We start from the raw sequence: 243,793 nt of genomic DNA on the forward strand, positions 1-243,793 counted from the left end.
ACACTGGTGACATGTTGCTGTATGCTGGGGCACGTACACTGGCGACATGTCGCTGTATTCTTGGGTGAGTACACTGGTGATGTGTTGCTGTATTCTTGGGTGAGTATGCTGGTGACATGTTGCTATATTCTTGGGTGAGTACACTGGTGACATGATGCTGTATTCTTGGGCGAGTACACTGGTGACACATGGCTGTATGCTTGGGTGAGTATGCTGGTGACATGATGCTGTATTCTTGGATGAGTACGCTGGTGACATGTTGCTCTATGCTTGGGTGAGTACGCTGGTGACATGTTGCTGTATTCTTGGGTGAGTACGCTGGTGACACGTTGCTGTATGCTTGGGCACGTACACTGGTGACATGTTGCTGTATTCTTGGGTGAGTACGCTGGTGACATATTGCTGTATTCTTGGGTGAGTACGCTGGTGACATTTTGCTGTATGCTTGCGTGAATACACTGGTGACATGTTGCTGTATTCTTGCGTGAATACACTGGTGACATGTTGCTGTATTCTTGGGCATGTACACTGGTGACATATTGCTGTGTTCTTAGACAAGTACATTGTTGACATGTTGCTGCATTCTTAGGCAAGTACATGGGTGATACATTCCTGTATTCTTGGACAAGTACACTGGTGACATGTTGCTGTATTCAGAGGTGAGTACACTGGTGATATATTGCTGTATTCTAGGGTGAGTACACTGTTGAAATGTTGCTGTATTCTTAGGTGAGTACACTGGTGACATATTGCTATATTCTTGTTCTTCATGTCTAGCAACTCATACATGTTTACCAGAATATTCCTAAAGGTTCATTTTCACCATTAATTCTACCCAAAACTCGGTTAGCCCTTTTAACAAGCAGATTCAGCTTTTCCTTGTTTCAGGAAATTTTCTTTTTTTGTGCTTAATCACGGCCTCTCCTCCATCTGCCTCTTTTCCTCCCCCTGAAACTCCTGTGTTATTTGCACCTGATGTCCTGGGTCTGTTTTCAAATCTTTTCTCTCATGTTTTCAATTTCTTTGTATTCCTGTCAATTCAAGATTTTTCTTCTTAATCTTCGAGGCCATTACTTTGAATCTTAATGATCACCTTCAATTCATTTGCAACCCTTTTTCAGTAGGCTTTATTTTTTGGAACAATTTCCACTTCACAGCAAAATTAAGCAGAAAGTGCAAAGAGCTCCCATAACCACCTGACCCCACACATGCACAGCCTCCCCTACTTTCAACATGCCACACCTACTATCAACATGCCACACCAGAGCGGTACATTGCTTACAATCAATGAGCCCAGGTGGACACATCATAATCACCCCAAGTCCATTGTCCACATTGGAGTTCACATTCCATGTTGTACATTTTTTGGATTTTGATAAGTATAATGGGAAGAGGACAGGCACTAATCCCCACTCTGTTCTGTGGCTCTTTGTGGCCCAAGTTTTTCTCCAGACCCATCACATTCCAATCTTCTCCCAGACCATGGTCTCCAATGCTGTTACCCAAGTTCTATCCCACCCAGAGTTTCAAGTGAAGCCTAAAACCTTATCCACAACCTCACGACCTCTCTGCCCACTGTGCTGCAGAGCAAAGGCTGAAATGGGTTGGAGTGAAAGTCAGCAGGAGAGGTACTATTTACTCAAGCTACCATCTTCCAAGAACATCCTTCAAATTTTAATTCTGAAAGGACATGCAAAATTTATAAATGTTAGTCAACAGAATTCAACAGGGAATCAAAATACATATACACTATAACCAAGCTGGATTCATTGCAGGCATTCAAGGATGGTTTAATAGAAGGAAAGCTAGTTCAATAGACAGAAGCAGAGAAAACTACGTGGCCATTCTAGGGAGGCCCGGAGATGAATGAGTAACCCAAACACAGATGCTGCTGACTGAGCTGTTAAATTCACCATTTAATCAGGTAAAAGGCTGCCTTTATGAGAAGCAAGGTGCATCTCTGCAGAGATTAGTATATAATTTGCCAATCTGGAGGATACCTCATTGGGACTGGGATCAAAAGTAGGGACTGATGGAGAAACAGAAGAAAAGGAGGGAAATTTTCATGCAAAAGGGAGGAGTTCCAAACAATGGCAGCTGGGCCAGGGGCCTGAGGAAGAAGGCAGCCAATGGGAACCAATGCCCAAGAGCATGGCCAGGAGAATTGGGGAGCAGGGACATCTAGTAAGCAGACTTCAGTTTTCTTTTCAGCAATGTGCTCCTCTTATGCTCTTCTCAAGGTTTAACGTGCATCCCTTAAACAAAGTAGCCTTGTATTAGCAATGATTTGGTGATTACAGAGTGTCTTAGTCCATTATTGCTGTTATAACAGAATATCTGAACTGGGTAATTGATAAAGAGCAGAAAATTACTCTCTCACAGCCCTGGAAGCTGGGAAGTTCAAGATCAAGGTGCTGTTGTCTTGTGTGGGCCTTCTTACTGTGTCCTCACATGTTGGGAGGCAGAAGAGCAAGAGAGCATGAATATGGTGTCCTCACATGGAAGAAAAGCAGAAGAGGGTGAATGCCTGCCCTCAAGTCCTTATAGTATACTCATCCATTACAAGCACTTCCCCTTAGGACCCACCTCACAACACTCTTGCATTGGGGATGATGTTTTCAACACATGAATGTTGGGGGACACATGCAGACCATGGCAGAGGGAAATCTCTCTTTCCCACCTGGAGTAAAACTGAGCAGGGAACCAAAGTGGGCAACTGGAAGAAGCAGCCTAAGAGGAGTGTACACTCTGAATGGGGAAGAGAGAAAATAACAGCAGAGAGATTTGTGGGATTTTCAGAAATGCTTGAGTAGAGGAAGAGATTCCCTGCAAACACCAGAATGAGATTATATTATTGTTATTTGGACAGTAAAGGAAAAAAAATATCGGCTGAACGTGGTGGTTTATGCCTGTAATCCCAACACTTTGGAAGACCAAGGCAGGAAGATCATTGCAGACAAGGAGTTTGAGACCAGCCAGGGCAACTTGGCAAGACCCCATCTCTACAAAAAATTTAAAAATTAGCTGGGTATGGTGACACACATCTATAGTCCCAGCTACTCAGGAGGCTGAGGTAGGAGAATTCTTTAAGCCCAGGAGTTAGAGGCTGCAGTGAGCTATGATCATGCCACTGCACCCCGGGCTGGGTGTCAGAGCAAGACCTTGTCTTAAAAAAAAAAAAAAAGGATCTCATGCCTGTAATCCCAGCACTTTGGCAGGCCGAGGCGGACAGATCATGAGGTCAGGAGTTTGAGACCAGCCTGGCCAGCATGGTGAAACCCCGTCTCTACTAAAAATACAAAAAATTAGCCAGACATGGTGGCATGCACCTGTAATCCCAGCCACTCGGGAGGCTGAGTCAGGAGAATTGCTTGAACGGGGGAAGCAGAGGTTGCAGTGAGCTGAGATTACACCACTGCACTCCAGCCTGGGTGACAGAGCAAGACTCTGTCTCAAAAACAAAAACAACAACAAAAAAATGAATGGCTGTCCTGCTGGATTCAGACATGCATGGCATCTGTAACCTCTTCCTTTTGGCTGATTTCTCCCTTTTGGAAAGGGAATGTTTACCCAATGCCTCTACCATCATTGTATCTTTTTCTTTCTTTTTTTTTTTTTTTTTTGAGATGGAGATTCGCTTTTCTCACCCAGGCTGGAGGGCAGTGGCACAATCTCACTTCACTGCAACCTCTGCTACCGGGGTTCAAGTGATTCTCCTGCCTCAGCCACTCGAGTAGCTGGGATTACAGGCATGCACAACCACACCTGGCTAATTTTGTATTTTTAGTAGAGACGGGGTTTCTCCATGTTGGCCAGGATGGACTCGAATACTGGACTCAGGGAATTCACATGCCTTGGCCTCCCAAAGTTCTGGGATCACAGGCGTGAGCCACTGCGCCCCACCCCTCACTGTATCTTGGAAGTAAATACCATGTTATGATTTTTACAGGTTCGTAAGTGGAAGGAACTTGGACTTGAAACTTTGGGCTTGATGTTGGAATGAGTCAAGAATTTGGGGGACTGTTGGGGAGACAGGATTGTATTTTACCATGTGAGTAGGACATAAGATTTGAGGGGTCGGGGGATAATGATATAGTTGGGATGTCCCCTCCAAATCTCTTGGCGAAATGTAATCCCCAGTGTTGAAGGAGGGGTCTGTGGGGAGGTGTTTGGGTCATGGGGGTGGATCCCTCATGACTGGCTTAGCACCATCCCCTTGGTGATGAGTGTGTTCACTCAGATCTGGTTGTTCACAAGTGTGTGGCCCCTCCTCACCCCTTGCTCCCACTCTCACCATGTGGTGTGCCAGCTCCTGCTTCACCTTCCACCATGAGGAAAAGCTCCCTGAGGGCCTGCCCAGAAGCCAAGCAGAGATGGGTGCCATGCTTGTGCAGCCTGCAGAACCATGAGCCAATCTAACCTCTTTCCTTTATAAATTATCCAGCCTCAAGTATTTCTTTACACAATACAAAGAACAGTCTAACACACCCGGAAAACTGAGACTGGCATGAGTAAAATATTACTTAATATAATATACATGAATATTTATATTAATATTATGCTTGCAGAAATCCACCAAATCCATCTCCAGGATACATGATAATAAAGAATTTGTTTTCTTCTTTACTTATGTTTCCTATAAAGACCATGGATGAATTTTGAAATCTAAAAACGTAAAATTAATATTATCTGGAGGGATAGACAGGAAAGATGAGAGCACGTGGGCAGAGGCTGTTGCCCATCGGTCACATGTGGTCAGCAAAGAGCAGGTGACCAGCACCCTTGAACTTTGTGAGAAGCACCAGACAGCCTGGAGCTGAGGTTTTAATTGTAGGGGCCAAAACAAACAGGGAAGAAGACAAATTTAGCAAACAAAGAAAGTAGATGCTCAACTGGGCCAGGAGGAAGTCACTAGCAAAGAGGAAGAAAATAGAGCTCTGGAAAAATAGTGTAAACAGTCACAAGGAAAGGACCCTCTGTCCTCCCTGACCTCTGGACAGGTATATAAAGAGCCCAGGCTCAGGGAGCTCCACACCTGCACACCTCCCTCTCACCTGCTCCTCTACCTGCTCCACCCTCAATCCACCAGAACCATGGGCTGCTGTGGCTGCTCTGGAGGCTGTGACTCCGGCTGTGGGGGCTGTGGTTCCGGCTGTGGGGGCTGTGACTCCGGCTGTGGGGGCTGTGGTTCCGGCTGTGGGGGCTGTGACTCCGGCTGTGGGGGCTGTGGCTCCGGCTGTGGCGGCCGTGGCTCTGGCTGTGGGGGCTGTGGGGGCTGTGGCTCCGGCTGTGGCGGCCGTGGCTCCGGCTGTGGGGGCTGTGGGGGCTGTGGCTCCGGCTGTGGGGGCTGTGACTCCGGCTGTGGAAGCTGTGACTCCGGCTGTGGGGGCTGTGGCTCCAGCTGCTGTGTGCCTGTCTGCTGCTGCAAGCCCGTGTGCTGCTGTGTGCCAGCCTGTTCCTGCATCAGCTGTGGCTCCTATGGGGGCTCCAAGTGGGGCTGTGGCTCTTGTGGGAGCTCGAAAGGGGGCTGTGGCTCTTGTGGGGGCTCCAAGGGGGGCTGTGACTCTTGTGGGGGCTCCAAGGGGGGCTGTGGCTCTTGTGGGGGCTCCAAGGGGGGCTGTGGCTCCTGTGGGGGCTCCAAGGGGGGCTGTGGTTCTTGTGGCTGCTCCCAGTACAGTTGCTATAAGCCCTGCTGCTCCTTCTCAGGCTGTGGTTCATCCTGCTGCCAGTCCAGCTGCTGCAAGCCCTGCTGTTCCCAGTCCAGCTGCTGCAAGCCCTGCTGTTCCCAGTCCAGCTGCTGCAAGCCCTGCTGTTCCCAGTCCAGCTGCTGCAAACCCTGCTGTTGTTCGTCAGGCTGTGGGTCATCCTGCTCCCAGTCCAGCTGCTGCAAACCTTGCTACTCCCAGTCCAGCTGCTGTGTCCCCAGATGCTGCCAGTCCAGCTGCTGCATCCCCATATGCTGCCAGTCCAGCTGCTGCAAACCCTGTTGCTCCCAGTCCATCTGCTGCCAGTCCAGCTGCTGTGTCCCCAGATGCTGCCAGTCCAGCTGCTGCAAGCCCTCCTGTTGCTCCCAGTCCAGCTGCTGAGTCCCCATGTGCTGCCATTGCAGGATCTGAGGGCTGACTGCAGACCCCATGTGGCTCCAGCAGATCCAGTATGCCTTAAAAGTGATTAGTGCCTAATATCTGAGCCACAGACTGCAGATCTGAGCCGAGGCCCAGCCCCAGGAGCTGCATGTCCCTCCCCTCCCATCACCTGGCCCAGCTCCAGGGCCTTCCCTGGACCTTGCCTGTGCTGGTCCCACTGCCAGCCCTACACTGGGCCTGCTGCCAGCTCTCAATAAACTGGTTTCTGACCCTGGCTCTGTCCCCACGATGCTTTCTGCACACACTCCAATGGGAAATCCCACGTGGGGTGCAAGTGATGGGGGTAGGAGTGGGTGAAATCTCCTATTCTGAAGGTAAATTTGACAATATTCACTAAAATTTCATAGGTGTCGCTGTTATTTTCCTTGCTTTGGTGACATTATTCAATACAGCTATGAAAGAGAATGAAAAAGAATGTAGAACAACCCGAAAGATAAGGCCAAATTATCATTATTTCTGATGGTTCCATTGGACACCTAGAAAGAAAAGCACAAAAAGTCAAATGAAAAATACTCCAAAAGTAAGTGAATTCAGTGAGAGGGCTGGGTACATAATTAATATGTAAAATCAGTAATCTCTTCTCACACACAACAAACACACAAAACCCCTTGAACAGGAACTTCATGAGAAAGAGTTTAAAAAATCTATATGAAGAAGCCGCACTTCTGATACTAAAAAGTAGAAACTGCCCAAAAGCCCATTAATAGTAGGAAAAAAAGTCAGTATGGTAAATTCACTGAGTAAAATACTACATGGCAATGAGACTCTCACAAACATGGTATTGAATGAAAGAAGACAGACAAAGGTGCACCTGTTCAACTCCTACCTGAAGCATTAAGAAGACCACCTGATGGATGCCACACGGTCGGGATGGGCTCCTTGGGAGGAGAGAATGGAAGGGGACTCAGAGAGAGCTCGGGAGTCTGGCGATGTCTGTTGCTAAATCTGGGTGCTGCTGATGTGTGGCTGAGTTTGCAAAACTTCATCAATCTGTCATCTTATGTGCATTTTCTCCATGAAATTCTACTTCAATAAAAGTTTTAACAAAAATGTCTTTGAACATCTATGTGGAGAGAACTTTAAAATGCTGACAGAAAAAAATGTTGGAAATAAATGAATAGAAAATATTTATTTGATAGGAATTTTAATATTACTATAATTAAGTCAATTCTTTCTAAATCAATTTATACATTTAATGGGATCCAAACAAAAGTGTTAAGAAGATTTTACAAACTAGATATACTAATTAAAACAGTCATACAGAGAAAACAGGCAGGATGGGTATGCACAGTGGCTCACCCCTGTAACCCCAGGGCTTTGGGAAGCTGAGGTAGGAGATTTGCTTGAAGCCAGGAGTTCAAGACCAGCGAAGGAAACATGGTGAGACCTCATCTCTACAAAAGAAATTCTTAAACATTTACAGGTCATGGTAGTGTGCACCTGTAGTCCCAGCAACTTGGGAGGTTTACGCAGAAGGATCGCTTCAGCCCAGGAGTTTGAGGTTACAGTGAGCTAGGATCCTGCCACTGCACTGCAGCCTGGACAACAGAGGAAGACCCTGTCTATACAGAAAAAGAACCCAAACAAACAAGCAAAAAAGCATGAGTAAACAGTCAGGAAAATCCTAAAGTGAAAGGGGACCAAATATAAAAACATATTTTACAGTTATGGTAATTCAACCACCTTCACACAATCACATGAAAATCCAACAGATAACTGCAAAAGAATAGAAACACCAGGCAGAAAACCAAATAGGAGAATTTTCACATGCTAATGACAGGATTTAAATTTGTTAAGAAAAAAAATTATCACCTAAATGAGGTTAAAACAATTATATAAGAGCTAATAAGATTAAAATTAGATCCATACCCTACCCTTACTATAGAACTGTGTTACAAGCCGAATAAAGACTTAATCAAAAAATAAAAATATTAAATAATGAAAACAAAAGAGAAATTTTTAGATAATATTGAAGTTGACTAGTTCTTTCTTCGCATGACACAAAACCCAGCAGCCCACAAAAGAAAAGACTAGTGAATATGTTAAAAAGAGAAAATCTCTGGATGCTGCATGGTAGAAAATATATATATACATGAAAAGACAAATCTCATTAATATTTGAAGCGTTGTTTGGAATAAATTTTTAAAACCTAATAGAAAGGTGCCAGCAAAATGGCAGACGAGGGAACTCCAGGCCCTCATTCTCCCGCAGAGTCACCAAGTTATCAACAATATACACAGCAGAATACCATTGTGAGATGCCAGCTGAGAAGCTACAGCATCAAGACCAACCGAAAACCATGTTCTACAGAAAGGGGTGAGAAAGCTTGTGGAATTTTGCATGTCCATCCTTTCTCCTCCCCCATCCAACCTGGTGTTGTGCAACTGAGAGGAATTCGGAGACCCTGCCTCAAGACGGGAACAAAAGAGTCAGCTGAGCATCCAGGATTCTGGCAGCCCGGGGTCTGCCTGAGGAACTGCTATATGTCTCACCTGACTCCAAGCACTGCTAGGCTGGTGGCCTTTCTTGGAAGCTCCTGAAAAAAGATACAACCATCACAGCATATTAAAGCTCAGCTCCTAAGACAGTTGCCAGAGGAGAGAAAGATTATGGGCTTCTGAGAAGAGGCATGGGAAAGCAGCTTAGGGAATTCGAGATAACTAAAAAGCACACATACACAAGCCCAAAGAAGGCACATACTCAGAAAAAGCTTGACAGGTCCTGGAGTCTCTACCTGCGCTGACTGGTGAAGGGCTTCCTCTGCATGAAGCCAGTACAGAAACATAGGGAGACGTGTTTGGTTTTTTTTTTTACTCAAGTCTCAACAATAACAATAGCAACAAAAATCACAAGGCATACAAAAACAAAAACAAACCACAACAAACAGGAAAACCAGACCCTATCAAAGGAACAACAACAAAAAACCTCCAGAAACCGATCTTAAAGACATGCAGATCTATGAGCTGCCTGATAAAAAATTCAAAATAACAGTCAGAAGATGATCAATGAGCAAACACAGATGAACAACTAGACGCAATCAGGAAAACAATGCACGAACATAATGAGAATAACAGCAAAGACACAGATATTATCAGCAAGAACCAAACATAAATTCTGGAACTATAAAATACGATAACCAAACTGAAAAATATACTAGAGAAGTTCAACAGCAGACTTGATGAGGCAGAAGGGTGCAGCAAACTGAAAGACAGACCATTAAAATCATCATGTCAGAGCAGCCAACATTTAAAAAGAATGAAAGAAAGTGAAGAGAGCCCAAGGGACTTATGGGAGGCTAGGAAGTGGAATAACATACACATTATGGGATTCCGAGAGAGAGAAGAGTGAGAAAAGGGAAAGAGAGCTTATTGGATAAAACAATAACCAAAGACTTGCCAAATATTAGGGAAAACATGGACATACACATTCAAGAAGCCCAAAAAACTTCAACCAGAATAAATCTAAGGAGACCCACACTGACTCACTTTATAAGTAGAGTGCCAGAATTCTAAGAAAAATAATCTATAAAGCAGCAAGGGAAAGCAACTCATCACACACAAGGGAGCTTTCAGGCAACTGTCTGCAGATGTCTCAGCAGAAACCTTACAGTCCAGAAGGGAGTAGGGTGATATATTCAAAACGCTGACAGAAAAAAAAGCTATCAACCAAGAATATTGTCCATCAAAATTGAAGCGGAAATTAAGGTTTTCCCCGTAAATAAAAGCTGAGGAAGTTCACTATTACTTGACCTACTCTGCAAGAAGTGCTGAAGGGAGTCCTTCAAGGTGAAAGAAAGAATACTAGACAGGAATATAACAATATAAATTCCTCCAATAAAGGTAAATACATAGAAAAATATAGTAACATGCATTAATGTAATTTTGGTACATAAATTCACTTTTAATGTATGACATTTAAATGAAAAAACACAAAAATTAAGTAGAAAGCCACTTAGTGGATATATAACATGTAAACAAATATGTATTTTGTAACATCAATAACATGAAGTAGAGAGGGTGCAGCTATGTAGTAATATGGTTTTGTGTATGGTTGAAGTTAAATAGCTCTGAGTTTGAAAAAGAATGTCATTACTTTATTACATCTTATGTGATTACAATGGTGACTACAAAGAAAAATGATCTCTGGTTATTTTCCATATAGATATACAGAGCCACAGAGAGAAGACGAATAAGGAAATAAAAGACTTGAACAGCACTATAGTGAAACTAGACCTAAAAGACATATATAGATGACTCCACCCAACAGCAGCAGAGTATACCTTTCTCTCAGGTGCACATGGAACTTTCTCCAGGATAGACCATATGTCCAGCCACAAAATAAATTTCAACATATTTTAAATGTTGAAATTACATGGTGTTTTCTCCAAGCACAATGGAATAAAACTAGAAATCCATAGGAGAAGGAAAAACGGAAAATCCACAAAGATGTGGAAATTAAACAGCACACTCTTAACCAATGAGGCAAAGAAGTCACAAGAGAAATACCTAGAGACAAACGAAAGTGAAAACACAACATACCAAAACTTACGGATGCAGTGCAAGCAGTGCTGAGGCAGAAGTTTATAAGTATAAACACACACATTTAAAAAGAAGACAGATCTCAAGTTAACGACCTGTGGATGAAAAAAGGCAAACTCTGTCAAATATCTGTGGAGGTTTATTCTGAGCCAAATATGAGTGACCGTGACCCAGGACACAGCCTCCAGAAGTCCTGAGATCGCCACAAGGTGGTTGGGTTACAACGTGGTTTCATATGTCTTGGGGAACAGAAGTTATAGGCCAAAACATACATCAGTGATGAGCCCCTTTTTACCTGCTTATTAGCCATTTGTGTCTCTTCTTCGGAAAATGCCTATCTAAATCCTCTGCTAAGTTTTTAATAGGATTATGTGTTTGAGTACTAAGAATTCTTTATGTCTGGATGAAAGTTCATTATCAAATATATGATTCGAAAGTAGTTTTTCCCATTCTGTTGGTGTCTTTTCATTTTCTTGATAGTGCTCTGAGAAGCATAAGAGCTAAGCCGGGTGCGGTGGCTCAAGCCTGTAATCCCAGCATTTTGGGAAGCCAAGATGAGCAGATCACGAGGTCAGGAGATTGAGACCAACCTAGCTAATACTGTGAAACCCTGTCTCTACTAAAAATCCAAAAAAATCAGCCGGGTGTGGTGGTGGGCGCCTGTAGTCCCAGCTTCTCAGGAGGCTGAGGCAGGAGAATGGCATGAACCCAGGAGGCGGAGCTTGCAGCGACCCCAGATTGCTCCACTGCACTCCAGCCTGGGCGACAAACCGAGACTCCATCTCAAAAAAAAAAAAAAAAGAAAAGAAAAAGCATAAAAACTATTAGTTTTGACGTAGTTAGTTAATCTAGTTTTTCCTTTTTCTCCTTGTGCTTTTGGTGTCATTCTCTTAGAGCCATTGCACACTCCAAGGTCATAAAGACTTAATCTGTTTTTCTTTTAACAGTCCTCTAGTTTTAGCTTTTACAATTAGGTCATTGAGCTATTTTTTTCTGTTTCTGTTTTATTCGTTTGTTTGGTATATGGTAAGAGGTAAAGTTCCAAATTCATTCTTTTGCATGTGGGCATCCAGTTGTCGCAGCAACACTGTTTGATGAAAAGGTTCCTTTTTTCCCATGGAATTGTTTTGTACTCTTGTTGAAAATGCATAGACCACAACTCTGAGGCTTTATCTCAAGGGTCTCAAATCTACTCCAGTAATGCATCTTTCTATCTTTAGACAAGCACCGTGCTGCCTTGATTACTGTTTGCTTTGTAACCCATTTAGAAATTGGAAAACATGAGTTCTCAACTTTGTTTTTCTTTTTTGAGATTGTTTTAGCTATTTAGGGTCCCTTGAATGTTTACATAAATTTTAGAATCAGCTTGTCAATTTCTGCAGAAAAGACACCAAGAATGTGATTGCGTTTAATTGGTAGATCAATTTTTTTAGAGTATTTCAATCTTCATAATATTAGGTCTTCCAATACATGAACATGGGATTTTTCTCCCATTTACTTTGGTCTTCTTTAACTTCTTCCAGTGATGTCTTGTAGTGTTAAGTGTCCAAGTCTTGCACTTTTTGGTTGCTTGTATTACTAGGAATTTTTTTCTTTTTGATAGAATTATTCCCTTACATCCTGTTTCCATTGCTCATTGATGGTTGTAGAAACACAGATGACTTTTGTGTATAGGACTTGTGCCCTGAACTCATGTTGAGCTCATTTATTGGGCATAATAGTTGTGTGTGTGAGTGTGTGTGTCCCTTAGGATTTTCTACATACAACATGTGGTTTTCTGAAAGTAGAGATATTTTACTTAGTTTTTTCCTGCATGGATGCCTTTTATTTTGTTTTCCTGTCATGTTACTCTGGCTATAGCTTCAGTGAAGTGTTGTATAGAAGTGGTGAGTGTGGACATTCTTTTCTTGTTCCTGACTCAGGGGGAAATATCCAGGTTTTCACAGTTAAGTATGGTGTTCGCTGTGGGTATATGTCCTTTATCAGGCTGAGAAAAGTCCCTTCTGTTCCTCCCTGTGCCAGACCAAAACTGGGAAGCCTGTGAGTGGTCAGAGAACACTTGGATTCTTCGTCCTCTGAGCCCAGAGGTGGAGGGTGCACCTCAGCCTGTGCTCAGACACATAGTCTCGGGTCCCTGTAGCAGCACAGTTTCCAGTGTTGTCCTACAGAGCATCTCAGGGACACAGCTCATTCTAGACTTGCTTCCCCCTCTCCCAGATTGACCCCCCACTCTGGGGCCTAGATGCACACAGACACTACCCATTATACCCTTCTTAGGCACTGAGGGCAAAGATCTCCTTCTTCCCCAAACATATCCTCCATGGGGAAAGAAGTAGTTGTCCAAATTCCAACCAAGACAGACTGAATCCCACTGAGACGCAGCTGGGGCTCGCTGTGTACTAATCAGTGATCCTCACTCATTCACTCATTCATTCACTCGTCTTCATTCATTCATACACACTGCTAGTGATTCCTTCATTAATCAGTTCAACAACTGTTTCTGGAATGAGAGCTGGGCCTGGCACACAGTTACAGCAGTAGGAGCAATAAGGTATCAGGGAGGGAGGGGAAGGACATCTGGCCAGTTTGCCAATGAGACAGGGGCTGGAAGAAAAGAGTCAGTGAAACCAAGGCTGAGGGGTGGAGAATTTATTTAGTGCTGCACCCAGATGCATTTTGGATTTCCACAGATACATGTGATTGTTTGGGTTGCAGGACATCCATCTGCAAATGCCATGGAGCTCCTGGCAGACACAGGAAACAAAAGTTTGCTGTCTCCATGGAATTGTCAAGAAGGGGAATTGTAGGCACCTCCTTGGCATGAGGGCCACCCCCAGTTGCAGTCTGGCTGCGACATATGGGGGCATGTGGGAAGGAGGGGCAAAAGTACCTGGAGCATGGATATCCTTATAGGGAATGGGCAGGGAGTGGTTCATTTCACTTCCTCAAGAGCTGGAAAAAGAAGCCCTGAGCGAGGGGACTCATTCTTCTGGTCCAGAACAGGATGTGCTTGAGGGGTAGTCACTTGTTGGGAAGCACAGATCTTCAGGAGCTGCCTGAGGTTTCCCACTAGAGCCTCAGATCTTGCACTGGCAGCACACGGGGACACAGCATCTGGACTGGGAGCAGCAGGGCTTGTAGCAGCTGGACTGGCAGCAGGGTGACCCACAGCCTGAGGAACAGCAGCAGGGCTTACAGCAGCTGGACTGGCAGCAGGATGACCCACAGCCTGAAGAGCAGCACCAGGGTTTACAGCATGTGGACTGGCAGCAACAGGGCTTACAGCAGCTGGATTGGCAACTGGATGACCCGCAGCCTGAGGAGCAGCAGGGATTGCAGCAGCTGGACTGGCAGCAGGATGACCCACAGCCTGAAGAGCAAGAGCAGGGCTTGCAGCAACTGCACTGGGAGCAGCCACAAGAACGACAGCCCCCCTTACAGCCACCACAAGAGCCACAGCCACAGCCTCCCTTGGAGCCCCCAGAAGAGCCACAGCCCCCCTTGGAGCCCCCACAGGAGCTGCAGCTGGAGTAGGAACAGGCTGGCACACAGCAGCACCCAGGCTTGCAGCAGCTAGAGATGGGCAAACAGCAGCTGGAGCCACAGCCCCCACAGCTGGAGCCACAGCCCCCACAGCTAGAGCCACAGCCCCCACAGCTGGAGACACAGCCCTCACAGCTGGAGACACAGCCTCCGGAGCAGCCACAGCAGCCCATGGTTTTGGTGGGTTGAGGGTGGAGCAGGCAGAGGAGGAGGTGAGAGAGAGGTGCAGGTGTGGAGCCCCTGAGCCCAGGCTCCCTATATATCTGTCTAGGGGTCATGGGGTGCACATGGTCCCTTCCTGGTTCTTACTGATGTTCTCTCCTTAGGGAATTTGTGGGTCATTTGAAATAAAAATATTGAGAGTTGCCTTGTGACCCACTTCCTCCTCCTGCATTGTTTTCTTCTCTGCACCCTCTGGGCTCAAGTCCTCCCCTCTCAGGACCCTGAGGAATGAGTGGAGCCTCCTCTGTTCCTGCCTCTGCCCTCAGACCCCAGCCTTCTATTGCTGTTCCAGAAGGATTCGCCTTATGAGTGTTTTCAATGGTTTCTTTGTCTCAGTGTTTCTATCCATGCGTACACTCTGGGCTCTTCTGGTTCAGAAGTGAAATTCAGCATGGTCAAGGTCTTGTTCTCCACCGGGTCTGGCTGCAGGAGGCTGCTGGACAGTGTCTCTGTCCTTCCTGCCATTCTAGAGAGCCCAGCTTCCCCAGGCTCCAGTCTGCCTGTCAGCTCCCTGACTGTTCTGGCTTCTTCTTCCCTTTGGGGACTCAGCAGCTGGACTGGGAGCAGCAGGGCTTGAAGCAGCTGGACTGGCAGCAGGATGACCCACAACCTGGGGAGCAGCAACAGGGCTTACAGGAACTGCACTGGGAGCAGCCACAAGGACCACAGCCCCCCTTAGAGCCATTGCAGGAGTCACAGCCTCCTTTGGAGCCCCACACTCTGTGTCTGCGGCAGGTTGGCGACCTGCTGTGTTCATGACACATCTTGATTTTGAGAGGCATGGCTTCCTTCACGATAGTGCATCCCTTTTCTCTTCTGTAATACAATTTCCAATTTGTGTGTGTGTCGGTGAATGTGTGTGTCTATGTGAATGTGTGTGTGTGTCTGTGCCTGTGCGTGTCTATGTGAGTGTGTGTGTGCATGTGTCTATGTGAGTGTGTGTGTGCGTGTGTGTGTGAGACAATGGAGATTCTGCTCTGACTCAAACACAGAAAGTCACCAGAGACCATTGCTCTCATCATATCAATTAAAATGAGCCAGATAAACCGAAAAACATCCACGAGGGCACAGATAGTTTTACAGCCCACCAGAGGCGAGGACACAGAGATACTCCAAGGAACTGAGCTCCGGGTAGTGATGAGCCCTTCCTGGGAGAGACGAGGCCGTGGCTGCTGCCAGGCCTGCGGGATGGGGAGGCACAGACTGCACCATGGCAGGGAGAGGCCTGCTGGACATTGGAGGAAATGCGAAGCCATGCCCGAGGGCTGGTGCATCAGACAAGAATCCCGGATTCCCAGAGTCCAGGTCCACGACCACCCGCCACCTCCTCCCACGACTCTCTTTGGAGGGTTTGGGCGGGAACTCCCTAAGGCCCTGGCAGGGAGGACAGTGGATCTGAGACCCGGGAGGTCGTGAGTCTCCTGCCAGGTACGGAGCCAGGTGCTGCCCTCTGGAAATGAGCAGGGCAGGAGAGCTGAGGACCTCCCCGCAAGGCATCCAGTTGCTCAACCAGGAAAGCTGGACAGGAAGGAGACCTGGGAGGAGCCCCAGGCATTCCAGTCCTTTAGAGAGCATTGAGAGAAAGATCAACACTGCAGGAAGCAGGGGCAGAAAAGTGAAGGAGAGAAAAGGGAACTCACAGGGCCCCATTACCTGGTGGGGACAGAGCCCTGGGGAGCACAGGCGGTGAGAGCAATGGCCCAAGGGGAAGAGAAAAGAGGGGCAGAAGGCTGGGGTCTCAGGGCGGGGCAGAAACAGACCAGGCTCCACTCATTCGTGGGGGTCTGCGGAGGGGAGGACTTGGGCCCTGAGGGTTTAGAGAGGAAAACTATGTAGGAGGAGGAAATGTGTCACAAGGCAACACAGTATTTTTGTTATTTTAAATGACACACAAGTTTCCTGGGGAAAGAACTTTAGGAGGAACCAGGAAGGGCCCCTGTGACCCACCTGACCCTAGACAGGTATATAAAGAGCCCAGACTCAGGGGACTCCACACCTGCACCTCCCTCTCACCTGCTCCTCTACCTGCTCCACCCTCAACCCACCAGAACCATGGGCTGCTGTGGCTGCTCTGGAGGCTGTGGTTCCAGCTGTGGGGGCTGTGGCTCCGGCTGTGGGGGCTGTGGCTCCGGCTGTGGGGGCTGTGGCTCCGGCTGTGGGGGCTGTGGCTCTGGCTGTGGGAGCCGTGGCTCCAGCTGCTGTGTGCCTGTCTGTTGCTGCAAGCCTGTGTGCTGCTGCGTGCCAGCCTGTTCCTGCTCCAGCTGTGGCTCCTGTGGGAGCTCCAAGGGGGGCTGTGGCTCCTGTGGGGGCTACAAGGGGGGCTGTGGTTCCTGTGGGAGCTCCAAGGGGGGCTGTGGCTCCTGTGGGGGTTCCAAGGGGGGCTGTGGCTCCTGTGGGAGCTCCAAGGGGGGCTGTGGCTCCTGTGGGGGTTCTAAGGGGGGCTGCGGTTCTTGTGGCTGCTGCCAGTCCAGCTGCTATAATCCATGCTGCTCTTCCTCAGGCTACGGGTCATCCTGCTGCCAGTCCAGCTACTGCAAGCCCTGCTCCTCCTCCTCAGGCTGTGGGTCATCCTGCTGCCAGTCTAGTTACTGCAAGCCCTGCTGCTCCCAGTCTAGCTGCTGTGTCCCCGTGTGCTGCCAGTGCAAGATCTGAGGCTCTGGTGGGAAACCTCAGGTGCTATTGAAAATCTGTGCTTCCCAACAAGTGACTACCAGTGAAGCACATCCTCTTCCAGATTTGAACAATGACTCCCTTGGCTCAGGGCCTCTTTTTCCAGCCCCCGAGGAAATGGAATGAACCACTCCCTGCCCATTCCCTATAAGGATATCACAACACCCAGGCACTTTTGCCCCTCCTTCCCACATGCCTCCATATGTCTGAGCCAGACTACCCTGGAGGCAGCCCTCATGCCAAGGAGGAGCCTGGAATTCCCCTTCTTAATAATTCCATGCAAGATAGCAAACCTTTCTTTCCTGTGCCTGCCAGGAGCTCCAAGGCATTTACAGATGGATGTCCTACAACCCAAATGATCACATGTATCTATGGAAATCTAAAATGCATCTGGGTGCAGCACTAAATAAATTCTCCACCCCTCAGCCTTGGTCTCACTGACTTTTCTTACAGCCTCTGTCTCATTGGCAAACTGGCCATATGTGTTTTCCCTCCCTCCCTGATAGCTTATTGCTCTCAGTGCTGTAACTGTGTACCAGGCCCAGCTCCCATTCCAGAAACAGTTGTTGAACTGGTTAATGAAGGAATCACTAGCAGTATGTATGAATGAATGAAGTCGAGTGAATGAATGAGTGAATGAGTGAGGATTTCTCATTAGTACACAGGGAGTCCCAGCTGCGTCTCACTGGGATTCAGTCTGTCTTCGTTGGAATTGTAGACTCCTACTTCTTCCCCATGGGAGGATATGCTTGGGGGAGAAGTAGATCTTTGCCCTCAGTACCTAGGAAGGGGTATAATGGATGGTCTCTATGCCCAGCCAGGCCTCAGAGTGGGGGTCAAGCTAGGAGAGGGGTAAGTGAGTCTAGAATGAGCTGTGTCTCTGAGATGCTCTCTAGGATAACACTGGAAACTCTGCTGCTTCAGGGACCCGAGACAATGTAGCTGAGCACAGGCTCATGTGCGCCCTCCATTTCTGGGCTCAGAGTGAGGAGGAATCCAAGTGTTCTCTGACAACTCACAGGCTTCCCAGCTTTGGTCTGGCACAGGGAGGAAACAGAAGGGACTTTTCTCAGCCTGAGAAAGGGCATCTACCCACAGTGAACACCATACTTAACTGTGAAAACCTGGATATTTCCCCCTGAGATCAGGGACAAGAAAAGAATGTCCACACTCACCACTTCTATGCAATATTTCACTGAAGCTATAGCCAGAGTACTATGACAGGAAAACAAAATAAAAAGCATCCATGCAGGAAAAAACTAAGCAAAAGTATCTCTACTTTCAGAAAACCACATGTTGTATGTAGAAAATCCTAAGGGACACACACACACATATACACACAACTATTATGCCCAATAAATGAGCTCAACAGAGTTCAGGGCACAAGTCCTATACACAAAAGTCATCTGTGTTTCTACAACCATCAATGAGCAATAGAAGCAGGATGTAAAGGAATAATTCTATCAAAAAGAAAAAAATTCCTAGTTATACAAGCAACCAAAAAGTGCAAGACTTGGACAATTAACACTACAAGACATCACTGGAAGAAGTTAAAGAGGACCAAAGTAAATGGGGGAAAAATCCCATGTTCATGTATTGGAAAACCTAATATTGTGAAGATTGAAACACTCTAATAAACTTGACCTACCAATTCAATGCAATTACATCCCAGGTTTCCTTTCTGCAGAAATTGACAAGCTGATTCTAAAATTTATGTAAACATTCAAGGAACCCTAAATAGCTAAAACAACCTTGAAAAAAAGAAACAAAGTTGGGGGCTCATGTTTTCCAATTTCTAAATGGGTTACAAAGCAAACAGTAATCAAGGCAGCATGGCGCTTGTCTAAAGATAGAAAGATGCATTGCTGGAGTAGGTTTGAGACCCTTGAGATAAAGCCTCAGAGTTGTGGTCTATGCATTTTCAACAAGAGTACAAAATAATTCCATGGGAAAAAAGGAACCTTTTCAACAAACAATGCCACTGAGACAACTGGATGTCCACATGCAAAAGAGTGAATTTGGACCTTTACCTCTTACCATATACCAAACAAACGAACAAGACAAAAGCATAAAAAAATAGCTCAATGACCTAATTGTAAAAGCCAAAACTAGAGGACTGTTAAAATAAAAACAGATTAAGTCTTTATGACCTTGGATTATGCAATGGCTCTTAGAGAATGACACCAAAAGCACAAGGAGAAAAAAGAAAAACTAGATTAACTAACTACATTAAAACTAATGGTTTTTATGCTTCTTTTTTTTTTTTTTTTTTTTTTTTTGAGATGGAGTCTTGCTTTGTTGCCCAGGCTGGAGTTCAGTGGCTCGATCTCGGCTCACTGCAAGCTCTACCTCCCGGGTTCACGCCATTCTCCTCCCTCAGCCTCCTGAGTAGCTGGGACTACAGGCACCCGCCACCCTGCCCGGCTAATGTTTTTGTATTTTTAGTAGAGACAGGTTTTCACCATGTAGCCAGGATGCTCTCGATCTCCTGACCTCGTGATCTGCTCATCTCCACCTCCCAGAGTGCTGGGATTACAGGTGTGAGCCACTGTGCCCGGCCTAGTTCTTATGCTTCTCAGAGCACTATCAAGAAAATGAAAAGACATCAACAGACTAGGAGAAACTACTTCTGAATTGTATATTTGATAATGAACTTGCATCCAGACATAAAGAATTCTTAGTACTCAAACACATAATCCTATTAAAAACTTAGCAGAGGATTTAGATAGGCATTTTCCGAAGAAGAGACACAAATGGCTAATAAGCAGGTGAAAAGGGGCTCATCACTGATGTATGTTTTGGCCTGTAACTTCTGTTCCCCAAGACATACGAAACCACGTTGTAACCCAACCACCTTGTGGCGATCTCAGGACTTCTGGAGGCTGTGTCCTGGGTCACGGTCACTCATATTTGGCTCAGAATAAACCTCCACAGATATTTGACAGAGTTTGCCTTTTTGCATCCACAGGTCGTTAACTTGAGATCTGTCTTCTTTTTAAATGTGTGTATTTATACTTATAAACTTCTGCCTCAGCACTGCTTGCACTGCATCCGTAAGTTTTGGTATGTTGTGTTTTCACTTTCGTTTGTCTCTAGGTATTTCTCTTGTGACTTCTTTGCCTCATTGGTTAAGAGTGTGCTATTTAATTTCCACATCTTTGTGGATTTTCCGTTTTTCCTTCTCCTATGGATTTCTAGTTTTATTCCATTGTGCTTGGAGAAAACAGCATATAATTTCAACATTTAAAATATGTTGAAATTTATTTTGTGGCTGGACATATGGTCTATCCTGGAGAAAGTTCCATGTGCACCTGAAAGAAAGGTATACTCTGCAGCTGTTGGGTGGAGTCATCTGTATATGTCTTTTAGGTCTAGTTTCACTATAGTGCTGTTCAAGTCTTGTATTTCCTTATTCGTCTTCTGTCTGTTGCTCTGTACATATATATGGAAAATATCCAGAGATCACTTTTCGTTGTAGTCACCATTGTAATCACATAAGATGTAATAAAGTAATGACATTCTTTTTCAAACTCAGAGCTATTTAACTTCAACCATACGCAAAACCATATTACTACATAGCTGCACCCTCTCTACTTCATGTTATTGATGTTACAAAATACATATTTGTTTACATGTTATATATCCACTAAGTGGCTTTCTACTTAATTTTTGTGTTTCTTCATTTAAATGTCATACATTAAAAGTGAATTTATGTACCAAAATTACATTAATGTATGTTACTATATTTTTCTATGTATTTACCTTTATTGGAGGAATTTATATTGTTATATTCCTGTCTAGTATTCTTTCTTTCACCTTGAAGGACTCCCTTCAGCACTTCTTGCAGAGTAGGTCAAGTAATAGTGAACTTCCTCAGCTTTTATTTAAGGGGAAAACCTTAATTTCCGCTTCATTTTTGATGGACAGTTTTCTTGGTTGATAGCTTTTTTTTCTGTCAGCGTTTTGAATATATCACCCTACTCCCTTCTGGACTGCAAGGTTTCTGCTGAGACATCTGCAGACAGTTGCCTGAAAGCTCCCTTGTGTGTGATGAGTTGGTTTTCCCTTGCTGCTTTATAGATTATTTTTCTTAGAATTCTGGCACTCTAATTATAAAGTGAGTCAGTGTGGGTCTCCTTAGATTTATTCTGGTTGAAGTTCTTTGGGCTTCTGGAATGTGTATGTCCATGTTTTTCCTAATATTAGGGAAGTCTTTGGTTACTGTTTTATCCAACAAGCTCTCTTTCCTTTTTCTCACTCTTCTCTCTCTCGGAATCCCATAATGTGTATGTTATTCCACTTCCTAGCCTCCCATAAGTCCCTTGGGCTCTCTTCACTTTCTTTCATTCTTTTTAAATGTTGGCTGCTCTGACATGATGATTTTAATGGTCTGTCTTTCAGTTTGCTGCACCCGTCTGCCTCATCAAGTCTGCTGTTGAACTTCTCTAGTACATTTTTCAGTTTGGTTATTGTATTTTATAGTTCTAGAATTTATGTTTGGTTGTTGTTGATCGTTTCTGTATCTTTGCTGTTATTCTCATTATGTTCGTGCACTGTTTTCCTGATTGCGTCTAGTTGTTCATCTGTGTTTGCTCATTGATCATCTTCTGACTGTTATTTTGAATTTTTTATCAGGCAGCTCATAGATCTGCATGACTTTAAGGTTGGTTTCTGGAGGTTTTTTTGTTGTTCCTTTGATAGGGTCTGGTTTTCCTGTTTGTTTTGGTTTGTTTTTGTTTTTGTATGCCTTGTGATTTTTGTTGCTATTGTTATTGTTGAGACTTGAGTAAAAAAAAAAACCAAACACGTCTCCCTACTGGCTTCATGCAGAGGAAGCCCTTCACCAGTCAGCGCAGCTAGAGACTCCAGGACCTGTCAAGCTTTTTCTGAGTATGTGTCTTCTTTGGGCTTGTGTATGTGTGCTTTTTAGTTATCTCGAATTCCCTAAGCTGCTTTCCCATGCCTCTTCTCAGAAGCCCATAATCTTTCTCCCCTCTGGCAACTGTCTTAGGAGCTGAACTTTAATATGCTGTGATGGTTGTATCTTTTTTCAGGAGCTTCCAAGAAAGGCCACCAGCCTAGCAGTGTTTGGAGTCAGGTGAGACACATACCAGTTCCTCAGGCAGACCCCGGGCTGCCAGAACCCTGGATGCTCAGCTGACTCTTTTGCTCCCGTCTTGAAGCAGTGTTTCCGAATTCCTCTCAGTTGCACAGCACCAGGTTGGATGGGAGGAGAAAGGATGGACATGCAAAATTCCACAAGCTTTCTCACCCCTTTCCGTAGAACATGGTTTTCGGTTGGTCTTGATGCTGTAGCTTCTCAGCTGGCATCTCACAATGGTATTCTGCTGTATATGTTGTTGATAACTTGGTGACTCTGCGGGAGAATGAGGGCCTGGAGTTCCCTCGTCTGCCATTTTGCTGGCACCTTTCTATTAGGTTTTAAAAATTTATTCCAAACAATGCTTCAAATATTAATGAGATTTGTCTTTTCATGTATATACATATTTTTTTTACCATGCAGCATGTAGAGATTTTCTCTTTTTAACATGTTTACTAGTCTTTTCTTTAGTGGGCTGCTGGGTTTTGTGTCATGCGAAGAAAGAACTAGTCAACTGCAAGATTATTTAAAAATTTCTCTTTTGTTTTCAGTTATTTTATATTTTTATTTTTTGATTAAGTCTTTGTTCTACTTGTAACACAGTTTTATAGTAAGGGTAGGGTATGGATCTAATTTTAATCTTATTAGATCTTATATAATTGTTTTAACCTCATTTAGCTGATAACTTTTTTTCTTAACAAATTTAAATCCTGTCATTAGCGTGTGAAAATTCTCCTATTTGGTTTCCTGTCTGCTGTTTCTATTCTTTTGCATTTATCTGTTGGATCTTCATGTGATTGTGTGAAGGTGGCTGAATTAACACAATTGTAAAAAATGTTTTTATATTTGGACCCCTTTCACTTTAGGATTTTCCTGACTGCTTACTTATGCTTTTTTGCTTATTTGTTTGGGTTCTTTTTCTGTATAAACAGGGTCTTCCTCTGTTGTCCAGGCTGCAGTGCAGTGGCAGGATCCTAGCTCACTGTAACCTCAAACTCCTGGGCTCAAGCGATCCTCCTACCTAAACCTCCCAAGTTGCTGGGACTACAGGTGCACAGTACCAGGCCTACAAATGTTTAAGAATTTCTTTTGTAGAGATGAGGTCTCACCATGTTTCCTTCGCTGGTCTTGAACTCCTGGCTTCAAGCAAATCTCCTACCTCAGCTTCCCAAAGCCCTGGGGTTACAGGGGTGAGCCACTGTGCATACCCATCCTGCCTGTTTTCTCTGTATGAATGTTTTAATTAGTATATCTAGTTTGTAAAATCTTCTTAACATTTTTGTTTGGATCCCATTAAATGTATAAATTGATTTAGAAAGAATTCACTTAATTTTAGTAATATTAAAAATCCTATCAAATAAACATTTCCTATTCACTTATTCCCAACATTTTTTTCTGTCAGCATTTTAAAGTTCTCTCTACATAGATGTTCAAAGACATTTTTGTTAAAACTTTTATTGAAGTAGAATTTCATGGAGAAAATGCACATAAGATGACAGATTGATGAAGTTTTGCAAACTCAGCCACTCGTCAGCAGCACCCAGATTTAGCAACAGACATCGCCAGACTCCCGAGCTCTCTCTGAGTCCCCTTCCATTCTCTCCTCCCAAGGAGCCCATCCCGACCGTGTGGCATCCATCAGGTGGTCTTCTTAATGCTTCAGGTAGCAGTTGAACAGGTGCACCTTTGTCTGTCTTCTTTCATTCAATACCATGTTTGTGAGAGTCTCATTGCCATGTAGTATTTTACTCAGTGAATTTACCATACTGACCTTTTTTCCTACTATTAATGGGCTTTTGGGCAGTTTCTACTTTTTAGTATCAGAAGTGCGGCTTCTTCATATAGATTTTTTAAACTCTTTCTCATGAAGTTCCTGTTCAAGGGGTTTTGTGTGTTTGTTGTGTGTGGGAAGAGATTACTGATTTTACATATTAATTATGTACCCAGCCCTCTCACTGAATTCACTTACTTTTGGAGTATTTTTCATTTGACTTTTTGTGTTTTTCTTTCTAGGTGTCCAATGGAACCATCAGAAATAATGATAATTTGGCCTTATCTTTCGGGTTGTTGTACATTCTTTTTCATTCTCTTTCATAACTGTATTGAATAATGTCACCAAAGCAAGGAAAATAACAGTGACACCTGTGAAATTTTAGTGAATATTGTCAAATTTACCTTCATAAAAGGAGATTTCACCCACTCCTACCCCCATCACTTGCACCCCACGTGGGATTTCTCATTGGAGTGTGTGCAGAAAGCATCGTGGAGACAGAGTCTGGTCAGAAACTAGTTTATTGAGAGCTGGCAGCAGGCCCAGTGTAGGGCTGGCAGTGGGACCAGCACAGGCAAGGTCCAGGGAAGGCCCCGGGGCTGGGCCAGGTGATGCGGGGGAGGGTCTATGCAGCTCCCGGGTCTGGGCCAGGTGATGGGAGGGGAGGGATGTGCGGCTCCTGGGGCGGGGCCTCAGCTCAGATCTGCAGTCTGTGGCTCAGATATTAGGCACTAATCACTTTCAAGGCATCCTGGATCTGCTGGAGCCACATGGGGTCTGCAGTCAGGCCTCAGATCCTGCAATGGCAGCACATGGGGACTCAGCAGCTAGTCTGGGAGCAGCAGGAGGGCTTGCAGCAGCTGGACTGGCAGCATCTGGGGACACAGCAGCTGGACTGGCAGCAGATGGACTGGGAGCAACAGGGTTTGCAGCAGCTGGACTGGCAGCATATGGGGATGCAGCAGCTGGACTGGCAGCATCTGGGGACACAGCAGCTGGACTGGGAGTAGCAAGGTTTGCAGCAGCTGGACTGGGAGCAGGATGACCCACAGCCTGACGAACAACAGCAGGGTTTGCAGCAGCTGGACTGGGAGCAGCAGGGCTTGCAGCAGCTGGACTGGCAGCAGGATGACCCACAGCCTGAGAAGGAGCAGCAGGGCTTATAGCAACTGTACTGGGAGCAGCCACAAGAACCACAGCCCCCCTTGGAGCCCCCACAGGAGCCACAGCCCCCCTTGGAGCCCCCACAAGAGCCACAGCCCCCTTTGGAACCTCCATGGGAGCCACAGCCACAGCCCCCCTTGGAGCCCCCACAAGAGCCACAGCCCCCTTTCGAGCTCCCACAAGAGCCACAGCCCCGCTTGGAGCCCCCACAGGAGCCACAGCTGATGCAGGAACAGGCTGGCACACAGCAGCACACGGGCTTGCAGCAGCAGACAGGCACACAGCAGCTGGAGCCACAGCCCCCACAGCCGGAGTCACAGCCTCCAGAGCAGCCACAGCAGCCCATGGTTCTGGTGGATTGAGGGTGGAGCAGGTAGAGGAGCAGGTGAGAGGGAGGTGCAGGTGTGGAGCTCCCTGAGCCTGGGCCCTTTATGTACCTGTCCAGATTTCAGGCAGGACGCAGGGTCCCTTTCTTGTGACTGTTTACATTATTTTTCCAGAGCTCTGTTTTTTCCTTTTTGCTAGCGACTTCCTCCTGGCTCAGTTGAGCATCTACTTTCTTTGTTTGCTAAATTTGTCTTTTTCCCCGTTTGTTTTGGCTACTGCAATTAAAACCTCAGCTCCAGGCTGTCTGGTGCTTCCCACAAAGCTCCAGGGTGCTGGTCACCTGCTCTCTGCTGGCCACATGTGACCAATGGGCAGCAGCCTCTGCCCAAGTGCTCTCATCTTTCCTGTGTTGACTCCCCCAGTAATATTAATTCTACATTTTTAGATTTCAAAAGTTATCCATGGTCTTCATATTTTACTCATGCCAGTCTCAGCTTTCCAGGTGTATTAGACCATTCTTTGCATTGCTCTAAAGAAATACTTGAGGCTGGGTAATTTATAAAGGAAAGAGGTTAGAATGGCTCATGGTTCTGCAGGCTGCACAAGCATGGCACCCGCCTCTGCTCAGCTTCTGGAGAGGCCCTCAGGGAGCTTTTCCTCATGGTGGAAGGTGAAGCAGGAGCAGGCACGCTACATGGTGAGAATGGGAGCAAGGGGTGAGGAGGGGCCACACACTTGTGAACAACCAGATCTGAGTGAACACACTCATCACCAAGGGGATGGCGCTAAACCAGTCATGAGGGATCCACCCCCATGACCCAAACACCTCCCCACAGGCCCCTCCTTCAACACTGGGGATTACATTTCGCCAAGAGATTTGGAGGGGACATCCCAACTATATCATTATCCCCCTGAACCCTCAAATCTCATGTTTTTACATCACAAAATAGGATCATCTCTTCCCAACAGTCCTCTCAATGTCTTGACTCACTCCAACATCAAGTCCGAAGTCCCAAGTCCAAGTTCCTTCCACCAATGAACCTGTGAAAATCAAAACACATTATTTACTTTGAGGATACAATGAGGGTGGAGGCATTGGGTAAACATTCCCATTCCAAAAGGGAGAAATCAGCAAAAAGGAAGGGGCTACAGACCTGCATGTCTGAAACCCAGCAGGGCAGCCATTAAATCTTAAAGCTCCAAAATAATGTCCTTGGACTCCCAGTCCCACATCCAGGGTACACTGGGGTGAGGGGTGGGCTCCTAAGGCCTTGGGGAACTCCACCCTCATGACTTTACATGGTTCACCCCCTGCAGCTGCCCTCATGTGTTGGAGTTGGGTGGCTGCAGCTTCTCCATGCTCAAGATGCAAGCTGCCAGTGGCTCTACCATTCTGGGTACTGGAAGATGGTGTCCTCCTTCCTACTGCTCAATTAAGCAGTGCCCCTGTGGGGATCATTTACACAAGTAAATGATCCTTCCCCACCCCTCACCCCTGTGGTGATATCTGTGACCTTGTTCTTCACAGGGCACCCCACTGGGGTCTGTCCCATGCACCCGCTTCCAGCCACCCTCCTCTTTCCAGCTCACTTTCTCCAGTGCTTTCATTCCACCGGAACTCTCGGTCCATTGATACAACCACGGCTTCACTGATCCCCAACCTCTCTGATACCTCTTCTTGTTTTGTTAACAGCTTTATTGACATATCATTCATATACCACACACTTCACCCATTTAAGTTACACAATTCAATGCTTTTAGTATATTCACAGAGCTTTGTACCCATTGCCATAATCAGTTATAGAACATTTCATAACTTTACACTGTTTAGTACCCCCCACTCACTACCCCACAGGACAGTTCTCCAGGCTGCTTCAGACCAGTGCAATTCTCCCCATGTCTCATTTGTGGTTCTCAGGCATGAATGCAGAGGGAGCTGAACTGACATTTCTGAAAGAATATGTACAAATGACCAACGAGAGCTTGAAGAAATGCTCAGCATCATTCATCATCAGGGACACGCAAGTCAAAACCACAGTGAGGTGTCCTCTCATCCCACAGAATGGCCATTATCAAAAAGGCAAAAATAAATCCTGCAGAGGAAGTGAAGAAAGGGAACTCGTATGCTGTTAGTGGAAAGTTGTACAACCACTAAGGAAAACGGCATGGAGGTTCCTCAAAAAGCTAAAAATAGAGCTAACCCAGCAATCCCACTATGGGGTGTGTATCCAAAGGAAAAGAAATCAGTGTGTTGAAGAGATATCTGCACCCCATGTTTATCGCAGCACTGTTCACAATAGCCACGATATGAAAGCACCTAAGTGCTTGTCAACAGATGAATGGAAAACATGGAGAAGTAATGAAAAAGAAAAGGTGGTGTATACACACAATGGAATTCTATTTAACCCTAGAGCAGAACAAAATTCTGCCCTATGTGACAGTACAGGTGAGCTTGAAGGGCATTATGTTAAATGCAATAAGCCAGGCACAGAAAGATGAACCGCATGATCTCACTCACAGGTGCAAGCTAAAGAAGTTCATCTCAGGAGCAGAGGGTAGAACGGTGGTTACCAGAGGCTGGGAATGGGCGGGGAGGAGGGAAAGGGGAGACGCTGGTTCACAGACACAAAACTACAGCCACACAGCGGGAATAAGCCCTAGTGTTCTGTAGCACTTCATGATAACTGGGGTTAACGATAATTTATTGCACGTTTGCAGATAGCTAGAGGAGAAGATTTTGAGTGTTCCCAACACAAAGAAATGGTAAATGTTTGAGGAGATGATATACTATTCACCCTGAATGATCTCTACACATTGTATACATGTATCAAAATATCTCACTGGACCCCATAAACATGTACAATGATCATGCTTCAATTAAAATATTAATAAAAGAAGAAAAAGAATATAGAATACGCTGGGAATGCAACATCCTGAGATAGGGAGGGACTGGCCAGAAGAGCCTGGGCTTTGTCCTGGTTCCTCGAAACAGGACGTTCTTTGGTGCTTTAGTGCAATGAATCCTGCAGCCCTGGGACATAAGACCCAGGGCAGGTGGCTTTCTGGGATCCCTCAGCTGTGGTGTGAGTGGGGCACACATGGATGAGACTCAGCTCACCTGGGAAGTTTTGCTGAGGCTAGAGGGCTCCCAATGAATCCAAGGCTCCTGTTCTCCCTTGCTGCCTGTCTGTAACTAGTATACCCACTTCCTGAGACATATGTGAGTGTCTCACCTGAGTCTGATAAATGGGTAACATTAGTAGTAGCCAGAGGCTACTACTAATTTACTTTTTGTCTCTCTATTTTTCTATTCTTAAAATTTCATACCTGTGAAATTATATGATATGTGGTCTTCTATAATTTCCTTCTTTCACTAGTGTAATGTTTTGAGGTTCATCCATGTTGCAGCCTGAAACAGTACTTCATTACGTTCTATGATAAATTATTTATACTAATCTTCCTTCGTATGAATACACCATTCATTCCTCAGTTGGCAGACATTGGACTGTTTCCACCTTTTGGCTGTTGTGAGTAATGCTGCTGTGAACATGGGTGTGCCAGTTTTTGCATGGAATGTGTTTTCATTTCCCTTGGGAACATCCCTAGGAGCAGAATTGCTGGGCCCTATGGTAACTCTCTGTTTAACTTTTTGAGGAACTGCAGACTGTTTTCCACAGTGGCTGAGCAATTTACATTCCCACAGCAATGCATGGAGGTTCCAATGTTTCTGCATCCTTGTCAACGTTTGTTATTTTATTTTATTTTTATTTGCTTATTTATTTTTTAGAGACAAGGTTTTACTGTGTTGCCCAAACTGAAGTGCAGTGTCATGATCATAGCTCACTGCAGCCTCAACCTCCTGGACTCAAGCAATCCTTGTCTCAAACTCCCCAGTAGCTGGGACTATAGTTGTGCCTCATCACACCCAGCTAAATTTTTAATTTTTTATAGAGACAAGGTCTCGCCATGATACCCATACTAGACTCAAACTCCTGGCCCCAAGGGATCCTCCCTTCCAGCCTCCTGAGTCACTGGGATTACAGGTACAAGCACACCCTGTCCCAATACTTGTTATTGTCTGACCTTTTACATTATATTCATCCTAGTGTTTGTGAAATGGTATCTCATTGTGATTTCAATTTGCATCTCCCTGTTGAATCATGATGCTCAGAGTCTTTCATATGCTTGTTGTCATTTGGGTATCTTTTTCAGAAAATGTCTAATTAAGATTCTTTGCCCACTTTTTAATTGGGTTGTCTTTTTATTACTGAGTTCCACATCCAGAAGAATAAAACTGGGCCGCTAACCAGATCACCATATACAAACATTAATTCAAGATGGATTAAAGATCGAAATGTAAGACCTCAAACTATAAAAATCCTAGAAGAAAACCTAGGAAATCACCTTCTTGATATCAGCCTTGGTAAAAAAGAATTACGGCTAAGTCCTCACAAGCAATTGCTACAAAAACAAAAATTGACAAGCAGGACCTAATTAAACCGAAGAGTTTCTGCACAGCAAGAGAAACTATCTGGGAGTCAACCCTCAACCTACAAAATGGGTGAAAATATTCACACACTGGGCATCTGACAAAAGTCTAATATCTGCAATCTACAAGGAACTTAAATCAACAAGCCAAAAACAAATAACTTCATTAAGAAGTGAGTAAAGGATATGAACAGACACTTCTCAAAAGAAGACATGCACATGGCCAACAACTATATGAAAAAATGCTCCACATCACTAACTATTAGGGGAATGTAAATCAAAACCACCATGAGATACCATCTCATATCAGTCAGAAAGGCTTTTGATAAAAACTAAAAAATGAAAGAAAACAAAACAAAACAAACCTAAAAACAGATGCTGGCAAAGCTTGAGAGAAAAGGGAACACTTGTACACTGTTGGTAGGAATGTAAATGATTTCAGCCACCATGGAGAGCAGTTTGGAGATTTCTTAAAGAGCTAAGAATTGAACTACTATTTGACCCAGCAATCTCACTATTGGGTATATACCCAAAGGAAAATAAATCATTCTACCAAAAAGACACATACATCCATATGTTCATTGCAGTGCTATTCACAGAAGCACAGACATGGAATCAACCCATGTGCCCATCAATGGTGGATTGGATAAAGAAAATGTGGTACATACACACCATGGAATACTACTGAGCCATAAAAAAGAATGAAGTAATATCTTTTGCAGCAATATGCAGCTGGAGGCCATGATCCTAAGAGAACTAATGCAGAAGCAGAAAACCAAATCCCACATATTCTCACTTATAGGTGAGAACTAAACATTGAGTACACATGGACATAAAGATGAAAACCATAGACACTGGGGAACAAGAGGAGGGAGGAAAGGAGGGAGGGGGCAAGGGCTGAAAAACTATTGGGTACTACAGTCACTATTTTGGTGATGGATTCATTCATACTCCAAACCTTAGCATCCCACAATATACCCATGTGACAAATCTGCACATGTACCGCTTGATTCTAAAATAAAAGTTGAAGAAAAAGTTCTTTATATACTCTAGATACTAGACACTTATCAGATATCTGATTTGTAAATCTTTTCTTCCTTTATGTAGATTGTTCTTTCACTTTGTTGATAGTATCCTTTGATGCAAAAACATTTAACTTTTGATGACATCCAATGTATTTGTATTTTTCTTTTGTTGCTGGCGCTTTTGGTGTCCTATCTATGAATCCATGCCCAATCCAGGTCATGTTTTCTTTAAATAGTTTTATAGATTTGACTCTTACATGTAGGCCTTTGAACCGATTTTGAATTAATTATTGTATGTGGTGTGAGGTAGGGGTTCAGCTCATTCCTGTGCATGTGGATGTCTAGTTTCCCAGCACCATTTGTTGAAGTACTGCTCTTCCTCCATTGAATAATCTGGCACCCTGTCAAAAATCAGTTGGTCATCTACATGAGGGTTTATTTCTGGCTCTCAATTCTATTCCACTGGTTTAATATATCTATTCTAACGCCAGTACTAAACTGCCTTGATGATTGCAGCTTTGTAGTAAGTTTTCAAATTGGCAAGTGTGAGCCCTCCAACATTGTTCTTCTGTGTTTTTTTTTTTTTTCTTTTTTTTGACGAAGTCTCACTCTGTAGCCCAGGCTGGAGTGCAGTGGCACAACCTTGGCTCACTGCAAGCTCCACCTCCTGGGTTCACACCGTTCTCCTGCCTCAGCCTCCTGAGTAGCTGGGACTACAGGTACCTGCCAATACGCCTGGCTAATTGTGTTATTTTTAGTAGCGACAGGGTTTCACTGTATTAGCCAGGATGGTTTCCATCTCCTGACCTCATGATCCGCCTGCCTTGGCCTCCCAAAGTTCTGGGATTACAGGCATGAGCCACCACGCCTGGCCTGTTCTTCTTTTTAACATTGTTTTAGCTATTCAGGGTCCCTTGAGATTCCACACGAACTTTAGAATCAGCCTGTGAATATCTGCAAAGAAGCCAGCTGCTTTCCTGATAGAGATTATAGACTCTGTAGATCAATTTTGGGGATATTACCATCGGAAAAATGTTAAGTCTTCTGATACATGAACATCAGTCTGCTTGGGCTGCCATAACAAAATACCACAGATTTGGTGGCTCAAACAACAGGCATTTATTTTCTCACAGTGAATTCTGGAGATCAGAAGTCCAAGATCAGGTGCCAGCAAATTTAGTTTCTGGTGAGGGCTCTCTCCTTGGGTTGCAGATGGCTGCTTTCCCACTCTTTGCTCGCATGGCCTTTCCTTTGTGTGTGGAGAGAGAAAGAGATGGAGGGAGGAAGAGAGAGAGAGAGAGAAAGAGAGAAAGAGAGAGAGAGACAGAGGCACATGCTCCCTGGTGTCTCTTCTTATGAAGATGCAAATCCTATGGAAGCCCTTATGACCTTATGTAACCTTAATTTCTTCCTTAGAGAACTCGTCTTCATATACAACCACAATGGGAGTGATGGATTCAACATATGAATTTGAAAGAACATAAATATTCAGTCCACAACAAATCTGGGATGTTTTAGATCTTCTTTAGTTTCTTTCAACAGTGTTTTGTCACTTTCAGAGTTGCAAGTGAGTAGAAATACAATTGATTTTTATATATTGGTCCTGTATTCTGAAAACTTGCTGGATTCATTTGTTAGTTCTATAATCTATAAAACATTGGCCGAGCATGATGGCTCATGCCTATAATCCCAGTGCTTTGGGAGTTCAAACCAGGCAGACCACATGAGGCCAGGAGTTTGAGACCAGCTGGGCCAACATGGTGAAACCTCATCTCTACTAAGAATACGAAAACTAGCTGGGCATGGTGGTGGGGCATGCCTGTAATTACAGCTACTTGGGAGGCTGAGACTGGAGAATTGCTTGAACCCAGGAGGCAGATGTTGCAGTGAGCTGACATTGTGCCACTGCACTCCAGCAACAGAGTGAGAACCTGTCTCAAAATAAAAAATCTATAAAACATTAGTAGCTCTGACAAATTGACAAGTAGAAGACAAAAAACCAAGCTGTTAAGAAGGTGATTCTCTGATAAACAAATGGAAATGTGCAATTAAAAATGTAAAAAGTAAATCAGACTCACTGGTAGTCAGATACATGGGATATTTTCTGTGGAGTCCTAATTATGGAAAAGGAGCCAGGGTGGTGGGACCAAGGGAAAGCAAAAAGAGAAGGCAGATAAGCTACAAGTCTGCCTTTCTCCATGGTGCAGGACTTAGCCCTTCTGCGCAAATAACTCACATAACTCACAATCTTCCTGCACTCAACTTATGACCTCAGTTGATAGAAAAATGCAAATTAGCTCACTGAAACCTTGGCATTATCAGCACTGCACGTAACCCTCTCCAGCACAAGCACCATCCTATAAAATCCCCAGCAAGCCTTTGTCTTCTGGCAGCCAGCTCCTCCCTTGCTGACCTGCCCTTTCCATTCTTGCAACATGTTTTCCTACATTCTCAAATAAATCTGCCTTTCCTTACCTACAACTGTCTTGGTAAATTCCTTTACTGCCCACGCCAGTGGCCCCAGTTAGTGGCTACCTGCAACATTTTATATCTACTAGACTGGCAAACATTAACAAGAATAATAACACCTATTGCTAGTGAAATTGCAGGGAAAAGGTACTCTTATACATTGTTCTGGGGATATAATTTATTATAGTATTTTTTGAAAACAATATCTAATAAAATTAGGTAATATCAATACTATTAGTCTTGAAATTACTGAAAACAAGATTAAATGTAAACATATTCATGTATACACATATGTGTATGATACATTGTTTGCAGTGTCAGAAAAAGAATCCTAGCAAATTGAAAATGAATACTAAAAGTAATACCCAGTACAATATTAGATTGCAGATGTACCAGTGGACTTGGAGAAATTTCCTCAAGGCTCTGGCTAATGTGAAATGTAGATGCAGGGAAATGAGCACAGTAGGATCTTATTTTAGTAGCAAACAATAAAAGTATCTTTTACACATATGTTGAGTGTGTGCCTGGGGTACATAGGACAGTGGCTGGGTGGAGTGGGGAAGGTGTGTAGGAATCAACAAAAAGAAAATGACAATGAAAAGTGAGTCCAGTATGTGTGATCCGACTTACAGAAAAATTTCATATATATGAATATGCATGTGCATAAAGAAACATAGACTTATACCCAGATCTACTTCCTAGGAGAGGCAACCATGATGCAGGTTTTAGTGAAAAAAAATAAGTTGCAAAGAAATATGGATAATAAAATTCTAATTGGTAACAATACCCAATCATGTATGTGCATCTATTCTTTTGTACATTGTATGTGCAAGGAGGAGGGTTGGGTGGGGGTGCCTGTGGGGCCTGCCACTGAGGGTTGTTTTTATTATTTTTTATTGTGTGTAATGTAAGACATAAAATTCAATGATCTCACATACGTCTACGTTGTGAAATAATCACCACAGTCAAGATAATTAAGATATCCACCACTTCGCATGGCTCTCTCTCTCTCTCTCTCTTTTCTTGGTGGTGAGAACATTTAGTATCTACCCTCTCAGTACATTTTAAGTACATAATAAACACCATGTTGTTAGCTGTGGTCACGTTGCTATGCATTGGGTCTCCAAGCCTTATTCATCTTGCAGAACTGAAGCTTTGGACCCCTGGGCCAGCACCTCCTCATTTCCCCTTTCCCTGCCTCTGGTTCCCATGCTTGCACTCTGTGCTTCTGTGAGTTTCACTCCTGTAGACTCCATGTGTGAGGAAGAGCGTGTGGTGTCTGTCTTTCTGTGTCTGCCTCTTTTCACCCGTGTAATGTCCTCCAGATTCGTCCATGTTGTTGTGAGTAACCAGATCTCCTTCTTTTGAAAGCTGAAGAATGTTCCATATAGACATATATAGATGTATGTATATATTCCACATTTTGAAAAAGTCAAATACATAGAAACACAGAATAGAACAGTGGTTACTAGGGTCTGGAGGAAGAAGGAAACGGGGAGGAGGAGGTCAAGGGCTTGCAGTTGTGTGGGAGAGGGAGCCGAGCAGTCCAGTGCACAGTGCAAGAACTACAGGTGACAGGTGCTGTATGCTGCAAGTGTGCTGAGAGAAGACTCCAGGTGCTCTTACCACACACACATACACACACACATCATACACACACTCACACTCATATGCACACATAAATACACACACTCAGTCTCACACACATGCAATTAAAACACACCTTACACACACTCATACACACATAACCATACAAACACACACACTCATACATGTGCATACACACTTATACACACACTTATACAAACACACTCATGCACACACACTCATACACACACATACAAAAGGGAACCATGGAAAGTTCTGGAGATATTAATTGTAGCCATCATTTCAGTAGTGTACATGTTTACCACAACACCATGGTGTCCACCATGAATATATACAATAAAAATAAATGTAAAAAATATGTGTCTTGGGAGAATCTTTCATAATAACACCTGAGAGGCGTCACCTTTCTTGACTTTTTCTGACCGTGAAATGCATCTGCCAACGTTGGCAGACGTAGGGACCTGACCTCCTGGGCCCTCACATGCCCAGTTATCTTTGGCCCTCTGGACTGGAGCAGTTTGTAGACCCTGGAAGCTGAGCCCCAGCACTGACTGCTCGACCTCAGGCCTCTGCCCCATCGGTGGTCAGGTGGCGGCCACGAGGGCGTGGGAGCTCGGCCATCCCTGCCTCCTGGAGCGGACGAGGTTGGCGGCTGGTCAGCCTGCTCCTGCCCCACCCTTGCCTCATGGACCCTGGTAGCATCACTAGCTTGGCCTTGCTGGGCACGCACAGGCACAGCATCCACTCTGTCCCAGGTGGCTTGCCCTGCTTTTGGCCAAGTTCTCGGTCTGGCCACTGCCACAGAAGGCTCAGTCCCCTGCGTGATCATCCTGGCTGCTGCTGGGTGCCCCTCCCTTTACAGAGTTTGGGTGACCACCAGGCCAGGACCCTCTGGAACTGGGACTTGTGCCCTGTCTGGGGTCCCTGTCCCACAGGTTGGGCCAGAGGCCACATGGTATGCTGCTGGCTAGCCATGGCTGCGGGAACGTGACACTCATCCTTCCCTCTGGCAGCCTCCAAGTGACCAGTTTCCCCGTGGATATTAATTTCCTGAGGCCAGGAGGGGCATCTGGGGGCTGCAGGGCAGCCTGCCGGCTGCCATCCTGGCCCCTTCCACACCGCGCTGGCCACTGCCTGTCATGGGGGTCCGGATGCAGGCAATCCCGTGCAGGAGATGTCTCTGGACCTGCCTCTGCTCTTGCTCATCACAAGACCAGGCCAAGCCTGGTGTCAGGGCCCTGGTGGGGTTGCAGGGCCAGGCCTGTCCCATGGGCCTGGGGTGTCCAGGGTACACGTAGAGGAAACAGAGGCCCTGCATCCCAGCTCCTCAATGTACTGTGGAAATCATGGGCCGTCAACATCTAGGTGCGTGGGAGGCATCCACAGGGAGTTCCAATGAAGGAACCACTGGACAACTCCTGGTTTCTCCTGAGTTGGGGACAGGCCAGCCACACCCTGAGCCCCTGGGGACCCCCAGAGAGTGGCCCACTGCCTTGGGCTCTGAAAAAGCGCTCCCATTGTAGAGCACAGGGGATGTTGTGGCCCACTCCTCTCAGTTTTGCTGTGAACCTAAAACTGCTCTGAAAAAAAAGTCCATTAAAGGAACTAGCATGGGCTGATGGGGAGGGGCTCATTCACCCCTCAGTTGGACACTGTGTGGCTACGAATCCACCCTCAGACAACAGAGTGGGTTTTGGCAGCAACACCACACCCTAGCCTCATCCTGAGGTCAAATTTAACTCAAATAAACCAGGCCCTTTTTCTATTGTTCTTAGCCACTGTTAAAACAGGTCATTCGTTCTGTGTTTTTGCAATTGGCTTTTAAACAGAAGAGCTGGGTTTGGTGTATATTTCCTTGTCAAGTGTTTTTTCTGCAATTCTGTAAAAAAACAGACAAACAAACAAATTTTCATGAGGACATGGAATATAAGAACTTGATGCTTTAGAGTAAAGGGATTATGGGCAAGTTTCCCTTATTTTCAGAATTATTTTGTTTATGGCTGTCACGATGTTATTGTGCAAGAAATAAAAACTGGTAGAGTGAAAAATTTTTTGAAAAACCATAACTACAATCAGAGCACCCTGGGTTATTGGCATCTTTTATTGTGAGCAGCCCCGGCTGGGGATCACACCCACGCCTGACTGTGGGGGCTGCAAAGCTGGAACGGCAATTAAAATGCACAGCCTTGCAATCAGGTGCTAATTATAAGGTAGGGACACAACTGGCGAGGAGCAGGCATTTGCTGAAACTCTTGGGATGAAATCATCTGGGTGGTCACAGGTGAGCCAAACACTTGGAATCCTCAAATTTCCCTGAACTCTAAGCAGCCTGTCCTGGCCCATCCTAGTCACCCCCTCACACCCACCCACCCCCAGCTAAGGTAGTCCCAACTCCATTAGAAAGACCCCCTTTCAGGGACTTCATCTGAAGCAGTCACCACTCAAGGACCCACCATCATCCCCAGTTCCACAAGAGAGGTGGCTCCCAGAACAGCATAAGCAGAAACAGGCGAGCTTGTCCGGGAGGAGACAGACTACACGCCAGCACAGGCACAGGGTGCCGCCCGTCTCATTGTCCAGAGTGTGGGAAGTTGAAACGGGGAAGGATAAGAAATGACAGAAAGTCAAGCTAAGTGTATCTATCCAAGTGCACGTACCAGGGTTAGGGTTTTAGCCCAACGCAGGCTTTGTGTAAAGTAATATTCCTGGGGCATTAGCCATTTTGGGGCTGGTTCAGTGGGATACATTTATGAATTCAGAGTCCTTTCCAACTATATTCCAATAATTTCTTATCCTTTAGAGGATGAATAACTTCCAGGACTACTCCTATCATCCACTGTGACAATTTGCCCCAGTATGGTGACACAAAGGTGAATGGCCGGAGATTGTAGATTGTGTCGTGATACCACGCATCCTTCAGTGGCTGCCTGTGGGCAGCGGAGGAGAAACAAGTTTTGAAAGGTACAGAGGCAGCCGGGTGTGGTGGCTTACGCCTGTAATCCCAGAACTTTGGGAGGCCAAGGCGGGCGGATCACAAGGTCAGGAGATCGAGACCATACTGGCTAACACGGTGAAACCCCGTATCTACTAAAAATACAAAAAAAATTAGGCGGGCGTGGTGGGGGGCATCTGTAGTCCCAGCTACTAAGGAGGCTGAGGCCGGAGAATCGCTTCAACCCGGGAGGCGGAGTTTGCAGTGAGCTGAGATTTCGCCACTGCACTCCAGCCTGGGAGACAGAGTGAGACTCCATCTCAAAAAATAAAAAAGAAAAGTACGGAGGCAGAGCTAGTTTTCAGAAATGTCTTCCAAATACTATAGCTCATATAGGAAAGCAATTCGATGACATCTCCCCAAATTTGATAATCCTAAAAATTAACATAGTTATTGATAGTGATCTATGAAACTAAAAACAACCTTTCTAAACTATTGATAATACAAATTTTTAAGAGAGCAGTGCTAGAAGAAATAATGAATTCTCCCCACTGTGCCCCCAACCATTAGCATTCATAGGAACCTCTAGCTGATGCCAAGAAGGAAGGAAGAGCTTGGCTGCCCTAAAGCTTCTCTTGGCACCATCCATGGGAATGGCAGGAGGCAGGGAAGGGGCTGCAGACACACCCTGGGGGAGAAGCAGGGGCCGCTCCGCCAAGGCATGGGGAACACTCAAGGCCCTGGGGATTCCCACGTAGACTGAGGTGGGAAATGCAACCCTCTGCCTACAATGGGGGCTCGGGTGATTGTTGTGGGGCCAGTGAAGAGCCTGTGCCTTGGCAGGCAGAACACCATGATGACCTTGGGCAACAGAGAGGTCATGAGATGCCCGAATACACAAATTACATGGGAGCAACCAAAATGTTAGCACTCTAGAGATCGGGGTTATGAGTAATTTGTTGTCTTCTATAATTGTCTATCATTTTTAACATTAAAACACTAAAATTTAAAAATGAGATGGGGATAACATCCAGAATGTGAAAATGTCCACGTATGAATATACCACATTTTGTTTACCCACTCATCAGTTCATGCACATTTACATGGTTCCACTTGTTGGCAAATAAGAATAAGGCTGCTATGAATATCATCATACAAGTTTTTATGTGATATATATTTTCAGTTCCCTTCGGTAGTTACCTAAGAGTGGAATTGCTGAGTCATATGATAACTTTACATGGAACATTTGAGGAACTATTTTTCAAAGTAGTGGCATGATTTTTTATTTTCATCCAATGCACAAGGGCTCCCATTTCTCCACATTCTCATCAGTGCTTCTTATTGTCTTTTTGGTAATAGCCATCTCAGAGGATGTGAACTGCTATCTTATTGTGGTTTTGATTTGCATTTCCCTGATTTTCCCTGACTAACAATGTTGAGCTCCTTTTCATGTGCTTATTATCCATTTGCATATCTTCTTTGGAAAATGCCTATTTAAATCTTCTGCTGAGTCTTTAATTGGATTGCGTATTTGAGTAGTAAGAATTCTTTATACGTATAGATGCAAGTTCTTATCAAATATATGATTTCAAAGTAGTTTCTTCCACTCTGTTGGTGTCTCTTCATTTTCTTCATAGTGTCCTTAGAAGCACAGAAACTATTCGTTTTGATGGAGTTAGTTAATCTAGTTTTTCCCTGTGGTTTTGATGTCATTATCTAAGAACAATTTCATACTCCAAGGTCATGAAAACGTAACCTGTTTTGCTTCTAGTAATCCTCTAGTTTTGGCTTTTACAATTAGGTAATTGATCTATTTTTTCTATTTTTTTTTTTTGGTTTGTTTGGTATATGGTATGAGGTCAAGATTCAAATTCATTCTTTTGCATATGGACATCCACTTGTCTTAGCAGCATTGTTAGTTGAAAAGATTCCTCCTTTCCCATGGAATTGTATAGTACCCGTGAAAATCCATTAACCACAATTGTGAAGCTTTATTTCAAGAGCCTCAAACCTACTCCATTGATCCATCTTTCTATTCTTATGCAAGAACCATGCTGCCTTGATGACTGTAGCTTTGCAGCCCATTTAGAAATTGGAAAACGCGAGTCCTCAAATTTTGCTTTTCTTTTTCAAGATTGTTTTAGCTATTTAGGGTCCCTTGAATGTCCACATAAATTTTAGGATCAACTTGTCAATTTTTGAAAAAAGAAATCTGAGATGTTGATCGGAATTGCATTAAATTGGTAGAACAATTTTTTTTTTCAGAGTGTTTCAATCTTCACAATATTAGGTCTTCCAATACATGAACATGGGATTTTTCCCCCCATTACTTTGGTCCTCCTTAACTTCTTCCAATGGTGTTTTGTAGTGTTAAGTGTCCAAGTCTTGTACTTTTTTGGTTGCATTTGTTCCTAGGAATTTAATTGTTTCCTTACATCCTTTTTGCATTGCTTTTTGCTGTTGTAAAGAAACACAGCTGACTATTGTGTATAGTCCTTGTGTTCTGCACTCTGCTGAGCTCGGTTATTGGCCCTAATAGTTGTGTGTGTGTGTGTTTGTGTGTGTGTGTGTGTGTGTCCCTCAGCATCTTCTGTAAACAAGATGAGGTTTTCTGTGAATAGAGATAGTTTTGCTTCCTTTTTTCTTACCGGGATGGCTTTATTTTCTTTTCCTGTCATGTTACTCTGGCTATAGCATCAGTGAAATGTTGCATAGAAGTGGTGGGTGTGGACATTCTTTTTTTGTTCCTGATCCTAGGGGAAAACATCCAGGTTTTCACAGTTAAGTACCGTGTTCACTGTGGGTAGATGGCCTTTATCAGGCTGAGAAAAGTCCCTTCTGTTCCTCCCTGTGCCAAACCAAAGCTGGGAAGCCTGTGGACACTTGGATTCCTCCTCACTCTGAGCCCAGAGATGGAGGGTGCACTTCAGCCTGTGTTCAACCACACCGTCTTAGATCCCTGAAGCAGCACAGTTTCCAGTGTTGTCCTACAGAGCATCTCAGGGACACAGCTCATTCTAGTCTCGCTTCCCCCTCTCCTGGCTTGACCCACAAACTGGGGACTGGCTGGACCCAGAGAGCACCCATTACATCCCTTCCTAGGCACTGAGGGCAAAGTTCTCCTTCTCTCCCAAACATATCCTCCCATGGGGAAGAAGTAGGAGTCCAAATTCCAACCAAGACAGACTGAATCCCACTGAGATACAGCTGGGACTCCCTGTGTACTAATGAGAGATCCTCATTCATTCACTCATTCATTCCTTGTCTTCATTCATTCATACATACTGCCAGAGGTTCCTTCATTAATCAGTTCAACAACTGTTTCTGGAATCAGAGCTGGGCCTGGCACGCTGTTATAGCAGTGGGAGCAATAAGCTATCAGGGAGGAGGGGAAGGACATGTGGCCAGTTTGCCAATGAGACAGAGGCTGGAAGAAAAGAGTCAGTGAGAGCAAGGCTGAGGGGTGGAGAATTTATTTAGTGCTGCACCCAGATGCATTTTGGATTTCCATAGATACATGTGATCATTTGGGTTGCAGGACATCCATCTGTAAATGCTGTGGCGCTTTTGGCAGGCAAAGGCAAACCCTTCTGAAGGGTTTGCTATCTCCCATGGAATTATCAAGAAGGGGAATTCCAGGCTCTTGCTTGGCATGAGGGCAGCCCCCAGTGCAGTTTGGCTCAGACCTATGGGGGCATGTGGGAAAGAGAGGCAAAATTGCCTGGGTCTTGGGATATCCTTATAGGGAATGGGCAAGGAGTGGTTCATTCCATTTCCTCAGGGGCTGGAAAAAGAGGCCCTGAGCCAAGGGAGTCATTGTTCAGATCCAGAAGGGGATGTGCTTCAGGGGTAGTCACTTGTTGGAAAGCACAGATCTTCAGGAGCTACCTGAGGTTTCCCACTAGAGCCTCAGATCTTGTACTGGTAGCACACAGGGACACAGCATCTGGACTGGGAGCAGCAGGGCTTGCAGCAGCTGGACTGGCAGCAGGATGACCCACAGCCTGAGGATGAGCAGCAGGGCTTACAGCAGCTGGATTGGCAGCAGGATGACCCACAACCTGAGGAGGAGCAGCAGGGCTTGCAGCAGCTGGACTGGGAGAAGCAGGGTTTGCAGCAGCTGGACTGGCAGCAGGATGACCCACAGCCTGAGGATGAGCAGCAGGGCTTACAGCAGCTGGATTGGCAGCAGGATGACCCACAACCTGAGGAGGAGCAGCAGGGCTTGTAGCAACTGCACTGGGAGCAGCCACAAGAAACACAGCCTCCCTTGGAGCCCCCACAGGAGCCACAGCCCCCTTTGGAGCCCCCACAGGAGCCACAGCCCCCCTTGGAGCCCCCACAAGAGCCACAGCTGGAGCAGGAACAGGCTGGCACACAGTAGCACACGGGTTTGCAGCAGCAGATGGGCACACAGCAGCTGGAGCCACAGCCCCCAGAGCCGGAGCCACACCCCCCACAGCCGGAGCCACAGCCCCCACAGCTGGAGCCACAGCCTCCAGAGCAGGCACAGCAGCCCATGGTTCTGGTGGATTGAGGGTGGAGCAGGTAGAGGAGCAGGTGAGAGGGAGGTGCAGGTGTGGAGCCCCCTGAGCCTGGGCTCTTTATATCCCTGCCCAGGCTGAGGTGTGAAGCTGGGCACATGGTCACTTCCTTGTTCCTGTTTGTGCCATTTTCCCAGGGAGATTTTGTTTGCTTTCTTGAAAATAGAAACAATCACGTTCTGTTTGCTCTGTTTTGCAGTTTTAATTCTGGCTGTGCGTCTCTACTCTGACTGGCGCCTGCCACACCCGTGTATCATGGAAGAGACTGACTGGGGCCCCCAGGTGCCCACTGGACCTGCCACACATCCCCTTCCCCAGTGATTGTCCTCACACGACTCCTGGCCATCAGGGAAATGCCTCTGAACAGCCACCAAGAGACCCGGAGAGCTTGGCCAGGAGGGGCGTGCAGGACCTCGTAGCTTTCTCCTTTTTTCTTTTTTCTTTTTTTTTTTTTTGAGACGGAGTCTCGCTCTGTCACCCAGGCTGGAGTGCAGTGGCACGATCTCTGCTCACTGCAAGCTCTACCTCCCAGGTTCACACCATTCTCCTGCCTCAGCCTCCTGAGTAGCTGGGACTACAGGCACCTGCCACCATGCCCGGCTAATTTTTTGTATTTTTAGTAGAGATGGAGTTTCACCATGTTAGCCAGGATGGTCTCGATCTCCTGGCCTTGTGATCTGCCCACCTCGTAGCTTTCGCAGCTCTTAGGGCAGGAGGCTGGGATCAACTCCTCCCTCCTGTGGGGCTCCCCAGCTGGGCAGCTGCCAGGAGCTGCTTGCAAGGCCTCACGCCTGAGGCTGCATCAAACCTGAGGTCACGCATGTGCAGGGTGATGGGGCTGGGAGGGGCCCAACACACTCGTTCAGAAAGGCAGAGCTGGCTGGGTTACTCTTCCGACACTGTCGAGAGAGACCTTTGCAGGATGTCAGAAAAGGAGGGAGCCAGAGGCAGGGGTGAAGCCTGTGTCCCTGTCCTGGCACTCCCGTGACAAATGACCACAAACTGGGGGCTCAGACAAGAGGAATTAGTTCTCTCACAATTACAGAGGACAGACACCTGGGTGTCTGCAGGCTGAGCTCCTGCCAAAGGCTCTCGGGAGGCTTCTTCCTGCCTCTTTCAGCTTCTGGGCTCCGGGTGTTCCCTGGCTGTTCCTTGGCTGTGGCCGCATGGCCCAGCCTCTGCCTCCGCAGCCACAGGGCCGTCTCCTGCACTCCAGGCCTCTCTTCTCCTTCAGTCAGTTTCCTCCGGCCTCCCTCTTACCAGGACGCTGAGGTCACACTCAGGCCCCGTCCTGGAGTCTGGGATATCTTTCCCATCTCAGGATCCTAGACACAATCACGTTTGCCAAGGCCCCTTACATCCACAGGACCCAGGAGCCTGGATATGGGGCCAGGAGGGCATCGGTCAGCCAAGCACAAGATGCCCTGGAGTCACCCTTGGTGCCCATCCCTGTATGACAAGGTGGGTCCCTTGTGAACAGAGCTTTGGGTCCCAGGTGGCCTCCCTGCAGGAGCCACTGCCCCTTGGGGGTGGTGGGCAAGGGGGGGCAGGCCCTGGTCAGGTGGCAGAAACTTTGGGCGTTTTGTGGGTCTGCTGGTGCCCCGCGGTCTGTGAGAGTCAGGCGATGTTCTGTGCAAGCTCTGCGGGGAGAGGGGAGTTACAGTGCAGGCTCCACATTCTGTCAGCACTACAACCTCTCCTCCTGCATGCAACCCTGCTCCGGTCCCATGAGAGCCCCTGTTTTCCAAAGGGAGGCCTCAGGGGATGGGTCCCTCAGCTTCTCTCACATTGATGGTCCTGATGTTAGCATTAGGATCCACACTGGGCTTCTGGGAGCCCAGAAACAAAAGGGAGTTTGTTTTCTAGATCAGGTTCCAGCAGGAGGCCATAAACCCCCAGCTGAGTGGAGACAAAGCAGTGAGTGGCGGTGTTTTCCCGACTGTCCAGGGCAGGGACTGACTTACTCTTTCTCGGTTTTTGTTTGTTTGTTTTTGTTTGAGATGGAGTCTCGTTCTGTCGCCCAGGCTGGAGTGCAGTGGCGAGAACTCACTGCACCCTCTGCCTCCCGGGTTCAAGCGATTCTCCTACCTCAGCCTTCTGAGTAGCTGGGATTACAGGCACGTGCCACCACACCCAGCTAATTTTTGTATTTTTAGTAGAGGTGGGGTTTCACCGTGCTGCCCAGGCTGGTCTCAAACTCCTGACCTCATGGGATCTGCCCACCTTGGCCTCCCACAGTGCTGCCCTTACAGGTGTGAGGCACCGTGCCCAGCCCAACTAACTCTTTCTGTTCAAGGCTGGGGGTTAATATTTTGGGCCACATGGTCACTGTGACGACTGCTTGACTCTGTCCCAGTGGCCAAGGCAGCCACAGATGCAGAAACGCCCACCGCAGCTGCGCTCCAGGGAAGCTTAAGGGACCAAAGCAGGGGGAGCTGGACCCGGCCCACGGGCTGTAGCTGCCCAGGTGGGTGATGCAGGTGTTCATATGTGGGGATGGCACTGGGGCAGGTCCGCCACAGCCACCCAGCACTCTCTAAATTGCAAGACTCTTCCTGACCCGAGAACACACCTGTAGAACTAAAGCAGAGAGGTTTCCTCGGAAGAACATGAGAAGTGGGGGCTTTCCTGGGATGTCCACAGAGGTCCACCCAGTGAGGTCCCGTTGCCTGTGTGACAGGGCCGGCTCTCCCCTCCCACTCGCTTGGGTCCTGGGTGGACGAGCTCCAGGCAGAAATGCCGCCATGGGGCTGATTTTGTGCACCGCAAGGGCAGGAAGACCCCAGCCGAGCTGTAGGTGGCGCCACAATGCACCTGCCTCTTCCCCTCCTGTTCATCCTCCCCAACCCTGGCCTTTGAAGGTCCTGTTCGCACAGACACAAACTTGTACTTAATTGCTCCGAAGCATCAACTAGTGGCCTGACAGGATCCCATTATTGAAAATTCCATTTCGGGGGCATAGCCAATGCCACAGCAGTCTCCACTCCACAATGCTGCCCCCGGATAGACCAGCCCTGGACCCAGAATCCAAGAGGACCAGCCTGTTCGCTCTTCTCCACTGGAGCCTTCTCAGAGGAGAGCTTTCACCCTGACTTGGATAACTCGGGAAGTGCAGGCTTAGCTGGCCTGGAGATGGCCTCCCAGCCACCCCACGGGCAACAGAGAGCATTTGTGGAGATTGCCGGCGGCACTTTCTTGGGTCTCTGCATCTGGTTCAAGCTCAGTCAGGGTAGCTGCCTCCCTGTGAGGACCGCCGTGACATCCAGCAGTGACAGTTGTTGCAGACTGAGGCAGGCAGTGCATGCCAGGGTCCCTCACCCTTCACACTCCCACAGGCCTGAGAGGTGGGAACACCCATTTTTCAAGGGCAGGCAGCGCGGCCTGCAGGCTGTGTCCTACCCACACCCAGGGCAGCCGCTCAGGTGTCTAGGCAGGAGCCGTGCAGGTGTCTACATGAGTCAGCAGAGACCAGGGGGTTTGGGTCACCAGCTGCCCAAGCATAGGGATGTTGTCAGTTTCACATATGAAACAGTCACCCTAGATTCATCCAGAATCTTGAGCCACACTGAAGGTGTTCCTGCCAGCAGCTCCCAGAGTGCTCTGGTCTCTCTCAGACAATGAACATTCTGCAGCCAGTACATTCCCCTCTTTGCCCTGACAGCCACGAAGCTCAAGATGTTGTAGTGAAGAAAACAATGAGCCTCGAACCATTCAACTGTGGTTTTTCAATCCTGGCCTCTCCTGCCTGACAACCCCCTCCTAGCTGGGCAGGGTCAGACTCTGGTGCTGTCAGATGGGGCAGCCTGGAGGCAGAGTCAGGAGACACTCAGGGCTGCCTCTTGCAGGGCTGCGGGCCAGACAGGAGCCCGGAAGTGGGTGCGAAGCCACGATCTTTCCTCCCAGGGCCCCAGGACCCCTCTTGTGGATCCGGGCTGAGATGAAGTCAGCCGGGCAGTGGGAGCCTGGCCCTTGAGAGTCCCCAGGGGGTTGTTGGTTCTGCAGATCTCCAGGTGACGGGTCATTGGTCAGACAGGGCCCGTGGGGTAGGGCTGCAGCAAGCACGGGCCTTTGGGAGAGGTGTTTACTAGCGAGGTCTTGAGAGGACAGAGAATAGAAGTGCCTGAGTGAGGGGCCAGAGCAGCCTGGGGCAAGGAGGGCAGGACCTCTCTGAGCAGGGCCCTTGGGGCTGTCTCAGGGCCTCTGTGCCCTGATCCCAGGTGCATCCTGGCCTGGAAGCACTGGGGAGGAGGAGGTGTGGGAAGGAAGGGTCTGGCGAGAGGAAGCCAGCTCCTGCTCAGGAGGGCTCAGCTCTGTCCAGCAGGCAGCAGTGAGGAAGTGGTTTTGGGCCGGAGCAAGGTGTGGGGTGAGGGTAGTTCTGAAAGGGCGAGGGGGGCTCAGGCTGAGACTGGATAGGGAACCTCAGGAGAGGGAACCCCAGGAGAGGGCAGAAGGAACGGGCTTCTCCCTCCTCCCACCCTCGGAAGATGGAAAGTTCATTCCTGGGTCCCAAAACTCCGCTGCCTCTTTCCAGGATCTAACACGCCGCTCACTCCCTGGATAGGCGGCTGCTGTGCTGGCACACAGGGAAGGGTTGTGAGGGGTCCCAGTGCCAGCCCCCGCTGCTTCTGGTTGTTGCATGTTCCTTCTGGGCTCTGGACCCGCACCTCTTGTTCTTCCGTCTTAGAGAACACTGGTTTGCTAATGATGACGCCCGTGTGCGGGGGAACACGTATGTGTCATTCAATGTGTTCCTTGTAGCATGATCAGTTCACAACGTGGAAATGAAGGGAGGCTGCCTGAACAGGAACACGCGGAGGCTGTTTACCAGAGCTTGCTCTGGCAAGGGCTCAGCCACACCATCTGCATCAGGCACTGTCGGTTGATATATTCAGTCTCTCAACATTTTATTCGCATATAATTTAAACAAATTTCACCAAATGTTGTGTGTATATATTTAAAAAGTCAAATAATGCCAAGCGGCTTATAATTGCTTCACCTTGCTCAGCCCAGCCTCATGCAGGGGATAGGCGTGTCTATAACCTGGCGCCTTCTGCGGTTACTGGCCAGGCTTTCTGTAGGTGCCGGTCCTGCAGGCTCTTGGCGTATCATTTCGAGAGCATAGGTCTTTACTTTCTGTTGTGATGTATGCGGGCTCACCTCTCCTACACACGTCTTTCGTGTCCTCCAAATACGCTCCCTGTGTGTGTTTTGTAAAACCACCGTTCCCACCATTGGAATGTTTGTGTGAACATTGTTCTCTGTGGAGCCAAGCTGCCCATGCGGGTGATAGTTCCTTCTTAGCTGCCTTCTTCGGAAGCTTAGGTTGGCTTTGTTTTTTCACTTTTATCATTTGTTCTCCCTGAGCCTTGATTCTCCCAGGGTTTCACTGTTCTCTGCCAGGAGAGTCGCCAGGCACCAAGGCTCCTGTCTGGCCCCATGCACAGTGATCACAGGGCTCAGGTGGGAGGTGGCTTTGGGGGGGAGCGGTTTTAGCCAATCTGCTTCTTCAGGAGATTCTGGGTGATGAATCTGTCCCTGAACACCCTGTTTACTTGGGACCTCTTTTTCCTAGAGCCCCTGTCTTCCTGATCCAAACTGGGCAGATCTGATTGGACCCACACACAGCTGTCAACCCAGGTCTCGGTCTTCGCCTCTCCTGGGCTGAGCCCTCTCCTTCTTGGAGCTTGGGACTTCTTCCTTCTTGGTTTACGCCTTTAGTTGACTGAGCAACTCCCCGCCCCGGACCCCATCCCAGACCCCACCCCATGTAGCTTCCTAAGTGAGCCTGGGAAGGAACAGCCAAGCTCTTTCATGCATTACTCTATCCTTTCTGCCTTTGTAGTGACTTGAAATTGGAGGCTGAAACCATTTCCAGTTCCAACAACCAGCGCTGCTGTTGTGAAATCCAACAGAAATTCTTCCCAGCCTCCTGTTGTGTGGGGCCTGTTTTCTCTGTCTGGAAGCTTGGGGCCCTCTCTTTGCTCCTGATGTGTAGACATTTCATGACGGAGGCCCATTCCATTCACTTTCATTGATTGCGCTGCAGCCCCTCTCGTGTGGAGGCTCGCAACCTTTGCCATTGGGGCTTTTTTCTTACATAATTTCTTTGATACTCTCCTGTCTTTCATTTTCCACTTTTTATCCTTCTGTAATTCCCATTAATCTGAAGCTGAGCCTCCTTGATCAGGCCCAAGAACTCCCTTTCATAAGTATGAGTATTTTGTAATTATTTTTTTTGAGATAGGGTCTTGCTGTGTTGCCCAAGGCTAGAGTGCAGTGGTGTGATCATAGTTCATGGCAGCCTCAACCCCCTGGGTTCAAACAATCCTGCTGCCTCAGCCTCCCAAGTAGCTTGGACTACAGGAGTGCACCACCACACCTGGCTAATTCTAAAAATTTTTAGTGGACACCAGTCTCTTACTCTGTTTCTCACACTGGTCCTAAACTCTTGAGCTCAAGTGATCCTCCTGCCTCAGCCTCCTGAAGTGCTGGGATTACAGGCGTGAGCCACTACACTCTGCCAGCGTTAAGTATTTTGTAACACCTTTTTAATGCATTGAAATAAAACTTGTAAATAATATAAACAACCTACACATGTAAATTTAACAAAATCTATCCAAAGCCCCAACTGTTACATAAAGAGGAAGTAAAAGGAAACCAATTAGTACTAAAACTTTGTGCATTTCTCAAGATGAAAACTAGGCACAGCTACACTGGAAGACGGAATGCTGGCTATGACACACATCCAAAATGAGTAAGTTTGCATGTAAAGAAATACAGAGGCGGCTGGGCACGGTGGCTCACGCCTGTAATCCCAGCACTTTGGAAGCTGAGGAGGGCGGATCACCTGAGGTTAGGAGTTCGAGACCAGCCTGGCCAACATGGTGAAACCCCTTCTCTACTAAAAACACAAAAAATTAGCCAAATGTGGTGGCACGTGCCTGTAATCCCAGTACTTTTGGAGGCTGAGGCAGCCGGATCACTTGAGGTCAGGAGTTCAAAACCAGCCTGGCCAACATGGTGAAACCCTGTCTCTACTAAAAATACAAAAATTAGCTGGGCATGATGATGCTCGCCTGTAATCCAAGCTACTCAGGAGACTGAGGCAGGAGAATCACTGGAACCTGGGAGGTGGAGGTTGCAGTGAGCCAAGATCATGCCATTGCACTCCAGCCTGGGCGACAGAGCGAAACTCCCTCTCAAAAAATAAAAACAATTAAAAAAAAAACTAAAGAAAGGAAGAAGCAGCAGCAGCAGAAGCAGAAAAGAAAAGGAGGGAGGAAGGGAGAGAGGGGAAGGAAGGAAAGACGGAAGGAAGGAGAGAGGGGAGGGAGGGAGGGAAAGAGAAATGCGTTGGCAGACACAATTCTGCATGAGCACCACGGAGACGTGGAGGAGTAGCAGTGCGGGGACACAGGACCCATGGCCCGGCCTGGACTCACTGTCCATGACGAGCAGTCATCCACATGGACACACAGGGCTGATTGATGACCACTTGCAAGCTGGGCCATGCTTCCCGTACAGCCTGCAGAATGGTGAGCCAGATAAACCTCTTTTCTTATAAGCTACTCAGCCATGGGTATTTCTTTATAGCAACACAAATGGACTAAGACAATCTGTGAGGAACAGGCCCTCCCCAGACACCAAATCTCCTGGTACCTTGATCTTGAGTTTCCGGCCTCCAGAACTGTGAGCAATCAGTTCTGTTGTTTAGAAATTACCTGGCCTGGCCAGATGCAGTGGCTCACGCCTATAATCCCAGCACTTTGGGAGGCTGAGATGGGGAGATCACTTGAGGTGAGGAGTTCCAGACCAGCCTGGCCAACATGGTGAAACCCCGTCTCTACTAAAAACAAAAATTAGCCAGGCATGGTGGCACACGCCTGTAGTCCCAGCTACTCGGGAGGCTGAGGCAGGAGAATCGCTTGAACCCGGGAGGCAGAGGTTGCAGTGAGCAGAAATCATGCCACAGCATTCCAGCCGGGGCGACAGTGAGACTTGTTCTCAAAAAAAAAAAAAAAAAAAAATTACCGGCCACAGGTATTTGTTATAGCAGGAGGAATGGACCCTGCCATCCTCCCTTTTTTTGCCCACCTGTTTTCAGGCAACTCCTCAGCTTCACCTCCCAGTGGTAGTGGTGTCACTTGGTCCGAGAGGTGTGGATCTGAGGCCAGGCATCCTTGCTTCCCATCCCATCCCTGCTGGGTGACCTCAGGGAAACCACTTAACCTCTCTGTGCCGTGGTTTCCTCAGCTGCCAAGGGCTTCGTCCCAGGCCCACATCTTGCTATGTATGCAATTACAGGGAATTAAAGGGAAAATGGGCTGGACTCCAGGGATGCGAGAAGCCGTAAGGGCACAACTGCAGGAGACGAGATGCTGAGACAGAGAAAGCTGCTGAATCCCAGATCCAGAAAGTGGGGCAGGCAGTGGCCATTGCAGCCCCTTGCAGTTCTGGAGGAGGAGTTGGGACCTCCTGGGAGGGCATCTTGGGTGCCCCCTGAATCACATCACCTGTGCCCCCATCTTCCAGTTGGCAAAGTGGTTTTACCTGTGGCAAGGATGTGTGGGGACCCCAAGTCCCTCCAGCCGCCTTCCAAAGGGGCTGCTTCACTGCAGCTCTCTGCATGCGCCATGCCAGCTTGCACTGGTATCAGTCTACTAGTGTCGTGTCTGTGACTAGTACCGTTGGCCGCAACAAGCGACCCCCCAGCTCCCGCATCAGTCCCCTTGGGGATGGGCTAGTTCACTTCCTCCCGCTGACCTCACTGTCTTCCACCTCTTGTGCACTCTGGGACCAGGACAGAATCTGTCTGACAAAGAACCTGCCCACACTGGATTCCTCTTCCTCTGTGTCCCTCCCTCCCCATTCGACCCCCACCCAGCAGGATAAGAAGGCCACACCGGGAGGCAGCTCCCAGCAGTACAGGAGGTTCTTGGCAATGGGGCTCTGCGCCCGGAAGGGGGCGGCCACTGTTGAATGGCTTTGTGTGATTCTGAGAGTCTACACTGGACTCCACAATATCCCTAAATAAACATACTCCCAGCTCACTTTCACCCTCTGCTGTGATTTTTTCCCTCCAACTTCAGTCCCAAGGGATGTCCTGCCTACAATGTGTAGCGCTGGTTACCCAGGCCCTGTCCCTCCATGCACCATGCGTGCTCCCACAGGGCGTTCTTGGCCTCAGGTCTGGTTGAGCTGGGCCTCTAGGCTGCAGCAGAAGCTGTCGGTGCAGCGGGCGCACTTCCTGATGCAGATTCTCCTACCTGGGAGACCAGGCAGGTGTCCGAGCTCACTCCCTGCTGGGAGCTGGGTACTGCAACCGGGGCAGCTTCAGCAACAGGAATCTATTGTCTCCCAGTCCTGGAGGCGGGAAGTCCAAGATTGAGGTGTGGGCGGGGCTGGTTCCTGCTGAGGCCTCTCTCCTTGGCTCCTAGACGTTGCTTTCTCCCTGTGTCCGCGCGGTTGTGCCTCTGTGTGTGTCTGTGTCCCTATCTCCTTTTATTAAAAACATAGTCATGTGGGATCGGAGCCCATGCTAGTGACTTCATTTTACTTCTATTCCCTCTTTAAAGGCTGTGCCTGCAAACACAGTCGCATTCTGAGGTACAGGAGGTTAGGATGTCAGCCTGTAAATGGGGCGAGACACAGCTTAGCCCCAGCAGCACTTCTAAGCTTTGCACCCATGCATCCCTCTTCTTACGAGTCCTGGGCATTTCCTGTCCCCGGAGGTGGGGGGTGGGGAGGGGGCGGGTGCCCAGAAAGCCACAGCAGCTCCTGCAATGAAGGGTTCCAGGTCCCACTTCGTGTGCAGAAACCAATACCCTGCCTTGTTCACTCCCTCCCCAGGAAAGCTTCAGAGAAGAGTCCGGGGCAGGGCTGATGAGGTCAGAGACATATTCAGCGGCAGCCCCTGTGTGGAGCAGGCTACCTGCATCACACATGTCATTTCTCACAACCTCCCATGAACAGCGATTATCCCCAGCTCCCAGCAGGGAGTGAGCTCGGAGTCACAGCCTCCGGAGCAGCCACAGCAGCCCATGGTTCTGGTGGGTTGAGGAGCGGATAGGTAGAGGAGCAGGTGAGAGGGAGGTGCAGGTGTGGAGCCCCCTGAGCCCGGGCCCTTTATATCCCACATAGGAACACACCATTGTTTCTCTTACCGGTTGCTGTTACACAGCTCCTGGAGGTATGTCTTGATTGTTTTTCTTTGGCTATGTTGATATTTTCTGGATCCAAGTATGAGCTCTTCCTCCTGAGATGATTTCCTTGTGGAATTCATACTGAAAGGAAAAACAGCTCCAGTGCTGGTTCACCTCAGGAGGAAGTGCAGCCTCCTCAAGGTTTGTCCCAGTTCCTGACTCTTACTCTTCCTGGGCCTTTGAGCAGATCCAGTCAGCCCCCGAGCCCCAGCTTCCTCTCCTACAGAGGGGTGCTAGCAACACCAGCCTCCGGGGGTTGCATGAGAATTATATGAGATCACTCATGTATTGCTTCTTTCGCCAACACCCCAACTCCCCATCCCCCACGCTCATGCAGGGTTCCATCTTGGCAGGACTGAGTCAATGTTGTGGGTTTCTGACGTTTGATGCTGTGAGATGCCTTCGCTCCCCAGAGCAGTGCCGCTCTCTACCTTATTCCTGCTGATGCCCCCAAGGATGTGGTATCTTCTCTGTGGCAACTGCGGCTGAGGATGGCAGGGTTCTCAGCAGTGGGGAAGGAGGCATCCTCTGTTTACCTCCTCCCTATTCCTGGACCAGTCCCTGTGGCCAGGACGATGGGCTCTGTGATTACAGAAGGGAAGTTCACACAGCATGGTCCTTGGGAACATGTGAGCAGAGCTTCCCGCTGCTTTGAAACTATTGTCTGGACAAGTTCTTCTCTTGGAGGAAAAGAAAGCTTGGGGCAGAACTTGGAGGGTGGTGGGGGGACCATGATGGATACAAAGAGCATCCAAGTGATAGGAAGGATACTCCAGCCAGGAGGTAGGGCACCAGCGATGGTGTGGAGGCTGCAGATGCAGGAACCCACCGGTATGGTCCACACTCAGATGCAGCTCAAATGTGTGATGAGTGAATGTGCAGGCTTACAACTTTCCAGCGTGCCTCAGCCGACTTGAGTTGACATCAGAACCACTGACACTGGCCCCATCCACCTCTCCAGCTGGATTTGACCGTGGCCTTGGCCACCCATCGTTGCAGAACCAATCAGCCCAAAGCTCAGTGGATCAGGAGTTCAGATCTGGCACTGGATGGTGGCACAGGCTGCATGATGTGTGGGGTCTCAGTTAGGAAAGTACCAATGGCTAATGATGGCAACGTGGCTTGGCTGGGCTGTATTTTGGGACCTCAGTTCCGGCTGTCTGCAGGGTTCCTTGGTTTTTCTGTAAATTATGTCAGCTGGGGCTGGCTTGTCCAAGATGCTGTGTTCACACACCTGTGGGATGGCTACAACAGGTGAGCCTGGACAGATCTCCCTCCCCTCCCCCACCTCACGGCTTCTTCCCACGGCTGGCTGGGGCTTCCTCACAGCATGGTGGGCTCAGGGCAGCCGTACTTGGTGGGCTCAGGGCAGCTGTACTTCCTAGGAGGTCACTCAAGCAGAGGCTGGAAGGTTCCTTATGACCCAGCCTAGGAATCCTAGAGTATTTCTCTCTCTTCAAGTCACTAAGGCCAGCCCAGATTGCAGAGAGAAGAGAAAGTCCACCTCTCCACGGGAGGAGAATGACTTGGCGTCATCTTCAAACTGCCTCAATCATTCTTCATCCAGCCCTGGATCGGTGCTGGGGCCAAACCGAACTCCTCCTTACATCCTGTGTGCTGGCAGTTCCTTACATGGAACAGACTCACCCAGGACCGCCCTAGACTGCGTCCCTCCTGTCTACCCAGCTCAGATCCACCTCTGACACCCCGTCCCGAGATAGCTGCCCCTGCCACTTTGCATTCTCCGCTTCATTTATTGATTCCCACGATGCCAAGCTGGCTCTGCTCTCACCCTTGTTTGTTCTTAGAGGTGTGTGTCCCACCTCAGGGGAGTGTGAGTTCCAAAGGGGCAGCAACTTTATCCCACATGCAGCCATGCAGCTGTGTCACCAACACCTGGACACGCTCCGTCATTGTCATGGAGAGAGGGAGGTGTCAACTGAAGAAGGACGAGGTCATCAATTTGGAAAGGAGCACTTTACTTCTCATAAAGTGCTGTGGGCTGAGTGTGGCTGTTCTGACCGTCTGGGAGGCACAGCCTCTGGTAGGAAGCTGGAAACAGACACTTAGAGGGAGGGAAGAATAAAGCAGAGATCTACACTGAGTGGGGGTGGCTGAATATGCATATTCAATAAGCTGTGGGAGGGGCATGAATACTGATAAGAGGAGAAACTGAGACATGAGGCCAGCTGGACTTCTTGGGTCCAGTGGGGACTTGGGGAACTTTTCTGTCTTACAAGAGGATTGTAAAATGCACCAATCAGGAACTTCCTGTCTTACAACAGGATTGTAAAACACACCAATCCACACTCTGTAAAACACACCAATCTGTGCAGGATTCTGAAAGTAGCCAATCATGGGGAGGATTGAAAAAAAGGCACTCTGATAGGACAGAAATGGAACATGGGCGGGGCCAATAAGGGAATAAAAGCTGGCCACACAGCCAGCAGCGACAACCCGCTGGGGTCCCCTTCCACGCTGTGGAAGCTTTGCCCTTTCGCGAATAAATAAACAATAAACCTTGCTGCCGCTGACTCTTTGGATCCATGCCATCTTTAAGAGCTGTAACAGGCACCGCGAAGGTCTGTGAAAGACCATGGCTTGATTCTTGGTCAGCGAGACCACGAACCCACCAGCAGGAACCAACTGTAGACCCCAAACCAGGCATATGCGCAATCCAGCTTCACCCCCTCTCCATGTGCAAAGACCAGAGGTGTTAGCCTGATCTGAGGGTGGAGTTTTTGGCCCTCTGATGTCAAAAGTGAAGCAGCAGACTCAGAAGCCTTCCTTGCGCCTCTTCCCTAGAATGGCCTGGGCCTCTCCGTCCGTGGTGGAGCTCCTATCAAGAAGGAGGGGACAATGTCAGGGGTTCACTGATCTCAGCAATGCGGTCTCCACAGAATTGGTTTCTGTTTTACCTGAGGAGAGGGAGCTGGGTCATGGCTGGCCAGGGAGTGGGAGAAGGGGGCAAGTCCAGCCACCCATCCTCAGAGCCAGGAACTCAGCTTCCAAGGTTTCCCTGTAAACCAGACATAACATTCTAAGGCCCCCTCCCCCGCCATCTGAATGGACTTCCTCCTCAGCCAGGGCTGTTTTAAAATTTAACCTGAGACACTATGAAGAGCAGTGGGGGTCAGACATGCTTCACTCTACCTCTCCGTCCTTAACATTCGCACAGACTTGAAGTCCGATAAGAAACGTCTCACAACCTCTCCTCTCTGAAGCCTGCTACCTAAAGGCTTCCTCTGCAAATAACAACCTGGGTCTCCATGATCCTTTATCCTAACCCAGACATTCCTTTCTGTTGATCCTAGGTCTTTAGACAAACTCAATCGATTGTCAACCGGAAAATTTTTACATCTACCTATAGCCTGGAAGTGCTCCCCACCCTTCAAGTTGTCCCACATTTCTGGACCAAACCAATGTATTGTCAACAAAAAGAGTCAAACTCCGTAAAACATTTGAAGACAGATTTATTCTGGGCCAAATATGAGTGACCATGGCCCATGACACAGCCCTCAGGAGGTCCGTCCTGAGAACATGGGCCCAAGGTGGTTGGGGTGCAGCTTGGTTTTACACATTTTAGGGAGGCAGGAGGCATCCATCAAATACATTTCAAAAATACATTGGTTTGGTCCAGAAAGGTGGGACCAACTCAAAGCGGGTGGTGGGGGGTGGGGGGTGAGGGGGTTCCAGGCTATAGGTAAATTTAAACATTTTCTGGTTGACGGTTGGTTGAGTTTGTCTAAAGACCTGAGATGGATAGAAAGGGAAAGTTCAAGTTAAGATAAAGATTGTGGAGACCAAAGTTCTTTTGAAGTCTGATAGTGGCGGCCCTTAGAGACAACAGATGACAAATGTTTCCTATTCAGACCTTAGTTAATCTCTTTAGGACTGGGAGGGTCTAGAAGAGAAAGATCTAGCTATGTTAATAGAGATTCTTTGTAGATGCAAATTATCCCCCACAAAGGACGCTTTGCAGGGCCGGTTCAAAATACGGCAAAGAAACATGTTTGGGGTGAAGTATTTTGATTTTCTTCCTTGTCTAGCAATGTTATGCCAGAGTCAGGTTGGAAAGTAAGTCGCAATATTTCGGGCTAAATAAAACCTTTCTGATGAGAGTTTATGATTTGTAGGGCACACCCAGACCCTTTAGATAGGAATTTGAGCAAGATAAAAAAAAAAACAGAGTTTAGGCCTTAGTATTTCTTAAATGTATTTGACTGAAGTCTCATGTCTCCCTAAAATATGTAAAACCAAGCTGCACGCTGACCACCTTGGGCCCCTGTTCTCAGGACCTCCTGAGGGCTGTGTCACAGGCCATTGGTCACTCAGGTTCGGCTCAGAATCTTTTCAAATATTTTACAGAGTTTGACACTTTTTGTCGACACCCCCTTGGCCAAGAGGAGTCCCGTTCAATCAGTGGTTGGTGGGGGCGTGGCTAGGATTTCCTTCTGATTTCTTGGGGGAAGACTCTTGCTTCTGCCTGCTGCTCATGTGTTGAGTGAGTTCCTCTGGTTGGCAGCTGGGCTTGAAACTGCCTTTGCAAAATTATGACTGAGACAGTGAGAGATCTAACTTAACCCACTCCACCTTGCTTCTAACCTCCAAGCTGTCCTTGTTCATTCCTGGGCGTTGGCTGAACCAACTTTGGGAGAAATGTAGTTTGTAGTTTATCGTTTAAACAAAGACAGTAACAACCCTTTCCCAAAGCAGACCGCCTTCTTGCCTGGGGACTAGACTAACACTAGCCACAAGACTAGAAATTACGGTTTAGGAGTCACGTAGCCGGAGGTCATTTACAAGATTCTGACCCTCCCTGCACTTGATGGATCAGGTGACACCACCCAGATCAATGAACTGGCTCATCTGATCTTGTGGCCCCCACCCAGGAACTGACTCAGTGCAAGAAGATGGCTTTGACTCCCTGTGATTTCATCCCTGACCAATCAGCACTCCTGGCTCACTGGCTTCTCCCCACCCACCAAGTTGTCCTTAAAAACTCTGCTCCCCAAATGCTCAGGGAGACTGATCTGAGTAATAATAAAACTCCGGTCTCACACACAGCTGTCTCTGAGTGAATGACTCTCTCTATTGCAGTTCCCCTGTCTCGATGAATCCGCTCCATCCAGGCAGGGGGCAAGGTGAACCCCTTGGGCGGTTCCAGGCTCTTGGCTTTGTTAGTTAGATTCAGTGCTATGGGCTCAAGTGCTAGAGGTCAGGAAGGGACCCTTCTCTGGAGCAGATCTGGGATCTTGCTTGCAGGGCGTCTGTCCATTCTCCTGCCTTCCTCAGAAGTCAGCAGCCCCTGTGTCTGTCCTCCAGACGACCCTGGGCTCCCTGGCCCTCCTCCACCTGCAGCTGCTGTGGCCTGGCTCTCAGGGTGGCCTGGCTCTCCTCTCTGACGCACTCCTGCAGTGGCCCTGATGTCTCTCTTACCCTCTGTGTACAGTCTTTCTCAGGAGCTGTGGGGAAATAGAGCTGGCAGGCTGGTAGTGACTCAACGAGGCAGGGACACCTGGGGGTTTAAATGCTTGTACTCATCCACATCGGGCCTGTCAAAGCCTTTTTTTTATTTTTTTGAGATGGAGTCTCACTCTGTTGCCCAGGCTGGAGTGCAATGTGCCATCTCAGCTCACTGCAACCTCCGCCTCCCGGTTCAAGTGATCCTCCTGCCTCAGCCTCCTGAGTAGATGGGATTACAGGCACGTGCCACCATGCCTAATTTTTGTATTTTTAGTAGACACGGGGTTTCACCATGTTGGCCAGGCTGTTCTCGAACTCCTGACCTTGTGACCCACCCACCTCAGCCTCCCAAAGTGCTGGGATTACAGGTGTGAACCACCGCGCCCTGCCTCAAAGCCTTTTTAAAAGCTCAGCTGTTTTCTTCCCTGATTCGTGATAGCTTCCTCCTACAGCAGTTGCCTGGAATCAAATGATGGAAAGTACCCATGGACATGTGCAAAGCACACTGACCTGGAGCTTTCACTGTGTAAGAAGAGATGGTCTTGATCTTCCTCCCTTGCTCCTGGCACAGAGCTCCTCAAACCCTTGCAATTTCTCTGAGGGATATTGTTTTCTTGGTTTTTTGTTTGTTTGTTTTTTGTTATTCCTAATAAGCTCCCTTAGATCACACTTGTGTTTATGTTAATGAGGTGACTTAGGGTGGGGCCCCTAGATGGCATCAGGATGGGACCGGTGGCCAGAAAGACCCAGTGAGAAGAGCCTGGGAACTGAGCTCCAGGACGGGGAGGGCTGCGGGTGAGAGCTATACAAAACCGAACAGTGAGATCCCATGAGCTTCTAGTTGGTGCACACATCACTCTGCCAGGAGAACGATGCCCCTGGCTCCACGGGACAAAGCTCCCACACTCAGGACCGTCCTGGACCTCACCTGTGGTGCCTCTTCACCTCACATCCCCCCACCGGGACAGCGACGCCCCCGGCTCCATGGGACAAAGCTCCCACACTCAGGACCATCCTGGACCTCACCCGTGGTGCCTCTTCACCTCACATCCCCCCACTGGGACAGCGATGCCCCTGGCTCCATGGGACAAAGCTCCCACATTCAGGACTGTCCTACACCTCACCCGTGGTGCCTCTTCACCTCACATCCCCCTGCTGGGACAGCGATGCCCCCGGCTCCATGGGACAAAGCTCCCACATTCAGGACTGTCCTGGACCTCACCCGTGGTGCCTCTTCACCTCACATCCCCCTGCTGGGACAGCGATGCCCCCGGCTCCATGGGACAAAGCTCCCACATTCAGGACTGTCCTGGACCTCACCCGTGGTGCCTCTTCACCTGGGCGTTCATCTGTGTCCTTGATCTCATCCTCTATAAAAAACCAGTAAACATAAGCAAGTGCTTCCCTGAGTTCTGGGTGCTGTTCTAACAGATTATCGAACCCAAGGAGGGTGGTGTTGAGTAAAGGAAAATAAAAATCTCAGGACCCCCAAGCTCCTTAGGCCAAAGGGAAAGTTAAGCCCGGAGGCTGAGTCACACCTCCCTCTCGTAAAAGCAGCGCTGTTCCTCCACAGCCTGTGTCACAGTGTGTTTCCCTCGCCAGGCCCAGGAAACGGCAAAGGCTTCAGGCATCTCAGGACACTACCTCTGCAAATCACTCATTAATACGTGCTGTGCTGGTTGCAAAACCTCTTAAGATGTGTGTCCTGCCATCAACAAGGATGTGCCTGTTATGACTTCAGGCCTGCAATCCAATTCCTGCTCCTAAAATGAGTCTTCCATTCTACGCTGATCATATAGATTATGAGTTTATCTTCCCAGGAGCAGAACAAAAACAAGATGACACCAGTCCCTCCTCCACCTACCCAGAGAGGTCTGCATAACTGACTCTTCCTTTAGTCCCTTTTTCTCCTTAAACATTCACCTTACCTTATGTAAAATGCAGATTTACTGGGGACTAACTAAAGTCTCACAGGAATGCCATCATTTGCCTAACGCTTACTTGCCTCTTCCTACCTGCCTGCCCCCCTTTAAGGAAATGTATAAATACCAAACTTCCCAAAAACCTCTTTGGGAAAACAGCCACAGATGTGCCTGCATCTTGCATTTTTCCCAGATGCGCCTTAAAGCAGGATTAGTAAGCCTTGATGGATGGAGAGCTTTGCCTCACCCACTCATTTCAGGTATCAGTGTGAACCCCGATTTATAGCCCATTGGTTAGAAGCTTGGGAGGCCTGGACTTGTGATTGGCATCTGTATTAGTCCATTTTCATGCTGCTGATAAAGACATACCTGAGACTGGGCAATTTACAAAATGAAGAGGTTTAATGGACTCACAGTTCTACTTGGCTGAGGAGGCCACACAATCATGGTGGAAGGTGAAAGGCACATCTTACATGGCAGCAGACAAGAGAAGAGAACTTGTGCAGGGAAACTCCCATTCATAAAATCGTCAGATCTCATGAGACTTATTCACTATCACAAGAACGGCACAGGAAACACCCACCCCCGTGATTCAATTACCTCCCATTGGGTCCCTCCCACAACACAGGGGAATTGTGGGAGCTACAGTTCAAGATGAGATTTGGGTGGGGACACAGGAAAACCATGTCAGCCTCTCAGGTGGGGACAGTCTTGTGGGACTGAGCCCTTCGCCTGTGGGATCTGAAATGAACTCTGTTTCAGGATGGGAGTGAATTGCAGGACACCCAGTTAGTATCAGAGAATTGGTCAGTGTGGAAAGAGGCAGAAAATTGAGTGGTGTGGAGAAAACCTGCACATCAGGAATGAGAGTGTTCTGTGTGAGAGTGTAGACAAACTACGTTTTTCTCAGATTCATGCTAACAACAGAAGTGATACCACAGGTGGAAGAAAACAGAGAGGGCCTCTTTCTGGTCCAGCCATGGGGTGGAGGCCGTTTTTGACTTTCACCTTCCACTGTGGGTTCAGCTCTCTCTTGCTTGTTGGTTCTGAGAATTATTTATTTTTTGAACAGCTCAGTGACTTAAAAAAATACATGTTTTAAATACAGCACTTTAAAGCTTTATTTATTTATTTATTTAGAGATGGAATCTCATTCTGTTGCCCAGCCTGGAGTGCAGTGGCGCAATCTGGGCTCACTGCAGCCTCCTGCCTCAGCCTCCTGAGTAGCTGGGATACAGGCACCCACCACCATGCCCAGCTCATTTTTGTACTTTTAGTGGAGATGGGGTTTCACCATGTCCTCTTAGGAGTTCCAGGGTTGTGACTAGTGTCTAGTCAACCTTACTTACTAAAACAGAAACTCAGAAGCAATTTCTAAAAATTCCGTGGTGTTGGGTTTTCACTGTCTTGTCACAGTTCCGTCAGGCACTCACTGCCTGCCATCCTATGAGATGGTGACTTCCCGAGCAGCCTCCAGTGCTCTGCTGTTACAGATGCCTGGGTCTGGGGGCTCCAGCCTTGCAGCCCACCTCCTCCTCTGCCAGCTCCTGCCTTCCATCCCCATGAGTGGAACCTGTTGGACTTTGGCCTGGGCCTTCCAGCCTCCAGAACTGGGAGACATGATATCTGTTGTTCAGTCCTCCAGGCTTACTCTGTGGGTTTCGTTCTGGCAGCCCGAGCTGACAGAGGCAGCAGGGAAGGGACAGTTGGGGGCCTGAAGCAGAGGTCTACGTAGGGAGGTGTCACAAGGAGGCAGGAAGGAGGTGTCTGTAGGAAGCCTTCCAGGAGATGCTGTGGGATTTGGCGACTTGTAGGGGAGAGAAGCCCAAGGGGCCTCCCGATTCTGTGTCCTGGAAGATGGGAAAGATGGCGACGCCCCAAGCCAAGTGGATGCCACGGCTGAGTTGTGCCCCCTGGTACATATGTTGGAGTCCTCACCGCAGTATCTCAGAACGGGACCTTATTTGGAGATAGATCTTTACAGGGGCGATTAGTTAAAACATGGACCTAATGGAGTAGGGTGGGCCGTAATCTAATCTGTGTCCTTATGCAAAGAGATGAGGACACAGACACACACAGAGGGACGAGCACGTGAGGATATAGGGTTGGAGGCATCAGTAAGCCACGGAGGGAGGCCTCAGGAGGACCTGGCCCTGAGGCACCTCGATGGCAGATTCTGGCCTCCAGACTGTGAGACAATCCACTCCTGTTGATTAAGCCACATGGTTTGTGGGGCAGCCCTAGCAAACTCACACAGCAGGGAACGGGGGGTTCCCAAATGCCTGGGAGTGCAACTCTGTGAAAAGTGTACATTTCTCTAATCACACAGAAGTTGAAACAAAAGAATCACAATGCAAACTCGTGGGAGGTGCAGATCGTATTTATTTAGAAGATCCAGCCTGGGCACTTACAAGGCAAAACCCTGGGGAAAGAAACCAGGAGGTAGAAGAGGAGACTGGGCACCCCTCCTCCTCAGGAGAGGATCCTGGGGACTCTAATAATTCTGAATCCTCTAGGTCAACTCCAAAAGCAATCAGAACTCTGGCAGCTCAGGCAGGATGAAGATGAAGGGTGGAGGAGCCAGGACCGGGGAGAGGCGGCAGCAGGTCAGAGGATTCCAGATTCAGTGTGTTTCCAGCAGGCTCACAGGAGGGGCCCAGGGATGTGGGATCTTGAAGCCCTGAGAAGGTTGAAGTGGTGAGGTCAGGAAAGGAAGAGGGGATTCCGGGAGGGTTGATGGGCAGGACCCAGCAGGCCAGAAGCCCTCATGACCTCAGAGGCTGAGCAGCTGAGTACTGAGCTCTGGACACTAGGCTGCCTTAGTCCAGAGGAGGACAGACTCAGAGATGTGCTTCAGGAATTCAGGACACAGCTCCAGTCATTCCTGGAGAGCCCAGATCTGTAGGACCAGCTGAGGTTTGTAGGCAGAGCCTCAGATCTTGCACTGGCAGCAAATCGGGACACAGCAGCTAGACTGGGAACAGCAGGGCTTGCAGCAGCTGGACTGGCAGCAGGATGACCCACAGCCTGAAGAGCAGCAGCAGGGCTTACAGCAGCTGGATTGGGAACAGCAGGGCTTGCAGCAGCTGGACTGGCAGCAGGATGACCCACAGCCTGAGGAGCAGCAGCAGGGCTTACAGCAGCTGGACTGGGAACAGCAGGGCTTACAGCAGCTGGACGGGCAGCAGGATGACCCATAGCAGCAGGGCTTACAGCAACTGCACTGGGAGCAGCCACAAGAACCGCAGCCCCCCTTGGAGCCCCCACAGGAACCACAGCCCCCCTTGGAGCCCCCATAGGAACAACAGCCCCCCTTGGAGCCCCCACAGGAGCCACAGCCCCCCTTGGAGCCCCCACAGGAGCCACAGCCCCCCTTGCAGCCCCCACAGGAACCACAGCTGGAGCAGGAACAGGCTGGCACACAGCAGCACACGGGCTTGCAGCAGCAGACGGGCACACAGCAGCTAGAGCCACATCCCCCGCAGCGGGAGCCGCAGCCCCCACAGCTGGAACCACACCCCCCACAGCCGGAGCCACAGCCCCCACAGCCGGAGCCACACCCCCCACAGCCGGAGCCGCAGCCTCCAGAGCAGCCACAGCAGCCCATGGTTCTGGTGGGTTGAGGGTGGAGCAGGTAGAGGAGCAGGTGAGAGGGAGGTGTGCAGGTGTGGAGCTCCCTGAGCCCGGGCTCTTTATATTCCTGCCCAGGTGTTTATACTGAACACATGAATACTTCTGTTGTTGTTTCTGCTATTTCACATGCACAAGTGTTATTTTTAATCTCTTCACAATCCCATGAGCCGCCATCAGCTCAAGCCAAGCTCTCCTTTCCTTGATTTCTAAATTTGGCCTCTTCCTCGTAGGTGTTTCCCTTTGTTAGAAGACATTGGGCTCCCTCTCCAGTGGGTGTCCCAGGAGCCTGGGAGGCGGTGGTGGCTTGGCCGGCGGGTGGACCATTGTCCTTGGCGCTCAGGGCTCTCCTCAGCGATGCAGACCCTCCACCCCCTGGCATTGGTGTTTGTATCAGCGGTGGTCATTTTGTAAAAGAATTAAATTAAAACTAAGAAAAATAAGCTGAAAGAAAAGCCTGTCTATAGGTTCCGCCGCTTAAAAACTTCCAATATAAATATTTTGTCAAATTTGTAAAACAAAGTTTTGAAAAAGGTGGATTTGAGTGTGGCCCTGTTCTTTGTCTTTCTTAACTCTTCTTCCTGTGGTTCGGCTCACTCCTCCAGACACGGATTAGACCCGCGTTCCCTTCAGGCAAGCTGGGCTCACAGAGGGAACAGGAACAGGACCCTTTCTAATGCTTTCAAGTTTTCCTCAATTAAGTCTTTGTAAAAATTCCACAAATCAACAGATATGCTTCAAATTTATTCTCCTTGAAGACTACAAAAATTTTGATTAGCCACCCTCTCTAATGCACTTTTTGTTTTCCAAAAGATTAATTTTAATTTTGTATTGAGGTAAAATTTACATGCAGTGAAATGCTTTTTGTTTTTTTTTTTTTTTTTTTTGGAGACTGAATCTCACTGTGTTGCCCAGGCTGGAGTGCAGTGGCACGATCTCGGCTCACTACAACCTCTGCCTCCAGAGTTCAAGTGATTCTCCTGCCTCAGCCCCCTGAGTAGCTGGGATTACAGGCGTGTGCCACCACGCCTAGCTAATTTTTGTATTTTTAGTAGAGAGGGGGTTTCACCATGTTGACCAGTCTGGTCTCGAACTCCAGACCTCAAGTGATCCACCTGCCTCAGCCTCCCAAAGTGTTGGGATTACAGGCGTGAGCCACCACACCTGGACTGCACTTTTTTTTTTTTTTTTTTTTTTTGAGGCAGTGTCTCATTCTGTCGCCCAGGCTGGAGGGCAGTGGTGCGATCCTAGCTCACTGCAGCCTTGGCCTCCCAGGCTCTGCACATACTTTGAGGGTACAATTCCATGAGTTCCGCTAAACATGTACTCGTGTGCCCATCACCCCAACCATGACCAACTGCTTCACCCCCAGAAGGTTCCCTTTCACAGCCTTGCCTTCCTGCTCATGACTACAGGCACAGCTTTTGCTGACCAGGTTTGCCTGCTATTGAATGTCGCAGAAATGAAATCATTAAAAATGTACTCTGGTTTCTTTCCCTCATGAAGTTATTCTGTGTGTCAATGATTTGTCCTTCTTCTTCTTCTTTTTTTTTTTTTTTTGAGACAGGGTCTTGCTCTGTCACCCAGGCTGGAGTGCAGAGTGGTGCACTCATGGCTCACTGCAGCCTCCACCTCCTGGGCTCAGGCAATCCACCCGCCTCAGCCTCCCAACATGCCGGGATTACGGCCATAAGCCACCACACCTGGCCTTCTTCTTCTTTTTTAATCACCGCGTAGTGTTTCGTGTAAAAATACTCTCCACTGTGTTCCTCCATTCTCACGTTCATAGATATTTGAATTGTTTGCAGTTTGGGGCTATGATGAATAACACATAAACATGCCTTCCAGTCCTTCCATACTCATGTTTTTAGTTTTAATTTTTTGGTTAAATATTGAGGACTGGCCTGGCTAGACCATAGAGTAGTGTATGCTTAACTTGCTAAGAAACAGACAGCTTTCCAAACGCTTATGCTGCTTTCTCGTCTCCTCAGCAATGCCTGAGACTGTCAGCTGCCCCAGGCCTGTCAGTACCGCCCGTCGGCTTTTCAAATGTGAGGCATCGGATGGGTGTAAAATCGCTTCTCGTGTGGATTTTGATCTGCGTTTCTGTGACGACTAATGTTCGCGAGGATCCTTTCTTGCACTTACTGGTCATTTTCACATCTTTCTTGTTGAAAGGTTTTGTTAAAATTGTTTGCCCACTTTATCATAGGGTTTTTTTTTTGTCTTTTCGTTATTGAGTTGTTGGAACTCTTCATAAATTCGATATCAGGAATATATGAATGAAATGCTTTGCCATATGTATATATATTTACACATGTATTTTATATACATGTGTATATGTGTGAAGGGGGCCAGCCCCTCCACACCTGTGGGTATTTCTCATCAGGTGGGATGAGAGACTGAGAAAAGAAATAAGACACAGAGACAAAGTATAGAGAAAGAACAGTGGGCCCAGGGGACTGGTGCTCAGCATATGGAGGACCTGCACTGGCATCGGCCTCTGAGTTCCTTCAGTATTTATTGATCACTATTTTCACTATCTCAGCGAGAGGAATGTGGCAGGAGAGCAGGGTGATAGTGGGGAGAAGTTCAGCAAGAAAACATGTGAGCAAAGGAATCTGTGTCACAACTAAGTTCAAGGGGAGGTACTATGCCTGGATGTGCACGTAGGCCAGATTTATGCTTCTCTCCACCCAAACATCTCAGTGGAGTAAAGAATAACAGAGCAGCATTGCTGCCGACATGTCTCGCCTCCCGCCACAGAGGGGTTTTTCTCCTATCTCAGAATAGAACAAATGTACAATCGGGTTTTATACTGAGACATTCAGTTCCCAGGGACAGGCAGGAGACAGAGGCCTCCCTCTTTTACTAATCCTCCTCAGCACAGACCCTTCATGGGTGTCGGGCTGGGGGACGGTCTTTCCCATACCACGAGGCCATATCTCAGGCTATCACATAGCGGGAAACCTTGGACAATACCCGGCTTTCCAGGGCAGAGGTCCCTGCGGCTTTCCACAGTGCATTGTGCCCCTGGTTACTCGAGAATGGAGAATGGTGATGACTTTTACCCAGCATACTGCCTGTAAACATTTTGTTAACAAGGAACATCCTGCACAGCCCTAGATCTCTTAAACCTTGATTCCATACAACACATGTTTTTGTGAGCTCAAGGTTGGAGCAAAGTTACAGATTAACAGGATCTCAGGGCAAAGCAATTGTTCAGGGTACAGGTCAAAATGGAGTTTCTTATGTCTTCCTTTGCTACATAGATACAGTAACCGTCTGATCTCTCTTTCTTTTCCCTACATATGTGTATATATAATATACAACTATGTATAATATATAATATATAATTTTCCAGTATTTGATTTGCCTTATTATTATCTGAACTTCTTTTTATAGGGAAACGTTTTTGATTTTGAAGTGCAATTTAACATTTTTTTCTTTGACAGCTAGTGCTTTCTTGTGACCTTTTTGAAAACTCTCTTTCCTAGCTTTTCCTCTAGAAGCATTAGAGTTTTAGTTTCTATGTTTAGTTCTATGATGGATCTCAAGCTAATTTTTGTATGTAATGTGAGGTAGGAGTTGAGATCCATTTTTTCACATTTTCATCCAATTGTTTCAGCAGCATTTGATAAAAAGACCATCCTGGCCAGGCGCAGTGGCTCACGCCTGGAATCCAGGCACTTTGGGAGGCCCAGGAGGGAAGATAACCTGAGGTAAGGAGTTCAAGACCAGCCTGGCCAACATGGCGAAACCCCATCTCTACTAAAAATACAAAAATTAGCTGGGCATGGTGGTGGGTGCCTGTAATCGTGCTACTCAGGAGGCTGAGGCAGGAGAATCGCTTGAACCCAGGAGGCGGAGGTTGCAGTGAGCCAAGATTGTGGCACTGCACTCCAGCCTGGGTGACAAAGCGAGACTCCATCTCAAAACAAACAAACAAACAAACAAACAAAGGTGGTTTGCCTGTAATCCCAGCACTTTGGGAGGCCTATATGGGCAGACCACCTGAGGTCGTGAGTTCGAGACCAGCCTGACCAACATAGAGAAACCCTGTCTCTACTAAAAATGGAAAATTAGGTGGGCGTGGTGGCACATGCCTGTAATCCCAGCTACTCGGGAAGCTGAGGCAGGAGAATCGCTTGGACCCAGGAAGTGGAGGTTGCGGTGAGCCAAGATCATCCCATTGCACTGCAGCCTGGGCAACAAGAGCAAAACTCTATTTGAAAAATAAATAAATAAATAAATAAATAAATAAATAAATAAATATATAAATAAACCAACCATCCTTATCCCACTGAAATCGCTGGTGTTTTTAATGAGAATCAGCCGACACTATGGCAAGTTTGTTCCTGTGTCCTGCTCCGCAGGTCTGTATGCCAATTCCTAATGCAAACACAACGTCACTGTGACATTATGGGAGATTTTGAAGTCAAGTATTGTGAGGCTTCAACTTCATTCTTCTTTTTAAAGATTGTTTTCATTTTTTCAATTCCTTTGCTTTTCCAATGAAAGTTTAGAACCAACTTGATCATCTCAACAACAAAAACATAAATGGATATGGAGGTACATAGATGATAGATGGATGGATAGATAGATAGACACGTACATAGATGATTCTGAAGAATTGAACTATGTAATTATGGAGGCTGAGCAGCTCCACAATCTGCTGTCTGTAAGCTGAAGGTGTCCCCTGCTTGTTTCCAGACTGAGCCTGGTTCCCCAATCACTCTGACCAAGATTCATGCTAAGATGGTCCCTCAGTGACCACTCCACACACAGCCAGCTTCTCCAGGCTCCATACAGGGTCTCCCTTCACTCATTATGCAAGATTCCTTGGGTGGGAGGGACCATCTGGTCTTGAAAATATTCACTAGCAGCAGTGGTGCATGCCTGTAGTACCAGCTACTCGAGAGACTGAGGCAGGAGGATCCTTTGAGCCTAGGAGTTGAAGACCAGCCTGGGCAACACAGTGAGATTCTACCTCTATTGAAAAAAAAAAAAAAAAAAAAAGGAAGAAGAAGGAAAAAAAGAAAATAATCACAAACAAGTAAACAAGCTGACCATGTCTTTTATTTATTTATTTATTTAAGACAGGGTCTCACTCTGTTACCCAGGCTGGAGTGTAGTGGCGCAATCATAACTCACTGTAGCCTCAACTTCCCAGGCTCAAGAGATTCTTCCACCTCAGCCTCCCCATTAGCTGGGACTGCAGGTGTGCACCACCATGCCCGGCTAATTTTTTTATTTTTCTGTAGAGATGGGGTCTTGCTATGTCACCCAGGCTGGTCTTGAACTCCTGAGCTAAAGTGTTCCTTCTTCCTTAACCTCCCAAAGTACTGGGATTACAGGAGTAAGCCACCATGCCCAGCCCAAGCTGACCACTCCTAAAAGTGTCCTCCACTCAAGCAGCTCATTTACTTAACAATATCGCTTATTCCCACACCCCTGCCTCCCAAATCTCTTCCCTGTCTTTGCAGAACCAGCTCTCTTAAGTACATTTTCCACAGTCATATTTACAGTGCAAATTTTAAGAAAATTGCAATGCTTGCAAAAAAAAGAAATGTAGGATTCTGTGATGTCGGTGAAAGTGACATTGGAGAACCTCTGCTGGGGGCCAGGCAAGGCCACCGCAGTGACATTGGAGAACCTCTGCTGGGGGCCAGGCAAGGCCACCGCAGTGACATTGGAGAACCTCTGCTGGGGGCCAGGCAAGGCCACCGCAGTGACATTGGAGAACCTCTGCTGGGAGCCAGGCAAGGCCACCGCAGTGACATTGGAGAACCTCTGCTGGGGGCCAGGCAAGGCCACCGCAGTGACATTGGAGAACCTCTGCTGGGGGCCAGGCAAGGCCACCGCAGTGACATTGGAGAACCTCTGCTGGGGGCCAGGCAAGGCCACCGCAGTGACATTGGAGAACCTCTGCTGGGGGCCAGGCAAGGCCACCGCAGTGACATTGGAGAACCTCTGCTGGGAGCCAGGCAAGGCCACCGCAGTGACATTGGAGAACCTCTGCTGGGGGCCAGGCAAGGCCACCGCAGTGACATTGGAGAACCTCTGCTGGGAGCCAGGCAAGGCCACCGCAGTGACATTGGAGAACCTCTGCTGGGGGCCAGGCAAGGCCACCGCAGTGACATTGGAGAACCTCTGCTGGGGGCCAGGCAAGGCCACCGCAGTGACATTGGAGAACCTCTGCTGGGGGCCAGGCAAGGCCACCGCAGTGACATTGGAGAACCTCTGCTGGGAGCCAGGCAAGGCCACCGCAGTGACATTGGAGAACCTCTGCTGGGGGCCAGGCAAGGCCACCGCAGTGACATTGGAGAACCTCTGCTGGGGGCCAGGCAAGGCCACCGCAGTGACATTGGAGAACCTCTGCTGAGGGCCAGGCAAGGCCACCGCAGTGACATTGGAGAACCTCTGCTGGGAGCCAGGCAAGGCCACCGCAGTGACATTGGAGAACCTCTGCTGGGGGCCAGGCAAGGCCACCGCAGTGACATTGGAGAACCTCTGCTGGGAGCCAGGCAAGGCCACCGCAGTGACATTGGAGAACCTCTGCTGGGGGCCAGGCAAGGCCACCGCAGTGACATTGGAGAACCTCTGCTGGGAGCCAGGCAAGGCCACCGCAGTGACATTGGAGAACCTCTGCTGGGGGCCAGGCAAGGCCACCGCAGTGACATTGGAGAACCTCTGCTGGGGGCCAGGCAAGGCCACCGCAGTGACATTGGAGAACCTCTGCTGGGGGCCAGGCAAGGCCACCGCAGTGACATTGGAGAACCTCTGCTGGGGGCCAGGCAAGGCCACCGCAGTGACATTGGAGAACCTCTGCTGGGGGCCAGGCAAGGCCACCGCAGTGACATTGGAGAACCTCTGCTGGGGGCCAGGCAAGGCCACCGCAGTGACATTGGAGAACCTCTGCTGGGGGCCAGGCAAGGCCACTGCAGTGACATTGGAGAACCTCTGCTGGGGGCCAGGCAAGGCCACTGCAGTGACATTGGAGAACCTCTGCTGGGGGCCAGGCAAGGCCACTGCAGTGACATTGGAGAACCTCTGCTGGGGGCCAGGCAAGGCCACCGCAGTGACATTGGAGAACCTCTGCTGGGAGCCAGGCAAGGCCACCGCAGTGACATTGGAGAACCTCTGCTGGGAGCCAGGCAAGGCCACCGCAGTGACATTGGAGAACCTCTGCTGGGGGCCAGGCAAGGCCACCGCAGTGACATTGGAGAACCTCTGCTGGGAGCCAGGCAAGGCCACCGCAGTGACATTGGAGAACCTCTGCTGAGGGCCAGGCAAGGCCACTGCAGTGACATTGGAGAACCTCTGCTGGGAGCCAGGCAAGGCCACTGCAGTGACATTGGAGAACCTCTGCTGGGGGCCAGGCAAGGCCACCGCAGTGACATTGGAGAACCTCTGCTGAGGGCCAGGCAAGGCCACCGCAGTGACATTGGAGAACCTCTGCTGGGGGCCAGGCAAGGCCACCGCAGTGACATTGGAGAACCTCTGCTGGGAGCCAGGCAAGGCCACCGCAGTGACATTGGAGAACCTCTGCTGAGGGCCAGGCAAGGCCACCGCAGTGACATTGGAGAACCTCTGCTGGGGGCCAGGCAAGGCCACCGCAGTGACATTGGAGAACCTCTGCTGGGGGCCAGGCAAGGCCACCGCAGTGACATTGGAGAACCTCTGCTGGGGGCCAGGCAAGGCCACTGCAGTGACATTGGAGAACCTCTGCTGAGGGCCAGGCAAGGCCACCGCAGTGACATTGGAGAACCTCTGCTGGGGGCCAGGCAAGGCCACCGCAGTGACATTGGAGAACCTCTGCTGGGGGCCAGGCAAGGCCACCGCAGTGAAGATCAGGCAGTTCACCCTGAAAGAGAAGCTGGCCAAGGAGACAAGATAGGGGCTTCCCAAGGGGTGAGTTGACCTCGAAGAGAGGCGTTAGTGAAGGATGAGAAGGAGCTCAGTTGTTTTTGCAACGTAACTCCCTTCAGCGTCATTCTGTAATGGACAACTGTGAAATGAAGGATGTTGCAGCAGGCAATCCTATGATTTTATCAAAAAATTATGCATAAAATATCCAACATGTGATTTTCTCTTTGTTGATTTCATGGAGAGTTACAACTATGTCCTATATCTTGCTAACAATCATGTGACATCTGTTCATTTTTAAGGAAGGTTTTGTTTTTTTGTTGCTGTTTGTTTGTTTGTTTGTTTGACAGAGTCTCGCTGTGTCGCCAGGCTGGAGTTCAGTGGCAGGATCTTGGCTCACTGCAACCACTGCCTTCCGGGTTCAAGCAATTCTCCTGCCTCAGCCTCCCAAGTAGCTGGGACTACAGGCGCGTGCTACCCCGCCTGGCTAGTTTTTGTATTTTCAGTATAGATGAGGTTTCACCATGTTGGCCGGGATGGTCTTAATCTTTTGACCTCATGATCCACCCACCCCAGCCTCCCGAAGTGCTGGGATTACAGGCATGAGCCACCGTGCCCGGCTGGTTTTGGGTTTCTTTTGATTTCTCTTCTAGCCCCGACACGACAAGCACAGACAGCATTGGTTCTGTTGGGCCTATTTCCAATGAATGGCCAGCAGCAGGCCTTTCTTTGGTGCCTGTTACTGTGATAGTGAGACTATCTTTAATCTGAAGGTCACTGGGTCCAGCCTGGACCAAAGACTTCCCCCTCTTCCCTGGAGAAACCTCTTTATTATACAGCAAGACACTAATTTACCCACAGGAGCCACAGGCCAAGCAAAGAGAACTCCCAGTGAGCCACGGGTGGTGGTGGTGGGGGAGTTTCTGGCGTCTTCTTCTGGCTCCACTGATCCCACAGCAGCCCCTCCCGCCCCACTGGCCAGGCTGGATGCAGCCACCAACTCCCTACCTGTGGTGTGGTCTGCCCTCATGGAATCTCATCAGAGTGTACCCTTAAAGAGGGTTCCTTTTGTTTCTGCTTTAATTGTCCTTTGCTGCTCAAAGGCCTTCTAAGTCTTATCATTTACCAGGTAGAACTGAGACCTCTGTAGCTCCCCAGGTTTCTCCAGGCTTTCTAGAACTTTCCTCCTGGCTGGCAAACCAACCGTTTCCTTTGAGCTCACCCTGTTCTTGTAATGCTTTGATAAATGCAGCCACAACGACCCACGCGGGAGTGGCATTGTGTTTTCTGAACTCTTCCCTCAGGGATACACGATCTGGGACAGTCTTACCAAATACATAATAACTACCTTTCTCGCCTCCGATAACTTTCCTTTGCACCCACCCCCTGACCAATAAACCAGGGCCACAATGCTATGTTTTTGTTCTGGTAGGTTTCTGGGTCAACCAGGATAGACCAATTACGCTGCCCACACAAGCCACCCCCACGTTTCAGTGACTTCACACGACACAGGCTTACTTCCTGTTCACATCGCAGGCCACTGCACGTCAGCTGGTGACTCTGCTCTGTGCTTCGTCACTCTGGGACTCAGTCGGAAGCAGCAGCCACTGCTTGGAACGTTAGTGCTCATGGTGGCAGAAGAAACAGAGAATGCAGAAAACTGCAGCAGGTGCTTCAAGCTTCTTCCCACTAACTCAAGCAAATCACATGGCCACACCTGACTCAGAGAGGGCTCGTGGAAGGGCCACCCTACCACCTGCCATCCGACCTGTTCCCAGGAGGAGAGGAGAACCAGGATGCCTACAAATAGCCCTAATTACCACCCCATTCTGGGCTCTGCGTGGCAACGCTGCCAGTTCTATAGATAGGTTTTTGGCTAAATGAGCTTAAGCTTTTCATTTTTACTCTAACATATGCATTTAAGGCTATAAATTTTCCACTGATTTGGCTGCATGCAGTAAATTTGATAGCCCCATTATTTCATTAGGGGTTACAAAATGGTGAGTTTCTAATTCTATGATTTCTTCTTTATTTAGAAACTGGAATACTTCCTCTAATTTTGTTACCATAAGATAGAATTTGTCTATCAGAGATAGAATAAGTGCCTGATTATTTTCCTTTACTTAGTCATCTTCAAAATAATGAATTGATTCCTAGAATCCTCTAAAGGCAACTAAGTTTTACATTTTGCATAGTATCTGTATTATTATTTTTTGTGTATGATTACTCACTCCTAGTTTAAACATATTTGATGTGTATCAGTCCATTTAAGAAATTGGTGTTCAGATTGTCCCAAGTCTGTCTACAGAGAGTTTCTCCAGGTTTGCCTCTTACTTTTTTTTTTTTTTTTTCTGAGACAGAGTTTTGCCTTGCTGCTCAGGCTGGAGTGCAATGGTGCCATCTCAGCTCACTGCAATCTTTGCCTCCCAGGGTCAAAGGGTTCTCCTGCCTCAGCCTCCCAAGTAGCTGGGATTACAGGCATGTACCACCATACCCGGCTAATTTTTTGTATTTGGTAGAGACAGGGTTTCACCATATTGGTCAGGCTGGTCTCGAACTTCTGACCTCAAGTGATCCACTCACCTCAGCAGGCATGAACCACCACACCCGGCTAATTTTTTTGTATTTAGTAGAAACAGGGTTTCACCATGTTGGTCAGGCTGGTCTCGAACTCCTGACCTCAAGTGATCCACTTGTCTCAGCCTCCCAAAGTGCTGGGATTACAGGCATGAGCTACCTTGCCCAGCCGACTCTTTGGTTCTTTTGATGTGACTGCATTAGTCTTAGTTATCATCTCTGCTTTCTGGGATAACAAGATGTTCTAGATTTGTCTTGTTCATTTCCAGCCCATTCACCAGAGAAGCCAGGTTCCAGGTAGATACAATAAATAGCATTTGAAGACAACAGTCTTGGTGCTAGGAGTGTTCACTGCTCCAGGATGGTTCATTATTTCTAAGTCTTCCAATGGAGGAGGAAACTATTTTTATTTGGATAAAATACATCATGATTTCATATCGATATTTCTAATTCAAATTCAGGATGACAAGGTTTTTACTTAACCTCATCTGTTCCACACCAAAAATTCTAGTTCTGATACCACCCTAATTATGCATTTGCTTTTTCCATACAGCATTCACAGCGGAAAAACAACCACACTATCACCGCCACCACCACGACTACTAAAAACAGCTTAGGAATTTTATTTTTGTGTTCTTTCTATGGACATATCCCACCAATAAATTGCTGTGTTTCCAAATAACTTGAAATAATTCAACTCTATTAATATTGCCTTTTTAATTTTTTTTGACGGAGTCTTGCTCTGTCTCCCAGGATGGAGGGCAGTGGCGCAATCTCAACTCATCGCAACCTCCACCTCCCAGGTTGAAGCCATTCTCCTCCCTCAGCCTCCCAAGTAGCTGGGATTACAGACACATGCCACCACACTCAGCTGATTTTTATATTTTTAGTAGAGACAGGGTTTCACCATGTTGGCCAGGCAGGTCTCGAACTCCTAACCTCAAATGATCCGCCTGCCTCGGCCTCCCAAAGTGCTGGGATTATAGGCGTGAGCCACCACGCCCGGCCCTTTCAAAATTCTTAAAAGGCAATATTGGCTTGGTACTAGGAGTGTTTATTTACAGAGGTAACAGGCTGTGTAACAACAAAGACAATCAGAGTAAGTTGGTTACAAAAACTTCCCAAAGGAAGATGGCGGAGGCCTGGACCAGGGAAAGGAGGCAAGTCTGAACTCCCCAGAGTTTTCAGCAGCCTCTTCTGCGTCTGTCGCCCTGCCCTGAGGAACAGTCCTGTCTGCATCAGATCAATAGCTGGAAAGACCTAGGAAGAGAGGGGTTCTGAGAAAAGAGGGGTCAGCCAGGAAGGAGACGAGAGGCACAGGAGACAGCCAGCCCCATCCTAGCACCTTCCACCAACATCACCATCCGAAATACAACAAGAACAAGAAAACAATAGCCATAGCCATACTAATGACCCCGAAACAACAGAGAAATCAGCAAGATACGTGTTTCAGTTTGTCGGCATGGTATTTTTATTAGTTTGCAACTTTTCATTTAAGATAAAGCAGAGTGTTGGACATGCAAAGCCACTCCAAGGAAGCCTCTTAAACGTCCACCTTGTTGCAGGTGGGACACTCATGCCCAGCTGCTCCAGCTGCAAAAGACAGGAATTCAAGTGGGTTCAGGAGCTCAGGCCTCTGAATAGACAAGCAAAGGCGAGGCTAGCGGGTGAGGGGTGATTCAGCCGCAGTTGCAGTTGACTTGGGAAGAGAATTTGTTAGGAGAGACAATGGACATTAATTAGGGTGGACTCTCCTTAGGAAAAGGCAGCCAGATATGGCTTCATCTTATAGTGAGGAATGGACCCTGAGCAGTGGTTTGGGACTCAACGATGAAGGACAGGTCACAGCTTTGGAAGATGGGGTTAGCAGGACTCACATGAGGCCTGAGTCCAGAGCCTCAGATCTTGCACTGGCAGCACACGGGGACACAGCAGCTAGACTGGGAGCAGCAGGGCTTGCAGTAGCTGGACTGGCAGCAGGATGACCCACAGCCTGAGGAACAGCAGCAGGGCTTACAGCAGCTGGACTGGCAGCAGGATGACCCACAGCCTGAGGAGCAGCAGCAGGACTTACAGCAGCTGCACTGGGAGCAGCCACAAGAACCACAGCACCCCTTAGAACCCCCACAAGAGCCACAGCCCCCCTTGGAGCCCCCACAGGAGCCACCGCCTCCCTTGGAACCCCCACAGGAGCCACAGCTGGAGCAGGAACAGGCTGGCACACAGCAGCACATGGGCTTGCAGCAGCAGACGGGCACACAGCAGCTGGAGCCACAGCCCCCACAGCCGGAGTCACAGCCTCCGGAGCAGCCACAGCAGCCCATGGTTCTGGTGGATTGAGGGTGGAGCAGGTAGAGGAGCAGGTGACAGGGAGGTGCAGGTGTGGAGCTCCCTGAGCCTGGGCTCTTTATATACCTTCCCAGAGGTCAGGCACAATACAGGGTCGCTTCCTTGTGACTGTTTACACTATTTTTCCAGAGCTCTATTTTTTTCCTCTTTGCTAGTGACTTCCTCCTGGCTCAGTTGAGCATCTACTTTCTTTGTTTGCTAAATTTGTCTTTTTCCCCGTTTGTTTTGGCCCCTGCAATTAAAACCTCAGCTCCAGGCTGTCTGGTGCTTCCCACAAAGCTCCAGGGTGCTGGTCACCTGCTCTCTGCTGACCACATGTGACCAATGGGCAGCAGCCTCTGCCCACGTGCTCTCATCTTTCCTGTGTTGACTCCACCAGTAATATTAATTTTACATTTTTAGATTTCAAAAGTTATCCATGGTCTTTATATTTTACTCATGCCAGTCTCAGCTTTCCAGGTGTATTAGACCATTCTTTGCATTGCTCTAAAGAAATACTTGAGGCTGGGTAATTTATAAAGGAAAGAGGTTAGAATGGCTCATGGTTCTGCAGGCTGCACAGGCATGGCACCCGCCTCTGCTCAGCTTCTGGAGAGGCCCTCAGGGAGCTTTTCCTCATGGTGGAAGGTGAAGCAGGAGCAGGCACGCTACATGGTGAGAATGGGAGCAAGGGGTGAGGAGGGGCCACACACTTGTGAACAACCAGATCTGAGTGAACGCACTCATCACCAAGGGGATGGCGCTAAGCCAGTCGTGAGGGATCCACCCCCATGACCCAAACACCTCCCCGCAGGCCCCTCCTTCAACACTGGGGATTACATTTCAACAAGAGATTTGGAGGGGACATCCCAACTATATCATTATCCCCCTGAACCCTCAAATCTCATGTCCTCACATCACAAAATAGGATCATCTGTTCCCAACAGTCCTCTCAATGTCTTGACTCATTCCAACATCAAGTCCGAAGTCCCAAGTCCAAGTTCCTTCCACCAATGAACCTGTGAAAATCAAAACACATTATTTACTTAGAAGATACAATGAGGGTGGAGGCATTGGGTAAACATTCCCATTCCAAAATGGAGAAGTCAGCCCAAAGGAAGGGGCTACAGACCCCATGCATGTCTGAAATCCAGCAGGGCAGCCATTAAATCTTAAAGCTCCCAAATAATGTCGTTGGACTCCCAATCCCACATCCAGGGTACACTGGGGTGAGGGGTGGGCTCCTAAGGCCTTGGGGAACTCCACCTTTGTGGCTTTGCAAGGTTCACCCCCCGCAGCTGCTCTCATGGGTTGGAGTTGGGTGCCTGCAGCTTCTCCATGCTCAAGGTGTAAGCTGCCAGTGGCTCTACCATTTGGGGCCTGGAGGATGGTGTCCTCCTTCCCACAGCTCAATTAAGCAGTGCCCCAGTGGGGACTCTGTGTGAGCCTCCTACCTCACATTTCCCCTCTACACTGCTCTGGTATATATCCTCTGTGCAGGCTCTGTCCCTGCAGCAGGCTTATGCCTGAGTGCCCAGGCTTTCTCGTAAATCCTCTGTAATCTAGGTAGAGGGTCCCAAGACTCCTTCACTCTTGTACTCTACACACCTACAGGCTTAACACCACATGGGAGCTACCAAGGCTTATGGCTTGCACCCTCTGAAGCCAGAGTTACATTTGGGGTCTTTTGAGCTGAGGCTGGAGCTGGAGCCGGCTATGTGTGGGGAGCAGTGCTCCAATGCTATGCAGGGCAGCGACGGCCTGGGGTGAGCCCCTGAAACCATGCAGTCCTCCTAGGCCTCTAGGTCAGTGATGAGAGGGGCTGTCTCAAACACCTTTGAAATGCATTAGAAGTATTTTCCCATTGTGTTGGCTATTAGCACTTGAGATTTTTTGTTTGTTAGTTTTTTGAGTCATGCTAATATCTCTAGCAGGTGGTTGCTCTATAGCCTGCTTGGATTCCTCTCCTGATAATGCTTTTTCATTCTCTGCCACATGGCCATGCTGTAAACTTTCCAAACTTTTACACTTTGATTCCCTTTTAAATATAAATTCCAATTTTAATTCATTTATGTGCTCTTGCATGTGAGAATACGATGTTAGATTCAGTCAGGCCACAGCTTGAATGTTTTGCTGCTTAGAAATTTCTTCCACCAGATATCCTAAATCATCACTCCTAAGAGCCCCCTAGGGCATGAAACACAATATGGTCAAGCTCTCTGCCAAGGCGTAACACATGTGATCTTTGTTTTAGTTTTCAGTAAGTTCCTCATTTCCATCTGAGACCTCATCAGGCTGGACTTCATTGTTCTTATCACTGTAATTATTTTGGACACAACTATTTAACCAGTCTCAAAGGAGTTCCAACCTTTTCCTCCTCTTTCTGTCTTCTTCTGAGCCCTCCAAAATCTTCTAATCTCTGGCCATTACCCAGTTCCAAAGTCACCTCCACATTTTCAGGTGTCTTTATAGCAACATCTCACTCCTGGTACAATTTTCTGTATTTTTTGTGTTGCCATAAAGAGATACCTGAGGCTGGGTAATTTATAAATAAAAAAGGTTTAATTGGCTCATGGTTCTGCAAGTTGTACAAGCATGGCATCAACATCTGCTCAGCTTCTGGTGAGGCCCTCAGGGAGCTTTTACTCATGGTGGAAGGCAAAGCGGGAGCAGGCATGCCACATGGTGACAACTGAGAAAGAGAGAGCTGGTGGAGGGACAGATGCCACACTTTTTTTTTTTTTTTTTTGAGACAGAGTTTTGCTCTTGTTGTCCAGGCTGGAGTACAATGGCATGATCTCAGCTCACCGCAAACTCCGCTTCCCAGGTTCAAGTGATTCTCCTGCCTCAGTCTCCAGAATAGCTGGGATTACAGGCATGCGCCACCACACCTGGCTAATTTTGTATTTTTAGTAGAGACGGGGTTTCTCCCTGTTGGTCAGGCTGGTCTCAAACTCCTGACCTCAGGTGATCTGCCCACCTCAGCCTCCTAAAGTGTTGAGATTACAGGCATGAGCCACCATGCCCGGTCAGTGCCACACATTTTTAAACAACCAGATCTTGCTTGAACTTACTCACCACCAAGGAGATGGTGCTAAACCATTCATGAAAAATCTACACCCATGATCCAAACACCTTCCAGCAGGCCTCACCAACATAAGATTTGGAGGTGGCATCCAAACTATATTACTGGGGATCACTTTTTTTTTTTAGATGAAGTCTTCCTCTGTCACCTGGGCTGGATTGCAGTGATGTGATCATAGCTTACTGCAGCTTCAAACTTCTGGGCTTAAGGAATCTTCCCACCTCAGCCTCCTAGGTAGCTGGGAATATAGGCATGTGTCACCATACCCAGCTAACTTTTAAACTTTTTGTAGAGATGGGGTCTTGCCATGTTGCTCTGGCTGGTCTTGAACTCCTGGCCTCCAGTGTTCCTCCTGCCTTGGCCTCCCAAAGTGCTGGGATTGCAGGTGTGAGCCACTGCACCCAGACAATATCCCTTCCTTTCCTATCCAAATAAGAATAATCTATCCTCATCTTGATGTTTGTGGGGAATCTTTTCCCCTACTCAATTATTTCTGAAAATCTCACAAGTCTCTCTGCTGTTGTTTTCTCTCTTCCCCAGGCAGAGTGTTCACTTCTCTTAGGCTGCTTCTTCCAGCTGCTCAGTTGGGTTCCTTGCTCAGTTGTACTCCATGCAGGGAAAGAGGTTCCTTTATGCCATGGTCTGCATGTGTCCCCCAAAATTCATGTATTGGAAACTTCACCCCCAATGCAAGTGTTGGGAGGTGGGGCCTAACAAAAGGTACTTGGAATGAATTAGTGCTGCTCGAAGAGGGACTTGAGGGAGGGCATTCACCCTTTTCTGCTCTTCTGCTATGTGAGGACAGCATATTCATGCTCTCATACCCTTCTGCCTTCCAATATGTGAAGACACAGTAAGAAGACCCACACCAGACACCAGCACCTTGATCTTGGACTTCCCAGCCTTCAGGACTATGAGAAAGTACATTTCTGTTCTTTATCAATTACCCAGGTCAAGTATTCTCTTATAGCAGCAATAATGGACTGAAGCACTCTAGTCACCAAACCATTGCTTATATGACGCTACTTTCTTTGTTTAAGGGATGCATGCTAAACCCTGAGAAGAGCATAAGAGGGGCACGTTACTGAAAAGAAACTGAAGTCTGCTTACCAGATGTCCCTGCTCCTCAAATCTCCTGGCCATGCTCTTGGGCATTGTTTCACCAGTGTACTCACCTAAGAACACAGCAGCATGTCCCCAGCGTACTCACCCAAGAATACAGCAGTATGTCCCCAGCGTACTCGCCCAAGAACACACCAACATGTCACCAGCATACTCACCCAAGAATACAACATGTCAACAGAGTACTCACCCAAGAATACAACATGTCACCAATGTACTCACCCAAGAATACAGCAACATGTCACCAATGTACTCACCCAAGAATACAGCAACATGTCACCAGAGTACTCACCCAAGAATACAGCAACATGTCACTAGTGTACTCGCCCAAGAATACAGCATCATGTCACCAGCATACTTGCCTAAGAATACAGCAACATGTCACCAGTGTACTCACCCAAGCATACAGCAACATGTCACCAGTGTACTCACCCAAGAATACAGCAACATGTCAACAGAGTACTCACCCAAGAATACAGCAACATGTCACCAATGTACTCACCCAAGAATATAGCAACATGTCACCAGAGTACTCACCCAAGAATACAGCAACATGTCACTAGTGTACTCGCCCAAGAATACAGCATCATGTCACCAGCGTACTCGCCTAAGAATACAGCAACATGTCACCAGTGTACTCACCCAAGAATACAGCAACATGTCACCAATGTACTCATCCAAGAATACAGCAACATGTCACCAGTGTACTCACCCAAGCATACAGCAATATGTCACCAGTGTACTCGCCCAAGAATACAGCATCATGTCACCCGCGTACTCGCTCAAGAATACAGCATCATGTCACCAGCGTACTCAAGAATATAGCAACATGTCACCAGTGTACTCACCCAAGCATATAGCAACATGTCACCAGTGTACTCACCCAAGAATACAGGAACATGTCACCAATGTACTCATCCAAGAATACAGCAACATGTCACCAGTGTACTCGCCCAAGCATACAGCAATATGTCACCAGTGTACTCGCTCAAGAATACAGCATCATGTCACACCGTACTCGTCTAAGAATACAGCAACATGTCACCAGTCTACTCACCCAAGAATACAGCAACATGTCACCAATGTACTCACCCAAGAATACAGCATCATGTCATCAGTGTACTCACCTGCAGAAATCCTTGAGGAGATGCCCTACCAAGATAAGAATCAGAAGAGCCCTGAAGAGGTGACTGAACTCTGTTGAAAACAGAGGCTGTGGTGTGCAGTTTCCAAGCAATTCACCTAAGAGAAAGTGATAGAGACATGTTGAACATAAAAAGGGAAATGGAGAACAGCAAAAAATAAATAAAATGAAATGAAATAAAAAAAAAGGAAAAGAAGAGAACAGACAGCAGCAAGTTGGCAGTTGGGATTTAGGGTCAAAGCACCAAACACAAAACAGGCCGAGGGCAGTGGCTCATGCCTGCAATCTCAGAGTGTCTGTAATCCAGGGAGGCCAAGGCAGGAGGATCACTCGAGCCCAGGCGTTCAAGACCAGCTTTGGCAATATAGGAAGACATCGTCTCTAGAAAAAAAAATTGTTTTAAATTAGCCAAGCATACTGGTGCACACCGGTAGTTCCAGCTACTCAGGAGGCTTAGGTGGGAAAATCATTGAGCCTGGGAAATCGAGTCTGCAGTGAGCCATGAAACAAAAATTAAAACATATCATAAAAATAAAAGAATATGGAGGGAGAGTTAAAAATAAAAGAATATGGAGGGAGAGTTAAAAATAAAAGAATATGGAGGGAGAGTTAAAGATCTCACTTTCAGAACTGGGGACATCTTTAGCCACAAAAAATGTAAGGATAGAAAGGAATCGAGTAAGAAAACTGACAAGCCTAAGCATTTAGTTTGGGAACTGGTCCCAGAGGATGGGTAATGTCTTCCCCTCACTGCCAGCCCATCCCACTCCGTCTTCTCCAGAGCCTTCATCTCTTTTTCCGTTATGTGTGGGCTGGTATGCCTTGCCAACTTCTTCCCAATTTCTTCATGATTTTAGCTTCTGGCTCTTGACTACTTTTTCCAACACAATTGCTAGGTTAATTCTTAGTGATTTCCATACACAAGTAAACGATTCTTTCCCACCCCTCATCCCTGTGGTGATATCTGTGACCTTGTTCTCAGCAGGGCACCCCACTGGGGTCTATCCCATGCACCCCGCTTACAGCCACCCTCCTTTTTCTAGCTCTGTTTGTCCAGTGCTTCCATCTCACTGGAACTCTCTGTCCATCAGTACAACCACGGCTTCACTGCTCTCCAACCTCTCTGACACCTCTTCTTTTTTTGGTAACAGCTTTATTGAAATACAATTCATATGCCGCACAATTTGCCCACTTAAGGTATACAATTCAGTGCTTTTAGTATATTCACAGCGCTGTGCACCCATCACCATAATCAGTTATAGAACGTTTCATCGCCCCAGAAGGAAAGCTCACACCCTTTAGTACCCCCAATTCACTCCACCACAGGACGGTTCTCCAGGTGGCGTCAGACCTCCGCAGTTCTCCCAGTGTCTCACTTAGGGTTCTCAGGCCAAGGTCAAGACCCCTGACTTAGTTCCTTCTCCTTGGCTAATCTGATCCCTGCACTGCGAGCTGTGCCATTCCGGGCAAGTTATTCATACTTAACTCCTCGGTGCCTGTGACATGAAAAACACGCAGCTCCCTTGAGGATTAAATGAGTTACAATCAATATCAATAAGTGCCAGAAACGTCTCCAGCAGGGACCCCGCGAAACAGACACAACCCCCTGCTCTGCCACAGCCAGTTCCAGAGCCACCCTGGCTGCAGTACTTAGGGGCCCAGGGAATCCTGTGTGACAGGCTGAAGTGTGTGCCCCACACTGCGTGGAAGGCCTGGTCCCCAATCCCTCAGGACAGGGCCTGATTTGAAGGTGGGGCCATTGAGCAGGTCATTCAGTTTAAATGAAGTCCCCGGGGTGGGCCTGTCCCGACTCACTGGGGTCTGCATGGGGACAGGAGACACAGACCCGCAGAGGGCGGCCCGAGGGGGCGCAGGAGACACCCGCCCCCAGCCCAGCAGGGGCCTGGGAAGGAACCAAACCCTGAGACTCCCTGACCTCGGGCCTCCGCGCCCCCAACCGAGGAAACCAACGTCTGTGGCTGAAGCCTTGGAGCCGCCCCGTCTGTGCAGCCCTGAGACTGCGGCCCCGAAAACTCCTCTCCCCGGCGACAGAGCTGAGGGTCCCGCAGCGGCCCCAGGAGCCCCCCAGAGCCGCGACCCCACCGTGAGGGGAGGGGAGGGAGTCGGGTCCCGCCGTCCGCCCGGTCCCTGCCCCGCAGCTTCCCCGGGAGGAAGGAGACGAGGCCCCGAGGAGGCTGCAGGCCGGGGCTCCAGGGCGGTGCCTGGTGGGTTTCTCACGCCCGGGGGGTTCCCAGAACGGACGTGGGGGGCGGGCGGACAGGAGGAACCTTCGTGGGTTACCCCCTAAAAACCAGCCCACGCTCCGCTTCTCGGGGACCCTCCCCACAGGGAGCAGCCCTGAGATGGGGGGCCCTGCCCTGGGCCACCCCCACGGGAAGCCCCCAGGAGTGGCGCGGACGAGCAGGACCCATCAGGGGACGCCCTCCACCCCGTCCCCAGACAGACACTGAGACCCAGATGGCCACCCGGTTCCTCATTCATTCATTCACTCACTCATTCATTCATTCCCCGCCAGCGGACCCCAGGTGCGGCGCAGTCAGTCCCTGGAGATGCAGAAGAATAGGAGAAACCCAGGCTGCCCGGGGGCTCCAGGCTGGCGCGGGGAGGGGAGGACGCGGGCCCTGCACAGGGGGATGCTCCGAGGAACCGGCCGCAGGAGGGGCCGCGAAGCAGGTGAAGCAGGGCAGGGGCAGGGGCGCTTCTGAGAGCCTGGGGGTCTTTCTCTGGCTGCCCCCAGGAGGGTCTTCTGTCTCATTCTCTTAAACCTTCTACAGACTCCGCTTCCCGTTCAGTCATCTTCCTTCATAAAGGTCACTGTGAAAATCAGAGTCCTCCTCCTGGCGAGTAAAGGCCTGTATTGTTCTCACTGCTTGCTGGGCCGCTGCTTTTGGGAACATGCGTGCACCTGCCTATGTTTGAGGAACTCTATGCGAAATATTTTCTAATTTCCTTTTTTGCATCGTGTCTGAAATGTGCCAGAGGCGTGGTGATGGTGTTTGGTTCAGAAATTCCAGAAGTCCTGTAGACAGATATTGTGTGTTCTGCTTTATGATTTCGTATCCTACAGAGGTTTCAAATGGGAGTCTACAGAAATTTATACTCAGTAATTTTCTCCGAACGCTAAGCATCTGCTCAAATATAAGATAATCTAGTTATTTTACTTCAAAATTTAATTTTTTTTTAGTGTGAACTGAGGTTGGTCATTTAAATGCTATATTCCCCAGTGCCCAACTGTAATACAGTTATATTATCATTTTATAATTTTCTCTTTTTTAGTATGAAGCTTACCTGGAATGTGTCATTTATATGTATGTATGTATGTATGTGTGTGTGCGTATGTATATATGTGTGTGTATATCATATGTCATATGAATATATATGTGTGTGTATCATATATCAACATATCCTGTTGAAATCACAGGATTTCACTTTTTTTTTTTTTAAAGACAGAGTCTCGCTCTGTTGCCCAGGCTGGAGTGCAGTGGCACGATCTCAGCTCACTGCAACCTCCGCCTCCTGGGTTCAAACAATTCTCCCGCCTCAGCCTCCCGAGTAGCTGGGATTACAGGCACACGCTACTACGCCTGGCTAATTTTTGTATTTTTGGTGGAGATGGGGTTTCACCATATTGGCCAGGCTGGTCTCGAACTCCTGACCTCAGGTGATCTGCTTGTCTCAGCCTCCTAAAGTGCTGGGATTACAGGCATGAGCCACCACACCTGGCCGATTTCATTCTTTTTTATGGCTGAGTAATATTTTATTGTCTATTTATATTATATTTTCTTTATCCATTCAGCATCCACAAACATTTAGCTTGTCTTTATACCCTGGCAATTGCGAATATTGTTTCAGTGACCATGGCGTGGGGTGGGGGGGCAGATAATTCTTCAAGACGCTGCTTTTATTCCCTTCAGTTGTACACACAGAAGTGGGATTGCTGCATTGTAGGGTAGGTTTTTTGTTTTAAATTTTTAAATAACCTCCCTCCCAGTTTTCATAACGACTCTACCAATCTTGAACTCTCTGACTGTTCAAAATTGTTTTTTCTTAACATCTTTGTCAACATTGTTATATTACTTTATTTTATTATTATTATACTTTTTAGGGTACATGTGCACAATGTGCAGGTTAGTTACATATGTACACATGTGCCATGCTGGTGTGCTGCACCCATTAACTCGTCATTTAGCATTAGGTATATCTCCTAAAGCTATCACTCCCCCCTCCCCCCACCCCACAACAGTCCCCGGAGTGTGATGTTCCCCTTCCTGTGTCCATGTGTTCTCATTGTTCAATTCCCACCTATGAGTGAGAACATGCGGTGTTTGGTTTTTTGTTCTTGCGATAGTTTGCTGAGAATGATGGTTTCCAGTTTCATCCATGTCCCTACAAAGGACATGAACTCTTCGTTTTTTATGGCTGCATAGTATTCCATGGTGTATATGTGCCACATTTTCCTAATTCAGTCTATCGTTGTTGGACATTTGGGTTGGTTCCAAGTCTTTGCTATTGTGAATAGTGCTGCAATAAACATACGTGTGCATGTGTCTTTATAGCAGCATGATTTATAATCCTTTGGGTATATACCCAGTAATGGGATGGCTGGGTCAAATGGTATTTCTAGTTCTAGATCCCTGAGGAATCGCCACAGTGACTTCCACAATGGTTGAACTAGTTTACAGTCCCACCAACAGTGTAAAAGTGTTCCTATTTCTCCACATCCTCTCCAGCACCTGTTGTTTCCTGATTTTTTAATGATTGCCATTCTAACTGGTGTGAGATGGTATCTCATTGTGGTTTTTATTTGCATTTCTCTGATGGCCAGTGATGATGAGCATTTTTTCATGTGTTTTTTGGCTGCATAAATGTCTTCTTTTGAGAAGAGTCTGTTCATATCCTTCGCCCACTTTTTGATGGGGTTGTTTGTTTTTTTCTTGTAAATTTGTTTGAGTTCATTGTAGATTCTGGATATTAGCCCTTTGTCAGATGAGTAGGTTGTGAAAATTTTCTCCCATTTTGTAGGTTGCCTGTTCACTCTGATGGTAGTTTCTTTTGCTGTGCAGAAGCTCTTTAGTTTAATTAGATCCCATTTGTCAATTTCGGCTTTTGTTGTCATTGCTTTTGGTGTTTTAGACATGAAGTACTTGCCCATGCCTATGTCCTGAATGGTAATGCCTAGGTTTTCTTCTAGGGTTATTATGGTTTTAGGTCTAACACTTAAGTCTTTAATCCATCTTGAATTAATTTTTGTATAAGGTGTAAGGAAGGGATCCAGTTTCAGCTTTCTACATATGGCTAGCCAGTTTTCCCAGCACCATTTATTAAATAGGGAATCCTTTCCCCATTCCTTGTTTTTCTCAGGTTTGTCAAAGATCAGATGGTTGTAGATATGTGGCATTATTTCTGAGGGCTCTGTTCTGTTCCATTGATCTATATCTCTGTTTTGGTACCAGTACCATGCTGTTTTGGTTACTGTAGCCTTGTAGTATAGTTTGAAGTCAGGCACCGTGATGCCTCCGGCTTTGTTCTTTTGGCTTAGGATTGACTTGGTGATGCAGGCTCTGTTTTGGTTCCATATGAACTTTAAAGTAGTTTTTTCCAATTCTGTGAAGAAAGTCATTGGTAGCTTGATGGGGATGGCATTGAATCTATAAATTACCTTGGGCAGTGTGGCCATTTTCATGATATTGATTCTTCCTACCCATGAGCATGGAATGTTCTTCCATTTGTTTGTATCCTCTTTTATTTCATTGAGCAGTGGTTTGTTGTTCTCCTTGAAGAGGTCCTTCACATCCCTTGTAAGTTGGATTCCTAGGTATTTTATTCTCTTTGAAGCAATTGTGAATGGGAGTTCACTCATGATTTGGCTCTCTGTTTGTCTGTTATTGGTGTATAACAATGCTTGTGATTTTTGTACATTGATTTTGTATCCTGAGACTTTGCTGAAGTGCTTATCAGCTTAAGGAGATTTTGGGCTGAGACAATGGGGTTTTCTAGATATACAATCATGTCATCTGCAAACAGGAACAATTTGACTTCCTCTTTTCCTAATTGAATACCCTTTATTTCCTTCTCCTGCCTAATTGCCCTGGCCAGAACTTCCAAAACTATGTTGAATAGGAGTGGTGAGAGAGGGCATCCCTATCTTGTGCCAGTTTTCAAAGGGAATGCTTCCAGTTTTTGCCCATTCAGTATGATATTGGCTGTGGGTTTGTCATAAATAGCTCCTATTATTTTGAGATACGTCCCATCAATACCTAATTTATTGAGAGTTTTTAGCATGAAGGGTTGTTGAATTTTGTCAAAGGCCTTTTCTGCATCTATTGAGATAATCATGTGGTTTTTGTCTTTGGTTCTGTTTATATGCTGGATTATATCTATTGATTTGCGTATGTTGAACCAGCCTTGCATCTCAGGGATGAAGCCCACTTGATCATTGTGGATAAGCTTTTTGATGTGCTGCTGGATTCTGTTTGCCAGTATTTTATTGAGGATTTTTGCATCAATGTTCATCAAGGATATTGGTCTAAAATTCTCTTTTTTGGTTGTGTCTCTGCCAGGCTTTGGTATCAGGATGATGCTGGCCTCATAAAATGAGTTAGGGAGGATTCCCTCTTTTTCTATTGATTGGAATAGTTTCAGAAGGAATGGTACCAGCTCCTCCTTGTACCTCTGGTAGAATTTGGCTGTGAATCCATCTGGTCCTGGACTCTTTTTGGTTGGTAAGCTATTGATTATTGCCACAATTTCAGAGCCTGTTATTGGTCTATTCAGAGATTCAACTTCTCACTGGTTTAGTCTTGGGAGGGTGTATGTGTTGAGGAATTTATCCATTTCTTCTAGATTTTCTAGTTTATTTGCGTAGAGGTGTTTGTAGTATTCTCTGATGGTAGCTTGTATTTCTGTGGGATCAGTGGTGATATCCCCTTTATCATTTTTTATTGCGTCTATTTGATTCTTCTCACTTTTCTTCTTTATTAATCTTGCTAGCGGTCTATCGATTTTGTTGATCTTTTCAAAAAACCAGCTCCTGGATTCATTAATTTTTTGAAGGGTTTTTTGTGTCTCTATTTCCTTCAGTTCTGCTCTGATTTTAGTTATTTCTCGCCTTCTGCTAGCTTTTGAATGTGTTTGCTCTTGCTTTTCTAGTTCTTTTAATTGTGACGTTAGGGTGTCAATTTTGGATACTTCCTGCTTTCTCTTGTGGGCATTTAGTGTTATAAATTTCCCTCTACACACTGCTTTGAATGTGTCCTAGAGATTCTAGTATGTTGTGTCTTTGTTCTCGTAGGTTTCAAAGAACATCTTTATTTCTGCCTTCATTTCGTTATCTACCCAGTAGTCATTCAGGAGCAGGTTGTTCAGTTTCCATATAGTTGAGCGGTTTTGAGTGAGTTTCTTAGTCCCGAGTTCTAGTTTGATTGCACTGTGGTCTGAGAGACAGTTTGCTATAATTTCTGTTCCTTTACATTTACTGAGGAGTGCTTTACTTCCAACTATGTGGTCAATTTTGGAATAGGTGTGGTGTGGTGCTGAAAAAAATGTATATTCTGTTGATTTGGGGTGGAGAGTTCTGTAGATATCTATTAGGTCTGCTTGGTGCAGAGCTGAGTTCAATTCCTGGGTATCCTTGTTAACTTTCTGTCTCGTTGATCTGTCTAATGTTGACAGTGGGGTGTTAAAGTCTCCCATTATTATTGTGTGGGAGTCTAAGTCTCTTTGTAGGTCACTAAGGACTTGCTTTATGAATCTGGGTGCTCCTGTATTGGGTGCATTTATATTTAGGATAGTTAGCTCTTCTTGTTGAATTGATCCCTTTACCATTATGTAATGGGCTTCTTTGTCTCTTTTGATCTTTGTTGGTTTAAAGTCTGTTTTATCAGAGACTAGGATTGCAACCCCTGCCTTTTTTTGTTTTCCATTTGCTTGGTAGATCTTCCTCCATCCCTTTATTTTGAGCCTATGTGTGTCTCTGCACGTGAGATGGGTTTCCTGAATACAGCAACTGATGGGTCTTGACTCTTTATCCAATTTGCCAGTCTGTGTCTTTTATTTGGAGCATTTAGCCCATTTACATTTAAAGTTAATATTGTTATGTGTGTATTTGGTCCTGTCATTATGATGTTAGCTGGTTATTTTGCTCGTTAGTTGATGCAGTTTCTTCCTAGCCTTGATGGTCTTTATATTTTGGCATGTTTTTGCAGTGGCTGGTACTGGTTGTTCCTTTTCCATGTTTAGTGCTTCCTTCAGTAGCTCTTTTAGGGCAGGCCTGGTGGTGACAAAATCTCTCAGCATTTGCTTGTCTGTAAAGTATTTTATTTCTCCTTCACTTATGAAGCTTAGTTTGGCTGGATATGAAATTCTGGGGTGAAAATTCTTTTCTTTAAGAATGTTGAATATTGGCCCCCCCTCTCTTCTGGCTTGTAGAGTTTCTGCTGAGAGATCTGCTGTTAGTCTGATGGGCTTCCCTTTGTGGGTAACCTAACCTTTCTCTTTGGCTGCCCTTAACATTTTTTCCTTCATTTAAACTTTGGTGAATCTGACAATTATGTGTCTTGGAGTTGCTCTTCTTGAGGAGTATCTTTGTGGTGTTCTCTGTATTTCCTGAATCTGAATGTTGGCCTGCCTTGCTAGATTGTGGAAGTTCTCCTGGATAATATCCTGCAGAGTGTTTTCCAACTTGGTTCCATTTTCCCCGTCACTTTCAGGTACACCAATCAGATGTAGATTTGGTCTTTTCACATAGTCCCATATTTCTTGGAGGCTTTGTTCATTTCTTTTTATTCCTTTTTCTCTAAACTTCCCTTCTCACTTCATTTCATTCATTTCGTCTTCCATCACTGATACCCTTTCTTCCAGTTGATCGCATCGGCTCCTGAGGCTTCTGCATTCTTCACGTAGTTCTCGAGCCTTGGCTTTCAGCTCCATCAGCTCCTTTAAGGACTTCTCTGCATTGGTTATTCTAGTTATCCATTCGTCTAATTTTTTTTTCAAAGTTTTTAACTTCTTTGCTATTGGTTTGAATTTCCTCCTGTAGCTCAGAGTAGTTTGATCATCTGAAGCCTTCTTCTCTCAGCTCATCAAAGTCATTCTCCATCCAGCTTTGTTCCGTTGCTGGTGAGGAGCTGCGTTCCTTTGGAGGAGGAGAGGTGCTCTGCTTTGTAGAGTTTCCAGTTTTTCTGCTCTGTTTTTTCCCCATCTTTGTGGTTTTGTCTTTTGTCTACTTTTGGTCTTTGATGATGGTGACGTACAGAAGGGTTTTTGGTGTGGATGTCCTTTTTGTTTGTTAGTTTTCCTTCTAACAGACAGGACCCTCAGCAGCAGGTCTGTTGGAGTTTGCTAGAGGTCCACTCCAGACCCTGTTTGCCTGGGTATCAGCAGCGGTGGCTGCAGAACAGCAGTGGCTGTAGAACAGTGGCTCTTGGTGAACCGCAAATGCTGCTGCCTGATCGTTCCTCTGGAAGTTTTGTCTCAGACGAGTACCCGGCCGTGTGAGGTGTCAGTCCGCCCCTACTGGGGGGTGCCTCCCAGTTAGGCTGCTCGGGGGTCAAGGACCCACTTGAGGAGGCAGTCTGCCTGTTCTCAGATCTCCAGCTGCGTGCTGGGAGAACCACTACTCTCTTCAAAGCTGTCAGACAGGGACATTTAAGTCTGCAGAGGTTACTGCTGTCTTTTTGTTTGTCTGTGCCCTGCCCCCAGAGGTGGAGCCTACAGAGGCAGGCAGGCCTCCTTGAGCTGTGGCGGGCTCCACCCAGTTCGAGCTTCCCGGCTGCTTTATTTACCTAAGCAAGCCTGGGCAATGGCAGGCGCCCCTTCCCCAGCCTCGCTGCCACCTTGCAGTTTGATCTCAGACTGCTGTAATAGCAATCAGTGAGACTCCATGGGCGTAGGACCCTCTGAGCCAGGTGCGAGATATAATCTCCTGGTGTGCCGTTTTTTAAGCCCGTTGAAAAAGCACAGTATTAGGGTGGGAGTGACCCGATTTTCCAGGTGCCGTCCATCACCCCTTTCTTTGACTAGGAAAGGGAACTCCCTGACCCCTTGTGCTTCTCGAGTGAGGCAATGCCTCGCCCTGCTTCGGCTCGCCCACGGTGCACTGCACCCACTGTCCTGCACACACTGTCTGGCACTCCCTAGTGAGATGAACCCGGTACCTCAGATGGAAATGCAGAAATCACCTGTCTTCTGCGTCGCTCGCGCTGGGAGCTGTAGACCGGAGCTGTTCCTATTCGGCCATCTTGGTTCCACTCAAGTATTTTCTGGGTCTGGAGGGTCCTGGTTCTCTTATGGACTCAGCAATGTGAAGTCATAGAATGCTGAGGTGTGGTTAAACTTTGGTTTGATCTCATCCTCAGCCTTAACACCTTCCCCTCTCCCAAGGCAGCAGTGAAGGGATGGTTCATGGATACGACCTAGGGGAAGGAACAGGGACCCTGACAGTGTGTGCTTCCGGATTTCTGTCTCCAGAACTTGACTGCTCCTCACAACACAGAAGGCAAAAGCTGTCATAAATGTAAGGAAAGAATTTGCCACTGGAGGCTAGGGACTTCAGGCTGCCATGTTTTGAAGCCTCCTGAAAACTCTAAGGTGGACATCCACTTCTGGAAAAACAGTAAACCAGGTATGTTTAAAACACTTCTGGCTATAATGATTGAAAATTCTTGGTAAAAACAGACATCTGTTTAAGGGCATGGCTGTGTTTCCTGTAGCATTAGAGAAATTCCATGAGATTAGGAAGCATGAAGCCAGGGTGAATGCTCTGAGGGATCTGGTAGTTCTAGGAACTTTGGGGCCTTGGATTTAAGGACTTCATGGTGAAGACTAAATCAATTAAATCTCAGCATAAAGCTGAGACATCGAATGGCTTCCTACTCAGTGAAAGAGTTGCCTCAAGAGGTTCCGTATGTTGGTAACAGCAGAGGGCATTAAAATGAGTCTCTCTCAGTCTGGGAGCTGGATGGGAAAAAAAATCATGCCTGAAATTTCGCACCCACGTGCCACTGTCACCTGGGTGAGGAGTTTAGATTTTAATTCTCACAATCCCCAGGACACCCCTGTGCCTAGAGCCCTCGGGGTAATCCTTTCACTCTGCCTTTCTCCCCTCTATCTCTTTCTTGGGAAAATGTTTGCCTCGTATTGAGTCAACACTGGAAGATCCACATTGGTTCGTCTCTGATTTCCAACTTTTGAATTTGTCCTTACAATAAATTGAAGTTTCAGTGACTTGGTGCTTCAGGGACCCATCCCCACTCTTCCCAAGGACAACAAACCATGGTTACCATGCAGTGCAATAGGTCACTAAAACGTATTCCTCCAGTCTAACTGAAACTTCATGCCCTTCTGTCAACATCTCCCACTTGCCCCATCCCTGCTTCTCCCCACCTACCCATAGCCCCTGGTAACCACCTTCATACTTTTTCTATGAGACCAGCTTTTTAAGATTCCACATATAAGTTAGGTCATACAATATTTGTCTTTCTGTGCCTGTCTTCTTTCACTTAGCATAATGCCCCACTAGTTATATCCACATTGTCATGAATGACAAAAATTTCTTCCTTTTAAAGGCTGTATAGTATTCCATTGTGTATATACACATTTTCTCTATCCATTCATCCATTGATAGACAGTTAGTTTGCTTCCATATCTTTGCTACTGTGAATAATGCTGAAATAAATGTGAGAGTGAATATATCTCTTCAGCAAATCAATATCAGTTCCTTTGGATATATACCCAGAAGTGGAATTGCCAGATAATATGATAATTCTATTTTTAGTTTTTGAGGAACCCCCATACTATTTTTTTAATGGCTGTACTAATTTACATTCCCATTAACAGTGTACAAGGGTTCCCTTTTTATCTACATGTTCATCAACACTTGTTATCTTTTGTCTTTTTGATAACAGTGATTTCAACAGGTGTGAGGTTATATCTCATTGTGGCTTTGATTTGCATTTTCCTGATTCTTAGAGATGTTGAGCATTGTTCATATATCTGTTGGCTATTCATATCTCTTCATTTGAGAACTGTTCAGATCCTTTGCTCATTTTTAATTGAATTGTTTTCTTGCTGTTAAGTTGGTTGAATTCCTTATATTTTTTGATAGTCACACCTAATCATATGTAAGGTTGAGAAATGATTGATGTTTATGTGTCGATCTAAATCCTCAGAACTTGCTGAACTCACTGTTATTAGTTCTTGGGTTTTTGTTGTAGATTCCTTGAGATTTTATACCTAGACTACTATGGTGTGTGCAAATATTTCTTCATTTCTCATCTGTATATCTTCTAGTTCTCTTGCCTTATTGCCCTGGCTAGAACTTCATTATGTTGAAGAGTGGTGAGAGTGGACACTTATAATTGCTCCTAATGTTAGGGGAAAACATTCAGTTATCACCATTAAGCCTAAAATTGGCTATAGGTTTTTTGTAGATGATGAAGTGACACTCTAATCCTAGTTTGCTGAGTTTTTTTAAAATTATGAATAGGTGGTAAAAATTTCCAAATGCTTTTTTTGTGTCCCAATTGATGCAATTGTGTGAGTTTTCTTCTACAGCCTGTTAGCACAGTGGATTACACTGACTGACTTCCAAATGTGGAGCTAGTCTTACATACTTGGAATAAACTCCACTTGGTCATGGTTTGTAATTCTTTAATATATTGCTGGATTCCATTTGCTTTCTTTTGTGAGGATTTTGTGTCTATGTTCATGAGGGGCATTGGTTATTTCTTTTTTTGTATTGTCTTTGTCTGGGTTTGCTATCAGGGTAATACTGGCCCGTTAAAATGAATTTGGAAGGGTTCTCTTCTCCACTGTTTTCCAGAGATTATGTAGAATTGGTGTTCATTCTTTAAAAATTTGGTAATTCTCTGCATCTGGAAATTTTAAACTCCAAATTTATTTTGACATTTTAAAACTACACATTCAATTCCCTTAATAATTATAGAGCTATCCAAATTATCTATTTTGTCCTGGCTGAATGTTGGTAGTTTGTGCTTTTTGAGGAGTTGGTCTGTTTCACATAAGCTGTTGAATTTCTATGTGTAGAGTTGTTTGCACCATTTGCTCATTATCTGTTTCATGTCTGTGAGGTCTGTAGTGATATCCCCAAACTTGGTATCCATTCCTGAAGCTCGTAGTTTGTATCCTTGTATCCTCTCTTTTTTTTTTCTTTGTCAGTCTAGCAGGAGGTTTGTTAATTTTACTGATTTTTTTAAAGAACTAGATTTTTGTCTCATTTATTTTCTCTATTTTTTTGTCTCTAATATCATTGATTTCTGTTCTTATCTGGATTTTTTTCTTCTTCTGCTTATGTTGGGTTTGATATTTTGAAGATATTTTTATAGATTTGTATGTATTATGATTTATATTGCATTTTAAGTATATTTTTATAGAGTTTCTAGTGATCTTTTATTGAATACCAGATAAAGAGTATAAAAAACTGAGAAAGGTTTTGAGTGATGTTATTTTCCTGCAGAGACCCTTTATTTTCCTTCTGTGGAACAGTTAGACGAGCAGCAGATCACATTGATCCAGTGAGGCATTAAGATAAGAGGCCAGGCTTTATTCTTTGTGAAGGAGTCTCTATTTCTGGCCTGTACTTCTCCCAGGATATAGCCTTGAGGGGTTTCAATAGAAAGCCTTAAGTTTTTACCAAGCCCTTTCTTATTAATCCTAAAATTAAATATTTATTTTCCAGTGCTACAAAACCACCATAAACTCTGTTTTGCTTTAAAGGCTCTTAGTTGATGCTTTTTGCTTAGCTTCTTGTCCTCTTTCCCCAGGCAGTTTCATAATCTTCAAGGGAAGAGGAGCTGCTGCACACTGGACTCACTTCTCTGAGCTCTTCTTTTCCCTGGAAGCTTTGCCCTGTAAGCTCTGGCTGCATTTCTCACCCTAAAGTCTGATTTTAGGAAGGAACTGCAGATGCCTCAGCTGCTTTCTGCTTGTGCTGTTGTTCTCTCTGCCACTAACGAATGGGCAGAGGCCCCAAGGAAGAGAGTAGAGCGCCAGTACCTGATGCATTTCCCTTCTCACCAGGATCCAGGCACCTCCTGTCCTGGATACCTGGGTTTCTCTCTAGTGCTTTCAACTGCTGTTTTGTGTAATTTTTTCTAGCTTTCCTACTTGTTCTCAGTGATTCTGTAGCTCAGATATGAGATGTTCCATCAGAACCAGAAGAGGAGTCACAGTACGTCTTTGAAAAATACATGAATAAATTATCCACAAATTAAAAAAAATCAGCTCTCCAGGAGTAGCTTCTATGGTGGGTGATGGCGACTATCTGAGGCTGGTGTCACAGGGGTAAAAGAGTTTACCAAGACACTTGTAGGTTAAAAAATAGGCAGATTTATTAAAGCAAGGAAGAAAGTACATTGCAAGAAGGCAATGGGCAGGCCAGGAGAAGAGGAGCTGACGGCAAGGAGACAAGGGCCTGCAGGGGATTTTACAGGATGGTTCCTGGGCCAAGTGCTGAATAGGGCTGCATACAATACCTGTAATGCGAAGGTTGCAGTGAGCTAACTTGCGTTTTTCTATCAGCTGAGGGTCTGGTGATACCTGGGCATGGGATGATTGTGAGTTATATGCACAGGAGGGCTGTGTGTGCTGGACTGTGAAGAAATGCAGACTTGTAGCTTACCTGCTTTCTCTTTTTGCTTCCCTTGGTCCTGCCACCCTGGCTCCTTTTCCCTGATTAGGACTCCACAGCTTCCACGTGTTTTGATTTGTTAGCTCTGACATGGGCCAGTGAATCTTTTTTTCTTTAACTATATATAATCTTATTTTTCCCCTCATATAAGCCAATCCTAATTGAATAGAATCATCCTTTTCAAAAGCTTTTTACCAGAGCTCTCCATACCACTCCCACGTACAGCCTCCCGTGCCTCACTCAGCTACAACCTGGCAAAAATCTGGAGCCCTGCAGAGACTGAGTGGGGCACTGAGTCCCTGATTGCTGTTTTCCAGAAGGATCCTGGAAAGGATGGTTACAACTGCTCTCTCCAAGATGGAGTTCCTAAGCTTCATGAACACAGAAGAGGCTGCCGTCACAAAGAAGCAGAAGGACCTCAGTGTCTTTGACTGCATGACGAAGAGACTGGCGCCCGGCCAGTATCTGATGGTTTTATAAGGAGCTCTTCCACCTCTGCTGGGCACTTCTCCTTCCTGGTACCTTGTGAAGAAGGTGCCTTGCTTCCGTTCACCTTCCACCATGACTGGAAGTTTCCTGAGGCCTCCCCAGGCATACTGAACCGTAAGCCAATTCAACCTCTTTCCTTTACAGACTACCCAGTCTCAGGCAGCTCTTTATAGCAGCGTGAAAATGGACTAAATGGTTTCAGTTTTTTGTTGAAAACTGGGTATTTCAGATAATATATTGCAGGAGCTCTGGATACCGGTCCCCTGTCCTGTGCAGTTCTGAGCATCTGCTTACTTTGCCCAAACATCCCTTATTTATTTCAAGTAAACACTGAAGGTGTCTCTTCCCACGTCATTAACTACTCTGCTTAATTCAACTCCTTACTTCATACGTAGAGCTGACGTAGCTGAATGCCTGCTGGATAAGTCAATAAAAGAAACCCTGACACTGCCACTTTGCAATGATAAAATAACTCATCAAATTGAAGATTTAACTGCAAACATAAAAACTGAGTAAGCACAGTCTCTTCACATACATTTGGACAAATCTACAGACATCGCTGAACTTCTGGTATTGCTCTAGCACCAGCCCCAGCTAATTATTGGAGAAGGTCTTCCTTATAAGTGAATGGTTGGCAACAAACCAAAGTGCTGTCATCTCATACGCCGGACACTGAAAAGATTTGCAAAACAAGTACAATGCCACTCTTCTCACTTAGATGTTTTGTTTTTAGAAAATTTATTTTTTTCATGTTAACATGCAATGGGCTTATTATTTTTAAGTGACTTCATAAAATAAATCTATTTTTAGATTTCTGTTTTAATTTCTCAGGTAGCAAATATCAACAGATAAAAGACACATAAGCAAATGCTCTTTGGGGTTTTGAGACCAAAGTGTTTGAGAATCACTGTCCTAGAGTTTTAAAACATTGGAAAGGGGAGGTGAATGTGTACCCCTCTCATTAACAGTATCCAGCTGAGAGGGAGGCTCGGGCTGGCTGAACTGAGGTTCTAATGGAACACAGCCAGGCCTGTTCATCGGGTACTGTCTGAGGCTGCTTCCTGCTATGATGGGAGAACCTTTGGGGCGGATGCTGCTGGGAGCCAGTCAGACTGGGCTGAGCAAAGGTAGACTGGATGAGAACAGGAGGATGAGAATGAGCAAAGGCACCCATGACGAGAACAGGAGGAAAACCCATGTGTTTGGTGGCGACTAGAAATGGGCAGTGAGCCTTGGGGTCCCCTGTGCTGCCCTCAGGCTGTGTTTGCCTTGAGTGAAATGTTTTCGCCAAAAGGCAGAGGAGAGGACAAAGCCTCCTGTGCATCTCCATTCTCCCCAGCATCCCCAGGATGGCAGGAGGAGGTCCCCGAGACCTGAACAAGCTGTGTTTGACCCAAGGGGATGTTTTCCTCTTGAGAAGGTTTGCTGGGTCATGTCAGTGATGAGGTTTAAGGACAGAGCCCAGGACCCTCAGCAATCTGGATATGGCCAGACGGAGCTGGAAGCTTCTCACTGGCCGAGCTCTGGTCCCTTCCCCAAAACTGAAGGGTCACTACCCTATCCTAATCTCAGCTGGACTCATGCCAGATGAGTCCCACTAAGGAGGACTCAGTAGTAGACTATCCTACCACTGGGGGACACATTATTGTGTAACTGAGGGACACTAGGCTGTACCTGGGTAGACACTGCCCTGTAACTGGTGGACACTCTCCTGTAACTGGGGGACACTGGTAACTGGGGTACACTGCCCTGTACTGGGGACACTATCCTATTATCCTGTTACTGGGGGACACCAACTTATAACTTGGGGACACTATAATGGGGGACATTGCTCTGCAATTGGGGGACATTATCCTGTTACTGGGGGATGCTATCTAGTAACTGGGGATACTACCTTATAATGGGGGGACAATACTGTATAACTGGGAGACACTATGAGGGCACATTGCCCGGTAATTGGGGGACACTGCCCAGTAACTGGGGGGACATTGCCCTATAACTGGGGGATGTCACCCTGTAACTGTGGGGACATTACCCTATAACTGGGGAGACATTCACCTATAACTGGGGGACATCACCCTATAACTGGGGGGACATCACTCTATAACTGGGGAGACATCACCATGTAACTAGGGGGACATCACCCTATAACTGGGGGGACATCACCCTATAACTGGGGAGACATTCACCTATAACTGGGGATATTACCCTATAACTGGGGAGACATCGTCCTATAACTGGGGGACGTCACCATATAACTGTGGGGACATCACCCTATAACTGGGAACATCACCCTATAACTGGGGGACATCACCCTATAACTTGGGGACGTCACCATATAACTGTGGGGACATCATCCTATAACTGTGGGAACATCACCCTATAACTGGGGGAACATCACCCTATAACTGTGGGAACATCACCCTATAACTGGGGAGACATTACCCTATAACTGGGAGGACATCACCCTATAACTGGGGGACATCACCCTATAACTGGGGACACTATAATGGGGGAACACTGCCTTATAACTAGGGGAAACTACCCTGTGACTTGGGGATATACTATGCTATGACTGGGGGGACATTGCCCTGTAACTGACGGGACACTATCCTGTAACCATAAGATACTAATCTATGACTGAAGGACAATATCCTATAACTGGGGACACTGCCCTATAACTGGGGGACACCACCCTATAACTTGAAGGTTGGGGACCAGGGTCTGGTGCCCCTGAGCTCAGCTCCTGCAGGTGGGAAGTTTTGGAGCCTCCGAGGGTAATTCCACCGGATGGGGCTGCCTTCAGGGTCCCAGCCTCACCTGATCATCTTTTGAGGGACACACTCCCCACCCCGTTGCCACACATCTGGGGTGCAGGAGGCAGCCAGAAGCCTCCAGCTTCCAACCAAGGCATAAGGAGAATCTCAGGTATCCTGCTGGGTGCTCCCTGAGAAGGTGTGGGGTGCTGGCCACCCCAGTGCACTCAGACCTATCCGGGCAGGGGGCATCCACAATGTGACATGGGTAACAGACATGGGTAACAGACTCTGGACAGAGAAGACAACGACGGTGGTGACCACTCAGCCCGACAGCACCTGCCGAGTGCCCCCCACTCTCTACTATCCAGACAACACCTGCTGAGTGCTCCCCACTCTCTGCTATCCAGACAGCACCTGCCGAGTGCCCCCCACTTTCTGCTATCACGCCACTTAGTACTGCTATGACCTATAGACGGTGAGACCAGGACAGAACAAGGAGGCCTCAGGCAGCCACCCCCTGGGGGTCGTCCCCAGTGGCAGCACACTGGGAGGGACAGGGGCTGCTGGGGGCCACCTCAGCTCCGGGCACATCACAGTTGGAAGGCTTCCTGGTGGCCCGGGACAGAGGGAAATCTACAGCCTTGGCTTAGGGAAAGCTGGACAGTGAGGAGACAGAGCGGGGACAGGGGAAGAAAGGCCGCGCAGACCCGCAGGGACGGCAAAGTGGTAGGATCACTCCCTGTACCCCAGCCCAGGGCCCCCATTTGCTTCCTGGGAAATTCACCCTCGGCTGCGGTCTGTGTCCCAGCCCGGGCCCTGGGTTTGGTGTGGGGCTCTAGGTAAGGCTGGGAAGCAGGAGTGTCCCAGGCAGAGGGGCCGGGCATGGGGGAGAGAAAGGGCAGACACCCGGTAGGCAGCACAGACCCCAAACCCACTCCACCCTCCTGGAGGCTCTGGCCTGTGCACGCATCCTCGTCTCATCTTCACCCTGCAAGGATGGGAGGCTGAGACTCCCTGGGGCAACCTGGGAGAGAGGGTTCCAGGACCAAGGGGAGCTCTGGAGAGGATAGAAGAGCCGCTCCTCACCCCATTCCATAAACAGACAAAGGTGCCCAGAATGGCATGAAGATCAGCAGGAAGGGGGACCCACAGGGCCCCGCCCCTGCCCCACACCTGGCCCCACGCCTAGATGGGGTGGTTCTCCCACAGGACAGGAGTAAGGCCGACTGGTCCCCAGACTCCCAGGAAGAAAGCTCTGCAGGGACCATCTCCCCAGAGCCTTCTGGAACCCAGGACAGGAAGGTGTATGTGGGTGGGAGAGGAGGTCTTCTCTCCTTCATTTTCTGCTCATGACACCCCTCCCTTCCTGGGAGCTACTGTTTTAGTTCCTGCAGCAAAGATGCCACACGGGACGGCAGCTGGACCCCTCCTACCCAGGCAGCCTCCGTCAGAGAGTGCCAGACTTCGCGGGGAAGCACATGCTGGCGGGAGGTCAAAATCATGTGCATTGGATTCCAGCCTCTTTTTTTGCCCAGGCTTTATTCCAGCCTCTTTTTGAGGAATTTGACTGAAAAGTTCCCTCCTCCTCGGCTGATGCGCCGTGCCATCCTGGGGTCCTAGTGCAGGGCCCTTGGCTCCAGCAATGCTGATGACGAGGCGCTGGGGTCCCTGAGGAGAGGAGGCCTCCAGGAAGGAACCAGCCTCAGTCCACGCCGTCCAGGGACTGTGGCTCGGCCCTCTCGAGCTGTAGCACCTGGAAAGAGAGGCCTGTGACACCACAGCCCCGCGAAGACGGACTGTGGGGCTGTCGAAACACTGGCACGCACCAAAAGCGGGTCACAAGTCCCAGAGGTGAAAAAGTAAATTACCAGAGTCCCCACCGGATGCTGGGCGTGTGCGCTGGAAAAGCCTGGAGGGCAGGTCCAGCACACGCATAGCTGTCACTGAAGACGACAGCAGTGTCTCCACCTTTACCTGCAGCTGTCTCTGATGTTCCCACATGTGTCACTCTTTTGGCACTCCCTGGCTCAGGCCGGGGGCTCTGGCCAAGCTATGAAACCAGGGTCCCCCTGCCTGTGAACGAGGCATCTGCACGCCCGCGTTCACCACAGCACCATTCCCAACAGCCCAGCTGTGGAATCAGCCTGAGCGCGCACCGATGGATGAGTGGATAGAGAAAGTGCGGTGCACACACAGAGTGGAGACTCCCTGGGCTAGGGAGACCAAGGCCAAGCTGCAAAGTGTCTGAACCCCCTTCCTGATCTGGGGGAGCCCACCCCTGAGTACATCTTGGTGGGAGCCAAGCCCCCACCTCCCACTACAGAGGCCAGAGCTGGGGCAGCTCCCTCTCCTGCCCTGGGTGGCCGAATGACAGGGCCCGTCACCCGAGGCTTGGCCACTCCACTGCCCGGTGACCCAGGGACATTGGGACTCAAGGATGGCAGAGCAGGCTGGCATCCAGCCCAGGCTGGGTGTGGCGCGTGGGCTCCATCCAGCCACAGCAGGGGATATAGGGCAGCAGTCACCTGGCTTTCCAGACCCTGTGACCCCTGCCCTCCCTTCCACCCTCTAAGTCACTCTTTCAGCAAGTTCCATTCCACGGAAATCAGCCAGACACAGTATCTCTTCCTTACAACCATGCAGCCCCAAACGCCTTCTAGTCCCAAATGTCAGCATTCCTCAACCTTGGTACCACCGACACGTGGAATGAAGAATTCTCTGCTGGGCGTGGGGTTGGGATGGGCCCGTCCTGCACATGGTAGGATATTCAGCAGCATCCCTGGGCTCCACCCACGGGATGCTGGGAGCACAGACCCCAGCCCAGTTGTGATAACCAAAATAATCTCCGGTCATCGCCTAATGTCCCCTCGAGGGGGTCAACGGTCCCAGATGTAGAACTCCTGTCACCGATCCACCCTCGTTTTACGCGCCACCTGCTCAGAGATGCTGTCACCGATCACGAGGTATAAAGCGGCACCTCGTGTCCTCTAGCTCAGCAGAGGCGGGTTTTCCTCATGTCCTGAAGGAAGAGTTCAAGACATCTTCCTGACTAGAAGGTGACCACTCTGTGGTCATACAGCACCTGTGTGTGCCTCTGCTGTGCACTGATCACACTGTGCTATGGTCTCGCAGGTGCTGGAAGGACACTAGGTGTCCTCTAGCTCAGCGTAGACTCCTCAGGATTTATCATTGTTTTTAATTTTTAATTTAAATTTTGTTTTGTGACAGGTTCTGGCTCTGTCACCTAGGCTGGAGTGCAGTGGCACGATCACAGCTCACTGCAGCCTCTATCTCCTTGGCTCAGGTGATTCTCCCTCCTCAGCCTCCCAAGTAGTGGGAACCACAGGTGTGCACCACCACGTTTGGCTAATTGTTGTATTTTTTGTAGAGATGGGGTTTTGCCATGCTGCCCAGGCTGGTCTCCAACTCCTCGGGTCAGGTGATCCTCTCAAAGTGCTGGAATGGCAGGCGTGAGCTATTGCAGCCGGCCTCTGATTTATCATTGTCGACAGTGACTCACTGGCCGGCTCTCTCCTCTCATCAGATGATCCCCTGGGCTAGGGAGGCCAAGGCCAAGCTGCTCTGTCATGGCTCCCACCCCGGCTTTGGAAAAGGGAAGGGCCTAACCTTTTTCATTGATTGTATTGTCCTTCCTTGATTCTATTAATAATTAATTAGAAAAAGAAAAGGAAAGCAGGGTGGGTTGGAAGCCATGACGCCATCTGGATACCCCGGCTGCTTAGAAACGACAGTGATTGTCACCATATTCATAGAGGGGTGTCCAGCTGCTAATTTTAGTTTATGTAATGCCGGCAAGTAGAGCCCAGCCAAAAAGAGTGCACGCCAGACTCTAAACACACTCGGCAGTTAGTGTAGCCATTGTGGAAGGCAGTGCAGAGATTCCTCCAAAGATTACAAATAGAACTACCCTACGATCCAGCCACCCCACTACTGGGTATAACTGACAGGAAATGAACTCATCTGCCAACGAGGCATCTGCACACCCACGTTCACCACGGCACCATTCCAACAGCCCAGCTGTGGAATCAGCCTGAGCGCACACCGATGGATGAGTGGATAGAGAAAGTGCGGTGCACACACAGAGTGGAGAACTATGCAGTCTTAGGAAAGAAGGAAATTCTGCCATTTGCAACAATATGGATGACCCTACACGAACATAAAAAAAAAAAAAAAAGATTTTAGGGGAGGAAAAATGATGGAACAACTAGGATTTTAATATAAATTGAATTAACGATCTTCATTTGGAACACTCCCAACTTCAAAGCTCTTTAACACTTCTACTTCTTGCAAGTGCTTAGGTCTCCTGTGGTCACCTCTCTATCATTCGCAAGATGGGACCACTAAAAATCATCACATTAACAATTGTAATTTGCTGTTGCATCATCTTTCCCCTGAAAATTATGCAAACAAAAAATCCAGGATGGGTCAAGTCTCAATGTAGTGTCCCTGCTCCTTCCCAATGAAGGACATGAACAACCATGAAGATGGTGCCTTTACAAACAATCAGTCTCCATGAGTCACACCAGTCCTAGTCCATCCTTTGATAAACATTCATGTCTGCCTCTTCTTCCTCTCAGATAAGCCAGGCAGAGAAAGACAAATACCACATGGTCTGATTCGTCTGTGGAATCTCGAAAAGGTGATCTCGTGGAAGAGTGCGATGGTGGCTACGGGGGCTGGTGGGTGGGGAGATGTTGGTCAAAGGCCACAAAAGAAGTAAGTTCAACAGATCCAGTGCATGACATGGTGACTGTAGTTAATATAGGAAAATTGCTAACAGAGTAGATTTTAAGTGCTCTCACCACACACAAATAATAGGCGTGTGGGGTAAGGCATGCACATGTGAAATAGCTTTTGACTTAGCCATTCCACCGTGACACGCATATCGAAACGTCATGTTGGACACCATCAATATATAGAACTTTTATTTGTCAACATCAAAAAAGTAAATTTAAAAAACGCTTTAAACATACTTGTTCCTTTGCAGGAAGGAGGACAGTAAAAAAGTCACTGTGTATATAAGAAAGTTTTTCTCAGTCCTTCATGGAAATAACCTCACGTTTCTTCTACAGACATGAAACACAGAGAGAGAAACATTTCTGCTGGATTTACCTGATTTTCTATGCACCGAAACTGCCAAGGCCAGCTCGTGTTGTACAGAAATGGTCGCAGATCAAACCTGTTGTCCTCAGGGCTGTAGTTCTCGGCGTGGTACGCAGGTGTGAGCGTGGTCATCTTGTGTCTGTTCATGGAGTACTTGGAGAAAAACCGCTTCACTTTGTCAGCGACCTGGTGGGCGTGCAACACACGAGCTTCATGTTACTAAAACTGGAGAGACCCCAGGCCGGAATTCCCATGCTGGATCACACAAGCAAACGGCTAATGGGTTACTTCCTGCACAGGACCTTCCCCGATGGCAGGTGTGGGGGATGCCCATGCTCAGGCCGGGGGCGCTGGCCAAGCTATGAAACCAGGGTCCTCCTGCCTCTGATGCTATGAAACTGGGGTCCCCCTGCCTCTGATGCTATGAAACCGGGGTTCCCCTGCCTTTGATGCTGTGAAAACGGGGTCTCCCTGCCTCTGATGCTACGGCATGCTGCCTTGGGAGATCTGAGATAAATCCTGCGAAGATTTATTTCACAAGGCTTCCAGGAGCTTCCATGGGACTACCATGCTTGTGGGCTTCAGCCCCAGCGAGACTCACAACGAGCAGAAAAGCAATACTATTCTGACCCTGAAGTTTACATTCTGTCCTCAAAAAAAGGGAGGGCTTGTTTCATGTCATGTTTACCTGGCTGTGGGTGAGTCTCACTCAGATTAACTTTGGGCCAGCAGAAGATCAGAGTGGGTAAAAATAACTGGAAAGTGTTACTGTATGAGACACGGTTTTATTATGTTAGGGTCACACTGTTATCTACTCATTCCTGCAGGTCAACCCAGCCTCTGCAAAGGGGACATTACCTAACTGGCCTCCCTCTGGGATGTGTCCCGTGGGCTTTACCTGTCTCGGGGTGCAGATGTGTCTCCACATGCCGAGGAGTTTGCAGAACATGCTGTAGGGCCCCATCTTGGCCACCTTCCTGAGTTTCCCATAGACCGAGAGCTCCGCATACGTCATCCCCATATCTTCCTGTGTGCAACAAAAATCCATTCCACAGTGACAGCAAGTCACAGTGTGGGGAAAGCCTAAAGCTTCTTTTGGAGATGGGAACCAGAGACCAAGGAGGCGATACTTTCCCAGAGAGACAGGAGCAGAGGTGGGCTTTACTCCCCAACACTGGTCAGCCAGTAAGGAGGCAGCATTTGGAAAACAGCGACGAAGAACCAGGCATTTGGTTTGGAGGACCATAATGGGTGAACTGTGGCTCATCAAGAGCGCTCATGTGAGAAGGCCCAGTTCCTGGGGATGTGACTTTATTTGGAAAAAGAGTGTAGGCTGGGCATAGTGGCTCACACTTGTAATCCCAGCACTTCGGGAGGCCAAGGTGGGAGGACTGCTTGAGCCCAGGGGTTTAAGGCCAGCCTGGGCAACATGGCAAGACCTTGTATCTAAAACAAATTTAAAAAAAAACTAGCCGGGTGTGGTGGTGTGTGCACCTGCAGTCCCAGCTACTTGGGGGGCTCAGGTGGGAGGATCACCTGAGCCCGGGTCATCAATGCTGCAGTGAGCAGAGATCGCAGCTCTGCACTCCAGCCTGGGTGACAGAGCCAGACCCTGTCTCTAAAAAAAAAAAAAAAAAGAAAGAAAGAAAAAGAAGAAAAAGAGAAAAAGATAAAACGTCTTTGCAGATGTAATTAAGTAAAGAATCTGAAGGTGAGATGACTCTGAATGTGGGGTGGGCCCTGCATTCAATGACTTCCCTTATGAGGGCCAGGAGGACACGTGGAGAAAGGGAGTAAGCCGCGGGAAGAAAGAAGCAAAGGATGGAGCGACGCAGCCACAAGCCAAGGAACACCTGGAGTCCCCAGAAGACGCAAGAGGCAAGAAAGGATTCCCTAGGGCAGGGGTCACCAACCCTCAGGCCATGGACAGGTACCGGTCCCTGGCCTGTCAGGATCTGGATTGCAGAGCAGGAGGTGAGCGAGCATTACTGCCTGGACTCCGCCTCCCGTCAGATCCTCGGTGGCATAGATTCTCACAGGAGCGCGAGCCCTGTTGTGGACTGCACAAGCGAGGGATCTGGGTTGCACGCTCCTTATGAGAATCTACCACCTGATGATCTGAGGTGGAACAGCTTCATCCCAAAGCCATCTCCCGCCCTCTGTTTGTGGAAAACATTGTCTTCCACGAAACCAGTCCCTGGTGTCAAGAAGACCAGGGACCACTGCCCCAGAGCCTTCGGAAGGACCAGGACTCTGCCAACACCTTGATTTCAGACCCTGGCCTCTGGAACTGTGAGGGAAGCAATTCCTGTTGTTTTACGCCACTGGGTCATTAGTGACAGTAGCTCCACAAATCATCTGTGGAAGGCGTGGCTCATGGAGCAGATGCAGCCTGTCTGCTGTCCTCCTGAGCCCATGCCCTGAAGTGTGGAGGACTCAGAGAAGAAGGAGGCCGGGGGCTCACTGAAATCTGGGCCATGTTGGAGGCCACGGGGTGCCGCTGGTATCACTGTCACAGCGCCAGGCAACAAATGCTTCAAGCCAGGCTCAGAGGAGCCGATTTTACCCCGAGCCTCATACAACCCAGGCCCTTTCCATTGTTCAAGACCTGCTCCGATTCCCTCTCGATTGCTCCCACACCCCAGCGCCATCACCAGACAGTGTGGCCAGAGCCATCGCTGGGCCTTCTTGTCTGTCCCTGCAGGGGACTCTCAGTGTTTTCACTGCAGTGGCCACATCTGTGTTGCTCACCACGGAGTCCCCAGCACCTGACGGGTTGTGCACAAGCGGCTGCTTCACTGGTTTCTTTCCCATGAAGTGAGCATTTTCCAGTGTAACATTTAATTCCTTCAATTCAACACTAATAGCTGGAGACTTCAATACCCCACTTTCAATAATGGACAGAACAACTAAGATGAAAAATCAACAAGGAAACAGAAGATACGAACAACTCTGTCAACCAGGGAGGCCTGGCACACGCCTGCAGGGCACTGCACCCGGCGGCGGCGGAACCCACCTTCCTCCCAAGGGCACACGGGATGCTTCCCAGGTCAGACCATCTGCTGGGCCACGAGAGAAGCCTCAGACAGCTTTAAATGTTGAAGTCATACAAAGTTGCTTTCTCACCACAATGGAATAAAAGTACAAATTCAGTAACAGAAATTTTGGAAATTCATGGATACGTGGAAATTAAAGAGCATACTCCTAAATAATCAATAGATCAAGAAGGAAGTCACCAAGGGAATCAGACAATACTTTGATAAATGAAATGAAGACACAACAGACCAAAACATGTGGGTGGCACTGAATGCAGTGCTAGGAGGGAAATTTGTAGCTATAAACACCTACCTTAAAAAAGAAAAAAGATCTCAAATCAATAACCTAACTTTCCACCTTGAGATACTAGAAAAAGAAGAGCGAATGAAGCCCAAAGCCAGCACAAGGAAGGAAATGACAGAGATCAGAGGGAAATTAATGAAAGACAATAGAGAAAATCAACAAAACAAAAAGTTATGCTTGGAAAGATTAAAAAAAAAATTGACAAACCTTTAGCTAAAATGACCAAGAAAAAAGAGTGAAGACTCAACTAAAATCAGTAATGAAAGACAGACACCTTACTGACCTTATAGAAATCAATGGATCGGCCAGACGTGGTGGCTCACGCCTGTAGTCCCAGCACTTTGGGAGGCCGAGGTGGGTGGATCACCTGAGGTCGGGAGTTCGACACCAGCCTGACCAACATGGAAAAACCCCGTCTCTACTAAAAATACAAAATTAGCTGGGCGTGGAGGCGCATGCCTGTAAATCCCAGCTACTCGGGAGGCTGAGGCAGGAGAATTGCTTGCTTGAACCCGGGAGGCGGAGGTTGCAGTGAGCCGAGATTGCGCCGCTGCACTCCAGCCAGCCTGGGCAACAAGAGCAAAACTCCATCTCAAAAACAAAACAAAACAAAACAAAAGAAATCAATGATCAAAAGAAATCAAAAGAAACAAAAGATCATCAAGAAAGACAGGCACACATCACTTATGACAGGTATATGTTCTGAGAAACACACGGCCAGGCCATTGCGTCGTGTGAACATCCTCAAGGCACTTACACACATCCAGATGGCCTAGCCTCCTATGCACCTATGCTCCATGGTACAGCCTGAGCTCCTAGGCTACACACGCGCACAGCATGTTGCTGTACTGAATACTCTGGGCCAGTCTAACACAATGCTAAGTATTCATGTATCTAAATGTAGAAAAGGGATGGTAACAATACAGTAGAAAGGATAAAAGATGGGACACCTGCATAGGGCACTTCCCAGGACTGGAGCTTGCAGGACTGGAAGCCGCTCTGGGTGAGTCAGGGAGTGACTGGTGGGTGAATGGGAAGGCCTGGGATGCTACTGTGCTACTGTGGGCTTTCCAAGCACTGTAAACTCAGGCTACAGTCAATTAATACAAATATATTTTTCTTCCTTCAATAATAAATTAACCTTAGCTTATTGCAACTTTTATACCTTATAAATTTCTTTTGTTTTTGTTTGTTTGGTTTGTATTTTTTTGGTAGAGATGGGGTTTCACCATGTTGGCCAGGCTGGTCTTGGAACTCCTGACCTCAGTGATTCGCCCACCTCAGCCTCCCAAAGTGCTGGAATTACAGGCATGCGCCACCGTGCTTGGCCTTACCTTATAAACTTTTTAATTAAAAAAATTTTTTGACTCTTATCATAAGAGCTTAAAACACAAATACATTGTCAGCTGCCACATACAAAAATTAACTCAACTGGCTCACAGACCTAAATGTAAGAACTGAAACTATAAAACTCTTGGAAGAAATTGTAGGAGCAAATCCTTGTGACCTAAGGAAGTTGGAGGGTCACGGATCTAATTATAAAAATATTTTTTCTTATTCTATAAGCTTTTTTCTATTAAAAAAATGATTTTTTAATTTTGCTTTTTAACATTTTTTTTGAAAAACTAGAACACAATCACATCCATCAGCCTGGGTCTGCCCTGGGTTAGGATCATCAGGCCTGGCAGAAATTCTCTCTAGCTGCGATGGCATGACCCTGTAAATCGGAATCTTAAGGAGGTTACTAAAAAGCTCTGAGCACTAATACATGAGCTCAACAAGGTGCGGGGTGTACGGTCAATATGCAAAAATCAATGGTGTTTCTCTATAAACTAGCAATGAACAATCTACACATGAAATTAATAAAACAATTCCATTCACCAGAGTATCAAAAACAATAAAATATTTTGAAATACATTTGGCAAAAGAAGTGCGACCTTAAATTCTGAAAACTAGAGAAAACACTGTTGAAAGACATTAGAGGCTGGGTGCAGTGGCTCGCTCCTGTAATCCCAGCACTTTGGGAGGCCGAGGCGGGCGGGTTACTTGAGGCCAGGAGTTCGAGGCCTCATGTTCTGGCCAACATGGTGGAACCCCATCTCTACCACAAATACAAAAAACTTAGCGAGGCGTGGTGATGCACGCCCATAATCCCAGCTACTCCAGAGGCTGAGGCAGGAGAATTGCTTGAGCCAGGGAGGCGGAGGTTGCAGTGAGCTGAGATTGTGCCACTGCAACTACAGCCTGGCAACAGAGTGAGACACTGTCTTAAAAAAAAAAAAAAAAAAGAAAGAAAAATTAGAGACAACTTAATAAGTAAGACATTCCGTGTCCCATGTTCATGGATCAGAAGAGTTCTTATGATTAAGATGGCAAAACTCCCCAAACTCCAAACTGATCTACAGTGTCATGCAGTCCCCATCAAAATGCACAAGCTTTTTTTTTCTCCAGAGATTGACAAGCTGATCTCAAAATTCATATGGATATTCAAGAGGCTCAGAGTAGCCAAAATCCTTCCTACAAAGTTATAATAATCAGGACAGCATGAGACCAGCATAAGGAAAAACAGCATAAGATCTATGGAACAGAATTAAGTGTCCAGAAATAAATCCTACATTTACAACAAGGGTGCCAAGATACGTCAATGGGGGAAAGAATAATCCTTTCAGCAAATGGTGCTGGGACCACTGGATATTCACATGCAAAGGAATGAAACTGAACCCCTTCCTCATACCACACACAAAAGTAACTCAACTAGGTCACAGACCTAAATGCAAGGACGAAAACTAGAAAACGCTTGGAAGAAATTATAGCAGCAAGTCCTTGTGACCTAAGAGGCTGGAGTGTCATGGATTTTATCATAAAAAGCCCACAGCCACTTCCCCCAGCATCCACTAAGCTACAAACCACAGCCTGGGCCTCCTCATGAAGGGCCAGCATGCAGTGGAGGAGTTGAGGGCGATTCTCCTCCTACGTCGCTCTAAAGCACAAGCACAGACACCCCTCCTGCCTGCGAGGGACTTGCGTTCCTCCGCCCGCCATCTGCTCTCCCTCCTCTCCCACCATGTCATCCCCCTTCTGGGGCGCCAACCATGAGGAAGTGAATTGAAGTGGAGAATCGCTTGAGCCAGGGAGGCGGAGGTTGCAGTGAGCTGAGATTGTGCCACTGCAACTCCAGCCTGGGCAACAGAGTGAGACATTGTCTAAAAAAAAAAAAAAAAAATTAGAGACAACTTAAATAAGTAAGACATTCCGTGTCCCATGTTCATGGATCAGAGGAGTTCTTATGATTAAGATGGCAAAACTCCCCAAACTCCAAACTGATCTACAGTGTCATGCAGTCCCCATCAAAATGCAAAAGCTTTTTTTTTTTTCTCCAGAGATTGACAAGCTGATCTCAAAATTCATATGGATATTCAAGAGGCTCAGAGTAGCCAAAATCCTTCCTACAAAGTTATAATAATCAGGACAGCGTGGGACCAGCATAAGGAAAAAAGAAAAGATCTGTGGAACAGAATTGAGTGTCCAGAAATAAATCCTGCATTTACAACAGGGGTGCAAATGTTACAAACATTACAGAGAACTCTTCTGATCCATGAACATGGGACACGGAATGTCTTACTTATTTAAGTTGTCAAAGGCCAGCGATGTCACTGACACTGAGCCCTGAGCACCCAGGCCAGGGACCCAGTGACAGCGATGGAGCACAGCTCCTGGGGTCAGCAGTGAGGTAGGAAGAGCCAGCACTACCACGCAGGAGGTGGGGAGGGGGCAGGAAGTGGCGTGGCAAAGCCACCGCCATTACCTCGTCGGTCTGGGACACCTGTCCATCAGCCAAGGGCTCCAGCTCTGCCGTGGCGGGCGCCGACAGGATGCTGCGGCGAGAACACACAGAGGTCGGTCAGTGCAGCTGCGAGGGTGGTGTAAGCTCTGGGAGAGAATCCCCAGACTAAGTTTCCCGAGTACGCTGGCGCCGGCCACGCCGTTCACCATGGGCAGAACGTCACCAAGGCTTGCGGTGCTGGGCTTTCCAGCCGGGGTGAGCACCCTAGGCTGAGGAGTGTGGGCACTGGTGTGGCCTCATGACCCCAGGAGGAGAGGCAGAGATGGAGGCACAGTGCAGGGCCAGTCCACCGGGCACCGTCCACACCGGGTCGAGGGGACTGTGCTGTAGGGAATGTCAATGGCCTGTGCGCTGCACGACACTGAGGAGCACCTGGCCTCTACCTGCTAATGCCCAGCACACCCCGTGTGGCGAAGCTGACTAAGCATGTCTGCAGACGTTGCCTGATGTCCCCTGGGGGGCACAGTCACTCCAGTGAGGATAAGCAAAAAAGAAAACACATTCCCGTGGCAGGGAACCTCGGCAAAGGCCGAGGAAAGGTCCGGGCACTGATCCAAAGCACAGGTGCTCTGCTCAGATGTGGCGAGCCTCGGGCCGCCAAGCCTTGGCATGGGGACGGCGGGGAAGGGAGGCGGGGACGGCGGGGAAGGGAGGCGGGGACGGCGGGGAAGGGAGGCGGGGACGGCGGGGAAGGGAGGCCGGGACGGCGGGGAAGGGAGGAGGCCACAGCTTCGTGATCTGGCCGGAGCTGGGGGGCTGTGGAGGCACCACAGGAAGAAAGGGAGGCTTGGTCGCAGGCCTCAAGTGCCAGCTCAGGGGCAGGACTTTTCAGCAGGCAACAGGAGCTATGAAGGAGCCTGAGCGTGGGCCAGCGTGGCCGGGGCCGTGCTGGGAGAGGAGCCCCGTGGCTGCGGAGCCACAGCCCGTGAGCACACTCACCTCTGCAGGGCAGGAAGCTGGAAGCGCTTGATGCAGAACTGGACGAAGGCCCTCAGGTCCGTCTTGCTGATCCCGCCTATGGGGTTGATGTCCGCACTGGAGCAGTCGTACTTGGTCAGGTAGCCCAGGAGACTGCGGGGAGAGGGAGAGAGAGCGCGGGTTCCCGAGGGGCCGCAGACTCCATCAACCCTGGCCAGCCAGGGAGTCGCTTCTTCCAGGGGCCATGAAGCCAGAAGTGTGGCAAATTCAAGGGTCCCGGAGAAGTCCCAGAGCAACCCGCAAAGGTGGCAGAGGCTGCAGAGGACCCAGGAGGGCCTTTGAGTGCACCAGAGGAGACGTCGGGGATGGCAGGCAGGTTTCGGGGGTCACCAGCATGGAGCTGGGAGCAGCTGTCTGAACAGAGCTGAGGGACAGAGGTCTTGGGACGTCGGGAGTAAGCAGAGACCCAACACACGTGGACACTCTGCTGCCCAGGCAGCCGGGCCCCTCCCCTGCCTGTCAACTCTGAGGCCTGTGGTCGGCAGAAGAATCCATCGCTCACTAAGGTGCCCACGTCCTAATCCCCAGAACCTGTGACTCTGTCACCTCGCAGGGCAAAAGGGACTTTGCAGATGGACTCAGCTGGGGACTTGAGATGTGGGGGTGATGCTGGATTGCAGGGCGGGCCCGAAATGCAATCACAGGAGTCCTTAAAAGAAGGGGGTGAAAGTGAGAGTCGAGGGAGCCCTGACTGCAGGGAAAGGCAGAGACTCGAGGCCGCTGGTGGTGAAGACGGAGGAGGGGTCGTGAGCCAAAGAAGGCGGGACTCCAGAGCCTGGGGACCCATACTGGACGTGCATCCTACAGAACTGAGGGACCATAAATGTGTGTTGTTGAAGGCACTAACTTTGTGGTCCTGGGTTACAGCCGTCCTTCTCCACCCCACCCGGCTGCCAACACTGGCGCAGGCCTCCAGGTTCTCCACGGGACTCCCGGCTGACCACCCATCTCCTCCACACCAGGCCAGGCCAGGCCCTTCCACTGTCTGAATCCCCTCAGCGGTGCCCTTGACCTTGCAAGGCCTTCCAGGCTGGCCTCTGCCTATCCCACCAGACGCATTTCTTGACACTCCCAAACTCACACCTCCATGCCCTCTCACCCCTCCTGATCCTCACTGTGGTGCAATGTTGGGGGTGTGAGATCCCCAGGGTCCCAACAGAGGGACAGGTGAGACCCTGTGCTGCCTTCAGTGAGGGCTGCCCCAGTCACCCCATCGCTCCCTGTCCTGTCCCATCCAAGTGTCCTTTAGCAGGAGCTGGGATATGGACCAGACAGGCCAGGGGAGTTGACAGTCTCCATCTTACCACTTTTTCTCTTCCATCCCCAGTAACTGCCAAGGACTGGGGAAATCTGCCTGGGCTGACTCAGAGAGCACAGCCAGGGGAAATCCCGCAGTGCAGAGCTCAGCTCAACCTGCAGACCCGTGGGGCCAGGATGCTGCCTCGTCTTGGTGGAAGGAAACTCCGGCCGGGAGGTGGGGACCATGGGGATGGGGAGGCACGGTTATAGGGGGAAAATTGAGGCAGACTTTTTCTGGTGAAATCAAGACTGATTTGGTGGATTGGTGAGACTCTGAAGCCAGCAACAGGTGTGGCCATAAATTTCAATACAGGACCACGGAGCTCCAGCAGCTGTCCGCTCCTCTCGCACTCTTTATTTGGTGTGTTTATTTTCTAAATGCATTCCCCCAGGCTGGTCACTTCCATCAGCCGAAATCATGTTGTTAGAAGCCTACCTTCAACACAGCCTCTCAGCTCTGCATTTCCGTGCTGACCCCAACTTAACCCCGCAGGGCTGGCTTCACTCTCCTCTCCCCTCCTGCTGTCTCTGGAATCTTCTCCTGGGCCTGCCTCTAAACCCACGCCTCCTGCTGCTGTGGGTGCACTGGCCGGGTCCCCAGCAAACCACCCTCCTGCCTGGTCACCTGCTCTCATCTCCTCGCCAGCAACATCCCCACTGTCCCGCACCAGCAAGTCCACTCCCTCTCTACTGGTCTTTTCTTGACAGCATCTTAAGGCAAGAAAACAAATGGAGGCCAGTCTGGGCAACAGAGCAGAAACAAAAAAAAAAGGCGTAGTGGTGCGTGCCTACAGTCCCAGCTACTTGGGAGGCTAAGGTGGGAGGACTGTTTGAGCCCAGGAGGTCGAAGCTGCAGTGAGCTGTGACGGTGCCACTGCACTCCAGCCTGGGTGACAGAGCAAGACCTGTCTCTAATAATAAAGCAAACTCCTTTTCCTGTCCCCAGTGATCTCTGCAGCGCCTATCCTGGGCCTCCCCTCCCCTTCAAAGTGAAATTTCTGGAAACAGCTGTCTCTGACTTCTCACACCTCCCCCTGCCTCACACACCGCACACTTTCCAAAACAGCTCTGCGGGTCTTCCAGTCCCCACTCAAGACCAGGCCTTTCAGGGAGACAATGACGGGCTCTCAGTCCTGGGGGAGTCACGACTCAGGCCTTCACAGGCTCTTCTCCACCCACTCTTGCCTCCCACAGGCCTTTATGAAACCCACTTCTCAGTAGGGCCCTCCCTGGGCAAGCTGCTTACAAACTCCCAGCTCTCCCTTCCCCTCCTTGAGCTCTCTGGGCAGATGTTTCCTACAATACACATGTTATCTGCTGGGCTATCACTGTCTCCTCCCACTTGCAGAGAACAGGAATTGTTTCTGACTCATTCACACCACTGGGAAGAAAGCCTGATGGAGGACAGGTGTCCAACAGGCCCCTGATGAGCAGACAGGGATGTAACTGAACTAGAATCAGATGCAATTCAACAACAGAATTACAGGGAAATTTAAAAAAATCAACACTACACACTTGAGATTCTCACCAGAACGCAGAGGAAGAGAAGGACTGGCTGTGACCAGTGAGAAGAAGGCGGCAGAGGGAGATGCAGCATGGGAAACAGAGAGAAGGGCTTCACTACAACATCACAAGGGGAGTGTCCGCAGCCACAGAGCCCTGTGTCCCACAGCTGAGGGATCATGTTTGTTTCTTTTCTTTTCTTTTTTTTCTGAGATGGAGTCTCGCTCTGTCACCCAGGCTGGAGTGCAGTGACGCGATCTCGGCTCACTGCAAGCTCCGCCTCCCGGGTTCACGCCATTCTCCTGCCTCAGCCTCCTGAGTAGCTGGGACTACAGCCGCCCGCCACCACGCCCGGCTAAGTTTTTGTATTTTTAGTAGAGACAGGGTTTCACTGTGTTAGCCAGGATGGTCTCCATCTCCTGACCTTGTGATCCACCTGCCTCGGCCTCCAAAAGTGCTGGGATTACAGGCGTGAGCCGCCGCGCCAGGCACATTTGTTTATTTTCTAAATGGCATCTAGAGACCTTCCAGCTCCCAGAACCCAATCCCACCCTGGAAAAAATACTTGTTTCTTTGTTAACATTTTAAATACTAGAAAATGATGGATAAGACTTGTGAGGGGGAACTCTTACAACACAATTTTATAACAGATCAAATTCTTCCTCATCTACAAAAGCAATGCAGAGCCAAAGCAAACATCAATCTCCTCAACTACACCAGAGCTCAGAATACACACCAGCCAACACACCCCTCCTGCAAAATCAGTCCCTTACAAAGGCACCAGAGGCACCAGAAAAGCAATGGTCAAAATATGCACGAGGATGAAAATTTTTACACAGTATCAGGTGTTAATTTCAAATTTCTGTAATTAGAAAAATAAAATAGGATTTAAGAGTAAAAAATAAGTTTTAAGAGAGAACACATCTGCAGACAGGTAAGGACGCAGAGTGATTAAGACACTCATACTCTTTGGGAGGCCGAGGTGGGCAGATCACGAGGTCAGGAGATCGAGACCATCCTGGCTAACACGGTGAAACCCCGTCTCTACTAAAAATACAAAAAAAATTAGCCGGGCTTGGTGGTGGGCGCCTGTAGTCTCAGCTACTCGGGAGGCTGAGGCAGGAGAATGGTGTGAACCCTGGAGGCGGAGCTTGCAGTGAGCCGAGATCACGCCACTGCACCCCAGCCTGGGGGACAAAGTGAGACTCCGTCTCAAAAAAAAAAAGAAGACACTCACACCATAGAAAAAAGAGAGGGATAGATGGATGGAAGGAAGGAAATGTGGACAGATGGGTGGATGGATGGACAAAGGGAGAGATGGGTGGATGGATGGGCTGGTGGACAGATGAAATGGTGAATGAATACATGGATAGATGAGTGGATAGACGGACAGATGGGTGGATGGACAGACACATGGGTGGGTAAATGGATAGGTGGGTGGGTGGATGAATGCATGGAGGGACAGATGGGTGGAAGGATGTGTGGGTAGATGGATGGATGGATGAATGCATAGACAGACAGATGGATGGATGAATGCATAGACAGACAGATGGGTGAATGAAAGGATAGATGAGTGGGTGAGTGGGTGGGTGGATGGATGAATAGATGGGTCATAGGTGGGTGGATGGACAGACAGATGGGTGGGTGGGTGGATGGATGGATGGATGAATGGATGGACAGACAGATGGGTGGATGAATGGACAGGTGAGTGGGTATATGGATGGGTGGATGCATAGATGGATAGATGAATGGACAGATGGATGGATGGGTGGATAGATGGATGGCCCAACTGATGGATGGTTAGATGGATGCATAGACAAACAAATGAATAAATGACAAATAGTTTTTGAAATCCCTCTGCTCCTAAGGAGTATCTAAGAACAGCACAGATGAGCTGAGAGGGGCAGAGGCTCACCTAAGGGAAGTGGGGAAACCAAGGCTGGAAAAGAATTTCTAGCAGCCTCCACTGCTGGGCTTGAGGGGCAGCTTGAATTTTATCTGGAAAACAACAGGGAGGCTCTGAGTTTTGTTGAATATGAGAAGGGGAGTATTTTCAGTCCACATAAAAAATGAACTCTGGTTTGGAGGTAAAAACTAGCTGCAAAGGAATGACTTAAGACGCAGTGGAACAGCCTAGAAGGAAGAGGGGAGCCTGACCATGGCAGAGGGTGGTGGGAAGATGAATTTGAGGTGCAGTAGAGATGAAGAACCACAAGGCTGATGAAAGTGGTGAGCACCCAGAGCCACCTGCAGAAACGCGATGCTCATCTGCTCTGCCACTCGGGTTGGGTGAAATTCTAGAGGAATGATGTCGTTCCAGGAACCAAACCCACCATGAGAGGCACAGGATGATAGAATCTCACAGCGTGTCACCTTCAGAGACCTGAGAGGTTCAGGGGCCCACCACCATGTGCCACTGGGCCACACACACCTCTCATCCACGTTGGCAGATCCCAGCACGAGGAGCCCACCGCGGACGCCCCGAGACCAGAGGCTCAGCTGAGCGAACAGATAGGCGAGGACCATCCGTATTCGAGCCTGGACAACACAACAGAGGAAATAACCAGTTCCCTTGCAAAGGAACATGGGGGAGACACACACCCACAAACTCTTGAAAACAAGAAAATTAAAATAGCTTAGGAGCTCTGTAGTGTTCTGGGAACATCAGAGTCTCAGAGTCCCACAGTGTCCCGAGGCCTTCCTCTCGGGGTGATCCCACCTCCACAAGGCTCACACAAGCCCAGTGGTGCCTTGCCTTCAAAGATGGGAGCACCCAGAGCCCGGGAGGGCAGAGGGAGCATCGGTGGCAGGACTGAGTCGTGGGGTCCCTGGGAGAAAGCTTGGCAACTGCATTTCCATCCTTTTACCACTGGCAGGAGGGGAGAAGCCACCCAGGCACAGCAGAAAGGGGACAGAGAGAGACACGACAGATCCCAGCAGCTGGAGCCCCCAGCCTCTCTTCTCCTCCGCCCATCATGGAGCAGCCAGTCAAGTGCAGTAGCCCAGGAGGCAGACAACGTCTGGGCTGTTCCCTGAGGATTAAAGAGACACACACTCACACACACACAGTCATGTGCACTCTCACACTCATGCACACCCACCCACCCACACGCTCACAGGCTGCTCGTGCACTCACTCATGCAGATGCACCCATGCACACAATTGTGCACTCACGTTTGTGCACACTCACTCGCACACCCACACACTCACACATGCTTGTGCACAAACACTCACAAGCACACCCACTCTTGTGCATACTCACATTCACACTCTTGTACTCTCATACACTCATGTAACCTCTCACGCTCAGGCTCACACTCAGGCTCACGCTCAGGCTCACACTCAAGCTCAGACACACCCTCTTGCTCTTGCACTCACGCTCATGCACACACTCAAGCATGCACATCCATACACCCCTGCTCTTGCTCTTACACATCACATGCTCATGCACCAACACACACGCAGACCCCCCTCCTTGTTAACAAGGCTGCATGACTGATGTCTTCAGTGAGGCATACAAGCTGTGACCCCAGCACTGGCTATCCCTAGGTAACCTGTGCCATGACCTTCATGGTGACGACGGCCCGGGTGGGGGCACCTGCACATCCTGTAGTGATTGTCCCAGGGCTCCCTGCACCCCCACCCCCAGGGGATGACAGCCCAGGCGGGGTCACCTGCACATCCTGCACCAGCCATCCCAGGGCTCCCTGCACTCCCACCCCCAGGGGACGCCGGCCCAGGCGGGGGCACCTGCACATTTTGCAGCGCCAGGTTTTCCCTGCTGCTTCCTCCATGAGCTGCGAATAGAGGGCTCTTCCCCGTCACCAGGCTGAAGATGCCCATGACGGCCTTCACGGCTGGATCGATGTTGAGACTGATGTGGTGGCTGGAAGGAGAAGGGTAGGCATTGAAGGCAGCGTGTGCACGTGTGTGCATGTGTGCGCGCATGTGCGGTGAAGCCCTGATGACCTAAAACTGACCATTGTAACCCGTTTAAAGTGTATGATTTGTGGTGTTTAGCAATCCACAGTGCTGCGCAGCCATCACCACCATCCAGCTCAGAACTTCCCATCACCAGAGAAGGAAACCCCATCCCACTGGCAGTCTGTCCCCACTCCCTCCTCCTCCAGCTCTGACAGCTGTGACAGTGACAGATGCAGAGAGTGACAGACACCCTCTCTCTCTATGCTGTGGCCTGTTCTGGACATTGTGTAGAAATGGAATGGAAATGGAATCAAACACCATGTGGCCTGGTGTGGCTGGCTCCACTCCCTTCATCCGCACTACGTCTTCAAGGTTTCTCCTGTGTCATGTGATTGTGCTGCACTCCTTTTCGTGGGTGAATAATATTCCACCATGTGAATGGACCACAGTTTCTTCCTCCGTTCATCTGAGATGGACCTTGGGTTGTCCCTACCTCTTGGCTTCTGCAAATAGTGCTCCTATGGACTTTCCTGAACAAGTATCTGTTCGGGTCCTTGCTTCTGATTCCTCTGAGTACATATCTAGGAGGACAATCACTGGAGGGCAGGGGGACAGCTTTTAGCTGAGCTCAACAAACAGGATGGGGAGCTGCTCATTTTCTCCTAGGAGCCATTACGGATGGAACATTCTAGATGGAACCCAGTCTCTCTTCTCCGGAAAGGTGCCCTCCCCCTCCACTGTCCTCACGTAGAGAACTGCCCATGGAAGAGGCAGTGAGGGTGGGGGAAGGGAAAGGAGGAGGGGTAAGAGCCAGCCCACAGGCAACTTCCAGGATCTGCTGCACACCCCAGTGAGCACACATGACCTGCAGCCTGCACTGGGAACGCAAGGAGTGAGGGGACGGAAGGGTGGAAATCGCAGGCACCATCTGAGACTGGGGTGGGTCAGATAGGGAGGACTCATACACAGCTTCCCTGAAATCTGGCTCAAACCAAGAGAAAGTGGAGCCCTGATAAGCTCCTAGATGCACATTTAAACAATTGCTGATGACTGGAGAAACAAACTGGTCTATCTGTACAGTGGAATATTATTCACCCACAAAAAGGGACGGAGCACTGACACGTTAATCCACATTGTGGATGACACGATGCGGAATGAATGAAGCCAGTCACCAATGCACTCACAGGCGGAGCTTCCAGCGACTCTGAGCTCTGTCAGCCACCTGCCATGCCCAACACCAGGGACCAACCCTACCTTCCAATCTGCTGGGCCAACTCTCTGGCTCGGGTGCACGTCTCTTGGGAGGAGTTCTTGCTGGCCATGTAGCAGGTGGTCAGTATGCGTCCACAGAGGTCTCGGGGATCCTGGGGGGTGTAGCTGATCTGGTTCACGATGGTGCGGACATCAGCCAGCACTTCCTCATCTGAAAACCGCCAGGACAGACTGGGTGGAAGTCACCTGAGTGTGTGGGGTGCCTACATAGTTCCACCCCAGTCTATGCCCCCAGATGCCCACGCAGCTCCACCCCAGTCTACGCCCCCAGATGCCCATGCAGCTGCACCCCAGTCTACGCCCCCAGATGCCTGTGTGGCTCCACCCCAGTCTACACCCCCAGGTGCCCGTGCGCCTCCACCCCGGTCTACACCCCCAGGTGCCCGTGCGGCTCCACCCCGGTCTACACCCCCAGGTGCCCGTGCGGCTCCACCCCGGTCTACAATCCCAGGTGCCCGTGCGGCTCCACCCCAGTCTACACCCCCAGGTGCCCGTGCAGCTCCACCCCAGTCTACGCCCCCAGGTGCCTGTGCAGCGCCAGCCCACGCTATAGCCCACAGCCCCATCTGACGGGCATCATCACCCCTGTTCTGCTGCATATGCTAAGGTGATGTCCGATACCATATCACATGGGGGAGGATGTGAACCTCCGACACCTGTGTTCTTTCCACCAGGCCACACCATGCACAGAGCAGGCAGGTACAGCTCTGGAGACTCAGCCACATGGGCCCAAAGCCCCAGGAAGCTGCTGATGGCCTTGCTGCCTTGGCTGCAGGACTGGGATGTGACGCTGTGACATTTGTGCATGGCCACAAAGCCCCCTTCACCCGGATGTCCATGGCACGGGTGTTTCCTCTGCCCCCTCCTGGGTCCCTGACTCAGGCAGCCCAAGGGCTGGACCCTGGAGCCTCCCTCAAGCCAACAGATGTCACCTACTTCCGCTCCTCACGGCCTCGCAGACCTGGCAGCACATGGAGTAGATGAGGCAGGCGGTGGCTGCGCTGTCCACCCCACCACTCAAGGGCAGCAAAAACCCTGCCTGGAATGGACCAACCAAACACAGTGTGAGCAGAGCCTCAGAGAAGCGGCATGCCCATGGATCAGCCAAGCTCCACCCACAGACCTCAAGGAGGTGTCCACAGCTATGCACATGGGTGTCGGCACTTTCCATGGAGTCAGGACAAATACCCACACGTGGCAGGATGAATGGATTTTTCAGAGGGAAAAAAGACGCTTCACTGTGGGGGCGTGTCAGAGGCTGACTCCACCGATGAACTGCAGATATGCGTGATTACAATGCTGGCGAGATGGTGAGGGTGACCCTGAACGCTGACGGGCTGGGTTCCGCTGCGCCTCCAAAGGTGGAGCTGACCCCAGCCATTGTGCCCACCTTGCCTCTGGCTAGCGCAGACTAAGCTCCCCATGGAGGCAGAGTGATGAAATGCTTTTTGTTGTTTGCATTAAAAGAAAAAAAAAATCCCTACCCTGCCCCAGAATAAAACCAGACCAACCAGCAGAACAAGCAAAGTGGGCTCACTAGAAACTGGAAGTCTTACCTGTTCGCTTCGTCTTAAAAAATCCCAGAGCCAGCAGGCAGGTCCAAGGCTGCAGGGCAATCAGAACATGGAGCCCGGAGGCGGCGGCCCCTGCCCACAGCACCCGACAACCCACCCAAGCAGGCCCCAGGAGGCTGCAGTGCCAGAGTCAACGCTGGGCTCTCAGGACGCCCGTCTCTGCTTTAGGCACCTCGTGAGAAGGGATGCATGTGATTCCGAAGACAGCCCTGGGACGTGGGTATTATCATCGTCCTCATTTTAAAATGGGGACACTGAGCCACAGAACGGACAGCACCTTGGGGCCCAAGGTCACAGCACAGGGAAGCAGCAGGGCTGGGGGTCACACCCAGGAGGTCTGGCTCTAGCATCCATGCCCTCAACCCAGGAGAGGCACAGTTGCCTCCTGCCAAGTCCCCACCCAGGCAGGTTCTGAAAACCCACTGCGTGACCTCCAGGAGTCCCCACCCCAGAGGCGTGGCCACACGGACGCCAGGTCCCTCCCAGGGGTCAGGGGCCACACACCTTATCTCCTCCTCAGGGCTGTGGTATTTCCACTCGATGGGCTCAGAGACGGGTGCCAGCAAGTCCTCGTGGCACGAGAGGGCAAAGTCCACCTTCACTCTGGGGTAGGGGCTCGCCCTGCTGGCCTGGCAATGGAGATTCAAGACACAATGACTCCCAGCTTCACGGAAACCCTCTGGGTCCCTGGGACCAACAGACAAGCAGGACTCCATCAGCCACAGAAACGCATGTCAAAACCACAGTGAGGCCACCCTCACTCCCACGAGGATGGCGAGAAGCAAAACGACCATTGGCAACAGGTGCTGGTGAGGGGTGAGAAACCGGGATCCTCAAACCCGGCTGCCTGGAAACTACCATGGTGCAGCCGTGTGGCAAACGCTCTGGCAGCTCCTCAAAGGCTAAACAGAGCCAGGCACGGTGGCTCACACCTGTAATCCCAGCACTTTGGGAGGCTGAGGCAGGTGGATCACCTGAGGTCAGGAGTTCGAGACCAGCCAGACCAATATGATGAAACCCTGTCTCTACTAAAAATACAAAAATTAGCTGGGCATGGTGGTGGGTGCCTGTAATCCCAGTTACTCGGGAGGCTGAGACAGGAGACTCGCTTGAACCTACGAGACAGAGGTTGTGGTGAGCTGGGATTGCGCCATTGCACTCCAGCCTATGGTAGTTCACAGCAAGGGCGAAACTCTGTCTCAAAAAACAAACGAACAAACAAAAAGCAAAAAACGGCTAACAGAGTTACCATAAGACCCAGCCAATTCCACTCCTGGATAGACACACCCAAGAGAAATGAAAATGTGTCCCCTCCAACACAAGTACATGTATGTTTGTAGCAGAATTGTTCATGATAGACAGAAAGTGGAAACATTCCTGATGCCCATCAGTGGATGAGTGAATAAACACAACGCGTCCATCCCCGCTACGGAACACTCTCTGACCATACAAAGGGATGAGCTACAGCCACTCCCTGTATCTGTGGATTCTACACCCACAGATTCAACTGCACACAGATAGAAGATACAGTAATCGCGGGATCTGAAGCCCATGGATACAGAGGGCCGACTCTTCGTATCAGTGAGTTTTGCAGAGGGGACTGTGGGACACAGGCATTCCTGCAGGGGATTGGTGCAGGCTCCTGGGTCCAATCCCTGTGGATACCAAGGGATGGCTGCACCCGACACATAGATAAACCTTGAAAACAGCACAGTAAAGTGTGGGAAGCCATACACTGTGTGATTTCATCCCAATGAAACATCGAGAATAGGCAAATCCATGAAGACAGAGAGTAGACTCGTGGTTGCCAGGGCCAGAGGAAGGGAACGGGGTGCATAATGGGTACAGTTTCTTTTTGGGGTAATGAAAATGCGCTAAGATTGTGGCTGCATAACTCCATGAATACATGAAAAACCACTGAATCAGGTGCTTAAATGAATACATTGGGTGGTATGGCAAATACAACTTAATAAAACTGCTATGAAAAAAAGGCTGAACACGGTAGTTCACGCCTGTAATTCCAACACTTTGGGAGGCCGAGGCAAGAGGATTGCTTTAGCCCAGGAGTCCAAGACCATCCTAGGCAGCGTAGTGAGACTCTGTCTCTACAAAAAAAAAAAAAAATTAAAAAAATTAAAAATTAGTTGGGCATGGTGGCATGTGTCTGTTGTCTCAGCTACTCAGGAGGCTGAGGTGGGAGGATCACTTGAGCCCCAGAGGTCCAGGCTGCGGTGAGCTGTGATGGTACCACTGCACTCAAGCCTGGGCGACGGAACGAGACCCTGTCTCAATCAATCAACAGCAGAAGAGTCCGCTCTGTTATGAGCATCACACTTCTTCAATGTTTGCAAAAATCACTGTCTCATGACAGCTGCTTAGTTGGACATCCTATTTGTGATGATGTCCTGTAGAAACGCAGAGCTGCAGGTTACCAGCAGCAGGACCTCGGGCTGCAGGAGGGGCGTTACTTGCATCCCAGGGTCTCAGACTCAGGCTTAGACAAGGCTCGCTTGCGCCTTGGACCTTGCCTCCGACTGCCGAGGTGGGGACCAGCCTCGGCTGCACGCTGTGTGCCTGTTCCTACTGCGCTTGCCGCCCTCCACCTTGAGGCCTTCCTGGGCTCCAAGGCTGCTCGGGTCTTCCTTGTGTGGCAGCCCCTAGCACACTGACTGTCTTGTCGGCCTCTCTGCCTGCCTGTCCCCAGCTCACCCCAGCTCAGGGCCTGGCCCAAGCAGAGGATGACGGGGAACAGACGGAAGCAGGTTCCGTCTGCAGCACCAGCCCTTTCCACGCTCGGGAAGTCCGGAACTTCCCCGTCGGACTTTTCAGGCACTGCACCCTCACGGCCTCCACCAGGCCCGCATGAATGGGGCCACTTTCCACGTCTTTGATGAGCATCCCACACATGTGTCTACTGGAGCACTCACCGCCAGGTTTCGAGATGAAATCTCCGCCCTGTAGCTCCGGACATCCTCCAGATCCAGCGTGGCCGTCAGGACTTCCTGGGGAAGGAAATTTCAAAGAGAACCCATGATTTCCCGTTTGTTCCACTCCCACGTGTAATTTGGCCGCTGTCAAAGGTGTTGTCACACCTTCTAAAGCAGGGGCTGAGACCCCTGGATTCCTGGGGGCCCAGGGATGGGCAGATGACATTGAGGCCAACCCATAGCCCTTCCCCCTCACAGTTGCCACCAGAACCTCCACTTCATTCAGAACTTTGCCAGTGACCCACTAATCACAGCACAAGATACCACCCCATCAGTAAGACACACCCCGTCAGTAAGACACACCCTTGTCAGTAAGACACACCCCTGTCAGTAAGACACCCCCATGTCAGTAAGACTCCCCCATGTCAGTAAGACACCCCAATGTCAGTAAGCCTCTGCCGGCGACTTCTGGGAACACCCCTCTCATCAAAAAGACACACAGGGAGCCAGGGCCCCTTTGCTGCCTCTGCATGTGGCTATGTGAAGATGGGATGGCTGGAGCTGCTGCAAACATCCCATGCCCATGAGGAGAGGCAATCTGAGACAGGCCAACACAGAGGAGGGCGGAGCTGGAGAGGCAACCTGAGACTGAGGCCAACACAAAGGAGGGTGGAGCTGGGGGAGGGCAGAGGCGGAGCCGCAGCCTCGGCATCCACACCAGGGTCCTGGCCTGGACGTGTTGCCTGTGTCACAGGAGGTGACACTGCCCTGCCTTTGAACCTGGCTATGGTAGGGGTTCTGCCAATTGCGGTATATGCAGAAATGAGGTTTTAACTCATAGGGGTTATTGCTTCATGAAAAAATATCTTTATCAAATTGTGTTCCTGAGTGTTGCCTTGCTAAACGCGAGTGTGGGACAGCGGGAACCGCACCTGCACCACTGCGGCGGTTCACAGGACGGCCGTGGGCACCTTGCGCGCCCCACGCTCCTACTGCCGTAACGGGGGGGGCCATACCTGGCTGGAGATGCCCATGAAGACAAGGAGACCAATTCACACATCCTGTGGTTCTCTGGCTGCTTCCCAAAGTGATGTCACCATGGCCACCAAGCTTCCGTGCAGAAAGCCACGGCACGTGTGACGCCATGAAACAATGGAGACGGGGGAAGGCGAGGATCGTTCCATGAGAAGGTGGCTCCATCCCACTCTCCCCAAGGCTAGGTTAACAGCCTTCCACACAGCAGCCTGACTCCAGGCACACGACAAGCCGGAAAGCCCAGGGGATTAGGAAGACCCTGAGAAACTCGGGCCCAATGGGCAGGGGGCAGGGGGATCGGCAGGTCTGTTGCTCCAGCAGGAGGCAGAAGGGGCGACTCTGAAATGATTCCACGTGTCACAAGACTTCTGTTGACCATTTCAGGTGCACCACGGAGGACCTGGTGGAGGGCAGCGGCCTGAGCCTGAGGACAGTGCGGCCACTCTGAATGCAGCAGGCCTGTGGCCGCAGCCTACGACGGAGCTCTCAGGCAACATCAGGAGTTCTAGAGACACGTAAGGCAACGGCTCCCGGATTCTAGTGCACGAAACAACTGCCTGGTGCTCACTAAATATACAGACCCCCGAGGACTCCGATGTGGTGGTTTGATGCAGGGCCGGGAACCTGCGGGGGTCCTGGGGCAGGTGATTGATTGCCAGCACACCTGCCAATCAACACGACCGCCAGTGTGCCTGTGGCTGTGACGTGGGGAACGGGGAGAGGACCACACTTCCCATCAGCAGGAACTTAATCCTTCTCTTCAAACCCTTCTAGCTCTGTCGCGGTTAACGATGAAGCGCAAGGAGGCCTCTGGGGATGCTGCCATGTGGAAAGCAGGGCCTGGAGTAGAGACGGCCACACCCTTGCCTGCCCCCTGCGCGAGAAACCCCTGAAAAGACTGTGGAATTCTCGTTCAGGGTGAAGTTCACTCGGTCCACTATGAAACTGGTTTGGTTTCATAACTGGCTCCGTGCTGACCGTGCCTATGCTGTGCAGAAAGCACCAGACAGAATCGTGAGGATGGGAACGCAGGGGAAGCAAAGCAACAAACTGCTCAGACAGCCTGGCAGAGTCGGCGACGCCAGGACACAAGCTCACCCTGCTCCTGCAAAGCCAGCTGCGGAACTCGCCTCCCGTGCTACCGCCTGCCTCAGTGAATCCGCTGCTTTAATGCCTGTCCCCAAGAAGAGCAGAGCGGAAGGCCGTCGGGTCCAAAGACCGGTCAGGCGATGCTGTGTGTGGAAGGGAGCGCTGTGGACCCACGCGCGGTCTGAGCCCGAGAGTGGAGACGCTCCCACCCACGCCGGCTTGGTGCAGAACTAAAAGTTACTTTTTGTTGCATTTGTGCACTTGGGATTGATTTCCATTTGTGGCAATAACAGCCCATTTTTTCTCGTTTGCTTCAAAAACAGAAAGGGAGGCCGGGTGCGGTGGCTCACACCTGTAATCCCAGCACTTTGGGAGGCCGAGGCGGGTGGATTGCCTGAGCTCAGGAGTTTGTGACCAGCCTGGGCAACACAGTGAAACCCCGTCTCTACTAAATAAATACAAAAAATTAGCCAGGCATGGCAGCATGCATCTGTAGTCCCAGCTACTCGGGAGGCTGAGGCAGAATTGCTTTAACACAGGGGGCGGAGGTTGCAGTGAGCCAAGATTGCGCCACTGCACTCCAGCCTGGGCGACAGAGCAAGGCTCCGTCTCAAAAACAAACAAACAAACAACCGAAAGGGAGAGTGGCCCAAATCTCCCCAAGGACTTTCCATCTGTGGTCCCTTCTCTGCGGAGGAAGTTTGCGTCCATGGCGATAACGATTACCTGGGAAGCCTTGCCCCGTGCTAATGCGCATCTTTAGCCGCAGAACGTGCAGAGCTTTCATCAGCTTCCCAAAGGAATATGGGGCCCCAACAAGGTCCTGAACCCCATTCCAAGTGGCAGCTCAGTTGCTGGTGAGGAATGTGGCAGGCAGGGTTCTTAGCTTTGTTCTCTGTCATCTCCTTCCTCGGAGCACCCACACATCTGTGTCGCTTCGGGACAGCAATGGCGGTTCCGACCTGTAACTCACAGGTCCCCCGGGGCCGTCCCTCATGCAGCTGGCCACTGTGTGCTCAGAGAGCCCCACAGAACAAAGCCTCCCTGACCAGAGTGTCCTGGGGTCTCCACTCCTGCTTCCCAGGACTGAGGGGCAGCGTGGTGTGAGGCCTCAGATGAGTATATGCGGCCTCAACACCCAGGGAAGACAGACAGGGCCTCGAACGGCCTCACCATACATGGGATCCCTAGACCTGTCTCGGGGGCCATGGAGCCTGCTCATTTCAAAGAAGCGGCTTTGGTTCCCTGCCAGCCCTCAGAATTCAAACAAACCAACGACACCCTCCTGCAGGGGCCAGGTGGCACCCATTCTCTCCTCACCATAGAGCCCGCCTCCCACAGCGGGGGCTGTCCCCTCGGTTCCTGAGCGCACTCCCACCTGGCCCTGCGTGGCACGGAGCCCTCCTCCTGCACTGCGGGAACGCAGGACTCGTAAGCTGCCCTCAACCTTATCTGTCCACTAGTATGCACCGTGTGTCAAGGTTCAGCTGTCCCCAGATCCGAGGGTGGGAGGTCCCCCCCCACCAACCAGGTAAATTAGAGGCCATCGGAGCAGGCGGGACCCCCGGGGGCTTCTCCACAGGGGCCCTCACTAAGCACCCGGCTTACAGGGGAGAGCCAGGAGCAGGCGGGACCCCCGGGGGCTTCTCCACAAGGGCCCTCACTAAGCACCCGGCTTACAGGGGAGAACCAGGAGCAGGCGGGACCCCCGGGAGCTTCTCCACAGGGGCCCTCACTAAGCACCCGGCTTACAGGGGAGAACCAGGAGCTCGGCCCCTGCACAGGGAACCCTCCCCCAGGTACGTCCAGGCCCGCTCATTACCACGTCATCCAGAGAAAACTGGGATCCTTGAGCAAAGACGCTTCCGTTCATGGCGATCATGGCACAGCCGTCGTAGTACAGGCGGTCCCCGTCACAGCCCTTCTGGTTGGCCAGCAAGTAAATCCCACCATTCTGAAAAAGGAGGAGCCCACAGCGGAGTGGTCAGCAGTGGTCCACCACCCTCACCCGCCACCTGCCCAAGTACAGGAACCTCCCCCCAGTCCCGCTAGGTCGTCATGAGTGGCCCCACCACTGCAGAGATAGCGCATATGTGTAGGGAAGCACAGACCTGTGAAGCTGTGGCGAGCCCGGCCTTGCTAGGTGCCAGGCTCTATGTAAAACATTTGTTTTTGCTTCACAACAACCCTACAAGGCACACCCCGTCACCTCCCTCAGGCATGATGAGGTTCAGACAAGCCAAAGAAAGCTCTGTGTGATGAAGCCGAGACTCAAACACGGCTCAGCTAGACCCACATCCGCACCGTGAAGGACGAACCAGCACCGCCCCTTGCACGTCTCGCCGCCCAAGAGCAGGAGCAGCAAACGTACGGGTGTTCCCTATGCCCCACCATGATGCCAACGAACAAGCAGCACGTTCCGGTTCCTGGTCACAGCACAGAGGGTGACAGGGTTGCTTCATAGGGTGGCTGCGCGGGTGAGATGGGCTGTGCTGGCGAAGCCCTGGAGGGCAGCAGGGCACACTAGTTGAGTCCAGGCCATAATTACTAGCCCGGAACGTCCATCGTGTGTGGGCCCAGCCCTGCGATGGGCACTGAGGATGCAGGAGTGCTCGAGATGCAGTGCCTGCCCTGTGGCGCACACTCCCTGGTCCAGCCCCTACCTTGCCGGTGGCCATAGTCACGAGATCCACCCTGGTGTTGGCTTTGCGCAGCATGTGGTGGCTGCCCGAGGCGTTGGTGACGATCTCCACGCCATCCAGGCCCATGTCGATGTGCGGGCTGCAGGCAGGGACAGGTGAAGAGAAGAGGCCACCAGACTCCTCCAACCCAGCCTCCCGGGCGGCCCCTCGCACTCCCCCATGGCAGCTCCCAGCCCACGGCCACGGCCACGGCCCCAGGACGTCTGCAGTCCCAGGTCCTCCTAGCTGGCCCATGTGAGGTGGGCGATCGGACAGCACAGAGGCGTGGGGCTGACCTGTGGGGTGTCCAGAGCTCCTCACAGATCTCACTTCCAATGCAGGTGTCCCACGTCACCAGCACTGCGTCTCCGAAGGGCACGGTTTCCTGCAGTCGGAAAAGAAGAGTGCATGAGATTCGCTGGCCACCCCCTGTCTGGGCCACGCACTACCTAGGGCCACGGACATCCTGCAGCCACAAGAGCTGGAGTTGGCTCTGGGCTCTCGCACATTCCGAAGAGGTGGGTGCCCTGTGACTGTGCATGAGACACCGGGTGGTCCCAGGCAGAGGCGCCTTTAGGAGCCTATGTGCGGAAGAAGGGGACGCCTGTACTCTGAGCAGCCAAGGGGCAGAATGTCACAGACACCGATGTGGCTGCCAATCGGGGCCAGCGGTTTCTGAAGCGACCCTGTCCTGTGATCACACTGAAGCAGCTGCTGCCCTGTGCTGATGAAGCCCGGCCCCAACTCCCAGCCACAAGGCAGTGGCTGAGAGGGGACACCAGGGCACCTTCCCTTAGAATTCAAAATTGAGAATAGGGCATTTTGCTGTCGGTCTAGATAACACTTAAATATCGGAACATAGCCCCTGGGGGTGGAGAAGGCTGTCTTCTGCCACAAGTAGGAAATGAAGAGGAGGAAGCCAGTGTGAGCGGGGGAAGGGAGGAAAAGCAGCCCCAAGGCAAGGAGGAGCCGCCCTGGCTGCTGCCTGGCCTCGCCACCCCCCTCGCTATAGGAACCTGCCTCCTTTGTCTGTTTTGGACCTGTGAGCACTGTGGTGCCTTCCGTTACCTGGACCCCAAAGGGTTCCTGCCCCGCCCGGTCCACTGTTGGCCGAGAACAGCAACAACCGACTGAAAAACGGGCTCCACACCCAGGGACTCACCTGCTTTGTCAGGTCCCGTATCATCCGAGGCAGAAAGTACTCCTCTGTGTGCCTGGAGAGGAAAACACCGAGGATCTGAGGATGAGCATCTCAGGACAAATGAGGAATGGCAGCTACATTTAAACAAAACTCAAACTGAACCCTCCGAACTGATGAACTGGCAAAGGAACTGCCAAGTGTTCCTCCCAATGCAATAAACAATCATGTTAAGGTAAAAAGAAAAGAGTATGAAGGTGGTTTGAGGAGACTACGTGACATTGTGGTGGGCTGGGCTCTCCGAGCATCGGGCTGCCTCAGTTTCCCCACACACTCATGTTCATCTTTTCTGAGAGATGTGTCACAGGGGATTCGCTGAGAACTGGCCACACTGCCCCATAGAGAAATCTGGGTGGAATTCCTGATCGTTGTTACTGAATCAGAAAAATTGTGTGGCATTAATCCGAAGCACAATGACAAACCCATATCATCCCTGGAATAAAATGATGCTCTCAATTTGAGAAATCGGGAGGAGGGTTTAATACCAACTTTAGTGCAAGGTGTCCCAAGAAGCTCCACCAAGAGGCGGAATCTTCAAATACACGGTTCACGCATTTGACTTCCAACAGGCTGTTATGAGATGCACCACTCCCACCTGCAAGGAACTCCGTTTCCTTTTTGCTTTCTTAGAATTCCCAGGAGCCTTCTGGGCATGGTTTTAGTAGTTCCCTTTACTTAAGAAATGTTAAAAGTTGAGAAACTGAGTCAATGATGTCTTTCCCCCTCATTCACGTAGGGAACGGGGACATGAAGATATCCTACAGAACTCCAGGCTGCCTCGCCATCCCATATTGAGCACTCCATTCACCCTTTGTAGCCTGTTGACGGCGATGCTGCTGCACCGAAATGCATTTTAAACGCAGGAACCGTCCAAACATCTCTCCCTTCATCTGCACCTTTCCCTCGACTCATGCAAAGATGCCCTGGGCACCAGACCAAAGACCCAGTGGGACAGGCATACACCCAGCCTTGCTCCTCACTGCAGCTGTGCTCCACGGCCAGCGCACACCTTGAGGATGGCTCTCTGCAGGCAAGGACCAGGCCTTAGTTATGTTTTCCTAAGAGGACCTGGAACCCGGAATGGCTCCTTGAGCCTGTCAAGTACTCTTTACTAAAGCAAGCAGGGGCATGGTGAACGTGACCATTTCTTGTCATCATTCGGCACAACTCCAAGAGGATTAGAAACCTCAGCTTTCTCTAAGTGACCCAAAATGTACAGTTGTTTCTGGTGGGCTCCAGCCTCACCTTCCTGCCACCCCTTCCACGAGGATGAAAGGAATACTATCCCAGAGGGCCCAGTGTGACACCTGACACTGAGGCGTTCACGAGACAAACGGGGAAGAAGGAACAGGAGCCCCACACTTATGCTCTGAAATCCTAGAGACAACATCAACTGATAAAAGTTCTCAACAAAAGCACATATAAATGACAGGAGATAAGTTTACAACTACGAAAAGAATTTGAAAAGTCTTAAAATACTTGCAGATAAGAAAAACAAAGCATAGGATAGATTCCCATGAAGAGCACTGCAGAGAAGACAAATTCAGGGGAATCAAACTGCCAGAAAAAAATGCAAATAAACAAAGACAGTGATGGCTGGAAAGAAGATGAAAGATAAGGCAGGCGGACAGACAGGTCATGTGCCAGCAATAGAGGTTCCTGACGAACAGAACAGAAGCAAAAGAACAAAAGCCTTTGGAAGCAGAAAATAGGTAAACTTTCCTGAAATAAGAAGACCTGAATGTGAAGTCAAAAAACCTTATAGGGTATCATAAAAAATGAGGAGACTCCCCAAGCCATTTGCTGGAGCTACTGAACCTCAACAGTAATAAGAGACATCCCACAGGCACCTAAGCAGGAAAAGCTGGCTCCTGCAGAAGTGCTAAAATCTGGTTGGCCACAGATTTCCTTTATGGATTCATTTTATTGCAAAATATGTTATGCAAAAGAGTACAAAGGCACACATGTGTAATTAAAGGATATTAAAATAAGCCCAGTGCACACAGTACCCAGGTGAAGGAACAGAGCATCGCCTGGACCTCTGAGCCCCCAGGGTGCGCTGCTGTCTCCTTGGAAGTGCTCCCTGCATCAAATCTTGCCTATCTTTGTACTTCAACCCAGGCGCTGATATGGTCTGGCTGTGTCCCCACCCAAATCTTGAATAGTAGCTCCCGTAATTCCCACATGTTGTGGGAGGGACCCGGTGGGAGATAATTTAATCATGGGGCAGGTTCCCCCAAACTGTTCTCGTGGTAGTGAACAAGTCTCAGGAGATCTGATGATTTTATAACGGGTTTCCCTTTTTACTTGGTTCTCATTCTTTCTTGTCTGCCGCTATGTAAGACACGCCTTTCACCTTCTGCCGTGATTGTGCGGCCTCCCCAGCCACATGGAACTGTGAGTTTATTAAAGCTCTTTTTCTTTACAAATTACCCAGTCTTGGGTATGTCTTTATCAGCAGCATGAAAACGGACTAACACACGTCTTTTTTTTTTTTTTTTTTCTGAGACAGGGTCTTGTTCTGTCTTCTGGGCTAGAGTGTAGTGGCACGATCACAGTTTGCTGCAGGTTCAACCTCATGGGATCAAGTGATCCTCCCACTTCAGCGTCCCAGGTAGCTGGTGTTGGGAACAGGCCCCCAAATCTGGCCATAAACAAAATCTCTGCAGCACTGTGGCATGCTCATGATGGCCAGGATGCCCACGCTGAAGGTTGTTGGTTTCCCGGAATGAGGGCAAGGAACACCCAGGGTGGAAAACCGCTTAAGGCGTTCCTGAACCACAAACGATAGCATGAGTGATCTGTGCCTTAAGGACGTGTTCCTGCTGCAGATAACTAGCCAGAGCCCATCCATGTGTTTCCTGTTTTAATCTATAATCTAAAGAAACAATGCTTATCACTGGCTTGCTGTCAATAAATACGTGGGTAGAACTCTGTTCATGGCTCTCAGCTCTGAAGGCTGTCAGCCCCCCGATTCCCACTCCACACTCTACATTTCTCTGTGTGTGTCTTTAATTCCTCTAGCGCCGCGGGGTTAGGGTTTCCACAACCGAGCTGGTCTCGGCAGCTGGGACCACAGGTGCACACCACAACGCCCAGCTGATTTTTGTATTTTCTTTGGTAGAGAGGGGGTTTCACCATGTTGCCCAGGCTGGTCTCGAACTTCTGAGCTGGTCTCGAATCCTGAACTTCTGACCAACTTGGCCTCCCAAAGTGCTGGGATTTCAGGCATGAGCCACCACACCTGGCCTTTCTTTTGGTCTTCATGAGTATCTTAGCTATTCGTGGCCTTTTGCTCTTCCATGGAAATATTAGAGCCAGTTTATTGAATTTCCTGTTCAGATTCTTATGGAAACTACACTGAATCCATAGATCAACTTAGGGGAGATGAATGCTTTTCACACTGTGCCTTCCTTTTCACACACACAGGCAATCTCCATTTAGCTCAGTCACTACTGAGCCCTCCCATAAAATTTGATCACTTTTTCCCGTCTCACTTTTTTACACATCTCTGGTTATAGTTATCCATAAGCACTTTTGTTGCTATCATAAATGGTATCTTTCTTAAAGTTACACGTTCTGACTGAATGTTGCTGGTAAATGAAATGAACCTGGCTTTTGGTTGGTTTTATCATCCAGCAAACTTGCCAAAATGTATTGTTAATTACAATATGGTTTTAGCCTATTCCTGGATTTTCATTTAATCTAGAATAATGACCTCTGTCCTTTAATCAAATTATTGTATCCATTTTTATTTGTAGTGATTACTGACAGATTTATTCTGTCTTATGTGCTATCTCTGAGTCCTACTTTTTCTACTGGACTTTTAAAGAACTCACTTCCTTTTACGCTTTTTTCTTCTGCCTGCTATTTTGACAATCATATGTTCTATATCTTTTCTTTTAGTGGCTACCCTAGAAATTTTCTGTGTCTTTCACCTAAAGTCAAAAATTGATCAGTATCTTTATCTTTACCCTCCTATGGAGCATTGCCCTAATTTACGTGCACAGCTATGCAGCGATTTAGGGCTGGCCTAAATCTACTACACACCAGACATTATGTTTTGTACAGTCCCATTTGTTGACACGTATCCACAAATTTATCAATATCCTTTTTCACCAATCCTTTTGAAATTTCGAGGCTTCTGCTAGGATGATTTTCCTTCTGCCTAACGTACACCTTCAGAATTTCCATTGAGTCTTTTAATGATAAAATGTTTTTGCTTGTGTAAAAATGTCTTGATTTTGTCCCTGTTGTTAAAGGATGCATTTGCTGATTCTAACATTCCCGGCTGCCAGTGACTCCCTCCTTGGATTTTTTTCCAGCCACTGTCTCCTGGCTCCAGGCTTCGCCGCTACGAAGCAGGAGTTGCTCCAGCTGCTGAATCTTTGCGGGTGATTTGTCTTTTTCCCTTTTGGCTACTTTTGAGAATTTCTCTGTGTCTTTAGCGTTCTGCGGTTTCACAAGAATGTTTCTAGCTGTGAATTTCTATTTGTTTATCCTGTTGAGATCTGTTGCAGTCAGTGTATCTGAGAACAGCATCTTTTAAATATTCTGTGGATGCTTCCATTTTCTTTCAAATACCACCTCTTCTCTATAACCTCCATTATCTCCTTCTGAGACAGGCATTCCACCCTTGGTATCCACTTTCACCCTTTTCTCATGTTTCTTAATGTCTCTTAGGTTTTCGTCAGATTTTCTTTAAGGCTTAAATTCTGGATAATTGCAGGGAGAGGTCTATCTTTCAGTTCCCTACCTTTCTATTCAACTATGTTTAACTTACGTGTTATTCATTCACATTATTATTTGGTTCTTTTTCTAATTCTGATTGGCTGCTTCTTACCTTTTGAGCTTCTCATTGATTTACTTCAGTGTATTAGGAACACTTATTTTCCATTCTGTGTTGAGCTTTCACATCTGCGTCTACTGTATTTTTTTTGCTGTTCTGACTCATTGTGCCTTATTTCCTTGTACGTTTTATGATTGGACTCTGAGCTTCTCATTTTCCTTAAATGTCACGTCTAGAAATTCGAAGCAGCCTGGATTGAAGGTGAATTTCTCCAGAGAGACGTCTGTTTGCCTGTGCCCAGCGCCTACAGGTGCTACAGTAACTTCTGGAAGGTCTGTTGCCTGGAGACTGGACACTTCCTGAACTCATCTTGGGTCCACATGGAATTAACTTCTTCTCCTGAGTCTTATTATACTACACAGGTAGGGAGGTTTCCAGCACAAAGGCTGTCAATTTCTAGGCAACATTTCTCCCCCTCCACCAAGCACCAGATTGAGGGAGGCATGTGTTCAGCCTTTCCTCTCTGCGCAGTGGGCTTATGTCTCAGTCACGGTTTTAGTGTGAGCCATCTATAGCTACAGCATTTGGAGGTGTCTCCTGTTGGATCTCCTGCCCACCCCCCCACCTCCAGTTCCATGAAGTTATCAACAATAAAGCTCAAGGTCTCCAGGCGTAGGAAACCCTTGGAGCAAAAGCCAGCTTTGCGCACAGGGTCTTACCCTCATTTCCCAGGGTCTCCGGTTTCACTGTTTTTAGGCTCAATGTATTCTGTACTTTCCTGCCAGCTCAGTGGTGCACATTTGAAAATGAGACATAAATGCAGACATATTGTATCCGGCATATTAATAGCTTCAGTTGTGAGGGTCATTCCGGTTCCGGAACTGCCCTGGAGTCAGAAACGGCAAAGCAGCAAAGGAGTGAGTGGCAGACAAGAGCGGGCAAGGATTTTACCTGCAAGACAGAAAGTGAACCGCGAGGGAGCAGCAACAGACATCTCTCCGCCTCTGCTGGCAGAGAGGATGAAATTATAGCCTTGGAGCCTGTAGAAGAGAGTGGCCACGAGAAGCAAAGCCGTCCACCCATGGAGACCTTGCAGCCTGTGTCTGGCAGCACCAGGCTCTAGAGGGCGGGGCGAGGCACAGCCAGAAGCAGACCACACCTGGACCACCTCCCGGGCCCAGCACATCATCCCACTAGGGACCAGAGTGCACCAGACAGAGCCTGGGCACCAGAACACTAGGCTTGGGAGACAGGGGACAGGGAAAGGGGTGGTCTTGAGGTCTAGAGGCTGAGGATGGGGGCACGTGTTAAGTGAAACTCCAAGTGGCTGAGTGTAGGTGCTCAGCCTAGGGGATCAAAAGATGGCCCTTTTTTTCTGGAGAAATTAGAAAACAAAGATTTACTTTATCTTCACCTCAACATATGCTAAAAAGACATGGGATAAACTCAACATCCATTCTCAATTTTTAAAAACCTGAAGTAAGACTAGCTAGAGACAGATATAAGCCCCAGATCAAATGCAGAAACATGAAGAGCTTTCCAAGGAAAGTCGGGAAAAAGACAAAACTGCCCATTAGCAAAGAATTTTGCTCCAGAAATGATCTAGAACATTGTTCTAGAAATGCTGGCCAACAAAAGAAAACAAACCAAGAGTTGTAAATACTGGAAAGGAAAAGGAAAATTCAGTGTATATTATATAAGTTCAACTTAAAAGAAAAACTACAAAAATCAACAGACTAACCAACAGACACAATAGGAGAATTTAATGAGGTAGTCAATTACAAAAGCAACATAAAAATCAAGTTTTCCTATATAAAAATATTAACCACTTAAAAATATAATATTAAAGAGTCCATTTACAACAACAACAATAAAAAACAGAAATAACTGTAATAAAAATAGAAAGTAGAATTTCTCAACTGGGGCAATTTTGCCCCCCAGGGGACATCTGGTAATGTCTGGGGACATTTTTGGTTGTCACAACTGGGAGCATCTGTGGGGAGGCCAGCTATGCCAGTAAATGCCCGAGGACACACATGGCCGATGCCTCATGATGAAAAAAGACCCAAACATCAACTGGGTGAAGATGTGAAACCTGACATTCAGTATCATTCGAGATGGAAGTGGCACTTCACCTAACATGACTGATATCCCTGATTGATGACTGAGAGTTCCACGTGATCTGTGCTGAACCTGGCTACAATTTAATCAGCAGCATCAAATCAGGCATATAAGGGACTGGCACCAGGGGATGGAGACCCTAGTCCATGTTTCTGTGCATCTTCTACTTGCAGAGGCCTGATCAAATAAGGAAGCAATGAGTATGGGGCCCCAGATGTGGAGAACAATGAACAGTTGTTCTGAGGGCACAATGACCTCCACAGGCACAACGAGCTCCTTCCGCAGTTGCCCCCACAGTTCTACCTCATCCCCAGTGTAGCCCCCTCCAGCACAATGCTATAGAACTTCCCTCCAGCCCCTGTCTCTCTGCAGACAGCACCTTCTCTGCTGTGCTGCCTGTTGCAATCTTGCAACATACTTTCATACTTTCTCTAATAAATCTGCCTCTCTTTACCTACAACTGTCTTGGTAAATTCCTTTACTGCCTGCACCATCGGCCCCAGCTAGTCGTTATCTGGGACACTGCTGAGGTAGAATAGGGTCTGGGGGCAGGGAACCTAAGCACTTCCTAGAACTAAATCAAACAGAAAAACCCCAGCTTTTTTTTTTTTTTTTTTTTGAGAGACGGAGTCTCACTCTGTCGCTCAGGCTGGAGTGCTGTGGCACAATCTTGACTCTGCCTCAGCCTCCCAAGTAGCTGGGACTACAAGCGCCCGCCACCACGCTTGGCTAATTTTTTTTGTATTTTTAGTACAGACAGGGTTTTACCGTGTTAGCCAGGATGGTCTGGATCTCCTGACCTCATGATCCGCCCGTCTCGTCTCGGCCTCCCAAAGTGCTGGGATTACAGGCGTGAGCCACCACGCCTGGCCCAAAACCCCAGCTTTCTAAGACCAAGTAAATAACTTTGTAACTACTTCAGACAGGAAACACCCTCTTTATTTGCATAGTGCGTACACCAAGTAAATAACTTTGTAACTTCACTTCAGCCTCTTCATTTACATGGGGCGCATACCAAGTAACCGATGGGAAGCCTCTAGAGGATATGTAAACCCCAGAACACTGTGTAACCGCGCCCTGAGCCCCTGCTGGGACCACGCCCACCCTGTGGAGAGGGCTTTCATTTTCAATCACTCTCTCCTTTGGTTGCTTCATTCTTTTTTTGCATTGTTTGTGCTTCTTGTCCCATTCTTTGTTCAAAATGTCAAGAACCTGGACACCCTCCACCAGTAACACTCCCATGATCAGGACCCAAGGCTACACACAGCGGAGGTGCTTAACGCACATCCCAGGAGCGGTCAGACACCCAACTCACCGACTCCTCGACCACGGGGTGAACCAGCGCAGCTCACGGTAGTTGCCTTCGTTGGCCAAGGCCATCTTGGGTCTGATGAGCAGGATCTTCCTGCAGACAGGGGAACAGGGCCGTGCACACTGGGCTCCTGAGATGAACGTGCCACTTGCGGTGCTCAGTGCCACCAAGGGACAAGGTGATGTCGTGCAGAGTCGGCTTGAGAACGGGGCCCCGAGCAAATCTCTTTCCTTCTCTGGGCTTCCGCTTTCTATGACTCGGGTCCCCATGTCTGCATCCATTTCTGACTGTCAACGATGAAGCAGCTAAGCCCCAGCAGGTGTGCACCTCCCCAGCAGCTGGTGACCAGGTGCTCCAAGGGAACTTGCTCACCTGGACTGGCTTCCAGGCCACAAAGACCTGTGTCCCCACACCCCCAGCCTCTGCATCTCTCTCTTTCTGATATCTGATGATGCCTGCCTTGGTGGTGGCTGAGACCCAGAGAAGCAAAGGCACCTGGATCACCTGCCTGGTGCATCGGCCTTCACTGAGCCCAGGCACTTCCAGAACAGCCTCCCAGTAATAGGTCCCCAGGGCACCAGCACAGGTCCTAGCAGCCCTCGGCTGAGAGCCAGGGAGAGGCCCCAGTCACCCTCCCGGGGTGGGGGCAGGGAGCCTACCTGTTGAGGAATATCACTCTGCAGTTGTAGCGGACGTTCCGGTGCATTACAGGCCTGCAGGAGAGAGGGGAGGTACACGCGTGTCTGCCCGGTTATGAAAACACAGAGCATGCGGAGGCAGCAGCTGCAGCTCTGGAACCATGCATTTCACTTTAATATGAAGCTTCCTCCGAACCCTTTGGAGAACTGCGAGGCTCTTCCGTGGCACCCTCAAATCAAAGCTAAAATGAGCCGAGATGGTTCTGCCACCCAGGCAGCACCGACTCTAAGCCTAGAGGAGCTTCTTCTCAATGAAGGGCAAATTCATTCCACCACAGGGTTCTTCCCTCTCCTCCTGGAATGTTCCAGCCTCTGTTGCCTCCTCCCCTTCTCCCTCCGAATTGCCTTGTGCTAACCTGAGGCATCCACTTTTCAGCACCTGTCCGCCCTGAGCTCATTTCCACCCACCACCTGGGACAGGTGGAACCCCTCCATTTGCTGCTCCGGGCTGGCCCTTTCTCAGGACTGGGTCTTGGCTTCATGCTCCCATCACCTCACCAACACCCTATCATCTCCCCCTGCAGATGAGGGGACCACAGCAGGAGAGGGCGGCCTGGCTGGGGGCACTCGAGTGGGGACCAGAGTGACCTGACAGGAGGCTCGGGCCAGAGCAGGGCAGCACAAGGGGAAGATGACCCTCACAGGGGCGCTGAGAGGAGGCAGTGTCGAAGAGAAGCACAGGCGCCTGCCAGGGGTGTGATCCGACAGCAAAAGTGTTTTGGGGGAAGAAAAACCTAACGTGGATGGTGTGGAGTTCCGATTCCAGCCTTTTGCCACTGGCTAAGTAACCGGTGTGAACCCAAAAGTATCCGAGACAGGTCTCAGTCCATTTAGAACATTTATTTTGCCCAGGTGAAGGACACACTCCTGACACAGCCCGAGGGGGTCCTAACCACACGTGCCCGCGGTGGTCAGGGCACAGCCTGCTTGTCCACATTTCAGGGAGACAGAAGACGTCACTCAATACATATGAGATGGGCACTGCTCGAACTGGAAAGGTGGGACCAACTCGAGGGGGCCAGGGACGGGCTTCCAGGCCATAGGTGGATTTAAACAGTTCTGATTGGCAATTGGTTGAAAGAGTTATTATCAACAGAAGGAATGTCTGGGTTATGATAGTGGGTTGTGAAGACCGAAGTTTTATGATGTAGATGAAACCTCCAAGTAGCAGGCTTCAGAGAGAACAGACTGTAAATGTTTCTTATGAGACTTAAGGTCTGTGTTGATGCTCATGCTGGTCGGCTTTTCCAAAAGGGAGGAGGGTAAATGAGGCCTGTCCGACCCCCGATCACCCCCGACTCCCCGTCATGGCCTGAACCAGTCTTTCAGGTTAACCTTGGAGGGCCCCTCTGAGAGAAGCGGTTTATTCAAAAGGTTGGGAGCGTCTTAGAATTTTATTTCTGGTTGACACCAGCCTTGATTCTTCTTCCCAAAAATTGGGAAGAAAGGGCAAGATGCATGCAGGGGCACCACTGCCTGACCCGGTCCTGGCTGCGGCCACCACAAGCGACTCACTCCATCATGGCTTCTGTTCCTCTCCAATGTGTTCTGGATCCAGGACCCCACCAAATCTCATGTCCAGCTGTAATCCCCAGCATTGGAGGTGGGGCTTGGTGGGGGTGGAGTTCTTATGAACGGGTTGGCACCGTCCCCTCCGTGCTGTTCTCCTGACAGTGAGTGAGTGGGTTCTCATGAGATCTGGTCGTTTTAAGAGTGTGTAGCGACTGGGTGCAGTGGCTCATGCCTGTAATCCCAGCACTTTGGGAGGCTGAGGCAGGCAGATCACAAGGTCAGGAGTTCAAGACCAGCTTGACCAATATGATGAAACCCCGTCTCTACTAAAAATACAAAAATTAGCCGGGTGTGGTGGTGCATGCCTGTAGTCCCAGCTACTTGGGAGTCTGAGGCAGGAGAATCGCTCGAACCCGGGAGGCAGAGGTTGCAGTGAGCTGAGGTCGCACCACTGCACTCCAGCCTGCGTGACAGAGCGAGACTCTGTCTCAAAAATAAATAAATAAAAATAAATAAAAAAGTGTGTAGCACCTCACCCCTCTCTCTCTTGCTCCTGTTCTTGCCATGGAAGATGCCTGACGAACACAAACTTGTTCTCACTTAGACAAAGTGTGCTCAGAGTGTGAGAGAAACAGATGTTCTAAATAAAATACGGGCCCTCCGTGAATATCTGATCTCTAAGTGGAGTAAGCCACTAGAACAAACTCAGAAACAAACTAAAGCAGATCAGGGCGGCGCTTTCACTACGTGACCATTTTACCACTGAACACGTAAAACAAAGTCATACACCAAACAATGCACCAGGAAAAGGATTTTTACCTTACGTGGGAATGGACTGACATGTTTCACATATAAAGGACTCAAAATAAATGAGGCACAAACAGTTGTAGGCAAAAAACCAGGTAACTCTCGAAGAGTGTTATAAATCACCAAACAAAAAAAAGTTCAACTCAGTAAGTGAGCAAAGCAAATAAATAAGACAGTCGTTTTTAAAAAAATTATTCACCACTCTGTTTTTTTATTTTGTTTATAAAAGCGAACCCCTTGTGGAGCAGAACTAAGGATGGTGCACCTCCAACCACAGAGGGTGGGAACCCAACTCAGCACCCTCTTCCTGGAGGATCGTTTGAAGAAACAATGCAGGATGGAAGTTATCAATGACATTATGATAAAACTCTTGTTTTGTTCAATGGAGCCTCCAATCCAGAAAAACGCTAGATTTCAAAAGAAAAAATACCTTCAAATATGATGGTTGCAATTTTAAGTGTAAAAAGTAGAAAAATGAAAAGAGGATTATGAATTCAAAGTCAGCAGAGGAAAAGTTTGAGCAAAAATGAACAAACAAAAAGACAAAACTCAAAAAGAACCAGCCTGGGCAACATAGCGAGACCCTGTCTCTACAAAAAATAAAAAAAAAAATTAGCCAGGTGTGCTGGTGTGCACCTGTAGTTCCGGGTACTCAGGAGGCTGAGGCGGATGGATCACTTGAGCCCAGGAGGTCGAGGCTGCAGTGAGCCAGGACTGCACCATGGCACTCCAGCCTGGACAACAGAGTGAGAATCTGTCTCAAACAAACAAAAACAAAAACAAAAACAAACAAAAAAAAGAAAACCTAATGAGTAGAAAACTTGGTGAAGTGAATAGAGTAAGTCCTTGTGGTCTTCTGACTCTCAGCCCCTCAAAGATGTCCCCATCCTAACTGCTGGAGCCTGCGACTGTGTTATGTTACCTGAGACGTTGCAGGGGTGATGAGGTGACAGGCCTTGAGATGGGAGATGATTCTGGACAATCTGGGCCAGCCAGCATAATGGCAAGGGTCCCCATAAGAGGGAGGGTCAGAGGAGGAGCTGCGACAACAGAAGTGGGGGTCGGGGTGATGTCACAGCTGGGAGGGGCCATAGGCCAGGGAAGCTAGAGAAGGCAGGGACACAGATCCTCCTGGAGTGTCTCTGGAAGGAACCAGGCTTGCTGCTGACCCACTGATCCCTTGACTTCTGACCTTCAGAACCATTAGATAAAAGACTGGTGTTGCTTGTGTGTTTTGTGTCCATGGAAATTCCTCACAGCAGCAAAGGGAAACTAAGAGAGTCCACAGGACCAATCAGCATCATCCATGTGAACAGAGCACTAAAACTCCCATCCATGTGCTGCTTAGAAGAGGCCCCACTCCACAAATGTCATGGTGAGGGTCACACGCGAGTGGCGGGAGAGTATGTGCCAGGCAGATGCCAAAGAAGAAGCAAGTCGAGGTGCCACGTCCATGCCGGATGAGGCGGGGCTGAAGGAGACGTAAAGGACTCGATGCGAGGCTCAGTGACAGGGGATGGTGATGCAGAGCGTGGCAGACACCAGCAGAACATGTGCAGAACATGTCTGCAGAGCGTGGCAGACACCAGCAGAACATGTCCCCATAGGGGACGGCTATGCAGAGTGCGGCACAGACAACCAGCAGAGCGCACACAGAGGCCTCCACAGGGGACGGTTATGCAGGGCACAGCACAGACACCAGCATAGTGTGCGCAGAGGCCTCCATCGGGGACCACCTATGAAGAGTGCAGCACAGCATCCTCCATAGGGAGCCGGCTATTCAAAGCAGGGCTCAGACACCAGCACAGCATGTGCAGAGGCCTCCACAGGGGACCGGCTATGCAGGGCACAACACAGACACCAGCACAGCACACACAGAGGCCTCCATACGGGCGGCTATGCAGGGACAGCACAGACACCAGCACAGTGCCAGCAGAGGCCTCCATAGGAGACTGGCTATGCAGGGCACAGCACAGACACCAGCATGGAGCATGCAGAGTCCTCCATAGGGGACCGGCTATGCAGGGCACAGCACAGATATCAGCATGGAGCATGCAGAGGCCTCCATAGGGGACAGCTATGTAGAGTGCGCCACAGACACCAGCACAGTGCACACAGAGGCCTCCATACGGGCGGCTATGCAGGGACAGCACAGACACTAGCACAGTGCCAGCAGAGGCCTCCATAGGGGACCGGTTATGCAGGGCACAGCACAGACACCAGCATGGAGCATGCAGAGGCCCTCCTTGTGGAGCTACACATATGCAGCCTAGGACATGGGAACCATGTGGCAACATGTGGACATGGAACGAGCCCCAGAGCTCCCTGCGATGTGAGTCAAACTCTCTGCACGGGGTGGGGTGAATGCTGCATTCCCCTTTGTGCAGAGTCTGCTGATGTGTGCACAGGACTTTCTGGAAGAACTGACACATCCTGCTTCCAGGAGCTCCCTCCTTGCAGGGAAAATGAGGTGGCTTACGGGGCTGAGATAGGAACAAAACCCACTTTTCAAGCATAAGGGCTTTCGTATCCCTGGACACGTGGATGTTCCATACCCTGGATGGAGGCCGGTTGGGTGGGTCACGCCCTTGAGCTTGCCTTTGTCCCGGGCTTGCCCTTCCACACTCACACTGGCACTTACATCCCCACGTCGCAGATGATGTCCTGAGTGACGGGAGACTCCAGAAGGGCCGCTAGGACTTGAAACGAGTGCAAGAGGGTGTCCGACTCGTAATAATGATCCCAACATCCGTAGCCGCTGCAGAGAAGTGAGAAAGTGAGCTCCAGAAACAACTCAGGTGACCGGGGAGGGGCAGGGCCTGTGGGCCAGGCCAGTCCAGTCTGAACGTGTCTGGGGGCCGGGGCTCAGGTGTTTTCTCAAAGCCTTCCAGGTGATTCCAATGAGCAGCCAGCATAAGACCCACTGCCACAGCCAGATGTGCTGTACTGAAAGTGAAGAGCACGGCCCCTGCTTCTCTCTCTGAGTTTTAAGTTACTACAAAAAAACTCTCATATCAGGAAGTGCCTGCCCTTGGGTTTCCTTGTAACCATTAATATGGCCCAAATGACACTGATCTACAAGAAAAGAACCTCAAAGAAACAAAGCTGGACCCACAGAAATCCATTCTTTGGCAAAGAAGATCACTAATAACCATTCAGAAAAACCACCCACAAAGCTGCCCCTGCGTTTCTTGCTACAGGGGCTTGTAGTCGGCTGAATGATGGACCCCAAAAGGGTCTGTCCACATCCCAACCTTAGAAACCTGCGAAGGTGACCTTATTTTAGAAGAAGAGTCTGCTGATGTAACTAAATTAAGTATCCCAAGATGAGATCACCCTGGCTTTTGCAGGGGGGCCTAAATCCAATGACAAGTGTCCTTGTAAGAGAAAGGAAAGGAGAGACAAGGAGAACATGAGGAGGCAACGTGAGGACGGAGGCAGAGACGGGAGCAATGAGGCCACAAGCCAAGGAGCACCTGGAACCACCAGGAGCTGGGAAAGGCACGAGGGACCCTCCCTAAGAGCCTTCAGAGGGAGCCAGACCCTGCTGCCATCCTGATTTTGGACTTCCGGCTTCCTGAACTGTGAGAGAAGAAATTTCTGTTGCTTTAAGCCTCTAGTTTGTTTCTATCTGTTTCGGCAGCCACAGGAATTAATTCAATAATCCGTAGTGTCATTAAATGCAAAGGCTGGGTTTCTTAGTATTGGGGTTCCCATAATAAAATATAGAGTATTTGTGGAACACTTATAACTCTTCAAGAAGTTCTCCTTTCTACTACACATCAGCCTGGAAGGCACACTTCAAATGCCCGGCAAACCTCACACACACCTGCATAAACCCCAAAACCAGCAATTGTGACTTTCAGTATCTGGGAAAGCACTGCTGTCTGCCTTGGCTCTGCTAAGAGGAAAAGCCCAGTTCTCAGACAGAAAAGGCATCCAGGAGATGCCCCAGTAGGGAACGGAGTCCTGAGATGTCCTTTCTCCTCCAACGGATCGGTTTCGTGGGTTTTCACGCCCTGTTGGCGTCCTGGCCCACATGTGAAACCAAATAACGTTATAACACCACACGTCCTGCTGCATGGTGTCCAGCGACCAGAGGCCTCTCACCCCTTCGGCGGGTCAGCAGCAGGGGCTGGTCCTGGGGCCATTTGGGTGGTAGCTTTCCCTTTCCAAAGCTTCCAGCACCGGCTCAAAGGAAACAGCTGACTTTTCTAGGTGAGAGGGTCTCTGGTCCACAAGTCAGCCTGCACTAGAGCCACTGGGCCCTCCCTGTGTATCAGGTGCTGGACCTCTAACCAGTAAGAACAAGAGGCGGTGTGCTCAGTGAAGTGATGTCCCTCCTCTCCTGCCTCGGTTTCCTCTCTGTAAGTTGTTGGAATATTTCATAGGAGCCTGCTCGGCAGGTTGTAAGCTATGTGGAGACCTGCTCAGCTGGGCCCCTGTCCCTGCTGGATGCAAATATTCCATCCCAGCGGCCTTCAGTTAGACATCCTCCCACTTTTAAAATGAAACAGCTCCATATTTGGAGGAAAGAGAGAGGTGGATGCAACTTTTATAGAAGAGAGACTAGGACGAAGAAAGAAAAGAAGACGTAAACTCTAAGCATCTGGGCAACATCAGGCAGGGGGACTGGGCTGTCACCACTGAAGCTCCTCCAGGGCAAGCAGCAGACAGAACATGAGGATCAGGCCCTCAAACCAGCCCAGGAGAGGTTAGGCTCACGAGATGATCAGGCCTTGAGTCCAGCCCAGGAGAAGATGCGGCCATGGGGCCAGGAGAGGATCGAAGCTTTGTGATATCAGACAACCCAGAACCCTAGATCCCTTGGCACTGAGGTGAAGAATTCCTTAAAGAATCAATCAAATGAAGACAAATTAAAGAACAAAGTAAACATTCTTGGATATTATGGGAAAAACAGCCCTATCTGAAGGTGGTATTCTAAGGAGAGAAATCAACCTAATGAAGGAAAGGAACTTGCAAGGACTTAGAGAAAGATACCTCTGGACTCACACAAAACCTCCTAAGAGAAGACAGTTCCTGCTTACTCTAAGTCCAGAAGCAAGAACACACACTAAGGCAGGGGACAAAGACTGAAGAGCGACTTCCAGATTCCACCACGGGTCAGAGGCCTAAAGACCAACGGGAAACTAGCAGAGCACAGATGGCAGCTGACATCCAAAATGAGAAAAGACTATTGCTTACAAGAGACTTACATTGTGGCTACTCATTGTTTGTTTGTTTGTTTGTTTGTTTTTTTCCAAGGGACAAGAAGGGAAATAAGCAATCAGTTTTCCAGATTTTTACAAAAAGGCATATAAGAAAAGACGACCTATGCTTGCTTGTGGAAAGATTCTGAGATCACGGAATGAAAACCTGGGAAGATGTCTTGGTCCTTCAGGCTGCTATAACAAAACACCTTGGACTGGGTAATTCATCAACAGCAGAAATGTATTGCTCACAGTTCTGGAGGTTGGGAAGCCCACGATCAAAGCGCTGGCAGATTTGGTATCTGGTGAGGACTGGTTCTCTCCTTCTCTGTGTCCTCACATGGTAGAAGGGGCCAACAAGCTCCTTTGGGCCTCTCTTGTAAGGGCACTAATCCCATTCATGAAGGCTCCACCCTCATGACTCAATCACCTGCCAAAGGCCTCATCTCTTAATTCCATCACCTGGTGGTTAGGTTTCAACATATGAATTTTGCAGGGATGCAAACATTCAGACCACAGCAAAAGGGCAGTGGTAACACAGAAGCAGCCCAACTTTGAAATTGGCCTTAATCTGGTAAAAGTCAGTTCTTTTAATTACTCAACATGGGAATCTAGACTTATTCAGCCTCCCTGGGCCTGCCCTTGCTCAGGTGTTCAATGGCATTAACCAGGCCCAACAGCAGGTGTGGCGTGTCCACATCTCTCAGGACTGTCCCTGCTCCTTCCTTGCCTTCTCAGGTGGGGAAAGCTGATGCTGGCATCGCTAGCTGACCACCCCAGGGTGTCTGTGTCTGTTCTCACCATATTTCCAGCTCTGGTCCAAGCCTGTATCTTGCTCCTCTGTTTTTGGCAATTTCAATACCTGTAAGTACAGAGAGAAAAAGAAAATGGAGCAATTTCAGCACCTATACATTCAAAGACAGATGAAATAACCTGCTGCAGTAGGTAGGCTAAAAACAAAAAACAAACAACAAAAATGCTCTGTGCCTTCCCAGACCGGATGCAGTCAGGCTTCCTGTTGACAGCCTGGCAGCAGAGGGCAGCATACACCTGTATACACCTGTATACACATGAGTACGCCTGCACCTGCTTATACTTGCATATACCTGCTTATATCTGCAGGAAATGAGAAACAGGGAGGGCTTGCAGAGCTGACCCTTAGCACTATGGAGGAGGCAGAGGAAGAGGAAGAAGTCACACCCTAGTAGTTTATTAACAAGGAAATGCCCAACACCATCTAGAGGAAAAAGGACTTGGAGGATTACGATCCAGCAGTGGTGCCACTGTCAGGCACCATTGGCTTACTGGTCTTGGGCAGCAGCTTCCAACAAGCACCTAGGGAGGAGAGGCTGGCAGAGTGGAAACTTAGCTCTGGCCACCAAGCCTTCTTCAGTCCAACTGGATTTGCTCTGAGCAAATGAGGTGAAAGCAGGTTGATATTAACAAAAAATAATAAAAAATAAAAAACCACTGGCTGCGGTGGCTCATGCCTGGAATCCCAGCACTTTGGGAGGCCAAGGCAGGTGGATCACTTGAGGTCAGGAGTTCGAGGCCAGCCTGGCCAACATGGTGCAACCTCGTCTCTACTAAAAATACAGAAATTGGCCATGCATGGTGGCAGACGCCTGTAATCCCAGCTACTCAGGAGGCTGAGGCAGGAGAATCGCTTGAGCCCAGGAGGCAGAGACTGCAGTGAGCCAAGATGGCACCACTGCACTCCAGCCTGGGCAACAGAGTGAGAGTCCATGTCAAATAATAATAATCATAATAATAATCCAGGGCACATACTGATTAGATGCCATCTCTCGAAGCATTCTGTTTCTATTGTTTCTGGCAAAGGCTCTTGCAGACAGCAGACCAGTGCAAGACAAGCTGCAACCTGACTACACCTGCAGGCTTGCCCATTTAGGTGCAGGTGTAATAGTTTAACTTTTCATCCTCCACGGTGCGTCCGTATGAACGAAAATTAGATGGTGACCTTTCAACAACCACACCCTATCTTCGAGGCCACCACGCCCGGCTGATTTTTGTATTTTTAGTTGAGACGGTGTTTCACCATGTTGGCCAGGCTGGTCTTGAACGCCTGATCTCAGGTGATCTCCACCCCCCCAACCCCCTCAAAGTGCTGGGATGACAGGCGTCTTTTTCTACTCCCCTTTCTGGGATGCCTTCTCCCAATGCCCACCCACCAGGAAGGCCCACGGGGACCAGAGACCATCAATCTCTGTTCGCTGCACACCATCCCCGCCAGTGGGCAGCCATTCTGTCCAACTTAGATATCTCCGAGAATGGGCAGCTCAGCCCCAGCCACGGGACCCCATAGATATCAGAACACGGGTACATCCCGAGGCCTCCCGCCTAAACCTCCAGACTTTTCTTAACCCCGCCTTGTACATCGCTTGTCCCCAGGAACTATAAACACTCACTTCCCGACGAGGACCTGAGCACGTACCACTGGCGGGGTCATTGCCCATTATCTCACCTGATCCCATGCCCAGGGCCGCGAGGTTCCCAGGACAAGGCTGTGAGCACGCCACGGGCAAGTCTGGGCCCAGCCACGGTACCCGTGCGCCACCCCAAACCGGTGCCCCCGCCGCCCCAGACTCACTCTTTAAAATCCTTTGCAAATTGCCCTCGAAGTCAAGGGCCCACTGGTTGAGTGCGCAGGTGGCCACGGTCACCTTCCGGCCCATCCTGGCCGCAGTCGCTTGGGCAGGAGGCCAGCAGGGAACAGCAAGACCCGGGTCCCAGCGAGGTAGGTGGCTCGGGCGCCGGACCTTCCGGGTTGCCCGGCCCCGCCCCCTCCCCGCCCCCTCCCCGCCCCCTCCCCGCCCCCTCCCCTCCCATCCGTTGAGGCTCCGGCCAAGGAGAACTGCGGCGTCCGGCCCTGCCTACGGATCGCCCCGCCACGTCTGAGGAGCTCACGACAGCGCCTGCGCAGCGAGGTGGCCGCAGAGTTCACGGCACCGCGAAGGGCCCCGCCCCCGTCCCGGCTCCACCCACGTCCCGGGCCCCGGCCCCGCCCCGGCCCTCGCGAGCAAACCCGTCCAGGCGCACAGGTGCAGGGGGCTCATCGCCCAGCTGCAGCACCCCTCCATTTTATCCCACACCGCCACCCCACAACCAGCTTAGCTATGTTTTATTTTAATACGGCATGAAACGTTCCAAATACACCAAAAGTGGAGAGTACAGTAGGAGCGCTCCATCGTGCCCGCGGGACCGCAGACGATAGCAATCGATTCTCCGTGCTGGGAATCCCACCTTCCTGGGCGGATGGCGCTGAATTCTTGGGAACCCTCTCCTGCCCCTTTCACTCCTGTACCACGTGTGTAAGTAGCGCAGGTAGCGCACTGCTTGCCTTTTCTGAAACTACAGGAACTGCACTTGAATGTGCTTCTGCAACTTGATTTTTTCCCCTGTAATATGAGATACGTTCTTTTAATTATTTTTCTGCAGTTTGGTATTCCATTGTAGGAGTAAAGCAGGTTTATTCAATAGCGGATGGGCATTGAAGTTATTAGCAGCTTTTTGCCAACAGACGCACGCACACAAGCAATACTGCAATTTCCTTTCCGGCAAGGTTTCCTTTGTGGCCTGGTTCCGCCAGTTCCTGCAGCAGCTTTGCGGAGTAGTAGGGTTCGTGCTGTTTGACTTTACTAAATATTGCCAAGTCTCTTCTCCAGGGCGCTTGCACCGATTCACTACCAGCAGTTTCTCACTTTTTATTTTTTCACATTTCCTCTTTAGTCCACCCACGGTAGAATCCATTTTTCCCCCATATAAATAACTGCCTCACCATCCTTGCTTGAAGAGGCCATCCTTCCTTCTGTCATTCATGTTAGTTTAAAAACACACAATTTACAAATTTGGAAAAAGAGAAGGCTTTATTTCTTGTAAACGGTTGTGAGGCTGGGAATCTGTCTCCAGCCAAGGCCAGAGACAGGCACTTCCAAGGAGGAGGGGTTGGGGCAGGAGCGCTATGCTGAAGAGATTGGCTAAACATACATATTCAACAGGTTACAGGAGGAGCTATGAATATTCATGAAGGCGGTCCTGACACATGCCCTCTTATTGAGCAAAGCATGTAATATATGACCCATGTTCACTTTGGGGTGGAGACTTAACATTTACACATTTTACAATTAGGGCCTTTACGGCAAAAGGTCTTTTCAGGACACAAAGGCATGCAGATGCATCATCTTTCTCTATAAACGGGTCAGCTGGTCGGCGGGGTCAGCTGGTCGGTGGTCTCTTATCAGGAGAAAGTCACCGAAATCAGTCTCTTGTCCAATCACCGCTGTTATGGCTGGTGAAACAGAGTCAGTTAGTCGGCACCTAGTGGAGCTGCAATTGTTTTAATACTGCCTATCCCAAGGCTAGTGTGTGTTTGGCTAATAGAGAAACAGAAAGCCTTGTGGCTGTTAGAACATAGTTTATTCTCTAAGTGTGGGGTGCCTGACTTACCCTTTCCTAGCATGGCTTTGGGTCCTGTTTATAATTTGGTATCTTATTGCCACAGAGTCTGTTCTGTCAGTCTTACGAACTCTGTTTTAACATGAATGCTGGCCAGTTGTGATGTCCAAACTCTAAAACAGGGAGGGGGCTATTACCAGGCGCGTCTGACCTCCCATCCCGTCATGTCTGGGAACTCAGTGTTAAGGTTTTTCTGGTGTCCCCTTGGTCAGGAGAAGGTCTCTTTGGTCAATGGGGGGCTTAGGATTTTATTTTTACCTTATGTACATATACCCGTTTTCACATTTTGAATCACTTTTTTCCTGCCTATAAAGTAATGCTTGTTCATGACAATTTGGAAACTCCACAAAAGCACCAGAATGTTATACATGCTAACTTATTTAATCCTCACAGTAGTTTTCATGCTTCTGAAATCCACACGATCTGCTCAAATTATCTCCTGCCAACAATGGCTGATGCCAGGCCTGGGCGGAAAAGGGGAGGATCCTTGAACATATGGTTGTCCCAGAAAATAAGTAAGTACTCAAAGGATGGTAGGGACATGTCATTTGAAAAAAGAAGCCAATTTGAAGGGGCTCCCGTTAGCCAAATATAGGACAATACAGTAATGATCACAACTCAGTCAGCTAAATCCATTAGGGCATACTGATAAAAAATAAATCAAAGAGGAAATCCCTATAGGAGAATGCTTGCTAATAAATAATTTATTAATAAATGTTGAGGGAATGATAAAATTAGAAAATTAACACTTTGTCCCAAGAAATAAGGGATTCAGGCAAGAGTCCTCATTAAATGCTAGTTCACTGGGTGAAAGGTCATTTGGGAACAGCGTATTTACAGTCTCAAAGTATCACTGCACCAACTACTCATTAATAACAAAAGGAAAAATGGAGACTTCTGGCAGAAACCACTGAGCCCCGCTATCAATCATGGAGCACAGTGATATGTTGTCTTAAAAAAGAAAGTTTTAGGACTCTTGACATTTATTATGTCAACTTGGGCAACAGAGCAAGATCTTGTCTTTAAATAAATAAAAATAAATAAATTTATTATGTCAAGAGGGAAGTTAAGTCCTAGAAACTGGGTCACATAGCATGTTTGTAATTTTGTCTTTTAGATTATAGGCTAGTGTTTTTCTTTATCATTTATGTTTTATAAATGACTACGAGAGACCACAGACCAGGCCTCCTCCCCTTTTAATTACTGATCTTTATTATAGATTGTCTCTTATTATCCCGTACTTAGACCAGACTCCTACATCTTCAGTGTAAAATGTTAAATTTACCTTCCCCCCAAAAAAGACCACCTCAACTGGTCAGATTATAACTTTATGCATAAAAAGATGTTAAATTCTTTTAAACTTTCCTAAAATTTGTCTGCATAAATGATCCCAAACATCCACACTTCAAAATACTGATTTCCATTCTTTAAAATCTGTGCTTCCCAGGCAGCCTGTCTTCAAACTTTATACACTTAAATAAACTCTCTTTAAGCTAAATTCTGACCCGTGTGGTTATTTCAGGTTGACAGCCTTCTGACAAGATAAAACATGCTCTATGTAGTATATTATCCTGCCAAAAAAAGTGCATAGCCTGAATGCACAGTGTGGCTCCCTGATTAGATCCTGGGGTTTAAAAAAGGGCTGTAGGGCAGAGCTTCACACCTGTAGTCCCAGCACTGTAGGAGGCCAAGGTGGGTGGATCGCTTGAGCCCAGGAGTTCGAGACCAGCTTGGGTAACATAGTGAGAACCCCCAGTCTCTACCAAAAAAAAAAAAAAAAAAAAGCATGTAGTGGTGTGCTCCTGTAGTCCCAGCTACTCAGGAGGGTGAGGGAAGAGAATCCCTTGAGCCCAGCAGTTCAAGGCTGCAATGAGCTGCGATCGTGCCACTACACTCCAGCCTGTGTGACAGAGACCCCCATCTCAAAAAAGCAAAACCAAACAACAATAACAAAAGGGCTGTAAAGGGCATTATTGGGACAACCGGGGGAAACCGGAGATGGAGAATAGATAATAGCATTGAACTGATGTGGTCATTGTATTTTGGTAATATAGGAGGTTCTTCTTAAGGAGTTGGATAGCTAAGTATTTGGGAGGGGGGTATCACGGTATCTGCAGCTAATGGTGGGGGCTGAGTGGGGAGGAAAAAAGAAAAATACACATATATAAACAGAGAGGGAGAGAAATGAAACGTGGCCACCTGCTCACCCCTGCTGAATCTAGGAATCTGCGTGTTCACTTTACGTTCAACTTGTTTGTATGCTGAACATTTTTCAAAACAAAAAGGTGCAGGGAAAAAAGAAAACATGATGTCTGTCTGAGGGCCACAGAGACGTGGCAACTAGATCGCTCTGCCAGTAAGTAAGGCCTGTTACGCGAGCTGTTGGGTGTGGGGTCAGCAGACACCTTCAGCTGCCCCCACCTCCAGGGCTGCCTCGCCCCAGGTCATGCCCTCGCAACGTGGCCCGTGCGTCCGGCTCGCACTCTTGCTCAGCTTCTCCCTTTGCCCAGTCCTGCTGCTCCCTCCCCTCCCGTCCTCGCACAGGTGTGCCACCCTAATAAGCAGGCCACCCAGACTCCATCTCGGGTCACTTTGGCGGTCTCCCAGCGTCGAGCCTTCCCTGACACCCATGTGTTTACCTGATCGTTTATGGAGGATCCTCTTCGCCCCAGGACGTGAGCCCTGGGACCAAGGACTGTGTCTGTTTTGCTCCTTGCGGTGCACCGGCGCCTGGACATACGCTCCATCAATGTGCGTCGCGAGCCGCTGAAGCCCCATTTGCCGAGGGGGAAACTGAGGCACGATGATCCAGGTGATGAGCCTGGCGCGTTCTCCGCGCGGCCCACGTGGCCACTCCGCCCCGCCCCACCCCCAGCAGGTTCGCTCGGATCCCGAAGAGGCGCGGGAGGCTGCGCCCACCCACCAGGACCGGGGCAGGGCGGTGGGGCGGCAGGGCGGGGCCTCGGCCGTCAATCTCGAGTCCGACCGCTGCCGAGTGGCGGGCGCGGTGGGCCCGGAGTCAGCTCAGGCTCCTCGGCCAATCGCGGGGCGCGGAGCCGCCGGGCGTGCAGGGTCCGCCTCCGATTGGCAGGCAATCGCTGACATCATCCGGGGGCGGGCACCCCTGCCCTGCCCTGCGGGTGACTCCGGCCCCTGGCTAGAGGGTAGGCGGCGTGGAGCAGCGCGCGCAGGCGAGGCCAGTGGAAGGTGGGCGCAGGTGAGGGGCCGAGGTGGGCGCAGGTGAGGGGCCGAGGTGGGCGCAGGTGAGGGGCCGAGGTGGGCGCAGGTGAGGGGCCGAGGTGGGCGCAGGTGAGGGGCCGAGGTGGGCGCAGGCAAGGCCAGTGGAAGGTGAGCGCAGGTGAGGGGCCGAGGTGTGCGCAGATGAGGGGCCGAGGTGGGCGCAGGTGAGGGGCCGAGGTGTGCGCAGGTGAGGCCAGGGGAAGGTGTGCGCAGTGGGGGGCGCTTGCCCAGGTGAGCAGGTGCCCACTCACAGGGCGAGGGTGGGGTCAGGGGTAGGGGGCGTGCGCGCAGGTGGGGAGAGGGTCCAGCTCACAGGCGAGGGGCCGCTGGGGCTCCGGGGAGGCGGGGCGGAGGCGTGGATAGTCCCCCTTCCCCACGAGCCGGCCCCTGAGGGATGCTCTGTCCCCGCGCTGTCTGGAGCTCCCCCGGGCGAAGGCTGCCTGGCTCCGGGGTCGGCTCCTGGCCCCATGCCGCGCTCCGCGGCGGCGCTTTCTCCTGCCTCACCTGTTGTTCGCCTCCCTCTTTGTCAGTGCTGAGCCAGGCACAGCAGCTCTGCGATGGGACTGGCTTGTCCGCCGTCCTCCCTGACATACGGCTGTTGAAGCTCTGAGCGCTGGACCTTGTGCCTCTTGCTTGACTCCAACTGTGGGCCTTGAGCGTCTGCCCTCTCCTGAAATGTCAGCTGCCTGCGGTCTTATTCATTTTTGTGTTGCCTGCAGGACTTTAGCCGGTTGAGAAGGATCAAGCAGGCATTTGGAGCACAGGTGTCTAGAAAGTTTTAAGGGGCCGGTTCAAGAAGGAAAAGTTCCCTTCTGCTGTGAAACTATTTGGCAAGAGGCTGGAGGTAAGTGTGTCTCAGTGCCCTGGATCGTGGGCGCAGGCTATGGCTTCACAGCGTTGAAAGTACAGACCAACGACTGTCTGTGCCTCTTATGAGTAAAATACAACATACCAGGGCACCTCCCCTTTGTCTGTTCCCAGCCGTCTATTGGGAAGGATGTTACTTAGATGTTTATTGCACAACTCAATGCTTGTGACTAAAAAGCTGACTCCTGGGTGAATGAACTCTGTAATAAGCTAAAAGTATTTCTTAGGTCTTATTTTAATCCCTTTTGACAACATTCTCCCAGTGGCTTTTTCACACTTTAGTTCTGAGGTTACACATCCCCTGACCCTTTTGCAATTTCCCAGTATTTTACATAATTGATAACGTTGGTACCAGGCATTGTCCCCTTGTAGCTTATCCATGGCTTGGGGCAAGAAGAATGCCACCCCATTCTACTTAGCCTTCCTGTAAGGCAAGTGTGCCTGTGGGTGGTCTGGATTAACACCAGTCAGTGTGGGAACTAGGGATCAGAGAGAGTGGGGGCACTGAGCTGGTAAGTTTTGGCTGGGAAGAAGCTAAACTTGTATCTTACCTTGATGAGAGCCTGAGGGAGAGGAACTGTCTAAAGCAAGCTGGCTTGTCCAGGTGGCTGTGATCTTGAGATCAGACTCACTAGCGTGTCAGCTTTTCTCAGAAGTAGTTTTCTTTCATCCACTTTGATTTTACAGATATAAGGAGAGTGACTGGCACTCGCCAGGCTCTGTATTCAGTATTTGGGGCCATAGAGAGACACGTTCTCTTCCCATCAAGAACTCTTCGTCCTGCTTTGTACATCATAGGAACTTCATAAACTAACTTGTGTAAATTAAATTAAGTGCTGGTACTGAAGTTCTCACACTGCATAAGGAAAATGTCTTTCATCACTGAAATTTTTTAAATTTGTGTAAATTTTTATTGAGTAATTCAAGCTCACATTTTTTTAAAAATCAGTGTTAAAAGGCTTCAGAAGAAATAGTCTCTACCACATCCCACAGTCTTGCTTGCCAGCAGCAAACGCTTTTCATTCTTTTAGCTACTTTTGTGTTGTTTGTACCTACTTGTTTCTAAGTAATTTCCTTTTAGTACCCCTAACTTTGAAAATTTCCTTTTGTACATACAATAGTCAATCAATAGTCAGAGTATACACTGTTATGACAAAGTTACCATTATTCACTGTTGAGCCAAGTAAGGTCCTATAATAATGGTTTGGTTTCTTTTTTTCCTTCCTTATATGACTTTTTATTTTTCCTGGAGTTAACATTTGCCTTACTTTTTTTTTTCCATTTGGTAAGGTTTCTATGCATCGCTCGTTCATTTTTTTATGGATGCTCTAACCAAGCTGTCCCACATATCAATAATTTTCCTACACATTCAGATGCAACAAAATTCATCATTTTCATTTCCTCTCTTTCGTAGCAATTCGTCTTGTACCAGTGTGGACTGGTTTCTGGCTAGTCCTGCTGCATAGTTGTCCTCTTGGGACTTGCCCATTCCCTTTTGTGGACATTGCTTCAGCAGCTCTCTTGGGTCTCCAGTTTCCTGGATCCTATGTTGTTGTCCTTGAGTAATAATAGTTCACATAGGAATAGAATTCTAGGTTGCAAAAAAGTTTTCCTCAGAATTTTGAAGTTTTTTCATCATTATCTTCTAGAATCCAGCTTGCTGTTGAGAAATCTAAGGCTACTGTGATTTTTACTCCTGTTTTTTCTCTAAAAGCTTTCAAGAGCATCTTTTAAAAAATTCTCTGAAATTTTAAAGCTTCACAATTATGAACTTGTTCTGGAAGTGGGGATGTCACTGCTTCCCCCAAATTATAACCATGTAGAGCAGCTGTGGGTACCTAGAGACATTCTGTGTTCTCTTCCCCTTTTTTTGAAGGGTGATTATTGAGGGTCCTATATGGGCCACTGTTCTAGGCCCTGGTAGTAGAACAAAGAAGAGGACACACAATTCCTGCCCTTGGGAAGCTTGCATTCTAGTGAGGGGAGACAGACAATACACACACACAAATGAATACTTCTAGGCGATGGGGAGAGTTACTAAGAAAATAAAGTACCCAGTGGAGGGCCTTGGCAGGGAAGCTGGGGAGCAGCTGCTTCAGATTGGCTGAGAGGGAAGATCTCCCCAGGAGGGGACCTTTTACATGAGCCCTGAATAAGGACACCTGCAAATGTGCTCTAAGCAGAGGAAGTCAGTGCCGCAGACGATTTAAACTGTTCAAGGATGAGTGAAGACCCCTGTGTTCCTGGAGCCAGGGGAGAATAGGGGAGAGTGGTGTGTAGGAGGGAGGCAGGAGTCAGCTTGTGCTGTAAGAGGGAGAGGCATTCTGACATGTTTGGAGAATGAACTGAGACTAGCAAGAGCAGCCGTAGGAAGGTCACGTGGGTCCAGGGAGCGATTGCAGGGTCCAGGGAGAGAGTCTAAGACAAGATGGTCTCTTCCCTGCCTGGAATCTGCTGTCAGGGACAAGGTACTGGGAAGATGTGCACAGGAGGCCAGCCCTGCCAGGCCCAGGAGCAGTGGTGGATGCAACAGGGAAAGGTGGTGTCTGTTATTTGAGGGACAATGTAAGCAAGGTTCTCCTTCTTGCAGGGCCCAATGGCTGCAAAATCGCAACCCAACATTCCCAAAGCCAAGAGTCTAGATGGCGTCACCAATGACAGAACCGCATCTCAAGGGCAGTGGGGCCGTGCCTGGTAAGGATCTTGCCTGTTCTCCCAGCTAGAAAGTAAGGTGTGGTCTCAGAGCTTTCCAGCCTTTGGAATTGTATGGACCCAAAGGAATGAAGGACCTATTTAAAAAAGATTTTTTTTTTTTTGTCAAGACTAATGAAAGGTAAATAGTTTTCCACTTTATAAAGTAAGGAATTAGAAAAAGAAACTAGAAATCATGGTCAGTCAACAACGTAGAAAAAAAGATGAGGGCTTAAAGGGCAGCTGGGGCCTTCCCACCACCCTGGGGTATGACCTGTTGTCACAGCTCCCATTTCGCCATAGAGCCATGGGGACTTCGTGCGGGGTGAGTGTCCTCTCCGACCTGGAACTGGGGAAACCGCAGGCCTTGGTGGTTGTGAAAGACCTACCAGCACTCATATTCTGAGCTCTGGGCCTTCCATGGGGGCCACAGATAGTGCCACCAGTTAATCAACTACAGTAGAGCAGGCATGTTGAGTGGCTTCCCTCGCCTCAAGGAGAGCCCGTGCTAGGAGCCAATGCCTTCTGTCATGGGGTGCTCATGGGTTTGAGCAACAGTCTCCCACACAGAGCCTCTTAGGGTCCTGGTGGGGCCCAGGGCGGATGGGCCCCAGTGTGACTGCCTGCATCCGTCCTCGCAGGGAGGTGGACTGGTTTTCACTGGCGAGCGTCATCTTCCTACTGCTGTTCGCCCCCTTCATTGTCTACTACTTCATCATGGCGTGTGACCAGTATGGCTGCGCCCTGACCAGCCCCATGGTGGACATCGTCACCAGACGTGCTCGGCTCTCGGACATCTGGGCCAAGACTCCACCTATAACGAGGAAAGCCGCCCAGCTCTATACCTTGTGGGTCACCTTCCAGGTCAGCAGCCCCTGCCCTGGGGATCGGGACACAGCAGGTGGGGAGCGTGCCCTCCTGCTGGGGTGGTCCTTCCGTTTGTCTGGGACATGGGATCCTGACTCAGGTTGACATCTGGGTTCCCGGGACCCAGCAGGGCATTCCCTGGACTCTGGCGTGTTCAGATTCATCCTCAGATGTAAGGCAGGAGGCACCTGTCACGTTAGTGTTCGATACACCTTCACGGCATGCCTGCATGCAGTTGCTGAGCACGCCCAGCTCTGCAGGGACAAGCTGAGGATAGGAGCAAAACCCCATGGGAGGGCAGGGCCAGCCCAAGGAAGCCCCATAGTCGGCAGGAGTCACGCCTTGCACCAGGTCTGGAAAGGAACATCTCAGTCCTCAAAGGGACGCTCTCCATCATGAGATGCCACTCAGAGAAGCCAGGGCCGTGTTTCCCCACAGGCAGTCGAGGCAGGTCCAGGATGTCCTCAGCTCCATGGTATCCCCACTGGCCTCCCGGTCCAGAGGGAGTTCCAGGAAGGGGTTGTTGTAAACCTGGCACACACAGGGGTGGTGCTGATTGCCTGAACCCCGGAAAAGGTTTCCAGGGAAACGGTGCTAGAAAGAGACAGGCCTGGGTTTTCCTTCCTGGGAGGGAGGAAGGCTCGGATCATGATTAGCTGTTTCTCCACAGGGTCTAAGGTTCTGGGCTCCAGAATACTTCTCAGTTCAGATCTCTTGGTCCCTTTGAGTGAAAAATGACAGGGGCAGTGTGAATCACAAATGGCCACAAAGCAGGAACCCCCACATGTCCATTAGTAGATGAATGGACCCACAGAACAGAACACTGTGCCCACCGTGGGACACTATTTGGCAGTGGAAGGAAATGAAGCTCTGATGCCACCAGGCGGATGACCCTTGAAGACACTGCTGAGCGAGAGAAGCCAGTCACAGAGGCCGCATACTATGTGGTTCAATTTATATGCAATACCCAGTACAGGCAAATCCACAGAGGCGGAAAGCTCAGTGGCAGCCAGGGGTGGCAGGGACAGGGGATTCAGAGTGACTGTGGATGGCAACATTTTCTTCTATGGTGATGGGAACAACATTTTCTTCTAGCGGTGATGGGTGTACAACCAACCATGTAAATACGCTAAATGCCGCTGAATTGTGCACTTTAAAAGGGTGAATTTTAGCCCGGTGTGGTGGTGCACACCTGTAATCCCAGCTACTTGAGAGGCTGAGGTGGAAGGATCACTTGAGCTCAGGAGGTCAACGCTGCAGTGAGCTATGATTGCACCACTGCACTCCAGCCTGGGTGGTAGAACAAGACCTCATCTCAAAAATAGATTTATATATCAAAAAAAAGTTGAATTTTGTGGGATTCTCCATTTTTAAAAGGTGACTGGGAGGGACCTGTGTGCTCTCCTGAGGGGCAAATGGAGCCCTGGGGGAGAAAGCATTGGCACCTTCCCTGGTTGATGAGTTTATTGTCTCAGAACCCCCTTCAAAACCCACAGCCCAGCAGTTTGAGCTTCCAGGAGCCATAAGTGCTTCGGGAAGAAAAAGACTATGATTGTGATTCTCATGTTCCTGCTATGCGTCCCCCTTTGCAGGTGCCCTCCAGGCGGGGGTGATCAGGCTGCTTGTGTGTTTCAGGTGCTTCTGTACACGTCTCTCCCTGACTTCTGCCATAAGTTTCTACCCGGCTACGTAGGAGGCATCCAGGAGGGGGCCGTGACTCCTGCAGGTAGCCCCCTCCCCTCCACCCTCCCCAGGCTCCCGTTCCCATCCCTTTCTCTCAGGGGCCAGTCCTCCCCAGCGCTGCTTTGTCCCTAAGACTTGTCACAGGATAGAAATCCATTTTGCTTGGATTTTTCACAGCACCAGGCCTCAAAACCATTGAGGGCAGCTGGGGCTATCCCACACCCAGGTTAGAAATCACTTTCCTAGGTAAGGAGGGAATGGATGGCCCAGCTCCTTCCCAGCCCCATAGCAGGGGATGCACTCGGCCCATGGAGCTTCCTGCAGAGATCACCATTCCTCGGGGCTGTCCGTGGGAGACCTTGTCTGTTCATTCCTTGCCATGATTGAGAACCCATGAGGAGCCTGGCTTTGTGCCTCGCACGTGGGTGCAGTCTGGAACCGCACCCCAACTCTGCCCCCAGAAGCTCCCTGTTTTGGGGGGTGGATGGGCTGAGGCGCTCCCCAACAATTACAGAGGGGGCCAGGGACACCACAGGGGCATCCTCACTTGCTTCTACCCCTCAGCCTGACCTCCCTGTCAGACTGCGCACCTGTCACTCAGCCTATGGCCAGTTAACGAGATGCAGAACCAAAGGATGAACTCAGCCTCCTCTCCCTCTTCCTAGGAGCAGATAGTTCCTTGGCCAAGGGTAGAGGGGCCTCAGAGATGGTTCCTGGGGCCCCAGATGAGGGTCCACAGCAGCAGAGGCCCAGAAAGTGACCAGGGCCCCCGCCAGGCATGCTTCAGCCCAGCCAAGCTCCTCACTGCCGGCTGGGAAAGCGCCTTGATTTCTGAATCCTTCGTCTGCAGGGGTTGTGAACAAGTATCAGATCAACGGCCTGCAAGCCTGGCTCCTTACGCACCTGCTCTGGTTTGCAAACGCTCATCTCCTGTCCTGGTTCTCACCCACCATCATCTTCGACAACTGGATCCCACTGCTGTGGTGTGCCAACATCCTTGGCTATGCCGTCTCCACCTTCGCCATGGTCAAGGGCTACTTCTTCCCCACCAGCGCCAGAGACTGGTATGTTCTTAGCAGCGGGTCCAGCCTGATGTGGAAAGTGGAAACTTCACCCCTGGCCTTTCTTGCTGCCTGGGGCAGGTGGTTGTAAAGCCCCGAGCACTGAGAATTCGTGGAAGAGGAGGAGGGGGATGGAACTTGCTTCACCCTGGGGAACATCCTTTCTGAATGTTTGGTGGCTTCTCCAGCCTTGGCAAGAATGCAGCTGAAGATGGTCAGGTCAGATGTGGTGGCCAAGTCATTGCCTTTAGGGCTGGCTTGGGGGTAGGGAAGCTAGGAAGAACTTCTGGCTCGGGGCACAGGCAGCCCATTGCCTCTTTGTTTGGATTAGCTGGTCAGGCCCAAAACAACCTTAGTGAAGAGTCTTGTTGTCCCTGTGGCTTTAATGTAACAGCTTCCCAGGAGAGCCCTGCTGGCTTGAACCCATTCCCATGGCTGGACAGTGGTCAGCCACTCATCTGTCTGTCCACTCATCCATTCACCTGCCCATCTCCCCACCCACCCATCCACCCCCCTACCCATTCATCTACCTACTCACCCATCATCCACCCACCATCACCCCATCCCATTCACCCACTCACCCATCATCCACCTACCCATCACCCCATCCCATTCACCCACCAATGCATCATCCATCCACGTATCCATCACCCACACCCACCCACCCATCATCCATCCATCTACCCTTCCCATCACCCATTCATCCATCTGCCCATCCACCTACCCACCCACCTACATATTTAGCCACCCACCCATCCACCTGCCCATCTCCCCATCCATCCACCTACCTACCCACCTGTCCATCATCCATCTCATCCACCTGCCCATCCACCCTCCACCCCATCTGTCTACCCACCCATCATCTATTTGTCCACCCACCCATCCACCTACTCACCTACCTACACATCTAGCCACCCATCCATCCACCTGCCTGTCATCCGTCCACCTACCCATCCATCCACTCTATCAGGGTCTGTAATGGCATGTGCTGAGGGCAAGGGATGCATTCATCCCATCCAGGTCAACCTCCTGCCTGAGCAATGTCCGCAGCTCCTGACCGGCCTCCCTTACCCACTCAGGCCCTCCTAGCCGGCTCCCTCTGGCTCCCTGGGTGACGCTTCTGAACACACCTGATCCCTGCCACCCTGCACCCCAGCTCAACCCTGCCTATCATTTATCCATCCACCTGCTCCTCTCCCAATCCCATTCATCCATCCTTCCACCCGCTCACCCTCTTATCTATCTATCCATCCATCATAAACCAATGCTTGATGGGGTTCTCTGTGGACAGTTGTAGGCAGTGGGACTTACAGTTCAGTTTGGGGGATCCAAAAAACCACAGTGTGGTTTACACCTAGGCTCTTGGGAGATGTTTCTAGAGGATGACACTTTGTAGCTTGTGTGTTATCAGATAATGAGGCTGGCCTCCAATGCTCCTGGAAATCATCCTCACCACCTTATAATCATGTCAATGGCTGTAGACTTTGTGTGTTTTGCTTCTTTCTACTTACCCTACCTGAGGGAACTGGACATGAAAATAGGATTTTCTAGTTAACACAGAAATTGCTGTGTGTCCTCAGCCAGCTAGACCTAGTCAGGGTCTCCACAGGGGTTATCTCGGCTGATGCTCTGGCCCTCCGGGGATTGCGGGATTCAGGTAACTGGTGAAAGAACTAGTCCTGCACATGCTGGAAGCCGGGCCCAGGGTGCATTTGTCATTCTCTACGTTGGCGTGATTTATGTCAATCGCCCATGAGGGCCCACATGCCCCGAGTCGGCTTCAAACCATGTGCTTGGGCCCCAGAACGTAATCTCAGTGCGATTGAGCCAGTGCTTTGGCTCACCTGTGAGCGTCAAGGGCATCTGGAGAAGGGTAGAGAGAAACCCAGGTACCAGCCCAGGGCCGGTCTCCCACCCTTCCCGGGCAGAGAGCAGGTGCCCCGGGACTTCTGCCTAAGGATGTCTCTGCTGAGCAGCAGCTGAATGCAAAGGAGAGCGAATGAGGGTGCCAGGAACCAGCCAACTGAAGCATTCCAGCCATGGGGGTCCCAGCGGCTCATGGCCAGCCTCTGCCTGCGCTATCTCACGTTACCCTTTAGGACCCTGGGCCAGTGCTGGGCTCTCGCTAAGCAAGGTGGCTTCATCTTGTGAGGTATGCTCATCCACTAAATGTATCTTTTATTTATATTTTTAAGCAAATTCACAGGCAATTTCTTTTACAACTACATGATGGGCGTCGAGTTTAACCCTCGGATTGGGAAGTGGTTTGACTTCAAGCTGTTCTTCAATGGGCGCCCCGGGATCGTCGCCTGGACTCTCATCAACCTGTCCTTCGCAGCGAAGCAGCGGGAGCTCCACGGCCACGTGACCAATGCCATGGTCCTGGTCAACGTCCTGCAGGTGCCTGTCATGGCTGGAGAGGGTGAAACGCCGATGCCGGCAGGCTCTGGGGAAACCCGCAAGCCAGAGCGTGTTTCCATGATCTTATGGCTGGAGAGGGTGGAATGCCGATGCCGGCGGGCTCTGGGGAAACCCGCAAGCCAGAGTGTGTTCCCATGACCTTAATCTACCACTTATAAAAGAGAGTCAGCTGCCCTCCCCAGGTGTCACCAGGAAGTGGCTGGCGAGCACTTAGTGAAGGAAGCCATCCTTGGGTGCCTGTCTCTGCCAGCCCTGGGAGGGGAGGAGGCAGGTTCTACGCAGCCAGGCGTGGTCCAGGAAGGTCTCCCTTGGGGATTACACCTGGGTAGAATCTGGGGGTGTGTGGGAGTTAACCTGGTAGAGTGGGGGTAAGAGTGCATGCTCCAGGAACCCCCTGTAGGGAGAGAGGGTGGCAAGTCTGGGACACTCAGAAACGTCCCGCATCCTGAGCAGAGAGTGTTCAGGAGCTCAGAGCCAGGTGAGGCTGGAGACCTCATGGAAGTCTTCCTCTTTATCTTAAAAGCAGCAAGACCCAGAAAGTGTGTGCTGAGCTGGGGTGCAGGGTGGCAGGGATCAGGTGTGTTCAGAAGCGTCACCCAGGGAGCTGGTGGGAGCTGGCTAGGAGAACCCAAGGGGGTGAGGGAGGCCTGTCAGGAGCTGTGGACATTGCTCAGGCAGGAGGTTGACCTGGATGGGATGAATGTATCCCTTCCCCTCGGTACACGCCATTGCAAGCCCTGAGAACCTGGGCTGGGAGAGGCACCAGGGCCATGGGCTCGGGTGGTTCTGAGGACAAGGACGCCCTTACCCCTGCCTATGACCCAGGCAGGAACAGCCCCAGCTGCAGGGAAGGAACATCCCCAGCATTGAGGAAGTTACTGAGCAGCTCCCAAGCACCCCCTGCTGCATCCGCGTGGAGTGTGATTTCCCCAAGGCCCATGTGGGCCCCAGGAGGGCCGGGGGTGGTCAGCGGCTGCTTCTGTCTTGCAGGCCATCTACGTGATTGACTTCTTCTGGAACGAAACCTGGTACCTGAAGACCATTGACATCTGCCATGACCACTTCGGGTGGTACCTGGGCTGGGGCGACTGTGTCTGGCTGCCTTACCTTTACACGCTACAGGTGAGGAGGTAGGCAGGGCCGGCCCAGCGGGGAATTTGGCAGACACATGCTAAGCTTTCTCCTTACAGAAGCGTCTGTCCTTGGGGGGCGCCAAAGCTGCTCCCTATTTCTAGGAAGAAGGGAAGGCCTCGTGTATTAGCCAGCTCGGCCGGCTTGGGCCAGCAGCCAGGGAGGTGGCCTTGAGTATGTCCCTAACATCTGCAAGGTAGGGCAGATGCCGGCTCAGGGCTGGATGTAGTGGAGGTGGAGGTGGGTCAGTGCGGGCGCTGGCAGCAGGGGTCCTCTTCATTCCTGCCTCCTAGGATGTGCTGGGCACTGGGGCAGGGCTGCCCTGGGAGTTCCAGGACAGTGGAGGAAAGCAAGTGGCCTTGTCATTGGCATCAAGTCCCCCACTCCCCTCCCAGCTCAACTAGAGCAGCCCTGCTCTGATTTAGGGGGAGTGCTGGGCTCCCAGGTAAGGTGGCTGCTTGACCAGATGCTACCTGCCCATTTCAAGAGCAACGAGCCCCCTGGGGACAGAAATAACTCACCCCAGGGCACTTGCTTAGCAGCACGGTGGGGTGGCTGCCCCAAAAGGCTGTGCCCAACTGGAGAGAACCAACGTGGAGAGGCTGTCACCTGTTCAGGATGTGACAGGCCCGGCATCACCTGTGACAGCCAGTCCCGTGGGATGGAGGCGCGGGTGTCCTGGAAAACCAGGACGCTCACAGCAGAGAGGGCCAGTACCAGGTGGAGGGTGCAGAGCCCCAGCTGGCCCCACACTCACACCAGGTCCTTGGAGCCCCCGCGTGGCCCACCCGGCCCCATTCCTCCACCTGGCTGGCTGCAGGTCTGCTGGTTCCCTGGTTTTATAAACTCCATTTTCCAAGGATGTGAAAACGTAGCAATAGGTCCCACTATATAATAGCTCTTACTTGCTTTAGCCTCTGCATGTGTCTTGAGATGTATGTACATTTTTTATACTATGTTTGTATTAGGCTTCTCCTGAGAAACAGAATCAATAGAGGTGTGGAGGGTATACGTGTAAGGAAGAGATGTATTTTTCAACTCATGTGATTGAAGGGTGACAAGTCCGAGATCTTCAGGGCAGCCTGGAGCCCCAGGGAAGAGTTGATGCTGCGCTTAAATAGAAGGCCACTTTTTTTTGTTTCTTTGTTTTTGAGACGGAGTCTCGCTCTAGCACAGGCTAGAGTGCAGTGGTGTGATCTTGACTCACTGCAAGCTCCACCTCCTGGGTTCAAGTGATTCTCCTGCCTTAGTCTCCCGAGTAGCTGGGATTACAGGTGCACACCACCACGCCCGGCTAATTTTTGTATTTTTAGTAGAGATGGGGTTTCACCATGTTAGTCAGGCTGGTCTCAAACTCCTGACCTCGTGATCTGCCCGCCTTGGCCTCCCAAAGTGCTGGGATTACAGGTGTGAGCCACTGTGCGTGGCCAGAAGGCCACTTTTTAGCAGATTCCCTCTTCTTTGGGGAAGGTGGGTCTTCTGTCTCTTAAGGCCGTCAACTGATTGGATGAGGCCCACCCCTATTGTGAAGGGTCATCCGCTCTGCCTGGTTGACTGATTAACATGTGAACCTCATCTGAAAAATGCCTGTACAACTAGCTAGTGTTTGACCAAATATCTGGGAACAGTGGCCTGGCCAAGTAGACACATTAAATCAACCATCACAATATTAAATTCAGATTATATTTTTAATACTGTTACATATTTGATGTTTATACTATATGTCATATATAGGGGGTATATATACACACACACACAGACAGGTAGAAGGCAGGTAGAGTTACTAATTTAATACCCACAACAGCCCTCGAGGTAGGTGCTTTTATTCACAGAAGAGAACACTGAGGTAAGGCGTGTGTCAGAGGCACAGCTGGGGTTTGACCCCAGGCCGTCAGGCACCCGAGCCCACACTCCTGTCATCTCCCTGGGCAAACCACCGCTTGACCGCTTCCGCCTCACCCCACAGGGTCTGTACTTGGTGTACCACCCCGTGCAGTTGTCCACCCCACATGCTGTGGGTGTCCTGCTGCTGGGCCTGGTGGGCTACTACATCTTCCGGGTGGCCAACCACCAGAAGGACCTGTTCCGCCGCACAGATGGGCGCTGCCTCATCTGGGGCAGGAAGCCCAAGGTCATCGAGTGCTCCTACACATCCGCTGATGGGCAGAGGCACCACAGCAAGCTGCTGGTGTCGGGCTTCTGGGGCGTGGCCCGCCACTTCAACTACGTCGGCGACCTGATGGGCAGCCTGGCCTACTGCCTGGCCTGCGGTGGCAGCCACCTGCTGCCCTACTTCTACATCATCTACATGGCCATCCTACTGACCCACCGCTGCCTCCGGGATGAGCACCGCTGCGCCAGCAAGTACGGCCGGGACTGGGAGCGCTACACTGCCGCGGTGCCTTACCGCCTGCTGCCTGGAATCTTCTAAGGGAGTGCCCTAGGGAGAAGCCCTGCAGGGCTGTCAAGAGCATGTTCTGCCAGGTCCATGGGGGCTGGCATCCCAGCTCCAACTCAAGGAGCCTCAGTTTCCTCACCTGTAAACTGGAGAGAGCCCGGCACTTGGCAGGTGTCCAGTACATAATAACGCTCTGTTCCTTGCTTTTGCCTTCAAGGGAATTCCAAGTGTCCACCACTGCTGTATTGCCAGCACAGACGGATTTTCTCTAATCAGTGTCCCTGGGGCAGGAGGATGACCCAGGCACCTTTACTAGCCCTTTGGAGACAATTTACCTGTATTAGGAGCCCAGGCCGCGCTACACTCTGCCCACACTGGTGAGCAGGAAGTCTTCCCACGCCCTGTCATTAGGCTGCATTTACTCCTGCTAAATAAAAGTGGGAGTGGGATGTGCGCATCATCCATGTATTGCCTTTCAGCTCCAGATCCCCCCTCCCCTGCCTGCTCTGCAGTCGTGGGCGGGGCCCGTGCGCCGTTTCTCCTTGGTAGCGTGCACGGTGTTGAACTGGGACACTGGGGAGAAAGGGGCTTTCATGTCATTTCCTTCCTGCTCCTGCTGCACAGCTGCCAGGGGTGCTCTGCCTGGAGTGTGCAGACCTCAGAGAGGTCCCAGCACCAGCTGTGGCCTTTCAGGTGTAGGCAAGTGGGCTCTTCTCCCCAATTCCCTGTGAGCACCCACCCTCTCGAAAGAATTTTCTGCTTGCCCTGTGACTGTGCACAGGCTCTGGCTTGAGCAACCCGGGGAACTTCACCCTCAGGGGCCTCCCACGCCTTCTCCAGCGAGGAGGTCTCAGTCCCAGCCTCGGGAGGGCACCTCCTTTTCCCTGCTTTCTTACCTGAGGCATTCTCCCTCATCCCTAGGGTGTTGTATAAAACTCTTTTTAAATTTTTTGCTCCGAGTAGAGTTCATCTTTATATTAAACTTTCCCTGTTCAAATTAGTGGCTCTGTGGTTTCTGACTGGTGAATGGGCCTGACTCATGAATGGGCCTGACTCATGAATGGGCCTGACTGCAGGTCTGACTGGTACACGCGGGCTCTGTTTCTGGTATGAGAAGGATGTCCGAGAGAGACGCTTGGGTGCGGCGTCAAAGCGTTGGGTGCCCGTGGGTGCGTGGCGCCATCCTGTCCCTCTCCCTCCCATGTCAGCCCTTTGCTGGGGCTGTTTTCTGGTTGGATGTGGAGAGTGTTCCATTCCCCAAGGAGGTGAAGCCAGGCTTGGCCACCTGCCCCCAGCCAGTGAATGGAGAAGCCGGAAAGAGAGTGCCAGGTTTGTCTTGCACCTGGAGAAACAAGAGAGTTTCACACAGGCAGCCCAGTGCCCACGCCAGGGCAGGGGGCCAAGCTCAGAGTGGCTTCATTGCTTCACATGAGAACTGGTCCCACAGCCAGGCCGCCTCCCAGACAGCCTGGAGGGTATCGGAACTGTGACCTGCCCAGGCTGACTGCTGAGCCCTGGTGTTCGTGCACGGGTGCCCCACTGCTACCTGTTTGAGGATATGGGCCTGAGGGGTCCCGAGCATCTGTGCTGGACACACACCACAAGAGTGATTCAAATGCCGGGGAGACGGGAGCACACTGCCCTGCACGGCTCTGAGCAGAGTGCCTTTTCTTCCCAGACATTGAGTAAATTCATTTCACAGAGGCTGGGGTGTGGTCGCTGTGAGCTCAGATCCGGGCCTCCCTGCTCGGGTTGGAATCCTGGCCCCAGCATTTAAGAACTGTATGACCTTGAGGGGACCTACCCTCTCGGTGTCTCAGCTTCCTCTTTTGAAAGATGAGGGTCATTATTATCTTCCTGCCTTGATGTGAGAAGGGCTTTCCAGGCCGATTTGGTGGGAGAGCTCTCGGTTCAGATGTGGACCTGCCTCTCTGAATTGGCCGAGGTTTGCTTTTGGTTTGGTTTCTGTTTGAGCAGCTTTGCGCTGGGCTGCAGGTTCCTCTTCCATGCACTGTGCGTTTGTACAATGGGTTCTGCAGATGCAAGGCTGTGGCCCAGGCTGTGTCCCACCAGACACGTCTGCCCTCACTCGTCCCCAGATGGAGCCAGCTTCTTTCTGGGTGAGAACAGGGTGACCCAGGAGCTCAGATTAGACAGTGCCAGCCTCTACCATTCTCCAGGTACAGAGAGTATTCTGTTCCCAGTGAAGCCACAGCGCCTGATCCCTGGGAAGCTGGCCTGGCCTTTGCCCCCCTTCCAGAATGAAGGACGGCTCGGACCAATTGCCAGGACCATCTGGCCTGTGCTTTACAGGGCATGGCGCTGCCCTCTGATAAGGGGCAGGCATCCAATACCCCAGGACAGGGTCAGTGCAGGAATCCAGTGGGCACATTCAGAGAGGCTGTTTTCCCGTGAGTAGATTCAATCCTGATACACCCCACCCTCCCCAACCTCAGCCTTCGAAAGCAAGGCGAGGTCTTTCTCAGAAACCACCCTGCTTGCTGTTGGCTCCAGCAGATCTGCTTTCTGGTCCACATTTAACAATCACTCAGCCCATATCTCTGTCCTGGGAGGAGCTGGGCAGATTGCAGGCACTGTCTTTGATGGCACAGCTGATTTCTTGGGAAACTGAGGCCTGGGGTTTAAAGCAGCTCACCCCAAATGACAGAACTAGCAACTGGTAGAGGCCAAATTTAAGCCTAAGGAGGAGAGGTAAAGGGGCAATGTAGGTCACAGAGTACAATGTTTGGGTTAGACAGGAGAGTAAGTTTCTGAGATCTGTGGCACAGCATGGTGGGTTACCATAGTTAGGAATGGCCGGGCGCGGTGGCTCACGCCTATAATCCCAGCACTTTGGGAGGCCAAGGCAGGCAGAGCACAAGGTCAGGAGTTCAAGACCAGCCTGGCCAATATGGTGAAACCCCCGTCTCTAATAAAAATACAAAGATTAGCCATGTGTGGTGGTGGGCACCTGTAGTCCCAGCTACTTGGGAGGCTGAGGCAGGAGAATGAGGTGAACCCAGGAGGCAGAGCTTGCAGTGAGCCAAGATCGCACCACTGCACTGCAGCCTGGGCAACAGAGGGAGACTCCGTCTCAAAAAAAAAAAAAAAAAAAAAAAAGTACCACACCATAGTTAGGAATGTATTATATATTTCAAAATTGCTAAGAGTAAATTTTCAGTGTTCTCACCACACCCACAAAAATACACAGGTGAAGTTATGGATATGTTAATTAGCTTGATTTACTCATTCTGCAATTTACATATGTATCAAAACATCACATTGTACCCCATAAATATAAACAATTATTGTCAATTGAAAATGCCATTAAAAACTATAAATGACCAATGAAGATCTGAAAAGCTGTTCAATTTCCCTAGTAATTAGATGGAGGAAAGTTAACATCATGTGATCCTTTGGCAAACTTGATCACATTGGCAAATTTGATCGCAGCAGCAACTCCCTGCATCACCAAGGTCAATGAGAAGCCAGTGTTCTCCTAAACAGTACGTAGGAATTCCGTTCATTCACGTCAAGAAATTTACCCTGAAGAAATCAAGGGAGGAGGAATATGTTTCAATAAAAATGTTGGTGCAAGTATGGTTGATAACACAGTTTTCCGCTGGGCGCAGAGGCTCACGCCTGTAATCCTAGCACTTTGGGAGGCCAATGTGGGCAGATCACTTGAGTTCAGGAGTTTGAAACCATCCTGGGCAACATGGCGAAACCCTGTCTCTGCAAAAACAATTAAAAAATTAGTTGGGCGTGGTGGCACATGCTTGTAGTCCCAGCTATTCAGGAGGCCGAGGCAGGAGGATCACCTGAGCCTGGGGAGGTTGAGGCTGTAGCGGACTGTGATTGCGCCATTGCCAACAGAGCAAGACCCTGGGCCAACAGAGCAAGACCCTGACTCAAAAAAAATTAATAAAGTTTTCATATGAAGTATATACATAAAAGGATATATACCAAAACATAAACATTAATGCTATTCATAGCTGCACAGCGGAGGTAATAGATAGTGGTTTTTTTCTGTATTTTTGATAAACGTTATTTTTCAGTAACACTTCTGCAGGATTATAGTAGAGGTGAGGAAGGCTGCTTGCACCTGGACAGATACAATGCATTTGTTTTTAATAAACTAGACCTGCCTGCCCTAAGCAGGCCGAGGAGGAGGAGGAGGACTTCTGGCCAGGAAGGGGGTTTCCAAACAGGCACTGGTGTCACCGAGGGCCGACTGGGCTTGGTTTCACCGCGTTGCCTGCAGGGAGGGCTGTTTCAGGAGCAGGACTCAGCCCTCTTGTCTGCAGGACTGTCGGAGGTGGGCGTCAGTGATAGCAACAGGAGGCAGCCAAATGCCCAGCAGACAGAGGCGGATCCCCGGTGAACCCCCACCTCCAAGCCGAAGACAGTTTAAAGCCTGAAAGCCAAGCTATCCTTGGACGGGACTGACAACTTGTCTTGCTGTTTGGTGCACTTGCCTCTGATGGATCCCTACCCTTCACCTATTTTACATATACCCACCCTTTCCTAATTGGTTTCCTACACTGTCGTGTCCACCTTTGAGTGGCATCTTTGCTTTAACCTTTTTTTTGTTTGTTTGTTTTTGAGACAGAGTCTCGCTCTGTCACTCAGGCTGGAGTGCAGTGGCGCAATCTTGGTTCACTGCAACCTCCGCCTCCCGGGTTCAAGCGATTCTCCTGCCTCAGCCTCCCGAGTAGCTGGGATTACAGGCGTGCGCCACCATGCCCGGCTAATTTTTGTATTTTTAGTAGAGACTGGGTTTCTCCATGTTGGTCAGGCTGGTCTCGAACTCCTAACCTCAGGTGATCTGCCCTCCTTGGTCTCCCAAAGTACTGGGATTACAGGCATGAGCCACCGTACCCAGCCTAGTTTTAACCTTTTTCTGCATACTCACAAACCGATCAGCATGCACTCCCCATCCTGTACCTATAAAGACTCCAGACTCAGTCAGTAGAGGGGAGACGGCCTGACTTTGGGGAAGATGACCTGCCCTTCCCAGCCCCTCTCTAGCTCCCCTCTCCACTGAGAGCTGTTTTTGTTGCTCAGTAAAATTCTTGGCCTTCACCATCTTTCAAGTGACCATATGACTTCATTCTTTTTGGATGCTGGGCAAGAGTGGGACCCACCTAGTGTGAGTACCCAGAAAGGCTGTCACACTAGCCCTTTGCCCTTGCCAGTGGAGGGCAGCCACCCCACGTGACAAGGCAGGAGGACAACTGAGCTGCTAACACACCACCACCCACAAACGGCAGAACTAAAGGAGCACTGTAACACTGCCTCTGGGGCTTTGGGGTCACAGGCACCCTCACCTGGGTGCTGCAACACGCCTAGTCTGGCCGCAGGTCCCGCATGGAGCTTGCTCCTGCGTCTGCACCTGGAACGGCCGGTCGGATCCCACACTCGCTTGCTTACGCGCTCCCTCTCACAAGGGGTTGAGCACAGTGAGCTGAGTAGATGGGGTGCCCCTTCTGTGAGTCCTGTGAAAGGACCAAGAAAAACCCTGCATTATCAGGAGAGGGAACGTCAGGCCACAGCCCGGCCAGATTTTCTGGTCAAGAGGCCACATTGAGGAGAACATTCTGTGCAGACTTGAGATCTAAGTCCCCTCTGTGTGTTTATTTCATCAGGATGGGCAGATTATTCTCCCTGAGTGCCTCCTCAGCTCACAGATCCACTCTTGCCCTTCCCAAACCTTGGTCTCCAAATCTGTTAGGAAATCTGGATGTTACCTGGGAAGACCAAGACCGCAGTGACTGGGAGCTGGGGACGGGATGGGTCTGGCTTTTGGAAACTCAATACCCCACATTCAGCAATGACCCACAGATGTGGACCAGCTCTTTGTTGTCCCAGGAAGTGGGCAGGGGTGGGGGTTTGCACAGGGTCAGTGTGGTCACCTGGACACACAGGGAAGCTGCAAGATGGCTATTAGCAAGAGGCAAGTACCAGGCGAGCCCACCTGGCTCACAGCTTTAAACACCTCCACGGCTTGGTGACTCCAGGGTTTCATCTCCAGTCACACCTTTGTCCTGAACACCGCTCATGAGTCCACATGCCCCCTCTGCACCTCACTCAGCATCTGAAAGGTGACTCGACTTCACACCTCAATCAGTCCTGACCTTTCCCCATAAATGTCAGTTGCTCTAACCGAAAACCACGTATCACCCCTGACTCCCCTCTCTCACGCCACGTTCCATCAGAGGGCAAGCCTGTGGCTGTGCCCACAAAATGTCCAGGATCTGACTGCTTTCCATCTACCGGGTGCCCCCATACCAGCCTCTGTCCTCTCTCAGCCCCAGCGCATGTCTCCCTGCCTCCTGCCTCCTGCCCCCAGTCTGTTCTCGGCTTAACAGCCAGACTATCCCATCAAAATGTGAGTCACGTGCTGTCACTCCACTGCTCAGAACTTTCCAGGGTCTTCTCATGTTGCTCAGAATAAAAGCCAGGGTCGTTCTGACGGCCTCAGCGGCCCTGTGGACTCTCAGACCTCTCCTGCTGCTTCCTCTCACATTGACACAGCGATAGCCAAGCCCGCCACCTCCCTGGGCCTCCGGCACTGCTCCACCTCAGTCAAAGCCCAGCTAGAATTATTGATGCAAATCCCCACAGCCAAGATCATCAAGACATCGACCGCCAAGCTTTCTGGCCAGGGATTTCGGTTGTAGAACTGTTTGCAACACTTAGCTGCAATGGAAGTGCCAATTCTGGAACTGGTTTCCGTGTTGTTGGCTCACTTCTTCTTACCCCTGAGCACACTTGGAAGGCTACAGACTTAGATAAGTGAGGAGGAGGAGGGAGGCATTTGGATTACATGGTTATTATTTTTTTCTTTAACTGGGAGTGAACACCACTCTGTCTTGAGTAAGAATTCTTGACTTGCCTGGCAGATGAGAAATGCTGCTGTGGAGGCTGAGTAGAGGCAGGAACAGCTGCCTTCCCTTTAAGACTTGGAGATGACCCTGGGGAGGACAGCAAAGGTGTCTGCAGAACCATCCGGGCTGTTTCCCCATGGACAGGAATGCAGGGAGCTGCAGGGAGCTGCAGGGAGGGTCACCACGGCCGTCTGTACCTTGGAATACACTAAGATCTCCAGGGTGTGGTGGTCCTATGCCCACACATCCCACTGTTAGGAGTGTCCTCACAGTTATATCCTGCCATGTGCAAAATGGCTGCAAGTTCAAGGCTGTACATTGCAGTGCCCTGTGCAAAAAACCGTGAAAAGATTGGAAACAAGTTATGTGAATCAACAGGTGACTGGTTAATTAAGTGCATCTGCATGATGGAATGTTATGAAGCTCTCAAAAAGAATAGGGCAGTCAACTGATGATGAATCACATTAACTTAATAAGGAAGAAAAACCACTTTATTATATCAAATAGATGGAGAAAAAAGGACACTAATTCATGATAAAAACTCAAAGACATCCATAGAAAACCTACAGCTAGTTTCATATTTAATGATGAGATACTGGATTCTCTCCCAATAAGATCAAGAACATGGCAAGAATGTTCACTGCCACTTCTTCCAAATTACATTAGAGATCCTAGAGATTGCAATAAGGCAAGAAAAAAATTTAAAAAGACATAGATTGGGAAGAAATAAGTAAATTAGCACAATTCACAAGATTGTTATGTAGGAAAGAGTTAACACAACAGGCCCTAACTACTCTGTTTGGAAAGGCCTGCCTGCAAGGTAGGCCCTTGAGTGGCATCTGGGAATTTAGATTTGGGTAAAGTTCTCACCACTCTAATTGATAAGAGTAGCTCACTGTGCCTAGACTGTTGGTACAAATAGTATGCCTTTTGGTTCACTTGCTTTCCTTCTGGAGGTCTAGAATTTTGACACATGCCAAGCAGAGGCTGGATATGGTATAAGGCCAGCACTCCTGAAAAGTCCTGGCTGCTTAATCTCAAATGAGCTTCCCTGATTGGTAACATGTCACACGTATTGTCACAACTTGTTGCTGGGAAAATTAAGCATGTCCTGCACGACCCCACTGGGAGAGACCCTTTGAAGTTTATGCCTGGTCTCCCCCAGACTCTACTCTCATGCACCTTTTCCCTCTGCTGATGTTGACTTTTATCCTTTCCCTGGAAGCTGCAGTTTTCTGAGCCTTCTTAGTGAATCATCAGACCTGAGGCTGGTCTTTACCATTCCCCACAATAGTTATGCAGAAAATCCTAAGAAGTCTACAAAAAAAGCTACTAGAACTAATAAGTGAATTTAGTGAGGTTGCAGGATACAAGGTCAATATCGAAAATCTATTTTATTTCTATTCTTGCAAAAAAGTAATCATATCAATTTTTTGATAACATTTACTGTATTGAAAACACAGCAGACTTAGAATGAAATTTTAATTAAAAATATAGAAGACTTACTGTATTTTGGAAACCACAATTATTTCTGAGAGAAATTAAAGAAGAGCTAAATAAATAAATGGGTGTGCCACATTTACATATTCGTGATGTGTTTACATACTGGTTACATATTGGACTGGTGATATGGCACCATTTCAACCAAGTGAGAAATGAAGAATCTTTTCAATGAAAAAATTAGCAGTTAAAAAAACAATAAAAACTTTTGAGTCATATAGATACCCAAATGGAGAAAAATGAATTTTGACTCCAACTCGTATCATTTACAAAACTGAAATGGATTATTAACCTACATGGAAAAAGCAAACCAATAAAATTTTTAAAAAATATATAAGAAAATGATCTTGGTTAGGCAAAGATTTTTAAACAGGATGATAAAAAGCACTAACCACAAAGAAAAGGAAAAAAAGTGGACATTGATGAAATCAGAATTTCTCTTCATCAAAAGAAAATGCTACGAGAATGAAAAGGCAGTTCACCAAGAGGGGAGAGTTATTTGCAATGACGCTTTCATCCTCTGGAGGGCTCACGTCCACATTATATTATGATGATGCAAAAGTAATTGTGGCTTTTGCTATTTCAACGACAAAAACTGCAGCTACTTTGGCACCAACCTAATATAAGGGGCTCTTAAAAATCATGGAGAAAATGACTGGCACGCTGATGCTTTTAAGATGAGAAAGAGGCTTGGGCAAAATGACCAGTGTATGTGAAAATATGCTCAACATCATTAGTCATCGGGAAAATGCAAATTAAAACCATCAGGAGCTACTGTATCTCCACCAGAATGGCAAAGAAAAAGGCTGAGAAGCCTGTCTGTTGTAGAGATGTGTTCTCTGGTTGCTGATGGGGTGCACGTGGGAACAACCCCTTGGGGAGATTGTTTGGCAGCATCTCTTAAAGCCAAGCATTCATGTACCCTATCAGCCAACAACCCTACTCCTGGACATGTTCCCAGGGATGCAACCTTCATGCTCACCAGAAGACATGTGCAAGAATTTTCATAGTGACATTAATTGTAAATAGCTAAAAAAAGAAAAAAGAAACAGTTGGCAATAGCCCAAATATGAATCAGCAGTAGAATGAATAATTTGAAGTACAGCCACACAGTGGAAAAATGCATGGCAACGGAAAGAAACCAAGAAAGCAGCAATGGCTACATCCAGCAGCATGGCTGAGTCTGCACACAGGATGTTGAGCGAACGAAGCAGACCTGAGACTGTGTGTACCGCATGAGTCCCTCTATATGGTGGCCAAGGACAGGAAGGACTTACTATTATAATTAAAGACAGAAGCGTGGTTACCTCTAGGGGCCGTGGAGCTGGGTGGGGTAACCTAGCTGGAAGGGAACAGGGTGCTGCCTTGAGGGCACATGAAATATTCTAGGCCTTGGTCCAGTTACTCAGGAGTAGGCAAATGTGAGTCATCCCTCTGCACCTGAAATGAATGCATTTCGTGTCTGTAGATGATATCTTTTCATTAGGAAAGAAGAAAGCCAGGCAGCTCATGCAAATGCACCTGCAGAGGATGAGGCTGGGCTGGGACCAGAACCACAGGTGTGGACAGGGGCCTGAAACAAGAAAGCTGTAAGGGGGTCTCCTGGAGGGAGTTGCCGATGGGAAGGCAGCGGCTGTAGCGGCTTTTGTAGATACCCTCTGGGTGCAGAAGAAGCTGATGGGGGACAGAGCCCCTGAGCAGATGACAAAAGTGGGAGCTTGAAAATCAGGCCCCTGGTGGTGACCAGCATTTACTGCCCCCTGACCAAGGGCGAGGCCCTCATCTCAGTCCTTGCTGTACAGTGACTCAGACTCCCTGAGATAGGCAGGCGTCACGCTTGCCGTTGCTCCCACTTAACAAGGAGGGACCAGCAGTGCCAGGTCTCAATTTTGTCCAGTTCACAGCAAGTGCAGAGCCAACATCCTTATTGCCCAGCACTAGAGTCCTCATGCTTAAGCACCAAGCTGTTAAGTTCTGTCTCCCACCACACTCTTTCCTTTCTTTTTTTTATTTTTGAGATGGAGTCTTTCTCTCTCACCCAGGCTGGAGTGCAATGGCACAATCTTGGCTCACTGCAACCTCCATCTCCCAGGTTCAGATGATTCTCCTGCCTCAGCCTCCTGAGTAGCTGGGACTACAGGTGCATGCCACCACACCCAGCTGTTTTTTTTTTTGTGTGTATTTTTTAGTAGAGATAGAGTTTCACCATGTTGGCCAGGCTGGTCTGGAACTCCTGACCTCGGGTAGTCTGCCTGCCTCATCCTCCAAAAGTGCTGGGATTATAGGCATGAGCCATGGCACCGGGCCACTCTTTCTTTACGAGGCAGGATGTTGCTCCATTGCCTAGGCTGGAGTGCAGTGGTGCGATCACGGCTCACTGCAGCCTTAGCCTCAAACTCCTGGGCTCAAGGGATCCTCCCGCCTCAGCCTCCTGAGTAGCTTGGGCTACAGGTGCGTGCCACCACACTCAGATAACTTTTTAATTTTTTGTAGAATCATGGTTTTGCTATGTTGTCCAGGCTGGTCTTGAATTCCTGGCTTCAAGGGATTCTCCTCCTCGGCCTCCCAAAGTGCTGGGATTACAGAAGTGAACCACAGCACCCGGCCCACACTCATGCTTATAGCCTTCTGTCTCTTTTTTTTCTGATAGAATTCTAACAGTCCCAAAGCTTTGTCCTCCAGACCCTTAGCACCTAGAGCAGCAAATTTGGAGGAAAAAGAGGGGTTCCCAGTTGAGTCCCAGTGATGACAGTCAACAGCTGGTTGGCCATCACGTGATGCTCATGGAGGTGGCATTAGGAACTGGTCCCTGACATATGGAAGTGAGGATGTTAAAGCCCACCACTCCAGCAGGGTGTGGTGGCAGGCACCCATAGTCCCAGCTACTGGGGAGGCTGAGGCAGGAGACTCTCTTGAGTCCAGGAGTTTGTGTACGGCCTGGGCAACATAGCAAGATTCCATCTCAAATTTGTTTTCACGTGAACAACTCCATGGAGGGCCCCTGCGTTCACCTGCCGACTGGCAGAGACAGTGCCATCATGCCCCTCGGTCAGGCTTCAGCAGTCCTGACTACCTTCTGTTTGCACAGCCTCAACCGTCAGGTTGAAATGTGCGGCGTCTCCACGCTAAGCTGCCCCGTGTTCTTCCACAGCTGCCTGTTGCTGTCGTTTCAGCCCAGGTAAATGTCCCGCCCACGTAAGTGAGCTACACCTTCCTCTGCCCTTGCCTTGTCCCAGCCAGACGACCTGGACCTTCCTTCTGCCTGCTCCACGTGTGCGGCTACCTCTCCTGTATCCCCAAGATACCTCCCATGTCTCCCCTGCTCAGAGCTGAGGGCAGGGATGCCCCATACTTCGAGCTCTCTCTTCAGCCTCCCAGTTTCTCGGCCATCCCGGCAAAAGTCTTAGGGCCTCTGTTGTCCTTGGTAGGACAGATCCCTGGAAGGTCTCACACTCCAAAACAACCATAAGGATGGAGACAGATAAAGTAGAAACACGAACATAAAAGCAAAAAGGTAATATTCTGGGGCCGCTGCTGCCAGGGACTGATGCCCACACAGGGCGGGGCTCCTGAGGTCACGACTGTGTTACAGCACAGTGCCATTATTGCGCACGATGGTGGCCTGAGCCACCCAGAGGAGGCCACCTGACACCCAGCATCCCTGCTCAGGAAGGCAGGAAGGTTTGTAATGCCCTTTAGAGATCTTGGTGCATTTAAAAACATCCTGCTCTACCTAGTTTTTGTTAACTGGATTATTCAGTTATAGGGAATGATTCATTCTCTAATGAAAAGAGCAGAAGGGTTGGGGGTGGGTTGCGTTATAGGTGATTTTCAAAGAGTTCTTTGTTTCAGTAGCTCTGGTTTGGCCTAGATGTTTTCACTGTTTAAGTCTTTCAGAATTTTTTTTTTTTTTAATTTTTAAATAGGAAGCGAGAACATCCCTGAGCAAGACCAACAATTGCTGAATAAACACAACCCCCCCTGAGAATCACGCAGACAGGCACTGTCTCTTTACCTGGGAATTGCAAAGGTAAGAGGAAAGGTGAGTGCCTCCCGGTGTCTGGAGAATCATATGGGAGTTGCTCTGGGAGTTTTAAGTTTCTCGTGAGTGAAAGTTAGTGGTTTTACATTTTCTCTTGATGCTACTTTTTACCTCTTCCTCCGGCTACCAAAAAAGGTTTCCTTGTAGGTGAAAATGGAACCAAATTAGTTCTGTGATCTTGTTCCATTCTAAAAGGGATTTGATTTTCCATTCATTCACTCCAAAACTGTTGCATACCTACTATGTGCCAGACTTTATTCTGGCCAGAAAAGATTCTTAATGTTACTGGAATTCAGTAATTTCTGTGGGCATGTGCTCAAAAGCAGGCTGCAAAGTCCTGGAGCCAGAGGTCCTGGCAGAACCCTTAGGAGAGGGCTGAGTTTCTGTAACATGTCTGACACAGACCAGCAAGGCCACATTTAAACTAAGGCTGTGTGTCTTTTTTTTATATTTTAATTTTAATTTTAAGTTCCTGGGTACATGTGCAGGACGTGCAGTTTTGTCACAAAGGTAAACGTGTGCCATGGTGGTGCGTTGCACCTATCAACCCATCGCCTTGTTATTAAGCCCCACGTGCATTAGCTATTTATCCTGATGCTCTCCATTCCCACACCCCACCCCCTGACGGGAGCCAGTGTGTTACTCCCCTCCTTGTGTCCATGTGTTCTCATTGTTCAGCTCCCACTGATAAATGAGAACATGCAGTGCTTGGTTTTCTCTTCCTGTGTTAGTTTGCTGAGGATAATGGCTTCCAGCTCCATCCATATCCCTGCAAAGGACATAATCTTATTCCTTTTCAAGGCTGCATAGTATTCCATGGTGTATATGTACCACATTTTCTGTATCCAGGTATGTTTATTAAGGGGAAGGCCCAGCCATGCATTGTGTGCGGCCACCTGGTGAATGAAAAGCAGGTCTGGATTTTCCTCCAAATACACATATGTATATATAGGTATATATATATTTACATGGGTAAATTGCATGTCACAGGGGCTTGGGATACAGATTATTTCATCATCCAGGTAATAAGCATAGTACTCAATAGGTAGTTTTTTGATCCTCACCCTCCTCCCGTCCTCCACCTTCAAGGGGGACCCACCCTCTATTGTTCCCCTCTTTGTGTCCGTGTGTACTCAATGCTTAGCTCTCTCTTATAACTGAGAACATGTGGTATTTGGCTTTCTGTTCCTGCATATATATATATGTGTTTCAGTAGCTCTGGTTTGGCCTAGAAGTTTTCACTGTTTAAGTCTTTCAGAATCTTTTTTTTTTTAATTTTTAAATAGGAAGTGAGAACATCCCCGAGCAAGACCAAAAATTGCTGAATAAACACAAACCCCCTTGAGAATCACGCCAACAGGTGCTGCCTCTTCACCTGGGGATTGCAAAGGTGAGAGGGGAGGCGAGTGCCTCCCGGTATCTGGAGCATCATATGGGGGTGTGCTGCCTTTGGAGCACAAATATATATACATATATATTTGAAATTCACAAACGTTTGCATTTCTCGCCAGTGACACAAGCCGGCTACCACTGCTGAAAGTGAGGCGGTCTCCAGTCAAGGTCTAGGGACTTGACCTGGTTTGATCTGGCTACACTCCCACTGCTCGATTTAGACTCTGCCCAGACTAACAGCGAGAGTGTAGCCAGATCCAGACCTTACCAACACGCTCCTTCCTCCCCCGTCCTACCAAGCTGGAATTCACTGTCAATATCCTCCATAGAAGACAGAGTTGGCTTCCAACAGTATCAGGGGATGCAGGCAAAGGGGGTGATGGGGCCTGAGATAAGTTTCAGTTCCGCATAGAGGGGGCGTCTGTGCCCAAATGACCAACCTTGGTAACTGGTATGACTTACTGTTCTCACTGAAAATACTACAGCTCTCCAAGTTTGAAAATAACATCAATAATCTTTTCTGGCCAGAATAACGTCTGGCACATAGTAGGTATGCAATAGTTTTGGGATGAATGAATGGAAAATCAAATCCTAAGAGGAAGATTCCTTCCAGGCTGATCATACGTCATTGTCATAGGTGTCTCCATTGAACACTCAACCAGGAGTGGGCAAACTGATTCTGAAAAGGGCCAGGGAGTAAATATTTGGGGCTTTGTAGGCCAGGAGGTCTCTGCTGCGATTACTCACCTCTGCCATTGCAGCGAGAAAACAACCGCAGATGATAAACACAGAATCAAATCAGCATGTTTCAATACAACTTTATTTACTAAAGCAGTCGGTGGGCCAGATTTGGCCTGTAGGCCATGGCTTGCCAACCCCTGCACTAGACACGCTCACCGTTCCTACAGGACAGAGACTGCGTCACCCATCCCCTTAGACCCAGAACTAGATGTTTTAATTAAGTACATACATATTAAAACTGCCTCTCCCTTTTATGATTCTGTTTTAAGAACTTTAAAAAATGTTGCAAAATTCTTAGGTATTATGTGAGGGGTGGGTTGAAAGGCTGAAAGTACCAACCTTGCTTCAGAAGGAGTAGTGTGTGAAGCCATTTCCTTCCTGAAAGTTGGATTTGGGACTGAGGCGTGAGAATTGTGCTCTAGGGAACAGCCACCAGGGGGAGCGCAGTGCACACAGAAGTAACCTGCTTTGTGCCAAGAAACCAGCGGTGAAATCCAGAGGCTCAAAGGTGCAGGCTACTCCTGGGATGTGCTGCGTGCTCACTTGGGGTACAGGAGCTGGGATTCTGGGTGCAAATGAAGGAGCAAGATGCTGTTTTCTCACACTCTACCCTTCCAAAGGTTTCATGGTTTTGATTTGTGCACGTATTACTTCTGCAAATATGTGCTTAAGTATTGTATGTGTGATGTTGTCAGGACTAGACCAAGATGCATGGCACCCAGGGGAACAAGCTTCAGCCCAAATTACATAATTGACTGATATGTGTTTAGGGAAGGGGCCGAGCGCTATGAGGGGGAGCAGAGGGAGTTCAGCTTCACCTGGATCCCTCAAAATTCAGTTCAGGCTCCACCTGCACACCCCATCAAGCCCTCCAGGCAAAGCATGGTATCATCCACACAGGACCGTTTTCCAGCTTTCTGTTGCTATCCAAACATATCCCTTGGCCCAAATGACCACATTTTCATCCAGTGGAACCAGGAATACTATACAGCAGTGAAAAACAAACCACAGCTACACATGTCAACATGGGTGCATCACCAGAGGACAAATACAATAAACAGGCCACAGGAAAAACATACGAGGTGGTTATTTTATTTGCAGAAAGCCCCAGATCAGGCAAAACCAATGTCTTCTCTAGGGATCTATCCAGGTGTGGCAAAAGTGCTAAAAAGAGCAAGAGAATTATTAAGCAAAATGTTAGGGTGCTGGATATCTTGGGGAGGAAGACCTAAACAGGAAGTGTGGAGAATACGTGATGTCTTATATTGGGTAGCAGGTTATTAACTTATTTATTAAAACAAGGCCAGGTGAGGTGGCTTACACCTATAATCCCAGCATTTGGGAGCCTGAGGTGGGAGGTTAGCTTGAGGGCAGGAGTTCAGGACCAGCCTGGGTAATATAGCAAGACCCTGTCTCTACAGAAAAAAAAAAAAAAAAAAATTAGCCAGGCATGGTGTTGTGCACCTGTAGTCTCAGCTACTTGGGAGGCTGAGGTGGGAGGATCATGTTAACCCCCAGGATGTGGAAGCTGCAGTGGGCTATGATCACGCCATTGCATTCTAGTCCAGTCTAGTGACATAGCAAGGCTCTGTCTGTTAGAAAAAAATAAGGCCAGGTGTGATGGCTCAGGCCTGTAATCCCAGCACTGTGGGAAGCTAAGGCTGAGGTTTGAGACCAGCTGGAGCAACATGGCGAAATCCTGTTTCTACTAAAAATACAAAATATTAGCCAGGTGTGGTGGTGCATGCTTGTAGCTCCAGCTACTCAGGATACTAAGGTGGGAGGATCGCTTGAGCCTGGAAGGTCGAGGCTACGGTGAGCTATGTATGATGGTTCCACTGCACTCCAGCCTGGGCAACACAGCCAGACTGTCTCAAAAAAAAAAAAAAAAGTCATCCCTAACATGTATATACATTACATATATCTTGTTTTACATCATAATAACATAGTATAAAATAAAAATAGAAATAGTCCCTTCTGCATGTGTATCTCAGGGTGCAGCCCTGGGGAGACAGAGAAGCTTAGATCTGGGGAAGCTCTCATCTGGCCGATAGGGTTTGCAGTGTGGCTTTCTAGAAGCTTTAAGGGTGAATGAACCACAGATGCTCAGCCACACCCAGAGAACTGCAGCTGGTGTGGAAAATAGAGTGGGAGGCATGACAAGCGACAGCTGTAGTGAGAGATGTCGGGTCTGGAACACAGTGACTCAAGGCAGAGGACTGTCCCAGGGTACGGGATCCAGGCTGATGCCCATGTGCCACTGCACCGCTGGCTCAGATGCCCCCGTGACCCCTGCAGCTCCCGGGGCTCCTGGGAATGCCACTGGCAGTGGCCCATACTGGGTGGTAGCTGCCTTTGTATTTACCCAGACATGCCTTGGCTCCCTGAGCACTGGGCTGCTTCCAGCTCTTCATTCCAGCACCTGTAGGAAGCATCGGTGGATGCTCGTGGGCAGGATCGGCCGCCATATTACCTGCTCTTTGCAGGAAAGTCTGGCCTTTTATGTCCCAGGCCTAGGACCTGTTCCAGTTTGACCAGGACTGAGAAGTTTTTGGGGACATGGCTTCTTCAATGTTGAAGCTGGAAAAAACCAAACCAGGATGAGTTGGTTATTTCACCCAGACTTTGGTACTCGAATATAAGGGCTTGGTTTGGCTAGGACTGATTTTATGTCACAGGAGCACGCCACATATCCTGTATGCCTTCTGTAAACCCTCCATTTATTTTGGAAGGAACAGTCATCCCGCATCTCCCACTGCCAGCTCGTGGGGGCTGCCAGCATTTTACTGAGTGGCTCTCAGCTGCCTCCAATCTTGCTAAGGGCAAATTAAACTAGTAAAATGAGACTTGAGAGCAATTCTTCCTCCCTGAACGGCTAGAGTGAGGACACAAAAACATGCTTTTCAGACTGGGGAGTCAACAATCACAACAGATTTCTGTAGCTGAAGGTGGTGGTTTTCTTGTCTTATCTTCGACTGGCAGGCATCATACTCACCTGGGGGTATTCTTAGCCTAAGATTGCTGGGCCCCCACCCAGCGTTTCTCATTCAGGGGATCTGGGATGAGGACTGAGGACTGCATTTCTAACAGATGAAACTAATTCTGGTGGTCTGGGGTCCGCACTTTGAGAACTGTTGTCACAGTGTTAAGGGATAAAGTCTACATGAGGGGTTGTCAGACTTTTTCTACAAGGGGGTCACATAAGAAATATTTTAGGCTTTGTGGGTGATATGGTTTGGATCTGTGTCCCCACCCAAATCTCATGTGGAATTGTAATCCCCAATGCTGGAGGTGGGGCCTGCTGGGAGATGATTGGATCCTGGGGGTGGAATACCCCTCTTTGGTGCTATTCCTGATAGAGTTCTCATGAGATCTGGTTGTTTAAAAGTGTGTGGCATCTCCTTCCTCTCTCTCCCTCCTGCTCTGGCCATGTAGGATGACCCTGCTTCCCCTTAGCCTTCCACCATGATTGTAACTTTCCAGTGGCCTACCTGGAAGCCAGCACCACACTTCCTGTACAGCCCACAGAACCGCGAGCCAATTAAACCTCTTTTCTTTTCTTTCTTTCATTTTTTTTTTTTTTTTTTTTTTTTTGAGATAGAGTCTCAGGCGCCCAGGCTGGAGTGCAATGGTGCAATCTCGGCTCACTGCAACCTCCGCTTCCAAGGTTCAAGCGATTCTTTTGCCTCAGCCTCCCAAGTAGCTGGGACTACAGGCGCGTGCCATCACACCTGGCTAATTTTTTGTATTTTTAGTAGAGATGGAGTTTCACCGTGTTAGCCAGGATGGTCTTGATCTCCTGACTTTGTGATCCACCCGCCTTGGCCTCCCAAAGTGCTGGGATTACAGGCGTGAGCCACCGCGCCCGGCCCGAAACCTCTTTTCTTTATAAACTACCCAGCCTTAGGCATTTCTTTATAGCAGTGCGAGAACGGACTAGTACAGTGGGTCACATGTTGTCAACTACTCAACTCTGCCGTGGTAGCCCAAGAGCAGCCAGAGACAGGATGCAAATGAGTGTGACTGAGTTCCAATAAAACTTTATTTACAAAGACAGTCAGTGGGCCAGAATTAGCCTCTGGGCGTTTGTTTGCCAGCCTCTGGTTCAGACTGTTACAGTGTGATTTTCAACAATCCCCTTAGCTTCTCTGTGTTTTCCATCTTTGTACTGGTGAGTGGATGACTTTGAGCCAGTTGAAAGCAGACCATGGAGGTCTGGGAAGGACCATTTGTTTAGAGTACAGATGCAGGGCAGTGTAGCACAACCATACCAAGCTTTATAGATTTCAACAACCGTCATATTATACTCACCAGTCTGTGGGTCAGCTGGGGGTTCTTCTGATCTGAGCTGGTTTGGCTGGTCTCTCTGAGCTGTCTTGTGCACCTGGGGGTGGGGGTCACCTCACAGGTCATCTGATGGTGGATTATCCAAGGTGGCCTCAGCCACATGTCTAGCAGGTGGTTGGCTGTTGGCTGGGCACCTTGGTTCTCTTCCACATGGCGTCTCCTCCTCCAAGAGGCTAACTCCAGCTCCCACACCAGGGTGGTCTGAACATAGCAAGGGAGGAAGCTGCAGCTCCTCTGATGACTATGTTTGGAGCTCACAGAATGTCACTTTCATCACACTGTATCCATCAAAGGAGTCACAAGACCAATCCAGGTTTAAGCATGGGAAAATAGGCTCCACCTCGTAACAAGAGCAGCTGCAAGGAATCTATGGCTGTTTGCAATTTACCACTCAGGTAGAAAGAAAGAATAGGGAATGAGGCTGCTTGGCATCGAATTTTAGCTCCAGCTTTCATAGCTGGAGGTCTCACTTCATCCCCCTGAGCCTGATCCCTCCACAGAAAAAATGAGACTGATTCTACCCAGCCTCAGAAGGTTGCTGAGAGGCTAGTGGGATTAATCTAGAGAGTGTCTGGCACAAGAAAGTCATCTCCGTGTGGCTGCTGTTATAAATGTCTCAGTGAACCCCTACAGATGTGACAGCACTGGGGGCATAAAGAATTGAGGACACCCAAGACCACTGGAATGTCTCTTCACATACGTCTCCAAGGACTCCCTGCCCAGCTCTGGGCTTTTGCTTGTCCCTGCCTAGAATCTGTTCAAGGCTTCAAAGCTCAATTCACCCGGTTGCCTCCTTCTACAGCCCTTGTCGCATTGCATTAATTTCTTTTTTACAAATGTCTTTCTCCTATGAGTTGGGAGCTTTTCAGAGCAGAAACAGGGTTTTGCACAGAGCCTGTGGTAGTGCCTTGGGGAACATCCTATCCCAGCCCCTTTAAATCATCTGGGGTTTGCTTCACCCTATTTTCCATCAGAAATATTGGAAGCCAACCGGCACAACTTCTCAAGAGAGGAAGGATGTAAGCAGTACATGTTCTGCTCCCTTGCAGCTCTATGTGGTCTCTCTTCTGGGACATTGCCACATGGATCTTAGTATAATTTGCTTAAGAAAAACACAGTAGCCAAATTCTGTCAATCCTATCTGTTTCCCATGAGAAGAACAGATCTCATCCACAGGGCATCAGGGATGTCAGGCTCTTTGAGAAGAGAGGACAAAGGTGGGCCCCCCAAGGGCGTCTCTGTGCACTTGGAGAGATCCAAGAACTCGCTAAAGTAATGTAATAAGTTAGTATTCAATGCACACTTGTAGGGTTGAACTATGCTTTGTTATAAAGGGATGCCAAAATCGTAGAAAGTTTGTGTAGGGAGTAGACAGATACATCATTTCTCTTTCTATAAGGCCTGTTTTGAAAGATTTCTTTCTTTGTGGACTGGGTGAAGACACAGCTGTCGGAACTTAGAGAGGTATAAGAGATGCAAGGATAGAAATGACTACGTTATGTATCCATCCATCCATCCATTCACCCATCCATCCATGGACTTACCACCCATCATCCATCCATTCACCCATCCACCCATCCTCTCATTCATCCATCCATCCACCCATCCCTCCATCTATCCACCCACCCAACCATCCATCCATCCACCCACCCATCCATGTATCCATTCATCCATCTACCTATCCATCCATCCATCATCCATCTACCCATCCATCCACCCACCCACGCATCCACCCATCCATTCATCTATCCAGCCATCCAACATTCATTCATTCATCTACCCACCTATCCATCCACTCATCCATTCATCCACCCATCCATTCATCCACCCACCCATCCACCCATCCATCTATCTATCCACCCACCCATTCACCCATCCATCCATCTATTCATTCATCCATCTATCCATCCATCCATCCATCATCCATCTACCCACCCATCCACCCACCTACCCATCCATCAATCGATTCATCCATTCATCTATCCATCTATCCATCATTCATTCATTCATCTACCCACCCATCCATTCACTCATCTATCCATCCATCCTGGAGCTCACACAATGCTTTGCAAATACTTCAGTCTACCAACTTATTTTCCAATTCTAACCCTCTCCAACACTCCAACATCCCCTTCTCACAATCTATCTCTCGCTCTCTCTCTTTCTCTCTCTCTGTCTCGCTCTTATTCTCTCTGTCCCTCCCCGACTTCTCCCTTTTGGGAAATTCAAATTGCCCAAAATATAATAGAGATAACTCCTTGATGTTATTATTGTGATCACCCCTTAAGTATGTACAGCACTGTACAGTTTACTAAACACAAGTCTTCACATCAGTCCTCTTCTCCGCAGCCACATGACTCAAGCAGGCACAGCACCCAACAGGAACACCAGAGTCCTGAGCAGGAAGAATTTCTCCTGTTGCAGCCATGGGGGGAGTCAGGCATGATGTGCCTGGTGGTGCAGCAGGACATGATGATGTCAGGGCTGCCTGGGACATATTGAACTTCCTGATTTTTTCTTCTTGTGATGGAAGAAATGATTTTGGATTAAGATGGAGAGAAACAATGATAATATCAGATCTGTTGTGATGGTTTCCCTGGTGAGGAAAGTATTTCATAAGCTTGGAAAATCTGTTTCTAACTGGTTCACCCCTTGGAATTGTCCTCCCACCTGGGTTCCACAGGTCTGCATCATGAAGGCCCTTCCCTTTCAGCCAGGACTGTTTTGTCCACCTCCCACTCCCTCTGCAGGCACACTTGGCAGAGCTTGGACATTTTGGGTTGTCACAACTTGGAGGGTGCTACAGGGATCTAGTGGGTGGAAGCTGGGGGGCAGCTACACATCCTACAAGGCACAGGACAGCCCACAGCAGAAAATGATCAAGACCAACATCTCCAGAGGACAGCGAGTGTGTGGCTTGGCTATGCATGGTCACCCAAACAGAGCTGGTGGGCCCTGACCCACTTTGGCCCAGAAGTTTCTGGCACCTCCCCCCGTCTGCATTACTGCTATTCTGAGACATTTGCACACTGCAGTCATAGATCAATGCTCCAGGCAGGACAAGTGGTGTCACAAGACATGCACAGGCAGCCTCGATGGCACTGATCACAATTGAAAAATTTTGAATGACTTTTTAATTTAAAAATAAATTCTGGGCCAGGTGTGGTGGTTCATGCCTGTAATCCCAGCACTTTGGGAGGCCGAGGCAGGTGGAACACCTGAGGTCAGGGGTTTGAGACCATCCTGGCCAACATGGTGAAACCCTGTCTCTACTAAAGATACAAAAATTAGCTGCGTATGGTGGTGCACGCCCATAATCCCGGCTACTCAGGAAGCTGAGGCAGGAGAATCACTTGAACCGAGGAGGCGGAGGTTGCAGTGAGCCGAGATGGCGCCATTGCACTCTGGCCTGGGCGATAAGAGTGAAACTCCATCTCAAATAAATAAATAAATAAATAAATAAATTCCATATAATATCTGGCTTCCCAGGGAGACCAGCATGCCCATGGGGAAAGAAACTTGTCTGAATCCTCCTCTCTGTCTCCTCACTCTAGAACAGCACCGTGCCCCTAGGAGGCAGTTGGTAAATATTTGCTGAATGAATACTGATAACCCTTGATTTAGAATTAATCACCTCTGACCTAATCTACCTTAAGCTAAATCTATAAGAGCATTTTCAGAGGATATGATATATCTCTAATTCCAATGATTTTCTGGGCATTCCATCCAATGAAGCTCTAATGCCCAGGACCAAGGAAGTCCAATTGCTAAAAATCGGGCAGGACTGTCTTGGTTGCAAGTGACAGAAACCCAACTCAGACCCATTTGGCAGGAAAAAATTCTGTTAGCTCCCTGGGCTGAACAGTGCAGGGCAGGCTGAGGTTTGTGCTCCAAGGATACTGTAAAAATTCTGTTCCTCATGTCTCTCCTCTGCTTCCTGAGGGCTGACTTCCTCGTCAGGGGAGCTCTGGTTGTGGGGCCACAAGGCAGCTGCAGGGGCAACTCCAGGCTCACTTCAGGTTCTCCCAGATCCTTAATCCAAGCGAAGAGAGTATCCTTCCTGAGAGTTGACCAAGATCACAGGAAGAAACCATGGCTGGCATCACACGCCCACCCTGGTCAAGGGTAGCCGTCACAAATCAACACAAACTTTGACCCAAGACAATTGAAATGTATTGGAGGTCAGAAGTCTGAAATGGATTTCAGTGGGCCAAAATCAAGGCGTCTGCAGGGCCATTTTCCCTCTGGGGGCTCTAGGAACTGGGAGAACCCATTTCCTTGCCCTTTCCAGCTCCTGGAGGTGCCTGCACACCTTGGCTCACTGCAATAACATCTTCCAATCTCTCTGACTCTGACCTCCTGCTTCCTCTTACAAGGACCCTCATGATTGCCTAGGGTCCACCCAGATGATCCAGGGCAATCTCCTCATCTCAAGATCTATAACTTAACCACAACTATAAAGTCCCTTTTGCCATGGAAGGTCACATATACACATATACACATTAGGATGTGGTGTGAGGACAGGGACCATTATTTAGCCAACTGTAGTAGCCAAGGAGTGGAATAATCTTACTGGCCAGCATGGCTCCTGTGAGCCCTTAGGGCCCACCTCATCCAAATCTTAAGACTGGAGCAGGATTAGAGTGGAAAGAGAGGCAGAGGCTCTAGGAGGCTGCTGGGCCAGCTTCCAGAAGCCCCAACTAGGTCAAGAGGCCATGACCTCTGCTAGGCACCTCACAGTGGCCTCATGCAGAAGCAATGACACAGAGGGGCCCTGCCTGGACTATGGGTGGGCTCCACCTCTTACCTCTCTGCACCTGTTTGTCACCAGTTCTCTCCCTGGTATTAGTTATGTCCCCAGCACAGAACCTGAAACAGGGCAATGCCTTCTTTCCTTCCTTTTCCATGTCAGTGATGTGAACCAACAGTTTCTTTTCTCAGTAGCTGAGCAATCTTTTCCGATTTCTTTTCTTTTTCTTTTTCTTTCTTTTTTTTTTTTTAGAGACAAGGTTTTGATCTGTTGCCCAGGCTGGAGTGCAGTGGTGCAATGTTGGCTCATTGCAGCCTCAAACTCCTGGGCTCAAGCAATCCTCCTGCCTCTGCCTCTCAAGTAGCTGGGACTACAGATGTGTGCCACCACCATGCCCAGCTAATTTTTTAATTTGTTGTAGAGATGGGGTCTTTGTATGCTGCCCAGGCTGGTTTTGAACTCCTGGGCTCAGGCAATCCTCCTTCCTTGGCCTCCTGAAGTGCTAGAATTATAGGTGTGAGCCACTGCAGCTGGCCTCTTCCAATTTCTGTTATGCTTTCTTTAGATTTTTACTTCTGTGCATTGATAGTCAATATTTGGATTCACAAGTAAGTTTCAGATCAATGAGGATTTGGAGTAAAGTAGAAGCATGCTGCTTGGTTGGCCACACCATGCTGGGGTAAACTCGGATTCAGCCCATTGGAGGCAAAAGCCTTCCCTGCACTGAACCAGTTTTTATTCCACTCAACACACCCCAGATGAAAATATTTTGGCTCAGGAGAGCAGTGCAATTATTTATGGCCTCATTTCCCTTTTTCTGTAGGAGTGGAAGCCAATATCAGATGATTTAAAACAAAACAAAGGAAAAACCACATTTGTGACATCAGAATGCAAATGCTATTGTACCAAAGGAAAAATGAAAACAGCTTGACCAGCCCTGGAATCAATTTATTTCTGTGCCCCAAATGCATAGCACTTGGTAGAAAGAGCAAGGTATTTGGATGTCTGCTCCCACATTGGGTATTTGCTGATTTACGTGGGGGAAATGCCTTGTATATCAAGATAATCCATCATCATCATCAACACTGTCATCACTGTCATTGTCATCATTATCGTCATTGTCATTGTCATCATCGTCATTGTCATCATCATCCTCAATGTCATCATTGTCATCATCCTCAATGTCATCATTGTCATCATCATCAATGTCATCATTGTCATCCTCAATGTCATCATTGTCATCATCATCATTGTCATAGTCATCATCATAATTGTCATTGTTATCATTATTTTCATCATCATTATCATTGTCATTGTTGTTATTATTGTCATCATCATAATTGTCATTGTTGTTATCATTATTGTCATCATTGTTATCACCATTGTCTTCATCATTGTCATCATCATCATTGTTATTGTCATCATTGTCAATGTCATCATCATCATTGTCATAGTCATCATCATCATTGTCATTATCATCATTGTCATAGTCATCATCATTGTCATCATTATGTCATCATCGCCATTGTCATAGTCATCATCACTGTCATAGTCATCATCATTGTCATCATCATCATTGTCACATGTCACAGCCATCATCATCGTCACAGTCATCACTGTCATCATCATCATAGTCACATGTCACAGCCATCATCATCATTGTCTCAGTCATCATTGTCATCATCATCATCGTCATTGTTATCATTATTGTCGTCATCATCATTGTCATAGTCACCATCATCATTGTCATCATCATCACTATCAACGTCATTGAGGCCATCACACCTGTCACCGCAGTGAGGGTCAGGTCAGGAAACGCACCCAAGGATTTCCTGTGCTGTCAGGTGCCCCTCATGTCTCAGGCTCTATTGCAAATTAGAAAGTAAAAAGTCAAATTATTCTTATTTGCAGACAATATGATCTTATATATAGAAAATCCTAAAGACTCTACCAAAAAATCTTTTAGAATTGATGAATGAATTTAGTAAAGATAAAAAATTAACATATAAAATCAGTAGCATTGCTATACCTGAACAACAAAATAGCTAAAAAGGAAATCAAGAAGATGATGCCATTTACAATAGCTATGAAAAATGAAATACCTAGGAATAAATTTAAGAAGTGACTGACAAAAAATAAAAACAAATGGAATGACATCCGATACTCATGGATCCAAAAATATTGTTAAAATGATCATAGTACCTAAAGTAATCTACAGATTAAACACAATCCCTACCAAAATACCAAGGACATTCTTCACAGAGTTAGAGAAATCTTAAAATTTGTACAGAATCAGAAAAAACTCTGAATAGCAAAAACAATCCTGAGCAAAAGCACAAACCTGGCATTATGAGACTTCAAAATATACCACAAAACTGTAGTAACCAAAGCCTCCTCCATCCCTGCGTGTCGAGGATGCACAGGAATTAACAGGCAGCCGATGCCTGGCCTTCCAGAAGCAACAGCCTGGCTGCAGATACATAGTCAGCACGCAGACAGATGGGACACCAGCCAATATTCCAGAGAGGAAGGTTATGAAGCCTCCCACGTGAGAGACCAGGTGGGTTCAAAAGCCATCCAGCCATATCAGCTGAGCATGAAGTACGCAGAGTGGGAGGCATGGACCTGACGTGGAGATGCGAGACAGGAGCCTGCAGAGATGACGGCAGCTCCATGTGACGAAGGCCTGATGTGGCTGTGGCAAACTGACTGACATTTCTGGACAGCAATTGGGCAAAATGTTTAAGGAGCCTTTAAAAATTCTTGCTCTTCCAACTAGTCACTCGAAGGAGGTGATGGAAAAGGTCTGATCCAAAATGCAGGAAAAAAGAAGGATGACTAAGGAGATTATCCCAGGATTGCTGATGGTGACCAAAAAAATAGGACCTACAGGCTCCACAGAAGATTCATAGCAGATGTGGTAGATGGTGTTAGAAGGAAAACGTTTCCATCAAATACGCCATAACACACAAATGGCTATAAGGTTCCACTGAAAAGTCTAACACAAAACCGTACATACTGTAATATGTGTTGTGTGTATACCTAGCAGCTTAGTGAGAGACGCCCTGGTGCCCCACTGAGTTGCACCTCACACAGCTGTTCACAGAGGCACTAGATGAATGGAGACCCCTCTGTTTTCTGTGACGACTGTCAGGGTAGATAGCTGAATATCGGCAAAGGTTACTTCCGATTAGCAGGATTTGGAAAGGGTTTTGTTTTTCTTCACAGTTTTCTCTATTTTCTACAATGAGCCTGTATTGTTTCTTTATCGAAAAAAGATCCAAAAGTCACTTATAAAATGAAGAAAACATTTGTCATAATAAATATTTAATCACAATGCAATATTCAAAAAAGAAAATGGACTCATTCATTTTTGAGGGTAGTTGATTTTTTAAAAACCTATACAGTGCATAAAAGTAGGTTGAAAACAGGCTGGGCATGGTGACTCATGCCTGTAATCCCGGCACTTTGGGAGGTCAAGGTGGGTGGATCACCTAAGGTCAGGAGTTCGAGACCAGGCTGGTCAACGTGGCAAAACCCCTTCTCTACTAAAAATCCAAAAAGTGACCGGGTGTGGTGGCTCACACTTGCAATCCCAGCTACTCGGGAGGCTGAGACAGGAGAATCCCTTGAACTTGAGAGTAGGAGGTTGCAGTGAGCCAAGATCATGCCACTGCACTCCAGCCTGGGCGACAGAGTGAGACTTTGTCTAAAAAAAGTAGGTTGAAAACAGAAATGCCCAAATATCAGAGGGTGACCATGGGTGGGGACCGCAGGTGATTTTGATGCTCTGTATCTTTCTGCATGTTTTCTAAACTTGCAAAAATATGGAAAACGTTCTCTAGAAGCAAAGCAGAGGGATAGAATGGTTTCAACCAGGGCCAGGAGGCCAGTGAAGCCTCCCGGATGAGGCAGCATTGGAGCTGGAAGTCAGGAATCTGGCTGTGACCACAGCTTGCAGACCATCCAGGGCCCCAGCTCCTCTTGGGGTCTCCCCATTCCATGAAGGGGAGAGGGGCTGCTTCAGATAAGTGGCTGAGAAGCAGGTCACAGTTTGCTAGAAACAGGTGGAGGCCAAAGCCTTAGTGCAGGGCCCCCCAATCCTCCCTTCTCCAGGGCAGCCATGTGCAAATGGTCATCAGAAAGGACCCCCTTCCAGCAAACTGCACACAGCATCCTGGAAGAGGCTCTTGCCTGCCCAGGGCCCAGCTCTGGGTGTGGGGGGCCGCCACCCACACTGCCCTGGGCCACTGGGCACTATGAGCCCTGAGCCTAACGCCCAGCACAGTGCCTGTCCCAGGGACCAGTGCCATGCAGTGGCGTGGGTAACCGTGTGTTCTCTCCCGCAGCCCCACCGCCATGGACAGTGTGCCCCTCGTCTGTGACCACGGGTCTGGCTTCAGCAAGGTGGGATTTGCAGGAATGGAAAGCCCAACGGGCGTGTTCCCCACTGTCCTCGGGAAACTTCGGCACGATGTGAGTGATGTCGGGGTCTCCTCCCTGTGGGGTGCTGCTCATCCAGAGGTGGCCCGCCGGCCTGGTCAGCCCCATCCCTTCTCCCACAGGGCGGCCAAGGCCATCCCCTGAGCAGGGCGTGGTGGGCGCGGACGTGCCTCCGCAAATCCGAGTCGGGAGCACTGGGCTTGGTAACACACAGATGACTGGGCCACCTAGAGTCTGTGCCTCAGCTGGTCTGGGGTGGGAGATGGGGTGGGCAAGGCCCTGCCCCTCTCACCACTCCCAGCATGCGGCCCACTCTGAGAACTGCAGGCTTAGAGGGAGCAGCGATGTGTAAATCAGTAAAGTGGACGCGTTGTGAAAAATCAGTCTCACTGCCCGTCTCCCATCTCTGGCTCTTCTCACATTCAGAGAGGTATGGACACAGAGAAGGAGCAATTTGCCTTTAGGGTAAACGGGAGTCCATTAGGGTGAGTGGCAACAGACACTCAACCTCCGTGACAAGAAGGCAGGAGGAGGGCGGGTAGGGACCTGGACACAGGCCCTCCAAGAGGCCCGTCTCTGACGTGCCAGCAACTGGATCCCACATCGCCAGATCTTCCTGTGTTTCAAGGGAATTTAGAAACACACGTGTTTCTATTGTGGTAAAGTATACACAGTGTAAAGATGTGTTAACTGCACAGTTCAGTGGCATCAAGAACATTCACCACATCTACCTCCAGAACGTTTCATCCTTCCAAACGGAAGCTCTGGCCCCATTAAAAACCAGCTGCTCATCCCCCTTCCCCGGACAACACAGTTGCATCATAACTGAAACTCAGCGAGTGGGTCTGAGCCCGGCCGCATGCCAGGGAGGGACAGAGATGCCCCTTCTCCCTGAAGAGGAACCACCTGCTCTGAGAGGTGACTTCCTGAATCCACATGGTGACAAAGTGGTGGGGGAAAGACCCCCCAGTGCATCCGCATTCCCTGCTCATGCTCTGGATCCTGGAGCTCATCCTCTGGAAGTTCCAGTCATCCGTGGGAGGGAGCAGCGTCATGACACGGAAGATCTCAGATGTTGCAGGACCCCATGGCGATCACTCTTGCACTTTGCAGCACTTGGAGCAAATTATTGGCAATGTTTCTAATTATCCAAGATACACTGGCTCCCAGATCTGTGACAGAGGAGAAAATCCCGTCTCCCTCTCTAAGAGGATAAAATGCACATGGATGCTGGGAGCCAGTGGATTTCCTCCTCCCTGTCCAAGTGGCAGGAATCATGGCAGGGACCGCCCTGGCAAATCTCAGGTGCCTGCACTCGAGCTAGCCAACCAGCTTGCCACTTGGAGATTGTGGAGCTCAGTGGTTAAGAGCTGGGGCTTCAGGGCCAGGGAGACTGAGGCTCCAATCTCAGCCCTGTCCTCAGCACCTGCATGACTCAGGGCAAGGGTGCTGCTGTGGCAGAGACATCTCTTTTGCATAAAGCGATTGTCCAAAGTATGTATCTCGTAGATTCAGCCTGAAGGTTAAATGAGATGAGTGAATGCATGTTTAGCACAGTTTCTGGCCCGTAGGGAGTGTTTAGCAATGATGACGATGGCAGTGATGATAACAATGACTAGTATATTCGTGTATTCCCTTAGAACAACAGAAATGTGGCCAGGTGCGGTGGGTCATGCCTGTAATCCCAGCACTTTGGGAGGCCAAGGTGGGTGGATCACCTGAGATCAGGAGTTTGAGACCAGCCTGGCCAACATGGCAAAACCCCATCTCTACTAAAAATACAAAAATTAGCTGGGCGTAGTGGCACACGCCTGTAATTCCAGCTACTCTGGAGGCTGCGGCAGGAGAATCGCTTGAACCCGGGAGGCAGAGGCTGCAGTGAGCTGAGATCACACCACTGCACTCCAGCCTGGGCGACAGAGTGAAACTTTATCTCAAAAACAAAACAACAAAACAAAACAAAACAAAAAACAGAAATGTATTTCCTCATAGTTCTGGGGACCTGGAGTCTGAAAGCAAGGTGTCAGCAGGGCTGGCTTCCTCCCAAGGCTCTAGCAGGTGATCTTTCCTGCCTCTTCCAGCTCCTGGGGGCTCCAGGCATCCCTTGGCTGCCTCTGTCTTCACATGGCCTCCTTCTCTTTTTCCTTTTCTGTCTCAAATCTCCTCTTGCCTCTGTCTTAGAAGGATGCTTGTCATTGGATTTGGGGCCCATCCAGGTAATCCAAGGTAATTCTTATCTTGAGATTCTTAACTATCACTTCTGCAAAGACACTTGATGCAGATAAAGTCACCTGAGACTCCAGGTGGACATAATGATAGGGGGGTGGGCATCATTCAACCCACTACAGTTACAATGTGGAATTTCATCTCAGCTCTCAGCCCCTCCTCCAGGGAAGGGGCCTTATCTTTGGAGTATGAATTGACTTAGAGGGGATGCATTAGGGAACATCTGCTGAGAGCGAGGCTCTCCCCTCTGAATCCACCCCAGCTAGGCTGTAGGCACTGTCACTGTCTCCCATCACCCCCATGTGGGACTGTCCTAGTTGCAGGAAAACAAGCTCAGGGCCGCATACAATAAATGTAATGCACTTGAATCATCCCGAAACCATCCCCTGCCCTGCTCGGTGCAAAAATTGTCTTCCATGAAACTGGTCCCTGGTGCCAAAAAGATTGGGGAACGCTGACCTAGATGGCGAAACACAAGATCACAGCGAGAGGAAAATTCTTTGCCAAAACAGAATGAGTGACCAAGATGAATTATGGGGCAGCAGACTGCTTCACTCAACCACAGCAGATTGGGCTCTTGATTTGATTTTATTTTCATGGGCAGCTGGGAGTAAGTTTCTGTCTCTGAGAGAGGTCACCTTTTTTTCTAGATCTAAGCTCCATGTCCCTTCCCACAAACTCGATGCAGTGCCCTTAACTCCTGAGTCAAGAAGTCACAGCCATGGAGACCCAGGGTGTCCCTCAGGGCTCGGCCACCCCCACCCCCCTTCCAAGGCTTAAGTCTGGTAGCCAAGATGGCAGTGAGACCCCTTGTAGGAGAACTTGTGAGAACAGAGAGGCAGGATGAAGGCATTGCCCAAAGTCACTGGGTCCCTTCCAAGTAGAGCAGCCGCTCTGACCCACAGGCCTCCTGACGAAAGGACACCAGGCCCAGCACTGTCCATCTTTTTATCTCAAAGAGCAACTTAGAACTGGAGAAAACATTGTTCCTTCTGCACACCCATGACTTTGTCCCTCCCCCACCACCTACCCACCACACTTAGATGTGGGTGGCTGAGAAACGTTCGAGGAGGTGGCAGCAGTGACAATCCCTCCTGCCATGATGTCAGCTATTGAAACGTATTCCTGCTGGTGGGCTTAATCGACTTGATCCTCCAGTAGCGCCATGGCAAGGTGTGAGGAAGAGAGGTCATTGTTCCCACTGGACAGAGAAGAAGATAGAGGCCCAGAGAAAAAGATGGAGGCCGAGAGAAGAAGATGGAGGCTCAGAGAAGGAGATGGAAGCTCAGAGAAGGAGATGGAGGCTCCGAGAAGGAGATGGAGGCTCCGAGAAGGAGATGGAGGCTCCGAGAGGGAGATGGAGGCTCCAAGAAGGAGATGGAGGCTCCGAGAGGGAGATAGAGGCTCGGAGAGGGAGATGGAGGCTCAGAGAGGGAGATAGAGACTCAGAGAAGAAGATGGAGGCTCAGAGAAGAAGATGGAGGCTCAGAGAAGGAGACGGAGGCTCAGAGAAGAAGATGGAGGCTCAGAGAAGAAGATGGAGGCTCAGAGAAGGAGATGGAGGCTCAGAGAAGGAGATGGAGGCTCAGAGAAGGAGAGGGAGGCTCAGAGAGGGAGATGGAGGCTCAGAGAAGAAGACAGAGGCTCAGAGAGGGAGATGGAGGCTCCGAGAGGGAAATGGAGGCTCCAAGAGGGAGATGGAGGCTCAGAGAGGGAGATAGAGGCTCAGAGAAGAAGATGGAGGCTCAGAGAAGGAGATGGAGGCTCAGAGGAGATGGAGGCTCTGAGGGGTAGATGGAGGCTCAGAGAGGGAGATGGAGGCTCAGAGAGGGAGATGGAGGCTCAGAGAAGAAGATGGAGGCTCAGAGAAGGGACACGACTTTCCCCAGGTCTCGTAGCTGGTGATTCTCATCCCAAATCCAAACCTCTTCTGCTGAAGAGACAAACTCCTAAGATAGAAAAGCTCTGAGCAGGTGAACTGTGGCAGCCTGGAGAGGGGGCCTCACTCTGAAATCACTGCTCCATTGCATCTCTGCACCATTGCACTCTTGCACCTGGCATCATGGCACCATTGAGCCGCTGCACCATGGCATGGTTTTTCCACCACATGCACCATTGCACCATGGCACCATGACATCATTGCATCATGGCACTATGACGTCACTGCACTGTGGCACCACGAGGTCATTGTAGCATGGCACCATTATGTCACTGCAGCACAGCACCATGACGTCATTGCAGCACGGCACCATGGTGTCATTGCAGCATGGCACCATGATGTCATTGCACTGTGGCACCATGACATCACTGCACCGTGGCACCATGGCCTCATTGCAGGATGGCACCATTATGTCACTGCGGCACAGCACCATTGCACTGAGGCCATCCTTCCTACCTGCTGCTCCCAGCCAACTACTGAGGATGGCAGTGACACCAAGGCAAGTCAAGCCCATTTTCGGGAAACCCAGCACTCCTGTGATAAATGAGCCTGGCTCAAGAACTCTCCAACAACCTTGCAAAGGCTTCCCTCAGATGGCATGGTGGCTAAGGTCACCCACCCAATCTGCTTACCTATTTCCTGCACTCAGGCTCAGACTTGGACAGCAGCCTGTTGTCTCTTCGATCATTGTCCTGCTGTCCCCGATGTGTGCGTATTCCCTAATCACATCCTTGCACCTTTCATTCCATCCTGGTGTCTGTTTCTCAGTGGACCCAGATGAACACATGGGCCATCGAGTAAAATCACCTCTGAATGATGGAATGGATAGCTTAATCTGCCATGAAGGTAGCCAGGTTTATCTTCCTAAAAAATAACGGAAGTTGAATTACACCACAGACTCTTTCCCGGGCAACCCTCCGAAGCAAATGTGGAAGCAGTGACGATCCCTCCTACAACGATGTCAGCTTATGAAATGCATTCCTGCCGGTGGGCTTAATTGACTTGATCCTCTAGCAGCACTGTGGCATTCCTGGTGCATCTCCCCTCACCTCTCCTTCCTCAGCAGCGTCTCTCCTTGCTGTCCCCAGTTTCCTCATCTACGAAGTGGACAGGACGAATGTCCTAGGAACAACTCCTCGGACTCACTCTTACCTTGCAGGTACTTTGCTAAAACCTCTTAGTGGCCATTTCTGAAATAGCTCACAGGGCTCAGGAGGTCATGGATGCTGGTGCCGTGGCTTGGAGTCTCCCACAAAGGCCACTGTGGCCTCCCAGCCACTGCTCACTGGGTCTCCACAAATGAAAGCCAGCTGCAGGGGAGTCCAAACCCAGTCACCTCTAGAAGCTGATCTGTCCTGGCCTGTGTCTTTCAGAACCTATTGGTGGGGATGGAAGAGGAAGACTGGTTCATCGGGGAGGAGGTTCAGAAAAAACGAGGGAAACTCAACCTGCAATATCCCATTTCTCGGGCAACGACGACCAACTGGGACAATATGGAGAAGGTAGGCACGGCTTCTGCCAGGCAGGACATGTTCATAGGCCTCCCTAGCTAGGTCCAGCTATGAGACAGGGGTGCAGGCCTTCCTAACACAGACCCTGCAGTGAGGGCTGAGGGGGATGATGGATTAAAAAGTCCTCAGTCCTGGCCGGGTGCGGTGGCTCATGCCTGTAATTCCAGCACTTTGGGAGGCCGAGGCAGGTGGACAGCTTGAGTGTAGGAGTTTGCGTCCAACCTGGGAAACATAGTGAGAATCCATGTCTACAAAAAATTAAAAAATAATCTGGCTGTGGTGGTGTGCCACTGTGGTCCCAGCTACTGGGGAGGCTGAGGTGGGAGGATTGCTTGAGCCTGGGAGGTGGAGGCTGCAGTGAGCTGTGATTGCAACCCTGTGCTCCAGCCTGGGCAACAGAAGGAGACCCTGTCTCAAAGCAGACAAACAAATGGCAAAAAAGTCTTCAGTCCCAAACAGTAAGAAGTGGTAAGTATGGTGAACTTGCAGCTCCCTCATTTAGTAATTGAGGTTCTGGCTAGGACCTCCATGTGCATTTGGACAGGCATGCACTGCCTTAGAGGATGTACCTGTTAGTTACTGTGTCCCTGTCCCAGCCACACACAAGGCAGCTTCAGCAGCAGGAATTCATTGCCTCACCATCCTGGAGGCTGGAAGTCTAACGTCAAGGTGTGGGCCGAGCTGGTTCCTTGCAGGGCCGTGCCGGAGCCTGTGTCCTGGACATCTCCCCTGGTGGCTGTCAGTCTTTGGCTCCCCTTGGCTCACAGATGTGTCACCCCGATGTCTGCCTTCAGGTTCACGCGGCATTCTCTGTGTCTGTGTCCACATTTCCTCTTTCCTATGGGATTGGGGACCCAGCCTCCTCTGAAGTGACGGCATCTGCAACAACCCTGTTTCCAAATAAGGTCCCATTCAGAGGTACGGGGGCTAAGACTTCAAAATACGAATTTTGGGACGGCACAATTCAACTCATCACAATGTTCTAATGCTGCCTTCACACATTAGCCCCAAATGCAGAGGCTGAAAATGCCAATGGTCATCGCTCTCAGTTTTGTGGGTCAGGAACCTGGGAGTGACTCCTCAGGCTGGTTCTGGCTCGGGGTCTCAAGTGGCTGCCACAGCTCAGGGGCTGTGTCGGCTGCAGGCTTGACTGGGGCTGGAGGAGCCCCTTCCAAGGCTGCAGTATCAGGTGGCCTCAGGGTGCTTCCTCTGCATGGGGGCCTCCCCCCAGGGCTGCTCGATGTCCTGCCAGCCTGGCGGTTGGCTTCCCCCATGAAGAACTATGGAAAAGGCCAAGGTGGGGGCACCAGGCCACCGTGGCACAGCCCGGGCCGTTGCACTGTTACTTCCACAACATTCTGTTGGTCACACAAGCCAGTCCTGATTCCATGTGGGAAAGGTCTGCACAGGGCGTGACTTCCAGGGGCTGAGGGCCATGGGGCCATCTTGGCGGGGGCAGTGGGAGCACCGTTCACAAGTGTTTTCTCCTGCACAGCTGTGGCTGTGGCTCCCGGTGTGACAGGCAATGCAGAAACACGGGCCGCGTAGACAGGTCTTGGAAAGCACGGCTTCAGCTATGGGCCCCAGGGACCCCCCACCCTCTGCTGCCTTGTGGTGGGCTCACCTGCCTGAGGGAGCCCAAGGCGCTGGCTCCTGCATGGCTTCAGGGGTCCTGGCTCCTGGCTTCACCATCTTCCCTGGATTGCCAGCATCACACAGTGACCCTCCTCTGTGCCCGCGCCTCCCACCTCCTCCCTCTCATCACCCCGCCCCGTCTTCAGGAGACTCTTCCAAGCTCATGTCTGGCAGTGTCCCTTCCCTGCCTCTGGCTGGTCATCTGTGGATGGGCCACACCTGCAGCCGACGCCTGGCTCTTGTTCTTTCACGGGGATTGTGGCCTCATGCTTCCGAGTCCTGTGCATGCCTGCAGGAGTCCGCCCCTCCACACTGCCCTCCCCCAGGGGCACATCCCCCCACAGGGACAGGCAGCCGACTCACACCTGAGAACCAACCATGGTGTACTGAGCCCCTACTGTACCGGGTGTGAGGGGCTGAATTGTGTCCCCCAACATTTACATGTGAAACCTTAGACTCCAATGCCTCAGAGTGTGACTGTGCTTGGAGATAGCGGCTTTAAAGTGGCAACTAGGTTAAGAAGAGATCATGAGGGTGGACCCTAATCCAATGTGATTGGGGCCTTATCAGAAGAGGAAGTTAGATGCAGACACACAGCGGGGGACCCTGTGAGGACGCTGCCAGAAGAAGACAGTGCCTGCAAGCCGAGGAGAGAGGCCTCGGGAGGAACCAGCCCTGCGGCGCCTTCGTCTGGGACTCCAGCCTACAGAATGGGAGACAATCAGTGTGCGGTGCGAGGTGTCCCGTCTCTGGGGCTTTGTGATGGCAACCGTGGGACATGAATGCACCAGACTTCTCGGCAAGGCCACCTTTTCACTGTCACACTCCTCTGTGAGGCAGGGAACATTTCCTGTTTTGAGGATGAAGAATGAGGTTCAACAGAATCAGGCTGCTTGTCCAGGGCTGGCCTGGTGTGCAGTGGAGCTTCCGTTCATGCTGGGCTCACACCTACACTCTCTCCCTGTGCAGCATCCACCCATCTGAGTACCAGTTTGTGTCACACCCTTGAAGTCCTGGTGGTGGTATCTGACCCCATCAGACCACGAGATGCTCTAGCCAAGCTCTGGGCCTCACTGATCTCAGCCCCACTTCCTAGCCCCAGGCCTGGTGACCGAGTGGAGGTTCTGCGTCTTGCTGAAGCCACACTGTCTCCCTGATGCTCCCCCAGATCAGGATGACCTCTCCGTCACTCAGCCATCACAAGTGCTATTTACAATGCTGCTTTGACGGCTGGGTGCAGTGGCTCACACCTGTAATCCCAGCACTTTGGGAGGCTGAGGTGGGTGGATCACCTGAGGTCAGGAGTTCAAGACCAGCCTGGCCAACATGGCAACCCTGTCTCTACTGAAAATACAAAAATTAGCTGGACGTGGTGGCACGCGCCTGTAGTCCCAGCTACTCGGGAGGCTGAGGCAGGAGAATCACTTGAACCGGGGAGGTGGAGGTTGCAGTGAGCCAAGATCGTGCCACTACACTCCAGCCTGGGCAACAGAGCGAGACTCTGTTTCAGAACAATAGAAATAGTAAAATAAAAATAAAAATAAAACATTGCTTTGTCAAACATATAGCATAAAATAAGATAACATAAAATAAAACCTAAAGCCCTGCCTGGTCCTGCAGCCATGCCCTGCCCCGTTTGCAGAAGCCTGGCCTTGGCCCCAGGAAGCTGTTGACTCTGTATCCCATCTTCTCCCAGATTTGGCATCACTCCTTCTACCAGGTGCTCCACGTCGCCCCAGAGCAGCACCCCATGTTGGTGACGGAGCCGCCTTTGAACCCAACACCTAGCAAAGAGAAAGTCACACAGGTACCGGTGCTAGTGGTGGTGAGGGCCTCAGGGGGTCAGCATCTGGTCTCCCCCGAGCGGGGGGCAACTTCAGCCTCACCTGCTCCTTGTTCGGCAAGAGGAGGACGCTGGTCAGGGGACACCCCCTCGACACACACCAAGCATGCCGGCCTCTGCCGGGGTGCTGGCCAGGGGCCGGGCACTGCATACACGTGACTTCATGCAGGCCTTCCAACCAGCCATAGGGCAGACGACCATCCTCCCCTTTGTACATATGAAGAGCCTGCGGCAGCAGGGAGCTTAAGCAATTTGGCTAAGGTCATGCAGAGTGTCGCTGGCGTGCTTGCCTAGACCCCAGTGTTCTCGCCCTGCAACTCCACTCTCAGCCACAATTCAGTTGTCCTAGGTGCGGGTCTGACTCCGGCCTCTGATTCTGGTTTAAAAGCTCCCGTGTCTCTTCTCTGAGCTTCCTCTTGGGCCTGCCCACCAGGCAGGAGGCACTGGTGTGTGTTGACAGGGTGGCCCTGTTGGGGCTGGGCAGTGGGGTCTGGCAGGGGCCCGGAATGGAGAAGAGAGGAAGGTGTGGCACTCTCCTTAAGGCTGGGGTGGGGGCTGCCGGGCTGCCGCTGGCCACCATGTTCCCATCACATCATTAGCTGCTCCTAATGAGGACATTGGTGAGCTCATTAAGCAAGCAGCACAGTTCCACCACCTGGCCCAGGGTCCCTGGAGCCCAGCGGTGTCTCCTGCAGTGAGCCGTGACCCACAGACAGACCCAGGGCTCAAGGCGCCACCTGCTCGCTGCAGAGGCACACGCGGCGGCCCAGAAACGGCAGCTCCATCCGTCACGGTGCAGGCATGAGCTGCCGCCTCATTTAAGACAAAGCCCTGAGCGGACCCTTGAGTCCTCCTCGGCTTGTGGAGAGGTGGATCATAGGAGTGGGCCACAGCTGGGGTGCCTGGTCGGGGCACAGCAGGCTCCCACTTTCAGACTGTCAAGTGCCCGTGAGGCGGTGGGGAGCTGGAGAAGGAGCGGGACGGTCCTCTCCACAGGGGACATCTCACTCCCCGGTGGGGGCGGCAAAGTTCTCTGGAGACACAGAACAGTGGGATGAGCGTAGACACGGAGAGGGATTCAGGATAAAGGCCTGGCTCACACAGTGACGGAGGCCGGCGAGTTCCAGGCTCTGCCGTTGGGAAGCTGGAGCCCCAGGAGGGCCTGTGCTGTGGCTCCAGTCCGGAGGCCGGCGGGGTCTAGAACCAGGAAGAGCCAATGTTCACTCCCAGTCTGAAGGCAGGAAAGGGTTGGTGTCTGGGTGCAGGCAGTTGGGCCAGAGGGGCTACCTCTTACTCCGTCCTTTTGATCGAATCAGGTCTGCAACTGATAGGATGAGGCCCACCCACACCCAGGAGGGCGGTCTGCTTTACACAGCCGCTGATCCACGTGTTGGTCTCACTCAGAGACACCCCACAGATACATGCTGAAGAACACCTGGTGAAACCCCAGGCGCCCCGTGGCCCAGTTCGGTTGGCCTGTGGGATGAGCCAGGGCTCCAGCTGTGGGGTTGGTATTCAGCCTGCCTCTGTGACTTCCCACCTGCTGGGTGCGCTGCCTGCCTTTCTGCCCTGGTCCTTTCCAAATTCACCCTCTAACAGTATCAGGGGCCCAGCAGGAAGTCAAAGGTACACTCACATGGGGCATGTTTAGTGAGAGTGTCATAAAGAGATTATACACAAAGGTGAGTGTGAGTTTTAGAAAAAAGCTCCGTGAGAGGGCGCGGTATCTGGGGGTGTCCCGGGGCAGCTGCTACCACCCCTGAGCCTGAAAGAGCAGTGGATGGTTATCAGTGCCCAGGGAGGGCTGTCGCCCAGGCACTGTGGCCTTCAGAAGAGGGACCCAGCAGGGAGGGAGCTGGGACGTCAGCAAGCCCTCCCCTCCCCTCCCTGGATCTCCTTCTGGAGCCTTATGGGCAGAACCTGATGGGCGACCCAAGAAAGAGGAGCCCATGGCAGACATCACGAGGAAGGCAGGGGCTTCTGCAGGCCACAGGCAACCGCCAGCCCACCAGCGTGGGGCTTCTCCTCACTGTGGGCAAAGGGATATTTCTACATCTGTGGGCCCTGCTTTGAACTCTCCATCCTGCACCCGGCCCCAGCAGGCCTCAAAAAATCCCCACAAAGACAAAAGCCAGCCTTGACTCCTGTGAGCCTGCTGTGGGGCCAGAAGGTTACAGAGCTTGCATGGTCTTCAGGGTCCTTCCCTGTGGTCCGATTCCCATTTTACAGATGAGAAAACTGAGGCCTGGGACCAGCAAGTGATGGCATTTGCGGAATGCTCAGTATACACTAAGCACTGTGGCATAGGCTTTACGGGTGTTGACTCATGTTGTCCTCAGCACCATTCCCAGGGAGGTACCACTACTCTCCTTCTGATGAGGAAACCGAGGCACAGCGAGAAGCAGTCATCTCCCAAGGTCACACATGCTGGAAGAGCCAGGCCTAGAACCCAGGGGTCCTGCTGCCAGGCCAGGCCCTTCCCTGAACTCTGGGCTGCTCCCAGTGTCCACACCCCAATACTTCACACCCTGGGGCCACTGTGCACCTGTCCTAGTCACCCTGAGCCAGGTACCAGTCATCGACGGACAGCCCCCATGCCCAGGAGCCCAACTGTAGGGAGTCTGCCATCTAATCCAAGTCTCCCCACAGTCCTAAGAGGTGGCTGGGATGGGTGTGAGCCCATTTTACAGACTGGGAAACTGAGAGTGTCCCGGAGCTCATCGGAGCAAAGCTGGGATAAGGAGGAACGTGTTTCTGTGCCCGTGGTCTGGGTCTCTCTTGGGTTGTGTGGGGAACCAAGTGCCTCTTGCAGGCGGGACTCATGTTGCCTGAGTAGTTAAGGAGAAGCCCACCTCCTCCTCATCTGCGGGCCTGGCTGCCAGGGGTGGCTGATGTTTCTCCCTAGGTGCTGTTTGAGACTTTCAACATACCTGCCCTGTATTTAGCTAACCAAGGAGTCCTTTCTCTGTACGCCTCTGGCCAGACCTCCGGTGAGTAGCCCTGTGGGAGCCCCATACCCTCCCCCTCCCTCTGGCTGAGACGCTCACCCCCGTGCGCAGTGCACTCCCTCCCCGACCAGTAACGAAAGACAAAGACCCACACAGCTCGCACTCTCCAGACCCTTTCATCCCTCCTGGTTAAACGATTCTTTCCCAGGTTTTAACAGTTTACTTTACTCACTTTTTTTTTCTTAATAGCTTTCTTGAGGTGTAATTGATATACGACAAACTGCATGTGTTTAAAGTGTACAATTTGCTAAGTTTTGACACATGGGTCTACTCTTGAAGCCTTCAGAACCAAGATAACGAATGTGTCTGTCACCCCTAATCTTTTCCCTGGCACCACAGAGTCTGCCCCTCCAGTCTGTCCCCAGCCACCAGCTGCCTTGGAGTCTGCATTTTCTAGAATTTTGTATGAATGGACCAGGAGGTCGGCACTTTTTTTGGGTTTCTTTTTTTTTTTCATGCAGCGTAATTACCTGAAGATTTATCCTTGTGTGTGGGTTGAGAGTTCATGTCTTCTCATTGCTGGATAGTAGCCCATCATATGAATACATTGTACTTTATCCACTTGTGAATGAATATTTGAGTTGTCAGTTTGGGGCTATTGTAAATAAAGCTGCTATGGGCCGGGTGTGGTGGCTCACGCCTGTAATCCCAGCACTTTGGGAGGCCGAGGCGGGTGGATCACGAGGTCGGGAGATCAAGACCATCCTGGCTAACACGGTGAAATCCCGTCTATACTAAAAGTACAAAAAGTTAGCCAGGTATGGTGATGGGCACCTGTAGTCCCAGCTACTTGGGAGGCTGAGGCAGGAGAATGGTGTGAACCTGGGAGGCGGAGCTTGCAGTGAGCCCAGATCACCCCACTGCACTCCAGCCTGGGTGACAGAGCAAGACTCCATCTCAAAAAAAAAAAAAAAAGCTGCTATGAGCATTTGTATACAGTATAAGTACTGTGTAAGTATTACTTGTCAATTAAAACAATAAAAGGAAAAAAATCCTGGTATGATTTTTCCTCTTCTACCTTTTGGACCACTACTGTGAAACCTGCATGTGTGGTGTCATAAGAAAACTTGTGGGCCACCATCCACAACAGCCAGCCCTTTTGTTCCTCCTTGTGCACTCCCCTTTGGGGGAAGAAAACTGGCTCCTGAGAATCTTTGTCTTCTCCTCCGTTAGCTTCCCTCTGCCTTCTCTCACTGCAGATATAACAATTGTAAGGGATGTCATTGGCCCTGCATTATGATGCCAGCATGTTCTCTTGTCTAGGCATGACTGTTGAATCTGGAGAAGGAATGACACACTTTGTGCCCATCGCTGATGGCTGTCCTTTGCATCAGTCAACCTTCCAGGTGGACATAGCGGGCCAGGACCTAACCTTGTACCTCCTGCAACTGTTGAAAGACAATGGGCAATTACTGGTGGGCACAGGTAGGAAATTGCTATTCTTGGCTGGGTAAACTAGTCTCTGGGATATAATAGCTTTCTTTGCTAGCTCAACCTACAGCCCTCCGTGTGTAAAGCTAAGACTATTTGACCATCATTCAAGTTCTAAAAACAACTTTATTTATATTTAGGGACATTTAGTGGATTGATGATGATGATAAGGGTAACGATAATGATGATAATGATTATGGTGGTGGCGATGATGGTGATGACAGTGATGCTGATGATGGTGATGGTGATTGTCATATGGTGATTGGTGGTGATGGTGATGATGGTGATGATGACGGTGATGGTGATGATGACGGTGATGGTGATGATGATGGTTATAGTAATGGTAACAATGATTGTGATGGTGGTGGTGGTAATGATGGTGATGGTGATGATAGTTATGATGACAATTGTTAAGACGATGATGAAGTAAGCTTTATAGAGAACTTATCCTGTGCAAAGCACCAGGCCAAGTAAACATTTCACATACATTTTCTCATTGCTTCTCACTGTAACCCTATGAGAGGGAACAATTATTTCCATTACAAGAGGAAGATGCAGCCAGGAGCAATGTCTCATGTCTATAATCCCAGCAATTTGGGAGGCTGGGGTGGGAGGACCACTTGAGCCTAGGAGTTTGCGATCAGCCTGGGCAACATGGCAAGACCCAGTCTCTACAAAAAGATTAAAAAATTAGCAGGGTGTGGTGATGAGCAACCTGTAGTCCCAGCTACTTAGGAGGCTGAGGCAAGAGGACCACTTAAGCCCAGGAGTCAGAGGTTATAGTGAGCTATGATGACACTACTGCATGCCAGCCTGGGTAACAGAGCAAAGCAACACCCTGTCTCTTAATAGGAAAAGGCTTAGGAAGGTTATTAGAAGATTTGCCCAACATTCCATAAATGATAAATGGTATAGCAGCTGGGATATGAACCCAAGGCTCCAGGCAAGGTGCCTGTCCTTCTCTGAACCCAGTTCCTGGACTAGATTCCCAACCTGTATAACCTGCATGATACCCATTCCCAGTGAACCTACAATCTTGCATCCCAGGGTCTTCCTTGAAGACCAAGAGGTCTGTGTCAAAAGCAGTGCAAAGCATGGAACCTTAAAGAATAACAGCAATTATTCAAGTGTCCAGTGTTGAACCCACCTGGATTATCACCTCAAGGGATGTCTGCTATTTCACTGCATTCAAGCTAGGCATAATAGTTCATAAGTGTGTTCTGAAAATGACTTTTTATTGCCACAGTTTAAAAAAAAAAAAAAGGAAAGCTTAAAGTACATCAATAAAAATACCACCACTATCAGCGAGAAAAAAAAAAAAAAAAAAAAAAAAAAAAAAAAAAAGAATAACAGCAATTAGAGGGAAAGTGAGAAGGGTTGCAGGGCAAAGTCATAGCATATTATTGATGCCTCACACCTGGTGAGCTCTTGGTGAGCATCGTTGCCTCTCGTCCTTCCAACAGTCCTGCGAATGACCATTTATCCCATTCTTGCAGATAAGGAAAGGGAAGGTTTAAGAGGTTAATGAAGTTGCCTAAAGCCAGGCATTGGGTCAATGGCAGAGATGGGATTTGAACCCAAATTTGCCTCACCAAAGCCCCAATTACATGAAGAAAGGAACAAATATCAGGAGAGTGCAGCATCCCAGGAGCCAAGGAAAGAAGGGAGTGCTTAACAACCTCAGCTGCCGAGGGAAAGAGGTCAGGAAAGAACCAAAGAGTGTCCTCAGGTTTTCGGACCTAGGAGTGCAGAACAGACCCAGGCGACAGCAGGTTAGGTGGAGCGAGTGAAGGTAGAAGGCAGACATCAGGATGCTGAAGAGCAAGTGACATTTCCAGGTGGGCGGTGCAGAGTTCCCCTGATCCAACTCAAAAAGAGTGATAGAAAAAGCGTGAAACCATAAGCGAGAAGACACAGCTGGGTTTAAAGCCTGTTGTCAGCCATCCAAAAAGAGAAGGAGTGTATGTAACCTTCCAGATATTTCTGGGTGGGAATTTTGATCCACTGTGGGCAATTCTCCAGAGAAGAGGGCAGCTGTGAGCAGGCGGCAGCTGGGGGATGGGGCACCAACGGCACCGCTCATAGCAGTAGATAAGAAAGTTGGGTTTGCTTTTCCAGCGCCCCCCCACCCTCCCCCAAACATACACCATATGTAGAAGGAGATCAACTTCTGAAACGCTGAAATTTCCTAATCCCTTTTATCTTAGTTCAAGACATACTTATTCTACTCTTCCACAAACTCAGTCTCAACACATGGCACAAACAAGAGCGCCAGGAGTGTGAGATGGAAATAGAAATGACAGCTCCAGTGGTGCAGCCTCAACCTCACCAAAGGCACTTCTGTGAACTCATCTCATTTTCACGCCTTTTTCTGTTTGGCACTTTTCCTTTGTCCCACAGGGGATCGAGAGTACATCCGGGACATGAAGGAGAAATGCTGCTATGTGGCTTTGGACTTTGACAAGGAAAAGACGAAAACTGATTCACCTTCCCACCAACGGAAATATCAGCTGCCTGATGGCCAAGAGATCACCGTTGGGCAGGAGAGCTTCTTCTGCCCAGAGGTGCTCTTCCAGACAAAACTCATAGGTGAATCCGCAGGAAGGGGACAGAAATTAGCCTGGACATGAGCAAGTGAACACCCTGTAAGAAACAAGGCGCCGGGCGTGGTGCCTCAACGCCTGTAATCCCAGCACTTTGGGAAGCTGAGGCGGGTGGATCACCTGAGGTCAGGAGTTTAAGACCAGCCTGGCCAACATGGTGAAATCCCATCTCTACTAAAAATACAATTAGCCAGGCAGGGTGGCACATTGCTTGTAGTCCCAGCTACTCAGGAGGCTGAGGCAGGGAAATCGCTTGAACCTGGGAGGTGGGGGTTGCAGTGAGCCGAGATTGCACTGCTGCACTCCAGCCTGGGCAACAGAGTGAGACTCCATCTGAAAAAAAGAAAGAAAGAAGGGAAGAAAGGAAGGAGGGAAGGAAGGAAGGAAGTAGGGCTGCCAGGAGGGGGTCTGGTTTGAGTAGCAAACAGGCACGCTGTTTCAAAAGCTCCTCCGACACCAGCTAACACTCACTAGGCACTTATAGTTTGCCTGTCGCTTCACTGACCATTGTGTGTGTTATATCCTTGAATCTACTCCCAAATCCACCTCTGTAAAATTATCCCATTTTACAGAGAAGGAGATTCACCAAAAAGGTCTTCTCTTTCATAATGTATGGTTTATACTCTGCCTACTTACAAAATAATCTGAAATATAAAAATCAAGACTATTTAAGACAGACATGTAATCACCCTGGATTCGGAGGGAGCTTTACAAATGTGGCTGATCTAGAGACTTTGAGTTAGCATGGAGCTGCCTAAATGCTCCAGCTGGTACATTTATCCTGGTGGAACTGGAAAAATGACAGGGGGTGAAATCCCTACTGGTGGGGAAGATGGAATCTCCCTGGTCGACATGGAAAAGCAGGTGTTCCCTGGAGTCCAATTCTTCATTTGTTACCTTCATAAAGGACAAAGGGGAATTAAGGGCGGTGAAGTAAAACCATTTCCCCAGGATGAGGACCCAGTGAGTACCTGGCACTTAGAATCTTCTGTAAGTTAGTTGGTTTATCTCTGTGTTCCCCTGTTCAACTGTGCAGGGGATGGCCTGGTCACGTGTACCACCAATGTGAAGTAGAGAAGAAATTGAGGTTCTTCACCCACCGTGGGGAAGTTCTCCCCGGGGTCTGGCTGGGTCTCAGTGAACAGGAACACCACCCCAGAATGGTGAAGCTAGCAGGACCTTCCTGCCAGGCTTCTCTTAAATGCCCCTTGGGGTTAGCCTTTTGTCATGAGTCCAAGGTTATTCGGCAATTTTACCTCAAAGGCAAGAGGCACGGACGGCACCACCCAGCCTTTCCAGGGGCTCACAATGTTGAACAGAAAATATCAGGTTGGTGCAAAAGTAATCAATTACATTTGCACCAACCTAGTAATACAATGCACACATCTCTTCAGGGCAGTTCTCATTGTATTTGAGTTTATTCATGTGGCGAAATGATTAGCCAAGAAAGGAGGGATCAGTGTCATTTCTCAAACGCTGCCGGAAGGAGGATGCTGCCTCGACAGGAATCTTTTTATACAATTGATACCAGGGCATTACATGTTAAGAACTGTCAATAACAGTTGAATATAAATTCTCCTGGAGGAGAGTGGAGAATTCCTATTTATTTCCTCAACCAGGAGCAGCCGAGTCCTGTCATCTGGCCGGGTGGCTTCTGCATTCCCCAGTGGGAGCCCAGCTAAGCTAATGTTTGCCTACCTTGCTGGGTGCTACCTAAGACTCAGGGAGGTTTCCAGCACCCAAGGCCTTCCGCCGGGAGGCAGGGGCCCAGGTGTGCAGCAGCCAAGCCTCTGGCTTCCAACATTCTTCCTCCCTCTGCCTGTCCTGACAGGGAAAAACACCCCTGGCATCCACACGATGGCCATCCAGAGCATCACTTCCTGCAACCCCAACCTCCAGAAGGTTCTCTTCGGCCACATGCTACTGTCCGGAGGGACGGGCTCCTGCCCCGGCTTGCAATTCCGGATGCAGAGAGAAATATCTGAGCTGGTGTCCCCTACAGTTTATGTGAAGGTGAGGCTTCCCCAACCCATCCCCTCTGGGAGCGCTTCAAGTTCATTCCACAGATGTATCTTGAACGCATCAGATATGCCGGGCATGGCTCCTGGCACCTGGGAAGTCCTTGGAGCTTTCACTCTAGTTGCCGGGGGAAGCAATAAACGTCATGAATAAACATGAAGGGGACATGAGTGGCATGTCAGGAGGGCTGTGATCCATGGGGAAAGTGCAGCAAAGGACGAGGTGGGAGGGAGTGCGGGCAGGGTCGGGGGTGCTGAATACAGGGTGGGCCAGAGTGGGCCTCCTCAAGAAGGGGACGTTGGGTAAGCACTTGAGTTAATGGTGAGCCATGTGGATATCTAGGGAAGAGCATTCAGCCATGGGGGGAACAGCCCATGCAGTGGCTCAGAGGCTTGCTTCCTGGAGGAAGGGCGAGGAAGGGTTGGCTGGGGCCGAGTGAGCAAAGGCAACAGGAAAGCAAGGTCAGAGATGCTGCAGAAGGACATCCATTCCAAGAGGGGCTGGAAACCCCCGGCAGGGTTCAGCAGAGGAGAGACATTGTCCAAGTAGGCTCTGGAGAACTGCTCAGGCTCCTGTGCAGAGTAGATGTCATAGGGACACAAGGTGTGGACAGTCAGGACATTAGGACTGTTGGGATGTTGGGACTGTCAGGACATTGGGACTGTTGGAATGTTAGGACTGCCAGGATTTTGGGACTGCTGAGATGTCAGGACTGTCAGGATGTTGGGACTGTTAGAATGTTGGGACTGCTGGAATATCGGGACTGTTGGGATGTCGGGACTGTTTCGATGTCAGGACTGTTTGGATGTCAGGACTGTTGGGATGTTGGGACTGTTGAGATGTTGGAACTGTCAGATGTCGGGACTGTAGGTATGTTGGGACTGTTGGGATGTCAGGACTGTTGGGATGTCGGGACTGTAGGAATGTTGGGACCGTTGGGATGTCAGGACTGTTGGAATGTTGGGACTGTTGGGATGTTGGGACTGTCAGGATGTCGGGATGTTGGGACTGTTGGGACGTCAGGACTGTTGGGATGTTGGGACTGTCGGGATGTCGGGACTGTTGGAATATCGGGACTGTTGGGATGTTGGGACTGTCAGAATGTCAAGACTGTTGTGATGTCAGGACTGTTGGAATGTCGGGACTCGGGATGTTGGGACTGTCAGGATGTCGGGACTGTTGGAATGTTGGGACTGTCAGGATGTTGGGACTGTCAGGATGTCGGGACTGTCAGGGATGTTGGGACTGTGAGAATGTTGGGACTGCTGGGATGTTGGGAGTGTTGCGATGTTGGGACTGTTGGGATGTCGGGACTGTTGGGATGTTGGGACCGTCACGATGTCAGGATTGCTGGTGTGTGGGACTGTTACGATATCAGGACTGCTGGTATGTGGGACTGTCAGGATGTAGGGACTGCTGGTATGTAGGACTGTCAGGATGTTGGGATTGCTGGGATGTGGGACTGTCAGGATGTTGGGACTGCTGGGATGTGGGACACACCTGGCCTGGCTGGCTGAGGCAGGAAGGGCAATGTCACTCACTCATTTCCAGTTGAGCTCAGCAGCTGTCCCATGAACGCAGCCTACCTTGGTTAAATGAAAGCACTCTTCCCCCGTGGGGGCCCCACCCAGGGTTGTCCCCAGTGGACATTTTCTCTGGCTTCCTCTGTGTCTGCGTCTGGCCTCACAGCCTCTGATGTGGGGTCTTTGGGGGCTGTCACTGCAGGGTGTCCCTGTCGAGCTGGCCCTGAATCCTTCCCATCTCACCAGCTGGCCCTTGAGCTGGCTGCAAATCCCACTGGCCAACTGTAGGGCGCTCTGTGATGGGGTCTCCTGCAGGTGCACAACAGACTCTCACCAGAGGGACACCATCACTCCCCTCGGGCCTGTCACCAGGGTTCACAGCCACCCTTTGTATGCTCCGTGGGGGTGGGGCAGGGGGCGGGATCTTCCAGACACCAGGGTGGGCAGGGGCATGAGTGGCCATCTCAGCACTTCTTGTCCTCCCTAGACCTGTCTTACTGCCCTTGTCCCCTCCACTCCAGCCGCCAGCTTTGGAACAGGACACTGCAAGGTGACTTCCTCCAGAGTCTAGAGGCAGGAGGCATGGACTTGCTCTCTTTTGCCCACAGCCCCCCAAACTTTTCTCGAAGATTATAACACCCTATCACCCATCACTCTCACCCCCAACCCTAGGGGCTCAGCCTGGTTGCAGGCAGACGTGCTCAGAGGGAAGGGTCCGGAACCTATCCTCAGAGCATCTTCGGCTGCCTCTGAGACTCTCCTTGCCCATCTGACAGTGTTCCCTGTACCCTTCCTGTCCTTGCTTTGTAGACCAGGGTGAGATTTGAAAGAGAATGCACAGCAGTGATGCCTGTCCCAGATGGTCCCTATCCCTCCTCCGTAGCAACAGACAAGCATCAGGAATTACAAATGCATCAGCCAGGATTACACAAAACATCTTCCCACTGCTTTGTCACTTCCCAAGTCTTCAGCCCTCTTTATATAGGCTGTAAACATTCATTGGATGCTGTAAAACTGTTATCCGTTTCCTTCCTCCCTTAGTCTGCAGCTCTCGTTAGACCATCTTATGTTACATCATAGGCATTTACATTCTATTAAAACCATCACCCCTCCCACCTTCTCACTCCAAAGCCCTTGGCTCTCACTTCATAGCCTGTTTCTGGTCTCCCTCCTCTCAGCTTTCTAGACCACTCTAGGCTCTTGTGTGTAATGAACTTTGACTGAATCAGAACAGAAGGCTACTGCTTAGCCCAGCATGGAAAACAAATTAAAATTGAATATCATACTTTCATAACTTTCTTTTTTTCTCTTTCCTTTTTTTTTTTTTAATAAGACAGTGTCTCACTGTCACCCAGGCTGGAGTACAGTGGCATGGTCACGGCTCACTGCAGGCTCAGGTGAACTCCCAGGCTCAGGTGATCCTCCCACTCAGCCTCCCAAGTAGCTGGGACTACAGGCGTGTGCCTCCATGCCTGGCTAATTTTTTTGGTTCAGGTCTTGGACTCTGGGCTCAAGTGATCCACTTACCTCAGCCTCCTAAAGTGCTGGGGTTATGTGTGAGCCACCACGCCTGGCATACTTTTATAGGTTTCTTGACCATATTTGCAAAGGGGATCTTTGGGCCATCTCTGTCCTGCCAGCATGTGGCTGGGCTGCATTTGGTCCAAGCCCTTTCATCCTTCTGAGTCCTCAAGGTGCCCTCCACTGCCTCCTCCCGCCAAAAACTCTCCATGAAGCTTGATGATGACATCGCCCATTTCCCATTACTTGGCTGTGATTTAGCTCTTCTCTGCAGAATTTCTCTCCATCTAAGCCATCTCTGAAAGAGGTACAGTGGTAGATTCTCCTGTAAGCATCCATAAAGCTCATTAAATTGTTGCCTAAAGAAAATCCTCTCCCTGAAATGAGTTCATCATCCACCTTGAGAGAACAGCTCATTTCAATGGGGACAATTTTTCAAATAATTGTTTCTCCCAGCAACCTAAATCTGCTGTAATGAATGTTCTTGAGCTAAAACTCTGCCCATTATTCCCCCTTATTTCTTCAGAATGTTATTTTACCCTTAGATCCATTTCTAGATGTGGATTTTGGAGTCAGAATCATGCACAATTTGAGGCTTTTCGAATGGATGACCCAATTGCCCACAGAAACACCGAGCCTCCCATCTGTCCCGGCGAGAGCTGAGCCAGCTCTGGACCACGTCCAAGCCAGCACAGGGTCCTTTGTTCTCAAAACCCCTGGGCGCCTGGGTAGATGGAGAAGAAATGTTTGTTGTTCTTTTCTGTTTGTTTTTTTTTTTTGTAAATATATTTCTCATAATTGTTCAATCCAATCCTTTGGCCATCTTCTGTTAGTGATTTGCTATCTTCTTCGTTTTTTTTTGGGGGGGGACGGAGTCTCACTCTGCCGCCCAGGCTGGAGTGCAGTAGCACAATCTCGGCTAACTGAAACCTCTGCCTCCCAGTTCAAGCGATTCTCCCTCCCTCAGCCTCCCGAGTAGCTGGAATTACAGGCGCCCACAACCACGCCCAGCTAATCTTGGTATTTTTAGTAGAGATGGAGTTTCGCCATGTTGGCCAGGCTGGTCTGGAACTCTTAACGTCAGGTGATCCACCTGCCCCAGCCTCCCAAAGTGTTGGGATTATAGGCATGAGCCACTGCACCTGGCCAATTTACTTTCTTCTTAACACACACACCATCCCAGTCTCCATTTGGTTTTGTGTATTTGTTTAGATAAGATACAGATGAGGTCATCAACTGATTGAGGTGACAGCCCCTTCGTGGAAGAGGCTTCTGGGTGCCTGGCATCCGCCCTTTCTCTGCCTGATGCCCTGATCCTAACCACACTTTTTTTCCCCTCCTGACTCTTCCTTTTTATTTTTATTTTTTTTTAGCTATAATGATAAATCTCTTCTTAACCAATGCCAGCAAGTGGTTTCCAAGCCAAGCGCCGTTCTGTGGTGTGACAGAGCCAGGAGACACTGGGCAGCTGAGTCAGGGAACCACTCTTCCCTCCCTCTCACCTACGCCTCGGGTTTCCCAAATCTCCATTCAGCGCTTCGTGCCTGCAGATCCCCGCAGCGAGGCATTTGCTCCCTGTGTCTTAGAATCCTAAGCATGTCATGTTATTATCTACCTAAGTGCCTTAAGGAAAGTTAGTGAACGTGTGAAAATGACAAATGTCTGACCTGGAGTAAGTGACCTTAGCCTTCCTAAGCCCCAGGGGCCTCTTTTTAATTATTTATTTTTTATTTTATCTATTTTTTGAGATGGAGTTTCACTCTTGTTGCCCAGGCTGGAGTGCAATGGTGCCATCTCGGCTCACTGCAGCCTCTGCCTCCCAGGCTCAAGCAATGCTCCTGCCTCAGCCTCCTGAGTAGCTGGGACTACAGGCACGCACCATCTTGCCTGGCTAATTTTTTGTATTTTTAGTAGAGACAGGGTTTCACCATGTTGGCCAGGGAGGTCTCAAACTCCTGACCTCAGGTGATCTGCATGCCTTGGCTTCCCAAAGTGCTAGGATTACAGGTGTGAGCCACCATGCCCGGCCTTTATTTTCATTTTTTGAGACAGGGTCTCACTCTGTTGCCCAAGCTGGAGTACAGTGGCACAATCACAGTTTACTGCAGCCACGACCTCCCAGAATCAAGCAATCCTCCAGCCTCAGCCTCTCAAGAAGCTGGGGCCACAGATGCACACCACCATGCCTGGCCTCCTGCATCAGGCAGAGAAAGGGCCAATGCCAGGCACCTGGGAGCCTCTTCCACCAAGGGGCTGTCACCTGGATCAGTGACAAATGGCTGTAGAGACTTTCACTTCCTCCCAGCCCAGAGGTGATCTGACTTGGTATAAGAAACACTACTTTCTCTCCTAAAATAGAAATGGAAAGAAATATACACTTTATAGGTGTTGTCATGAAAAGAGGAGCCTAACAAAAGAGAGAAGAAGTCTTGAAAGCTCCCCATCGCAATCTAGAAGGAATTTCTCTAGGGGATTTGATGACTGGTGATTGGTTGATTTTGCTTATCTGTATTTTCAAATTTTTCTACAAAATACCTATGCCTTAGGCACCGTCATTCTATATGGATAAAATGTGTTGCATGTTTTAAAATGCCAAGGGTATGAGTCCTCTCTGCTCTTATTCATTTTATCTAATAGTTTAAAACTACAGGCCGGGCATGGTGGCTCACGCCTGTAATCTCGGCACTTTGGGAGGCTGAGGCAGGAGGATCGCTTGAGGCCGTGAATTTGAGGCCAGCATGGGCAACATAGCAAGAACTCATCTCTACAAAAAAATTAAAATATTAGCCAGGTGTGGTAGTGTGCACCTGTGGACCCAGTTACTTGGGAGGCTGAGGCTGGAGGATTGCTTGATCCTGGGAAGTTGAGGCTGCAGTGAACTGTGATTGTGCTACTGTACTCCAGCCTGGGCAACACAGTGAGACCCTGTCTCTAAAAATAAAAATAAAAAATAAAGCTACAGGAAGTAGGCATAGAATGTTTGACATCTTTAATGGCAAATCATAGATTGTATTTGCCAGGATGGAGAGACAACTGTCCATGAAGTTCTCTCAGGGGCGGACGTTTTGTGTCCCTACTTCAGAGTAGTATTTTGATTTTGCTTTCTTCTCTTTTCTCCTGCCCCCTCCCCACCTCCCCTTCCCTCCTCTGCCCTCCACTCTCCTCTGCCTCCTTAACCCCATCCAGGTGGCCACCTGTCCGTATTCCATCTATGGAGCTTGGGTAGGTGGCTCTATCTTGTGCTCACTCTCCACGTTCAAGGATATGTGGGTCACCAGCAAGGAGTACAAGGAGATGGGCTCTTCCATCATCAGTAGAAAAAGCTTCTGATGTGTGGCTTTCAGGACCATGTCGCCTGTGCCTTCGACACCACCTGCAGGATGAGCCTTGTTGTGGCTGAATTGATCAGAGCTCAGAACCAGCTCAAGGGCAAAGGCACTTCCTCCCCCAGACTTCAATAAAGAAGGTCAACAAAGGATGGACTCTGTCTTTTTGTCTGGGCTTGGCTGGCAGCAGCACAGGACACTCACTATGCAGTGTCACAGGACACCAGCTGCATGAATGCAGAGTAGTGGAGGAGAGGGAAATCCTGGCTCTTCCTGTGTATCAGTCAGGATGGTGAAGCTGTGCTGCAGGAACAAGCATCCCCCAAATCTCAGTGCCATAAAACAAAAGTCAGTCTCTCCCTCATGCTGCATGTCTACTGAAGGTCAACAGGGGCTGCCTCCTACATCATCCTCACTTAGAATCCAGTGTCAGAGCAGACCATCAGAGACATTGTCATTCACTGTGGATGAGCAGAAGAGTGTGCTGGTGGGTCTTACATTGGCAACTAAATCCATTATCCAGAAAAGCCGCAGGGCACATAGCCGTGATTAATTAACCCCAACAAGTCACATGGCCCTACCCAACCACAAGAGGCAGGAAGTGCCATCCTACCACAGGTCTGATGTACCCACATGGGCAGAACAGCGTGGATGCTCTGGCCTCGTGAAGGCACGATCGGGGCTGTACCCATAGCGCTCACCATGCAAGGGGCATTACATCCTCCAGTGAATTTAACCCTTATGACGTTGCTGTGAGGTTGGTTTCATTAAGCTGATTTCATGAAGCAGAAACTGATGCTAAGAGAAGTGAATTAACTAGATCAAGGTTATTTAGGTAGTAACAGGCAGTTTAAATCTGTAAATAGCATCTAGTAAAAGTGCCAGGGGAGAACAGAGAGAACTAAGGAGAGGAAGAAACCAACCAAACAAATAGAAGACACATGTTTTCAGTGTAGAGGGGCCACGGAGGGCTGCACAGACACAAGGAAGGGTCCTGCATGCAGACACTAGTGGAATTTCAGAATATCAAAAATAATGACATCTAGAGGCTTTGAGAGAAATCAACAAACGCAGGTTAACTTAAAGTAGGGTGACTGGAAAAAAACCCAGATTACCCAGTTAAATTTTGAATTTCAGAAATGTAACAATTTGTAGTATAAGCACGTCCCAAATGTTGTGCATTATCTCTACTTGCTAAATCTGGTACCACTATCACAAGGGAAAGTGTCTCCAATTATTATTATTATCAGAGTTCTTGACTGCAAATTGTTGTAGAAGACAAGACAAGAAATCCATCAAGTTAAGAGGAAGGATTATTTTGAACCTAAAATCTCATACCTTTTCCAATAGGTGGAAATGATAAAAAAAAAAAAAACTTGGGGACAGGCAAACACTCTGAAAATTTACCACCTATATGCTCAGGGAAGTCACGCCTGCCCACACGCAGGCCAGAGACCACAGCGGCAAGGATGACCAACGAAAGGATGGCGTCCTCACTCTAGACAGTCAGGTGAGGAGCTATCTTTTCTTCCTCTTTCCTCCCTACCCACACTGGAGCACACAGTGAAGGGAAGAGGGAGGGACACAAGATGAACAGGCACCCCAGCACTCCTCACTCAGCTGCAGGAGTCAGGGCTGGGGCAGTAGGAGGGAGACAGAGAGAAAGAAAGAAAGACCTTCCATCAAATACAAAATTTATTCATCTATCCAACCACCCACCCATCCACTCACTCAACAATCCATTCATCCATCCATCTACTCATCCACCCATCACCCATCCACCCTCTCCTCCATCCATCCAACCATCTCTCCACCCATCCATTCTTCCTTCCATCCATCCACCCACCCACTCATCCGTCCATCCACTCCTCACTTTTTCCAGAGCAGAAGTCAAGGCTGGAGCAGTGGTGGTGGGGGAAGCATAGAGGGAGAACGTCCTTGAATCAAATATGACATTAACATTTTAAAACAAATAGGACCAAGCTGTAGAAAATATTAATGAGACTGCCCCAGCCCTAATAAAAGCACAACTTGCCTTACACCAGCCCTGCTCTAAGTGGTGTGCATAGGTTACCTACCTCAGTTCTCACCACAAGGATGGTGGAAGTAGGGGCTGTGGTTATCCCCATTCTAGAGAACACAAGTGGAAGCACCCAGTCTCACAGTTAAGAAAGTGGGGAGCCGGGTCTCAACCCCAGGCAGGTATAGACCTTAGCCTGCTTCCCAGTAGAACCAGAAGTATGTAAACAGAGACGAATCAGCATGAGCCATCAGCTATCACTCAGGTTGCCTGCTGCCTGATGAGAAGAGCAGGGGTGAGAGGCGGGGTCAGCACAGCTGGACGCAATTGGGAAAAATATCCATGTTTACATCGCAGTAAATCAAGAGTACTCAATAACTGGGGCCCACACACATGCACTCAGAAACCTGGCTTGCCTGGTTTCTCCAAAGAAGTGTAATTACCAGCATTTAGCAAGTTATTTATACTAACTACTCCAGAGTGTTTCTCCTATTAAAAACACAACAATTAGTGATCCTAATAGTCCATTACACTTAATCTGATGCTGAAAATTGCTTCACTAAAAGCCAGTTGAGAGACTGGGGTAAATAACTGTAAACCCAGTTCCCAGATGATTTCTGTGTTCCTGGAGAATTGGTTCTTACCCCAAGGTGTACCAGCCAATGGGCAGCTCAGACCTCAGGGATAATCATTTCCCAAGAGGGCATTTTGTTCTCATGTCTCAAATTATGGGACTCATTATCCCCCAGCCCTACACAACAGCAGTAGAAGAGGTGGTAAAAGGGTCAGCTGGGACCATTCTGTCATCCCCAGGTCAATCCTGCAATTGTTGGTTCAACTACAGCAATCCTCTCCAGCCCACACAGGATGCAGCTCTGGGTACAACCTCTTGTCCCAGCCCAGCCTGTATCCATGCACATCAGTGCTGGCTGCTCAGGAACATAGAGGCCAGCCTAGAGATGACTCAAGTGTATTGTTTTCTATTATTTATTTTTACCATTCATCCATGTCCATCCATCCATCTGCCCAGCCACCCATCATCCATCCATCGCCCCATCCATCCTTCCATCATCTCTCCAGCCATTAATCCAACTATAAATACAGCTCTACAACTATCCATCCATCCAACCATACATATAACCATCCATCCATTCAGCTATCCATCTATCCATCCATCCAACCAATCAACCAATAATTCACTCATTCATCCATTCCTCACTCATTCATTAAATACTAAACAGGTTCTTTTTAGTCAAATCACCTGTACTTGAAGTCTAGTTCTATTATTAATTAACTGTGTGTGACTTCCACCAAGTTTCTTTTTTAAAAAAATTTATTTTTAAAGAAAAGAGGTTTAATTGGCTCACAGTACTACACACTGTACAGGAAACATGGCAGGCAAGACCTCAGGAAACTTACAACCATGGCAGAAGGTGAAGGGGAAGCAAGTACATCTTACATGGCTGGAGCAGGAGGGAGAGAGAGAGAGATGCTATACACTTTTAAACAACCATATCTCGTGAGGACTATATCACGAGAGCAACACTAGAGGGATTGTGCTAAACCATTAGAAACCGCCCCCATGATCCAATCACTTCCTACCAAGCCCCAGCTCCAACATAGGGGATTACAATTGAACATGAGATTTGGGTGGGAACACAGATCCAGAGCATATCAGGGTGTTTATTTGCAAATATGTTGTTATTTTCTAGTTCTGTAGTGATCTGATGTCTGCTATAAATGCCTGCTGTGAAGGCGACACTGGCATTGTTTTTCCTGGCCATTGTGTGGTACATGGCATAATGGAGTCCAGTGCTGACTCCATTGAGTTGGAAGGTGATTATGGAAGACACACAACCAAACTGTCATGTATGACATGTTTAAGTAAAGAATAAGCCACTGTTCTTATTGAAGCTCTATCAATGTGATTTCAACCCATTTGATTTCAAATGTATTGCCTTAAAACATTAAGAGCATTGAAAGCTTAAAGGGAGTTGGCCTAGTGTTTGAGCAACTGAAGCACATTTCTTATATTTCTATATGGTGCAGTTTCCTCATCTATAAAATGAGGGGGAATAATAATAATCTGTAAAATGGGGGAGTCAAAGAGTTAATCCCTGTAAGAGGCTTAGAAAAGTGGCGTGGGGATGATAAGTGCTTAACAAATGTTAGCTGTTGTTATCATTATCATAATTATTAAAATTCACTAAGATTTATTGTCAGTCAGGATGCTATGGTTTTAAAGAGATGTACAGAAAAAGTTCTGGAATTCAGAGAGGCTATTGGGGAAGGTGTCAAGGAGCTGGCAGCATGTTCAGGGATCATACAATACTAAATTTTGTTCAGATTTCAGGAGAAGGGGAACTTAACTTTGGAATTCGGTAATTAAACATTTCCAGAGGAAACTTTCTTAAAATACTACTTAAAAATAAGGACAATACTGTGATCTTACTCACATGTTTAATCTCTATTCAAGTCATTGCTTAGACTTCGTAATTTTTTTAAACAAAGCATGACACAATGTTAAACTAAAGAAGTCCTAGATAAGAAGACTTGTTGAACATACTGAAAGCTTCAATATGAAACCTATCAATTTCCTGAAAGTTAGTGAACAATGCAACTTTCAATTTTTATTTCTCCAAAAAGAATCAGGCCAGATAATCTTCAAGATGGCTTCCAACTCTGGCCTAAGTTATTCTGCATGCACGTCTTTCCAGCATCAGAGCTTGCTTATGTATAGATGATTGTTGAATCCTTGACTGAATCCACTGTGTGTGTTCTTTAGAAAGAGGGGTATAGCTTAAGAGGAAAAATGATCATTTACAAATTAAAATGATCCAATGTAATGAGTGAACTGACTTAGTAAGTATTATTGAAGTCCTCAAGTTTGCTGTCTGCCGACCCACATGGTTGGCTCTGGCCATGGAACTCAGCAGCCAGAAGATGAGAGGAGGAGAGGGAAGTGCTGGTCCACCCTGAGCAAGGAGCAGCCAGTCATCATAGTCATGGCAGAAGTTATGATCTCAGGCTCATGGCAGCCACTTTGCTGCACTCTATGTGGGAGGGAAGCCTGTATTTTCATTTAAAATTCTGTACAACACAGAGAAGCCATTGGTTTAATTCTCCTTTCAAACAATCTCTATCTCCCTGAGGTTGAAATAATGGGGAAAAGGGAACTGCCAGTCCTGGCTCATTATGTGATGTGTGATTTCAGGCAGGTCGCACCACCCCTCTGAGCCCCCCTCTACTCATCAGTCATGAGGTGACAATTTGCTCTCTATCCCTATCCCTATCCCTAACCCTGTCCCTATCCCAGTCTCTATCTCTATGTCCACTCCTATATATCTATCTTGAACCCTATTCCTATTTCTATCTTTATTCCTGTGGTGATTTGAATGCCCCCGCCAAAATTCATGCTGAAATGTAATTTCCATTGTAATAGTAGCGTTAAGAGGTGGAGCCTTTAAGAAGTGATTAGGTCATCAGGGCTCTGTCCTCATGAATGGATTAATGCTGTTATCTTGGAAGTGGGTTAGTTATTGTGGGAGTAGGCTCCTGATACAAGGATAAGTTCATCCCCCCATTTGCTCACTCTGTTTTGTGTGCTTGTTTCCACCCTTCACTCTTACATCATGGGATGATACCAGATGCAAGCACCATGCTCTCGGACTTCTCAGCCTCCAGAACCATGAGCCAAATAAACCTTTGTTCTTCATATAATAAATTACCCAGTCTGTGGTATTCTGTTATAGCAGCAGAAAATGGACTAAGATAATCCCTATCCCTATTTCTATCTTATCCCTAACTCTATCCTCATCTCATTCCTATACCCATCACTAACCCTATCCCTCTCTGTCTCTACCTGTATCCTTACCCTTATCTCTATCTCTATCTCTGCCTCTATCTCTATCTCTATCCTTATCCCAATTTCTATCAGTAGGGCTGTTATACAAATGAGTGTGAAACAGCAAATGCAAGACACTTTGTAAGTGGTAAAGTTCTCAGCAAACTCAGGGAGGGGGATGCTGGCATAAACCAATGGTTCCCAAACTTAACGTGCATCAGAATCACCTGGAGGGTCAATTGAAAACAGATGGCTGGGCCCCACCCCAGCATTTCTCAATCAGCAAGAATTTCATTTCTAACAAGCTCTCAGGTGTTGGTGCCACTGCTGATCAGGGGACCAGCATTTCTTGTGGATCTCTAAGGTGGTCTTTACAGGTTATACTGGGACAGGCAAATACTTCCTGGTAGCCTCCAACACAAAAGTAAGATATACTTTGTTAACACTTACAGATTTTTTTTTAAAAAAGTGTTTATTAATCATCATGATTATGCTATGAAACAGGTACTGTATTTATTTAACCGATGGACTTAAGTTGAGTAAAAATATTTTTAAGGTGTTCAGAGATAGAGTAGAAAGTTCTAGAACTGTCTTCCCCCAACCTTGTCTTTCCCAAGAACTCACCCAAACCAGGGACTCCCTTGGGAGCCTGCCCTGTCTCTGTTTGAACCCTAGCACAGTGATCCTTGGCCAACTGCAAGCCTTGGCAAGTCCCTCTTTGCAAAAGCCCTATGTCTGCACCCTGATTAGTATCACTGGCACTTGTCTGAAAATGGGCTCTCATTCTCTCTCTTCCTCCTGCCTCCCTCCTCCTGGGTAAATTTGGACAAAAGCTGGAATCTGCTGTAATTCACATTGTATGCCATGTTCTCCAACAAGGCTGTGAACAGGAGCTGGGGCATCTACAGGAGGGGACTCTATGGAAAGATAAGTAACTGGAACTTGTTTCTCAAACAAACAGACAAAAATCATAATCCTGACTCCATTCTCTTTAATGCACTACCAAGTTCTGTAATTCAGAACAAATGATCATATTCTCACTGTACTGCCTGTTTTTCTCTAAGAAAATATTTCAAATTGATTTTTAACTCATAAGAATTAACGAAGTTGTCGACTTGGCAAAGAGACATCTGCACTCTCACACTCATTGCTTCATTGTTCACTATAGCCAAATTATGAAATCAACCTCAGTGTCAATCAACAGATGAATGGATAAAGAAAATGTGGTATAGATATAAACAATGGAATACTAGTGAGCCCTAAAAAAGAAAGAAGTCTTGTCATTTGCAATGACATGAATGAACTCGAATGACACTTTATTCAGTGAAATAAACTGGGCACAGAAAGCCAAATACTGGATGTGATATCTAAAAATGTCAAACTCATCAAAATAGAGAGTAAAATGGTAGTTACCAGGGGCTAGGGTAGGGGAGGAGGATTGGGGGCACGTTGGTCAAAGGACACATTTCAGTTAGGAGGAATGAGTTCAAGAGATCTACTGCACAACACAATGACTATAGTTAATAACAATGTCTTATATACTTGAAAATTACTAAGAGAGTAGATTTTAAATGTTCTCACTAGGAATATATAAGTATTTGAAAAAACTATTTTTCTGCCACATATCTAAAACTAAAATAAAGTTGTTAACTTGGGGTTCATGAAGGTACTACCATGTACTGTAGTGGATAGTGGGGGGCTGAGATTGAGAAATTGTGGGTGAGCGAGGGTGGAGATGAGGGTGCTCACCCTCTATCCTAACCTTCCCAGTGTCTCCCTGTTCTGCATTTCCCAGAATCCCTTGCAGCAAGCTCCTAATGGAAGCACCTGTATTGAATTGAACGCTTCTGCAAGACAGAGGCTCTGCCAGCACTGCCTTGCATTCCTGCAGGCAAGCCCCTGCACAGAGGTGTTGACCCTTCCTCCAGCAGCTTCCCTATCTGGGTGGCGTCTACAGTGGCTGTCTCCTGACGCTGATGGCAGCCTGACTCTGGAGCTGGAGGAGGAGCTACAGCTTCCCAGTTGAGCAGGTGGCTTCCTGTTGGCAAAGAGGGAGCAGCTCCTTTGCTGGCTCAGTTTTGTTTTCAAAGTCGTTCCTGAATATTCAGCTCCACATCCATTTCTTCAGCCTCTCCAATGATTCTATTTGCCCCCCGTATCCTGAAACTAATTCCTTCTTGCTAAACTAGCTGCAGTGCATCCTGTTCTCTGAGACTGAGCCCCAGTGATATAGTGCAGGTATGCATTTTCTAGGGAGATGCTCCGTCATTCCCACCGGCTTCCTGAGAGGGCAAATACCCAAGAGAGGCTAAGAACCTCACCCACTTGTGATCCACAGGAAGTTCTGGTGGGCTGGCACTAGCACAGGTGTCCTAGAATACTTGAGGGGAATCAAATCACGCTGAACTTGTGGTACAAATAGTGCTTCTAAAAAGCTCTGCTAATTTGCATTCTGCCCATCTGGAGTTTCAGATCCTGGGTCTAATTAACACATTGCTCACCTGAAGCCATTTTCACTTTATATTCAATTCAACAAATTCAGTGACTTGTTTAATAAACATTCACTGAGTAAGCATTCACTGGACCCTATGCTAGGAGCTGGGGAAACAGAAATACCTGCTGTAATTCCTGCCTGGGGGAGCTTAGCCGCTGCATAAGGAGGAGAAAGCCTAGAAATAAAACCACTGCATTTTAGGCTATTATGGCCACAGCAGAAGTTATGTATCAGGTGGTAAGAGGGGAGAGAGAATGAGGCAACAATGTCCTAGGAAACGCCCGTGACCACCAACTGTGGCGACTGCAAAAAGGGCCACAAATTCTTCCCCTTCCATCAGGAACTGGGGACTGCTTCTTCATCCCTAGAATATGGGTTGGTCATGTGACTAACTTTAATCAATGGGACATTAGCAAACATGGTGCAATGTTCCATGGACTAAGGGGTAAAAAGTAACTGTGCATTGGGATTCCTCTCTTGCTGTTCTTGGAAATCCTGCAGCCACCACCATGCAAACTGGTGGATGCACGAAAGACATATGGCCCAGTAACCCCCATTAACTATATCTGACCCTCAGCCAATCAGCAGCCAACTGCCAGATGCAGGTATGAAACTACCTGACCACCAGCTGCCCACAGATGAATGAATAAACCCAACCAAAATGAGCAGAGGAACCAGCGAGGCCCAGCCCAAGTCACTGGGCCACAAAATCGTTACCTGATAAATAATTGTTCTTTTAAGCCCAGGTGGTGGGATTGATACATCTACTCTGTGCCTAGATTCCCACTAGGACTCCAGGCAGAGTTTCAGGAGAAATAGAAGAAATATTCCCTGTTTTCAAGGAACTAAGGCATCACATCTGAAATTTGCCTTTGGCATAGGGGACTGACTACGACGTGGTATCTGTCTTCTGGGTCTGCCTTCTCAGTCCAGAAGAGGTCAGTAGTTGCTAATGCTCCAAGTGCTTTTGGTGTAAAAATCCATTCTCCAAAGGAGGTTGAGAATAGACTTTTCCATCATGATCAAGGAATGAGGGTGGTGGTAAGAGAATATGGCAATGAGGCAGGTATGCCGGTAGCAACAATCCCCATTGTCCTTCTTGCCAGTGTGGCCCAGAGGCTAGGGATTGAAAGGACGTTGGCTATTTGTTAGGTAGCCCGGGTGTGAATTCCAGCTCCACTCAGTATGGACAAGCTGTAAGGCAAATCACTTCACCCTCCAGGGCCTGTTTCCTCTTCAGCCACATGGGCTGACAACACCAACTCCCAGGGTGTTGGAGGAGCAGATGCGTAGACATGAGTGGAGGGCTCAGCATGTGCACACCCACTCCCTCTGCTCTCCCACTGGCCCTGCAAAAGGGCAGGGAAGTGGCCCAGACTCCTCGTAACCCCAGTGGTCATCTATGCCGCAGACAGCCCTGGTAACTGGAAGGTTCAGTCAGAGTGGATCGTTTGGAGCCTGCGAGGCCTGGCTCTCTCCCCACCAGGCTCCAACCTCTCTCCTCTCTTGATTCCCTGGGTCTCCTCATAGACTCCTCTCATCCTCCTTCATTTGTGCCTGTCTTCACTGCTTCTGGGGGGAGTGTCCTGCTCGCCTGGGGCCCTGGGCCTCCTTGCAATGCCACACTCTCATCCCAGCCCCACCCCCGAGTCTAGCTGGGCCCCTCTGGTAGGGTTGGGACAGAGCTGGCCAAATGAAGCCAGTTAAGGCCAGAGCTCTGGGGCAAGCAACTTCCCTCTCTTACAAGCTGATGGTTGCAGGATGGGGCTCAGCCTACTGGAAACAGCTGGATCTCCCTCAGATGAAGAAGCAAACTCAGGGGGGATGGGAAGCTCTGCAAAGCCACCCCTAATGAGGCCAGTAGGGTAGTGCAGAGTACAGGACAGAGAACCAGGAACCAAGAGGCCTGAATTCTGTACCCAGCTTCGTGGTGCTGGGCCATTCTAGGACCCACACTCACACTAGGGACACAGCTCCTGCTGTTCCATGAGCTGCCCTATGGGGTCAGGACACAAATGGTAGAGCAGGAGGCCTTGCTCTCCTCCATGGGATCTGAGAGTAAAGAGCACAAAGCAGCTGCTACAGCCTAGACGTGTCTTTCAGATCTCTCGTCCTCTCTTTAAAATGTGTGCAGGTTGATACTCCTCTCCACAGTAGACCTGTTGGTTTTATGGTTAAATTACTTACCGATTAAATTATCCAATTCCTCCTTTAAAAGAAGAGTTGAAGGAAACTGACCTCTGGGAAGCTGTGCCCCACTGTCCTGCAAGTTCAGGCCCCTGCCAGGTGTCCCCAGATCAGAGGTCTTCCATCTCAGAGCAGCAGAAAAGCAGCGTCCCCAAATGGCTGCGTCTAAGTAGTGCTGAGTGTATGTTTTTCAAAACCAATGTCAGGCAGAGGGTTTTGTGCTGGTGCAGGTGTCAGAGAGAGGGACTGGGTGACATCTCTGGAATTGTAGGAATTTTTTGTTTGTTTGGGTAGAGGATTGGAAACATGGACGGCCTGGAGTGTGGGGAGTGTGTGTTCATGCTTGCTGTGTTTCTTCTCACTTCTCATCTCGTCTGAGAATGTGGCTGTGCTCGGGAAGCAGGCTCGTCCCTGCTGCATGGTTGGAGAAAGTGAGGAAAACACAAATTCTCGAGGTCGTGTTTTCGGAGGCCTGCGATTGATCTGAATGCAGCAGGTGGCTCTCCTTGGAAGGACAAAGCGGCCGCTCAGAGGCCTCGTGTGCAGGTTTTGTCTCACCAGCTGGCACCCATGCCCGGGCTGAGCGCAAGCTGACCGCTGGCTGACAGGCCTAGCTGGAGATTTTCGTTTTCCCTTTCGCAAGAGGCTGATTCGACCCTGAAAGAGGGTGCGGCGGCCTCCCAGAGAAGCTAATGCAAAATTCAGGTGCATCATATCAAGGGGATTGGTTGCAGACCACCAGCTTGTTTTCCCCCTCAGTGCTTTTCCTTGATTTTTCTGTGAGATGGAAACTTCTCCCTCCTCCAGTCAGGGCTGGGGGCTGCTAAGTGAATGGGGAGACTGGGCAGTGAGACCTACAAAACCCATAAATGGATCTGGAGGACAGTGGCAAGATGGGGAACCCCTGTGGGGAGCAGCAGACCAGGAAGCACTGTGCAGAGTACCAGGCAGGGAGCACTGGGCTAAGGAACATCAGACCAGGACCATCAATACAGGGAGCACCATGCTAGAGGCACTTACTGTTCCAGGGAGCACCAGGTCCTCACTTGGTGCTGGGCCAGAAGCACTGTGCCAAGTAGTACTGACCCAAGGAGTACTGAGCCAAAAAGTACTGCACCAAAGAGTACTGCACCAAGGAGTACTGTGCCAAGGAGTACTGAGCCAAGAAGTACTGCACTAAGGAGTAGTGAGCCAAGGAGCACTGTGCTGGAGTGCACTTAGGGTTGTCCGTGAGGTCAGGGCTCTGCCCAGCAGGCCCTCATGCATCCAGGCCTGCTGCTTCACCTTGCAGTGCTTGGTCTGGGTCTCCTCAGCCGTTTTTGGGCCTGAGCCCACCATCAGGGAGGCCAGTGAGCAGCCTGGGAAGCCCTGGTCCTGCCGGAAGCTGCAGCTCCAGCTGAGGCAGATGCCCCGGTCCAGGCTGGCTGGCGATGAGGGGCTGACAGTCAGTGCTTCCTGCCCTGCTCTGCACCGCCGTGCCTCCTGCAAAGGCACAGCTCCACAGGCCCCTCTGGCTGTGCTGCTGCCACTGTCTTTTGTTTTCAGAGTGCAGGGTTAAGAGCAGATACGGTGGAGAGACTGTTGGTATTCCACACCGGTCCATCTTGGCTATGGGATGTATTGCTACATAAAAAATTGCCCCAAATCTTAGCAGCTTAAGACAGCAAACATATATTAGTCCCAGTTCTGGCCCCGGGTCTCTCCTGAGCAGGATTCCCAGCCCTGAAGGCTAGAAGCACCGGTGGACAGAGCTCAAATCACCACTCAGCTGGCATCAGATTGGACGTTACAGAGAAATGCATCTGAGAATCGAGACTTGGGGATTGTGTGTTCCAGCAGTGGACCTGCCTAGATCGCAGACCTGCTCATGCTCCCCTCCTCCAGGAAGCCTCCTGGGAGTACCCCATGCCAGGGCAGTTCGGGGGAGTCCTCTGTCTTCACCTTCAGTACCTGCAACAGGCACCAGGTGGTGGCTGCCCGGCTGTGGCCTCACTATTGGCCCTTCAGGAGCCAGCTCTGGTGTAGACTGCAAACAACCCAGCACCTGGTCCAGCCTCTGCAGGGCTGGGTTCCACTCCTGGCTCTGCCTCGTGCTTGTCCTCTGAGCCTCAGGTTCCCCATCTGTAAAGTGGGTAGGATGGTCCCTTTCATAAGGGTCCATGCAGCGGCAGATGTGAGAGGTGGGCTGTTGCCTGTACACCACGGTGGATGTAGGGGTGGAGGAGCAGAGTGCATGCCACCCTCACCTCTGGCTGCTGTGGCATCACCCAGGTGTGCTCTCTGACACCTGTGCCCTTGCAGGGATCTGATCCCACAGCAGGAGCCTCCCACGGGGGCCACTTTTACAGTTGGGCCCTCCTGCTCGAGCAAGGACGCTGAGGAGTGTGGTTGTGAATTCTTTCACACCACAGAGGTTCCCGGGCACCTGCCCTGCTCCCTGGCCTCCGTGGGGACACTTTTCAGTCAGTGCATCCATGGTGCTTGGCTGGGGAAGTCCCTCCTGCCTCAGACATCAGGAAAGGCCATGTTACAGCCTCTGCTGAAACACCTGCTTGCCAGACGCCCCGCTTAACCTTAAGGATGAGCCCTGGAGCAGCAGCCTGCCACTGGGGCTTCCCCCTCCAAGCTGCATCAGCCAAGGCTCTTGGCTGCCCTCCCAGTCCTCATTGACAAGTATCCAAAGAGTGGCCACCATGTGCTGCCCCAGGAGTTTGCACCCCATGGTGGTCTTGCTGCAGCCCCCAGCTCTGCGGGTATTTAGATGAGGTCTACAGAGCACAGGCTTTGGTGCCCACAGATCTGAATTCTGAGCTCCCACTGCTTACCTATCAGGACTAGAACGGTGAGTGTATTCCATGTCCCCCACTCTTCACTTCCAGATGATGAAACAGGGCTCTGAGGCCTGCTGCTCGGGATGCTGTGAAGGTAGAACCAGCTGGGGCTGCACCTCGGACCACCCTCCTCCTTCCCAGTGGCACTCCCACCAGACCCGCAGCTCCCGTGCTGTCCACAGCCCTGCAGACACTACGTGGCCTCCTGCTGTGGTCCCTGTTCCAAGACCTGTGCCTGGCTTGGGGTGGTCTCCTAGCAAATCTTCATGCTGGCTGAATGTCCGTTGAGATCAGGAGGGGGTCCCAGGCCAGCAGTATCAATGTCCCCTGGGATTGTCAGAAATGCAGATTCTTGGCCCCGTGCTCACCCTGCCACTGGGGACTTCTAGGGAGGGGCCGGGATCTGTCGTGATCAGCCTCAGGGACCCTGCTCACCCTTGGCACTCTTGGGGAGAGTTTTTTGGCGCTGACCGGTAGATCTTGCCCTGGTGCAGGTGGCGGACCAGGCTCCTTATCCTGGCTGCACAGTTGGTGAAGGGCAGCTGGTGTGCTGGGCTGCCTGCCTGGGGGTCAGCCAGTCCTGAGGGGGTAGAGAGTGGGTCTGTGTGTGTTTGAGCATTTAGGGCGATTGGAGCTACTCAAGGCCATCCCTGACAAATGTCCTGAGGTCAGAGAGGGCATGGGAGGGCCACCAAGAGGAGCAAGTGCTGGGCTGGGATTCCCAAGACAGACTCAGCACACATTGTGCCCTGGGCTGCCAGCCATGTGCTTGGACGGGAGGCACGCCCCATCAATACCTGGTTCCTCACTTCGCCTGGGCAGGGACTGCACCCCCATCACAGGGCCACGTGGACCAGCTGGGAAGGATGCGTGGGAGCGTGGGCATCGCCCTGGGGAGCCATGGTGGTGCTCACGAATTCTGGTGGTTCTGCTGCTGCTGGCATCTGACATTCAGCAAACTTCAGTGAGCACCTCTGAAGCCCCAGGCACTCTGCTGGGTCCAGAGCTGGAGACTGACGCCGGCCCTGGTGTGGCGCGTTGGTGGAGCAGGGAAGATGCTCAGTGCAGCAGCAGGGAAGCAAGAGGCTGGGGCAGCAGCTCGGGGGCTTTGGAAAGGCATTCTGGGCTCTGGCGACTCAGACTTTACCAGATACCCGCTGGCGTGGTGACAGCAAGCCCTGCCAGCTGTCCTGGGTGCTTCTCCAGCCTCGTGGGTTCCTCCTGCCCTGCTCAGAGTCTTCCTGTTGTCCTGTTGGGAGTGTGGTTGTGAATTCTTTTACCCCACAGAGGGTGTAAGAATTCACACCCACACTCCATATACACCATGGAATACTATGCAGCCATAAAAAATGAAGAGTTTATGTCCTTTGTAGGGACATGGACGAAACTGGAAACCGTCATTCTCAGCAAACTATCGCAAGGACAAAAAACCAAACACCGCATGTTCTCACTCATAGGTGGGAATTGAACAATGAGAACACATGGACACAGGAAGGAGAACATCACACACCGGGGCCTGCTGTGGGGTGGGGGAGGGGGGAGGGAGAGCATTAGGAGATATACCTAATGTTAAATGACGAGTTACTGGGTACAGCACACCAACATGGCACATGTGTACACATGTAACAAACCTGCATGTTGTGCACATGTACCCTAAAACCTAAAATATAATTTAAAAAAAAAGAATTCACACCCACACTCCTTACAGGAGGGTGAACCATTTCAGGGTCAATTCTGTTTCCTTTGAGGGCCCTGAGAGAGGTGGCAGGTGAAATTGGTCTAATTTGCATTTTAGAACAACTTCCCTAGCAGCAAGAGTTTGGAGGATGAGTTGGAGGCATGACAGAGGTCGGAAAATGAGGGTCTGGAGAGGGTACAGCAAGCTGGGCAGCTGCCCTGAGCAGTGCAGGGCCTGGGCAGAAGCCATGGAGTGTGTTTGTCCCACTTTGTGGGTCTGGTCAACATTTTTTTTTCTTTTGAGATGGAGTTTTGCTCTTGTTGCCCAAGCTGGAGTGCAATGGTGCGATCTCGGCTCACTGCAACCTCTGCCTCCTGGGTTCAAGCGATTCTCCTGCCTCAGCCTCCGGAGTAGCTGGGATTACAGGCACGCACCACTATGCCTGGCTAATTTTTTGTATTTTTAGTAGAAACGGGGTTGCACCATGTTAGCCAGGCTGGTCTCGAACTCCTGACCTCAGGTGATCTGACTGCTTCAGCCTCCCAAAGTGCTGGGATGACAGGCGTGAGCCACTGCACCCGGTCTGGTCAACATTTTTAGAACCCAAGAAGGAAACACACCAGCAAGCTCAGCATGCTTTGCCGCCTCGAATGTTCCTGCAGCTCAGAGTCTCTCGCTAAAGCAAGTAGTTGCTTGTTCACCAATTGCTTGACATAATTCATTTTCTGATAGGAAACCCCAAGACAGTTGGGGACCTCAGGAACAGGTGTGCCCCCACACCACATGCCCTCCTGCCGGCCCTGGCCCTGCTGCAGGCCTCTCACCTCCACCCCACAGAAGCTGCCCTGGCCTCAGCAGCTGGTTGCTCTCCTGGGAGCCCTGGCCATCGTGGTGCAAGGAGCCAGGCACTACAGCCAGGAGGGCTCACCCTTGCCCAAGAAGAAAGGCTGAGCTCTAAAGCATCCTGGGAGCCAGGTCTGGCCATCCAGTGACAAAGCCTGGGCCACTCTGTAGCCTGGAACACAGGCACTTCCAGTCCAATGCAAAAATCCAAAGTCAGGAGCCCTTTCCAAATAGAGGAAGCATGTTCTCTGTCATGTACAGGAGAAGCAGAGGCCTTGAACCCAGCTCCCTGCATTTAAATCATGGCCTCCTGTGCTGAGGGCCAGGAACTCAGGCACCTGAGCCTTGCAAGGGCTCAGTGTCTTCATCTGCAAGTTGGGGACAGCGTCCAGAAATCAAGGCTCTCAAATGCCCAGCGGGGCATCTGGTCCTGAGGAGAGGTCAAGCCCTTGCCATTAAGAACACTAGCCCAGCTGCGCACGGTGGCATGTGCCTATAGTCCCAGCACTCTGGAAGGCTGAGGCAGGAGGATTGCTTGAGCCTGGGAGGCCGAGGCTGCAGTGAGCTGTGATTGCACCACTGCACTCCAGCCTGGGCGACAGAGTGAGACCCTGTCTCTTTTATTTTATATTTTATTTTTGCTTTTTTCCACATGTTCTAAGAGACACTGTCTAGAAATTTTTTTTAATTAAAAAATAAAATTTAAAAAAGAACACAAGCCCTATTCAGTGAGGGCTGGCCAAGGGCATAGGGACGCAAGGCAGATGAGACCTATGGAGGCCAAACCATGGTTATCTTAAATATTTAGCGGATGGATGGATGAATGAATGAATGAATGAATGAGACAATGTGACTAAAGCAGCTCTTGGCAGGAAAGCAGAGTCTGCAGTGAGATGAAGGCAGGACAAGGTGTCACTCCTCACATTAGAAAGTGGCATCCTTGAAGATGCTGGACTCCTGCCTACTGGGACACGCACCTCATCAAAGCCAGGTGACAGTGATGTCCATGTGCAATGCACAAACTGCACATCTATCTTTAAGCGGCCTCCTCCTCCTTGAGGCTTTCTCAAGTTCTGCCTTTTCCAGAGAGGAAGGCTGGAGTGAGGAAGGGACAGGGCTCCTGAGGAAGGACCAGGACCAGGCCATGTCCCCTTGGCTGGGTCAGCCAGGGCCTGCAAGATGCCAGGCAGCCGCCCTCAGCTTACAGCTGGGCCTCACTCAGGACATCAGAGGCCAAGGCTCCTTCCTATTCCCTGGGCTGACAGCCAAAGCAGCCCCTCTGGGCTGGGATGGACAGACCCAGGGCCTGCAAGAGCCCCTTCCTGGCCCACTGAGCCTGGCTGGAAGGTGAAGGGCTTTGGTTCTCTCAGGATTGGAGGACTTGAGCCAGCAGGGAACCCAGATTGGGAAGGAGGCTGAGGCTCAGGAAAGGCAGCGGGTAGGCATCAGGCCAGGCATCAGAGAGGGACGTTGGCTCCAAAGCAGCACTCCGCCCTGCCACCTCCACGCTGAGCTTCTCCACCTGTGTCCTCACTCATTAGTGAGGGACACTGGGGACAAAGGGACACTCTGCTGGGCTGTTGGGAATGAAGGACACAGGCAGAGTGTGTGCCATGGTGGCCTCAGCTGCAGTAGCTCCCATTGTTATGGGGCAGGGGGGCAGGTCACAGGCCCAGCAACATGATGACAGCTTGGACTTCCTCCTACCCGTGTGCACCTCCGTTCAGCCCAGCCAGGCCTGAAGCCCATCGATCCACCCTACCCACTCTCCTTGCCCCTGCCAGGGCTGGGCCACAGCAGGAAGTGACACCTCCAAAGGACTCACTCTGCTAGGATCTACCACAAGGATCTGGGGATCAGAGGCCCAAGACCACTCAGCTACTAAGAATGTGGGGGCACAAGGGGCCTCCTGAGTCTGATCCAAGCCTCTCCTCCTGGCCAGTGGCTGTCTGTGGCTGAGAGCAGAGGGTGCTCTGTGTTCCTAAACAAACAAATGAGGTCAGGGGACCCAGCAAGAGGGTTGGCGGTGAGCACCATCTGTCCCTCTCCATCTGTGGGGAAGCTTCAGAGCAGCCAGCAAGGCAGGGCTGTCTGGCTGTTTCTCCCTCTGACCTCTCAGGGGATGCCCTCAACATCAGCCTGAGAAAGCCAGCACTCTGGAGAATTTTCCAAATGGCTCCAACAGCTGCCATGGGGCCTCTGGGAGACCTCAGGCCTGAGACTGCTCTTTGTTTTAAAATACAAATATTCTATTTATTGAAAGAGGGCCCACGCACCTCCACCTCCCCAGCCTGCCTCCTCCCCCAAACCACTGAGCTGGTTTCAGGTCAAGCCTCAGCTGAGTGGCATCTCAGGTTGGGCTCTGCAGTCTCTGAGGCCTTCGTGACCTTAGAATGGGCCCCCACAGTTCTAAGGTCACAGTGACTGGCTTAGGCAGTTTCTCTCCCTGGCAGGTGATGCAGGCACAGGTGTGGAAATAGAGGCAGAGGGACAATCTCCTGGTAAGCCCACTCAGTGGGTTCATGAAGGAGGAGTGCCCATCAAGGGTCACGGTCCAAACCTGCCCACAGAATCAGGTTCCTTTTCATTCTCTGGGTTCAACTTAGATAACCCATGCGAATCACACTTCTAAGCCTCTCTGAGCACAGTTTTCTGGGAACAGCAGCTTGGGGTGTGTTTATATCCCCTTCATTAAGGTCACTATTCTTTACAGGTCCAGACATCAGGGTCTCTACCTGCCTGGGCAACTGGCCTCACTTTTCACTCTATGAACCTCTTACAAGTCAATTTAGAGACACCTGTGCTTTCCAGGTAAAGCCAAAGTCTCCTGGGTTGAGGCACAAGCTCCATAGCATCTTGAGAAGATGATGGGCAGTTAGCAGACACCGACTTGGCTTCCATGTGGGGAGTCATCCACTCATCCATTCATATACTCAACCACTCATATATTCAACCAATCATCCATTCATCCATTCAACTACTCACCCATTCATTCACTCAAGCACTCATCCACTCAACTACTCATCCACTCATCCACTCAACCACTCATCCACTCAACCACTCACCCACTCACCACTCAACCACTCATCCACTCAATTATTCAACCACTCATTCACTCAGCCACTCATCTAATCAACCACTCAACCACTTGTCCACTCATCTGCTCAACCACTCATGCCCCTACTCATTCAACCACTCAACCATTCAACTACTCATTCACTCAGCCACTCGACCACTCATTCACTCATTTACTCATCCACTCTTCCACTCAATCAAAATCTACTTGGCAATGTCTGGGGACATTTTTAGTTGTCACACTGGGTGAGGAGAGAGTGGTGCTGGCATCTAGTGTGTAGTGGTCACCAGGATGTTGCTAACATCCCATAATGCACACGACCCACCCCCAAACGTCAATAGGGCCAAGGTCAAGGAACCCTGTTCTCAAGGGGGACAGGCCCAGCTGCACCACCTACCCCTCTCTGGTCTCAGGTAAGATGCCCAGTCTCCTCAGTTGCAGGCTCCTCGTCTATAAAATCAGAATAGTGCCTGGCTCTGTGGCTTATTGTGAGGATTAAAGATAAAACAGGACTTAGAGTAAGAAACGGAAGTCACTTTAGAAAGATTTATCTGGTGTGATAGAGAGAGTGGGTTAGATCCTCAGCAGAACCCTGAGTGATACTCAGCACTTGGTGACAGACTTCTGGCTGCCATCCATTGTCCTTTTTTTCTTCTTCCTTAGAAATTGAACCCTGGTTCTATCTGGGAGTGGCAATGTGCCCAGCTGAACAAACAATGTCCCAGATGTTCCTGGAGTGAGGTATGGCCACATGACCAGCTTCTTCCCAGTGAGATATAAGCAGAAGAGTCAGGTGGGACTTCCAGGACTGCCTGAGAGGGGCAAAATCCACCATAGCGACCCTTGAAAACATAATGCAAGCAAAAGAAGCCAGTCACAAGAGGCCACATAGTGTAGGATTCCATAAAATATACAGAGAAGGGAGATTCATAGAGACAGGACGTAGCTTAGAGGTTGATTAGGTCTTGGGAGTGAAAGGGTGATAGCTAAAGGGTAGGGGAATTCCTTTTGAGGTGACAAAGTGGTTCTAAAATTAATTGTGGAGATGGTCACTCATATATGTGAATTATACAGTATTTGAATTCTATACCAATAAAGCTGTTTTAAAAATGCTGCAGACTCATCTGAAAAATGTGGTCTATTCATTCATTCCCCCTTCCTCTTTCCCCTGGCCTGGAGTACAGATGTGATGGCTGGAGCTCCAGCAGCTCTAAGGGACAGTGAGAGTAGAAGCCAATGCTAGAGAAGACAGAAATATCCTGGGTCCCAGATGGACATGGAACCACCAATCTAGTCCTGCCTGTCTATTTGCTGAATTATTTTTCATGAGAGATAAATAAAATGTCATGTGGTTCAAACCACTGGTATTTTAGTTTTTCTATTGACAAAGTCAAAGCTTATCATACATTAGGTAATAACTAACATTCATTGATGGCCTATTTTGTGCCAGGCACTGTTCTAAGAACTTGCCATGTAGTGACTCCTGTAGTCTATGTCGATATTATTTTTTAACATCTAACTTATTTTAATATATTTATACCCATTTTAAAGATGAAAAAGTTGAGGCCCAGAGAGATTAAGAAACTTGCCCAAGATCACACAGTGGCAGAGCCTAGGCTCCCAACCATGACATTAAAAGAAGCTGCTCAGAAGCCAGAGACTTCTCTTTTTAAAATCTTATTATCTCTGTTCTCTTTTGATTTTAAACAAATTACTATGGGGTCTTGCAATAAAACTTATTAGGGGAACTTATATAAAAATCATAACCTCTGGCTGATACTTCTGAAAGCACTATTTTTTCTTTGTTCTTAACCCTGTTAAATTTTCTCTTTAAAGACCCTGGATAGATCTCCTCTTACCCTGGAGCTTGCAATGCATGGAGCAGACCCCAGGCTCTTACCTCAAGAGAACCTCCAAACCTCAAGTTCAGGAAACACCTTAAGATCAGGAAGCACCCACTCTCCCAAAGCCCACCCAGGGCCTGAGCGCTCTCGATGACATATCCAAATGTCCTAGCCCAGCTTCACCTGAACTGCACTGGCATCCCACCAGCCTTCCTTCTGCATGGAGAAGCTGACTGCTAGGTAATTCCTCCACCAAGAAGGGGCAGTTTGAAATGCATGCGCAACAGTGTCGGTGGCCAAGCATGAGTGTTGAACAACCTTTATTTAAAGCAACTGAGCCCTTCTTGTTCTCACACTCCCACCTTGCCGGTAACTAAGGGGAGCTCAATCCTATCCACTAATCTGCTTCCTACAGTAGTCCTGAGAGTTGGCACTACTGTCCAGGGCCAGAAAACGGGAGGGGCCTCCTCAAAGTCACATGAGCTTGGAGGAAAGAAGTGATGAGGATCTAGTTTCAGCACTCAAGACTTGCAAACCTACCACATGCTCATGTGCACAGGCAGGTGTGCTCAAACGATGGTCAGCAACTTCACTCAAGGAGGAAAAGTGAGGCCAACCCTGGCTACAGAGGTCAGTGGCCATGCGTACCCTCCCTGCAACAAGGCAGAGTTGAGGTCGGGTAGAAGGGGGGACATATGATTCATAGATGAGAGATTTGGTAGTGTTAGAGAGTTGATAATTAGTAGAGAGACAGAGAGAGAGAGAGGATGGATAGAGAGATGGATACATAGCTGGATAGATGGATGGATGAATAGATAATTGATAGGTGGATGATGGATAGATGGATGGATGAATAAATAGAAAGATAGTTAATGGATGGACAGGTGGATGGATAGCTAAACAGACAATACGTAAGATCATGGGTAGATGAATAGATAGATAGAGGATAGATGGGTGGATGAGGGATGGATCAGTGGATGGATAGAAGGATAGGGAGAAGATAGAAGACAGATAATAGATGGATGATAGAAGATAGATGAGAGAAGATAGATAGATAATAGATAGACAGATAGTCAGATGGATGGGTGAATAGAAAGATGATGGATGGATAAATGGACAGATGGATGGATGGATGGATGGATGGACGGATGGATGGATGGATGTATAGATAGACAGATATTGAGATATTGGATGAACAGATGGATGGGTGGGTAAATAGGTGATAGATTGATGACAGATGATAGATACATAGATAGAAGATAGATAGGTAGATAGATGTTAGAAAGACGATGGATAGATGGATGGATGGATAGATGGATGGATGGACAGACAGTAGATAGACAGATGGGTAGGTTGGTAAATAGATGATAGATAGATTAGATAGATAGATAGATAGACAGACAAATGGG

General features: G+C 49.3%; 5 protein-coding genes and 3 pseudogenes across 32 annotated transcripts; 5 read left to right on the plus strand and 3 right to left on the minus strand.

Annotated features, from left to right (window-relative positions):
- Positions 1–4,888: 4,888 nt before the first annotated feature.
- Positions 4,889–5,865, minus strand: LOC129007621 (spermatogenesis-associated protein 31H1-like). Its single transcript, XM_063670612.1, is given in 4 exon segments — positions 4,889–5,041; positions 5,044–5,234; positions 5,367–5,463; positions 5,548–5,865. Coding segments are annotated over 4 exon segments (759 nt in total).
- Positions 5,866–13,549: 7,684 nt separating this feature from the next.
- Positions 13,550–15,208, plus strand: LOC129007623 (uncharacterized transmembrane protein DDB_G0289901-like; annotated as a pseudogene).
- A 9,553-nt stretch (positions 15,209–24,761) lies between these two features.
- Positions 24,762–25,703, plus strand: LOC129007624 (uncharacterized; annotated as a pseudogene).
- A 16,173-nt stretch (positions 25,704–41,876) lies between these two features.
- On the minus strand, positions 41,877–42,576 carry LOC134740321 (keratin-associated protein 5-7). Its single transcript, XM_063672217.1, has 2 exons — positions 42,210–42,576; positions 41,877–42,008 (listed from the first exon to the last, which is right to left on the minus strand). Exons 1-2 carry the CDS (start codon positions 42,523–42,525, stop codon positions 41,914–41,916), a joined length of 411 nt encoding a protein of 136 aa, XP_063528287.1. The 5' UTR covers positions 42,526–42,576; the 3' UTR covers positions 41,877–41,913.
- Positions 42,577–68,111: 25,535 nt separating this feature from the next.
- On the plus strand, positions 68,112–76,741 carry LOC129007626 (uncharacterized; annotated as a pseudogene).
- A 21,030-nt stretch (positions 76,742–97,771) lies between these two features.
- NADSYN1 (NAD synthetase 1) lies at positions 97,772–155,218 on the minus strand. 4 transcript variants are annotated; one of them, XM_063670707.1, is made up of 21 exons: positions 155,158–155,218; positions 148,847–148,907; positions 145,477–145,593; positions 140,478–140,531; positions 139,822–140,105; positions 131,561–131,612; positions 130,695–130,783; positions 130,381–130,498; positions 129,540–129,671; positions 125,594–125,668; positions 123,171–123,295; positions 122,649–122,697; positions 122,029–122,131; positions 121,075–121,243; positions 119,647–119,782; positions 118,328–118,434; positions 113,056–113,187; positions 112,078–112,147; positions 105,832–105,960; positions 104,943–105,119; positions 97,772–101,562 (listed from the first exon to the last, which is right to left on the minus strand). In XM_063670707.1, the coding sequence occupies exons 2-21, from the start codon at positions 148,847–148,849 to the stop codon at positions 101,512–101,514; spliced, it is 2,172 nt and encodes a 723-aa protein (XP_063526777.1). In that variant the 5' UTR covers positions 148,850–148,907; positions 155,158–155,218; the 3' UTR covers positions 97,772–101,511. The 4 variants fall into 4 exon arrangements, with proteins under 4 accessions (XP_063526777.1, XP_054294095.2, XP_054294097.2 ...); XM_054438120.2 differs by lacking the exon at positions 155,158–155,218 and adding an exon at positions 150,654–150,959 and having other exon boundaries at positions 139,822–139,911; XM_054438122.2 differs by lacking the exons at positions 97,772–101,562; positions 155,158–155,218 and adding exons at positions 104,024–104,506; positions 150,654–150,913 and having other exon boundaries at positions 139,822–139,911.
- A 393-nt stretch (positions 155,219–155,611) lies between these two features.
- Positions 155,612–177,349, plus strand: DHCR7 (7-dehydrocholesterol reductase). 6 transcript variants are annotated; one of them, XM_063670710.1, is made up of 9 exons: positions 155,612–155,758; positions 156,478–156,602; positions 159,216–159,319; positions 159,958–160,180; positions 161,819–161,909; positions 162,717–162,930; positions 165,123–165,327; positions 166,339–166,470; positions 168,446–169,874. In XM_063670710.1, exons 3-9 carry the CDS (start codon positions 159,222–159,224, stop codon positions 168,908–168,910), a joined length of 1,428 nt encoding a protein of 475 aa, XP_063526780.1. In that variant the 5' UTR covers positions 155,612–155,758; positions 156,478–156,602; positions 159,216–159,221; the 3' UTR covers positions 168,911–169,874. The 6 variants fall into 6 exon arrangements, with proteins under 6 accessions (XP_063526780.1, XP_063526778.1, XP_063526779.1 ...); XM_063670708.1 differs by having other exon boundaries at positions 155,612–155,735; XM_063670709.1 differs by having other exon boundaries at positions 155,619–155,725.
- A 3,511-nt stretch (positions 177,350–180,860) lies between these two features.
- LOC129008092 (actin) lies at positions 180,861–221,717 on the plus strand. 20 transcript variants are annotated; one of them, XM_054439868.2, is made up of 12 exons: positions 180,863–180,948; positions 181,194–181,297; positions 182,596–182,699; positions 193,363–193,532; positions 196,889–197,015; positions 202,521–202,649; positions 205,990–206,100; positions 209,042–209,126; positions 210,408–210,569; positions 212,976–213,164; positions 215,010–215,191; positions 221,428–221,717. In XM_054439868.2, the coding sequence occupies exons 5-12, from the start codon at positions 196,899–196,901 to the stop codon at positions 221,569–221,571; spliced, it is 1,119 nt and encodes a 372-aa protein (XP_054295843.2). In that variant the 5' UTR covers positions 180,863–180,948; positions 181,194–181,297; positions 182,596–182,699; positions 193,363–193,532; positions 196,889–196,898; the 3' UTR covers positions 221,572–221,717. The 20 variants fall into 20 exon arrangements, with proteins under 20 accessions (XP_054295845.2, XP_054295843.2, XP_054295844.2 ...); XM_054439862.2 differs by having other exon boundaries at positions 180,876–180,948; positions 181,194–181,309; XM_054439870.2 differs by lacking the exon at positions 193,363–193,532 and having other exon boundaries at positions 180,861–180,948; positions 181,194–181,309.
- The last annotated feature ends 22,076 nt before the right edge of the window (positions 221,718–243,793 follow it).

The sequence above is a fragment of the Pongo pygmaeus genome, chromosome 9 (assembly GCF_028885625.2).
Source record: "Pongo pygmaeus isolate AG05252 chromosome 9, NHGRI_mPonPyg2-v2.0_pri, whole genome shotgun sequence".
NCBI classification, from domain to species: domain Eukaryota; kingdom Metazoa; phylum Chordata; class Mammalia; order Primates; family Hominidae; genus Pongo; species Pongo pygmaeus.

What these genes read in the sequence shown, in the direction of transcription:
- LOC134740321 (XM_063672217.1), bottom strand. Translation starts at nt 42,525, where the DNA reads ATGGGCTGCTGTGCCTGCTCTGGAGGCTGTGGCTCCAGCTGTGGGGGC. An exon ending in GCCCTGCTGCTCCTCCTCAG is followed by an intron (nt 42,009 to 42,209) that starts GTTGTGGGTCAT and finishes GCTCATCCTCAG; the next exon opens with GCTGTGGGTCATCCTGCTGC.
- LOC129008092 (XM_054439870.2), top strand. Translation starts at nt 196,899, where the DNA reads ATGGACAGTGTGCCCCTCGTCTGTGACCACGGGTCTGGCTTCAGCAAG. An exon ending in GCAATTACTGGTGGGCACAG is followed by an intron (nt 210,570 to 212,975) that starts GTAGGAAATTGC and finishes TTTGTCCCACAG; the next exon opens with GGGATCGAGAGTACATCCGG. An exon ending in CTTCCAGACAAAACTCATAG is followed by an intron (nt 213,165 to 215,009) that starts GTGAATCCGCAG and finishes CTGTCCTGACAG; the next exon opens with GGAAAAACACCCCTGGCATC.
- NADSYN1 (XM_063670707.1), bottom strand. An exon ending in AGAGTGATATTCCTCAACAG is followed by an intron (nt 140,106 to 140,477) that starts GTAGGCTCCCTG and finishes CATCGTTGACAG; the next exon opens with TCAGAAATGGATGCAGACAT. An exon ending in ACCCCGTGGTCGAGGAGTCG is followed by an intron (nt 131,613 to 139,821) that starts GTGAGTTGGGTG and finishes TTTCCTCTCCAG; the next exon opens with GCACACAGAGGAGTACTTTC.
- DHCR7 (XM_063670710.1), top strand. Translation starts at nt 159,222, where the DNA reads ATGGCTGCAAAATCGCAACCCAACATTCCCAAAGCCAAGAGTCTAGAT. An exon ending in GGGCAGTGGGGCCGTGCCTG is followed by an intron (nt 159,320 to 159,957) that starts GTAAGGATCTTG and finishes CCGTCCTCGCAG; the next exon opens with GGAGGTGGACTGGTTTTCAC. An exon ending in CCTTGTGGGTCACCTTCCAG is followed by an intron (nt 160,181 to 161,818) that starts GTCAGCAGCCCC and finishes TGTGTGTTTCAG; the next exon opens with GTGCTTCTGTACACGTCTCT.